General features: G+C 34.4%; 4 protein-coding genes, 1 long non-coding RNA gene and 2 other non-coding genes across 14 annotated transcripts in view; 4 read left to right on the forward strand and 3 right to left on the reverse strand.

Annotated features, from left to right (window-relative positions):
• The window catches only part of LOC127167991 (A-kinase anchor protein 13), a 97,295-nt gene extending 78,395 nt beyond the window's left edge, over positions 1–18,900 (forward strand). For 5 of the 6 annotated variants that reach the window (XM_051114436.1, XM_051114439.1, XM_051114440.1 and 2 more), the window contains 14 exons: positions 430–555; positions 643–760; positions 2,749–3,000; positions 4,460–4,536; positions 5,303–5,484; positions 6,639–6,721; positions 7,133–7,309; positions 7,497–7,649; positions 7,804–7,865; positions 10,888–10,932; positions 12,167–12,217; positions 12,437–12,886; positions 14,601–14,895; positions 16,908–18,900. In XM_051114436.1, coding sequence (XP_050970393.1) covers positions 430–555; positions 643–760; positions 2,749–3,000; positions 4,460–4,536; positions 5,303–5,484; positions 6,639–6,721; positions 7,133–7,309; positions 7,497–7,649; positions 7,804–7,865; positions 10,888–10,932; positions 12,167–12,217; positions 12,437–12,886; positions 14,601–14,895; positions 16,908–16,966 — 2,130 coding nt within the window. In that variant the 3' untranslated portion in view covers positions 16,967–18,900. The remainder of the gene's footprint in view (positions 1–429; positions 556–642; positions 761–2,748; positions 3,001–4,459; positions 4,537–5,302; positions 5,485–6,638; positions 6,722–7,132; positions 7,310–7,496; positions 7,650–7,803; positions 7,866–10,887; positions 10,933–12,166; positions 12,218–12,436; positions 12,887–14,600; positions 14,896–16,907) is intronic. The other variant, XM_051114438.1, reaches the window with a different exon arrangement.
• Positions 18,901–23,758: 4,858 nt separating this feature from the next.
• LOC127168781 (uncharacterized) lies at positions 23,759–64,935 on the forward strand. 2 transcript variants are annotated; one of them, XR_007828139.1, is made up of 3 exons: positions 23,759–23,828; positions 33,405–33,474; positions 64,534–64,935. It is a non-coding gene; the product is annotated as an uncharacterized LOC127168781 (long non-coding RNA). The 2 variants fall into 2 exon arrangements; XR_007828138.1 differs by lacking the exon at positions 64,534–64,935 and adding an exon at positions 39,583–39,768.
• Positions 64,936–91,115: 26,180 nt separating this feature from the next.
• ntrk3b (neurotrophic tyrosine kinase, receptor, type 3b) lies at positions 91,116–238,972 on the reverse strand. 2 transcript variants are annotated; one of them, XM_051115276.1, is made up of 17 exons: positions 238,101–238,972; positions 217,712–217,786; positions 214,040–214,111; positions 180,902–180,970; positions 168,943–169,097; positions 168,064–168,206; positions 167,835–167,976; positions 159,672–159,980; positions 158,689–158,703; positions 157,201–157,250; positions 156,989–157,091; positions 124,640–124,828; positions 110,243–110,373; positions 107,797–107,969; positions 102,866–103,109; positions 94,461–94,619; positions 91,116–92,558 (listed from the first exon to the last, which is right to left on the reverse strand). In XM_051115276.1, the coding sequence occupies exons 1-17, from the start codon at positions 238,346–238,348 to the stop codon at positions 92,373–92,375; spliced, it is 2,463 nt and encodes an 820-aa protein (XP_050971233.1). In that variant the 5' UTR covers positions 238,349–238,972; the 3' UTR covers positions 91,116–92,372. The 2 variants fall into 2 exon arrangements, with proteins under 2 accessions (XP_050971233.1, XP_050971232.1); XM_051115275.1 differs by having other exon boundaries at positions 157,201–157,253.
• Positions 238,973–266,961: 27,989 nt separating this feature from the next.
• On the reverse strand, positions 266,962–267,034 carry trnar-ucg (transfer RNA arginine (anticodon UCG)). Its single transcript has one exon. It is a non-coding gene; the product is annotated as a tRNA-Arg (tRNA).
• Positions 267,035–267,669: 635 nt separating this feature from the next.
• trnar-ucg (transfer RNA arginine (anticodon UCG)) lies at positions 267,670–267,742 on the forward strand. Its single transcript has one exon. It is a non-coding gene; the product is annotated as a tRNA-Arg (tRNA).
• An 11,853-nt stretch (positions 267,743–279,595) lies between these two features.
• Positions 279,596–281,947, reverse strand: mrpl46 (mitochondrial ribosomal protein L46). Its single transcript, XM_051115770.1, has 4 exons — positions 281,669–281,947; positions 281,318–281,522; positions 280,629–280,799; positions 279,596–280,068 (listed from the first exon to the last, which is right to left on the reverse strand). The coding sequence occupies exons 1-4, from the start codon at positions 281,906–281,908 to the stop codon at positions 279,821–279,823; spliced, it is 864 nt and encodes a 287-aa protein (XP_050971727.1). The 5' UTR covers positions 281,909–281,947; the 3' UTR covers positions 279,596–279,820.
• Positions 281,948–282,169: 222 nt separating this feature from the next.
• The window catches only part of mrps11 (mitochondrial ribosomal protein S11), an 8,681-nt gene continuing 2,492 nt past the window's right edge, over positions 282,170–288,358 (forward strand). Inside the window, exons 1-5 of the mRNA XM_051115771.1 lie at positions 282,170–282,353; positions 282,931–283,047; positions 283,547–283,645; positions 284,386–284,515; positions 285,483–285,548. Of these exons, the coding sequence (XP_050971728.1) occupies positions 282,274–282,353; positions 282,931–283,047; positions 283,547–283,645; positions 284,386–284,515; positions 285,483–285,548 (492 nt within the window). The 5' untranslated portion in view covers positions 282,170–282,273. The remainder of the gene's footprint in view (positions 282,354–282,930; positions 283,048–283,546; positions 283,646–284,385; positions 284,516–285,482; positions 285,549–288,358) is intronic.

Raw genomic sequence — 288,358 nt, forward strand, 5'->3', positions numbered from 1 at the left:
TTTTTTTTTTTTTTTTTTTTGCACCCTTAGATTCCAGATATTCAAATAGTTGTATCTCGACAAAATATTGTCCTATCCTAACAAATCATACATCAGAAAGCTTATTTATTCAACTTTCAGATTATTTAGTAAATAAATTGACCTTTATGACTTGTTTTTTTTGGTCCAGGGTCACAAATATATTAATAAATACTTAAAGTAAATGTTTTAGGTGAAAGGGGTTTGGTTTACAGGAAAGTTTGGCAATCGCTGCTATACTTTTACTCATTTCTGAATAGTAATGTTGCATTATATTGTGTTCAATTATATCTTAAAAGCATAAAAAGGCATCTTGTTGAGTTTGACATGCATGTCAAATTGAATTAGACAGCAGATTTGTTGTTTATATCCTAGCTCCTGTTTTGATTTATGCCACATGATGTGCTTCAGTTCTCAGACTCCAATGCGGAAAGCATGAAGAAAATCTATGGCAAATTTTGCAGTCGACACAATGAAGCAGTGAACTTCTACAAGGAGCTGCATGCCAGAGACAAACACTTTCAGGCATTCATCAGGGTAAATGCTGCGCTTCATTATGTTGGTCATTCTTCCTATTAAATGCACATAGATACCTAATGTTCCTCAATGTGCTATTGTTTGCAGAAAAAAATGAGCAGCAGTGTTGTCCGGCGTCTGGGCATCCCGGAGTGCATATTACTGGTGACTCAGCGGATAACAAAGTACCCGGTGCTTTTACAGCGAGTCCTGCAGCACACCAAAGGTGAGATTTACTCTGACTGGTTTTTAATCATCAGCTATCACGGCTTCTAGCGTCGTCTGGTGAGCACAAAGCAATTTAGTCTTAAATTTAGTCTTAAATCAATCAGTTAATTCTTTATTAAATCGTTATTCTATCAGAATTAGCATGTTTTATCGAAGCTCTTATTTACTTTGGCACATGTGACCTAGTCTCATTCCCCCTATCATTCCCAATAATTTTTCAATAAATAGATTCAAATTATAATAAATAAATACATAAATAAATAAAACAAAACATGTATGCTACCATTCAGAAGTTTGGGAAGTTTGTATTTATTTATTTATTTATTTATTTATTTTTTTTGAAAGCAAATAATTTTATTCAGCAAGGATGCATTAAATCGCTCAAAAGTGACAGTAAAGACATTTATAATGTTACAAAAGATTTTAGATTCAAACAGATGCTTTTGAGATAATAAAACATATTATTTATTTTATAAATAATTATAATTAAGCACCTTATTTATTTTATATATTTTATTTTATTGCATTGCATTGCATTGCATTGCATTTTACTTTATTGCATTTTTACGTTTGAATTTATATTTTAAAATAAATATCTATAATCACATTAAAAATAAATTAAAAGAGCAGATGAAACCACTCATGTAAACCTTATTTTATGTTACTTTATTAAATTGCATTTTTACATTATAAATAATATTTTAAAATAAATATTTATAATCACATTTTAAAATTAAATTAAAAGAGCACACAAAACCACTCATGTAAACCTTATTTTATTATTTTATTGCATTTTATTACGTTATTTACACACACACACACACACGCACACACACACATATATACATATGTATATATATATATACATATGTATGTGTATATATATATATATATATATATATATATATATATATATATATATATATATATATATATATATATATATATATATATATATATATATATGTATATATATGTGTGTATATATATATGTATATATAAAATAAATTAAAAGAGCACACAAAACCATGTAAACCTTATTTATTTTATTACTTTATTGCACTTTTTGTTTTATTGCGCATATATGTATGTATATATATATGTATGTATATATATATATATATATATATATATATATTTTTTTTTTTTAATCACATTTAAAAATAAATTAAAAGAGCAGACAAAACCACTCATGTAAACCTTATTGTATTTTATTTATTTATTTTTTTATTAAATGAGATTTTTAAAACATTGCTCAAGTCAACATAAATGCTTGTTTTGCTTTGTTTTTTGTGCTTCTAAGTAAAAAAAAAAGTTATATTTTAATGTTAAAACATAAAACAGCTACTCAAAATACTAATAATCTTTTACAGTAGTGTACATTTTTTAAAAGAAAATGCGTCTTTTGTATATGATAGAGTGAGACGTCACTGGCCACTTTTGAATGTTGTGAACTCCTCCAAATTAGTTTGTTCTGGGTGTCATTTACAAATACACACAGATGATGAGATAACCAAACAAAACTGCGACAAACAGACACTGTAAAACTGGACTTGAGCCAGAGACGCTGGCAAAAAGCAAAATCAAGCCTCAGTTCTTCAAACCGACTCGCCCGTCTGTGTTTAAATAGCGCTCCAGTATTTCACTCTCGGTAAACACACTTGTCTTACGGATGGGAACGCTGCCGCACACGGGAGGCGCAGCGTGTAAACATTCCACGTTTACCGCAAATCACTTCCAACTGTTGCACAGCCAGTCTGAAAGGCTTTTTGGTCACATTCCCAACAAAGAGATTTTAAAGTGAATTAGAGCGTCAAGTATAACAAATATCCTTTCAGGGGCAATTTGAGAAGGAGCTTATAGCTCTCAAGAGGATTTTATCCTGCCACTCTAATACTGTAATGAAACAAAATGGACCGGTTTATCGTTTATAGGAATTTATTACAATTCAATTTTATATAAACCTGTGTGTGTGTGTTCGTGCAGAGTCCGAGAAGGATTTCGAGGACTTGACGCAGGCGCTACAGCTGGTGAAAGATATAATTGCTTCAGTGGACAGTAAAGTGAATGAGCATGAGAAGAAGAGAAGGTTGAAAGAGATCTACGGCCGTACGGACAGCAAGTCCATCACGCGCATGAAAAGCGGACAGATGTTCGCCCGAGAGGATCTGCAGCGCAATCGCAAGCTTCTCCATGATGGACCTCTGCAGCTGAAAAACGCAGCTGGACGACTGAAAGGTAAAACTGTCTAATGCGGTTACTGTAAATCTTGCTAGGCGTCATTTCTTTAACAGTGTATAAAAGAAAACTCTCCACCTCTTACAAGTGATTCTTCCATTTTGAAAAATGAAATGTCTTAAAGATGATGATCAGATTTGCTGAAATCTGATCATGAGCTCGATCAGCCTCCAAGTGAGATTTTTAAAAGTGTGTTAGTAACGATGTGTAATTCTATTGACATTTTGCAGTTTTTTTTTTTTTTTTTTTAAGGGAAAAAGTTGAATAAACCATTTAGCTAGCAGTCAGTAGTTAAAATAACGTAAAGTTAATATTGAGTTATTATCAGTTTAATCATTACAGGGGACAAAATCACCAGTGTGATTTTTATTTTATTTTATTTTATTTTATTTTAGTTTATTATTTTTTAAAATTTAAAATAATTAAATTTAATTATTTTACTTTTACTTTTTAATATCTATTTATCTATCTATCTTTCTATCTATCTATCTATCTATCTGTTTATTTGTTTGTTTGTTTGTTTGTTTTAGATTTTATTGATTGTATTTTTTATATTTTTATTTTATTTTATTTATTTATTTTACCAGTAAGTCATAAGATTGAAATACAAATTTCTTATCAAAGCAACATTTCTGCATTGGTTTATTTAATTTTATTAATTTAATATAACTTTGTGATTTTATTACTTTATTTTATTTTATGGAATTATTTTTTTATTTTAGAATTGTATTTATTTATTTATTATTTTATTTATTTTATTACTTTATTATTTTACTTTGTTAATTTTAGTTTTTATTTTATCATTTTATTCTATTTTATTTCTATGTTATTTTAATATAATTTTATTTAGTTTTATTTCTTATTTTATTTTATTTATTCATTTTAATTTGTAATCTTATTTTATTTTATTACTTTATTTTATTTAATTTTATTGATTTAAATTTTTATTTCATCATTTTATTTTATCATTTTATTTTATTACTTTATTTTATTGATTAATTTTATTTTATTATTTTATTTTGTTTTATTTTATTTTACTGTACCAAATACAAATTTCTTATCAAAACTACATACAAAATATTGCACAATTCTACTTTATTTTATTTTATTTTATTTTATTGTTTATTTTTACAAATTATTATTTTGCTTTATTTATTATTTTATTTATTTGATTATTTTATTTTATTTATTAATTTAATTTGTAATCTTTTATTTTATTTTATTACTTTATTTTATTATTTTATTTTATTGATTTTATTTTATCATTTTATTTTATTTTATTTTATTTTACCACTAAGTCATAAGATTAAAATACACATTACTTATCAAAGCTACATACAAAATATTGTCCATTTCTACAGTAATATTACATTATTAGTTATGGTTTTAAATATAAAAAATGTAATTGTTGGGAATTTAATGTTTACTGTAACAGCAGTTGTTGTTTTTTTCTCTTTAGATGTTCACGCATTACTACTTTCAGATGTCTTTGTGTTCCTCCAAGAAAAAGACCAGAAATATGTTTTTGCGTCTCTGGTGAGTGATTGGACTTCATGCTCTCTTTTTTATGAAATTTTAAGTTTAAAGTTACATTTTTTTGGTGTGTCATACTGAAGATAATTTTGATTTTAAAATGTTAGTGTGTTAGTATAGTTCAACTTTACCTGATTTAAGATTAATAAATGTTGTAGAAGTGCTGTTCATGCTTAGTTTGTTAACTAGCTAACTAATGTTACTAAATGATACCTTATTATAAAGTGTTAGGTGCTGTTTTTATTAACTTTTTTTTTTTTTTTTTTGGAAAACCCAGAAATTTCTCACTGTTGCCAGATACAGTCAAAACAAAACTATCTTCCGCTGTTATTTTTGATTAGTTTCATCATAAACTTCCTAAATGGACCTGTGCTTTGCATTTGGCAGTGAATACATTTGACTTAATTTTTATGGAAAATCAATCATGGGAATAACAGGAAAAGCTGGCCTCCTCATCAAGGCACACGAATTAGATTAGATTAGATATCCGTAACACAAATGCTACATTAAGTTTATTACTCAGGTTAAGAAATGTGTTCAGATTAGCAAACACAACAGATGACTGAATATGCTGATAAATTTTACACTACAGTGTTGATGCTCAGTTCAATCAGCTGATTAGTGTTTTTTTTTTTTGTTTTTTTTTATCTGTGATTTTCTCTCCTCCTCTCTTTCCCACTTGCCGTCTCTCTTTCTCTCTCTGCATATTTATTCGTCTCCACTCCGCCCTCCTCATTCTGTGTCTCCTGCATCCTCTTCTCATCAACAGGACCAGAGAGCCACCGTTATCTCCCTGCAGAAGCTGATCGTGCGAGAGGTGGCCCACGAGGAGCGCGGCCTCTTCCTCATCACCGCCGGCATCGCAAACCCAGAAATGGTGGAGGTTCACGCCAGTTCCAGAGAGGAACGCAACACCTGGATGCAGCTCATCCAAGATGCCATGCACTCAATGTGAGTACCAGATATTCCGTATACACTTTCACTGCAAATGAATAAAGAAATACCTAAAGCTTAAAAAGAAGATACATTTATTTGAGAAATATTAAGAGACTTCCGTTTCTTTTTAACTCAATCCAATTGATTTTTTTTCATTAGTGAACTGCCTTCTAATTTAAAGCATGAAGCTCATTACACTAAGAAAAATACTAAGATATAGTCTCTGAAATTAGTCTTTTTAGAGTCTTATTAGCTTATTTTTTAATCTTCAGTCATCTTGATCGTCATTATTTATGGATATAAGTTGAATAAACCATTTAGCTAGCAGTCAGTAGTTAAAGCAACAGAAAATGAATATTAAATTATTATTTTAATCATTATGGTGGACAAAATTACCCATGTTTTGTTTTATTTTATTTTATTGTTTTTTTTATTTTACCACTGAGTCATAAGATTAAAATACAAATTTCTTATCAAAGCTACATACAAAATGTTGCACATTTCTACATAAATAGTATTACATTATTATTTATGGTTGTAAATATAAAAAAAAATGTAATTTTATTTCATTTTATTCTTGATTTAATTTTATTTATTTAATTTTTTAATTTGAGCATTTATGTTGTTTTATTGTATTATTTTTTTTTTTTTATTTTATCATTTTACATTATTTTTGTATATATATTGCTACATACAAAATATAGCAAATTTCTACATAAATAGTATTACATTATTAGTTATTGTTCTAAATATAAAAAATGTAATTTTGTTTTATTTTATTATTTTTTATTTTATTTTATTTTAGTTTAGTTTTTTATTTTATTTTATTTTATTTCATTTCATTTCATTTCATTTCATTTCATTTCATTTTATTTTATTTTATTTTATTTCATTTCATTTCATTTCATTTTACCACTAATTCATAAGATTAAAATACAAATTTCTTATGTTCTAATGTTCAGGAAGACAAAAAGTAATACTTATTTAAAGAAATAATGTTTTTTTTTTTTTTTTAAATACTTATTTTTAAAAATGTTTTTAATATAAATTTAAAAATACAAAAAATGCATGGTTAGTTGGATGAAATTGTTCAGAAAATACTAGGAAATAAATTATATATATATATATATGATTTATATAAATAGTTTTTTTTTAACCTCTGTTCACAGAGAAAAGGATGATGATGAGGGGATCCCAAGTGAAACAGAGGAAGACAGGAAGCTACTTGAAACAAAAACAAAAGAAATGAGAGGTGAGAGGTTTTTTAAAATTATTCCAATTATCCAAAGTAATGTACAGTATATGTCTTGTATGCACAATAAATAAATATTATACTATTAAATATTTAACAAATATATATATATATATATATATATATATATATATATATATATATAGGAGTTTGAGACTGATTTGTCTCTGAGTCTTTTTGACCATTTCATTAAAATGAAATGATTCAGAAGAGTTGTTTACTAATGAATTACTTATGAAGTACTGTATATTGCATGCAGTCAACAAGCAAAATGCAAGCTAATTTTTAACAATTCTTCTCATCATATTCAAATTAGACTTTGAGTTACTTAAACCTAAAATTAGAGACAAAAGGTTTTTAGTTTTATAAAAATGCAGACATTTAAGACCCATCACCTCCTGTGTGTCTTAGACATGCTCCAAAGGAAAGATGAACAGATCGTTTCACTCCTGCTGGAGAAGATGAAGCTGTTTCGTGAAATGTGCGGTTCGTCCGACGACGCTGCTTCGGCGGTCAAAATGCTCTTCAGGGCCAACAATGAGGATGTACCCAAAGGGGAACCCATCATGATGGATGCTCTCAAAGAGGGTAAGAAATGCCACCAGCGTCTTCAGCTGCTCCCCACCTGTCGTCTGAAAGCTGATGTGTTATTTATGAGTTATTTGTGTCTGGTGGCAGCTGTGACAACATCTCATTTCCAGCTCTAATGTTCTTCCAGGACTAGTAACTCACTTAATGTAATGCGGTTAGTGACGTGCGTGTGTTTATGTGGCAGTGGAGATGTTGCAGGCGCTGGTGAACAGCAGTCTGGGAGGGGCGGTGGGACAGCAGGTGGCCTGCGCTCAGGGGAACGTGGGACCCGTGTGTCTGCCACGCAGAGCCGAGACCTTCGGAGGGTTTGACAGCCACCAGATGAACATCTGCAAACGTGAGACATTTAATGTAGCCCTACTTACTGTATGATGATAACCTTCATGTTTCAGACCAGGCTCTATAGCCGATGGTTGCATAACCAAACTTTATGTACCTGTTTTATTGCAAGCTTTTTGTTTGTTTAATTAAAATTGTGTTTGTGTCTGTAGATGGTGACAAAGAGGAGTCTGAAGATCTTCGGAGGACAGAGTCTGACAGTGTACTGAAAAAGGTAGGAAGCTTGTGCCTCTTTTAAACCTATAAAAATTTAGCTTTGGTCTGAGCTAACACTATATTACCCAATCAGTATCTCAATTTATGTCAATCCTCCTGAATGTATAAATATATATCCTGAATATTTAGTTATAATCTCGTCGTTGTTTCAGTATGTATTCAGATATACAGAAGTCAGTCTTAAGTAGATAATTGTAAATCTGAATATTTGTAATTCTATCAGTGGAATGAATACTAATGTATGTTATATTATTGATAATTTAATCTAATATTAATAAAGGAATATATGTACAGTCAAAGTCAAAAGTTTACGTACACCTTGCAGAATCTGCAAAATGTTAATTATTTTACCAAAACAAGAGGGATCATACAAAAGGCATGTTATTTTTTAATTAGTACTGACCTGAATAAGACATTTCACATAAAAGATGTTTGCATATAATCTTTAAGAGAAAATAATAGTTGAATGTATAAAAATGACACCGCTCAAAGTTTACATACACGTGATTCTTAATTTTGAGTTGTTACCTGAATGATCCTCAGCTGTGTTTTTTTTGTTAGTGATAGTTGCTCATGAGTCCCTTGTTTGTCCTAAACAGTTAAACTGCCCGCTGTTCTTCAGAAAAGTCCTTCAGGTCCCACAAATTCTTTGGTTTTCCAGCATTTTTGTGTATTTGAACCCTTTCCAACAATGACTATATGATTTTGAGATCTGTCTTTTTACACTGAGGACAACTGAAGGACTCATATGCAACTATTACAGAAAGTTCAAACACTCACTGATGCTTCAGAAGGAAAAACGATGCATTAAGAGCCGGGGAGTAAAAACGTTTGGAATTTGAAGATCAGGGTAAATTCAGCTTATTTTGTCTTCTGGGAAACATGTAAGTATCTTCAGTAGCTTCTGAAGGGTAGTACTAAATGGAAAAAATATGATATTTAGGCAAAATTAGAAAAATTCACACATTCCCCAGCACTTAATGCATCTTTTTCCCTTCTGAAGCATCAGTGACCATTTGAACCTTCTGTAATAGTTGCATATGAGTCCCTCGGTTGTCCTCAGTGTGAAAAGATGGATCTCAGAATCATACAGTCATTGTTGGAAAGGGTTCAAATACAAAAAATGCTGAAAAACCAAAGAATTTGTGGAACCTGTTTAGGACAAACAAGGGACTCATGAACAACTATCATTAAAACTAAAAAAAACATAGCTGAGGATCATTCGGGTACCAACAGTATTAAGAATCAAGCGTATGTAAACTTGAACAGGGTCATTTTTATAAATGTAGCTATTATTTTCTCTTGAGGGCTGTATGTAAGTGTCTTTTATGTAAAATATCTTATTCAGGTCAGTAATAAAAATTACGTGCATTTTGTATGATCCCTCTTATTTTGGTAAAATAATTAACATTCTGCAAATTCTGCAAGGTGTTCGTAAACTTGACTTTAACTGTGTATATATATATATATATATATATATATATATATATATATATATATATATATACACAAAAGTTTGGGGAAATTAATACATTTATTCAGCAAACACACATAACTTAATAAAAAGTGATAGTGAAGATATTGAAGAATAATTTTTAATGATGTTATTTTGGAGTTTCTGTTCATCAAAGAATCCTGAAATAAATAATAATGAAATAATATTAAACTGTTTTCAATATAAATGTTTCAAATCACCATATTATAATGATTTTTGAAGGATCATGTGACACTGAAGACTAGAGTAATGATGCTGAAAGTGTAGCTTTAATCACTGGATTAAATTACATTTTAAAATATATTTCAATAGAAAACGGTTACTTTAAGTTATAATAATATTTCATACTATTACTGTTATAACTGTATTTTTGATCAAACAAGTGTATGTTAAGCATAATATACTTTTAAAAATATTTGCAAAAATTTTACTGACCCCCAACTTTTCAGTGGTAGCATATGTATATTTATAAATCTGAATATCTAAGTTTCACTTTGTAAGTTGTTGAGTCTGAACAGCCATAAATCACATATATCAGAACTAATCTAAAATGTGTGAAACATTAAATTATTCATGAATATTAATCAGGTTATATTAAAGGCACAGTTCACCCAAAAATGAAAATTCTGTCATTAGTCACCCTCATGTCGTTCCAAACCCGTAAGACCTTTGTTCATCTTCAGAATGCAAATTAAGATATTTCTGATGGAATCTGAGAGCTTTCTGACCCTGCATGGACAGTAACACAACAACCACATTCAAGGCCCAGAAAGGTTGTGAGGACATCGTTAAAATAGTCCATGTGACATCAGTGGTTCAACCATAATTTGATGAAGCTACAAGAATACCTTTTATCACAAAGAAAACTACATTTATGACTTTATTCAACTATTTCTTCTCTACTGTTGTGAATGCATGTCAAAGACTGACAGGGAAGAGAAAAAAAAGGTTGAGTAAAGCTTTCTTTTTCTTTTTTGCGCACAGAAAGTATTTTTGTAGCACTGATGTCACATGACTATTTTATCAATGTCCTTACTACCTTTCTGGGCCTTGAACGTTCGAGTTGTGTTGCTGTCTATGTAGGGTCAGAAAGCTCTCAGATTTCATCAAAAATATCTTAATTGTGTACCAAATATGAGTGAAAGTCTTACAGGTTTGGAACGATGTGAGGGTGAGTAATTAATGACAGAATTTTCATTTTTGTCTGATCTTTATATTTAAACAGACCCAAACTGAATCGTACTTCCCCCTAGTGTCATGCATCGTTTACTACACACACATACGCTGTTATAATACCCTGTCAGGTTTTGTAGCTAATGGGAGTCATTAGTGCAGCGAGGGCTCAGTGGAGGGTGGAAAATGAATAAGTGTCCATTAGGAGCGCCCAGCATCGGCTGACTCTTTAATGTGCGTAATGAGCAGCGGTGTGCTGGGCTCAGGCCTTGCGCTCTGCCGGGTGCTGGGCTGATTAAACACTCTCAGCTGGGCTCAGTAAAGCTGCAGTCTCTGCTTGTCTGCTCCACAGGGAGGAAACGCCAACCTGCTGCTCCTGCTGAAGAGAAACAGTGAGGTAAGACAGAAGAGCATGCTTCTTTTAGAGTTCAGGGTGTTATTCTTCATCACTTCTTGGAGCTGTGGGGGACGTTTTTAGCTTACAGAACTGGGAAAGAATCAAAGTGCACTCTGATAACAAGTAAAGATGATAAAACCTGTTCTGTAGGACATTTTCTGCATTATTTCTTGAGTATGTGTTAGATATCAGTTGTAGAGTGCAGTTGAAGTCAAAAGTTTACATACAATTTGCAGAATCTGCAAAATGTTAATTTTACCAAAATAAGAGGAATCACACAAAATGCATGTTATTTTTTTTTTATTTAGTACTGACCTGAATAAGAGATTTCACAAAAAAGACATTTACATGTAATCCACAAGAGAAAATAATAGTTGAATTTATAAAAATGACCCCGTTCAAAAGTTTACATACACTTGATTCTTAACACGATGCATTAAGAGTTAGGGGGTAGAAACTTTTTGAATTTGAAGATCAGGGTAAATTTAACTTATTTTGTCTTCTGGAGAACATGTAAGTATCTTCTGTAGCTTCTGAAGGTCAGTGCTAAATTAAAAAACAAAAATGATATTTAGGCAAAATAAGAAAAATGCACATATCTTCATTCTGTTCAAAAGTATTCACCCCTGGCTCTTAAAGCATTGTTTTCCCTTCTGGAGCATCAGAGAGTGTTTGAACCTTCTGTAATAGTTGCATATGAGTCCCTCAGTTGTCCTCAGTGTGAAAAGATGGATCTCAAAATCATACAGTAATTGTTGGAAAGGGTTCTATTGCACAAAAATGCTGAAAAAACAATTAATTTGTGGGAGCTGAAGGGTTTTTCTGAAGAACAGCAGTTTAACTGTTCAGGACAAACAAGGGACTCATGAACAACTATTACAAAACAAAAAAACACAGCTGTGGATCATTCAGGTAACAACATAGTATTAAGAACCAAGCATATGTAAACTTTTGAACGGGCTCATTTTTATAAATTCAACTATTATTTTCTCTCGTGGACTATATGTAAATGACTTTTATGTGAAATAACTTATTCAGGTCAGTGCTAAATAAAAAATAACATGCATTTTGTATGATCCCTCTTATTTTGGTAAAATAATTAACATTTTGCAGATTCTGCAAGGTGTATGTAAACTTTTGACTTCAATAGTATATACATTTAGATGTGTTTTGCTTGCTTTTTTGAGATCGAGACAAATGACAGTCTTTCTTGATGGCTTGTGTTTCCTGACAGCAGATCCTGACTAGTGTCACTCATCTTCATGACCTCCTGACCTCACTTCAGGTTTGTACTCTATAGACAATATTATATATGCTTGATGTTCCAAACAAGAAATAATAAAGAAAAATTGTAAACAATAAGATTTAAAAATACAGTAAAACTGTAATATTGTAAAATTTTCAGCATCATTACTGCAGTCTTCAGTGTCACATGATCCTTCAGAAATCATTCTAACTTGCTGATTTGTTCTAAATGCTTACTATGCTTGCATTTTGTTTACAGGCCGTAGTGCTGCAGCAGGACACTTTTATCGAAGACCAGCGCCAGGCCCTGACCGAGCGCACCCCATCCCGTCCCTCCTCTCGTCCCTCATCTCGTCCCCCCTCACTGGTGGAGCAGGAGAAACAGCGCAGCTTGGAGCGGCACCGACAGGAGGCCGCCGCTCTACAGCGCCAGCAGGCCGCCCACGCTGAAGAGAAGCGGCGCAAGGAGAAGGAGTGGGATGTGAAGGAGCGGGAGCTGACGGATCGGGAGGTGCTGCTACACGTGAAGGAGGAGGAGATGCGAAGGAGGCACAAGGAGCTGGAGGAGGCGCAGCAGGTGCTGCTGGGAAGGAAGGAGGATTATCAGAGGGATCTAGAGAGACTGAGGGACGCTCAGAGGAGGCTGGAAAGGGAGAAGGAGCAGATGCAGAGAGAGGTGGAGAAAGTGGAGCACCTCCGTGAGGTGGAGGTGAGACTTGAACTGCACATTCAGGCACGTTTTGTGCCTCCATATTGTCTGTATGTTACTCATTCACAATATTAATTCACTCAGAATAGAGTGCCGAAGGCCATCATGTTTCTTTACATGGTATTTTATTAAATTATAAATAGTTTGAGGGACAGTCATGAGGATTTTTAACAAGCTTTTTACTATTGGTATAGTGTCTTGTTCACTTTATATTGTGAGATAAAAACATGCAGGCTAGAAAATGTTGCCAAGTCAGTGGTTTTCCCGTAGAATTGGGCTACTGTAACACTGTTGTCGTGAGCTGTTTTTCATGTCCACGGGTTGAAGTGACCCCAATAACGTTATATTTAATCCCTGGAATGTGAAATGTACCGGGGAACCCTACCAAAAAAGTGTATTTCACCACCTGGAATGTGATTTTCACTGGGGGACCCCCTAGCAATTGGGTGGGTTTTGTTGTGAAGACCTGGCAACCCTGGTACGCAGACTACATTGGTAACACATTAGTAATCAGCCATTTAAAAAAAAAAAAAAAAAAAAAAACTTTTTAGCATTAATAACACTTAAATGTAATAATTAGAAATAAATAAAAATGAATATCCATTTTTCATAAAAAATATTATTTTCCTGTCAGGTGCAAGGGCGCATTGATTTAATCAAAGACACAGTAAAAACAGTAATATTGTGAAATATTATTTATTACACTACATTTTTTTTAATTATACTTTGTTAAATAGGAAATAACACCATTCATTTGAAATGAACATTAAAAAAAAAAAAAAAATAAGATTCTTTATTGTCACTTTCGATCAATTTATTGCCTCCATGCTGTTTAAAAGAATTAATGTCTTCCAAAAAAAAAAAACTTAAATTCTTACTAACCTTAAAAGTGTATAATATTATTTTATTTAGTCCATTTGGCCATTTAAATACAATCAACCATAACATGAATAATAGTCGATATTGGCTTATCAATATTTACCAGAAGTTTAATATTCCATATATCTGTTCTTGAAATAATAGTTTTTAATATTATTATAATATAATTCTAGAGCAGGGGTGTCAAACACACATACTCTGCAGTTTTCAATTAAGCCTGAAGGACTTGATTAGTTGGATCAGGTGTGTTTAATTAGGGTTGCATCTAAACACTGCAGGGCTGTGGCCCTCCAGGACCGGAGTTTGACACCCCTGTTCTATTATATTATATTATATTATGTTCTATAGTATTATTTGTTTTAAAAAAAAAACTTTAGAAACTGTAATATTGTGAAATATTATTTAATTTAGTATTAAAAAATTATTTAACACGCCTCTTTAGTGTCACATGATCCTTCAGAAATCATTCTAATATGCTGATTTGCTACTCAAGAAATATTTTTTTTTTTGTGGAAACTGATACATTATTCTGTTAAATAGAAAATGACAGCATTGATTTGAAATATACATTTTTATGTAAAAATGTAAAAGCCTTTACTATCACTTTTGATCAATTTATTGCCTCCTATTATCAGCCATAACATGAAAAATAACAATTTGCTTGTCAATGTCTTCTATTATCTTAATATTCCATTTATCCATTCTTCAAATAATAGTTTTGAGTATTGTTACTAAAATGTAATGTTATAATAATGACAAGCTACAAACTTACAGAATGTGAATTGGTTTTGCACCTTAACATAACTCTTTTTTTCCTTCCTCATTTCTTCCAAAGGCTCGGCTTCAGCGCACACCCTCCAGCACATCAGAGGACTCTCTAAAGCTCCAGAGCAGCAGCTCCATAGAGCGAGAGATCTGGGAGGGTGACTTATCGTCCAGCCCCAGGAAGAACTCTCTGTCCAGGATGGACTCCAAACAGAAGGGCCGCAGCCTCTTCTCCCTGGGCGGCAAAACTCAGAGCTTAGAAGGACAAAACCAGATCCCCACACGACTGCTTCAGCTGGCTTCATCCAAGGAGAAGAAAGATAAAAAGAAGAAGAAGAGCAAGAGCCAGCCTCCTCAGGATGCAGGTAAACACAGTGAAACACACACACACACACACAACACACACACACACACACACACACACACACACTAATTCAATAGAGATAATAATAAAGAATTGATTCAATTAGCCTGCAAACCACAACCGCTGTATCCGTTCTGACTGGAATTGGTAACAAGTTATCTGTTCCAGAACATCACACATTTCTATCAGGATTTGCACATATTGTATCCATCTTATTTTTCAATGTGGAAGTGACTGTTTTTTGCTAATGTGTTAAATTTCCGCTTCATAAGCTGCTGTAGGAAAATAACGAGAAGTATAACAAAATGCGGTAAACTGTAAAATTGTTTGCACTACAAACCACTGTGTTCATAATTAAAGGAGAAGTTCACTTCCAGAACAAAAATTTACAGATAATTTACTTACCTCCTTGTCATCCAAGATGTTCATGTCTTTCTTTCTTCAGTTGATAAGAAATTGTGTTTCTTGGGGAAAAACATTTCAGGAATCATCTCCATATAGTGGACTTAAATGGTGCTCCCAAGTTTGAACTTTGAAAATGCAGTTTAAATGCAGCTTCAAATGGTTCTAAACGATCCAAGCCAAAGAAGAAGAGTCTTATCTAGAGAAACATTTGGTCTTTTTCGAAACAAATTGACAATTTATGTACTTTTTAACCTCAAACCCTCATGGTGTTTATGTCTGCATAAACAGTTTTTTTCTGGGTCAGTCCAGTTAAAGTAGGCCGAAAAACTTCCATCTCGTTTTCTTGCCCAACTTCAAAATCGTCCTACATCGCTGCAAAAGTACCGACCCAGTGTTTACAAAGTGAACATGCAAAGAAGATCAAAAAAATCCCTAACAACCCTTTACATTGCGAGTAAATCACTCGCATATGGGACTAAATGATGTCTAATATTAGCACAAATATATTTTCACTCGCCGAACACTGACTGAGCACTTCAGAGTACATGTAAATGATATTCTTTGTCATATTTTCCTGTAAAAATAACGGAGTTCCTTTGGAATTCTTCAGCTTTTAAGAACTGCAGGTTTCTTCGGTAGTAGGCGAAACTAATGTGCAAATGACAATTTCATTGGTTGGTGCTCACCTGTTATCGTCCCTGTTTTGATTTCAGCAAATCAGTTCAAGCGAACGTAGAACCGTCATTAATATTCATGAACCCAGCAGCTCATTTATCCTTAGTGCGTTTTATATTGTTCTTCATAGCAGAACCTGTATGATAATAATAAAATAATCATAACTATTATTATTATCATCATCAGTTTTATTGTTAGTTTTTTCCTTTTTTTTTTTTTTTTTTTTTTTTATAGAAACACTGAATGACCAAAAAAGCACCACCACCAGTCCGAAGTCCAGTTAAAATGAATAATATGCATTCATACATATATAGTATATCAGTCTGGCGAGTAAACTAAAATATTTATTAGCCAATGGCGATTCATTTGCCATGGTGTCCGTAGAGGGTTGCCTAACTGTAATTGTTTTGAAAATGACTGATTGTTTCGCTAGATAACACCCTTCTTCCTCGGCTGGGATCATTAGAAGCTGCATTTAAACTACATTTTGGAAGTTCAAACTCGGGGCACCATTAAAGTCCACTATATGGAGAACATTCCTGAAATGTTTTTCTCAAAAAATATAATTTCTTATTGACTGAAGGAAGAAAGACATGAGCATCTTGGGTGAGTAAATAAACTGTAAATTTTTGTTCTGGAAGTGAACTTCTCCTTTAAGATAACTCATTAAAATAATATGGTAAGACACACCAGTTGTCTGCAATGTCAAGCAGCAAAATGAGCTGTTTTGAACAGCTAAAAATAGCTGGACCGGGAAGCCAGACATTAAATTTACAGATCTCCGCGCCCGCTCTTACTGAAAAAAAAATAATAAGGTGGATAGGTGTTTGCTAATCTGAGTTGTGTGTTATATATCAAGCTCTCTGTCTGTATTAATTGTGGTTCAGTGTAGATGAATCTTCTCCTCAACTCTTGCTTTTTTTTTATCGTCAGCATCACATCTGCTGCCCCTGACAGAGCCTTCAATGGACGGAGAGATCTTCTTCTGCTGATTTACCCATCATCCCTTCTGTCCACATCATTCTCATGGACTGTATCAAATCATGTAGGAAGTCACCCAAAGTGCCCTCTTCACGTTTCCGCAATCTTTCTACAATATAATAAATCTCACAAAACATGTCCATGTCGTGTTACACCCCAAAATCAAAAGAAAAATGAGAAATTATATTTTGTTTTTAGTTTTTGTGACATTTTAATAACAATTTAGCCCCCAAAGTCTCATTACCGTAATGTATAAACAGTAGTAATATATTATTTCAGTTGTAAAGTATTTATATACTACGGTAAAGGTTTTATTGCATTTAAATAGTATTTTATTACAGTAGTTTTTGCTGTAATAAAGTGTGTTCTATCACAGTAATTGAGAAGAATAATTAATTATTATTCCAAAAATCTATTTATATATACATATATATATATATATATATATATATATATATATATATATATATATCATAGATTCATCCAGACATCATATTGCTACACATTAAAGTCTTAATTTTGCACTTGCTTTCAAATGTTTATCAGACAATTCCCATCTTTCAATATGTTGTAAAAATTTATTTTGTATATTAATTTCATTACTGCATTCATTTACAAGAGAGTTGTGCCATCAAAATGTTTAAAAATGGGGTTTTCTGCTCCACCTGTTGGCCAACTTTTTGTGCTGAAAAATAATTTCGGCTTATTGTGCACAAGTTTAAAATGTAATCAGTTTTAACATTTAATTGGATTCGGTGAGAGAGGTGGTTTTACCATTTTCCCCATTTTAGGTTTTCAAAAGAGTCCCATCTTTGAAATGCCACCGAGCACTTTAACAACATTCACATGTTACCTTTGCCCCAAAAATGACAATCAATTTTTCATTAGCATTCCAAAGATAAAACCCTAAGGACAGTTTTTGGGTGCCATTGTATAACAAACCATGGCTTTTAATGCGAGTTAGAGATTCTCTAATCCTTCTGCATTGAATACTTCATGATTTTTGCTGGACTGATGAGCTGTAAATACTGTATGAACTGTAGGGATATTTAAAGCAACCTGCTGGACAGGTAAAAGACGTAAACATTTACGTGGGATAGTGTACCTCACCTATATACATCCACCCTTATGGATCAAAAGCACCACATCATGTCTAAATATCAATAATAATACATTTAACACTGTTTTTGCACTCAAAGTGTCCACCTATTTCATCACGCATGAATATTCACCTTATAATCTTACAGGATTTTGTTCAGCTAGATGTTCTGTTGGCCTGATTTTGTTAGGAGTTAAATAAAGTCCCATTTGTGCAGGTTTGCATTGCAGTTTTCACCTGCGCTGACTTGATTCTACCATGAGGGGGCAGCAGAGAAGCGTTTTATATTTGAAGGCTCCTCTGTGGATTTACATAACCTCTCAGTGATGTCAGAGGAGACACAGTGACGCAGTGCAGGATTTATTATTTCTTCACATGCACAAAGGGAGTTTTTGGTTCTTCATTTAAGGAAAATGTTGCCTTTGGCCTTACAGAACTGTCAGCGACACTTTTGTCCTCAGGAACAAACAGGGAAAAGTCAATCCAGGCGGTGTACTGTTGCCGCGACTCATGTGTAAACATAAACTGAAGTTGCTTAGCCTTAAAGAAATGATGGTGTGCACTAATAACCCAGCATTTTCTCAGGAGTATAGGTTTGTTTTTTCATCTTTGTTTTGAAAGTAAGGTTTCATTTGTACATTGAGGTACATATGTTTTCTTGCTTAAAAAAGGAAGAATTAATATTATGTAAATATTTTGTGTAACATGTTTAAATGTAAAATTCTGAAAATGTTGATTTAATTTTGTAAAATGTGTTTTGTGAGACGTAAAGGCTTTATTTATCATTGTTCCCTTTGTCTTGAAGAAGACACAATATTCCTCACATTAAAAGCTGTTGCAATTTTCTTTTTGGCTTGCATTTGTTTTTCTTGTTTTTAATCTGTTGATTGAATTGCAGGTTATTGTACATTTCATTCAAATTCACCGGACAAATAGATCAGGGTTACCTTTTCCTTTTAAAAAGATTAAAGCATTTATTTAAAAAACTGCCACTGTATAAAGACTCACATATAAGCAGAAACTTTGATCTGTCGTGTCTATGCAGTCTGCAGTATGACTCCACTAACCTCTCTTGATGGCCAGAGATTAGGTATGAGGTGGGTCCATCATCATAATCGTCATCATAAATATACTAGGAGAAAAATTTAAACTATATTTCACAAAAGAAATCACATACGTTTTACACTTAAGAGGACACAGGGATGAATTTGGGTTTGAGAAGGTTTGAGCAGTTGCTGCCATTTTTGCAAACTTCTATTGACACCTTTATTTGTCTTCATTGAGACAAAGGTGTTTCTTCACGTTTAAAATAACATGTCAGGGCAACACACGTCAGACAAATACAAACGCAAGACACACAAGGAAAGCACTGCGATTTGTTCCAAGCAATATTTAAGCAATATTATGTTTTATTATTTACTCCAGGGGGTTATTTAATGTAATTTTATTAAAGGGCCGTCCCGAGTTCGAATCCGAGCTCGAGGACCTTTCCCGATCCCACCCCCCTCTCTCTCTCCCACTTTGCTTCCTGTCCTGTATGATCTGTCCTATCATAATAAATGTCAAAAATGACTCTTAAAAAAAAAAGGCTGTCTTTGAAGCTAAATGAATGTGTAACAATGGCAGAATCAAAAATATGAGATCCAATTTCAGACCAAATTTGTTTGAATATGGAACAATCAACCTCAACAGTTTCATAATGACATCATCATCCAGGAATTGACTTTATTTTGGAGGGAAAACAACAGTCTTGCCGGACTGGAACGGTGCTAAACATTTCTATGATGTTTCTATTCAAATTAACATATCTTAATAACATTAAACCTCCGCACGTTTTTATATTTAATCATACTGAAAAAGTTTTCATTTAGTCGATCTTTTCCCCCGTTTTAACACGGAACACGAAAGCCGAATCCAAATGGAAGTTAATATCCATCATGGCGCCGCTCATCGGTTACTCAGGAAAAGGTGGATTAGCAGCGTATTTGTGGTAAGAGCTGGTTTGTATCAGTCTAAAACAATTTGATACTTTTTGGTAACATTTTAGAAGTCATTGTGATATCAGTATTTTATATTGATGAGGGCTTTGCTTCGTAAAGCTTCGAAACTTTTGTAAATCAGTTGTTTGGAAACACGTGATTTCAGTAAAGGAGGCTTCATTAACTCATAACTGGTTCGAAACGTTTCGAAATTTCAATGGTTTGTTCATTAACTTGTAATGTTCATTGATATTTCATTTAAAATTGATAACATTACCTAGACAAAACGTTTACTTTCATTTGAATTATATAGATTAGAGTACATAAATAACATGACTTAATTAAAAAGTCCATTAAAGAACTCAAGCTGATCAAGCTGGCATGAGTAAAATTTATTTATACCTCAGTTTATCTACAAAACCATGTAATTACAGCAAACAACAGCAGTTTTAAGTGTGGATAAAATGCTTAACACATTTTGCAAAATGCATTTACTTGAATGAATGAGGCATTTATATACACTTGGACTGTAACATTTAATAAATAAAGGTTAAAAAAAAAAAATTTAAAAGGTATTTTGACACATTGCAATGTAATGTAATTTTATTAAAGTAATGCAATGTAATGTAATTTTATTAAAGGGGCGTCCCGAGTTCGAATCCCAGCTCGAGGACCTTTCCCGATCCCACCCCCTTCTCTCTCTCCCACTTTGCTTCCTGTCCTGTATGATCTGTCCTATCATAATAAATGTCAAAAATAACTCTTAAAAAAAGGCTGTCTTTGAAGCTAAATGAATGTGTAACAATGGCAGAATCAAAAATATGAGATCCAATTTCAGACCAAATTTGTTTTAATATGGAACAATCAACCTCAACAGTTTCATAATGACATCATCATCCAGGAATTGACTTTATTATTTATTGACTTTATTATTTGACGTTATTATTTATTATGAGCCTGTTCATTAACTTGTAATGTTTATTGATATTTCATTTAAAATTGATAACTTTACCTAGACAAAACATTTACTTTCATTTGAATTATATAGATTAGAGTACATAAATAACATGACTTAATTCAAAAGTCCATTAAAGAACTCAAGCTGATCAAGCTGGCATGAGTAAAATTTATTTATACATCAGTTTATCTACAAAACCATGTAATTACAGCAAACAACAGCAGTTTTAAGTGTGGATAAAATGCTTAACACATTTTGCAAAATGCATTTACTTGAATGAATGAGGCATTTATATACACTTGGACTGTAACATTTAATAAATAAAGGTTAAAACAAAAAAAAATTAAAAGGTATTTTGACACACTGGTAAATGGTTTTGGAAAGTTTTGGAATTAAACATTTAACATTTTGTACTTCTGACATGTTGCCGGTACTCTGTCAAAACGTCAGTGTCTGGCTGATAGAAATGACACTATATAAATCACACTAGCTGAAGGGGTACATCTCGACAATTCACGTGAATGAATGCAAGTGGAGTCGGTCTACCTCAGGTATCTACCTCGGTTGTCACCCGATCTCATGAAAGTGCGTATTTGGTGTAGACTTGGCATATGATACGCAATGGGTAGGATTAGGGGTGTGTATATCTGCTAGTTCAGGCTTTAAAACTTTTTTAACAATTTAACCCAACAATAGTGAGTTTGTCAATTCTCAGGGGAAAAATGTCAGAGCCGAGGGGAAAAGGGAGAATGATGAGTTGTTTTTTCTTATCATTGTGAGATTTAATCTCTGAATTGGGAGAATAAAGTCAGAATTTTGAAATATAAACTCAAATTTACCTTATTTTATTCCATAGACTGCTACTTGAAAACCATCATTTTCTGCAACCAGATAAGCTCTGCCCCCCCCAAAAAACGTCATCACTGTTTGCAAACACTGAATTGGTCTATTATTTTAATATGTTATCTTACTATGAACACAGTGGTTTGTATTGTTAACAGTTTTACTGTTTACTGTTTGTTATTTTTCCCTAAAGGGCTAATAAACTGGAAGTTTTGTACATTTACAGAAAACGGCTTACTTCCACCTTGAAAAATAATACAGCAGAAAAATTTAGGCTGCGACCTAAAGCTCTAAAATGCTGCCTTCGGAGGTAGCATTCCAAGGCAGGAAGGCATCAAGGCATGTCTGAATACAAATTCGATTTCACTTCCTGTCTCTTGGAGGTACCTTGTTCTGATCAAATTTTGAAGGCAGCATTGATGTATCCTTCGCTGCCTTAGATATCCCACAATTCTGTACGTTCCAGTCCATGACGGTTGAGCTAAAAAAATAAAGATGGCGTCTGAAAGTTGCGTTTAGTGGTCAGTTTGTGTATAAATGTATATTTGTGACCCTGGACCACAAAACCAGTCATAAGTGTCAATTTTCTGAAATTGAGATTTATGAAAGCTGAATAAATACGTTTTCCATTGATATATGGTTTGTTAGGATAGGACAATATTTAACCGAGATACAACAATTTGAACAATTTGAAAGTCTGGAATCTGAGGGTGCAAAAAAATCAAAATATTGAGAAAATCACCTTTAAAGTTGTCCAAATTAAGTTCTTAGCAATGCATATTACTAATCAAAAATTACGTTTTGATATATTTACAGTAGGAATTTTACAAAATATCTTAATGGAACATGAACTTTATTTAATTTCCTAATGATTTTTGCCATAAAAGAAAAATCAATAATTTTGACCCATACAATGTATTTTTGGCTATTGCTACAAATAGACCCCAGCGACTTAAGACTGGTTTTGTGGTCCAGGGTCACATTTCTAAATAACTTTTTGCACTTATGATGTTATTTCCAGCGAGAAATCAGTATTATAGTATCTAAATATTTGTTTGGTTATCATCGAAATTCGTTCAATTTTGTTGTAGATCATTACACCGTTACACTGCCTCAGAAGCCTGTCCGAAATCAGTTTCATAAGGTGCCTTTGTGCAAAAACGCTGCCTGCAAAGTCATTAACTGATAAGGCAGTGAGGCAGCAAGTCAGCTGTCTAGGCTTTCGGACGCAGCCTTACTAATATAGCCCCGCCCCTTTTCAGCACAGCGTGAAGTTCATTCATCGAATTTATGAATGAGCCGCTCGTTTTAAAATCTTCCCGGTCTACTAACATTTGTTATGATATTCGTTTTGAACATTGCAACGCAGATAACTGCGCGCTTGTTCCTCTGACGCATAAGTTCTACAGTAACTAATAAATTGTGGAGAGCTGTCATGTAAACCATGTATAATTATAATATGTTTGTTTAGTGGCAAATCTTAAGAATGACTTGATTTTAAACTTGTATGAAGTGTTTTGGTAGTTTTAGTGCATTTTTGGATGTGAAATGTACTGCTGTGCCAAGCTGAATGTTGGAGACTGCGTGAAGAGTTTTGTAAAATGACCATAATATTGAGAAATGTGTCCTTGCTATTGTAAAAAAAAAAACTGTAAGGCAGCATTTCGAAAGCACCCATCACTAACTTTAGCTCTATTTCTAACCTGTTTATTTTTTCACTGACCAGAGCATATTTTTGAAAATATGTATCCTTTAGAAATACTTACTAACATGACAGCAAATGCATATTCAAGCATATTTTTAAGGTGTTGCATAACAGGATTGAACCTTATCTGTGAGCTGATGATGATCTGTGATTAGCACTGACATTCATATGATTAATGCATTGAAGGTGTGTAAATGCTGTGTCCTGTGTTTCCCTACAGCCATTAGCTCCATGGCAGTGATGCGGGTTGCCAACTGTTGGTTGCAATGCTGTGAAACCTGTTGCTAAGGTAACAGTCCAAGTAGATTGCAGGGAAGAGAGTGAGTGCGTGCATGCAGGGATCACTGAATGTCATCAAGATTTATTGAATGAGTGATTTTGTAGATGTTTGCTACAAACCGCTAAGAGTTAGGTTAAAGGCAACAAGCTTATTCTGTATTTTTACAACTGGCTCAGTCATGTGTGAATTTTAGCTAGATTGCTTCAATTATCTGTGGGATTCTGCTGGATTTTGGGTTCTTAGAAAACATTGAAAATTGGCCAGTAAATAATAGTAGCACTGTTCTTTTTATTATTGAGAATACACTGTTGTTAATGAGGTGTGACCCAGAGCTCAAGTCAACAGAAGTGGCATTTGCAAACCATATTGTTTTGTATTGTGATTTTTACACGTTTTTTCCCTTCAAACAGTAATTTCATTGTTTTCATTGCTGCTATATATAAGGATCACTTCTGATTAGGCTGTAATTTTAAGTGATTTTCACAAAAAAATGTAAATGATAATTTAACTGTGTGTGCACCAATATTCAAAAGGTACACTTTCAGTCAAAAGTTTTTGAACAGTAAAATTTTATTATTATTTTTTTAAAGGAGAAGTCCACTTCCAGAACAACAATTCACAAATAATTTACCCACCCCCTTGTCCCCTGAAGACTCGAACTAATTCCAGTACAGAACCTAATAGGATGTTGCGCATATGCTATGCATATGATAAGACCCTTCTTCCTCGGCTGGGATCGTTTAGAGCCCTTTGAAGCTGCATTTAAACTGCATTTTGGAAGTTCAAATTTGGGGCACCAATGAAGTCCATTATATGCAGAAAAATCCTGAAATGCTTTCCTCAAAAAACATAATTTCTTTACGACTGAAGACAGAAAGACATAAACATCTTGGATGACAAGGGGGTGAGTAAATTATTTGTAAATTGTTGTTCTAGAAGTGGAGTTCTCCTATAAAGAAGTCCCTTCTGCTCACCAAGCCTGCATTTATTTGATCTAAAGTACAGCAAAAAAAAAACCAAAACAAAACAACAGTAAAAGTTTAAAATATTTTTACTATTTAAAATAACTGTTTTCTGTTTGAATATATTTTAAAATCTAATATATTCCTGTGATTTCAAAGCCGAATTTTTAGCATCATTACTCCAGTCACATGATCCTGCAGAAATCATTCTAACATTCAGATTTGCTGCTCAAAAAACATTTATTATTATTATTATTATTATTATTATTATCATTATTAATCACAGGAATAAATTGCATTTTAAAATATATTCAAATAGAAAGCAGTTATTAGTAAAATATTTAATATATTACTTTCATTTTACTGCTTTTGCTGTATTTTGGATCAAATAAATACAGGCTTGGTGAGCAGAAGATAATTCTTTAAAAAACATTTGCAACTTTAAAAAAATAACACTTTTCCATTTTAACATATTTTAAAATGTAATTTATTCCTGTGATGCAAAGCTGAATTTTCAACATTTCCTTTTTTGTGGAAGCTGGGATATTTTTACAGGATTCTTTGATGAATATGAAGTTTAAAACAACAGTATTTTCTTTTAAAGTCTTTGCAATCACTTTTGATCAGTTTAATGTGTCCTTGCTGAATAAAAGTATAAATGTCTTTTAAAAAAAAATCATACTGACCCCCAAATATTAAATAGTATTGCAAAGATTGTTCCATTTTATTTAAAAAATGTTTAGAATGCCTAGTTTCAAACCATCGCATTTCTATTTTTATTTATTATTAAATTTGTAATTTTACTGTTTTCCGCACATATATCACTGCCAAATACATATGTAAATAATTACAGTAAATGTAAACAGTGTTTTGCAAGCACCATATTGTTTAACTTTTCAGAGGAATAAGCCTACTAACTTGCTAGTACTTGACTTGTGATATGAAAATTTAAGGATTTACAGGATTCTTTTATGAATAGAATGTTTAAAAGAACAGCATTTATTTAAAAACAAATTATAACAGTGTGAAATTATTTGCTGTCAATTGATCAGTTTAATGTGTCCTCGCTAAAAAAAAAAAAAAAGACCCCAAAACTATTAAATAGTATTGCTAAGATTTTTCCACTTTATTCCAAAAAATGTTTAGAATGCGGTGGTAGACTAGTGAGAGTGTTTTTTTTTTCCTGTAATGCAATAAGACCAAAGCATTAATAACAGTTATGTTGATAAAGTGATAAAAATGGAAAAAAAAGAGTATCTTTGTTCTCAGAAGTGAACTGCATCACTGATGGAAATCATTTCTTCATATAGTTTATCAGTCATCATGAAAGCACTGTACCAGTAACACAAAATAATACAAATCAATAATTGCATTTCAGCATGTGAAAGGCTTTTGACTTTTACTTTTGCCCAGCGGGACACAAATTTTAAATGGGATGTGGAGAAACAATATTGATCAATATCAATACACTGATAAAATCATAATTTGATAAAGACAGTGCTGGCCTAAAAGCATTATGATGTCACTCATAGTTTATTTATTTATTTTTTTAAGGTGAAGTGAGTCATTTCTGCACAGCTATGTTCAGGAATCAGTCTAATAACATTTGTATGTTGACTCTACATATTAATCTGGGATATGAAAATACATTTCAATATTTTAACAAACATAAACAAATCACAGGTTTTGAGGTATTTTTACATCCGTAACTTATTAAACAATTTAACTAAAATCAGCCAGTCTAGCTTCATTACGTCAGATTTGTGTTTTTTAATTAATTTTAAATTTGTAATTTTACTGTTGTTCTGCACACATATTACCTGCCAAATGCATAAAGGTAAATAATTACAGTTAATATATATAGTGTTTTGCAAGCACCACAGTGTGATAACTTGCTAATATTTAACTCTTGATATTAAAAATAAAAATAACAAGTATAGAAAAAGAATATGCCTAGGAATGTTTTTTCATCTATAACTTATTTAACCAAAATCAGCCAGTCTAGCTACAGTACATCAATTTTTTTTCCGTTAATTAGTACTGTAATTTTACCATTGTTCTGCCCACATATTATTATTTTTACCTGCCAAATGCATAAAGTAAATAATTGAATACAAATAGTGCTTTGCAAGTGCCACAGTGTTTACACTTTTCAGGGGAATCAGCTTAATAACTTGACTCTACATATTAATCTAGGATATGAAAAAGCATTAACAGGTGAGGTAAAAAAAATTACACACTTCAGTTTTGAGAACAGGAATGTATTATTTTTCCATATAAATTACTTATTTTACAGTACGTTGAAAATTCAGCATTTAATATGGTATACATGCTCTGGTTTCTACAGAGTGTGAATTTCATTTATAGTACTATAACCAGATTTGTCATTTCGGCTAGTGTATTATAACACAATTTAGTCTATAATGAGAATAAATCATTTTTCTTAATATGAGACAGTAGGGTCTACTTGAATGAATTGCAGATACAAAACTCTCCTCAGAGGAGCTGGGCTGAAAACCTGAGCTTCCTTCTCTAACTTTTCACTCGAATCTGGCCTTTGGAACAAGTGTCCTTGGGGCACTGAGGCTCGCATGAACTTGCATTTATTAAAACTTTACAGGTCCTATTTGCATAAACAGAAATGGGGTAGTTCAGACTTAGACATAGGGCTGATGGCGGTGGGTGGTAAGGGTCTAAGTGTTCCTCTGAATTCCAGTCATGCTTATGTGCTTGATCACTGTCATTAAAAGTCATAGACAAACACCTCTCCAAACCACACTCCTCAAGCCTGAGTGCAGCTCCACACTCCACAAGTTCAACAGGAATGCATGCTGCTTATTTTAGCCTATAGCATAAATGGGCTGATTCAGTTGATTCAGTTTAGATTTCCTGAAGTGGAAAGTCCACTGAGTGGAGATAAAGTGAGTTTATTTTTCAGAAAACGTGACTGGCTAGCTGTTTAATTATATTCCTAATAATGTGCTAGTTAGCAAGTTTAGCAGCTAAATGCGGCTAAAGTAAACCGGTTCATCTCTCCACAGAGAGAAGAGAGGGGCAGGTCGAGCAGAGCTCATTTCCATTTAAAGGAGCCTCGACCAGAATGAGATGATTTTTGCAGAGCTGATTTTGACAAGGTAAAGGTAAAGGGTGTTGTTTTACACAACCATTGAGAATTTTTAACCAAAGTATATTATAGACTTTTCATTAAGACCCTAAAGAATCATATCAACTTGTGGAAAATGGGCATCTGATGACCCCTTTAATGAAAAGTCTATAATATACTTTGGTTAAAAATTCTCAATGGTTGTGTAAAACAACGCCCTTTTTACCTTGTCAAAATGAGCTCTGCAAAAGTCATCTCATTCTGAGGGATTGCTCCTTTAAATGCAAATGAGCTCTGCTCGCCCCGCCCCTCTCTTCTCTCTGTGGAGTGACAAGCCTATGTTAACATATGTCACACATTAATGTTCAAACAACATGAAAAAGTGAACTTTGCAATCGATGACCCCTTTAAGGTAGACATAAGTATTATTGTAATATTGTACTTTTACCGTTTTGTTCTGTAAACAAACTTTATTATATTCTTCTTCGCTGCCGCTGCCTTCTTTTTCACCTTCTTCTCCTTCTCTTGCCTTTGCCTTCTTTTCCTGCCTTACCCTCTCAGGGCTCGAAATTTCGACCGTTTTGGTCGCATATGCTCCCGGAATTTAATCTGCACGACCTCAAAATATATTTGGGAGCATTTGTGTGAGTGCAAGTAATTGTTGTTGTGCGACTTGTTTTCATTTCTTTACAAAACTTTCGCTAAGTACTGCACAGTATATGACTGCTGTGAGCTGATACAGTGAGCCGTTCTATTCAACATTAGCTTACATAATCAGTTAAACTTCATCTTTACATTCTTAGCTTTAATGCAGATTTTAGATATTAGTGGTCAATCACTCACATTGCGCTCCATTGGAACTCAGAACCGGACGTTTTTTTCTTTCAACCAATCTCTGTTCCAGATTTGCACTGCATTGCAATTTGGGGTATGCGATATGAACATTTTTGAATTTTGACAATTAAAATATCCCTTCGATCTGTTATTGAAGAAATAAAGTAAGCCTATTGTGCTACAGTGCACATTCTATCAGTTGCAGTTCTGCCGCCTCTGTCTCACGCAACATACATTCACACCAAATGTTTACTCAGCAGCAGAATTCCACTCACTAAACACTGCACTTATTTGCAATCACACAAGTACAGTATTTGCATGTACTTTAAACCTTGCAGCTTAAACGTTTCATTCATCTGCTGTTCTGACATTTGAAGCGTGCACAGTCAAAAAAATAAAAAATAAATAAGAAGCCCATCAAACAGCGCCTGATTACTGGAGTAAGTTATCTTTCATGTGTGGTTTGGCCCAGGTGTTTTATGTAGCATAATTTTACAAAGCTAAAGTCTGTCAGATCATTCTGTTTTTGCTTCAGATATTGAAATTTAATCTAATTTAAATCAGAAACTGCTCATGTGTGCAGCATCTTCATGTGGATTAAGTTTAAAAATGCAGTGGTTGCCTCTAATTTAAATGGCTATGAGAGTTTGACCTGTAATAGAGAAAATAAACATCTTGTTTATGTACTCATATTTTCATTCTTTCTTGTCCCTTTCTTAAGGCAATAATTAATTAAAATAGCCCATTTGTTTGTAAAGCATCTGCAATCCGAATCGGCTATAAAGGATCAAGATCAGTGCATTACTAAAAAGAAGTGTGTGGTAAAAAATTCAGGATCAGGTTCGACTGGTGAAGCTATTAATCATCAGGATGTTGCTGTCCGTTCCTCTCAGTTGGCAGTTGTGGTGCTCCTTAATATTCATTGGGTGCTCCTAAATTTCATTTGTTGCTCCTAACTTTTTGAATTTGGGAGCACCAGTGCTCCCAAGTAAAAAAAGTTCATTTTGAGCCCTGCTTCTTCTTCTTCTTCACCTTCTTCTTCTTTTTCTTTTTCTTCTTCTCCTTCACCTTTTTCTTCATCTTCTCCTTCGCTGCCTTCTGCTTCGCGTTCTTCTTCATCGCCGCCGCCTTCTCCTCTTTCTTCGCTGATGCCTTCTGCACCTTTTTCTTCTTCACCTCCTTTTTCTCCTTTTTCTCCTTCACCTTCTTCCTCACCTTCATCTTCTTCTCCTTCTCCTTTTTCTTCACCTTCTTCTTTAACTTCTTCCTCACCTTCTTCTTCTTCGCCCGCCTTCTTCCTCGCCTTTTTCTTCACCTTCTCCTCCTTCTTCACCACCTTCTTCTCCTTTTTCACCTTCTTCTGCTTTGCTGCCTTCTTCTCCTTCTTCGCCGCCTTCTTTTTCGCATTCTTCTTCACCTTCTCCTCGCCGCCTTGTGCTTCGCATTCTTCTTCGCATTCTTCTTCACCGCCTTCTTCTCCTTCTCTTTCTTCTTTTTCTTCTCTTTCGTTGCTGCTGCCTTCTGCACTATTTTCTTCTTCTCCACCTTCTTCTCCTTCTTCCTCATCTTCTTCACTGCTTTCACCTTCTTCTTCGCCACCGCCTTCTTCGCCTTCTTCACCTTCTTCACCTTCTTCCTTGCCTTTTTCCTCAACTTCTTCTGCTTCGCCTTCTTTGCCGCCTTCTTCTCCTTTGCCTTCTTCTTCACCTTCTTCTTGGCCTTCTTGTTCACCTTCTTCACCTTTTTCTTCTTCACCTTCACCTTTTCTTTGACTACTTCTTCCTTGCCTTCTTTTTCTTCACCTTCTTTCTCACCACCTTCTTCTTCACCTTTTTTCACCTTCTTCTTCTCCTTCTTCATCTTCTTCACCTTCCTCACCTTCTTCTTTGCCTTCTTCTGCTAAATAAGTGTTGATCTGTAAATAAATGTTACTAATACTACTACTACTAATAAAATGAATAATAATATTATGTGCCAAATGCATAGTCAATTATAAAATGCTTGTTTAATAATAAAATTTTTTTTGAAATTATTATTATTATTATTATTACTTGCCAGAACTTGTATTTTTGTAAATTTTTATATGTAATGTTTTTTTAATAATAATATAATGTTTTTAATTAATTTTATATATAATTATTTATTTATTTATTCTAATAATTTATAATTTATTTGTTTGATTTAAAAAAATAAAATAAAAATTATTTATTATTATTATTATTACTTGAACTGCCAAGTATTATTAAATACAGTTTTTTTTTTTATATTGCAATAGTAATATATTTCTATATTTTTATTTCTTTAAGTTAATTTTGGTCATTTAAATAATAAAATCTAAATAATAAGAATTTTATTATTATTCTTATTTCTTGAATGGAGGAAAGTGGGGGTTTTTTGTCCTGAGCTGAATATTGATCATAGTTTTTATATTCCTTATTGAAAACATTAATACTGCTAGAACAGCACTGTTTCCTCAAACCCACTTGCCATTTGTAATCAAAAAAGGACGTCTGTTTCCCCCGAGAAACAGAAACCCTGTCAAAACCTTTGCCGAATATTGTAATTAAATGACTTTAGTTAAGCAATTACTTTTATAAGCTGTTTAAACAGTGTTGGGTGAAACTCTCAGTAGAGCCGCAGTGTGTTGTATTGAGTGGGTTCTGATACTATTTCAGTCAATCCACTTTTTAGCTCTATGAAATCATTTCCTCCACCGCCAGTGAAATGACTCATTTACTAACTCTCTCATTACTACCAAACTCAATTTCTCTGCTTCCCACTGGCAACAGAACGCTTTCACTTTTCTTCCCATTAAATCAGGGAATTCAGGTTATTTCTATTATGAAGCTAAGATGATGTATTGTATGTCGATATTTGTTTGGAGCGGAATTGCCCTGCGTCGCTCGGTGAAATTATCCCCTCTAAGAAAACTCCATTTTGCTTTGACTTGTGTGCAGTGTGAGGAGCTGAATATTCTTCGTTTGATCAGTGTTAAGCATTCATAACAACACGGCTCCGACTGGGTATCAAAACTCTCCTCGGATGTGATATTTACTCATGTATTAAGAATCGGTTCTTGGGTATTAGATAACCAGAGGTTACCAAAAGCAATTGGTAACGCCATGATCCCATGATGCATCCTGATCTAAGCTCTGTGTCTGGAATTAGTGATTTTATTGGTAAATAAAATAAGCAGTTGAAATTATTTCGTTCATTAAAATAAAGCTTTAAAAAGTAAAACAAAATATAAACATTAGGTGAAAAACCTCAGCTTAGAAACTTTAAAAAAAGGTAGCCATGGTAAATAAAATAAAATAAGATTATTGCAACAGTAATATATTTATTTGTTGCTTAAACTTTATAATTCAAATAAAATAAAAGAAGTATTATTAGTATTATTGCAATAGTAATATATTTCTTAATTGTTTTATTTTTCTGTATTAAATTTGTATTATTATTATTATTATTATTATTATTATTATTTGATTTATTTATTTATTTTATAAGACCATTTTGCCTTTATTATGACAGGACCGATCAGAAGTGACAGGAAGCAAAGTGGGAATGAGAGATGGGGGCGGGTTTGGGAAAGGTCCTCGAGTCGGGATTTGAACGTGACGCCCAGAGCACAACGGCGCTGTATGAGTTGTTGTTGTATATTTTATGGCACAAACAAATGCGATTGTAATATATTTCTTTATTGATATAATTTTATAATATAAATAATAATAAACAGTATTTTGAATAATAATACTTATTATTATTATTATTATTATTATTATTATTATTATTATCATCCCATGATCCCATGATACATCCTGAGCCAAGCACTGTGTCTGGGATCAGTGATTTTATTGGTAAATGAAGTTAAACATTTTTAAAAAAAGCTTAAATAAAACAAGACTAAATATAGACTTATTTACTTTAGCTTAGAAACTTAAAAAAATGTAGCCTTAGTAATTAACTCAAATAAATTAAGTTTATTACAATACTAATATTTTTTTTTTGTTGCTTAAATGGTATAATTTAAATAAAATAAAAATAAGTATTAGTAAGTTTTATTGCAATAGTGATATATTTCTTTACATTTATAAAATAAAATATAATTATTAAAATTAATTATTATTATTATTATTATTATTATTATGACCTGCCAAATGCATAAAAGTACATTATTAAATACTGTTTTTTTATTCTATGGTGAAAGACAGGTTTTCTATCTTATGTTTTTAAGCTAATCAATGATGATAGTTTTTTTTTTTTTTTATAGTTTTTATAACCTTGATCAAACACAGTTATAGTCTAGAAGTTGAATTACTAAACCTAAAAGTGAAATATTAAAAAAACAAATAAAAATCACAAATGCATAACACAAAAATTAAAAAGTACAAAAGAAATGTTTAAAATAAAAAGCTAATTTAAAACATTACTAAATACTGTAATAGTCTATAAAAAAATACCAGCATGAATCAAATTTTTCACCTTGGATTAGATCAAAATAAAATAAAACATAATTAAATTAAAAATTAACTAAAAATTTGGTGTACTTGACAGTAGAGTACATAATAATCTTTGCTTACCACATCAGATGCAAACGCAGTTGTTTTCATAAATGCAGTTTCACGGTGCAACCAATATAAACTGTGCATATAAAAACTAAATACAAACTTTTTTTTATTATTGCAGGAAGTCTTGACTAACATCATAAGTGGACTTCAGGGGATAAAACGCACCATGTAACCGCTTCAGCCATTCAGTAAGTGGAGCCTTTCACACGGATATAGTCACACTCACTGTTTTTGCAGTTCCTCATCTACATTCCCCTCAGCTAAGCAGCAGTCAATAGATTTGTCAGCATTAATAATTCCTGGGGACTCATTTCTCTGACTCATTTGTAATGTCTGGCTGGTGACTGCAGTGAATCAATCATGGAACAAAAATCCCTGTTGCCCAGGCAACTTCTCTGACATCTGTCATATTCTTTGCGCTTTCTGATGCCACGAGGTGCTCAACTTCAGCTGCTCTATGAGGCATTCGAAACACTGCTAGTGTGACAATATTAAATTAATGAAACTCATGAATGCAATTAATGAGACATACGATATTTCATTAGGCAGCCAATGCTAATACATGTAACATATGGATTATCGTTTATATATTTAAAGCACACATGTGCAGTGTATGCGAAGGTAGCCTAGTTGTTGAGATGCAAACATACAGTTTTCCCAGAAGCTCAGTAATGATATAGAAGTAATGACCCAGCCATTTCATTCAACACACCCAGGAGAGGTTCATAAATATTGTCAAAAATAATGTTCATGTATAAAATGAAAACACTTTCATGTACGTATGGTCTGCTTATAGCCATTTTACAACTACAGACAGCATAGGAAGGGTATAAGCAATTTTTTCACATCTTTACAGGCATGAATGTCTGAAAATCACTTATATTGAACCTCAATACTGCATATTTTAAATTACAAACAACCTCACCATCTGAAAACCTTTTAGGCAGTAGCAAATACAAAGTTTATGAAGTGAAATGTCAAAATGCTTTTCTGAATATTTACTAGAATTGGTCTTTTTTGCTCACTTTAGGACATTTGGCTTCTTGAATGTGAGTAACAGCAAAGCAAATCTGCTTGAGGGTCAGGTCTTGTCTCAATTCACAGTGACAGCATAATGTTGGACATTTGTTATATTACACATTTAGGGCCCTGTGATTTCCGCAATGTGGAATCCTGTCATAAAAAAAGGAATTTACTGTGTAATATGGAATGTCATGAAATTTGCCAAATTTGGATGAATAAATCAAAAGTTGGTCAGTACACTTAAAGGAGAAGTCCACTTACAAAACAAAGATTCACATATAATGTACTCACCCCTTTGTCATCCAAGATGTTCATGTCTTTCTTTCTTCAGTTGTAAAGAAATTATTTTTTTTGAGGAAAACATTTCAGGATTTTTCTCCATATAATGGACTGATATGGTGCCCCGATTTTGAACTTCCAAAATGCAGTTTAAATGCGGCTTCAAACGAACCCAAATGCGGTTGTAAACAATCCTAGCCGAGGAAGAAGGGTGTTATCTAGCGAAAAGATTGTTTATGTTTAAAAAAAAAAAGAAAAAAAAAAAAAAAAAAAAAAAAAGAGGAAAAAAAAAAAAAAAAAAAAAAAAAAAAAAAATATATATATATATATATATATATATATATAAAAAATTATAAAGAAATTATAGAATTTGTAATTATGAAAATGTATATATTTATAATTTTTATTATAATTATAAAAGTTATGTAATTGTATTATTACAATTATATAATTTTTTATTAAATTATAAAAAAAAATATAATAAAGTTATGAAAAGAAAATAAAATTAAAAAAGAAATTATTTTAATAAAATCAGTTAATAAGAGATGCTTTTGATTAATGAAATGTAATAAAAATCATTAAAATGAAATCAAGAAAATAAATGGAAAACAGAATTTAGAAAAAAAAGTATTTCATAAGAGCTTAAAAATGTAGGTTTTATGTATATAAGTTAAATGTGTACATTTTTAATGAATTCCTGTTAAATTGTCCACATTTCATGATTTCAATCAGACATACTTTTTGATTAATTTTTTTGTTGTTGTTGTGCAGCGATTAATCGCGATTAATCACATCCCAAAAATTACGTTTTTGTTTGCATAATATATGTGTGTGTGTACTGTGTATATTTATTATACATATAAAAATACACACACATGCATGAATATATTTAAGAACAATAGTATGTTTATATATTAAATGTATTCATATGTAATATTAATTATATCAATAAAAATATATACATGTAAATACATCAAAATATATACTGTGTGTGTGTGTGTGTGTGTGTGTGTATTTATATGTACATAATAAATATACACAGTACACACACATGCGTATATATACGTATATCATGATTTTTTTTTTATGTAACCATTAAAACAGAGTCTAGAAAAATCAAAACAAACAAACAAAAAAACAAAAATGGAATATAGAAATATTAAAATGGAAAAAAAAGGAATTTAGTAAAAAAAAATAAAAATAAAAATCTGAATTTAGGAAGATAAAAGATGCCTAAAAAAATAAAATAAGTGCAAAAAGAAGTAGTAGTTATTCTTGCACATCTCTTATCCATGTTAACAAATTGTGTGGTAATGGAGAAATCCATTTAGCTAATTATTTAGCTTTCAGGGAAACAAACCATCCCAGTGTTGCTCTAATATTTGACCATGTTAATATAATAAAAACAACATTCATTAAACCACAAAATCTTCTGATGAACTTTGCATTTTGTATGTAATACAATTAGCGTGATTAGACAGCTCTCTTTGCCTGGAAGGCGAATGCAAGCAAGCATAACAATTTTAAGAAAAAAAGAGAGAGTGATGGAATAATGATTGTAAGGGTTACATTTATGTTGCGAAATTATGTCATTACCATACTTATATATTTCTATTTTTGTATATTTATTTAATCATATATTTGACATAGTGTATTTGCATTGTTATTTAATAATGTACAAAAATATTAGTCAGCTGTTTTCAACATTTATTATAATATTTGTTTAAGCAGCAAATCAGCATATTAGAATGATTTCTGAAGGATCATGTGACAGTGAAGGCTGGAGTAATGATGCTGAAAATTCTGCTTTGAATTACAGGAATAAATTACATTTTAAAATATATATTAATATAGAAACTCATTTTAAATGATAATATTTCTAAATATTTTTAAGTTATTATTGTGTATATTTATGTTGTACTGTACTGTTGAATAAATACATGCAGCCTTTTTTACAAAACAAGGTAAAAACATCTCTCATCATGCCAGACTTTGGCATTTCTTACTTCAGATCGCACGTGATAGATGTCTAGTACTTTGCGTTTAACGTTCTGCACCACAGGGTTGCTGGGTGGTTTTTACTCTATTGAGAAACTAAAAATGCAGCTTCATTGTAGAATCTGTAGCTGGAAGCGTCACACCCAGGTTTTCAGCTCACACATTTGATGTTTGACTTGTGCACATTAGAACCCTGCGGTGCCAGTTGCTGTTGGCTGCATATCCAAACAGTTGGAGCGCTAACACATAAAAGAGTTTGTGAAGAGCTTAATAAGATCATCACATGATCAAATTGATTCTGCCCTGATTAAGAATATTACTGTGCCCTGCATCATACACTTTAGCTTCAAAATGAAATAAAAGCAATAAGTTTATATAGGCAGCACTTAGCCTTTGTTTCAGCAATGACAACCATTTATGACAATATAAATATGTATTGCACAAACATATAAGTTAAAGATATTGTGTTTTGAAGTGAATGGGTGTTAGATTGCTGTCAGTGTGAGTATGCAGTGCCAGAATGAATTTAGGCTAGACGCTACAAGCAGACCATTATTATTTATTTATTTTGATATTTCAGGCTATTTTGCTTTCATAACGTGTCTTTCAGACTAGTGGAAAGAAAACATACAAAATATACATTTAATGAATTGTTATAATTGCATCTGTAGATTTCAATTACTATACAGGCTATTTTCTCAAATTGGCTTTTTTATCTCATGCACTGAGCCAGAAATCTTAATTTCAGTAGTTTTTATATCAAACTTTACAGGTTTATCTATAATCTGAAGGTGTTTAAAGAGCACTTTGTTCATATATTATTAACCTGATATATATTTAACAGTTTCTGGAGTGATGAAAACAAATATCCAAAATCCTCTCTGTAAAAACTTAAATAGGTCAACAAAGTAAAAACAATGTTCTGCTCTGAAAATGTATGCAAATTAGTGCATATTTAATTAGATAATATTTACATATTTAAACTAGGGCTGTCAGTCCATTTAAAACTTTTAATCTAATTACATGATGTTTTGATTAATCTAATTAATTGATAAATAAATTTGACTATCAGAATACCCAAAAAAAAGATTATTTAAAGCTATTTTTGTATTAAATGAGAAAGAAGAATTCCACTTCCAAAACGAAGATTCACATATAATATACTCACCCCCTTGTCATCCAAGATGTTCATGTCTTTCTTTCTTCAGTCGTAAAGAAATTGTTTTTTGAGAAAAACATTTCTGCATTTTCTCCATATAATGGACTGATATGATATGCCCCGATTTTGAACTTCCAAAATGCAGTTTAAATGCAGCTTCAAATGATCCCAAATGCAGTTGTAAACAATCCCAGCCGTGGAAGAAGGTTCTTGTCTAGCAAAACGATTGGTTATTTTCATTAAAAAAATACGATTTAAATACTTCTTAATCTCAAATGCTCGTCTTGCCTTTCTCTCCCTACAAATTGTAGCTTTAGAAAGAAATATTTTATTTGATTCAGCACAAAATTTGTTACACATAAACATAAACTATGGAACACAAAAGAAGACAATTTGAGAAACATCTCAGTATTTTTTGTGTTCCACAAAAGAAAGATTTGAAATGACATGTATGAAATATAAGATGATGTACAGGTCTGGAGGTGGGGTCAAAGCGTTATCGGCTTAAAATATTTTAATTGTGTTCTTTTTTTCATAACTAATTAAGTTAACTTGTTAAACTGACAGACCTAATTTAAACATTATATTTCAGAAATCTTAAAAATACAAAACAATTTTCTTAATTTATTCCTTAAGTGTATTATCTGCATGTTACATCACAGTTGAGAATTTAAAACACTCTGAAATACTATAAAGAAATATCTGTTTGTCTATATATACTTTTTCTTTCATGCCTAGATATGACTGGGACCTCGAGGGGCTCAGAGTCTGAACATGCCATCAGTGCATGACAATGTTCTTCCTGTTTCATCAGCCTCCAGACAAAAATCAAAAGTCAGATAGAAAAGTAATGGCACATTTCTCCTTTATAACAAGTTCATTGATTTGAGACATCATTCTTGACTCTTGGGATGAGTTATGTGCCAAAGTTTGAACATTTCAGAACAAAAGGTATATATTATATAGAATTATAAATTTAAATGGAATACAATTGGAATGTTTGGCTGCTCATGACAACATAAAATACCTGTGTGATTATGAGAAAAGATTACTGTTTGGCATGCATTTGCTTTAGACTCTTCTAACATTAATTTTAATATTACAGGAAATGTTCATCCAAAAATGTTCCTCCAAAACCACATGTGTCTTTTCAGAAACACAAAAGAATTTACAATTGTTTATCCATTGCAGTTAAAAAATGGGACTTTCCAAAGTGAAAGGACCATAAAAGTATCATAAATGTCTTCATATGACTTGTGTGTTTATTTGGTTGTGAATTAATTCGAATAATAATAGTCATAAATATGGTTAATTATAGTGCTGAATAATAATAACAGAGTCACAGCTTAAATGGCTATTTATGTTGTTCAGCTTTAAGAATAAATTTGCCATAATGCTTGTTTAGTGAGTCAGTGATGCGAGAATGAGAATGTGAGTGATTCAGTTTGCACTGAAGTTGTTTAACTCCTGTACAATACTGCTCAAAATCTTGAGTAAACAGGATGTTTCATTTCTTTTTTTAAGTCATCAGTCGTCATTATTGCATGCTAATAAAAGTCTCATCTATATCTATACATACCTGTATTCCAAAACAAACTGGGCAATGCGTTTTATTTTATTTATTTATTTTTTGGTGTTAATGCATTGAGGTGAGCTATAATAATCTTTCAAATCCAGTATTTTTTTTTTTTTTTTGATTGTAGAAAACCGTTGTAATTTAACTGATTGAATGCCATTTAAAGAAATGGCTCACCCAAAAATGAAAATTAGCTGAAAATGTACTCACCCACATGCCATCTGAGATGTAAATGAGTTTGTTTCATAATTTCTTAAACAGATTTGGAGAAATTTAGCATAACATCACATGCTCACCAATGGATCCTTTGCAGTGAATGGGTGCCGTCAAGAGGAGAGTCCAAACAGCTGATAAAAACATCACAATAATCCACAAGTAATGCACACCACTCCAGTCCATCAGTTAACATCTTGAGAAATGAAAAATTGTGTCCCCAATCTTGGATGACCTGAGAGTGAGTACATTTTTAGCTCATTTTTCACATAGTTTAGAGATATATATATTTTTATTCATTCATTGCATTTTGGTGAACTATTCATTTATTCTCTATTGCTATTCACAAAGATGTTCATGCAAATGATCTTTGCATAAAAAAAAAAAAAAAATCAATGCTCGTCCAGGTATTAAAGGCCACACTGAGTTGTTGACATGTAGTGTATGCCAGTCAGATAGAATGAATCTTTACCCAAGGTTCCCCACAGCTCTGCCACACTGCCATCACTTAACACTGCTTACATTTTGGCACAGCAGATGGCTGCTGACAGTGAGAAAACAAGCATGGAAATATCAGCAGAGACTGTGATGAAAGGGACAGATACCCTAAGGTCTTAAACTGTCCATCAGTAATGACCTGTCCTCTGACCTCACTGCTTTCAGGGGAATTGTATGCTGAATGCTTTTATTAGTAGGTGGAGTGTGAAGAAATCATGTTTATTGATACAGTCGCTGGTTAGTTTCAAATGAATGTAATGCAGTGCCATGTAGACCTTCCTTTCAATCTTGGTTTGAATACAAGCAAGCAGTCATTCACTCCTGCTAAAAATATAGAAAAAATTATTTGAAGTTGTAGGCTGGGTTCTTTAACTAAAACTAAAACATAAAAAACTGTCTCTTGCTTAAAACAAATTGTTAACTGAAATAAAATATATATTAAAAAACATATCCACCTTATTCTTTAACATGGAAGTAAGCCTATGGGCAAGACTTCCTGTTCATTAGCCGGTATAGGGAAATAACGAGAGGAATAACAATGTGCAGTAAACAGTAAAACTGTTTGTACTACAAACCAATGTGTTCATAATTAAGAGAAAACATTAAAATAATATGGTAAGATGCACCAATTTGCAATAGCAAGCAGCAAAATTAGCATTTTTGTACATGGATGAGACCAGAAAACAGGCACATAAAATTTAAGTCAGCCACTCTTATGGGGAAAATAAGGTGGACAACTGGGTCTTTTTAGTGAATCTAAAACCCAGTGTGACTAGTCCAGTCAAATATCCAAACAAATGACTGTCATTTTAACCAAAACCATAAAGCACGACCACTATAGTTCGATACCCGAAAAATTACTCTCATAAGCCACTTTTTTTTTTTAATGAATCAATAACATGTTGTGTCACCAGAATAGAATGATTCATGAACAAATGACTCTGAGTTAGTTCATTTAAGTGAATAAAAAAGCAGTCAATTCATGAGCAAATTTTTTTTCAGTGAATCAAAACCAATGTCTATTCACAAACAAATGATTCTTATGAACAGGTTCTTGCTAGTGAATCGAAAAAAATGTAGCACCACCAGAGGTGATTCACAAATAAATGTATACAAGCCTGTTTGTTTTAGTGATCTATTAAAATGTAGTGTGACCAATGCTGATTCACAAACAAATAACTCTGAGTCAGTTCTTCTTAGTGAATAAAAAATTAAGCAAGACCAGTGCCAATCCACGAACAAATGACTGAGCCAGTTCGTTTTAGTGAATCAATAACATGCTGTGTGACCAGTATAGTATGATTCATTAACAAATGACTCCAGTGAGTGAGTTTGTTTTAGTGAATTAAAAAAAACATTCATGAGCAAGTTGTTTTCAGTGAATCGATAAAATGCTGCAAAACCAATGCCTATTCACAAACACATGACTCCGAGTCAGTTCTTCTTAGTGAATAAAAAAAATAAATAAGCAAGACCAGTGCCAACCACAAACAAATAACTATGTGTCAGTTTGTTTTAGTGAATCAATAACATGCTGTTTGACCAGTATAGTATGATTCATGAACAAATGACTCCAGTGAGTGAGTTTGTTTTAGTGAAAACATTCATGAGCAAGTTCTTTTCATTGAATTGATAAAATGCTGCAAATGTCTATTCACAAACAAATGACTCTTATGAACAGGTTCTCACTAGTGAATTGAAAAAAAATGTAGCGCCACCAGTGGTGATTCACAAACAAATGTATACGAGTCAGTTTTTTTTTACTGATCTATTAAAATGCAGTGCGACCAAAGCTGATTCACAAACTAATGACCCTGAGTCAGTTCTTTTTAGTGAATAAACAAATAAGCAAGACCAGTGCCAACCACAAACAAATGACTATGAGCCAGTTCTTTTTAGTGAATAAATAACATGCTGTGTGACCAGCATAGTATAATTCATGAATAAATGACTTTGTGAGTCAGGTAATTTTAGTGAATCAATAAAATGCAACGAAACAAATGCCTGTTCATGAACAAATGACTCTTATGAGCAGGTTCATGTTAGTGAATCAAAAAATGTAGCACAACCGGAGGTGATTCACAGACAAATGTGTATAAGCCAGTTCCTTTAAGTGATCTATTAAAATGCATTGCGACCAGTGCTGATTCACAAACAAATGACTCTGAGTCACTTCTTCTTAGTGAATAAAAAAATAAGCAAGACCAGTGCCAATCCACAAACAAATGACTATGAGGCAGTTCTTTTTAGTGAATCAATAACATGCTGTGTGACCAGCATAGGATAATTCATGAATAAATGACTCTGTGAGTCAGTTCGTTTTAGTGAATCAATAACATGCTGTGTGACCAGCATAGTATGATTCATGACGAACGACTCTAATGAGTCGATTTAGTGAATAAAAAAAAAAGCTGGACTAGTGCCAATTTATGAGAAAGTTTTTTTTTCAGTGCATCCATTAAATGCAACAAACAAATGACTTTTATGAACTAGTTCTTGTTAGTGAATCAAAAAAATGTAGCGCAACCAGTGGCGATTCACAAACAGATGCCTACAAGCTAGTTCTTTTTAGTGATCCATTAAAATGCAGCCTGACCATTGCAAATCCATGTAACAACTATGAGAAGGTTCTGTTTTAGTAAATCATTGAAATGGTGATTCACAAACAATATTTCTTTATTTTTAATCATTCAAACACCTAATAATAGCCACAGATTTCTATGGGTGAATACAGCACCAGATTATTTGGTGTTATAAATATAAAAACACATTTCCCTTATTAGACCTTTTTGGAAACAATCATTATTTTCACGAGTACATCATGTGGTGCTGCTGTTGGCACAGAAATGACTCACTTTACCTCTGCTGCAATAATTCAACAGGCAAGCAGGAGTTCAGCGTCTAGTCAACAAGACAGATTTCTGTGATTTTTGGAAGAAGGCAGGACAAGTTGACCCTGCTGTTTTAGACTGAAGGTGTTGTCAGTGGGCTTGTCATTAGTGTTGCACCAGGGATCCCTTCACCCCTTTTCCCGTCCTGCTCTATTCCCCTTATTAGCAGCGAGACGGACCATCTGCACCGATCTCCCCAATGAAAGGATGGGCATATGGCGCACAGAACTGGCACGAGGTGCATTATCACATCAAACTCGCTCTCTCTCTGCTCCAGGGAATCAGCCACGCACCCACCGCTTCTTAAACGGACTCCATTACATCGATCAAACACCTTGACGGCACCTCGCACTCCCTCTCTTGTCTGTGAGAGGGATGTGTGTGCTTTCATAAATATTTGACTGCCTCTCCTTGTTTGAGTCTTTCATCTCTTGCTTCTATCTGGCCATTGAGCAGAATCGGCACAGGATCTGAAGGCTGAGCTGGCAAACAGTGGCCGCTGTTGGGAAGACTTGTTTTGCTTCACATGGGTGTATGTGTTTTTCGAGGGCCAGACAAAATAAGATGGGTGAATAGATTTCTACACTTAATATTGAAATATTGGTTTGTTTAGATGTTTGTTTTTCATTGTGTCGACTAAATGTACTAATTCAGATTTGATCTGAAAGGCATTTGAAAAGTAGCAAAAAATGTTAAAAAGAAAAAAACTTCATATCTTGCAGTTTGATTAAAAAATAATCTCTGAGACTAGTTTTGAGTTCTTTTTTTGGATATTGATTTTCGAATTAACATCAATAATTTTTTAGATTGAGAAACCCGTAAACAAATAACTCCCATAAAACGGTTCTTTTCCATTACATTTAGTGCTGTCCGATTCATGAACAAATGACTCCTATGAGTCAGTTCTTCTTCTTCTTAGTGAATCAGTAAAATGCATTGAAATCTGTATAGTCTGATTCACAATTAAATGACTCTTATGAGTCGGTTCTTTTTAGTGAAGCAAAAAAATTCAGTGCAACTAATGCTGATTCACAGACAAATGACTGTTATAAGTCAGTTCCTTTCAATGAATCAGTTACATTTATTGCAGTCCGATTTGTGAACAAATGACTCATGAGTCAGTTCTTTTTAGTGAATCAGTAAAGTGCATTGAAACCCATATAGTCTGATTCACAAACAGATGACTCTTATTAGTCAATTATTTTTAGTGAATCAAAAACATGCAGTGCAAATGCAAATGACACTTATGAGTCAGTTCTTTTTAGTGAATCAGCAAAATGCATTGAAATCTGTATAGCCCAATTCACAAACAAATGACTCTTATGAGTTCGTTCTTTTTAGTGAATCAGTAAAATGCATTTAAATCCATATAGTCTGATTCACAAACAAATGACTCTGAGTCGGTACTTTATGGTGAATCAAAAACATGCAGCGAAACTAATGCTGATTCACAGACAAATGACTTGTATGAGTCTGTTCTTTTCAGTGAATCAATTACATTTAGTGCAGTCCAATTTGTGAACAAATTATTCTTATGAGTCAGTTCTTTTTTAGTGAATCAGTAAAATGCGTTGAAATCCGTATAGTCTGATTCACAAACAAATGACTCTGAGTCGGTTCTTTATGGTGAATCAAAAACATGCAGCGAAACTAATGCTGATTTACAGACAAATGACTTCGGTCATTTGAGTCGGTTCTTTTACTAAGTTACATTTAGCGCAATCCAATTTATGAACAAATGTCTCTTAGGAATCAGTTCTTTTTAGTGAATCAGTAAAATGCATTGAAATCTATATAGTCCGATTCACAAACAATTGACTCTTACGGGTTGGTTCTTTATGGTGAATTAAACAAATGCAGCACAACTAATGTTGCTTCACAGACAAATGACTCGTATGAGTCAGTTCTTTTCAGTGAATTAGTTGCATTTAGTGCAGTCCAATTCACAAACAACTGACTTATGAGTCAGTTCTTTTCAGTGAATAAAAAAAAAATGCATCGCATCTAATGATGATTCACGGAAAAATGACTCTTATATTAAAACATCAACTGAAATAAAAAATTTAAAAAAATAATTTATTAACTTAATTAAAACTATGTAGACATATTTAAAATAATGATAATAATATATGTCAAAACAGAAAAAAGACTAAAACAGCTAAAATTAAAATTAAATAAGCACTTTTAAGTATTCTACATATAAATTTCTTCTGTTAAGATTGACTAACCTTTGCGAACCAGCGTAGGTCACAGTTTTGTTCATAAAAAAGTAAATCAAACTCTGTTTTATTGTCAGACATTCTCAATAGTAACCATTTCATTATAATGTAGAAGAGAGTTGATCTTTAGATCTTCAGATGCCATATATAACAACAATCTACAATGACTACAAATGAGTTGCAGATCTTCTGTACACAGAACAAGCTCAAAATCTAGTGCCTTTACCTCTGAATTGTTGCCAAAGCATCTTCAGCAGGAACAGAGAAGATTAATCTTTAATCTCATTCCAAGTTTTTCAGCTCTCCTCGGAGGCAACGAGGTATTGTGTTTGCTTTTTGTTTCCTGGGGGCTTGCAGATTTTTTTGTCTCTTTATTGCATTTGGCCAAATATGCATTTCATATCAATGCAGTATAACGACACACAATTGAATCACATTTATTAAGACGGGTATTCACACGGTCAGTTAAGTCACTATGCAAATGTTCTCGCTTCAGAGTAGATGTAATTTTTAGCATCATCTTTACAACAATAAATTGATTTATTTATGCCTGTGGGAGTTGGCTGCAGAGGCCAGTATGTGCATAAATAACTCACATGACTGCTCTTTCATTTGCTGCTCTGTATGTTTTTCTCATGCATGATAGAGTTGCCAAGTTTTAGATGCCATGTATGAAGCGATTGGTGACTTTTGTTTAGGGCTGTAAACTAATTTAACTGACAATATGCTGGTTAATAATCAAATGTTAATAATCAGTATTTGTGCAGAAGAGCCTCCAAATAAAAATAATTAAAGGCAGATGTTTAAATCATGCAAAAGATATAATAAAAGGCATCTTTTAATTGTTCTTGCTGGGTTTTTTCCAGCATTTCACTCCACAAGTGCAGTGTTTTTGAGATAAAAAAAAAAAAAAAAATTACTTCAAATCGTACCGAACTTTAAAAAAAAAAATTGTTCTGGGTCGTAGTATGAATAAATGGAAAATCACATAATATTTAATAATTAATTATTTAGTTAAATAATTAAATGTAAAAATGCTATTTATTAAAAAATATAAATTTTGTATTTAAATAATTAAACGTTAAATTAAATTAAGCCCATGTTTCCACAAATTAAGGCCTAAAAATGTCTTAAATTGGAGCAAAAAGCCTTAAATTCATAAACTCAGCATTAAAAGTTACGTACACTGCAAAAAATAAATAAAAAAAACAACAACAAAAAAAAAGACAATTATTTGTTTTAGTTTTAATTTTTTTTTGTTCTGGCTTTACTTTCATTTCTGTAATCTATTTATTCAGAACAGAAGCATTTATTTATTTATTTAATTAAATGAAAAAGTGATCTCTTGCAATTTGTATTGCAATGCAATGCTTCAAAGTTGTAAACAATTTACATTTACTGAGATAATACTGAAGTATTTGTAATCCATTCAATTTATTCCTTAAATTTTCTTTACTTGGTCTTTAAAAGTCTCATATTTACTTTATGTACTATAGTTAGATTTATGCACACATAAATTGTCATATTATTTCCATAAAAACTGAATAGTTTCCATTTAATTACAAACTATTGTATAAAAATAAACAAATTCATTATTAATATCATGATGCTTTTGGAAATTATGGAAATGCATTCTTTATTGCAGCCTTTGAACTGTTAGCGGAGATGAAAAACATGGGTCATAAGAGGCGCTCTTATCCGTCAGGCCTTAAATTAGCATGATTTTTCAAGCACGGAATAATGAACTATTGGTGTATAATGATTTGTTAAGCAAAATTAAATCAGCATCTTGTAACACAAATATTATCCTTAAATGATACTACTCTGGTGTCTCTATATGCCAGTCACTTTTCTCATCATTAAACTGTATTTAAATGACTGTGTTATAAAATAAAATACATTTCTTGAAAGATTTTTTTTTTTGTTCTGTATCTTGGGGCAAATACTGCACTAAAACATCGAGCAGGTGAGTCCATAAAGTGGCACTAAATCGCAGCAGAGATCTTAATGAGACATGTTTAATGTAGCTTTCTCCTCATGCGGTGGCCTGAATGAGTGCGGTTGAGCGGTTCACCTCCTGTGGCTGGCGTTATCTCAAACCCACATACAGCACTTAACAATCACTGTCTTATATATCACTGTGTCCAATCAGATATTAAAGATGTGTAGGTGAGCAGAGGGTAAAATAAATCCCTCTCCACCAGAAGAACCATTACTGAAGAAAAATCCGACTCGACCAGACGTATGTGTCTGGAAAGCTACTTGAGCAAGAGTCAAGTACAAGCTCCTTTTAAAATGCTCATGCAAAACAATCATGTATGCTTTCATCTATGTTGCTTTAATCTATGTTGAGAACACAGTGCACCCAGGGTGGTTTCCTGTGTGAGTTGCTATTAGGCTTCTAAATGATTTAAAACAAGCAATAAAAAAAAAATGAATAAAAAAAATAAAAGTCTTATTTTAATTGCCTCTTCACAGGGAGCTTGACTGACAGGCAATCTGACTAATCATAACGCAGATTCTGCCATTTTTGGCAGAATCATCCAACAAACAAACCAGACCGGAGAGTAAATGTTGGCGGACTTGAACTTAAAAAAGGTGCGTACTGACGTTTTTCTGCGGTGGAAACAAGATACCTTCTGTTAATTTGTTGTAACTAACAAAGTTTATTCTTACATGTACGTTATGAAAATCAGTAAATATTCTACAGCAAAAGACGTGTGTCATGATCAATAGGGAAACATTTTTAAAATTATGCTAAAAAGGCCTTTTACTTGCTAAAAAAGTATAAAGAATCAATCAAATGACAAAAGGCATGTGGTATATTTCAGCAACGTTTTAATTGTGCTGACATTAAAAATGAACTGTTTAAGTTGGCTAAATATTTATATTTTTCCAGAAAAGTTCCAGAAAAGTTGGGACGTTCCGTCAAATGCCATAAAAAAAATTAAGAATATGTTATCTGTTTATTCTCTTTAAGCTTTTTTTAATTGGCTGAAGTACACAGGAAAAAGTGTACCAGTGTTGTATTTTATACATTTTTTTAAAATTATTTATTTTATAAATAATTTTATTTTGTAAATATAAACAAATTTTGATTTTCATGGCTGCAACGCACTTAAAAAAAGTTGGGACCGAGGCGTGTTTAACACTGTGCCACATCAACTTTACTTTTAATTACAATGTTTAATTGTTGGGAATTGAGGATACTAATACTTCAAGTTTTGCAAGCAAAATTGTTGCCCAAACTGGCTTGATTAAAAAACGTCAGATGCTCAGCAGTCTGTGATCGTTGTTGTCTGATTCTCCTTTTCATGACTTGTCATACATTTTTAATAGGAGACAGATCTGGACTGCAGGCAGGCCAGTCTAGCACATTCAGTCTGTGTCTACGAAACCACACTATTGTAGCACATGCAGAATGAGACCTGCCATTGTCTTGATCTAATAACCATTGACTTCCCATGAAAGACGTCATCTTGATGGCAGTATAGTGTCTGTACAACCCCAATACATGCCTCCATTTCAGTGGTACCAGTCACCATTGCCGTTTGCTCTGCTGCACCCCCATACCATGACAGTTTGCGTTTGCATCTGTCGCTGATGAAAGTCTGGATGGTCCCTTTGGTCTTTGGTACTGAGAACTCAACATCCATTGTTCAGCTTGTGGACTTGTTTGACCACAGCACATTTCCATCGTCTTTTTGACTATCTGAGATGAGCTCTGGCCCAGAGAACCCCATGGCATCACTGCATAGAACTGATGTATAGCTTTCTGCTAGAGTGACAGAATCAGCACTCCTGAGCCCATGTGGCTATACACTCTTAAAAATAAAGGTACTTCACGATGCCATAGAAGAACCTTTTTGTCTAAATGGTTCCATAAAGAACCTTTAAACATCTGAAGAACCTTTCTGTTTCACAAAAAGTACTTTGTGGCGAAAGAAGGTTCTTCAGATTATAATAAGGTAAGAAAGAGATGGTTCTTTAAAGAACCTTTGACTGAATGGTTCTAGGTGGAACCAAAAATGGTGGTTCTATGGCATTGCTGTAACGCACCTTTTTTTTTTTCCCCCTAAAGGGCTCAAAGGTCATGCAGATTAACCTGAGATGCCTTGCCTTACAAAGACTGACATTTATTTGGATTCCCTGAATCTTTTCACAATATTATGTGTGGTAGTTGGTGGAAGACCTAAATTCTTTGTGATTTTTCTATTAAGAAATGTGATGAAACTTGGCACAAAGTGATGAGACATGATCCAACTTCGCTTGCAAAGACTGAAATGCTCCTTTTATACCCAAACCTGATATCCTCACCTATTTCCATTTCACCTGCTTACTGTGAACTGTTTCAAAACAGTTTCAAAACTTTTATTTGACCTCGGTCCCAACTTCTTTGGAGTATGTTGCAGCCATGAAAATCAAAATTTGGTTATATTTACAAAATACTGAAAACACTGGCCACTGAAAACATTGGACATTTTTTTTTCTTTGTAGTTTAGTCAGTTAAATAAAGGTTAAAGAGAATAAACAGAACATATTCTTAATTTTATGGCATTTCACGAAACGTTTCAACTTTTCTGGAATTGGGGTTGTTTATTGCTAATAGTCCATTATGTTATATTGGATATTTTACCAGTGATCCTTTTATAGAGCTTGTAAAATTGTGAAATCATGTATTATATATATGTAGTAATATTATTCCTCTTGTCTTCTAATTGGGAATGTTAATGTTAGGTAATGAATAGCTTTCTAGGGGTTTTATGACTTTTGTCTGGCTCAGGTCAGAATTCTCTATAAAATTCTACAATATTCTGCCCCTATATGTTTTACGACATTCCTAATCTAAATTTATAAGATTTTACCAGTGAAAACTGTGAGTCTGATCACTATGTCCGACTATTGGCCACAAAAGTCTAAAAGACTTTTATTTGATAACCAGAAATAGCTGTTCAAGTACATTAAGTTGGTTATCATCAAAAATGTCTGCAATTGAGTACTAATAATATTCATCCAAGCGTCTAAGAAATGCAGAGTGCGTAATCCTGCAGCCTGTTGTTTGATGTACACTGATCAGATCGAGACAAAAGCACCACTCCATTTAAGTATCACACCATTAAGGATTCAAGCATGAATAATGCCTGGATATGAGGTACAGAACAAGACTTGGAAAGAGAAAACACATTGTCTTCAATTATTCATGGCTGAAAGGGAGATTATATTGCGTCGGAGAAATCTTAGATATTAATCATAAGAAAATGTTCAGGGGTCTTTTTGATCGCTTTTGCTTGGGAAGGTCAGAAACGTGTTTATGGGTGCACTGTCTGGAATGAGTAAATTCACCCAGAACGAGGACTTTTTTGTTTTGCGAAGGCCGAATATGAAGCCGAGCAGCAGCTCGACATACAAAGTAAAGTGTATACCTGAAGTACGTACGTAAGATGTGGCCATTAAAATGGGCTCGACATCACAATGTCAGCCAGGTTACTCATAGAGGAAGGCGTGAGGATCCGACGGCAGACAATCAGCATATTCATCATGTGACCTCGAACGACAGCCAGAGATCAGCATTTCATCCATAGATTGTAATAGCAGAAGTAATACAAGAAGATCAAAAGATCAGAACTTCAAAAACCCAAAGCCTTCTACAGGCTCTCCCTTTATGATTTATTTTATTCCCCTCTGATCTCAGTCTTGTCTCGCAAAAACTCACTCTAGTTTGAGTAGTCTTTTGTGTTGTGTTGTTGTTTATGTTTGCTTCTTTGATTGCTAATTGATTTGCCAGGTTTGTCTTCACATTGGCCATTAAAACACATTATTCTTGGCTAAATTAAACCGCTCAATATGAGATCTGGCACATTAGTTGATGAAATGTAGGAAACGCACAACACTGGGATGTGATGAGTTGTTTGGTTGTTAGCTTGTTGTTGTGTGATTGCTATGGTGTTGTTGGTGGTTGCCAGGTCCTGCTGATTCATAGATATGACTCGTTCCAGATCTATCCCTAAATAAAAGTCAATGAGATTTTTTTTCCTGTCTAAATAATCCAATCACTCAGAAAAGTAATAGCTCACCACTCTACCTATACAAGTTATGTGATTTAAGGTATGTTGGTGGCACAAATGGTGCAGTATCTTATGCTCCAAATTTATTTGTTAGAGGTTGAGCTCAGTGTTGCCAAGTCCATGGTTTTCCTGTGGAATCGGGGTACTTTAACCCTGTTGCTGCGAGTTATTTTTCATGTCCGGGGGTTGAGGTGGACCCAATTACATGATATTTAGCCGAGAAGAAGAGGAACCCTGACAAAAAAACGTGTATTTTACCCCGGAATGCGAAATGCGATTGGGCTAGTTTTGAGTAGCAATTGGTTGGGTTTTGTTGTGAAAACCTGGTAACCCTGGTTGAGGTGCTCAAATGTATAAACATAATTTTAACCAGTGACACTTCACAGTAAGGTTCAGTTTGTTAACTATAGTTCCATGCATTCCATTTTAGTATTATGTATCTATTTCATTTTATTTTTAGTCAGTTTTATTCATTTTGTTATGTGCTTGTCATTTTTATTGTTTTATTTATATTTATATTTATATTTACATTTATTTTTATTTTGATTTTAGTTTCAGTAAATTTAGTGCTTCAAAAAAAAAAACTTAATGGCAAGCTCTATTTTTTCTAATATTTTATTAGGTAAAAAAAATTATATATAACATTTTGTTAAGTGCTTATAATTTTTATGAGATGTATTTATATTTCTGTTTAGATTTTTTTTTATTTCAGTTTCAGTAAATGTGCTTCAAAATAAAAACTTCACTTTTTAATTAATATATATTTTTCTAGTTATGCAAAGCTCTAAAATATTTTATTAGGTAGAAAAATAAATACAATTTTATGTGCTTGTCATTTTTATTAGTTTTATTTATATTTCTGTGTGGATTTATTTTTATTCCAATTTTAGTTTTAGTACATGCTTCAAAAAAAAAAAAAAAATAATAATAAAAATAATAATAATAATAATAATAAACACTTCACATAAAACTTCTTAATAAAATCTTTTTAATAAATTTTTTTAATAAATATTTTTTTCTAGTTATGCCAAGTGCTAAAATGTTTTTATTAGGTAAAATAATAAATAAAATTTATGTGCTTGTCATTTTTTTATTAGGTTTATTTATATTTCTGTTTAAATTTATTTTTATTTCAGTTTTAGTTTTAGTAAATTTAGTGCTTCATGTAAAACATCATCCTTTTTAAAGAATATATATTTTTCTGGTTATGCCAAGCTCTAAAATATTTTATTAGCTAGCTAGATAAATAAACAAACAAACAAACAAACAAATATTTATTTATTTATTCATTTATAAGTAATGAGGTTTTTCAATATTGTTGTCGACAGTGGCGGGCCTTGGAGTCAAAAAGATTAAAAACCACTGGTTTAAGGGTCAAGGGTCAAGCTGGACTAATTAGCATGAACTAGCTAGTCCCTGCTGGTAGTTGATCTCTATTAATTACTAATGACTATACTGACTTTTTTTTTGTCAAGATATGTGTAAATTCCTTTTTGTTATATTGGATATTTTTGCCATTGATCCTTTTTTTTTTGAGATTGAAAAAATACTTGTTTTTATTTTTCCATATAATGTTTGTATTTCATCATTATTTCACAAGTAACTAAAATGATTTTTAATAAATTTAACAAAAACAAACCTTGTCCTGAACTAATAACGAACTATAATTTTTGCATGTTGATTCCTAATTCTTAATAATATTAGTATATGTAGAAATTAACATTTAACCTTGATTAGAACAGTACATGGTGTAGATATTTTTGATTGTTATCCCTAGTAAAAAAAAAACACGAAACAAAACAAAAAAAAAACTAAAATGTTTTTTTGAAAATTGAAGTATACTACAAATACATTTACATATTTATGTGCTTAATAAAAATACCCTGCAATTGTACTTTTGGTATACTAAACTGTTATTTTTATGTCTGCTAAACTAATTTGTGCTTAATGCATTTTAATTGTGCAGAAATAGTAGTGAAGTCTAACTAAATATATACTTAAGTATATTTGATTGTGCTAAAGTGGTACTGTTGCAAGTATACTTCAGATACACGTTAAATATCTTGCATTTTAAAAATAGTAAAATTGTACAAAGATCATACAATCATTATTAATAGTGATATATTAAAACAAATTTTTAGGCAGAATATTAAGAAATGTGCATTGTGCAATAAAGAAATACTCCAAATAAAGTTGAATTATAATTTTATCAGTAAGTCATAAGTGAAATGTCAATAAATATGTTAATGGATTTGAAATATACTTTGTATGAAATAAATGATTTTTAAATAAATCATGGCATATAATTTTTTACTAGAGATTTTGTCATACCTAATGCGTTAAACAATGTGCTGAACCCTGTAGTAAAGCGTATAATAATTTAAGAAATGGTAATTCTGAACTCTGCTAATTTTCTTTGAAATGGAAATCACATAACCAACTTTTTTATTAGAAAACAAAATGAAACTTTCAGAGTTCTGCTGATAGATCGCTGAATCACTTCTGCCTGGGAAAATTTCTTCAGTACAGGACTTTTTTTCACATTTTAGTCTGTGCATTAAATAAAAGCATTTTGAGGGGTACTTTAAGGCTTTCTCACTGTGGATTTGAACATGACACAGCTTTTCGAATGCAGTTTCCAAGCCTAGTGTTCCTCACGTTAAAAACCCAACCAACTGTGTTCGTTTGACCTTACCCCTGAGCTAAGAACATACTGAGCCAAAAAAGAAAGAAAAACATGAGCTGTCCAGTTTTCTTTTATTTAGCGCTGGGAGGAGAAATATGACTCTATAAAAGCAGAAGGATCTGGAGAGCTGAGCGTTGCTGGGATGGGGTGATGCATTGGGGCCATCCGCCCGGCGACAGTGACATATTGTGGAGCTCTCCGCGGCTGAGACGAGGCAGGTGTATGACGAATGGCACAGCCAATCAGGAAACATCTGTTATTCATCATGCCTCCACGCCCTGGCACGGCCCCTCAGGATCTACCTGCAGCGAGGGGGCCACAGACTCCAGCCGGGCTCTAAAACGGCTCTCACCCCCATCGAGAGCTGTGGGCAGACCGCTTAACCTGAGTAATGTGCCAAAAAGACATGATGGGTCACAAGTGCTGGCTTGTGGCTGAGTGAGGGCTTGCAGAATAGTGTGAGTCTTAAAAAGAAGACTCACCCCCACTTCTTCAGCTCAAAGAAATGCAGCTTCAAAGGACTCATTGATGACAATTAAGGTTCTTATCTAGCGAAACGATCGGTCATTTTCTAAAAAAATAAAAATGTATATACTTTTTAACCACAAATGCTTGTCTTAAAAAAGTTAGGAGCACAGTCAAAATTTTAGAAGCACCTTCTAATCAGTAATCAAAAAATCTGATCAAAAATTAGCCTTCCCATTACGAGGTGATATTGGACTCCTTGAAGTGATTTACAGGGGATTTTTGTTTTTACATTTGTAATGGCATTTTTCTAACTTTATTAAAAGTATGTCATCTTTTATGTCAAACTTTAAAAAATATATAGTTACATGCTTTTTAAAATTTCTAATTAAAACTACAGAATAAGACCAAGTAGAATAAGAATAAGTTACCAATCAAATGAAATCAGTATTAACAAAATTAATACTGTACTGTACTATAGAGGTGGCACAGAAGAACACAAAAGTGGCTTGTAGGTGTATTTTCAGATGTTTAATGAGGCTCAGAGGTGGCATGAGTACAATCAAATGCATAAATTCATGTTGAGATTAATGTTTTTAATATAAAATTTTGAATATAGAAATATTAAATGATTCAAATAACTGAAAAGATACTTTAAAAATGAAACTAAAACTGCCAGTAGGTGGCGGCAAGTCACTGATTTAATTACTGAATCATTCATTTGATTCGTTCGGGTGGCTGATTCATTCAGGAATAAGCAAGTGTCTTTATGAATGGGAGATTGAATCACTGACTCGTTAGATTTGTTTAAAAATGCATGTTCATTTATAAACGAAACACGGCTGTGTTTGAATGGAGATGCGCAGCAGCTCAGTTTTGACTTCTTTAAAACTATTTTTGATGACAAAATAGAGCATAATCAGGCAATTGTGTTATAGTCAGACAATGTAAGTCACTTAATATTAACTTTTTGTTTATTTGACTGTTTTAAATCAGTATCTCAGTCAGTCGCACTGGTGCTCCTAGATATTTTTTCATAGTCGCACGCAGTAGTTTTAGTTGCAAATGTAGAGCCCTGCGTTTCCAACATGATTACGTGATGCGTGAAGTCGCAGACGCACAATGTAAAGTTAGTGCAAGACAAGCATTTGGGGTTAAAAAGTATATAAGTTCATTTTTTTCAGAAAATGACAAGATCATTTAATGCTTTCAGCTACATAGTGTACTACTCTCAGCTGCATTTAACGCATTGGATCATGTTTAATTGCCCAAAATCAGTGCAGAAAATGAATGCATGTGTATAGGCACTGTAAAATAACATCTTGGTTATAGATATGAGGGTGTCCAGTGTGTGTTGGTGCTGGATCTTTTGTAAGTCTTTTCTATAAATGCATCTTTATGGAATGATTCCATCTTTGGCTCTCTTGCAACTAAATTCAATTGACTTCATTTGACACTTCATGGCTGCACATTTCCAATGCTCCTTGGGAGGCTGAACCCATTTGTTTCACGTTTAGTGTCAAGGCAAAAATATAGCTCTGTAATATTTCAAACTGAAAAATAGAAGCCTCGGTTTATTCAGTAGGATTTTATTGGGTTCTTTGTGGATTCTTAGAAGATCCTTGTTTGATCCCTTTAGAATTGGTTCCAAAATTCATATAGGAATTCCATCAGCAATCAGGTTTTTTCCCCTCCAGTGCAGGGCTGTGCGTTTTATTAAAATAAAATACATAGTAATTGCGTTATGGCTTGATTTGATTTATAAGCTTAAAGACTTGGTCCACTTTGGTCAAAAATGTCCAGCCCTGTCCACCTTTTTCTTCAATGCGAAAATAAGCCTATGGGTGAGACTTTAGTTCATTAGCCGCTATAGGGAAATAATGAGAAGAATAACAACGCTCAGTAAATGGTAAAACTGTTTGCACTACAAACCAGTGTGCTTATAATGCATTAAAATAACATGGTAAGACACACCAATTTGCAATATCAAGCAGCAAAACAAGTTGTTTTGTACAGCTAAAAATCGCTGGACGGGGTTGAGACTGGAAGCCAGACCAATAAAATTTACAAATGGCTGTAAATCGTCCAGTCTTACGGGAACAAAAAGGTGGATAGTGCTTATACTTTGTTTATATTATTATTACTAAATCATGAATTTAGTCTCTTTTAGGGGTTCAAGCATGTAGCGCTGAAACCTTATTGTAATTGTTAGAATGGTCACAGATCAACAATCTCCATGTAAAACTGATCGTGCAGACCAAACCGTAAGTTGTAGAGACTTGAAACTTGGATGGATGATAGTACTCGTACTGCCTACAACATCACCAAGGCTCGCCCCAATCGGCCTGACGGGGGCACTACAGCGAACAAAAGTATGAAATCGATCATAACTCCTAAACCGTCAGTCGCAGTCTCAAGTGTCTTATGTCGTTAAAACTTTTGCGAACTAGTCCTAGATTTTTCACTTGGTTGGAACCAAACCAATGCGGAAAGATTCTTTGGATAGTGAATATCAATAATTATAAAAAAAAAAAAAAAAAAGTTGAACTTTTGACGCCAAAATGTTTGAAAGGGGAAGGGCCACTTTTAGTAAAATGCCTATAACTCCTGAAAGGAATGAAATATCTTTGCCAAACTCTGAACACTTATGTAAGATCTCAATCTGAGGTCACAGGAAAAAAAATTGCAGAGATTGGCCACTTTATGGCTCTATTATTATAAAAACCTAAAGCCTACAGATGCAAAACAATTTGTCCTTTCAGCATGAAAATTGCTGTGCACAGTCTTGGTCCAAAGTGCGACAAGTGTCTATAAGGACATTTGCGTATCTCAAAAAACATGGCCGCCATTGGCTGACGAAGTTCGAGTACCTGTTAGACAAGGTTAACGGCTTACTTTTCATAAAAAAAAACTTTTCATAGTCATAGGTTTTCCTTGAAAAAAACACTGCAGTACAATTTTCTGCACTCTCTAGGTCAATAATTATCAAAAAAATAAATAAATAAATATCCTTTGGGAGGCTATAATGGGGTCGTTTAGAAAAGGGGCCAGTCCAAATTTACCCAAACTCCTTTAAAGCCTAAAGGAAAACTCAAAGCTTCACAAAGCTTGATGAGCACATGTGACAGGTGATTCTAAACAAGCATGCAAAGTTTAAGGACAAAGTTTTTGTTAAAAAAAAACAAACAAAAAAAACATCATATTTCTATGGCAAAATACCTGTATTTGCCAAAAATTTTTCAATCATTGATTTAGGTGGTTACAGGCTACAGGTACAGGTAAACAATATGTCTTTTTTTCATATTTGCTTAAATGCCTTAAAGCGCTTGAACCCTGGGAATTACTGCTTGCAGTATCACTTGTTTTCCTTCATTTAAGTTTTTCATTTCATATTTCCAAAATTATTTACAAATTATGCTTTTTTTTTTTTACTCAAAAACTGGAGTGCACATGCTCAGATCAATGAGGCCTATGATCAGTCAGTTCCTAAAAGAAATACAAAGCCTGTGCAAATTAAAAAAAAAACAAGTTAGCAAAAAGATTGATCCCAAGATTTGGTGCTATATTGCATAATGAGTCATTAGCGATTTTTAAATGGCCATTCATTTTTCGATTTGGAGCACAAAATTAGGTAGATGTTTCAGTGGGACTTCATGCATTTTAGTTCTTTTAGCTTTGATATGTAAGCAGCTTTATGTTAGCTTTATATTAGCTTTATGACTTGCAGTATGGCAAGCTACTTCAAACAATAATTGGCCTGACAGTTTTGTTTATGACAATAACATTAAGCACATGCTGAAAGAGGCAAATGGGTTCATGCAAAGTGGAGGCGGTTACGTGAGCTCATCTCATCACAGATTCATTTTAATGACTTACTGAACCAAAATCTGTGACCACGTGACTCATTCTGTGTGAGGTTGTGATGCTTCATCTGATCTTGCCCACTTCTGTTTCCCCGTCATCCGCCTGCACTCCAGCGCTCAACACACAAGTGCTGTTTGAGTACTTGAAGTCAGTTTGGTTTGAGTGGCGTTCTAAAACACCATCAAAAATCAGGCGAGATTTCAGCAGCGGTACAGTCACATTTATGCGTAAACAGAGCAAACTCTGAGTTCTGCGGTGAGTTCAATCACAATATACACCCCGCCTTTATTCTGCAGAAAATGCATAAATATTTCACTCTTAACAGCCACGTTGTTCAATTATTCAGTAAGATGCATGCGCTACTCCTGGAGAATCAAGAGATGTTTTAGGCATTTCTTCTCTGAACATGAGGCATGTTATCTATTGAAATGAAAACAACACCTATGTTGATATGCATACGCTGTAAGATGACAACTTATTGCATGGCTTTCTGGAATAACCAGTGCTGATTGTTCGATTGCAATTTTTAAAATTTATTTAGTAGACATTTTTATTCAACGTGATGAATGATTATTATATCATATAATAAATAATAAATAATATATATATATATATATTATAAAAATTGTATTAGAGTAATAGAATAGAGTAGAACAGAACAGAAAATAATATTTTAAATAAATAATAATAAAAATGTAAAAAAAAAAAAAATTCTCAAAAAATGTAAATTGTACTGTCTGTTAAATCAAAATTATGAGCATTTATAGGAATTTTAGCATTCAAACGCTGTATTTATCTATGTATATATTTTTATTTTTATTTTTTAAAATTCTGTTTAAACATCAACCTGCCCTGGGACTACAGTTAAAAATGTAAAAAAAAAAATAAATAAATAAATAAAAATTAAAATTAAAATTAAAAAAATTAAAATGAAATGAAATGAAATAAAATTTTATAAATAAAATAAAAAATTTGTGTCCCTAAACAAACAAAAAGATTTATTGTCTACTGGTGTTGTGAACAATCAGGTGATCTTATGAAATATAGTAGTGTAGAGTAAACTCCGTAAAGCGTAATTGTTAGGTATTATATGGTCATGCAGAATAAGGCATTAATATGTGCTTTATAAGAACTAATAAACAATTAATATTCTAGTATATGCATGCTAATAAGCAACTAGTTAATACAGAATAGTGTTCCCTAATCTAAAGTGTTATCAATAACAGATATCAATACTTTGGCACTGTTTTATTTGTATGTTCTTAACAAGTGATAAAAGATAATAATCACATACAATAGACTTATTAAGCTAGCAAGCTAATAGTATGCCGAGCTAGTGTGCTGAGCAATTAAAGAAAGAGAAATATATAATTTCAAATACTTAATTTACCATTGTAAGCACCATAAATTTAAAAGGCGATAGTCTTATTTGCATAGTTAAGATGACAAATGTGACCCAGGACCACAAAACCAGTTATAAGGGTAAATTTTTTTAAAACTGAGATTTATACATCATCTGAAAGCTGAATAAATAAATTGATGTATGTTGTTGTATGTTTGTTAGGATAGGACAATATTTGGCAAAGATACAACTTTTTAAAAATCTGGAATCTGAGGGTGCAAAAAATACAAAATATTGAGAAAATCGCCTTTAAAGTTGTCTAAATGAAGTTCTTAGCAATGCATATTACTAATCAGAAATTAAGTTTTGATATATTTACAGTAGGAAATTTACAAAATATTTTCATGGAACATCATCTTTACTTAATATCCTAATTATTTTTGGCATTAAAAGAATAATCGATAATTTTGACCCATACAATGTATTTTTGGCTTTTGCTACAAATATGCCAGTGCTACTTAAGACTGGTTTTGTGGTCCAGGGTCACAAATATCATAATTCAACTGTGTATGTTTTTAAATCAGGCACTGAATAGAGCAAACAGTAGAAGTATGGACCCATTTGTGCTGGAGACAGAGAGTTGGGAGGCTTCAAACAAACAGAGCAATGTTTTAATAGTGTCACAGTCTCTGCATATTAAGCTCAAATAGGAGAAACTGTTTTAACACCCACCCACGAACAAAAAAACATGCATCGCCTTTAAGGAAAAATATAAAAACTGCTGTTTTTCCACAGTAAATGACAAAAAAGTGGTTAGTTCTAAGTAAACAGAAAATACACATACCTTACTTCCCTTCACTAATGCACCTCTGACAAATATCAGCAGCATTCAGCTTGCAGGTTTTAAAGAAAAATGTTTGCCGGATGAGAGATACAAGGCTACATATGAGATTTTTTGGAAAATAGAAACCAGAGAAGGTTGCAGTGCATTTAATTTCCGCCTTGTTATCAAATCATTTCCAACTCCAAAAGCAAGAACTCTTTTTACTTTTACTTCTATCATTTACGTCAGATTTAAAGTCAGCGTGAAATCTAAATGGAGCCTATTTACTGTCTTAATAGATGTTTTCGGTCCCTGATTCATCAGCACACTTTATTCCAAAGAAAAAAATAAATGTTTGCCTTGGCAGTCGTTCATCAAAACAAAGTACAGTACTAACTTGCTCTTCCTCTAAAAAGACTTTCTTTTTCGGCTGACAGTTCGGCTAGTGAAAGTTAAAGTTATTTAGGCATTACTTCATGCTATTGTGGTGGGTAGCACAACCTTTGAAATGCCAGTTAGCTAGCACGGTAATTTAATGCAGGTTAAGCATTATCATTAGGATATGATGAGCGGCTCTCAAGGGTGAACTTGACCTTCATTCTCCACCTCCCCATCACCATCTTGGTTCCCAGCTGGTAGTGGCTAAAATAAACATGAACTGATTCCTTTTTCATCCTTTTACAAGACAGTATTCAGATACTAAACAGCCCATTTTCATAGTCTAATCAGTTCCCAGTGGAATGGTCCTTGTGTTTTTTTGTTGTTTTTTCTCGTTGAATATTTTCTCATTCACATTATGTTGCAAATTTGTGTGTGAATGTGTGATAATGCATTATTATAGTCATTTATTGTGAAAATGCCCCAGAAATATGCAGTCCAGTGATATTTACACAACCAAAATGAAATGTCAAAGTACATCACAATGTGGGAAATCTCTACAAGCTTTCGTATTTCATAAATTAGAATAAAGAAGAAGAATTAGGTCAATGTTTGTAAGCTTTTTTTTTCTGCTCAGTACAAAGGTAGAGTCTCTCCTGTGCATGTCAGATACTTTCCTGTTATATTTCTCATGCTCTCTATTTTTTTAAACATATTCACGGCATTATCATTTCTCTGTTTTGAAAAGCTGTGACATGTCATTGTGTAAATCAGAGAGAGAATTTGAGGCTTTGCTAATAAGACATCAAAGGTCAGCGAGGGATCTAAAATTCTGCCTTTAAAGAGGTCACAAAATGTATTCTGCTCCTCGTGCAGTTCAACACAATGAAATACGAATAAAATTTCCATTTCATTAAACTGTGTTGCGGCTTAGTGTGTTTTTAGCCTCTCATGGCTTTAAACTGTATTCAGAAGTGCATTTTGCCAAAATAGAATAGATTACCATATTAAAATATTAGGATCGACAGTGATTGGTTGGCAGTGAATGGTTATCTCGTTTGTATTATTCAGCACGGAGGCTTTTTATTCACTTATATATTTTCTTTAATGGCAAACTGTCCAAATGGCTCATTAGTCGCATCACGCATCATTTTCAACAGTGTAAACCAGACGTGAACACTTCGTAATTGGAAGCACTGGGGCTTTGGGTCAAAGTTTGGGTCAACATTTCTGAATCCTCATTAAGTAAAAAGTCTCAGAATAATTAAATATTTCTCTTGTTAAGTCCAGAAAAAGATGGCAGTGTAATTCAAATGCATATCAAAGACAAAATTGTGAATACATACAGTCTTGACCTTTTAAATTATTTAAAAAATAAGTCAAGTCAAACAGTATGTCATTTTTTTGCCCTTCACTTGAATTCCAAATTAGTAGTGACACTCACTTTGAATAAATATTATAATAAGCATAATGTTTTCTGGTTTTGCTTGAGGACACAAATTTTACACTGGACTTGAATTTGAAAAATCACTTGTTCACCTTTGGATCCTTCGCAGTGAATGGGTGCCATCAGAATGAGAGTCTAAACAGCTGATGAAGGTGTTGATCAGCTGTTTGGAGACTCATTCTGACCATTCACTGCAGAGGATCCACTGGTGAGCAAGTGGTGTAATGCTGAATTTCTTAATGAAGAAATAAAGAATTTCTTGGATGGCCTGAGGGTGAGTAAAATTTCAGTACATTTTCATTTTTGGGTGAACTATTACTTTAATATTATCCTGAACTGATAAGCTAAAGACAGTGCCTTGCGAAAGTATTCATACCCCTTCATTTTTTTCACGTTTTATGTTGCTGCCTTATGTTAAACTACTTTAAATTACTTTTTTTCACATCTGCAGTCTCCACTTCATACACCATAATACCAAAGCAAAAAAAACAGGTTTTTAACATCATGCACCACTTTGTGCACCTCTGAGTGTGCTACATACAGGTCAGTGGGCTAGACAAATCACCTGTAGAAACACTCTTTTCTCTCTCTATGCACCAGAAACTTTCTTATTAACACTCCACGTTACAAGGACCTAAAAATGTCCACACATGTAGTGGAATGACAATAAAGCTCGACTTGACTTGACTTGATCTTTGCAAATTTATTAAAAATAAAAAATGATTCCATTGCATAAGTATTCATACCCTTTTTTGGGACAGTTGAAATTTAGCTCAGGAGCATTCATATTGCTTGTAGATGTTACTACACTTCGAGTGAAGGTAACCTGTGGCAAATTCAATTGAATGGGTATGATTTGGAAAGGCACACACGTCTTGATAAAAGGTCTAACAGCTGAAAATGCATATCTGAGCTAAAACCAAGCCCTAAGGTAAAAAAAAAAAAAAAAATCTGTCTGTAGAGCTCAGACTGCATCAAGCCAAAAATCCGGGAAAGAGTTCAGAAAATATTCAGCTGCAGTGAAGGTTCACAGAAGCATGTACAGTAGTCTCCATTACCCTTAATGGAAGAAGCTTGAAACAAACAGGACTGTTCTTGGAGCTAGCCTCCTGGCCAAACTGAGCAATTGATGAAGAAGTGTCTTTGTTAGAGTGGTAACCAAGAAGGTCACTCTAGTTGAGTTCCATGATCATACGTGGAGATAAGAGAAACCTACAGAAGGACAAACATCACTGCAACACTCCACTAATCTGGGCTTTATGGAGGAGTGACATGACTCAATCCCTTCCTCAGTGAAAACACATTCAAATTTGAATTAGCAAAAAAGCACCTAAAAGACCCTCAGAGTGTGAGAAATAAGATTCTTTGGTCTGATGAACCTTAATTTCAAGCATCATGTTTGAAGGAATCCAGGCACGGCTCATCGCCTACAGAATAGCATCCCAAAAGTAAGTGTGCTGGTAGCAACCTCATGCTGTGAGGCTGTTTTTCTGCGGCAGGAACTGAGGGACTCGTCAGAGTAGAAGGAAAGCTCAATACACTAAAATATTGAGATAGCCTTAATGAAATCCCAGTCCAGAGCATTCAGAACCTCAGACTGTGCAGAAGGTTCACCTTCCTACAGGACAATGACCCTAAGCAAACAGCAAGTATGGCTAATAGACAACTCTGTGTCCTTGAGTGGCTCAGCCAAAGCCTGGGCTTAAATGCAATCAAATATTTTGGAGTAACCTGAAAATGTATGTCTGCCCCCATCCAACCTGACAAAGCTTGAGAGGTTTTTTATTTTTAATAAATTTATGAAGTTGTGGCAATTCTGTTTTTGCTTTGACAATAGGGTGTACAGAGTGTAGTATGATGTGAAAAAAAAAAAAGTTATTTAAAGGGTTAATCGGATGCAAAACTCACTTTTACATGTTGTTTGAACATGAATGTGTGTTGGCAGTGTGTGTACACAACCACCCTATAATGATCAAAATCAACCAAGTGGTATTTTTGTAATCTTAATAAGAAATATCCCCTTTTTCAAATCAAGCCATTCTCAGCTTCTTGTCTGTGACGCTGAGAAATTTTAACCAAAGTATGTTATAGACTTCTAAGTAAGACCCTAAAGAATCATATCAGCTTGTGTAAAATGGGCATCTGATGACCGCTTTAAAGCAGTTTAACATAAGGCAGCAAGATAACAAAAAAAAATTAAGGGGTATGAATACTTTTGCAAGACACTGTGTGAAAAATTACTAACACGACTGGTTTCTAAATGCCTTTTGAATTTCAATAAGAGAAACTGAAATCTTTCCTCTTCCCTTGTTTGTTAACAGACCAAGAATCGCCAATAAGATTTAGATGAATTCTTCACTCCAAAAGAGGGAACAGAGGCATGAAGGATCAACCCACCGCAGACACAATCCCATCTCTCTTGGCACTATTTTCTGGGGCCACTGCACTGAGAGAATTTCCTCAAATGCTTTGGCACAGAACAAGAGATGAAGAACAACTTGAGCGTTGCAGCGCTGCCTGGCGTGCGTCAGAGAACATGGTGCTCTATGGGTCCACTGAGTGCTGCATAAAACACCTGCCAACAATGACAAATCACCCATAATACCATGCCATGCGTTTCCAAGGGAGGCACAGACAGAACATTACCTTCATTTCTAGACGTCAAAAGAGGTGCCGGCGCTTTATTTTGATGGATCTTGCCAAAGAGGTGGCAGACTGTGTAGCATGAGGTCATACACATGAGTAGCTGACAACGCATCCATGCATGCTCGCAACATTTATTACTGCATGTTGTTTTGTTTGTCTCCAAACATGCAAAAGTCATGACAGCTGACAGAGCCTGAAAGTTACATGTATTAAACTTTTACGTAACATTGTATTTCTAAAGAAAACAACATCTCATTGTCTTGTTAGTTCTTCATTAGGTTGCAGGAGTCTAGAGGGATCCATGTTATGTAAGCAAAAAAGTGAGTTTATCATAACATACCACATAAAAATGACACTCTAAATCATAATTAAAAGTGTTTTCTAACAATGCTTTCATGAAGTAGAAGCAAAGCAAATGCCTCAACTGACCTTTTATATTTAATACCATAATTTGCTAAATGTGAATATACAGAATGAAAGTATATTGATATTATAATTTTCTATAAAGCTGCTTTGGAAAAAATGTGTATTGTGAGAAGCACTATGCAAATGAAATTGACTTGACTTACTTGAGTGTTACAAAACACACACTAGGGTACTGTCTGACAGCAATCTGAACCAGCATGACACCAGATAATATTTGAGTAAACAAGTCATTGAATGTCATTTCCTCTCCGCAATGTTATGCCAGTTTTCTTAGCCATTCATTTTCAAGTCATCTTGACCTTTGCAACCCATTTAACTTCCATAATGTGACATGTTTCCAAGTGAAATAGGAGAATCAGTGAAAAATGAATGACTTTTCATCCACCAGGAATTGATTAGAAAATTTGTTTCTTGCCAGAATACAGCCCGTCGTGAAACACCTCAGCAGATGTGAGGAGACTTTTTGACTGGAACATGGAGGTTAAAGGTCAATGTTAATGCTGCTTTTTCTATTATTAGATTTCATTTATTATTGCAGTAGTTTACCACTTTTTAAATTACTGTTAACAATTAAAATAGAAAGGTTAAAATACAATAAAATGCAAAAACAGTAGCTTCAAATAACAGTTTGCCTATTGATTAACTATTTCCAGTCTTTGTGGCCTATACAGTAATTACTGTCAAGTTACATTTATTTAAATAGAACTTTATACAGAGATTGTTTCAAAGCAGCTTCACATTAATAGAAAAGAAAATAACAGTTCTACAATTATAAAATAAATACAATTTCAGCTGTAAAGCAGCTCTACAAAAGACATTTTTCATTATCCAGCTTAATTTAGTTCTTGTTTGGTTCCCATTTAACAATTTCGGTGCCATTAAAGTGATAATATTATAGAATATTAAATCTCTTTTAAACTCCAGTGTCATCAAAAATGAAGTATTTTCAGAGGAATGGTAAGTTAGCATGTTGATAAAGAATTATGAAACTTAGTTAAACGTATGAAACAGCACATAATTGAATACATTACATAATATGCTGATCAATTAGTTGCAATTAATCACATATTAACATGTATTTAAGTGGCTTTGCGTCAATATATTGTTTTGTGTACATTTTAATCACTTCTTTTTTACATTATTTACTAAAATACAGTGCATTAAATGCTCAATGATTATTGTAGGTTGAAAAGAAAATGATGTAATAGTGGTTATATAGTCAATATATTGATTGTTTTGAATGATTTTTTATTATTTTTCATTTAATTATTATTATTTTTATAACATTATTTACTAAATTTAGTCAACTGACAACCATAATACTAGTAAAAATAAACATTTACGCACTTATTGTGTCAATATATTGACTGATTCAGTATATTAATTGTTTTGCATGTGTTTTTTATTTTATTTTTTTATTATATATTTTTTTTAACATTAGTTACTAAAATAATTTGGTAATACTGATGAAAATAAACATTTATGTACTAAATGTGCAACAATTATTGTATCTTATAGGTTGAAACTAATATAAAGTAATGGTGGTTACATAGTCAACATATTGTTTTGCATTATTTTTTCTTTCTTTTTTTGGCAGCAGCTATTTGGACTAAGTGCAAATAGTTATAGATGCTATTTACACTAAAAATAGCTTTTTTTGCAATAATTAACATTTATACATTAAATGTGCAATGATTATGTAGTCAACGTATTGATTCTGTTGCATGATTTTGAAATTATTGTTTTATTTTTATTTTTTATAACATTTTCTAAACTAAACTGGTCATCTGACAACCATTATACTGGTGAAAATAAACATTTATGCACTTAATGTGCAATGGTTATATAGTCAATATATAGATTGTTTGATATGTTTTTATTAATTATTTTTATTTAATTATTAATTTTTTATAACATTAGTTACTAAAATAATTTGGTCAACTGACAACCATAATACTGATGAAAATAAAAATGTATGCACTAAATGCACGTAAATTATTGTATCTTTATAGGTTGAAACAAAAATGATGTAATAGTGGTTACATAGTCAACATATTTTGCATATTTTTTTCTTTCTTTTTTAAAAAAAAATAGATACTGTTTACACTAAGTAAAAATATCATATTTTCCTAGCGATATATGCTATTAACACTATAGATTCTACTTACACTACGTAAAAAATAGATTGTTTTGTATCATTTTTTCTTTCTTTGTTTGGCAGCAGCTATAGATGCTATTTTATTTGCAATAATAGTAGTTAGATGCTATTAGCTGCTACTTAGTGCAAGTGGAACATATTTGCACCTCTGTATTATAGTACATTATAAATAATTTGAAATTTACTGAAAATAAATGCGTTTCCGATCTGATATGTGATGTGAAAAGGGACAAGAACAAGTTTGGCATAAGGCCAAATTGCACTTTTTTTTTTTCCTTTTTACTAAGATGATTTGTTACATTGACAGCCATAATGCTGGTGAAAATAAATAATTTTTCCATTAAATCCTTAATAATTATTGTATCTAGTAGGCTGAAAACAAAATGATGTAATGGCAGTTATAGTGAATGTAGAGGAGTACTACACAAAAATCAATGTTGTGGTTATCCGGTGATGTGTTTGCGCTGCAGTGACTGCTAGTCTAAGTGCAGACTTCAGCAATGAAGTTTTCAGCTCTCTCTAGCTGCACGTCTGACCCCCGTGAGACAGTGTGTGGCACACATTATGGATTACACACCTTCTGATTGTGACTCGAATCACTTTACACCCGATTGTGGAATACTATGATTTATCACACCACATCAGACAATATCAGCTCAGAAAGGGGCAGAGAGAGGAAGAAATGGAGCAAGAGACACAGAGCAACCGACAATAAGGCCTTATGGCTGCTTAAGAGAGATGGATGGTAGCCTGATCACCCTGATTGAAGTGGGTGAGAGAGAAAGAGAGAGAGGAGGAAAGAGCGTTTGGACAGCATCATTTGGAAATGATCTTTAGACAGCCCAATCCAAAGCACTATTTGATTGGATTCATTTTTCAGATAGTGTTTAAGTTGCAATTATTAACAAAAGATGCCTGTTCAGTGAAATAAATTAGACTTGTATATGTGGAAATTGAAGGAAAGGTAGAAATCATACGTAATGCTGCTAGGGTGCTCATTATATTATTTCTGATTACTTCAGATGGGATGCCAGTACTTCGACCCTCAACTGTTATTTTTATGCAGAAAGATGGAAAAAGGTTCAAACCCACAATGAAGGTTCATCAGACAGCGCAATGAAACTTACTGTAGGTTTAGTTGTGCTATTCAACGAAGGTCAAAATAAATTATGTGATGCATTATGAAAGAATAATATACTGCAATCACAGATATTCCTATGTGGGCAGGATTAGATTGTCAGTGAGCCAATTATGGCGAAAACAATTGGTAAATTGCTTTGTAATTTTTACTGAGGTTGTGTTTTTGATTTCAAATGGGAGTGAAATCCAAAGTAAGTCTGTGAAAGATAAATTTACTTGACCCCCTCTGGGAAAACTAGTCCTGTTGGGATAGAGCTATAAGTATAACGCTGTAAAAATAAACGTGTATAACATACATTCTTAAAAATAAAGGTGCTTCACGATGCCATAGAAGAACATTTTTTTTTTTGTTTAAGGAAAGGAAAGGTGGAAAGGACGTGACGTGTGGCCAAGTATGGTGACCCATACCCGGAATTTGTGCTCTGTATTTAACCCATCCAAGTGCACACACACTTGGATATTACTATCGCTGCAGCACCCGGGGAGCAGTTGGGGGTTCGGTGCCTTGCTCAAGGGACTCACCTCAGTCGTGGTATTCATGGTGGAGAGAGCACTGGTTATTCACTCCCCCCACCTTCAATCCCTGCAGGACCTGGGATTCGAACCCGCAAACGTTCGGTTACAAGTCCAACTCCCTAACCATTAGTTCCGGTTCCATAAGAAACTTTTAACATCTTTTAACCTTTCTGTTTCACAAAAGGTTCTCTTTGGTGAAAAAAGGTTCATCAGATTATAAAAAAGGTAAGAAAGAGATGGTTCTTTAAAGAACCTTGACTGAATGGTTCTTTGTGGAACCAGAAATGGTTCTTCTATGGCGTCGCTGTGAAGAACCTTTTAAAGCACCTTTATTTAGAAGAGCGTAATTCAAATAATTTGGTGTTGGGAAAAAAACTGATGAGGAATGTTTGAGTTCATATTGAGTTTGTGGCATTTGAGAAATTGCTGAATTATTTTCTGAAACTCTGGGGAGTCTACATGATTGTTTAGAAAGAGTGATTCATTTTAGTGAATTGGTTTGTTCAGATGATTCTGATCGTGTAAATTAAGCAGTTAAAATGATTTACTGGTTTACCTTTTGAGTCCCTACAAGTTATCTTACTCCGTTTTTTTGTGAAATAGCATAGTAGATTACTGTAAATGCTGCTATTTATTACTACATTTTTTTCTAATTTAGACTTTTTTCTAGTGTTTTATTTCTTATTAGTTGTATTCCAAGTAAGTTGAATTCATTTTCTGATTTTGAAGTTTGATGCTTTTACTCTGGTTAAGATCCTAATTATTTCTATGTCAGATAAATACTGCTCTGATTGCAGGAATAATGTCATATATATTTAAAAATTCAAATATATATTTAAAAATAAATAAATATCAACCAGCTTGTATATTGCATATGTCACTGTGGACCACAAAACCAGTCATAATGGTAAATTTATGGAGATCATCTGAAAGCTGAATAAATAGGCTTTCAACTGATGTATGGTTTGTTAGGATAGTATGGCTGAGATACAACTATTTATAAAAAATCAAAATATTGAGAAAATCGGCTTTTAAAGTTGTCCAAATGAAGTTCTTAGCAATGCATATTACTAATAATTGTTTTTTAATATATATATATATTTACGGTAGTAAAATTACAAAAAATCTTCATGAAACATGATCTTTAATATCCTAATGATTTTTGCCATAAAAGAAAAATTGATCATTTTGACCCATACAATGTATTTTTGGCTATTGCTACAAATATACTTGTGCGACTTATGACTTGTTTCTGTGGTCCAGGGTCACATATATTACTTTGTAGTTGGTTACTTTTCTTCGTAGCTTGTTGATAGATCTATCTATCTATCTTAGCTCAACTAGTACCACGAGTCTGTATTTGTTTAGACAAAAGTAAGCATGAGTTGCATTAGGAAGTTCAAGGGATTCCTCGCGTGGTAGATAATGTTGGTAGAGTTACATAAACAGGTGTCTAGGTAACCCTGTGGCATTGCTTTATTGATCAGAATGGCAGCTGAGTCAGAGTTGAGAATTCTGGCGCAACTACATGTACCACAGCTCCACAGACCTCAAGGTCTGCCACAGAAAGTCATTTATTCTAGCATTGCCTACGGCCAGTTGAAGGCCCTGTCATCTCCAGAGCCTGAGGGGGAAAGGTATTGCAAAAAACTGCCGTGTCAAAAGGAAACAGACATATATAATGAAAATGTTGCTCCAGTCAGAAGGGTGATTTTGCCAAAGGGTTGACTTCAAAATGCATACTGCATTGTTGCACTAAATTGACAACACCTCATTAAGCATTTACCACTTACATTTAGATGGTAGCACTCCATTCCTGCTTTTCACACTTTTTGGGATTTTGTGACCAGTCGTGACCTCATGCCACAGTTTAGTTTTAGTTTCTTATCTGAGTAGAAAGCACCTTTCAAGTATGCACTTTTAAAAATGTTTTTCTATGAATACTGATAGAAGTACTATGCTGAAGGACTAAGCTTACTTTTTTAGTATCTAAAATACAACACATGCTTTCACAATGCATAATAAAGGTGTCAGGGATGGGTATTAAAGGTGTAGTGTGTAATATTAATAGCTAGATGTTGAAATGGGTACTGCAATCAAAAATTCAGAGTCACCTTCTCAGACTCGACATTCACTCAGGTTGCCAGATTGCAACAGAAACAAGTGTTGACTGTGGAAGGCGGCGTGTGCTGATGAGTTGATTTATCATAGAACGTTTAGATGGATGCCAAGGCTTTTTAGGTCTGGTAGAATCTGAGATCTCTAACACTTTAAGTTCATTTTCTGCAGGAACAGCAGGTATGTTAACGTGTGTGCAATCTGTATGTGTGTGCGTCTGGGAGAGAGAAAGTGGGAGGAATAGAGTATGTGCTTTCCGCACATAAAATGCAATTTTGTGGCAAAAACATGGAAATAATCTGTCGTTTTTATCCATTGTTTATTGTATTTATTTGTTTGGCCGGTGTCCTTTGGTTATTTTGCTGTTGTAAGACTTTTGAAATAAATGAAATCGTGTGGCGAAGTGATATGGACATAATGCGGTCAAGAGCTGCCTGGAACTACGTTTCCCTGAGAATAATTGCACACCTTAGAATGTTTGTCAGCAAATCAGATTCAAGCATTCAACGGCCCAGTAGTATAAAGTAGGATAACTGACTGTGCCATAGTTTTTCGGAGAAGAAAAAGGTAGGCTGTGTGGACTTGGCATGTTTCCTACATATCTGCAAATATTATGGTATTTCAATGCCATACAAATTACATACTGCACCTTTAAAACAATGACGACAAACCTTGGCCAAGTGGGAGCATGCATATATACACCTAGATATATGAACAACGTAACAATGCCACTGAACCGAATGACACTTGCATATTTTGCTAATTATTTCTGCTGAAAATGATCAGTTATTGTCATGTTTTGGGCTGTACTAGATGGACCAGGAAACATTTGGAGTACTATAGACTGACAAAATTCATAGCAAATCAAGAAGAAGAGTGGTGTTTGTGGTTGGCCAAACTGAACCAGGATTTCCATGGCAAGAATCTTGACAACATTGTTTGTTCTTATCATTTCCGGTCAGGTAGGTGAAATATTAGGTTAATATCTTATTAATACTGCTCATATTCCTATTAACTTTAGTTTGTCAAAATATTGCACCCTTTCCTGCTTACTTAGTCCTTCTATAATTTAACAGCTTCCACATGTTTTCCCCCCATGGTTGAGACAGCATAAATTAGCAAAACAATGTGTAGTACATTAACCTTAAATCCATGCTGTTGTTTACTTCTGAGTATGGCTAATATAGCCACGCATCCGGGTAACTGACCAACTCGTGACTCAAGTGTAAACCCTCTACATAATTATAAAATAATTATTGATGAATTCCTTAAATCTAGTTTGGGAGATGCTGCATTCAATTCATGACAAAAATGGAGGTTACATACTGTAACTTTGCCAGACCACATAGTAGTAGCAGTTGCATAAAACGTGCTGTTTTATTCTAAACATGAAAATGAGGTCACCACATAGTGGGGCTCTGCAGTGCTCCGCTAACCCCTCATCACTGTGGTAATGTCTCCAGGTGTGCTACACAGTTAACAAGACACACTGGGACTTATTTAGCAGATTCAGTGTAGTGTGAAAACACAGTCTGTTTGACGGTATGGAGTCTGTCTTTCACGAAAGATTGGAATGCAGAACTTAAAAGGATAGTTCAGTCAAAAAAATGAAGATTTAGTCTCACTAATGTAAGTATGACTTTACTTCTTCCGTGGAGCACAAAATAATATATTTGGAAGAGTCTTCTCTTAGAACAACAGTTCATACTGTAGTTCAGAAAACAAGCAAACATACAGTGTTACATACAGTAAAATATATATGTTCTCACTACTAAAAACTAAAAAACGAGCCAGTCACTTTCGTTGCTGAATGAGTTGCTGTTTTTGAACGACTCTTTCGAGTAAACGATTCAGATAGGCTAATCACTCATAAAGTTTCATTTGCTTTTTTTCTTTTGTTTTTTTTTTTCTCTCTGAAATGAATCGGTGTTTTTGAACGAATCGTTTGAGTGATCGATTTAATGATTCACTTTGTATTGTTTTGTTCCTTAATTGAATCAGTGATTCTGAACGAATCGTTTGAGTAAATGATTCAGTGATTCACTCATAAGGAACATTGTTTGTGTTCCTTCCTTAAAGGAATGTTTTTGAACGAATCAAGTGAAATATATAGTTATTCACTCACAAATACCCATTTGTCTTGTTTCTTGAATGGACTGCGGTTTTTGAACAAATCGGTTGAGTGAACGATTCAATGATTCATTTTAATCATAGTCAATCTGCGTTGTTGAACGAATCGTTGATTCAGTAACTCACTCATACAAAACTTGTCACCATCTCCTGGCGCATTGATGTAACTGACAGAAAAAGTTATTAAAGTGAAATATAGGTATATAAAATTCATGTGAACCCACATCATGCTATAATAATGACTTTGAAAAAGACAAAATTAGTATTGAGATGTTTATCATTACTTATTATGTGGACTGTTTTTGTAAAATATAAGAAGGAATCAGGAAGAATTTTATTGCCAAGTGTGTTCACACACGCAAGGAATTTGTCTTGGTGTTAGGAGTTCACAAAGTACGAACATAGTGCAGACATACATACGTTAAGGTAATGTTGTCAGTATTAGGCCTATATGTAAATATAATTAACGTAGGCTAATATTTTTCATCTGCAGGCTGGACAAAGGTAAGGTCAGATGTTATTAAATTTTCCATTATTGGCATTGTCACTCTTTTGCTGTAAATTATATCTTAAATCATAGGTTAATAATGGTTAAGGATCTGGGTTTCGTTATTAAGTGTAGGTTAAGGTTAATAAGTGTAGGAAATGAGATCATATTTACACTACGCCCTTCAGACACTCACTTAACCCCATGACTCTCTACCTGCAATTAATGCACTGTAAATTGATTTAAATTTACATTCATTTGTCAATGTGATTATGCAGTTATTAATTAGGGATGTGCTCTGGCATCTAGAATGTTGAAAGACTTGATCTTCGGTCTGACCTTTGGTATATTGTATTGAGCCAATGTCAGTTTATCTATTTTCTGGCCCGATGAGGAAGGTGAATCCTGCGTATGGTGCTAGAGTAACTCCCATAAGACATATTATCATAATAATTGGTTAACATCAACCCTTGATAATCGAGGTGTTTATCGAACTGTACAGTTTGAGAGCATGCAGAAATACCCATCTTTTGATGAAAGATATTTGCTGCTAACATCATACTGTTACACAACCACACCACAGGATTTGGCCCAGTTTTTTTTTTTTTTTTTTTTTTTTTTAAAACAGAAATGAAGTTCACAAAACTTTTTTCCACTGTGTACTCTGTGGTGTGTCTGCTTTGAATTATATATTTAACCCAGATGAGAGAGATGCCCGTGTATTCTGAGCTACACAACCACTTTAGTATAACTTATTGAAGACATACAGGCTGAAGAACCATTAACGGTTACTGGCGCAAGGTGCTTTTTGGGTACCTGTAGGCCTGTGTATTGTCACTCAGACAATCTCTGACTAAACTGAACCAATATGTATAATTAACTATTTTTTTTCCCCCTTCAATTTGTCATATATAGGCAGACTTGATTGATTGATTGATTGGTCAGGTGATTGGCACAGATGATGAATTTCGCAGAAATATCACCTTATACTTTTTGATGCGGTAAAGTCCTTCAGAACTCCTAGTTCACTTCAGAACTTTTTCATCCAACCGTGGAGTATTTCAAGATTAAACACATTTATCAAAATATGTTTTAGCCATTTGTGCTTTGAGAAAATCTTTCTCTGGGTTCATTTATTTCGCCGTCAGCATGTTGAAGTCTGAGTGATCGCAATTCTAGCTCTGATCTTAAAGCAATATGCAATTTTTTACAGGGACAAAAACAAATTCCATGTGATAAAAATGTCAGCTTATGGACACACACATGATAAAACGTACATCTTAAACAGAAAATGTAAAAAATGTTAGGGAGAAAGAGAGTAATAAGGTCTCGCATGTGCAGATGGAGTTTTCATTTTATGTATTTCAACTTCTCAGCACCATTTTGGTGAGGATGGTGAGTGTCCACTGAGGATGAGTGAAAATTCTTGATTAAACCTTCTGAAGACAACTTTTTTTCCACAATAGGGATTGAAATAATGTAATTCTGCTTCGCGTTTCATACTAATTAATCCGGGGTTAACAATTGAATCTGGCTATTTATACACTGACGTTTCACATTGTAAATTCTTAAACCTGGGGTTAATGTCATTTCCTGTGTAGCTGATTAGACGAATGAAGAATGTGACATTCTGCATCCTTGTATTGTATCTTAATCTTACAGACTGTAAGTTTATCCTGAATAGTTTTTTTTTTTTTTTTTTTTTTTTTTTTTTTTTGTTTCTTTGTTTTCTGTCACCATTACACATCTTTCTTTCCCATCAAAAGCTGAAATGACTGTTTGTGCAACACGTGGTGTTTCCGTGACTGTCAAAAACGTGTGAATATGATCCACTATTGGCTGTCTAGCCACCGCATCGTTTAACACTGTCCGTGTTTGTCACCGCAATTGTGGCTTTAACACTGCAAAAGCTGTTGCTCCAGAACATTGTTTCATAACCTTGGTAAAAAAAAAATCGGTGCTAACCCCACTTTTAGATTATCCGTTGTTAAAAGCAGTTTTTAGGTCCGGATTGAGCGCATCGACCCTATTTTTCCTGTAAAAGTGGGTGCAGCCATTTGTAAATTTTATGGGTCTGGCTTCCAGTCTCATCTGTGTCCAGCTATTTTTAGCCGTACAAAATGGCTCGTTTTGCTGCTTGATATTGGAAATTTGTGTCTTGCTATATTATTTCAATGTGATATTTTAATTATGAATGCACTGGTTTGTAGTGCAAACAGTTACTGCACATTGTTATGCTTTACATTATTTCCCTATAGCGGCTAATAAACCGAAAGTCTCACCCATAGGCTGGCTTCTGCATTGAAGAATAAGGTTATATAAGATTTTATAACATTAGCATGTGAATAGCCAGAATTGATTATTAACAACTGATGCATTATAAATGGTGTGAATTCCGTTTACCCTGGGGTTTAGAATGACCCAGTGTTAACTATTGAAAATGTAAAAATAATTAAAATTAATTTCAATTTCAATTTATATTAAATTAAATTATTTTTTTACCCATGTGCTGGGTAGTTTTTTTTTTTTTTTTTTTTTTTTTTGTAACTAAGCTGCTGGGTCATTTTTAATGCTGGGTTATTTTTTTTCTACCCAACTGCTGGGTTGAGCCTGTCTCTGATGAAATAACCCAGCTGTTGAGTTACAGTCCGAGCACAAGCTTTTACAAAATCAGAGTGGTTCTCAATGCCACCATGCACTTCTTCAGCCAACTAAAGGTTTGTATACATTTTAATTTATAAAGTCTTAACTGTGCTGTAAATTATATTATTTTATACACCGCAACATACAAGGATGAGATGTCAGCTGTGTTATCAGCGGTTGTTTGTTTTGCATGATGGAAACGCATTTTGCCTTGCATAACATAAACATTTTATTCATTATAATACTGAATTTAATTTAACTTGATGTTAAAATATGTTCTCTAATCTCAGTACTGTTTGTTTATGGGCAGTTTATGGAGTCAGTCATATCACAGTCACTATAAAATGACTGTTAAATTAGTTTAATGGTTTGTAATCATGTAAACTATGGTGTATTCATCCAAATAAATTCAATTTGTCCTATATTTTTGTCCATGAGTGTTATTTCTTAATAATAAATGTTCATCTTCTGATTATTGCTGTAACTCTATAATTCTGTGTGATTTTTTTTTTTTTAATTTCCAGCCCATTTTAAGCCAGCAATATAATAATTTTTAAACAAAGTTGACTTAAATAAAGCAACCCAGCATGCTGGATAAAAACAGTTAACCCAACCAGCTGGGTCGGCGTGTGTTCTGTCCAATATTTACCCAGCCCTGGGTTGCCAGATAACCCAAGTTAGGCTTTTTTTTTAACCCAGCATTATTTAGAGTGTAGCGATGCTAACTCTGTTTCTAAATGATTTATTAAAGTAAGTATGAAATGTTCCTTTACCCAGGGTTTAAAGTTGTGTTTAGAACAACAATAAACCCCGTGGTTAAGTGAATTTTAAGAAATAAGTCTAAGAATTTGTAGTTATGGTCAATGTGACTTTTCTGATATTATTGCAATTAGTATCAAATACTTGAAAGGGTGTAATGTGATCTGGAAGTTTTGAATTTCAAACCTTTTGTACTGTGAATTCTGAATGTGACAAGAATGATATCAGTCATCAGATGGACTAAGGTGTAATGAATTATCAGATTAGACTAAAGCTCAATTAATCTTTCTTTCATCCTCTCCAACTTTCATAGTGTCCTTGCTGTTTTTGACCAAAATATAACCCGTGAGAGTCTGTTTAAAAAAATAATGATAATCAGAAATGCTTACATATCCCATCTAGAAATGGTTTTATGTTTTCTTTTTCTTTTTTTCGTAGCGCATGAATATTTTACTCTCTTGCCTCTTTGACACAGGAACACGGCATGACCAATCCGCAAATTACATTAAGCCAAAAAATACACTTCCATTAATCTTGTGCTCATCTTGGTGTGAAATTAGTGGGAAAAATGTAATCACTGATGAACCCACCACAGGTCAATTAGTTGGGTACCTGTTTGGCATGAAGACATTTAGTCAATTAGTTACAGTGTAAGGTGGCTGGGGTGACCGATTGGGTGGTAACTGATGACTGATATTGACTGTGCAAAGGAAGCGCTAGGATTCAGGCACAGGTCTAATTAAAAGAGTCGGTCAGGTGTGCTCTTCTGAATACTGATGGGAAACACATGACAATAATGCATTATTGCTAGGCATAATGCAGCATGTCTGAGGTGTTATGTCATCGCTTAAACAAGTCTGCATTAAAACAAGTGCTTTTGCATAAGAAAGTTCAGCTTCTGAAACACCACACTGCTTGTAGTTAGAGATTATATAAGTATATTTTTGGTTTCCAAGCTTTTAACATTTTAACTGACAGAAACGGTAGGGGGTGGCAAATTTTTGGAAGAGTGTGATTGCGAGTGTGATATTGCTTTAATATGATAAAGAAGAAATTAATATTACATAAGTTACATTTCAGACACGATTTTGGAGGTTACTTTGTCTATTTTTGCTCTGCCAATGAATATATCTCCAAACAAGGCCATTGCGCTTCTCTGAGCAACACATTGTGTTTCGTTTCTTGAATGAACTGGTGTTTTCGAACAAATCTTTTTGGTGACTCATTGATGACTTTCAACAACTCAATGAAAACTGTGGCTGTGTCTTTTGGTTAGTTACTTACTTAGTGCCTGTTAATATGTTCTATGTAGTATGAATGTAATCCGAAAGTCATACATTTGTCATGTTATCATGCTCATGTCACATAAAATAAATACATAATAATAATAATAATAATAATAATAATAATAATAATAAATGTTTTTTGAGCAGCAAATCAGAATATTAGAATGATTTCTGAAAGATTATGTGACTGGTGTAATGATGCTAAAAATTCAGCTTTGGAATTAATTGCAATTTAAAATATATTCAAATATAGTATTATTTTTATTTTTACAGTTTGAAATGATGAAAAATTTGTTCTTATGAAAAAAAAAAATAATTGCAATGCAAAACATTTAACAATAAGATCAACAGCATGGTTACTGTCAGAAAAATAAAGAAATGTATCTCTAAAAAAAATTGAAATTACATTTCATAAAAGGAGATGGATAACTTAAATTCTTCCAAAGGGAATGTATCCAATTGCAATGGTAAAATAAACTAAGCAAAGTCTATTCCTCAATTGTATGAATAAATTGGAAACCTCAGCAAGGATGCAACATAATTATGACAGAAGTCATGTAACTGGTCACATCATCACAAAGATTGGCAGGCAGCACTAGCAACTACTGAGCCGCGATGTGAAAGACAGCAGACTTGCCAAAAATATTTCACTGTTAAGAGCCCTCTAAAAAATTGTGCCCTAGTGAAACATTTGCTATGATATAATGAAATACTTGCCATTTAGACAGTATGCTGCTTCGAATTAAAAAATCTGCTTTTGCCCCCAGATAGTGTAGTCATGGCATCTTCCAGCAGGACCAGTGCACTGTAATCAGCCAAACTCTGATCCCTTGAGATTGTCTCTATAATAAACTCATGGCACCGCTTTATGATGACATCATGTGAAAGTCATGGAAATGAATTCTTCGGCCTTGCTTGTGTGGCAGTAAATTAATTTTAGATTTTGTTTTTTCGCATTCAAGTCTCCAGCATGAGAACATACTGTAACCGCTAGGTCACGGCTCTGACAGGTTATGTGACTGTTTGATATCAACATGATCAAAATGATGCAATGCGAGAACAAAGCATTATCAAGGTGATGCAATGCATGATCAAGGCACGATCAAAGTCACTAAGTTTCTAGACTTTTTGTCTTCTCTAGACTGCGGTTACCTTTAGTCACCCCACACCTTTGTACTAAAAGGCCAAGTTAGCTCACCTCCACTGCCAACATGCATTTGCAGCTCCCCGTATTACTATTCATGCTCAGATGAAAATAGAAAAGCGGCATTTTTATTAGCAGCAGTGTCTTCATGCTGGTATCATTTATTCAGGTTTCTCTCGGAGAAAGAACACGAAAAAGTGCTTTAGCTCCAAGTCCTTATTTTAACCCCCATCAAAGGAGGCACATCTTGCCACAGTAGCTACAATGAAAGTGACTTGCGAGAGAAAACTGTGTGTGTATGCGAAAGAGTGCATCTAATGTTGCCTAACGCTGCACATTGACCCTTCAAGTTTCAAGGTGAGAGGCCTCTGCCAGCTGAACCGTCCCATCCGCTCGTCTCACCGCCTCTGACAGCTCCAAGAGTGAGCTACAGAGAAGATCTACGGGAATCAGATGTTGCGCTGTTATCCAAACAACCTTTGTGGCACGTCGCCCTGCTCTGTTTGTCAAAGATACAGTGCTTTGACAGAAATCCAAGCGAATGCTTGAAAGGACTTTGGTGCATCGAAAGACGCATTGTCATTCTCACTAGCGCAGAAGTGGGTGTGCGGGGAAACTGCTGACTTTGTACAGCATTCCTTTTTTTTTTGTGTATTTAAAACGTTAGACACTTCAAGTTGGGACGGAGTTAGTTTGTAATATACTGTGTATATTTATTATCATATTTCATAGATGCACCATTATGTACTGTATTACAGAATAATATACAGGAATGAATCAGGGATGCAAAGAGGTGAGACAATTGTAGATCCAGGGGAATCAATGCTTTAGTGGCGGTGACGGTCGCAATGACAACCGCGCCACCGAGGTCAGCCCAGGACCAGCCACACAGACAGCTGCTGCAACAATCGGTTTACGTAACCATTTCTTCACAAACTGTCAGAAACAGTCTCAATGAAGCTCATCTGCATGCTCGGCGTCCTCATCAGGGTCTCGACCTGACTGGAGTTTGTTGTCGTAACTGACTTGAGTGAGATGCTCACATTCGATGGCGTCTGGCACTTTGGAGAGGTGTTCTCTTCACGGATGAATCCCGGATTTCACTGTACAGGGCAGATGGCAGACAGCGTGTATGGCGTCAGGTGGGTGAGCGGTTTGCTGATGTCAGCGTTGTGGATCGAGTGGCCCATGGTGGCGTAGGGTTATGGTATGGGCAGGCGTATGTTATGGACAATGAACACAGGTGCATTTTATTGATGGCATTTTAAATGCAAAGAGATACCGTGATGAGGTCCTGAGGCCCATTGTTGTGCCAGACATCCACGACCTCACCTCATGTTGCAGCATGATAATACACGACCCCATGTTGCAAGGATCTGTACACAATTCCTGGAAGCTGAAAACATCCCAGTTCTTGCATGGCCAGCATACTCACTGGACATGTCACCCATTGAGCATGTTTGGGATGCTCTGGATCCGCGTATACGACAGCGTGTTCCAATTCCTGCCAATATCCAGCAACTTCACGCAACCATTGAGGAGGAGTGGACCAACATTCCACAGGCCACAATTGACAACCTGATCAACTCTATGCGAAGGAGATGTGTTGCACAATACAGTAAAACTGCACATTTTAGAGTGGCCTTTTATTGTGGCCAGCCTAAGGCACACCTGTGCAATAATTATGCTGTCTAATCAGCATCTTGTCTAGGTGAATGTCTAGGTGGCTTAAATTCCTCTTTTCATACACTGTAAAAATTATTTTGGATTATTGGAGTATATTTTATAGGAAAACACTATTTCCTATTAACACTGTTTTAAAATATTATGTTTAATGCACTGTGTTGCTTGCAGTTTCTTTGTAATTGTTTGTGAAATTTACTAGCAATTTCTAGTAAATTGTTGCCAAAATGTAAGTGGGGAAAAAAAGTCTCTGTAAGACAATGGGATTTTGTGGTCATTTTATCATATTTGAATTATTGACCTGTGGAGTACATTAGACTGATGCATTGGTTTTAGAATTTTAAATGTTTAAAAACAGCATCCCTTTGAAAACAAGTCTAGAAAGGAAGAAGGCAAGATCCGATTTATCCTACATCAAAATGTTAACACATGCATAATAAATGTAAAAAATGTTTCAGAGGCAAATGCTGCAGTTGCTTACATGCTTGTCTATCTGCTTCCACCTCTGAAGGAGAACTTGACCTTCACACGGTGTCCTACGATTGACAGGCAACATAAAGTCAAGCCCAGCTAATTAGATTAAGAAACATAGATCTGTGCAGGCAGTGGATGTGACAGGCACATTGATCAATCTGCTATGCATGCCTGCGAGATACTCTGCATTCAGGGCTTCTATAAAGCAAAGAGTTGGCCGCTTGAAGTGCTTGGAGTTGGATGCAATTAGTCAGGTTTGAATATATGTGTACAGATAATGGGCATGCATAAAAATAGCATGTAAGTGATTCACTAAACGGAGAGTAAATAACTAAATGTTACAGCATTGAGATTGCACAGCACGCTGAACAGGTTTCTGATCTCTGACAGATGCCTATTAGAATACGCTAGGGAAGTGAGCTCACTTTCGCATTAAATATAAAGCACTTTATGTAAGCTGTTCTGAATAAGAGCATCAGCTAAATGCTATAAATGTAAATACATTCAGATAAGCATATGTAAATTTAAAGAGTGCAGCAGTTGCTGTAAGGATGTAATAAAGCTGCAATATATTTTCGTTTAATGGGTTATGTTGTGTTTTAAGATGTGGTTCAGTTTATTCAAGACTTGAGCTATCAGAACAGGATGTGAGAATCATATTTAAGAGCAAAAACAGCTGAGGATATTTCAAATGCTCAGGAGACACTTTATAATAATCCTACATTATAGCTTTAACAAACATTATTAGCTGTGCTTGCTAAAGCACCATTGTTATCACTCATAATTCTTATTAAACAATGTACACTGAAGCTCTTAGAAATGTCATTAAACTTTGATTCACTTACTGAATCAAATGAACTATTGATGTACTTTTTGTTATAATGTGTTTAATGGTTACATAGTGCCCAGCCTTTTGAAATTTGGTAAAATAGTAATGCACATGGTTTTGCAGCTTTGGAAATTACCCCAAAAAAGCATTATAACAGAAAAAGGAAAGAAAGTGCAGCTTTTAAGCATGTAATTCTTCCCTGGTACGTAATTGATGGAAAGTAGTCTGTGGTAGCCATGAAGAACTTTTACATGAAAAGATTGGAATGTTTGCTTTCCACTCCGATCAAAAGGCCAATTAAGTGATCTGTAGTCAGTATAAATTGTTTGTGGAGTTCAGATGTAAAGGGCACCATGCATCTGCCTGACAACTAATTATTATATTTCCAATCTGAATTAAGCTGTGCTACATCATTGTCCAGGGCCAGGATGCAGCAAAACTGTTTCCAAACCTGTCAGACCAAATTCTGTGGATGCATTTAAAAATAATAATTATAATCTTATTTATTTATTTTGTCAGAACACATGGCAGATGGAGAAAAATACTCTTTTCAGCCAGATGTGTAGTTTTTTCATGGTAAAAAAAAAAAAAAACAAGGTACTTTTAGCAATTCCATTACTTGTGAAATTTCACATTTAATTCAATGTGTTGCTTGTGGATTCTGAAAAAAGTTCTAGTAAATTTCACTAACAATTATTTTTCTATTTGTCAGTGCAATCCACCAGCATGGGCCAGCGGGCCAAACTAACTGGAAAAACCATGACCCCTTGATGGTCACCGGCTATCAATAGCAAGTAGCAAATCAAAGTTCACAGCTGTCACGTGCTAAATGGTGCTAAATGCGCTGAAATAGTATTTAAATGAAGTCATTGTCATTCTTTTCAGCACAAACACAAATCTTATGTAAATTAGGCTCATTATCGTGTCTTATTCACAGAACCGTGCACTATTTGTCTGCCGCAATTAGCATCATATTGCTGCCCACAGAAAGCAGGCGGTAAATGAAATGTAATGTTTACGTTTTCTATTGATCATGGCAGCAGTAATTCATCAGAAGATCAAAATGATAGAGAAGAGTGTGATATCCAGGCATATATCCACACTTTGACCATTTTAAAGAGCCAAGTGACTCAGAAATGACTGGCAACATCAGGAACGGTGTTGTGCAAATTGCATTCAGCACATAATTTAGTGAATTGTGTGTGAAAACAGAAGGCTATTGGTGACAATTCATAGTAAATTGAGCACTTTCTTTTTTTTTTTAGCAAATAAGCAATGACGAAATTAGAGATACGGTTTAAATTTATAGGGCTTCATACTAACATTTGAGAGCAGTGGCATCAGCACCACCAAGTTCTGCATATGGTGGATGATTATGGTCATAAAATTACTATTGTTTTGCATAAAAAAAAAGTATAGTTACTAATAACATTACATGTTCATTTCTTGTTTATTTAATGTTTATACAGATTTAGCAGTAAAGCACTAAGCTCGAGTTGGGAAGCATACAAAATGTACTTTTATTAACAACAATAACGTGCAAAAATCGTTTTTCAATAGAAAAATTCTACTCTTACTAAACCGCTCACAAAATTTAGCCGCACCAGCAAAAATAATGGTTGTAGTCTGGAGCTCTGATTTACAACCCTCTACCTTGGCAGTAGAATCTCCATTGGCTAGTTTTTTTGTTTGTTTTGTTTACTTGCCACCAGTGTTGGCTGTAATGCATTACTAATGAATTAATTACTGTAATTTAATTACTTTTCTACGGCCGAGAGCATGCAAATAGAAAAAACACCAGCAAATTAAGAAAACATCATCATCAGTTTGAAAACAAACATGAAGCAAATACTCACAACGCAACCAAATACAGAAACACACTGCAAATATTCAAAACACAGCCAAATGCTAAAATGCAATGCAAACGAAACACAACTAAATGCAGAAACGTGCTGCAAATACTCACAACGCGACCAAATACAGAAACGCACTGCAAATACTCACAACACAACCACTGCAGAAACACGCTGCAAATACTCGCAACACAACCAAGTCCAGAAATGCTTTGCAAATACTCGCAACACAACCACTGCAAAAATGCACTGCAAATACTCGGAACACAACCAATGCACAAACGCACTCCAAATACTCACAACACAACCACAGCAAAAACGCACTGCAAATACTCGCAACACAACCACTGCAGAAACGCACTGCAAATACTCGCCACACAACTAAGTTCAGAAACGCGCTGCAAATACTCGCAACACAACCAAGTCCAGGAACGCACTGCAAATACTCGCAACACAACCACTGCAAAAATGCACTGCAAATACTCGGAACACAACCAATGAACAAACGCACTCCAAATACTCACAACACAACCACAGCAAAAACGCACTGCAAATACTCGCAACACAACCACTGCAGAAACGCACTGCAAATACTCGCCACACAACTAAGTTCAGAAACGCGCTGCAAATACTCGCAACACAACCAAGTCCAGGAACGCACTGCAAATACTCGCAACACAACCACTGCAAAAATGCACTGCAAATACTCGGAACACAACCAATGCACAAACGCACTCCAAATACTCGCATCACAACAACTGCGAAAATGCACTGCAAATTCTCACAACGCAACCAGATACAGAAAAGCACTGCAAATGCAACACAGCCAAATGCAGAAATTCGCTGTGAATACTCACAACATGACCAAATACTGAAACGCGCTGCAAATACTCACAACATGGCCAAATATAGAAAAGCACTACAAATACTCACAACATGACCAAATACTGAAACGCGCTGCAAATACTCACAACACGGCCAAATATAGAAAAGAACTACAAATACTCACAACATGACCAAATCCTGAAACGCGCTGCAAATACTCACAACACGGCCAAATATAGAAAAGAACTACAAATACTCACAACACAAACAAGTGCAAAAAAGCACTGCAAATACTCACAACGCGATGAAATACAGAAATGCACTGCAAATACTTGCAACACAACCAAATGCAGAGATTCGCTCACAAACTGATGAAAAAGTTTTCTTAATTTGCTGTTGCTTTTTCTGTTCGCATGTTTTCTTAAGTTGCAGTGCGTTGAGCTCTCTCAGCCACAGTACTATTCTCTTGAAAGGTTATCACTCTTTTTGTAATTTAATTACAGTTACATCTGATGTAGTTGTATTAAATACTTTATACTTCAGTGAACAATTCTGTGTAAAACAATAGTGGATTTAACATCACAATTTAACATCTGTTATCAAAATATATTTTCAATGTAAACCTCCATTTTAAATACTTTGACCAGTGAAGGATAACTTATGCAGTCTTGTATTGCCCAGCTGGTTGATGTTGATGTAGGATTTAAAAATAATTAGTAATGTGTAATGCAACACTTTTTAGAACAGTAATTCCTTTTTTTAGAGTAACTTGCCTAATATATCAAAACTTAATCATGTTCGCTCAAACTGATTTGAAAATATATCTGTACTGAACATATTCTTAACTTCAAACACTAGAGAGAAAATCTAATCACTTCTAATCACTACAGAAATCTAACACTTTATTAGACAGTGGATAACAATAGATGTTATTTATTCACAATATGGAGAGTTGATTTAAAACCAATTTTAGCCAATCAAATATAAGTGTGAGCAAAAGCGTGCACATTAAAGGAGTTCCTCCAGCAGGAGAAACCGGGTTGAAAGGTGATGGAGCACGGTTGTGTGTGCAGTAATGCGATGTTGCCGCAGTCCACACGTCCTCTTTTTAGATGGTACACACTCACACAGCAGACATGTAGTCGAGCTGTCAGACACACACAGCGGGCAAAACCCCTGAGGGTTGCAGCCCTGGAGTGGAGCTCTCATCCCTAGTGCATTCTAATAAGCTCTCGGCTGCCTGGCTCTCTGCAAACCAAGGTTAATCTAGGTGTCAACACCTGTCGCCGGAATTGGATATTGCTCTGGGGTGACATGAGCAAGCACCACGAGTCAGTACAGCTCCCCAACGTGACTCTCCCTTTGTTCCCGTTTTCCATATTCGGATCAGTCGCTGGATTCGCTTAGCTTGATTCGAAGAAAATTCCTAGATTCTGCCCCCCCTTTATATTTACCAGTTCAAAAATTGGAGTCAGAGTTAGACTGAATAAATTTAACACTTGATTATGGTGCAACTGCGTGCAATAATTCATAATATTCTGTCATCACTAATCCAGATATAGTGTTTCTAAATAGGGTTGCTCTCTCGGGAGCAATTTTCACCTGCCAAACTAAGCGTTTAATATGACCGTAATGTGTGTCGGCTGGTTGCTTCTGCCAACATTGTGCTCTAAAACTTAACACTTGTGGCTATGCAATGGTGGAATGATTCTGGGGTTGAAGTGCAGACTATTAGTTTTCATTACCTTTGATGTATCACTCAGTTTTTGGCAAACTGTTTAGAAAAAAAATAAATGAAAATGTACTCTTCTTCAGGCCATCCATGATGTAGGTTTTGGCCTTTGTTTCTTCATTAGAACAGATTTGGAAAAGTTTAGCATTGCATCACTAGCTCACCAGTGGATCCTCTGCAGTGAATGGGTGCCGTCAGAATGAGACTCCAAACAGCTGATATAAACATCCACAAGTAATCCACGTGACCCCAGTCCAGGGGTGGCGAACTCCGGTCCTGCAGAGTTCAGCCGCTAATTAAAAGCCCTGCTTTCAGAGTAACCTTTTAGCTCCATTGATTAGGGTTGAAGCAAAACTAATTAAAATTACCTGCCTGTTGCTTTCTAGTTGTAGAGGCAAATCTGTCATTAAGGTGTTTTAAACTTCAAATCATTGCTTCCAGTTAAAATATCTTCTACCCTAATATCCATAATATTGTTTTCTTCAGTGAAAAAGTCATCTTTTATGAATCAGGAGAGAAATATGCACAAATTTACCAGTGAAAACAGTCCAAAACAGCTTTAAACAAATATGATGGTGGGTTTTGGTGTGAGAGGTTTTCCTGTTTTAGCCAGAAATGGTGGTTTCAAGTTACAATGCCTTGATGAATTTGTTGGTTACAAACACAGTTTTTCGCTTCACATGGCATAAATTGATGTACTGGAGTGGTGTGGATTACTTGTGGATTATTTTGATGTTTTTATCAGCTGTTTATACTCTCATTCAGATTTCACCCATTCGCTGCAGAGGATCAATTGGTGAGCAAACATGCTACATTACTTCAAATCTGTTCAGATGCAGAAAAAAAAAATATTCATATATATCATATTTTGGGTCCACTATTTCTTTAAACTACTGGATGGAGAAGCAGATGAGAAACCGATCATTCAGATTTACTAGGTCTTTTAATTTTTGAAGAAAACATGAGCTTGACTGTGTGGATGCTAATGTCACAAGTCTTGGGGTGTTGTGAATGTTATGCGGATATGGCTTGTGACTTTCAAAATAGAGCACTTTGACAGCATTAACATTTCCCAGTTAAAAGCTATACTGTTAGACTGCTATAATGTCCTCAAATCCACTTTTTTAACATGTGAATGTGAATCTTCAACTCCCTCAAGGGTTATGTGATTTTAATCACATTACTGTAATATGTTAGCTAAAGAGGACAATCAGTTATAATAGAGAATGAGTGCAGGCTTTCTAGCTTTTTAAAGAGAGCAGGAAAAGTGGTTAAATAGCTTTAAAGGCAATTGGTGATTTGGCAGTGGTGTCATTTTTTTTTTTTTTTTTTAATTTATTTCATTTAAAGTTCATTTCTCTTTAATCTTAATATATTGTATGCCTCTATGCTATAGTACTGGCTTTGCACCTGTCAGGACTCCATGAATAATAATCTAGACTGTTGTAATAAAGCAGAATAATAACTCTGATGTATTGAAGTGCACATTTGTTGCGTTTATGAAGGCAATAGGGAATGTAGGTTTAGTGCTCAGTCTGTGCACCCTAAAGGGACTTAATACTGATACTGAAACAGCTGGGTTTCACAGTGTTCCCTGAAAACCCCCCCTTCATTATGATAACACCATTGACAGGGAACATCTTCATCTGCCTGAAGCAATCACATCTAGCTAGACTTGAATGGCTCACATATACAGAGTTCCAGTCAGGGGTAGAGTATCAAATGCTATCACTTTAAAAGCCATATGGTCATCATGTGTGATGGAGAAATTATACAATGGACAGAGTGATGTCTATTTGTCCAGAGGAAACGGTGATGCTCAAATATAATTTGCACTTAGTCATGCTCCTTCTGTATATTGCCCATGCATGAAATGCCCTTTGCAAAAACAGAATTTAAAAAAAAAATCATGTTTTTTCATTGTGCATTCCAGTTAATCTCAGTCAAAGTGCAGTCGGGTTATTTTGCTATAAAGTAAAAATAACTAAAAAATAAATCTAACTAACACCAATTAAAAAAAAAAATGATAGCATAATAAAAAACATGATTTTTGAAATGTCAATAAATAAATAAATAAATTTGCAAATAAATCCTTCATATTTAACCCCTAGACACAATAAACTACACTTTTCACAAAAGTGATAAATTCACTTTTGGTGTGAAAAGGACCCTCACATTTGCCAAAAATACAACTTTTGTGTTTTTTGTTATTAAAAATTAACAAAAATTAATAAACAAGCCCAGCTCAAGTGACCAGAAGTAATGCAAAAGTAACATAATACATTATATTTCATAAAATGTAAACTAACACAATTAGTTACTTTTTTATGTAAAAAGTAAGGCAATACTGTAATGTACTGTAAAAAATATTTTTCCCCAACACCTTTAAATTCATAAAATGCTATATGAGAATTCAGTAAAGGTAATATAGCACATACGATGACATATAAATACATTACAATGTAAAGTATATATTTTTCCAAATGATGTTAATGAGAATCAGGATTAATTGTGCATAAAATGTGCTTAACTGAAAATATCTTCACAATGCAAAATATGTGTGTGTGTGTATGTGTATATATATATATATATATATATATATATATGTATATGTATATGTATATATTTATATATATGTATATATATATATTAAATAAGTTTCTAATGCCATCAAGGCTGCGTTTATTTGATCAAAAATGCAAAATGTAAAACAATGTTTACAATGTTAGTTTGGAACCTGTGATATTTTTTTTCTGGATCCTTTCATGAATAAAAGGTTAAAAAGAACAGCATTTATTTAAAATAGAAATCTTTTGTAACAATATACACTACTGTTCAAAAGTTTGGGGTCAGTAAATTTTTATTATTTCTTTAAGATATTAATAGCTTAATAATTTATTCACCAAGGATGTGTTAAATTAATAAAAAGTAATAGATTTACATTGTTCAAAAAGATGTATATTTTGAATAAATGCTGTTTTTTCTAACTTGTTATTCATCATAGAATCCTGAAAAAAAGAATCACAAGTTTCCAAAAAATATTTGGCAGCACAACTGTTTCCAACATTGATAATTCTAATAATAAATCAGCATATTAGAATGATTTCTGAAGGATCAAGTGACACTTAAGACTGGAGTAACAGCTGATGAAAATTCAGCTTTACATCACAGAAATAAATTACGTTTTAAAGTATATTCAAATAAAAACCATCATTTTATATTGTAATAACATTTTGGAGTATTTATGTTTTTTCTGTATTTTTAATCAATAAATGCAGGCAACATTACAAGTCTTACTGATCCCAAACAGTGCATTAAGTCATGTGGAAACTGAGGTCATATGCAATGGCTGCATGGCTGTCAGGCTTAACAATTAGCTGTAATCACATTGTAAAATGTATATATTTATATGTATAATATAATTTGCTATTTCTGTCTTGTCTTTTTGTGAGTAAAATATAACCTGAATATTTTGTAAAGTAGTTGCAGTGCACTTGTTAAATTGCCTGTATTGCTAATATCCAAAGTCTTGACACATATAAAGTATATTGAAGTACAGTAATTGCATAATCTTGCAACATTACATTTACAGCATACAACTTTTCCATCACAGGCGTTTGAGCATATTTTACATTTAATGGTTTAATGATGTGATTACGGTTAATTGTTGAGGCTGACAGCCATGCAGCCATTGCATACGGCCTCGGTTTCCACATGAATAAACTAAATGCACGGCTGAATACGATATGATTTGCCCATTCTACATATTCAAAAATGACTGTTTTATTACAAGGAGTTATATTACTAAATATCTTTCAAAGAAATGGCCACATAGGACCCGAAGGCTTTTTCCTCAGTTAATTTCTAGCCAGTGCATGGCACTGATATCAAATGCTTGCGGTGGCCAATTCACTCTACTTTGCCCCGAGAGCAAAAGACGAGGCATATCCAGCCACCACAATGAATTTCATGACAGATCGAGTCAAAACTAGGTTACGCTACAAATCTCTGAAGTGCCACTACCAACAGCCTAAACACAATGAACAAGAAAGACTTGATTTGACAAGGTTCTGATATTTATTTAATACTTAATCTAAACATACATTTTAATATGTCGTTTGCAAATATCTGTGGTACTGCAAAGAGGCAAGAGAATCCGTCGACATCGAAATCCTGACGTCAAAAAGATTTGGTGTCGTATCGACAAACATTTCAGAGAAACAGCCCCTGGAATAACATAGAACTGTTCAGCTACAGACAACAACATGAAATCGTTAACTTTAGATGCGATGAAGATTGCGAAACAACAGGTGTCGTTTTAGGATCTCAGTGACATCGAACCTGCAGTTCTAGTTTTACCACATTCAGTTTTGGTGATGGGAAAAAGTACGGCAGCACGGTTGCAGACTGGACTCGGCCGTGACGCGTTTTCCCTCCGACAATATTAGAGACCCTGTATTAATAATGAGCCGCCAAGTGCTCATTTGAAGATACTGTGTGATATTTATGTTCTCTCCTGGCTGACCCTTTCTAAAGAGTACGTCACAAAATAACTCTTGTGTCCAAAAGGAAATCAAAACACATAAAAACAAAAATAAGTTAACAGGTTGACAAGAATATAAATTTACAGTATATACAATCACGTACGATGAAAATATATCAACGCTTTAGTATTCTAAAGGTTCCAAGTTGCCCGCTCCAAAGATCTAAAGATCGTTAAATCAAAGTTGCAGAAACAAAAACATAAGAGAAAAAGATGCTGAGCGCAGCATCGGCAAAATAATGGAAACGTAATAAGGCTTTCCTCACAAAATCCCAGCTGTTAAAGCAGAGCAGAACCAAAGAGCAGCCGTCTTGAAAAGATAATATATCAACAGCACTAAACATGACAGGCACCCATACTTTACCTTCGAAATAAAAGAAAATAAATAAAAATATATTCATATATGTGTGTGTATATATGCTTATAAAACGAAACACTGAAAATCATCATTTCTCAAACACAGTGCCGCCACACCGAAGGCAACGTTCTGCTTTCGCCATCACTTTTTAGGAAATTTTTTTGTCTTTGTAGAATAATTCTGTACACTATATATACTGTACCAGTAAACAAAATGTAAAAGTTTGTTTTTAAATATTTTTTAAACTTTTTTTTATGTATACCCAGTGTATCGAAAAAAAGTGTTGCAGGCACTTAAAGTCCATCTCCGACGTGTTGGTGTTTTTACAGTGGAGCGCCGACGCGGGGAAAAGGGCTTGTTTGGTTATTCCTGGATTGTGTTGGATTCTGGCGAGAGACGTCGCACCAGTCTCAGCCGAGGATGTCCAAGTAGACAGGCGTGGCTTTTCCCAGAGCGTAAAGGACTTTCTGAATGTCTTTGATGTTCAGTCGTTGTTGCGGCTCTCTTTGCCAGCAGCCTAACATGAGGTCGTACACCTCCTTAGGACACAGGCGAGGCCTGTCTAGAACCCGACCTTGGGTAATGCATTCGATGACCTGCAAAAAAAGAGAGAGACAGAAATGAGCAAATGTGTGCAATTGATTTAGAGGTGGCGTGTTTACTTTTTTGTGCTATTTCAGTCAAATATAAGTAATGTTGGACGCTATGACTTTCTTTGAGCATCCCGACCAATCTGATGTGGCTGCGACAATGGTGCCATTTCAACACAAACTATTTGCCTGTCCCATTCCCGTAATTCACTAACAATAAACTAAACTGATTAGTTTTAGCATTCTAATCCGTAATATTAAACATAAAAATACGTAGCACACATATACACTACCATTCAAAAGTTTGGGGTTGATACAAAAATATATATATTTTTATAAAACATTTATTGCATTTATTTGATCAATTTCAAATTACAGTAAGATTTAAAAATATTATTGCTATTTTTTTTTTATTGCTAGTTTTATTTTCTTTATTTTTTATTAATTTTGATAAGTCTTTACTTCATTTTTCACAATAAACTAAACTGATCAGTTTTAACATTCTAATCCGTAATATTAAACATAATACATATACACTAACATTCAAAAGTTTGGGGTTGGAAAAAAAAGAAAGAAGGTAAAATGTTTTTAAAAGAAGCCAATGCTGCATTTATTTGATACAAATTACAGAAAGATTTAGAAATATTATTACTATTTGACAAAAAAAGTTTTATCAGAAAGATCTTCTTCTTCTTCTTCTTCTTCTTCTTCTTCTTCTTATTATTATTATTATTATCATTATTATTATTTAATTTTATATATTATAAAGTAATATGTTATAAAGTAATTTATTCCTGTGATGCAAAGCTAAATTTTCAGCAACATTTATTATTATATCATCAATGTAAAAAAAAAACAGCTGTGTTGCTCAGTTTTGGTAACATTATTAATGTCATTACTTTCATTTTTCACAATAAATTAAACTGATTAGTTTTAGCATTCTAATCCGTAATATTAAACATAAAAATACATAGCACACGTATACACTACCATTCAAAAGTTTGGGGTTGGAAAAATTAAAATTAAAAAGGTAAAATGTTTTTGAAAGAAGCCAATGCTGCATTTATTTGATCAAAAATTACAGTAAGATTCAGAAATATTATTACTATTTGGGGGGAAAAAAAAGTTTTATTAAATTTTTTTTGTTTTGTTTTTTTTTGTAACATTATTAATATATTTTTCCTGTAATTTTTCTATGAATTCTGGTTGTTGTTTTTTTTTACCAAATTTTACCAAAAATCATTAGGATATTAAGTAAAGATCATGTTCCACGAAGATATTTTGTAAAATTCCTACCATAAATATATCAAAATTACATTTTTGATTAGTAATATGCATTGCTAAAAACTTCATTTGGACAGCTTTTCTTAATATTTTGGTGTTTTTTTTGCACCCTCAGATTTTAGATTTTCAAATAGTTGTATCTCGGCCAATATTCTAACAAACAATACATCAATGGAAAGCTTGTTTATTCAGCTTTCAGATGATGCATAAATCTCAATTTTTAAATGGTCCAAGGTCACAAATTATAAATGCACACCCACATATAGAGAAACAATATGGGCTTGTCATAAAGTAAAATGGGATTGACTTAATCCACAAAAAAGGGATATTCAATTCTACCTTTGAACTTTTTCTGAATATACAATTCAGTCTTTCTGACTTTTCTACCTTTTTTTTAACAACCTTCGTGTCAGTGCACATATGATGCCCTAAAATGCTGTCTAGGTAGACAGCTCACAAGGTTTTCCAACCAAACTATGTATGTGTGTGTGTCAAGATGTGAGCTGCCAACCTGATCTCTGACAGCATTACACCCCGCCTGTAGAGATCACACTCACATTCTAAAAATGTCATATTCACACTGATGTTCTAACAATGGCTCCGTCTCGTTTTGAGAACATTTACCTCATTATTGGATAACTGAAACCATGGCTGTTTCCCATAGGTGAAGATCTCCCACATAATGACTCCGAAGCTCCATACATCGCTCTCTGTGGAGAACTTCCTGTACATGATGCTCTCCGGAGGCATCCAGCGTATGGGCAGCATGGTGTGACCTCCCACCTACAAGAGAGATTACACATCAAGTGTTGCTCACAAACATCTTACGTGGTATGGATGACATTTCCCTCTCTTTGTAAACAAGCAAACAGCTTAGTTTACTAGTTTAGTTCTAACTGCTTATGAAAAGCTTGTTTGATGAACTAAAAAAAATGCATGAATGCAAGAGTTTTGATCTTGCTTGACACCAGCACAGGGTCTGTCACAGCTCACTAGTTTCATTTTAACTCTAGACATACTTAATATATATTACAGAAATTAAAATTCTATATTTTAAGGTTCACACTGATGTATTGCAATCAGCTTTTAGAGGAATACGCTTGCTGCGGAAGTTGTGAATTGCGTAATCAGTTAGCTCTGGCAGATCATGTGCTGAAATGTTTTTAGAGGCTGGCTTTGAACAAAAAACAGCATTGCATATATTTTCTATCACAAAAAACTGAAAGGATTTTGGAGCTCCAATTCCTCACAAACATAAGACTGATTCTGATGAACTTCAATTCAAGATTATATACTGTGTTCAGTTGTATAACGCTTCATTGTGTTAAAGGAGAGACCATACAGTATGAGCTCTCTGAAGTCATTTTTATTACCGGTTGCTGTGTGTAGTTTTAGTAAGTTGTTGAGGAGGAAAAAAACACTGTTGTGTGTGTGTGTATGAGGCAGTGCAATGAACTGTGGTGCCACAGCGTGATGCACAGACCCTACTGAGGGTATAAAAGAGCATGCACATCAAAAAGTAAGAACAAAAGTTCAAAAGTTTTGGGTCAGTAAATAAAAAAAGGTTATTCTATCTTTTCAAAAAATTAAAAAAATGTCTATTCAAAAATGCAAGGATGCATTAAATTGATCAAAAATTACACTGTTGACTTTTAAATTGTGAAAGATAAAATCTATTTTAAATAAATGCTGTTCTTTGAATTTTTATATTCATCAAAATTAAATCCTGGGAAAAATATATTGCTGTTACAACAAAAATATTAAGCAGCACTTAATCAAGCACTTAAACAACTGTTTTCAACATTGATTAGAATTAGAAATATTTCTTGAGCAGCAAATCAGCATATTATAATGATTTCTGAAGGGTCATGTGACACTGAAGACTGGAGTAATGATGCTGAAAATTCAGCTTTGCATCACAGGAATAAATTACATTTTATAAATATGCTGAAATGGAAAACAATTTGCAATAATATTTCACAATATTACTGTTTTTACTGTATTTTTGCAGCCTTGGTGAGCATTACAGACTTTTTGGACCTTTTTCAAAAACTTTTTAAAAAAATTCTGCCAAACCCAAATAGTGGTGTGCAATGATTAATAACATCTGATATAAAAGTTTTTTTTTTCATAATATGTGTGTGTGTGTGTATGTATGTGTTTGTATATATATATATATATATATATATATATATAATCAACAAAAATATATATGTATTTATATATACATAATAAATATGCACAGTACACACACACATATATTATGTAAACAAAAACCTTTATTTTGGACATGATTAATAGTAATTAATTGTTGTTAAATCTCTTAACGCTCTGCAACTCACCAATAAATAAAACTGTTTAATAGGTTATTTTACATTGTTCATGCATTTCAAAATTTAGTGCATTTTGTGCAAACATTAATTACACCTTTTGGCATATTTTATATTTTTTTGGCATATTTTATATTTTTGACCTGTTCAAAAGTAACAGGTTAAATGAAATATCATATAAGTCTACATGCAGCAATATCAATGACTCAAAGTGTTTGTTTATCATTTTGTTTTAATATTTATATATTTTTGAAGTTAAAAGTTTGTGAAGATTACTCTATTAACACCTAAAAGGTGTACAAATGTATTAAGATTGATTACAAAGATTACAGACATTACAAACACTAATGTACCGTGTGGCTATTTTAGAGGTTTCCAACCACTAGGGAGCCGTTTACCCTTAACGTTTACTTCAGCCATATTTGATACACATCTGAGTGCTCCCTAATGAAAGCAATTGATAGTATGGTTGTTCTTCACAGCAGAGTCTCGTAATGGGATTCTTTTTTTAACAGAATAAAACTTCAAAACAATACATAACTTTAATTATCCTGACTCACTTTGAGTGTGGGAATGCAGCAGATAAATAACACAAGAACATGAGATTATTATCAAAGCTAATCATACGAGTATTATTCGCTTTAATAATACAAATGATTTAGTTTAAGTCCTCTGCCAGTTGAGCCAAATTGACTAAACAATAACGCATTAATTGTGCGTGCACTCAGCTTCTATTAAAATGGCTTATTCTTAAATCTATTTCTTATTCACGTCAATTCCACTTCATTCATCATGTCGTGCCGGCATGAAATGTCCACGGGACTGCAGGGTGTTGCTGGAGCCCTTCCAGCTCAGCGTGGAATTCTCTTTGTAATTACTATTCCCTCTGTTGTGTGCCGTTACATTGATCCTACTTCCGGCTGGCAGAGAGCAGACTAATGGACGTCTACCTCCACATTAGAAATTAGCCAAGTTCCTGTGAATACTGTTGGCTGCATATAGTCAATATCTCATCGAAACCTTTTCAGCCTGTGTTCTGTAAATGAGTCTGTTTATTTGTATTTTTGCTGCTCTTATTGCAAGTGATAGTCAGGAGAGGATGTGAAATGAAGGGGCAAACAGGAAGTTTATATATCGTAACATCTCACCCTGCAACTCAACAGGGTAATCAACCCAACATTTGCTGCAAGATGATAGTGTCACATTATGGATTGTATACTGACACGTTTCATAAAAATGATGTGTGAAATCACACTTATGTGCTGTGGATGGACATACATTATGCACACTGTACTCATTCTGACACAACGCCGACATGTCTGTAAAATTTTTAAAACATTTACAATATATTGTATGAAAGAGTGTCCTGTTACACAGCAACTATGCAGTAATCATTGCCCTGTTTATCATATAAACTCTAATATGTTCTCTTTTTAGAAAAGAAGGCTGCAAAATCTATAATTCATTATTCTAGAGAGAGATGTTGTGAAATAAAAAACTGTATAATACATTGCAGATGCTTCTCATATTAGTTCACTGCAGTACCCCTGCTGTGATACCGCCTCATTTGTGATATTAGATTTTGTTTCATATGAAACAAAATCAAAATGTCTTTTACTAAAAAATGCATCTGAAAGCGTAGCTAATTAAAAGCATCAATATGTTCTGTCAGCTCTTGTAATCAGCAAGTTTTAACTATTAAAACCCTAAAAACGTGTCTTGTACAGTTCTCTATCTATCTATCTATCTATCTATCTATCTATCTATCTATCTATCTATCTATCTATCTGTCATCATCATCTGTTCATTTTGTCAGCCGTTTTTAAAAATTTGGTCTTATTCTTTTAAATTAGTCTTATTCTTAGTCCTGTGTCAAATGTACTTTTTAGTTATTATAATATTTTGTCAACCTTGTCTTACTTTTGTTTAGTAAAATTTTAGTCGAGTAAATGTCTGAGCATTTTAGTCTAGTTTTAGTCAGTGAAATCTTAGTCACATTTGCATCATGCTGTGTAATGTTTAAACTGATCAAAATTATTTTTGCTCAAAATTATAATCACCCTGATTGCACTGCATGATTGCACTGATTGCAAGGTATTGCATTTTCACCAATAAGTACAAATCAATAGAATGTGGACTCGTACACAAAATATTGTATCACTGAAATTCCTAATAGTCATTCCAAATTTAAATAATTTTTCTCTATTAAAACAACAAGTACAGTCATTCAGCAACCAAAATAAAATAGTCGCAAATAAAATAGTCGAGATGTCGTGACAGAATACAGACTGGCTGAATGACACTTTCATTCAAGCCGAACATCTCACATAGCTAAACTTTAGCTTACTTGTTTGCCTGTGTTTTCAGATCATCGTCAGCGCTTTAATAAAGAGTGAGGGTGTGGTTGCCAGATTGCCAAAAAAAAAGCAAAACATAGGGAAGAAAATGTATCCTTTAAACAGAAATGCTCTGATTTGGGGATTTGAACTCTTGATATCTGGCAACCGTTTTTAGTTTTTAAAGGTTTTTTTTGTTTTTTTTTTAATAATACATTTTATCTTTTATCGGCATGTGTGATATTGCATCTTGATATATTCACAGTTATCGTTTATTAACCTTATTGTTGTCTCATCTCATTTTAGCCATTGGGAGATGGCTCATCAACAAACTTTTTTTCATCATAGTTTTTGTTAATTAAATTAACACTAATATCTCTTTCTTATCTTAATATCTTATTTTCCTGTTTTTTCAGACCATCACCGACGCTTCCGCAACAAAAAGCTTGTGCATGGTTGCCAGATTGCCAAAAACAATTAAGCAAAACATTGGGCAGAAAATGTATCCTTTTAACAGAGAAGCTCTGATTTGGGGATTGAAATTTTGAGCTTTAACCGCACATTAAAGCTCATGTAGTGGAGGCATGTACAGCAGTCTGCAATAATACTTAGTCTCCTTTTTTTGCTGAAAATAAAGTGTGATTTTTGGTGATTTTTAAAAATACATTTTAGTCTTGTCTTTTATCGTCAACGATACTGCATGTTGATATAATCACAGTTATCATTTATTAACCTTATTATCGTCTTGTCATTGTCATGGGGAAATGGCTATCTTGTTTGTCTGTGTTTTTAGATCATTGCCCGCTCTTCTGTAGCGAAGAAGAAACACTTGTGCATGGTTGCCAGATTGCAAAAAATCATGTTGATATAGTCACAGTTATCATTTATTGACCTTATTGTTGTCTCGTCGTCATCTCATCATCGTCTCATTTTAGTCATGGGGAAATGGCTCGTCAATGAAAATTTTTCATCATAGTTTCTGTTAATGAAATGTAATCTGTCTGTCTGTCTGTCTATCTATCTATCTATCTATCTAGTTTGTCTGTGTTTTCAGTTCATCGCCGATGGTTCCACAGTAAAGAGGAAGTGCGTGTGCATGGTTGCCAGATTGCAAAAAATAAAGCAAAACACCAGGCAGAACATGAATCCTTTTAACGGAGAAGCTCTGATTTGGGGATTTGAACTCTTGATATCTGGCAACGCACTTGAAAGCTTGCGTAGTAGAGGCACGTATAGCAGTCCGCAATAATATTTTGTCTCCTTTTTTTGCCGAAAATAAAGTGTGATTTTTGGTAAAGTTTTTAAAAGTATTTTTAAAAATACATTTTAGTCTCAACTTTTATCGTCAACAATATTGCATGTCGATATAGTCACAGCTATCATTTATTGACCTTATTCTATCTAACCACAGTTGTTGCTGTAGTACATGGTGACCTACGTGTGTCTCAGCTTGTATTTCAAACGGTATTAGAGTTACTGGGTATATTCAAATGATTTGCTAATTGCTAATTTAAATGAGCTGAGTAACAGTGATCTCAATAATAGACTTACAGGAGACACACACATGTCCTGGTAGTTAAATAATGTAAATTACTTTCAAATCCCTCATTAAGACGAGCAACTAAAATTGGTTAAGCAATCATTCAAACCACTATCCACTGTATCACCTTGGGCTTTGTGGTTGAGTCTGGAGCAATTAGCTTTGTGGTTTGAAAATTGATAAGCCCATTAGACAATAAAAAATTGAAAGCCGGAGAAGAAGAATCTCTCTGCTGATTGACCATATTCCCGTCCTGACAGCATGGTGTGGGTTTCAGGAAAAAGACAACATGTTTTTTGCTTTATTTTGGTAGTTTGTAAACTGGATTAAGGGCTAGTCTGTGGCTCAGTGGTAGAAGGCTAGATTGGATTATGGGTATGAAGAGCAAAGCAGCATGGTGGAGAATGGATTACAGCCCCACTAGAGCTACTCTCTGGGCGTTTATACTTTTATACTTAGTAACAGGGGAAGCAGATTCATGCATCCATGACCGATAACGGATTTCTTCAACCATTTAAAACACATGGCTGAATTTCAAGCAAAAGCGGACCTTTAGAGAGTTCAGACAGAAAACTTGCCCATGTGATGACATTTAATGTCATGAGTGGTTTATTTAAGAGTGTTAAAAACCAAAAAGACAGGGTGACCTGTACATTTAGCTTGTTTATAGCGTATAATCGGCTATCTGTGGTGAAGAAGACCCAAGACGACATTTAAAGACAATCCGCAGCGTGTTTATGGGATGTAGCCTGTGCTGTAATTTTCCCTGAATCTGTTTTCCGTACAACCATAAACAGAGTTATCAAAAACATTTCATGCAAAAAGATACTCGGCAGGCCATTAGGTGACAGGACGTCGATGTGCCACTTATAACGTCTTGACGAAGGCGGTTGAATTGGTCACTGATGAAAGTACCTCAATCTCTCTTCCACTCATGCTCCATTCCTGTGGCCAGACGCTCGAGCCCCAGAGGACAACAAACGTCAATATGACTCGCCATGTGTGGATTACGTGCTTGGCAGGATCCGCTATTTATAATCACTTGACACAGTGAACGTGTCCAATGCGGTAATAATTTCGTAATCTCTCTGCTTTGTCAATATTGCAGACTGTGCGTAAGTGTGTGTATGTGCGGCTGATAAAGATGTTTCTGGCCTTCAGTTTGCGACTGGCTTGAGTATAAAGACACTCTCTACAATCCAGTTTCTCAGTGGAATATTTTGCTGTCCTTGGCATTTAACTCGATCTAATAGGTTGCTATTGTTAGTACAAATAAAGGAAAAAAAAATTTGGTATATTAATTGATTGGGATTGTAAATGGAAAATAACATTTTGACCACAGAATGTTGTGTTCTGGTCATTCTGACCTGGAGAGGATTTTCCATTTTTTCCAAATTTTCTGAATTTCCAATTTTTTTCCCCCCTGCTGTGATATATATGTGGTGTTCCTGGTCAAAAATGACTACCCTACAAAAAATATTTTAATCAATAATTTCTTTTTGAAAGTGATTAATCATAGGCCTCAGTCATCTGAGCTTATGCATCTCAATTTTTGAGTGAATATTGCCAAAATTATGCATAAATAATGCTTTTTCACCCCAAAGCTAACATGTGTAAACTCAGGCCCATATTCAGTCAGTTCCAGAAAGATGTACAAAATCTGTGTTAATTGAAAAAAAAATTGAGCTGACAAAGATTCATCCAAGACTTGGTGATATTATATCATAATGAGAGATTTACAAGAAATTTTTAAAAGATTGGCCATCTTGTAATTGGGAGCCTCAAATTAGGTAAAGGATTTTCAACATAACACAAGGTTTCAAGAAATGTTTCATCCAGTCTAAGCTCTATAAATAGCATTTTCTTTCATAATGTTGACTAACACAGAAAATAATTTAAACAAGAACAAAAAAAAGCATAACTTGTGGCAGTAGTCTGCCACTTACAATGGAAGTAAGCAGGGTCATGCAATAAATATATATATATATAAAAAAAAATGCATTAACCTGTTAATGTGAAACTAGTGTGAACTTTGGCTTTGCAAAGTTATACTAAAATACATCCATTTGTGCTGTAAAGCCGTTTTTTTCTGCTGTCAATAGGTGCCATAATAAAATTGGACCCCACTGACTTTCATTGGTATGGACAAAAACATTTTTTTTTTAAAAGAAAGTTATACAGGTTTTGAAATGTCATTAGGGTGAATATATAATGTGTATAATATATATATATATATATATATGTAATATGTGACCCTGGACCACAGAACCCTAACCCAGTCTTGAGTAGCACGGGTATATTTGTAGCAGTAGCAAACAATACATTCTATGGGTCAAAATGATCTATTTTTCTTTTATGCCAAAAATTATTAGAATATTAAGTAAATATCATGTTCCATGAAGATATTTTGTAAATTTCCTACCATGAATATATCAAAACTTAATATTTGATTAGTTATATGCATTGCTAATAACTTAATTTGGAAAACTTTACAGGTCATTTTCTCAATATTTCGATTTTGTTTGTACCTTCAGATGCCAGATATTCAAATTATGTGTATCTCTGCCAAATATTGACTTATCCTAACAAACCATACATCAATTAATTATTCAGTTTTCAGATGTTGTATAAATCTCATTTTCAAAAAGTTTACCATTATGACTGGTTTTGTGATCCAGGGTCACATATAAAAAATGAAAAAGTAAGCCACAAATACTGATAATAACCCAGAACATTCCTATACTTTAGGTCCAGAAGCAAGAAGTAATGTACCTGCAATGATGCTATATAAAGTTTTTTTTTTTGGTTTATTGTTATACTTACTCGATAGTAATCTGAGCTGTAGATGTCTCTGGACATCCCGAAGTCTCCAATTTTGACGAGCAGGCCGTTACCCACGAGGCAGTTGCGTGTGGCCAGGTCACGGTGCACAAAATGCTGGGAGGACAGGTAGACCATGCCCGCCGCTATCTGTGTAGCGATATGAAGCATCTGCGAGAGACCAAGTTCCCCGTTAGACTGCATCGGCTGGCCGTCAACGAGGATCATTGCGTCTGGACCGTGGGCTCTGAAATGTGGGGAGAAAGCCGTATTGGTTACACTTGTTAGTCTTGGCAGTAATTGTCCTTCACTGCTGAGCTTCGTCCAGGTTTGCAATTACTTGCGTTTAGGATCCGAGCAGGGAAAATTGATTATGGATCAATGTAAAAGGGCACAGGGTCGAAGTGTTCAAACGCACCGCCTTATTGCCCCATAAAATAATTCCCCCTCTAATCCTTTAATCCTGTAAAGCTGTCTAATTTGAAGTGAGTAAGTCAAGGCAAAGAAAGATGTGCTTTGACTTCAACTGCCTGGTGAAATAAAAATCACCTATTCTGTTAACTTTTTCGATTTTCTCTTCACTCAGGGAAAATGATTTTTGTCTGATTGCGGCAGCATTTGCATAAGGTTGCTGTTCAGAAGGGCTCGACTGTAATTTGTGCATCTCTTCTGGTCAGTGCCTCTTCAGCAGTGTGCTCTTCAACTGTATACTGAAGAGCTAACAATCAGAGAGCTAACAATCCCAGCGGCAGCGCTGCTTTAGAATGTAACAGGCTGGGATCTGAATAAAAAAAGAGTCCCATTCATTTTCTCAATGTAGAACTTGATTTTTAACAATACTGTTTAAAAGATTTGATGTCTATAGAGGTAATTCCGTCAAAGCCACTTACATCAGAGTGACTGACATCATTTTGAAAAATGTTTTTAATTGCCAAATTCCCAGTCAGGAACTACAATACGCATAATCTGAAGGGAGATTTACCAACCATTTACCATTTGTAGGTAAGATTTAAAAAATATTTTTAAAGAAGTCTCTTATGGCCACGAAAGCTGCATTTATTTGATCAAAAATACAGTAAATATTTAAAACAACCGTTTTCTATTTTAATATATTTTAAAATCAAATTTATTTCTATGATCAAAGCTGAATTTTCAATGATCCTTCAAAAATTATTCTGATATGCTGATTTTCTGCTCAAAAAACAAACAAACAAACAAAAAAATCTTATTATCAGTGGTGAAAACAGTTGGGCTACTTAGTATTTTCATATTTCTTAGTATTTTTTTTTTCCTGGATTCTTTGAATAGAATTTTTTTTTTTTTTTTGCATTTATGCATCTTTGCTAAATAAAAGTACTTATTTCTTCCAAATAAATGGTACGGACCCCAAACTTTTGAATGGTAGTGTATAATCAACAATTTAGTCATTAGTTTTATAATGCACACTCTTAAAAATAAAGGTGCTTCACAATGCCATAGAGAAACATTTTTTGTCTAAATGGTTCCATAAAGAACCTTTAACATCTGAAGAATCTTTCTGTTTCACAAAAGGTTCTTTGGGGTGAAAAAAGGTTCTTCAGATCATTAAAAACTAAGAAAGGGATGGTTCTTTAAAGAACCGAAAATGGTTCTTCTATGGCATCGTTGTGAAGAACCTTTTATAGCATTTTTATTTTTAAGTGTGTATCATCATTTATGAATCTATTATATACATGGTCTTGTGCATAAGTCTCTTGTACATAAACTTTACCATTTCAAACATTTTTTGATTCTAATCAAAGTTTGTGAGTCAGGAACCAAATCACAGGTTGGGATTCAATGGTTGGTTAGTTTATGACTCCAAAACCACTCTGGCTTGTCTAATATGCTTTACATTACGTTCTCGCTAAATCTCTTTAATTCAACAAATATCATCTGTATGAAGCTTAACTGCAGTCTGCTGCCAAAATCTTTTTGCTGTCCATGAAAATCAACCAGACTTGTATCATTGCAGCTTTTCTAAAAAGAATTTCATCATCATTTTTTTTCTTGAAATGCAAGTCCGGCCATCTGCATAAGTGTAAGAAAAAATTCTCTCACTACACAAAAGAATAATTTATTATCATCACCCATCACTTTGCTCCCACAAGACAATCATCTCACTCCAGTACTCTGTCTGCCTTTATATTTTCACAGTTCTCCCCTGCAAATTACAATTCACATGGCCTCAATCCACCTTGCGACGTGCATACAATGAAGTTCAAACATGAGCTGCCATTTTGAAATAGCATCTTGTGTCTCAAAACCTGGTGAGCTGTTTCAATATCTATTGCCTATTGGCAGCTGTCTACATAAATAGCATTGAAATCGAAATGAAACTTCATAATTGATTGATTAGAGAAGCAGTAACCTTACGTGACTCATATTTGAAATGGTGAAATTATCCAGTTTAAATCATATACAACTACTTCCCATCAGTGAATCTTTCAGATCTCTTTCATATTTAAATTGTGTCTGCTAAACAGTGATGACATGAAATGGAGAACAAAAAGTCTTAAATCTTCACAAGAGATTGCAGTAATATTTAAAACTGCTCACAGATCAATTTATCTTTGTTATGCTTTTATCCGTAATTCTCTACGTGTGCATATTTATTTATTTTAAAGGATTTTAAGAAAAATGTTTTAGATAAAGTTGGTACTTCAATAAAAATAACAACTCAATTAAGTCTACTGTGCTACCTGTGAGCAATAAATTATTTTCCTCTGGGTTCGCTCTATCCATCATATTAAATGAAAATTTTCATTATCTGTTGGAACACATTATGAAATTACATCATTTATGAAGGAAATGTGATAATCCCCAAAGTTTCGGCCAAAATTAGGTATCTTAGGAGCTAGAATAATTTCACTATCTACAATTTCAGACAGTCTTTGCTTAGGGAGCGCACCTATAATTTCAACCCAGACTCATTGGAAATACATGCCTGTGGCTACATTTCAGCAAAATGATATTGTCACTTCTTTCATGTTTTACGACACTTTCATCCTACCCATAAACTGAACTGATAGTGTTAGCAAAAGCAAAGTGAGACAAGAGATTTTAGCTTTTTCTACCAGTAGTTGAGCTGTATTTTCGTGATTTGTTTCACAGGGCCGACCTGCAAGTTCATTGCTGTACCAGGTGGGCTTCCGAGCAAGTTTACTACATTAAAAAAGCCATACATATAGAGTTTATGTGATAGAAACGTCAACATACAGTGCCTTGCAAAAGTATTCATACCCCTTCATTTTTTTCACATTTTGTTTGTTGCTGCCTTATGTTAAACTGCTTTAGTTTTTTTTCCCCCACATCAATTTACACTCCATACACCATAATAGCAAAGCAAAAAACAGGCTTTTGACATCTATGCAATTTATTTAAAAGTAAAAAAAAAACTTAAATGATTCTGTTGCATAAGTATTCATACTCTTATCTGGGACAGTTAAAATTTAGCTCAGGAGCATTCATATTGCTTGTAGATGTTACAGCTCTTCAAATGAAGTTAACCTGTGGCAAATTCAATTGAATAGGTATGATCTGGAAAGCCACACACCTCTCAATAAAAGATCTAACAGCTGCAAATGCATATCAGAGCAAAACCCAAGCCCTGGGGTCAAAAAAACTCCTGTAGAGCTCAGAAATAGGACTGCATCAAGCCGCACATCTGGGCAAAAGTTCAGAAAAATTCTGCTGCATTGAAGGTTCACAGAAGCATGTTGTCTATGTTACCCTTAATGGGTAAGTTTAAAACAACCAGGACTCTTCCTAGAGCTGACCTCCTGGCCAAACTAAGCAATTGATGGTGTAGGGCTTTGGTTAGACTGGTGACCAAGAACCTGATGGTCACTCTAGTTAAGCTCCATGATCATATGTGGAGATAGGAGAAACTTACAGTAGGACAAACATCACTGCAATACTCCACCAATCTGAGATCTCCTCAGTTAAAACACATGAAAACACACTTGGAATTTGCATAAAAGCACCCAAAGGATCTCAGTTTTCTGTGAGAAACAAGATTTTCTGATCTGATAAACCTCAATTCCAAGCATCATGTTTGAAGGAAACCAGGCACTGCTCATTACCTGCAGAATAGCATCCCAAAAGTAAAGTGTGCTGGTAGCAGCCTCATGCTGTGGGGCTGTTTTTTAGCGGCAGGGACTGAGGGACTCATCAGAGTAGAAGAAAAGCTCAATGCACCAAAATATTGAGATTGATGTGCCTTAATGAAAACCCAGTCCAGAGCATTCAAAACCTCAGACTGTGCAGAAGGTTCACCTTCCAACAGGACAATGAGCCTAAGCACACAGCAAGAGTGGCTTATAGACAACTCTCTGAATGTCCTTGAGTGACCCAGCCACAGTCTGGGCTTGAACTCAATCAAATATTTCTGGAGAAACTTGAAAATGTGTGTCTGGCCCCATGCAACTTGACAGAGTTTGAGAGGTGAAGAGGTGAGGAGTAGAATGGCAGATAATTGCCAAATGCTGATGTGCAAAACTTGTTGCATCATATCCAGAAAGTATTGAGGCTGTAAACATGCTTCAACTGAGTACCGAGTTAAGGGTATGAATACTTATGCAATGTACTTATTTCAGTTTTTTATTTGTAATACATTTACAAAGTTGTGACAATTCTGTTTTTGCTTTGTCATAATGGTGTATGGAGTGTAAATTGATGTGGAAAAAACATAAGGCAGCAGCATAAAATGTGGGGAAAAAAGGAGGGAATGAATACTTTCGTAACGGACTGTTAATTTGTTTGCAAATCATGTGCATTTTGTAACATACAATCTCTAGTGTTCATTTCAACTGGAAACTGGAGTGAATTTTATTTATAGATGCATTTTTAGAGGCACATTTTTCTAAGCAGTCTGTGCTGTGTAATTCCCACTGAAATCTCAATTAAATAAATACCTTAGAAACTTATTGAGGTCTCCATGCTTCATGTACTCAAACACCATGATGAGTGGGTCGCCATCCACGCACACGCCGTAGAATTTTACAATGTGCTCATGCTGAAGGTTGGTGAGGAGCTCGGCTTCCCGTTGAAAGTCTTTTCTGGCAGTCAGGGTCGGGTCTTTGAGAGTCTGAGAAACAGAAAGCATGTTCGCTCTAGGATATGTACAGACGAGAACAAATGCACGGTGGAGAGTGGGATGCCACGTTTTTACTTAAGATGTCCTCTAGGCAAGGAGAAATGAGATGGAGGTTAAACTAATATGCCTAATTGCATTTCAGGATGTCTGCCATCAACTGAAATGAGACAAAAACGTACAACAAAAGGCCATAGCATGACTTCTCAAAACAAAAGTGCTTCAGTGACACGACTTGCATAAACTATGGCTTGTTAAGGGCTAAGTTCATTGGGGAGTTTTATATAAATAAAATAAAACTATGAATATAGACAGGTAATAAATCAGAATGTAATGTCTTATTTTGCTGCACATTAGTTGGATTTTCATTAACTAGTCTGGAGGAGGTTGAAAATGTAGAATATTTTCAACATTTTCCAGTAGTATTTGTATTTGTATTTAATTTTATTTTGTAATTGTATATACTGGCACAGCTTACCCCAGCTTACCTTTCACATTTCATCTAAATGTACAATGTAAAATCATGTATGTACACAACAAGTGCATTGCCCCGAATGATTAATTTAAATGTAAGTACATAGTAGTTAAGGCCCTCTAATATAAAGTGGGACCTATATTTATTTATTTAATTTTTAACCAAATTGTCTGACACATTTTTAGACCTAGATAAATTGGCATTTTCAGCATGCACATGATAAATGTGATAACATTTGTAGTATATGTCATTTATTTTCATATTTAGTTTTATTTTGTGCATTTTTTTACATTTTTGATAGTTTTTAATATTTAGCTTTAATTAATTTTTTTATTTTGGTTTTAGTTTTAGTCATTTTAGTATTTCAGCTTAAATTTATTTTACTTAGCTGACAAGGCAACATTTCTCATTTTCATTTACCTTTTTTCTTCATCTAATATTTATATATTTTTTTCTGATTTATTTCATTTGACAGAAATACATTTGAATAGTTTTAGTTAAAATATAGTAGTTTTCTCAAAACTAAAAGTTCTAACATTCATTCACACATATCATTGCATGCTGTTATCAGTATAGAAATGCTATTGTATGGTTTTGTTGAATTGCATGGTATGAATGTAACAATTTTCAACATTTTGCAGTAGTATTTGTAATTGTATTCCCCGACACAGCTTAACCCGACATTGGATTTCCTATCTGGCACACAGCATCTGACATTAATGCTTCATTCTTCACCAACATGTCTGACATATGTTTTCAGAACTAGTTACTTTTATTTTGATAAACCATTACCATGCACATGAGAAACGTGATAACATTTTACTCTATATCTCTTAATCCCAGGCAACTAGGATGGGGTATCCTTACCAATGCATTTATAGCATGACAAAAACACAGCCATTTAATGTTCCAGACCCTCCAAAGCACTTTTGCATTAGCCTTTTCATTGTGAGTCCTGCTCCTACCAATTAAATGATAACTTAGCCTGAATGGCACATGATGCAATTTGATTTTAATTACAGAATTCCCCTGATCTCTCTGACACAAGCAGAGGGAGGCATCGACAGAGAATGGCGTATATGACACAGATGGTGAAGCGCTCATTTTTTGTCAGGGGAAGTGTTAGCGTCATGCCACTCAATACAGTCCTGATGCGCTGGCTTTCTGCTGCAGCATTCTGCCGGGGGATCTGGCCTGACAGCCCCGGGTTCATAAGATATCCTCATGACAACTGAGTATTTTCACAGCATCTTCAGTTATCTTTATGATGTAATAGTTTCAATCACTCTGCAGTACATTGGGTTAGAGGAGGAAGTTTAGATGTGGAGTGTGCTTTCCAATGGTAAAATGATATTACTGACTTTAAGACGACGTTTTAGACCAGTACTCAACTGGTTTTGCAAAAGTACCCATATTTTACATTGGACATCAAGTGGAAACCAATGTTTCCATGAGTGTTTTCCAATGGTTAAATTATATTATTGGCCTTAAAAAATAGTTATAGACCAGTTTTTAACTGGTTTTGCAAAATGTACTCTGTGTAGTGGACTGTGAAATGTTTGTGTAACAAAGCCTATAGTTGAAAGTAAAGCCAAAAAAAAAAAGTTTTACTTTTTGTTTCAAACTTCTTAGATGAATTGTGTGAAATAAGAGCTGGAATGTGTATTTGCTTTCATAATGCACATTCCTGGTAATGGAATGGAGTGCACAGAAGAAGTGCATCTATTCTGAGAAAAGTCAGAGCAAAGCAAGGCCAGAAGAAGGTGCTTTTAACTGCAAAAACATGCCTTACCTTTACAGCCACCAGCATCTTATCTTTGGTGGGGCTGAGGTTGTAACATTCGGCTAGAAACACCTTCCCGAAAGCTCCCTCGCCCAGCTCCCTCTTCAGAACAATGTCCCTCCGTTTAATATGCTGCACATCTACAAAAAGAGAAAACCATAATGTTGTTAAATTTGTGTTTTGTACGTCAAAATCATCAGTTCACATGCAGTGATGCAGTAAAATGAGACTGGATTGTAAAAGGACACTGCTGTGTTGTTTTAATATTTATATTATTGTATTTATTCATAGTTGGAATTAGTTTTTATATTTCCATTTTCATTAAAAGTTTTAGTTGAAGTAAATGTGTTACTTCAGGATTATTAAACTAAATAAACTGAAATAAAAATAAATAAATATAAAAAAATAATATGTCATTAAAAAAACTACTAGTAAAACAAAACCAAAAAAAAATTACCTAAAATGTAAACAGAAATTATTAGGGCTGTCCTCAACTAAAGATTTTTCTGGTCGACTAGTAATTGTTCATTTTAAGCATTAGTCGACTATTACTCGCACGTTTATTAATAAATCATATAAATCATAATAATGAGTCTTTGATTGTCTATAGACGACTAAACATTCAAGCGCACGCAAAAAAAGCTTGCCACAGCACACCAGCAGATATAATAATTATGAATGTGTCTGGGGGAAAAAACAGCAGCGGACTGCATTAACATTTTAATAATTTATTGATTAAATTAGCGCTTTGTTGTTTTCGGCTTAAGAGATGAAAGTAGCGACACTGACTTGTCATCTTCGCAGTAGGGGATGAGCCTGTATGCATGTTTTACATGTATTACATAATGTGAGAATATTTAATTTCTATTTGAATTGGTTCATTTAAAAGTAGACATTTCACTCTCTGTAGATATATTTTTCATGTCTGTAAGGCAAGTATACACAGTACTTGTGTCAATCGATTAAAAAACATGAACTAATTAATTGCACATTTTTTCTGAAATTAATTGCGATTAATCGCAATTAATCTCACCTAACATTAAAATTTTTAATTATACTTTTATATTGCAATGATTTTACATTCAATCTTCAAATTAATGTAGAAACAGCATAAAGGAAGTATATTTTTGATATTTGTTTAATAGCATCTTTTTTTTATGACTGAAGGCAAGTTTCACTGATACCCACTGATGTCTCTACAAAAATTTAGACTTGTAATTTAAGTGAACTTAAAACAATCTTCACATAAACCCATTATAATAACCCGCGCCCTTCAGCAAGAAAATATAGCCAAATTTAATAAAGTTTTCAAACACTAAAATCTAAATTAAATAAAAGATAAAGCTTAAAACTACAGAAGTTATTTATTTCCATTTTTAAAATTCTGTTCTTTGATTAACAGACATCACAGCAGCTGGTTATTAGGATATTTTGGCTACTGTTGCTTTGAAAGCTGCCTCTGAGTTTTTCGACATACCCTAACTGTCTTGAGTTATAATGCACAGAGTTCAAGGAGAGAAAGGCAAGACGAGCGTTTGATATTAAAAAGTATTTAAATTGTAATTTTTCTATGAAAATAACTGATCGTTACACTAGATAAGACCCTTCTTTCTCGGCTGGGATTGTTTACAACCGCATTTGGGATCGTTTGAAGCTGCATTTAAACTGCATTTTGGAAGTTCAAAATCAGGGCACCATATCAGTCCATTATATGGAGAAAAATGCAGAAATGTTTTCCACGTATGAAAAGTCTCCTGTTTGATGTGCTCGTTATTACATTCTGTCTCTAAATAAATGCAATTCTTTAGTGGTTGTGGGTGGGATGGCCAAACATAGCCCCACTCCTGTGTTAATTGCGTTAAATACTTTTAACGTGTTAAATTGAAAAAATTAATCGCCTGCGTTAACGCGCTAATTTTGACACCACTAATACAGAGTTTCACGCTTAAGTTCACAGAGACTGAGACAGCAGAGAGCGTATCTTGTTTGCTTATTATTTTACAAAAGCACAGTGTTTCATTGTTATTGTGAGTGCACACAAATAAACGCAGTCTTTACAGATTCAAAAGATGTATAACTCTTATCTATATGACCAAAATGACAAAGTATTTTAAGAGAAAGTGACAGCAGGCAGTGAGCACGCTTCTGTTCAGCTCCCACACTCCACACAGACACTTCAATAGTGCACATTTTTCTAGGTTAACATTAGATTGAGCTGCCATGTAAAGTTGCTACTACATACATCTTTTAGGTAAAAGCCATATTTGAGGTCGATGAATGGAAAGTAAGCATTTGGATGTCCTATCCAGTGTACTATATTAATCTGTCCGTCACGGACTGCGCAACTTCGCCACTTCCTGTGGATTTTTTTTTTCCTGCGACTAAGCGACTAGTAAAACTATGGTTGATGCCTCTTCTCGTCAACTAATGGTTAGTCGACTATCAGGGGGCAGCCCTACAAAATATAAAAATGAAAAATAATTCAAAATATTAATAAAAACTATTAGAATCTGAGTGATTTCTAATTAAGTTTAAGCTTTAATTTAAGTTATATATTTTATTTTAGCTTTATTTCAAGTAATGTTGTACATTATGTCTTGGAATTATTATTATTATTTAATTATTATTTTATTATTACAAAAAAACTTCCAAAATATATGTATCAAACAATGGTGAGAGAGGTCCAGGCATACAATTATCCAACTAAGAGACAATTTCCCTCAGGTACAGGCGGCAAAAATGAGTGCAGAAAACCGAGCCAAATGAAATATGAGTGACAGGTTATCTGTATGCGGCCGCTGTGTGTGTTGTTTACGCATACGTACAAGTGTAAATAAAGGCTTCAGTCGTGAGTTGTTCGCATTGTGTAAAAGGTCAGTTCCCATGCAGATGGTGTTCTAGAATTGCTGCTTGCGGTCACAGCTGGATATTTTCAGTTTTTTTTTTTTTTCCTCCTCTGAGTTCTCTTTTTCAAAACAAAACGAGTGTGATGCAAATGAGAGTCAATTGTAAAAGGTCTCTTTTTGCCATCTGTTGGGAACTCACCTGGGACTTGTAATGCTTTGCCATCAATGTCCATTGTCATTTCCAATTCTTTGTGTGAATTAAAAGTAGCTTAAAAGCAAAAATGCTTTACCACAAAAAGACTAGAAAAAAGGGTACAAATTTGACTCTACACAAACATAACAGCCACTCTTTTCCTATATCTAAGCTCTACTTCAAATAAACACATCTACTCATTGGTCTATATCTGGGTCTCTACGATTTCCGTGATGCAAAAAACATGAATCACAGAATACAGTAATAAAAATTAAATTTACTGTATAATGCAGAATGTCATGGAATTTGCCAAATTTTGGATGAATAAATCAAAAGTAGGTCAGAACACTTAAATCCAAATACGATATGGACTAGTGTCTTTGAATAAAAATGGAAAAAATAAAACGTAATTTGCAAAAAAAAAAAAATAAATAAAAAATAAATAAAAAATAAAATAACTGATTTTATAGGGCCCTATATATCTAACACTTGATTCGTAAAGATGAACGGTTATATAGATATAAGCCACGGTCTATTATTCACACACATGATGTAAACATATATCATATAGCCTGTTATACCACTGTCAGATCATTCTTATAAAAGCCAACAAAAACAACCATTTGCTTTGTGCGTGTCCAAACCAAATTGATTTGTTGTATTGTGTCAACTTGTTGTGGTTGCTATGGTGAAGCCACACACCGAGATATTGTGAATTATGATTATGTTTGGGTCATTGGGTCAAAGCTGCCATTCTGAAGCAAAACGGCATGTTTTGCAATAAAAGACCATAAGTAGTCCTGTACTTATCTGTTTTCTTAAATCAGCATGTTCTGGGTAAACAAATGTACGCTCCCAGAAAAAAAGGTACAAAAGCTGCAATTGGGGCAGTACCTTTTCTAAAGGTACTAATATGTACCATTTACATACTAATATGTGCTCTTTAGATATTATTATGTACCCTTTAAGGAACTAATATGCATCTTTTAGGGATATAAAAGAGTACCATTTGAAAAGGCAGCAACCCAGTGACAGCTTTTGTACATTTTTTCGGTGTAGATTGATGCAGAAATACAATTGGGAAAAAATGGCAATGCTAATTGAAGTGTGTATGCGTGTGTGTGTGTGTAATGCATTATAAATGCATTATATAGCCTTTAGCTGTAACCAAGTACATTAACATAATTTAATCATTTATAATAATAATTTCACAATAATTATAATACTTATAAATGCATATTTATTGTTATACCTTAAAAGAATATGATGCATTCTAACATTACAAGATGAGTATTGTAATGCATTCAAATGTGGTGTACAATAAATGTGGTTTTATAACTGCAATTATTATGAAATAAAATGATGCAATAAAAATGCTTTTATAAAACATATTCTAGTTTCAAGATAAGTGTTTATTAAAATATTGTTTTGTTGACAAACTGTCAGTAAAACAGCTTAAAGCAAGATTATATTTAGTACACCTTGCCATAAGAGCAACAATAAATGTTTATAATTACAGTTATTATGAAACGTGTTTTTATAAAACTCAACTAATTGTCCATAATCTACATTGTAATGCATTATATATATTTTTGGATAATGAATTAATGAAACATTTAGGTTTCAAATGAATTGTTTACTAAAATATTTATAAGACACATTGTAATCAATCATAACTGTAATTTATAATAACTGTAATTATAAAACCACATTTACTGCTGGCCTTATGGCAAGACGTTATACTGAATATAAAGAAACACTCCACTTTTTTGAAAATAGTCTAATTTTCCAACTTCTCAAGAGTTAAACAGTTGAGTTTTACCGTTTTCTAATCCATTCAGCCGATCTCCGGGTCTGGCAGTAGCACTTTTAGCATAGCTTAGCATAGATCATTGAATCCGATTAGACCGTTAGCATCTTGCTCAAAAATAACCAAAGAGGTTAGATGGGTGCAGCAGGCCCAATGATATTACGCAGCTGTCAACTCTGCCGGCTGCATCTACACAAACTTAGTGCCGGTCACTTTCAGGCACTGCGTAATATCATTGCACCTGCTGCACCCATGGTACGGCAGCAAAGTTCTTTGATTATTACGCCGGAATGAGAGTATAGTTCCTAGCCATATCAGCCTAGAAAAATCACACTCTTTCATTTTCCATCAGTCTTAGTACATGATGTAACTACAGAAGATTCCAGTTTTAAAGGGGTCATCAGATGCCCATTTTCCACAATTTGATATGATTCTTTAGGGTCTTAATGAAAATTCTATAATATACTTTGGTTAAAAATTCTCAATGGTAGTGTAAAACAACACTTTAGCTGCATTTCGCATTTAGCTGGAACTTGCTAATTAGCACGTTATTAGGAAAGGTGATTGCAGAGATTCTTGAAAAAAAAAACAAAACCTTATACTCACTTCTGCTGTAGGTGAAGCTGGATCACGAATGATTCGCGCGAACATAGACGCATTTATGAAGATCGGGAGGCACATTCCCTTCACAAACAAACGTAATCTACTGCATCTTCAACGGCTCAGATGTTGGGAGTAAATGACGACCACTATGTTCATTATTACATCCAGCAACACAACACCTCAATCGCTCAATCGGAGATATTCTTGTCTAACTTACATCCCTGCTCCGGCATCGAAACAATGGAGGTTACAGCTGATGTAAGGCGGGTCTGAGGTAAAACGCTCATGTCAATCAACTATCGTGGGAGCGGCCTCTGTTGGTGTGACGCCACACCGACAGGCATCTGAGAATGGCTCGATTATTATTTTTTACAGATTAATTAAAAACCACTGCATGGATTTTTATCATTATAGGCTACATTTGTACATACACTGCCAACATCCATTAATGCTCAAACGATATGTAAAAGTGAACTTTGCATCTGATGACCCCTTTAAATAGGAAAAATATCGTTATTATATATAGTCATTTTTGAGCGAGATGCTATCGGTCTAATCTGTTTCAATGATCCATGCTAAGATATGCTAAAAGTGCTACCGCCAGACCCGGAGATCGGCTGAATGGATTTGAAAACTCAACTGTTTAACTCTAGAGGAGTTGGACAATGAGCCTATTTTCAAAAAAAGTGGAGTGTTCCTTTAACTTGAAACCAGTATGTGTTTTGTAAAAGTAAAGAAACTGTCAATAAAACCGCTTTAAACGAGATTATATTCAATATGGCACCTTGCCATAAAGGCAACAAATCTTACTGATCACAGACACTTGAGCCACTGACAAACATCCAGTATCAAGTGCTACTATCATTATTGATGCTCAGAGACTCAAGCAGCAGGGCTCTGGCAGATTGAAGCAGGATCAGGTCAAGTCTGGAGCACCTTCCGTCCCCAAAACCTCATTTATATTCACTTGTTCTTCCATTAAGTGGTCCACTGGGTTTGTCCCGTCCTCTGAGTGAACAATTACATGTGCACCTGCCGTAGGAGTCTGGGATGGGTTAACTTAACCTTCAGCTTCCCACCCAACCGGTAAAGCCCGGCTCCCCCCGCTGTCTATTTACCACAATCCGTTTGTGGAAAGACTCTGAAATAGAAGGGCACTATCCCGAGACTCACCGTCGTTTATTTATTCCTCACATGTTTCAGCTCCTGAAGGCTGAAATTAGGAAAGCTCATAGGCAGGTGTGTTTGCAGGCAGCGAAAATCTATCATTAAAAATAATGCTGTTCATTCATACTGAAGCAATCAAGATTTCTCATTTAAAAGGAATTCCTGCAGACCATTCATTTAAAATGCAAAATAAGCTTATTTTAAAAGCATCAATGTGCTGTTATAGCCATGAAGATATATGACTGCCCACATTTACATATTCCACAATTTGGCATGTCCTGGTAAAGAGGTTAACCAATTAAGAACTGGGTTGTGTACTATTCAAAACTGAATTGAATGCCTTTTGAATTATAATTCAGTTCCTGAATTTGAATTGAGGGGGGGAAAAAAGATCAACCACCAATTTTCTGCATCTTAAGGAAGTAGAATTAAAATTAAAAATGTTAATAAACTGAAATTCTTAAAAAAATCACAAATATAATAGCATTTTCAACTAGAAAAGGGATGTATAAATAAAATGCAAATTTGGATTTAAAGAAGTTGAATTAAAATTAAATGAATACAAAGAAATGCATAAATACAATAAGAAAAAAAAGAATGTATAAATAAAAAAAAATGCAAATTTATTTTACAGAAAGTGTAATTAAACTGAACTGAATGTAAAGAAATTGACTGTAGTTTTCAACTAGAAATAAAAAATACCAATTTAAATTTAAGAAAGTATCATTAAAATAAACTGAAATTCAAAGAAAATTGTAAATGTAGTCACTGTAATATTCAACTAGAAAAGGAAAGTATAATTAAGTATAATTAAACTGAACTAAAATGTAAAGAAAATCACAATGTAATGTGAAATGTAAAGAAATTCATAAATGTAATTTGTTGTTTTTGACTAGAAATGAAAAATGCAAATTTGAATTTAGGAAAGTATATTTAAAATGAACTGAAATAAATGTATTAAGTGTAATGAAAAAATAAATAATGAATATTTGAATTTAAAACACTATAATTAAAATGAGCTGGAATTCACAAATGCTATATATTTAATTTTTAACTAGAAAACAACATATATAAATAAAATGCAAATCACAATTGAAATGATTTGAACTGAAATTTAAAGAAGGGGAACGTATAAGTAAAAAATATAATGCTCCAAAAGTAATCATGCTTGCCTTTTTCAGAAAATGATTTTCCCAAACCTATTCACAAACACGGCTGATCAGTTATCAAGTACCTGGTTTGTGTCAGTGTCCACCTTCATTGAGATGGTTTGATGAGACGGTAGTCCAATTATGAGCAGTAACAATAGACGGACTGCATCAGGATCTTTGTGCAGGTGTGCACGTTCAGAGCTCCATTAAACCTGGCCTGCATTCATTTACAATGCCCTTTTTCTGAGCGCATGCCTTTGTCTTTTCACTCTCAAGCCTGATAAATTCAGCTTGTCATCAAATGTTACCTTGAAACAATGCAATCGAAGTAATTGTGTCCAGAACAATGAAGGTGTACACAGGAGACATCAGCACGGACGTATCTTATCTAAACGTCCCGAGCAGTTCAATGTGAACAGGACGCAAAACACGGTCACTGCTCGATAAAAATATCAGCAGTCATTGTCACTAATCTGATGAAGTGAGAGAAATTAACGGATATTGCTCTGCTCAACTGTTATCTTTAAAATGGAAAGTCATTGTTTTTTGATTCGTATGTAATTGCACATGACATTTTCTTGAATGCATTAAGCTATAGCTATGTAGCCTAATATGTTTTTAAATATTATTATGTAAGTGACACAGGCATCTGATAAGAGCAATATTTTTTAAATATTTTAGAATTTAAAATACCTGTTGTCTATCCAAATATATTTTAAAATGTAATTTATTTCTTTGATGCAAAGCTGAATTTTCAGCATCATTACTCCAGTTTTCAGTGTCACTCAGTGTCCACTCAGTGTCCTTCAGAAATCATTCTAATATGGTGATTTGTGTCTAAATTATTTATAATCGTTCTTATAAACATGAATGAAAATAGCAGTAGTCTTCTGAGCAATAAATAAATAAATAAGCTAAATAAATACATTATTTATTTTATTTATTTTATTTTTTGCATTTTTTTATGTATCATTTATGATATTTTGTTTTACTGGAGGGACATAATCTGACAATCTGATAAATGTGCCAGACGCAGCACTGCTCAAAATCATCCCTATTTGCAATGCACAGTCAGGATCTTATATTTATAGCCTTTGTACTCACCGGAGCTCATTGTACATGCTAGTGCACTCACTTCCTCTAGGAATACTGCTAGCTACCTGAATAATGATCTTCAGTCTATTGCATGTGATCCAGCTGCTGTATTTCCCATGACTTATGCCAGCAATCCCAGCAGCAAATATTTCATGATTAATAATTTAATAAATTAAAAGGCCATCTCACGGAAATCATAATTTCCCTTGCTCTTCTGAAATAAATGTGTTCTGTTAAAATAATCCAATGTTTTGTGATCTATATGGCAAAAAGCAAAGTGAAGGAGTGTCTTTAACAAGTAAGGCCATTGTTCTCCTAATACAGATCTGTGACACAGACGTTGCAAAGTCAGCGATTTGTCACCACATGAAAATGAGAAGCTAGGGGTTTATTCTTGGAACTAGGTAAAGCAAAACTCCAGTTGGTGTTAGTTAGCTGGTGTTAACCCCCCGACTGAGACGCAGAGTAGTTCAGGCATGATCACATCTTGGGTTGAAAAGGAAAGTAAATGCAGCACAACTCCATTGTAATTGCAGAATAGCTTGTGTGAGTCAGTCATCTTATGGATTCCTGAAAAGTCAGCATGTCATGGCTCAAGGGACTCGCTTTACTTGAAACCGTGCAACAGCTTCCTTTCAAATACACCTACTGCAGCAGTCTACAGATAAAACCGTAATCAAAGTTAGTTTTTTATTTGTCAAAATTGCTGTAGAAATCAAACGCTTATAGGGAAATGTAGCATATTTCATATTTAGCATGGAGAATTAAGCCTATTTTTTTCTTGCATTTTGACATTGTCCCACAAATGACCATAATGCAGGTTTTACTTTTAAGTTCCCATTATTTTCAGTATTATATGCATATAAAGATATGCAATAATGCATATTTTTTATAAACTGCAGTACAAAAAAATTGCAGTATAATGTATTACTTTGTGTAAATAAAATTTAAATATATTTAAATATTTTAAAGGGGTCATCAGATGCCCATTTTCCACAAGTTGATATGATTCTTTAGGGTCTTAATGAAAACTCTATAATATACTTTGGATAAAAATTCTTAATGGTAGTGTAAAACAACACCCTTTTTACCTTGCCAAAATTAGCTCTGCAAAAATCATCCTGTTCTGGTCGAGGTTGCTTTAAATGTTAATGAGCTCTGCTCGCCCCGCCCCCCTTTTCTCTCTGTGGAGTGACGAGCCTGTTTACTTTAGCAGCATTTAGCCACGTTTAGCCGCTAAACTTGCTAACTAGCACGTTATTAGGAAAGGTAATCGAAAGATTTATTAAAAAAAATAACAAAAAAAAAACCTTATACTCACTTCTGCTGTAAGTGGAGCTGGAACACGTGAAATGATTCGTGCGAACATAGAGGGATATATGTAAATCGGGAGGCGCATTCCCTTCACAAACAAACGTAATCCACTGCATCTTCAGTGGCTCAGATGTCGGGAGTAAATGATGACCACTATGTTCATTATTACATCCAGCAACACAACACCTCAATCGCTCAATTCTTGTCTAATTTACATCCCTGCTCCATGCACCACTGAATGGATTTTTATCATTATAGGGTAGATTTGTACATACACTACCAACACACATTAATGTTCAAACAACATGTAAAAGTGAACTTTGCATCCGATGACCCCTTTAAAATAATAAACATATCATTTCCGCTATTACAAATACAATAATGACAGTGTTATACATAGTTTCTGCAGCTTTTATAAAGGTAAATTCATTTCACAAAAACAAAAGCTTAATATCTCTGCTCCCAAAAAGTAGAATATGGAAATAACTTTTACTTGTAATCATACTGCAAAAAGTGATTGTTCTTCATCCATATTTTTGTCTTATTTTCCAATGTAAATATCTTTTCCAATGTAACATTCTTAAATCAAGATACATTTTCTTCGTGACCCTGGACCACAAAAGCAGTCTTAAGTAGCATGAGTATATCTGTAGTAATAGCCAACAATACATTGTATGGGTCAAAATGATAGATTTTCCTTTATGCCAAAAATCATTAGGACATTAAGTAAAGATCATGTTCCATGAAGATATTTTGTGAAATCTGGACAACTTTACAGCCGATTTTCTCAATATTTTGATTTTTTTTTTTTCCACTGTCAGATTCTAGATTTTCAAATACTTGTATCTCGGCCAAATATTGTCCTATCCTAAAACGATACATCAGTGGAAAGCTTATTTATTCAGCCTTCAGATTATGTAAAAATCTCAATTTCAAAAAAATGTATATCTGCCAATGGAGGCAGAAAAATCTACTTAATTCGCCTGGAAGATTTGTTCTTGTTTCAAGAGCAAACTTAATTTTGTTCAGATTCTCGGAAAATGAATTAATATCTTCTGATTCCTTCAAAAGTAAATGAATTTTAATTTAGGGTTGTGTAGACATTTGAACTGGAAAATGAACAAAAATAATGAGGAAGATATTTATTAATTTAAGGCTTTCCGCTCTGATTTAAGGACTTCTTAAGACCTGCAGAAACCCTGTTATAATGATAATGTGATAAATATCACACTGAAAAATTCACAAGTCCTAAAAATAGGCTTCATCTTATTTATGCTCTACATATTATTTCTTCATTTTGATTTTGGGAGTAAAATATGACATGCTTCTAGGCCAGTTTTGTAAGATCTGCCCTGTAATGCACATCCTCTAAAGTTTGAATATCATACTCTTTATGGGTTTGGACTGTGATTAGATTTCTACAAATCTAAACTGTTAACAGGATAAAACTGGTCTGATACCCATCCCACACTCTTCGCTCTACTAGTTTATGCTCTGTCTATTAAAAAATCATGAGCTGAACCTTGGACCATTTTTATAAGGGGTATCTTTATATAAATGATTCAGCTTACTACAGGTTGCACATAAAGTGCTTTCTAGTAGCCCAGAGCCTGAGAAGTAAAAATATACCCTCTCTTAAGCAGCTAACTGTCATTTAAATATCACACACACTCATCAGAAATGGGCACACCATGATGGTTATGTATCTACAGCCATAAAGATTTTATGCCATCCATTATGCATAAAGAGTTAATTTATTCATGAGGGCAAAATGTGATTGTCCTCTGCCTTTGGATTCCTTTTCATAGCCGTCAGTTCACCCTGTGAATAGACCACTGTTTTGTGCCTGGAATATAAATAGACTGTGTGTGTTGATGTGTGCAAATCTGCGGCCCCCGTATATACCATAGCATGTGCAATAAATCATTCAGGGTCCCTTTTAGCTTCTAAACTTGGCTAACAAAAACACTTATGTAAAGTCACAAGTATATTTGTTCCAGTTAATTACATTAAAGGTCTAAACTAAGACACCATTTGCTCCAGAAAAGTCATTTGGAAATCTTCACTCACAACGGACCCCAAAAATAGCATATAAATGTATAAATGATCTTATAAATCTTAACAGGAGCATCCCTGGCATTTATACAAACAATGGAGTTGGCATTTGTTCCCATGGACTCTGCAATAAGTGCAAGCTACGGGTATTCAAAAGTCATCTATTTTTAACACTATTGTGCATGTACACACATCTTCATAGTGACCCATATACTGCTCTATATAATGAGGATACTGCGGGCTAGGTAATAGGTCAACCTTTCATAAACAAAGGAATTATTTCCATCTCTATTAAAAAAATAATAATTCTGAAATATGTGGCCATAAGGACGTATTTTACTTTTTTAATCTGTAAAATCCATTAGAATTTTCCTTAGAAGCACCACCAAGACTAGCTAAAAAGTCAAATTAAAATGGTACGCATAAACATTTTACTTCCGTTTACTTAAATTAGTTTTGTCTATGTACTGAACGGAACTCACTTTTAAAATAGCGATGATTGACACCATGGTAACCATAGCAACAGTTTGGCTATTTTTGACCAGAGTAATATTACAGTGACCAAAGACTCATTATGTTTAGAGATTTTAATTAAACCATCATCGACAGAGCCGTCATGTTTTGTTTATGTTTAGAGGGTTGCTTGGCAGAGCGCACTCTTGAAGGGTTGCCATGTCCACTTATTATAAGCAACACTTTTTAAACGTCTTTGTGGTTGTTGTGTGGGCTCAGCTCATAAAACAATCCAGCTTATGGAGTTATTCAAGAATGCAGGCACAGGTCGGCGCCAAAGGCCTCATGGTTAGCGTGCCGACAAATGGCGCGTTTGAGCTGCGGGTGTTCCGAGTTCGAATCCCGACTCGTGGACCTTTCCCGATCCCACCCCCTTCACTCTCTCCCACTTTGCTTCCTGCCTTACTTACACTGTCCTATTTAAATAAAGGCATAAAAGGTCACAATATTTTGGTATGTGGCTTATTTCCAAGATAACTACCTGGCTACCCTACGAAATCAGTTTTATTTTTTCCCAAATTCCATTTAATTTTTTCCCAAATTCCGTTTTTTCCATTTTAATTTTTCTGGACTCCTTTTTAATGGTTAAATTTAATTTTATTAATCAAAAAGCATGTTTAATTAATTAAAATCATGAAACTTACACTATTTAACATCAATTTATTAAAAGTTTAACACACATATTTAGAGCTCAATGAAATTTTATTCTTTTCTCACCTTGTTTTATTGTTATTGTTTTAGTATGTCTAATTATTTGAATGCATAAAAACAACTTGGATTTATTCTTACAATAGTCTTATGAAACGTTTTCTCCCCTCAGAAATTCTATTGTGCATTTACATTTTTATGGTTATTAAATGAAGGCATATAACACTGATTTAATTTCTAATTAAATTAATTAAAATTAAACACATTTTATTTTTTGCTATTAAAATTTAAACATGGAATAAATATTGTATGTTTTTATCTTAAAAAATAAAGTTTTATTATTTTCTTTAAAAGTAGTAGTATCATGTATATTCTACTAAATAATAGTAATATAATAGTAAAATAAAATAATAGTATAATAATAGTAATCACCCCGATCGTCAAGCACGCTTCAGTACAGTAGTAAACTGAACCTCTGTGCAGTTCATTCATTCATTCAGACTGGGAGACACGCAGAACATGCAGGATTAATATTTAATTAGTCTTTTTGCGGCTTAATATTTGCAGTGTAATCACCCACTTTTGATTAATTAGTCCAAACTTTGATCAGTTCTGTGACATTCTGCATTAAACTGTAAATTCCGTTTTTATGACTGCATCGCAGAAATCATAGAGCCCTAGATAACGCATTTGGATTTAAGTTTATGATGACCTTGTTCTTATTTGCAGATCTAATATAAACATGCGATTTCTTTCCCAGCTGTTTACCTTCCTAGATGAAACCGACTGTTTTTGTAACTTGATTTTAACATAAATTTGTGCGTATTTGACGTTTTAAGCGCAATAAGACAAAAAGAAAAAGAGGTTTAGTTTCGCTTTCTCCAAATGTGGTTGTTTTGAATGCTAGCGTAAACAGGGTCAAATTAGATTTCACTTTGACTTTTAATTGTATTTTTTTAACCAAGCACATTGAAATGGATCCCAGCATCAAACAGTGAGACGTGTACTCACAAGTGGTCGGCTTGTTGCAGTTGTGTCCATGTCGAAAGTACTGCGGGTTCTCGATAACAGGAATGCGACTCATGCCAATTACGACGGCGTCAGGTCCCGCGTCTAGAGAGCAAGGTGTGACGATACCATGGTTGACATGATGAAGAGGGCTCGCGGAGTCTTCCTCACCACTAATGACTGCCACTGGGCCTGTAAAGCAAGCACAAAGTAATGATAAACACACAAACAGAATGTATGTTATTTGGAAGCATTGAAAAAACAAAGATTTTCTACCATAGCATGGCTTTGATCCAAATCAGACACTGATTAACATCTTTGTAAAGAGCCAAATGAGACATTACACTTTAAACACCAGGATGACTTAACAACCGTCAGCTCATTTAGCAACATAAAACCTTCACTAAACTACAAAGACGTCTAAAACCGTTTTAACAAGTTTACTTATTTATTCATTGTGAAATTGACAGTGGTTTAAAATCATCCTGAGGGAGAGCCACTGAGCTGAATTGGAGAATTGGGAAGGAAGGAGGGTGTAACTGCTGGTAAACATATAATTTTCAACAAGCCCACCTCAAAACAGGACTCTCTTCAAAACAGTCATTTGTTCACAAGCACACTCAAGGGAAACGTTTAAACATGGCCAACCAAGCAAATCATCAACACAGAGGGACTGAAGTACCAAATGCTGTCTGCTCAGATGTCTAAAACCTGTTTGTAATAGTCCAAACTTGGACAGATATCTGTAAACCCACCCAATGAGCATTATTTCACTGAATTCCTTCCAAGCTGAGCTCTTGTCAATTATGTTTGATGTGAACTTCTGTTATCCTAATGTGAAAACAAATCCCATTTATCTGAATACCCAGATTTTCTAATGAAAATCTCTATAGCTCTGTTCCTAAACCTAGTGAGCTGCCTTGCTGTCTACATAGTGCTTGAGTCCTAAAACCTAATTCAGAAACAAGACTTCCAGTTCTATCATTCCTAAGTCAGTGGGCTTTTTGAATGGGTTTTTGTTTAGATGCCTGAAATAAGGTCTGTGGCCCTCGAGGTCCATATTCCTGTAGAGTTTAGCTCCAACCTTGATCAAACTCACCTGCCAGTAACTTTCTAGTGATCCTGAAGACCTTGATTAGCCTGTTCAGGTGTGTTTGATTAAAGTTTGTAGCTAAACTCTGCAGGAAAGTGGATCCCTGGGTTAACACATGCTCATGATGTTTTCTCATTTTACACAGGACTGGCAGGGAATGTGCATCAATACACCTTTATTAAATGTTATGTGGTTCTTTTGATAGATTAACTGTTTTTGTGGTGTTAAGAGAAAGCACCTCCGCAGCACGTTCTTAACATAAACGAAAGACACAGTACTTTCTGCAATAAATCACTATTTTTCTGCACTAAACAAGTGAATTTTGGCAAGATATATTCAGAGATAATAGACAAAATGTTATAAAATAATAATTTCATTAAATGATTTTTTTTAAAACAGCGTTCATAGCTCACCCAAAAGCGAAAATTCTGTCATACAAATTGAAAATGAAAATTGTTATTTCCGATGAAATCCAAGAGCTTTCTGACCCTGCGTAGACAGCAATTCAACTGACACGTTCAACGCCCAGAAAGGTAGTAAGGATAACGTTTAAATAGTCCTTGTGACATCAGTGGTTCAACCCTAATGTTATGAAGGTACGAAAATGCTGAATGATGTCATTATTTTTGTTTTCTTTGAGCAGAAAAAGTATTCTCGTAGCTTCATAACATTACGGTTGAACCACTGATGTCACATGGACTATTTTATCAAATTCTGAGTTTACATTTTGCAGTTTTGAGTTTTTCTCAATATTATGATTTTATACCTTGCAATTCTGACTTTTTTCATTGATGTCCATGCAGGGTCAGAAAGCTCTTGGATTTCATCCAAAATATCTTAATTTGTGTTTCAAAGATGAACGAAGGTCTTACAGGTTTGGAATGATATGAGGGTAAGTAATTCACGACAGAATTTGAATTTCTGGGTGAACTATCTCTTTAAATCTTTGTGCCCATTATGCCTTCAAACACTGTCTATGTAGGCAGCTCACTAGGTGAGTTTGTCACATCCTGTGAATTTCGAAGGCTAACGTCAGAAATAATAGTTTTTCATCGAATCAATAAATCTCACCAACTCTTGTGTCAGTAGCAGCTGAAGAGACCTGAAAATGTTTTCTCACCTTGACTGTCTCAGGGTTATGGAGCATTGCCCAGACTTGCTAGGTGTAACCCCCGCAAACACAACCCTAGGTGCAAGGTGTGTGAAGTCTTGCCATAACAGCAGAGCCACAGGCAAGACTCAAACACCAGACTGAAAGTGACATGGTTTCTTTATTTGCATTGCATGTTGAATTTAAGAGGCCTTAGCTTTAGTACTCCTATGTTTTTAAATTGCATCTTTGACCACAACAGTTTTATGTATTCTGGATAAGAACATCTACTAATTGTCTTAAACATATACGTACATGAATGTCAAACAGATGAGGTTTTGCAATTCTCTAAACTGGTGTAGCTCATGTGGTGACAGAACACGTAGGTAAAAGTAAACACACCTCATGAACAGAACCACACGTCTTTTGAGTTTGACATTTAGGGTCCTAGTGAGAAATGATGCTTGTTGGCACAGAGTAAATCTGAGAGTTCAATATTAAACATTTGAGTGTAACTCTTGGTGTTTCCAGTCAAATCTCACTCTGAGGGATACAGACCACCGTTATTGATGATCCTTCACAAAGCAGGCTATAGAAAATTTATGACTCCTCCATTGGGCCGATCATTTATTTTGTTTACGATTGTATAAAAAGCTTCGGGAGAAAAGCAGCAGCATATTTTATTCTACAAGAATGCTTAACTTACTGAATGCATGATACAAGCTTATTTTGTCTTTAGCCACTGATGTTAATGGGCTGAGTCTCAAAAAATGCCAGGTAATTTTGTCCTGAAAAATAAATAAATAAATCTATTTAAATATGTATTTCTTGCATTAAGAAAATTGTGCATATTTTAAGAGCTTTTTAAGACTTAATGACACCATTTTCAAAAAAATTTAGCACATTTACACTCAAGGATGTTGCATTTCTTTCTTTCTTTATTTCCTTCTTTCTTTCTTTCTTTCTTTCTTTCTTTTTTTCTTTCTGTAATTATTTTATTTTATTTACCATTGTTATTACTCTTACTGTAAGGGGTAATTGTGATTAGATTATAGTTACTTTTCAGCATGAATTTTATCAAGAAAATTATAATTGATCTTTTTCTTTGATTTTGGTGTTAAATATGACCCAGACACGTTTGTAGCAGCGTTTTGTAAATAAATACTAAATGCATGATACATGGTTCTTTTGTAAATAAATAAATCTATTTATTTCTTGCATTAAGAAAATTGTGCATATTTTAAGTACTTTTATGACATCATTTTCATAACAATTTACAATTACATAACAATTTACACTCAAGGATGTTGCATTTTCTTTCTTTCTTTCTTTTTGTAAAAATTATTTTATTTTATTTTATTTTATTTTATTTTATTTACCACTCTTATTATTCTTGTTATTCCAAATGGTAATTCTGATTAGATTATAGTTACTTTTCAGTATGAATTTCATCAAGAAAATTATAATTTATCCTTTTCTTTGATTTTGGTGTTAAATATGACCCAGACGTGTTTGTAGCAGTGTTTTGTAAATAAATACAGAATGCATGATACACAGTTATTTTGTCTTTAGCCACTGACATTAATGGGCTGAATCTCAAAAAATGCCAGGTAATTTTGGCCTGAAAAATAAAATTTGTATAAATTTATATAAAATATAAAAAATATTATATTTATATAAAAAATAAAATAAATATTTATTTCTTGCATTAAGAAAATTGTGCATATTTTAAGAGCTTTTTAAGACTTAATGACACCATTTTCAAAAAAATTTAGCACATTTACACTCAAGGATGTTGCATTTCTTTCTTTCATTATTTCCTTCTTTCTTTCTTTCTTTCTTTCTTTCTTTCTTTCTTTCTGTAATTATTTTATTTTATTTACCATTGTTATTACTCTTACTGTAAGGGGTAATTGTGATTAGATTATACTTACTTTTCAGCATGAATTTTATCAAGAAAATTATAATTGATCTTTTTCTTTGATTTTGGTGTTAAATATGACCCAGACACGTTTGTAGCAGCGTTTTGTAAATAAATACTAAATGCATGATACATGGTTCTTTTGTAAATAAATAAATCTATTTATTTCTTGCATTAAGAAAATTGTGCATATTTTAAGTACTTTTATGACATCATTTTCATAACAATTTACAATTACATAACAATTTACACTCAAGGATGTTGCATTTTCTTTCTTTCTTTCTTTTTGTAAAAATTATTTTATTTTATTTTATTTTATTTTATTTTATTTACCACTCTTATTATTCTTGTTATTCCAAATGGTAATTCTGATTAGATTATAGTTACTTTTCAGTATGAATTTCATCAAGAAAATTATAATTTATCCTTTTCTTTGATTTTGGTGTTAAATATGACCCAGACGTGTTTGTAGCAGTGTTTTGTAAATAAATACAGAATGCATGATACACAGTTATTTTGTCTTTAGCCACTGACATTAATGGGCTGAATCTCAAAAAATGCCAGGTAATTTTGGCCTGAAAAATAAAATTTGTATAAATTTATATAAAATATAAAAAATATTATATTTATATAAAAAATAAAATAAATATTTATTTCTTGCATTAAGAAAATTGTGCATATTTTAAGAGCTTTTTAAGACTTTTATGACATCATTTTTACAACAATTTAGCACATTTACACTCAAGGATGTTGCATTTCTTTCTTATTTTCTTTCTTTCTTTTTTTTTCTTTCTGTAATTAATTTAATTTTATTTTTATTTAATTTTATTTATTTATTTTTTTTATATTTTATTTTATTTTATTTTATTTTATTTTATTTTTTATTTACCATTCTTGTTATTCTTCTTGTTATTGTAAGTGGTAATTGCGATTAGATTATAGTTACTTTTCAGCATGAATTTCATCAAGAAAATTATAATTTGTCCTTTTATTATAACCATAAACTCAATAGTCAAGAACATTCTGCAACTGTATTGAACAGACTAAAACAGAATTGTAGCGGACAACTTGACAAGTAAAAACTATAACTCAACATGTGTAATTCACAATGTACATTAGAAAAGCTAACCAAGCACTACAAGCATTGCCCCAGCTTGATTCCTAGTCTACACCAGCACACATTCTCCTGTACTGAAGTGCAATGAAAAAATAAAGAGCCTCTTTCATCAGTCAGACTCCCACCATTTAAACAGAGGGAGGTGTGATCAAAATTGATAACGTTGCATCATCCTGGGCAGTCGGTGGTGGGCCACGATTGAGCAGGGGCCATTAAATATTTACCTTTTATTACAGAGTCGCAGGGAGCGCACAGAAATATGTGATCATTCAGATACTGACAGTAAGACCTCTATCGATCAGGCTACTGCGTGGCCCCATGACTTCACTGATCCAACAGTGCAAAGAAAACTCTGTTCACCGAGCCACATTCAAAACCCACAGCGGCAGGCCCAGACGCAGAGAAAATAGATTTGGACTGTTTAGTGCTAGCGCAGCACTTCACACTGTAATCAAATGAACGGAGGCTACAAGCTGCATGTGGACTAAATGTTTCAAACGTATTCAGTGTAATTGCTGCAAATGATCTGACGATGCGAACTGTTTAAGGTTTTATGGATATCTATGAAAACTCGTTCCTACCACAAAATAAAAATAATAAAAAAGTAATCTTACAATTATGACTTTTTTTCTTATTTCTTTTTTGCAATTCTGGAAAAAAAGAGTCAGAATTCTGAAATATAAACTCAGAATTCTATTTTTTTTCTTTCCAAGTTTACATCTCACAATTTTGAGTTTACATTTCACAATAAAAATAAATAAACATAAAATAAATTGTAAAAAAAACGGTAATTGCAACTTTTTATATATCTCGTTTATATTGTGGAATTCTGAATTTATTTCTGGCAATTGCTAGTTTTTATCTCGGAATTCCGACATTATTTCTTAGAACTTTGAGTCCTGCAATAAAAATAAATAAACAAAATTAATTGTGTAAAAAAAAAAAAAAGTAATTGCAACTTCAAAATAAAAAAATAAAAAATAAAAAAATTGTGTAAAAAAACAGAAGGTAATTCTGACTATATTTCTGGCAATTTTAAGTTTTTATCTCAGCTCTCTCTTTTTTTCTCAGAATTGTGAGTTTACATCTTACAATTTTGAGTTTGTCTCAATATTCTAAATTTTAATTTCTTGCAAATCTCATTTTTTTTCCTCAGAATTGTGGGTTTATATCTCACAATTCTGGCTTTTTTCTCTCAGAATTGCGAGTTTATGTCTTGCAATTCTGACTTTATTCTCAGAATTAAGAGTTTATATCCCCTAAATTCTACATTTATCTAACATTAAAAAACTGAGATAAAAAGTTGCAATTAACTTTTTTATTTTTATTTTATTTTATGTTATTTTATATTTTATCTTTTTTTTTTTAATTTAATTAAAATTTTATTTTATTTTAATTTAATTAAAAAAAAATGTTATTTTATTTTATTTTACATTTGGAAACCATTTTTCAACATGTCCTTATTGACTCACAGCATACTACTGTCTGAAATATACATGTACAACATGTATTGTTTCACATACTATAAATAGACAGCATTATACAGTGTATACTGTGCAGTATACAAACTGCATTCCAGACATAACCATGCATTTTGTTAATGGTTAAGACTGATCAATAATCAATCTCAGTTTTATGGGTTGCATTAACTTGAGTGTGCGGTTTATTGTTAGCTATTATGGTAATCAATGTAAACTTCTATAAAAACTGTCTGATGACAGCACCTGGCAATAAAACAAAGCCTTTTTTATTTCAACCAATCCCATACAGGTTATTCAATTAGTCAAGAACACAACCACCAGTCAATAATGAGGTCAAGACAGCCAATAGCTGATTACAACAAGGGTTTAAAGCAAATACATTATCCTAAATGAACATTTTGCCATCTCTGTCAATGGTTTGTAAAATGCATTTTGTAAAAAAAAAAAAAAAATTAAAGAAATATAAAAAAATAGATATTTGATTATATTTATGACAATATAATTATTTAACCAATTTCTGCTTGCATATTGGTGATGAAAAGTGTGCAAGTTTCCATATTTTACAAAAAAAAACCCAAAATAGATATTTCATTCCTCATGGTGTATTAACGTGGGGAATATTCCAGACAATATTCTTCTGAAAACAATGCTTGATTGTAAAGTTCCCACTGTGATAAATGTTAGAAGATGTGCATGTTTTTGTAGATTGTTTGTATGTCTTCACGTGAATCCAAATGAATTTATAGACAAATGAATGCAGGGTGCCAGGTTTGGTTCTATAAGGCCTGAAGGGAAGGAAATCACATCAATAACCACAGACGATTACAATCTCCTGAAGCTTCCCAGACCAAAGCACCAGCGTGGGTTCAATCACAACTCGAGGAGTCTAGGAAATACATCTGCAAACAGAAAGCTGAAATACACACCAGCTAATCTTAAATGTGCAGTACAGATAATCACAGAGGTGAGCCGCTGTCACCCAAAATCTGGGTTAGCATAATGGGCTCAATCAGACACAGTGCTGGAGGCAAGAATGTAATTATTGTCTGATTCTCCACAAGTCGTGCCGCAGATGGTTATGTAACATGTATCAAATCAGCATTTCTTTTTAGCTCTCCAGTTAATTCTAGATAGAATTCCCCGGGTAGTCCAAGAGGTTCATTAAAGCCAAACGAAGCACACACACACACACAAACACACATGTAGGGGCCCTTGGAATATACTTTGCAGCTCTTAAATCATAACGCAGCCGTGTTAATCCCATCACAAGAACAAAGCGACAAGCACACAGGAACAAACAAGCTCAAATTGAGAACAGAACGAGGGAAGTGCAAAACACTTAATTTAATAATTCAACACTTGTTAAAAATAAAAGCATTTCTGTTTTCACGTTGTGTCTGTGACCCTGTTACACTGTCTAGAATGCAGGGATTCCCCTGTCAACACTCATTTTACTCATCAAAGGTAAATATGAGAAATATTTTATTTAGATTCATGTAGATATTTATAGTGAATTACCAAAGGTCGTTGACTAGTAGTTGCAGATGTTGGAGAATTATGGGAGAAGTAAATGTTTTAAAGCATTTCATTTATTTTTCCCCCCTGAGGACCTTTTATGCTGATTAAAAACATTAATGAGAATCACCATTAAGAATAATGTCACATACAAAAAACTCAAATGTAAAACATCCAAATGCATTAGAATAATGAGGGCATCCGTTTTATTTATTTTTATTATTTATGTATTTATTTGAAGAAGTTCACTTCCAGAACAAAAATTGACAGATAATTTACTCACTCCCTTGTCATCCAAGATGTTCATGTCGTTCTTTCTTCAGTTGATAAGAAATTATGTTTCTTGATGAAAACATTCAGGAACTATCTCCATATAATGGACTTCCAAAATGCAGTTTAAATGAAGCTTCAAATGGCTGTAAACGATCCCAGCCGAGGATAAAGGGTCTTATCTAGCAAAACGATCGGACGATCATTTTCTAAACAAATTGACAATTTATATACCTTTTAAACACTTGTCTTGTCTATGTCTGCATAAATTCTGCATGTTTTTTTTTCGGTTCAGTATGGTCAATACAGTTCCTCCCATCTTGTTTCTTCCCCAACTTCAAAATCGTCGTACATCGCTGCAGAAGTACCGATCCAGTGTTTACAAAGTGAACGTGAAGAATATCAAACGTCATTTACAAAAAAATGATAAAACAGCAATGTAGGACAATTTTGATGTTGAAGAAGAAAACGAGTCGGGAGCTTTTCGACATACCCTAACTGTATTGACCCGGATTACACAGACTACACACGCGCATCACAGAGATGAGACAAAACAAGCATTTGAGTTTAAAAAGTATATAAATTGTCAATTTGTATCGAAAATGACCAAATGTTTCGCTAGATAAGACCCTTCATCCTCTGCTGGGATCGTTTAGAGCCATTTGAAGCTGCATTTAAACTACATTTTGGAAGTTCAAACTTCAGTGGTGACACCATTGAAGTCCACTTTATGGAGATAATTCCTGAAATGTTTTCCTCAAGAAACATAATTTCTTATCAACTAAAGAAAGACAAACATTTTGGATGACAAGGGGGTGAGTACATTATCTTAAAACTTCTCCCTTAAAGGAACTTCCGGAACAAAAATTTACAGATAATGTACTCACCCCCTTGTCAACCAAAATGTTTGTGTCTTACTTTCTTCAGTCGTAAAGAAATTATGTTTTTTGAGGAAAAACATTTCAGGATTTTTCTCCATATAATGGACTGATATGGTGCCCCAAGTTTAAACTTCCAAAATGCAGTTTAAATGTGGCTTCAAACAATCCCAATGCAGTTGTAAACGATCCCAGCCGAGGAAGAAGGGTCTTATCTAGCAAAACGATCAGTTATTTTCATGTAAAAAAAACAACAACAAAAAAACAATTTAAATACGTTTAAACTCAAACGCTCGTCTTGTCTTGCTCTCCCTGAACTCTGTGTATTCTGGTTCAAGACAGTTAGGGTATGTGGAAAAACTCCAATCGTATTTTCTCCCTCAACTTAAAAAAATCATTTTAAAATCATCCTACATCACTGCAGAAGTACCGACCCAGTCTTTGCAAAGTGAACATGCAAAGAAGATCAAACACCCTTAACAAAAAAAGGTAAAACAGCAATATAGGATGATTTTGAAGTTGAGGGAGAACGTGAGATGGGAGTTTTTCAACATACCCTAACTGTCATGAACCGGAACAAAACAGTCCAGGCAGAGTAAGATAAGACGAGCGTTTGGCATTAAAAAGTATATAAATTGTATTATTTCGCTAGATAAGACCTTTCTTCCTCGGCTGGGATTGTTTACAACCGCATTTGGGATTGTTTGAAGCTGCATTTAAACTGCATTTTGGAAGTTCAAGCTCGGTGCACCATATCAGTCCATTATATGGAGAAAAATGCTGAAATATTTTCCTCAAAAAACATAATTTCTTTACAACTGATGAAAGAAAGACATGAACATCCTGGATGACAAGGGGGTGAGTAATTATCTGTAAATTCTTGTTCTGGAAGTGGACTTCTCTTTTAATACAATATTACAATTATTTATTTATGTATTTATGTATGTATGTATGCATGCATGCTTTTAGCACAATTTTATATATCTTATCATTTTTTCTCCATTCTTCTTTTGATTTTGGGAATAAATGCCCTTGAAAATGTTAGTCAAGGTTTCTTGCATAGGCAAGTTTACTAATTAATTGGTAGATCAAACTGCTTAGTTTCGGAGCATCACGAAAAAGTATATATATTTTTCACAATATGACCTCTTTAAGAATAACACTTTAATGCAAAGTGGCACTTCTATTCTAAACAGCACTAATGACAAACTTCAATGCTCTGCTTTAGCCAAAGGGAGAGCATCCGATGCATTTAAATCATTTCTACAGTTATCAAGCATTCACACAGTGTTTTCTTAATTCCTGCTCTTTCAGATGTCATATAAATACTCGATGAGGGGGCTTTGCAGCACTGAATGCTGCCTGAGGCTTATCACTGTTTGAGAGAAAGCAAACAGCTCTTGTTAGGTTTTCAATAAATTCTGTCCATAACCCTTTCAGTTTATTTCTTACACGAGGCAGAATATCCTCCAGCAATCAGTGTGTTGCTGAACGATAGCAACGTTTTTGAAGTTCCAACCCTTTTTTGATTTTCCGATGCTGCCCTTGAAGTAGTTTTGTTATGTGCGAATCAAAAGGAATATCCGTATCTCATGCTTGTCCATCTGTGATTGCTGTATTAGTCCTCAGAAAGACGCTCTGCTAATGCCTGTGATTGACATAAGTGGGTAGCTTTTTGTGCCACTTAAAGTTGCAGCCGTTCTGCAAACACTAACCAACACGGGTCTGATTCATCAACTTCTTGAGGATGCAATATGATTTATGGTTTTTCTCTAAGTGATTTCCAGAAAGCCCATGTCCCAGAGGGGATAATTAGATTGTCACTCCAAGTGAAGACCAAACGGGACAAGTAATACATATGATTGACGTATATGATTACCATTATCTTTGAAGTAAATTTCAAACTGATGATTGAAAGGACAACGACGTCCATTAAATCCTGCCAATTAGAAAACACCAATGTACTGTATATAATCACCTGAATATATCACTTCCGTTGAGAAGAGCTCTTGACATGTCTCTCTTATTGCAGCAGTAAGACAGCTCTTTTCCAAACCCTAGTGAGCATTCTTGTTCTCTGTTGTCTAATTAGGCTGTTACCTTCTAAGACAGCATACTAACGTCATGGAACCTCATAAATGACTAATTTGAAGTGCTGTACATAGGTAGCAACCCTCTTCACGGTCATGGCACACAAATAACATTTCTAATTTATTAATTAAGACACTCGTGGTTGAGTTTGAGTGTGTGTTGCTAAAATAATAATGTGACACATGATAAGCAGTCCACACTCACATATTGAGTGAGAATTTGATTATATATATATATATATATATATATATATGTGTGTGTGTTTATATAAGTAGCTTTGGAAATGAATACACCAATCAGGCATAACATTATGAACACCTAAAAAAATTAAGTAGTACAGTCAAAATTTCAGGAGCACCTTCTAATCAATAATCAAAAAAGTCTGAACAAAAATTTGCCTTCCCATTGGGAGGTGATATTTCACTCCTTAAAGGGGTCATCGGATGCAAAGTTCACTTTTTCATGTTGTTTGAACATTAATGTGTGTTGGCAGTGCATGTACACATCTACCCTATAATGATAAAAATCCATGCAGTGGTTTTTAATTAATCTGTAAAAATAATATCCTCTTTTTTAAATCGAGCCGTTCCCAGATGCCTGTGTGGAGTCACACCAACAGAGGCCGCTCCCACGATAGTTGAATGACATGAGTATCTTACCTCAGACCCGCCTAAATCAGCTATCACAGTCTGACCTCCATTGTTTCGATGCAGGGATGTAAATTAGAAAAGAATATCTCCGATTGAGTGACTGAGGTGTTGTGTTGCTGGATGTAATAATGAACATAGTGGTCATCATCTTCAGTGACATCTGAGCCGCTGAAGATGCACTGGATTACGTTTGTTTGTAAAGGGAATTGTCCCAATCTACAAATATCTGTCTATGTTCGCGCAAATCATTCGTGATCCAGCTTTACTAACAGCAGAAGTGAGTATAAGGGTTTTTTTATAAATCTTTGCGATCGCCTTGCCTAATAACGTGCTAGTTATTAAAGGCTAAATGCGGCTAAAGTAAACAGGCTCGCCACTCCACAGAGGAGAGGGGTGGGGCGAGCAGAGCTCGCTGATGACCCCTTTAACAAAATTAATTTGTACTACAGAGGTGGTACAGAAGAACACAAAAGTTGTTTGTAGGTGTGTTTACAGATGCTTAATGAGGCTCAGAGGTGGCATGAATGCAATCAAATTCATAAACTGAATGTTGAGATTAATGTTTTAAAAATACAATTTTGAATAGAAATAATAAATGATTTAAATAACTGAAGAGATGCTTATAAATGAAACTAAAACTGCCAGTAGGTGGCAGCAAGTCACTGATTTTATCACTGTATCATTTGTTCATTTGATTCGTTTGAACGGCTGATTCATTCAAGAATTAAGCAAGTGACTGTCTTCATGAATGGGAAATTTAATCACTGACTCACTAGATTCGTTTAAAAACGTACCTTCATTCATAAACAAAACACTGCTGTGTTTGAATGGAGATGTGCAGCAGCTCAGTTGTGACTTGTTTCAAACTGTTTTTGATGATGAAATAGAGCAAAATCAGGCAATAGTGTTATAGTCAGACAATGTAAGTCACTAAATATTAACTTCTTGTTTAACAGCTGTATTAAATCAATACCTCATTTACAGACTCCCTTAAAAATAATTAAAAGCTGTCACTCATCTTAGTTCATCGCAATCTCACAAAGTTCCATTATAATCATTGAAGATCTCTACACTGCACAATCAATCTCTTATTTACACTCTCTCTACACTTTGCAAATGCGACTGAAATGGTTGCACTGTAGAGCCCTGTGCCCCATCATGGCATGGACTCCACTAGACCCCTGAAAGTGTGCTGTGGCACCAAGATGTTAGCAGCAGATCCTTTAAGTCTTGTAAGTTGCGAGGTGGGGCCTCCATGGATCAGACTTGTTTGTTCAGTACATCCCACAGATGCTCAATTGGAATTTGGAGGCCAAAACCTCAAACTCATTGTTGTGCTCCTCAAACTATTCCTGAACCATTTTTGCTTTGTGGCAGGGCACATTATCCCGCTAAAAGAGGTGACAGCCACCAGGTAATACCGTTTGTACATGGTGTACATGGTCTGCAACATGGTCAAAGTAGCGTCCAAATGGATGACAGGACCCAAGGTTTCCCAAAGCATCACACTGCCTCTGTCGGTTTGCCTTCTTCGCATAGTGCATCCTGGTACCATGTGTTTCCCAAGTAAGCCATCCACATGATGTAAGAGAAAACTTGATTCATCAGACCAGGCCACCTTCTTCCATTGCTCCGTGGTCCAGTTCTGATGCTCACATGCCCACTGTTGCGCTTTCGCCGGCCTTCGCTCCCTACGTGCATCAATGAGCCTTGGAGCCGCCTATGACCCTGTTCACCACTGTTCCTTCCTTGAACCACTTTTGATAGATACTGCCAACTGCAGATTGGGAACACCCCACAAGAGCTGCAGTTTTGGAGATGCTCTGACCCAGTCATCTAGCCATCACAATTTGGCCCTTGTCAAACTCGCTCAAATCCTAACACTTGCCTATTTCCTGCTTGTAACACATCAACTCTAAGGACGAAATGTTCACTTGCTGCCTAATATATCCCACCCACTAACAGGTGCCGTGATGAAGAGATAAACAGTGTTATTCACTTCACCTGTCAGTTGTCATAATGTTATGCCTGATCGGTGTATTTTGATTCAACATAGAATTTATTACACAAAATTTTAATCTTACAATGTGGCCATAACATTGTTTTCAGAAGCATGTATGCTGCAATTAGAATTTGCACTAATGCATTTACGCTGTCATTAGAACTGCATAATAATGCTTTAAAATTAATGAGTTTTAAATGGGTATTAATGTTTTTTTTTTTTTAACAGAATAGTAAAATATGAAATGGTGAAAAAAAGATCCTCTAATTAATCTTAAGTAGCACAGGTATAATAGCCAAAAATACATGGTATGGGTCAGAATGATCAATTTTTTGATGAATTTTTTGATGATTTTTTTTTTTTTTTCAATTTTTTTTAAAAATCATTAGGATATTAAGTAAAGATCATGTTCCATGAAGATATTGTGTCAATTACCTACAGTAAATATATCAAAACTTAATTTTGGATTGGTAATATACATTGCTAAGAACTTCATTTGAACAACTCTAAAGGTGATTTTGATATTTTTGCACCCTCAGATTCTAGATTTTCAAATCTTAGCCAAATATCCAAATATGTCCTATCCAAAAGAACATACATCAATGGAAAGCTTATTTATTCAGCTTTCATATGATATATAAATCTCAATTTCAAGAAATTGACCCTTATGACTGGTTTTGTGGTCCAGGGTCACAAATATGAAACTAAAGTTACTGTCTTAAAGGGACAGTTCACCCAAAAATGAAAAACTCTTTCATTAATTAGTCACCCTCATGTCGTTCCAAACCTGTAACACAAATTAAGATATTTTTGATGACATTTGAGAGCTATCTGACCCTGCATAAACAGCAATGTAATTACCACGTTCAAGGTCCAGAAAGGTAGTAAGGACATAAAATAGTCCATGTGACATCAATGGTTCAAGCGTAATGTTGTGAAGCTACGAGAGTACTTTTTGTGTTCAAAGAAAACAAAAATACTGACTTTATTTTACAATTTCTTTTCTTTCGTGTCAGTCAAATAACTGTTTTAATACTCTACATAACGTAGTCTGTCCTGTGTAATGTTCGTCAGCAACTGCATGTAAGATTAAACACTTTAATAATTTTAACACAATATTTTTTTCCTAATTAATTATACCGGATTATTGTGTTAAATCTAGTCCCAATAATGATATGCACATACAACTGAAGTTGATCAAAAGTGTTTATATATATAATAAACATTTTTTTTATCCTCCTCTCTCTCTCTCTCTCGCTCTCTCTCTCTCTCTATATATACATAGTATGTTACGTAAAGTAGTTTAATTGTTTCTTTTGACTGTTAGCATTCACACTGCTAAAGGCCAAGGGCAAAAGGGAAAAAAAAAAGGCTGACACTAAGAATATTCCTTTTGTTTGATCAACATAAGAGGAAGATGAGTGCTTCACGTTCTCAAACACACAGTGTGTGCTAACATTTTTCAAAAGCAAATTGTGATCTTTAAAAAAGCAACTTCCTCCCACATCTGGGATTAAAACGATTATAGACTATTTTCGGGGTGTGTGCTGTTTAACAAACACTAGAGAGCTGGAAATAAGACTGATTTGCATTCGCCCACTCATCTACAGTGAACATGACGCGTTCTCTGAGGGATGACGCTGGTATCAGAACATGGCAGACGGTGTTTTTGAGATGTACAGTGAAAGGCTACAAGTGTTCCTCTAGCAGATCGACTGGCTGGATGACTGTGTCTTTGACTAATGTCTGAGATACGTGACTTGTCGCATGCCTTCAACAGAGATCCTAAATATGCTGAAAAGAAAATAAGGAAAACATTCGATTTGGGAGTTGCCAAGGATCCCACAAAGCAATATTATCACAATATGCAATAAACTGTGCAAATTATCCTGTCAGGCAGGACAACAATTTAACCCTGGTGACCGAAAAATGACAGATTTAGAGATTTATTTTCATTTAGTACATACTTTTATCCAAAGCAACCTACCACAACAACAATTCCCTTGGAGCAACTGGGGTTAAGTGCCTTTCTCACAGGCGCAATGTTCATATTTCATGGATCTGATCATCTAGCGCTCAAACTAGCAACCTTCTTGCCTTTAGCCACCACAAAATCATCTAGTATGAAAGCATTAGATTTAACGTTTATGTTTTCCTGACGGAGTTCCAATATAATTCACTTTCTTTGTTTAACGAAACAAGGCGTTTTTATGACAGGTTTGATGGTCTTAAATCAATCGTTCAAACAAAATTATGGATAGAGCATTCATATTTGTGGATTACTGTGATGTTTTAAGATGCTAAATTTCTCAAAATCTCGTTTGTTGAAGAAACAGACTCATCTACATCTTAGATTGAGAATGAGTACATTTTCAGCACATTTTCATTTTTTGCTAAACTATTCCTTTGCAGCAACCTCTATTCCAAGAAGAGTCACCATGTGCTTAATTTTCATTTTAAACCAGGTGTGCACTGTGTGATTTTTACCATTCTTTATGATTATTGCTGCTCAGATTGTACAAGATTCAGCACAAAGGCGATTAATCAACCGTTGGGGAGCACGTCACACTAAGCGACCTGCAAATTTAGTGTCAGGCGAAAAAATCGTGGCAAGAATCGTACAGTGTGCACCCGGCTTTAAGCTAATAGGCATGCTTTGCTCTGTTGAGGTTGCCTAATCTGGGAAATTACTTTTACAATTGTTGCTAATTATCATGCTCAATGAGTAAAAATTGGCTGCATTTGTTCCCACTGGAGCAGAAAAGCAGCACTAAGACAGATTAAGTTACAAAAGCTGTGACATGAGAGCAAGGCTTTTAGAAGCGAACGCTCATCTAAACTTTGGCCTTTTGGGTGCTGACTAATTTTACAGTCATTAATTAATGCAGGACATTACGGAAGCCCTAAGAGGCCATCCATTATTAGTTTTTTTGGTCATTATTAAGACTTTTTGTAGATTTCAACATTACATAACAAATGTTGTTTACCAATCTTGAAGTTGTTTGCTTTTTTCAAACATTTTGAAGTGCAGTACATGTGCACTTCCATTTAGAAGTTTAAAATGTTTGTGAAAAAAGTCTCTTATGCTCACAAAAGCTGCATTTATTTGATTAAAAATGCAGTAAAAACAGTACAATTGTGGAATATTATTACAGTTGAAAATATTTTAAAATGTAATTTATTCCTGTGATGCAAAGATGAATTTTCAGCATCAATACTCCAGTCTTCAGCGTCTCATGATCCTTCAGAAACCATTCTAATATGAATGACACTTTATCTTTGTAGACCCTACGATGATTCTAAACATGTGGACAATTTTACTTCCAGCAAACTTGGGTCTGCATGCTTACAGAATGTTGTTTGACAGATAAATTGAAGGTTTTGCACCTGAACAATGCATGACCTCATAGGGCTTCCATACAGCAGAAAAACAAGTTAATTTTGTATATTTTTTTGCTAAAATGTAAGTAGTCTCATTTCAGTGCAAAAATAGCACAAACAAAAATTGTATATGGTATAATTACACTGCTTGTATTCATTTTCCTTTGTCAAAACGTCTGTTGTTAAGTCAGCCTGAACCACATAACATACAGACTTATAATTATAAATATAACTTATAATTTTACCCTCAGGTGTATATTTAAATATTACAAATAATATACTTTTTAGAATGAAAGAATACTTGATAGAATGTTCAGTATTCAAATTGTAGCCAACAGCGATGACATCATTGTAACATCGGCATTCCGAATTGCACTGTCACCTGTTTTTCTTTTTATCCATCTGTTTATCCATATACTGCATATAATTTTTGCTGCCAAGCAAGCGGTGGTATTTCCTTCATGAAATACAAAGGCTTGAGATTTGTACACTAACACTGACTGTGATTCTGCACAGCGACAGCTCACATCATCGACGTTATGAGCATTGTGGAGCCTCTATTAAATTAAGTGACCTATCAATAGATGCAGAACACTGGTGAGGGGGAAACACAGTCTTGATTCGGTGTGGAAAAGAAATGATTTCTCCATCCCTACAGCACTCTTCACTATTGCGTCTCTCTCTCCTGTGACAACCGTGACAACACACCATGACGATCACAGAAATTGCCTATTATAGATGACAGTTCCGCTAAAGTTAATGCACAAAATGCCCCCGTGTTTTCAAAAACGTATTGCACAGGTCAAATAGACAGTCTTTGGAAGACTGGGATACAGAGCGTGAATAATCAGAATCATGATAAATGCATGTATATACATACATATACATGGAAACAGCTACTACAAAATACTGCGATTTTGCATAAGCTAGGACAATATTTTTATTATTTTTTTAAAAAATACTTTTATTCAGCAAAGTCGGATTAAATTAGTTTAGAATGTTACAAACAATTTCTATTTTGAATAAATGCTGTTCTTTTGAACTTCCTAGTTTTAGCTGTAGATTTCTTCTCCTCAACTAGAATGATCCACAAACACAAGCCCAAAATAAACCAAACATGTCTGTAATGAGAATTCTGACCTCGGACTGAATGTTCTAGAATAATTTTATCTCACCAGTTCACAATTAACTGCACGCAAACTGTCTTTTTGTATAATCTACATGTGCTCACCCCAATCATTATGAAAGCACGTCCAGACCGCGTCAGCTTCTATCATGTTTAATGGTGTTACGGCAAAGGGACTGAGCCATTTCACTGGCGTGAAATTGATTTAGTGCACTGCCTTTAGGGGGCCGATAATGACCCCTCATCTCTGCATGACACACACCTTCATCTCCATTTCATACAGCCTTAAGAGGGAGAGAACAGCGTTTATCAATGTCCCCTGTTCCCTATATAATAGAGTTGAGATGGGCAGTGTCTGTCTGGTGAACAGCATTGAGAGGTTAAGTGTTTTTACTATGTACTACTTGTGTTAGAAAAAAGCAGTTCAGTCACAGAGGAGCATAGTTTATCTACAGGTTGCTATAAACAGAGACCATAGTGCAAACAAACAAACAAACAAATAAAAAAAACCTTAGTGTGTATTTCAGAGCTGAATTTAGAATGCCTTTTAGACTCCTAAATTGGAATTGAGGTAGCAAATACTGAACACAATCGCAATTTAAATATTTAATTAAATGTAGGGATAGGATAATGGATGGACGACTGGATGGATACACTGATGGATGAATAGGTAGATGTATGGATGGATGGATGGATGGATGGATGAATGGATGGACAGACAGACAAACAGATGGATGATGAGATGGACGGAATGAAAGGATAGAGGGATAGATGGGTGAATGTCAGAATAGATGAATGGATTTCAACATATGTCAAATTTCAGTGGATGGGTGGACAGGGACAGAATGAATGGATATATGGACAGATCGATAGATGCATGAACAGGTGGACAAGATGGACAATTGGATGGATGGAACAGTGGACGGATGTATGCATGTATATATGGATGGACAGACGGATGGATCAGTGGACAAACAGGTAGATGTGTGGATAAAACGAATGGAGGGATTGAATGGATAGACGGATGAATATATGGAGGGACTGGTTGATTGGATAGATGGACAGACAAATAGACAAATGGAAATATGAATGGATGGATGGCCAAATGGATAGATGAATGAATAGATGGAGGGACTGGATGGTTGGAGAGATGGACAGACAAATGGACAGATGGATGGATAGATGAACAATTGGATGGATGGAACAGTGGACATATGTATGTATGTACTGTACATATGTATGGATGGATTGAATAAATGGAGGGGTTGGATGGTTGGATAGAGGGACAGACAAATGGACAGATGGATGAATGGATGGACATACGGACGGATGGGTGGATGGACGGACGGACGGATGGGTGGATGGACGGACAGATGGATGGATGGATGGATGGATGGACAGATGAACGGATGCACGAATAGATTGATAGATGGACAATTTGATGGATGGAACAGTGGACAGATGTATGTATGTACTGTATGTATGCATGGATGGACTGAATAGATGGAGGGGTTGGATGGTTGGATAGAGGGACAATTGACAGATGTACATACAAAATGGTGGATGGATGGATGGATGGACATACAATTGATGGATGGATGGACAGACAGATGGATGGATGGACAGATGGGCAATTGAATGGATGGAACAGTGGACGGATGGATGGAGGGATTGGATGGTTGGAAAGATAGACAGACAAATGAATAGATATGGATGGAAGGAATGAATGAATGGACAGATGGACATATGAATGGATGGATGGCCAAATGGATGGATTGATGGATAGACAGATGAACGGATGGCTAGATGGACGGATAAATGGACAGATGGAATAAATGGATGCAGAAATTGATATAGATAGATGGACTGGATTCAGTAAATTCCTCTTCCTATGATTCCATTTCAAATGCCAGTTGGCTGATTTTTGTACAAAAAAAAATGCAAAACTCTCTTCTATGCAGAACTCACCTCCATGATGCCTAGCATTTTCTGGGTGGTTGCCTACTGTCCCATGTCAAAATCTAGTCTTTCTTCTGGTCTCTAGATATGGCGCAAATGGCTTATTCAGTGCAAGTCTAAGGTTTTTTTATCTGTTTTGTAGTCTTCAAATAATGCAAGTCTGTTTGCTTACTAAGCCACATGACTTGAGTGAGGTATCATTCATGTCTGTAGTGCAAACAGTGCAGGATGAGTAATGCATCAATGTTTAATACTTTTTCAGGTTTCAGGTTTGTTCAAATGCTTTAGCAAACACCACTTATAATACCAAATACTGCTATAGTCAGGCATAATGGGTTCATACTGGCACTGTGTGAGAGCTGGGGAGCACTTAAGCAACAAATGAACCTGAAACAATGATAAAATATGAGATGAGCAAGGATTTTGTGGAACAGGGGTGTTTTCTATCTCAAGAGGGGTATATGTTCATTTTTATTACCAAAATGATGTGATTACAGACACTCGCTCGGTCGCTGGTAGGACAGGAATATGGTTGAAACCGCACAGTGCATTAATTCAATGGGGAAAGTATCCTTTTAAACCCCAATCATAATGGAGTGAAGTGCTTTTCAAAATTGAAAAATGGAGCTGAATGACCCTGTTCCACTGTCGAGAAGGAGGAAAAAAGGCAGCCGTTCCTTGCCGGGATTCTGACATCAGAAAGCGGTTATTGCTCCGTATCAGCGACAGCTTCAGTGTGTCTTTGTACATGGCCGTCTGTCAAAGAAACTGCGTGTCAGGGTTGCTGCAGACATGTTGGCGGGTGTCTTCACATGTGAGCTGTTGTTTTGTGTGCGGCTCCATTGACTGCTTCATTGGCTGGGGCAAGGTGAGTCAGTCAGCCGTGAAATCTTTGGGTTTGATGATGTGTGCTAAACAGCCCTTGGCTTATTGCAGTAATGTAGACGAGGAAGGTTTAAGCCCTTGTGACAGCAATGATAGGATCTTAATAGGCAGGTGAGCTATCAGGGCAAAGAGCGTGGAGGGAGGCAAAGGGGTGGGTTTTCGTGGTGAAGCAAAAATAAACCCTGTCACATGCAGTTAGTGATGTTGCAATCATGAGTCATAACTCAGTCTTTCCCCCTAATATTGGGCAAAAAGCAGATCTCATGCCATTTGAGATGTCTAACAGCAACATTAAGATGTAACCAAGCATACTATTTAATATACACTATTGTTCAAAGGTTTGGGGTTATTTATTTATGTGAGAAAGAAATTAATCAACAAAAGCAGTAATAATTTGAAATATTTTACTATTTAAAAGAACTGCTTTCTACTTGAATATATTTTAAAATGTAACATTTCTGATTTTAAAGCTAAATCATTACAACATCATTAGTCTTCAGTGTCACATGATCCTTCAGATATCATTTTAATATGCTGATTTGCTGTTCAAGAAACATTTATTATCATCATCATTATCAGCATTATCATCATAATGCACATTTAAAACAGTTCCTTGATGGATTCAGGATTCTTTGATGAATAGAAAGATCCAAAGATCAGCATTTATCTGGAAAAAATAAGTATTTTGTAATTTGTTACATTATACATTCAAAAGCTTGGAGTCAGTATATTTGTCACACCCCTGTGGACTGTTTTGTTGGTTTTTGCCTCCTGTGTCCTTATTTGGTCTTCCTGTTCCGCTTCTTGTTATGTCGTCACTTGTTAATCACGAACACCTGTCTGTGTCTCATTAGTGTTCCTATATAAGTTTGGTTCAGTTTCTTGCTCATCGTCCGTTCTTAATGTCGTTATATGTTAGTTTCTGTCGTGTTGGCGTGTGGTTTCCCCTGCTGTTCCTGTTTTTGGATTATTCTAATAAAGTACGTGTTCATTATTTCCTCGTCCTTGCTCCCTCCCTCCCGCACACGACCCCTGACGATATTATAGAAATTAATAATTTTATTTAGCAAGGATGCTTTAAATTGATCAAAAGTGATAAAGACATTTATAATGTTAAAAAAGATAAATGCTATTCTTCTGAACTTTCTATTCATCAAAGAAACCTGTAAAAAATTCTACTGTTTTCAACATAATAATAATAATAATAATAATAATAATAATAAATATTTTTTGAGCAGGAAATCAGAATATTAGAATGATTTCTGAAGGATCATATGACTGGAGTAATAATGCTAAAAATTCAGCTTTGAAATCACAGGAATAAATTATAATTTAAAATATATTCAAATAGAAAACAGTTATTTAAATAGTAAAAATATTTTAAAATTGTACTGTTTTTGCTGTACTTTGGATCAAATAAATGCAGACTTGGTGAGCAGAAGAGATTTCTTTAAAAGCATTAAAAATGTTACTGTTCAAAAACTTTTATATTTTAACTTTTAAATGTATTATTATTATTTTGTACTGGATGTATTATTTCTTAAAAACAGAAGCCCTAGAGCACAACATCATATCCTGATGAATCTGGATTATTCTAAATGCAGTAGCACATACCCACAGTTAGTAATTATCATAATTCCCAACCGGAACATCTACATATGAGCGCTTTCTGCACAACCTGACAGGCTGCAAATGTATCCTTACACTCTAAAAACTTTAGAGCACATGCAGCAATGAAGCATTTTTATGCACAAATCAAATTATAATGCACATTGTTTTTTGTTATGAAACATGAAGTTCATAGTTTCATATAAATAATTTATGAAACAGGACTTATTGTAGAGTCATTTTGTTATTTAGTTTCTAAAAATAATGAATACAAAATAATGATCTAAAAATATACATAAAATTTAAATATTTATTTTCAATAAATATCTGTAAACAAATGTTATTTTAAGGGAAAAAAAAGATTTTTGATTAAAAACACAGCATGCAGGTTTTATAAACAATATGCATTTATATTGAATGAGACCCGATGTATCTGTAATGTCACTTTTATATCATGCAGGGATGAATCTGATTATATATATACAGATCTGAGGCTGGACAAAATGTCTGATTATAATTCAGATAAAACAATGACCATAAGAAAAGACACAAGCCTGATGCTCTCTTAAAACATCCTCTCCTGACAGGAAATAAATGCATTATATGGAACTGAATCTAATATAACATCTTAAACATCCCCAGCGGAAATGTTGCAGGGAGAAATGCTTGGAAACAACATTTCCTTTATACTTTCTTCTTGCTAATCCAAATCAATTATCTGTTTTCTCATTGGCATTTTGATTGATAACGGACAGGAACTGATTAAAAGAAGTTTCCCTCCACAGAATTGGGAAATTATGCAAGCAAAACCCAAAAGCTTCGGTTTGGAATTTATGCAAGTTTACATAAAAGATGAGACAGGATATGATCAAGCTGCCCCTTGCATTAAACATAATTAGGCATTTAGGCCTTATTTGAAGAGTAGTTGCTTTATATGAGGATCATTTATCAGCGATAATGTGTGTGTTTTTATCGCTATGGTTTGATGATCACTATGGTTGTCAATTAATATCTTATAGGAATTTTGGGAAATGGAAAAATTAAGCAAAAAACAACTTAGAAAATCATTTTTGAGCACTACTAAGTATAGTAGGGCCAAAATCTGTTGATCAGTATAATGGCAGCAACAGATAGTGTATTCATAACAGTGTTTTTCTTCCATGCACATCTGATCTGAAATATTTACCATCTGATTAGTCAATTTTAGTATTGAAGACTATTGTAAATATACTAGTGAGTAAACAAATTCTCAAGAAAATTAAGAGTTAACACTAGATGATGAGCTTAAATTAAGAATATGCAAACATTATTTCCCTCTCTCAATTTTTATCCACAATTACAACCAAACACCAAATGGAAGACTGAGCCAGATTATGAAGCTTTACCATTAGCAGAAATGCCCTGATCGCCTTGAAAGGCGAGCAAAATCAGCCGGACATTGTGTGCCACAATATCTGTTCATGATTTGATGATTTAATAGCAATCTAAGGGTCCAAACACCGAAAGCGAGAAACACACACATGCACACAAAATCAGATTTTACTGCCTGCCCCAAAATAGTCTGTGATCAAACTCCAATGGCAAAAAAAGGCTCCCGAATGATTGAGCGAGGCAAAAATCCAATACAGCTCAATCTGAGGTAATGGCTGCCTAAGACCTCCAGCTGATTTGAAGAGAAAAACAGTACAAGTGGTGTATTGTGGGAAGGCCAGCGTGCTGAAAAGGGCTCATATTGACGTCATGCTTTAAGTGTCAATCCTTTTATGCCTCTTCAACCTTGCCGACGATCGTGAGACATAATGAGCCGTTCCTCTCTGAGTGAACGGAGCTCAGATTTTCCGTCTTCAGCAGGAGCGTCAAAACAAAGTGAGAGAGTATTTCATGTTATGGCACGTATATGAGAAAAGAGCCTTGGGTCAAGAGGGTTGTGCATAAACTCAATGTGTTTATGTTGGTTTAGGAGAGCAGTCTTTAAAAAGCAAAGATGGATGTTAGGTCTGCAGTGGGGATGGGAAACCAAAGATCATTTTCTGTAATTTGTTTCCTCTTTGACATATTGCCTCGGACACAGTCATTATTCAAAGACTGAGTGAAATGAGGCCAATGCTGGGATAAGATGGCACTCTCAGGTAAATAACTGTTATGTAAACTCAAACTTTTTGTAGTTTAAGTTTATTTATAGATGTTTGTTAATTGTGACCCTGGACCACTAGTCATAAGTAGCATGGGTATATTTGTGGCAATTTTTTTTTGAGCTAAAAATACATTGTATGGGTCAAAATGATCGATTTTTCTTTTATGACAAAAATGATCATGTTCCATGAAGATATTTTGTACATTTTCTACTATAAATATATTGAAACTTAATTTTTGATTAGTAAAATGCACTTCATTTGGACAACTTTAAAGGCGATTTTCTCAATATTTTGATTGTTTTGCACCCTCAGATTATAGATTTTCAAATAGTTGTATCTCGACCAAAAATGTCCTATCCTAACAAGCCATAAATCATATTTGTTTAGCTTTTATACTATGTATACATCTCAATAAAAAAAAAAATAATGACCCTCATGACTGGTTTTGTGTTCCAGGGTCACAAATTTTTTGGACAGTTTGGACATTTCAGCAGTAATTTACAATGTTAATTGAATGTATAACTATGCAAAGGTTAATAGAAATAATAATAATGTAATGTTTAGAATCAAATAATTTTTTATTATAAATTAAATTACAATTCAAAACAGAAATATAAAAAGTTATTTTTATTTAACCATTTTACATGTAACGTTGTGTCAGTTTAAAATTATTACTTATGTTACTTAAAACAGTAAAACTGGATATTTAGTGAGTGTTACAATTGATGCTACTCATGCATTATGTACAGTTTTAAAATTATTTTTTTTTATGTTCGAAAGAAATTGTTTTTTATTTAAGAAGTATGCATTAAATTAATCATAAGTGAAAGTAAAGATGTTTACATTGTTACAAAGAAGAATTCTTATAAACGTAACATAATTTCCACAAAAATATTAAGCAGCACAATTGTTTTCAACATTGATATTAACAAGAAATCAGCATATTGTAATGATTTTTGAAGGATCACGTGACACTGAAGACTGGAGTAAAGATGCTGGAAATTCAGTTTTTTTTATATAGGAATAATTTACATTCTAAAATATATTAAAATAGAAAACAGTTATTTTAAATTGTAGTATTATTTTGCAATATTATTGTTTTACTGTATTTTTAATTAAATAAATACAGTCTAGCACAAGATAATTGTTAACAAAAATCATACTTTTGATTTTGACCTCAAACTTTTAGCTTTGAAAATGTTTAATCCCATAAATGTCAGGTTGCATAAAATGCTTAATTGTAATCTAATCTAATTTTTTTGTATTTAATTATGATCATAACTGTTTAAAAGCTAAAGCTGGTTACATAAAAACATAGATTGGATTTGAATCTGAAAAATAAATCTCATTACCTATTGACTAACAAAGTCTTAACACATAGTAGCTAAGCAACTAGTCTCAGAATTTAGAGTCTAAACTATTTTATAGTATTACTTTTAGTGTTTTGAGTCTTTTTGCTTTCAACTCTGTGTGGTTACTAAACATAAAGCTGGTTTTGCATTGATGCCAGACACATCTGTCTAAAAGCTGCATATATCAGGTTGTTTCAGGTTTGAAACAACCTGAAGGTGAGTAAATGGGTCGACTGTGGGTGATAAGATTTATTGTCACGAATCTGGTCGGTGTCCCGCTGTCCGCTCGCCACCAGATGTCACTCTCACCCCATCATTACACGCTGACTCTTGTACCACTCCCCGGACTACATCTCCCGCCATGCATCACGCTGATTGCATCTATTCATGTGACCAATCAGCAGCTCTATAAAAACCCCGGACTTTCCCCATGCAAACCACGGAGTATTGTGAGTTGTTATTGTGTTCTTTTGTTTAGCGTTTCCTAGTTCCCGTGTTCCTAGTTCCCAGTGTTTATTCCCCTCGCCTGGCTCCCCGTTCTCGACTGTACTGCCGCCTGCCTTTTCGGACTATCGCTCTTGTTTTTTGGTTTATTCTCCTAGCCCAGCCCCTTACGGATTACGTTTGCCACGGATCGACTCTCGCCTGTTTCACGGACTTCTATTGTGCATCGCCTACTTTAAACCTGTCTGCTATTGTTGTTTGACCCTGCCTGTACGACCATGTCTTTGTCTCGTCCCAATAAAAGCTCGCAAGTGGATCCGCTCGCCTCTCGCCTCTCTCTCCCCGTAACAGAATACTCCGTCTCCACAGGATCCAGCAGCTTTCACCCCGGACATTCATCTGATATGGACACGGACATAATTCTTTGCAGGATTAAACAGAAATCACACACACTGGATCAATACACCCGTGAGTTTCTCTCTATATCAAACCATTCCACTCTCCCGGACTGTATAAAAATTGAGATTTTTTGCGACGGCGTGAACCAGCCCCTCCGCACACAATTGAGACGCGAGGGTCCGCGTTCGTCGCTCGAGGCGTTTTTGAACTTTGCACTGTTGTGTGTGGGTTCGCCGTGCACCGTGGGGGTCGCGCAGAGGGAACGCGACAACGCGGCAATGGCGACCGCGCGTCTCGCTCGTAAATTGGCGGTCATGCCGGAGCACGATCCCACGAACACGTTTGCCGCCTGGATCGCTCGTGAGATGGCGGCCGTGCAGGAGCGCGCTCAAGCTATGGCGGCGACAGCGGGGCCCGTTCACAAGATGGCGGCAGCGCGGCGCGCGCTCACAAGATGGCGGCGACGGCGGAGCCCGGTCACAAGATGGCGGCGGAAACAGAGCTCCGTCACGTCACAGCTGCCATACCTGAGCTATATGGAGTTACAGCTGCATTTCCTGAGTCAAGTCGAGTTTCCAAGTCAAGTCAAGGTACAGCTGTATTTCCTGAGTCAAGTCAAGTTTCCAAGTCAAGTCAAGTTGCAGCTGTGTTTCCTGAGTCAAGTCAAGTTTCCAAGTCAAGTCAAATTGCAGTTGTGTTTCCTGTGTCAAGTCAAGTCAGAGCTATCACCCCTATCTCAAGTCAAGTTACCGCCATCTTTCCTGAGCCAAGCACTGACAAGATGGCTGCCACGCCAGAGCCACCGCACAAGATGGCTGCCACGCCAGAGCCACCGCACAAGATGGCTGCCACGCCAGAGCCACCGCACAAGATGGCCGCCGTCTCCAAGCCACTCCACAAGATGGCCGCCATTCCTGAACCTGTGGTCAGCACCCGGACGCCACCTGTGGTCATGATGGCCCACGTGCTGGACACACCTCTAGTGACGGTATGGGCAGCTAAAATGGCGCTCCTTCATGCCGCGGCGGCTACCCCGGAGTCAAGTCAAGACACAGAGTCAAGCCAGGTCACAGCTGTGCCCCACGAGTCAAGCCAGGTCACAGCTGTGCCCCACGAGTCAAGCCAGGTCACAGCTGCCCCCCGAGTCAAGCCAGGTCACAGCTGTGCCCCACGAGTCAAGCCAGGTCACAGCTGCCCCACGAGTCAAGCCAGGTCACAGCTGTGCCCCACGAGTCAAGCCAGGTCACAGCTGTGCCCCACGAGTCAAGCCAGGTCACAGCTGTGCCCCACGAGTCAAGCCAGGTCACAGCTGTGCCCCACGAGTCAAGCCAGGTCACAGCTGTGCCCCACGAGTCAAGCCAGGTCACAGCTGTGCCCCACGAGTCAAGCCAGGTCACAGCTGTTCCCCACGAGTCAAGCCAAGTCACAGTCGTTCTCCACGAGTCAAGTCACGCTACAGCTGTCGTTCCTGAGTCAAGCCATGTTGTTCCTGAGTCAAGTCACGTTACCGCTGTTGTTCCAGAGCCAAGTCAAGCTTCGGCCGCTGCTCCGGAGTCAAGTCAGGCTACAGCTGAAGCTCCCAAGTCCAGTCAAGCTCCCAAGTCCAGTCAAGCTCCCAAGTCCAGTCAAGCTCCCAAGTCCAGCAACGTCGAGCCAACGCCCGCTAACGTCACGTCTGTCAAGCCAGCGCCCGCTAACACCACGTCTGTCAAGCCACAGCCTGCTCAGGACATCTCCGTCAGGTCACAGTCTGTTCACGTCATGTCTTCTGCTCCTGAGTCTGCACCCATCATGGCCGCCCTTCCTGAGGCGGTCGTTCCTGAGTCAAGCAACGTCACAGCCGTGGTTCCTGAGTCAAGTAAAGTCATTGATCTTCACAAGCCAGTTCAAGTCACCGCTGGTCTTCACGTGTCAGATCAAGTCACTGCTGATCTCCATGAGCCAAGTCAAGTCACCGTTGATCTCCATGAGCCAAATCAGGTCACTACTGATCTTCACGAATCAGGTCAAGTCACAGCCGATCTCCATGAACCAGGTCAAGCCACAACTGATCTTCACGAGCCAGGTCAAGTTATTGCTGACGGCCCAGAGTCTAGCCACGTCCCGCCTGACGGCCCAGAGTCCCGCCTAGCCACGTCCCCGCCTGACGGCCCAGAGTCAAGTCACGTCTCGTCTGACCGCCCAGAGTCAAGTCACATTATGTCGGCCAGTGTGATGACGATCACCATTCTCAGTATGTGGGCCGCACATTACACTCCAGAGGTCACATCTGTTCTCAAGTCTGCTCCAAAGCTTCCGTCTGATCTCAAATCTGCTCCAGAGCTCCCCTCACTTGGAGAAGCCATGCCAATGCCTCCTGAGGTGTCAGCCTTGGCTGTAGATCCTCCCACGGAGGCGGCATCCCTCTACAACCTCTCTGCTTCTCCCCTTATTCTGTCTGCCTCCTCTGTCTCTGCTGTTCCTAGGTCCCAGGCCATAATGCGGTTTCCTGCTCCAGAGCTCCCGCTTGGTCTCAAGTCTGCTCCAGAGGTTCCGTCTGGTCTCAAGTCTGCTCCAGAGGTCCCGTCCGGTCTCAAGTCTGCTCCAGAGGTCCCGGAGGTCCCGTCTGGTCTCAAGTCTGCTCCGGAGGTCCCGTCTGGTCTCAAGTCTGCTCCGGAGGCCTTCCCTGTTGGAGAAGCTGCGCCAATGCCTCCTGAGGTGTCAGCTTCGGCTGTGGATCCTCCTAGGGAGGCGGCGTTATCCTGTGGTCTCTCTGCTTCTCCCCTTATTCTCTCTGCCTCCTCTATCCCTGCTCTCCCCAGGTCCCAGTCCATGACACAGGTTCCTTCTCAGCCCTGGAGGGCCCTGGCGCCTCCTGTTCCGCCCTGGAGGGCTCCTGCGCCTCCTGCTCCGCCTCCGCCCTGGAGGGCTCCTGCGCCTCCTCCTCCGCCTTCGGCTCCGCCCTGGAGGGCTCCTGCTCCGCCTCCGCCCTCGCCCTGGAAGGCTCCTGCTCCCCCTCCGCCCTGGAGGGCTCCTGCGCCTCCTCCTCTGCCTCCGGCTCCGCCCTGGAGGGCTCCTGCACCTCCTCCTCCGCCTTCGGCTCCGCCCTGGAGGGCTCCTGCGCCTCCTGATCCGCCTCCGCCCTGGAGGGCTCCTGCTCCGCCTCCGCCTCCGCCCTGGAGGGCTCCTCCTCCGCCTCCGCCCTGGAGGGCTCCTGCTCCGCCTCCGGCTCCGCCCTGGAGGGTACCTGCTCTGTCGGTCCTGCCTCAATCACTGGGCCCCCCACATGGACCTGGCCCTCCAGCCCTTGCCCTGTCTCGCTCCCACCCCACCACTCCCCTGGACTGTTGTTCCCTTAGAGCGTCTGGAAGCCGCTCCTTGGGGGGGGGCTATGTCACGAATCTGGTCGGTGTCCCGCTGTCCGCTCGCCACCAGATGTCACTCTCACCCCATCATTACACGCTGACTCTTGTACCACTCCCCGGACTACATCTCCCGCCATGCATCACGCTGATTGCATCTATTCATGTGACCAATCAGCAGCTCTATAAAAACCCCGGACTTTCCCCATGCAAACCACGGAGTATTGTGAGTTGTTATTGTGTTCTTTTGTTTAGCGTTTCCTAGTTCCCGTGTTCCTAGTTCCCAGTGTTTATTCCCCTCGCCTGGCTCCCCGTTCTCGACTGTACTGCCGCCTGCCTTTTCGGACTATCGCTCTTGTTTTTTGGTTTATTCTCCTAGCCCAGCCCCTTACGGATTACGTTTGCCACGGATCGACTCTCGCCTGTTTCACGGACTTCTATTGTGCATCGCCTACTTTAAACCTGTCTGCTATTGTTGTTTGACCCTGCCTGTACGACCATGTCTTTGTCTCGTCCCAATAAAAGCTCGCAAGTGGATCCGCTCGCCTCTCGCCTCTCTCTCCCCGTAACATTTATAACTTGAAAGACATGGCCAGTGATATTGATTAATATAGATAATACCATTGGCGTCAATGCAAAACCAGTGTTACATTATGCAATGCTTGAGTTAAAAAAAAAAAAAAAAACATTTGTTAAGTATTTAATCACTAGAACATCCAAAAAATGCATTACCTCATGGTCATTTAAATCAAAACAATTTTATCCACTGAATTCCAGCAAAAATAACTATAATGTAATACATTCTACAGTTACAGTTTTATATTCATACCTACATTTGTAGTAGAGGTGGGCAGTACCATAAAAAATATATGAGCTATTTTAAATCACAGCACCTGTATGTGTATGTATGTGTGTATATGTGTATTTACCCATATCGTCATATGTTTTTTGTGGTAATGCCCACCTCTACTACAAACGTAGGTTTCAATATAAAACTGTATCTCTGAAAACACTGGCTCCACAGTGATAAAAACTATAATATTAGCAGAGGAAGTCAGGATAACCAAAGAAAGACTCGCAGGCATTTCCGCCAACTGCCTCCCCAAGGTCTGAGACTGGAGGATGCATTCAACTCAAATTCTATTCACACAAACCCACACAGCACAAACCAAACCCTATCTGACTCACGATGTGCCAGACCACTGTTTAAAAGCAGGCTCTAAACATAGCCTAAAACCAAAGCCGAGAACTCCTATTATGTTACCGAGTCCCTCGAGATGATTGACAACTGAAAGACTGAGGAAATCTATTGTGTTGCTTCAAGAAAGGATGAAGAGAATTAAGATTCTTTTGCTATTTTTGCTTATTTCACATGGAATAAAATATCTGAAGTCAACGTGAAATCAAAATGGACTCTTTTTACTTAGACACATTCATAAATGTTTGTTTTTAAAATCTTTTATCAACATGTATTAACTACTCCCATCCAACCACCAGACTGTTTTTCACAAAATTCCATCCAGCCAAATATCCAATGACTTTTCTGAAAATACGCAGCAAAAACATGACTTCATTTTGGCATTAAGAAATTGTAGCAAAATAGTCTAGTCATACCTTTTATCCCAAATTTGTTGCGTCTGCTGTATTTGTTGATGAAGACGAAAATCACAATGAGGCAGACGAAGCCAAAGCCAGCCAGACCAACAGCAATTGACATCTACAGGGAAAAAGCAATAAAGCAGTCAATGACACAGCTACATCTGCTGAAATTGAATTTAAAGGAAAACTTCAGCCTTTTGCTTTTTCAGACAGAATGAACGTCTTACTCCAATTGAATCTTCTTCAGGAATCTTTGCCTCATCTTCAGGTGTTGGAGCTACTGGAAAGACATTGCACAGTTAAGGAGGACAAAAAATGTCCTTCAGACAGCATCAATTTAAACTAAAAATTAAACTTTTTAAAAAAGTAAAAAATGCACACATATTTTTTGTTAATTGCAATAAAGCTGTTATATTATAAATGTTAAAATATACTTTATTATAAATAATATATTAAAATCTAAAATGAGTTACTATAATATAAATAATAATAATAATAATAATAATAGAAACCTTGCACTGGCAACCAAATAAAAAAAAGGTAAAGCTGTACTAACAGAATTACTAAAACTAAAACTGAAAAATAAATGAAAGCTAAACAGAATTGTAAAACAAAAACAACACAAAATCACTAAAACTTACAGTAAAATTAAAAATGAAAGGAGCTACAGGAAACAGAAAAGACACTGCACAATTAAGGAGGCCAAAAAAATACCTTTAGACAGTATTAGTTTTAACTAAAAGTAAAACTTAAACTCTCTCTCTCTCTCTCTCTCTCTCTCTATATATATACATGTTAATTGCAATAAAGCTGTTATATTATAAATATTATAATATACTATATTATAAATGTTATATTAATGTAAAAAAGTTATTACAATAATAATAATAATAATAATAATAATAATAATAGAAACCTTTCACTGGCAACTAAATTTTTTTTTAAAAAAGTAAAGTTGTAGTACTAAAATGACTAAAACTGAAGCTAAAAAAATGAAAGAAAGACAGAATTGTAAAAAACACCACCACCACCAAATCACTAAAATGTAAACTAAAATTAAAAATGAAAATATAAAAAATAAATCTAGAAATATCCCTTACTAGATATGCCTATTTTCAACTGACTTCATGATTTGTACATTTACGATGCTGCCTGAGAGCCACAGTGTAAACTGTTTTGGTTCAGGAGGTTTTTGTCTGAACCTGTGTGGCTTGTTCACAGGTGTCAGGCAGGAATTGCCATTTAATTGAGTCATAATGGCAGAGGTGCAGCAGGGCTCACATATCGCTGCATCACGCACCCAAAGCACGAGCCGTCCGCCGCTGGACTCGAAAACAATTACAATGTCCTGAACTCTTAATGCATAGAGCTTGTATACGTGCCAAAACAGTACTGCAATTCATAAGGGCTATTCTTCAATCTACCTCTGTATAGTGTCATTAGAGGTGTCCTCTTTTACAAATACTAAGGAAAAGGTTGATACGTTGTGCGTTTTTGTTTTGCCAAGATCTGTGTGTTCTTGCTGCACTTGAGAGGAGCTATTATTATGAGATATTGCTTGAAGGATGATATTGTTTTATCAAAGTCTTCAATGTTGAACATATTATCATAGATTGTAGTGTATTTGAAGCAAAATATTTGCTTTAATTTCAACAAGCAGAACAAGGAGATGAGATGTGACTAATATACTTTGAAACAAAAAAAGAGGCACTTACTGTACTCAATTATTCCTAAAAGAACAGCATGAGAGGAGAAAAGAAAAACATGAAAGATTAAAGATGCGTAAAGAATGCAATACCAATCAAAGGTTTGGGGTCAGTAAGACTTTTTTGTTTTTGAAAATTAATATTTTTTATTTAATAAGGACGCATTAAAATTATAAATCAAATATTCAAATAAATGCTTTTCTTTTGAACTTTATATTCATCAACAAATCCTGAAAAAAATGCATCTCAGTTTTCACTAAACTATTAAGCAGTTTTAAACATTCATAATAATGAGAAATATTTATTTAAGAGCAGCAAATCAGCATATTAAAATAATTTCTAAAGGATCATATGACACTGAATACTGGAGTAATGATATGGAAAATTCAGCTTTGCATCACAAGAATAAATTACATTTTAAACTATATTAAAATAAAAACATTTATTTTAAATTATAATAATATTTCACAATATTACTGTTTTTACAGTATTTTTAACAAATAAATGCAGCCTCAGTGAGCAGAAGAGACTTCTTTCAAAAACATTTAAGTAATTTTACCAACCTCAAACTTTTGAACTGTAGTGTATATAGATAATACAGTGAAGTAGATGTTCCTATATATAATATAATACAGTGTCATATATGTGACCCTGGACCACAAAACCAGTCATAAGGATCAATTTTCTGAAATTGAACATGATTGGAACTGATTTTTACTTAATATCCTATTGTTTTTTGGCATAAAAGAAAAATCAATAAATTTGACCCATACAATGTTTTGTTGGCTATAGTTACAAATATTGGGTATATTTGCAACTTATGACTGGTTTTGTGGTCGGGGGTCACATATATTGTTTTAAATATATCAACAGGCACACACATCAGTGTATATCAAAATAAAGTCAATACATTTCAGAGTGATCCCGATCATTAAATATCAATAAAGTCATCCCTCATGCTACAAGAGTAAATATGCCATTAAACAACTTACCATCATCCTCAATTAACGGTGGCTCGAGGAAATAACCATAGACGGTTTTGGTGACTGACCCGAGAGAGTTTGAGGCTACTAGGGTGTAGTTTCCATTGTCATAATGCGTTGGGTTCTGAAAAGTCAAGCAGCCCTCCAAGTAATCTTGGTAGTACTCCATCTCCATGCGGATGTACCCGGATGCACCCACGATCTCGCGGCCCTTGTGGAACCAGCGCAGTGTGGGATGGGGAAAGCCCCTCACGGTGAACTCAATGCAGGTGTGATGCCGCTGCTCCGGCTCATCCAGCTTCAGGATCACTGGCGGAACTGATAGGAGGAGAGAAAACCAAGGATTTATAGGAAGACAGAAGCTTTTATGTAACAGATACAGGACAGAATGGCTGACAGCAAATTTTCACCAGTGATATACACAGATTTCTCACCAGGGTTGCCAGGATTTCACAACAAAACCCACCCAACTTCTACTTAAAACTAGCCCAAAAGTAGCCCAATCGCGTTTCGAGGTGGGTCCCCTGGTTAAAAATCGCACTCCAGGGTTAAAATACACATTTTTTGGTGGGTTCTCCTGGTAAAATTAGCATTTCATGGGCTAAATAATACATTATTGTGGTCGCTTCAACCCGCAGACATGAAAATCAACCCACAGCAACAGTGTTAAAGCAGCAGCCCAATAACTGGAATCAACACTATGGCAACAAACCCATATAATTTCATTACATGCCAAATGACAATGTGTCCAGATAGTCCTAAATGTCAGATTTAAAGGTGACACATCATGAAAATCTGACTTTTTCCAGCTTTTAAGTGCTATAATCGGGTCGTGCATCAACCATCCCAGAAAACAGAAAATGAAAAAGAACAACCCAGTAACTTTGTTCTGATGAGCCTTTTTCTGCAAGCATGTGAAAAACATAGCGTGTCTGATTTCGCACCCCCCGTAACGTGGTAAGGGGATCTTACTATAACATTCCCTCCCCATAATCTGCAGGTTTCACCCATGGCACTGTCATTTTGTTTTCGCAAGCAACAATGGTGTACCAGTTCTGACGCCATGGCAAAGTCTGAGCAAAGCAGGCTAACTGTTCTGTTGTTGGCTGCACAGATGAGCACAGAACACTATTTAGAGTTGCAGCCTCAGAGGAGACAAGAGAGCAGTGGATTTATTGATTTATTTACTGTATATTATGCTGCTGCTACACAGATCTAATGTAAACATGCGATTTCTTTCCCAGCTGTTTACGTTCACAGACATAACCAACTGTTTTTGTAACTCTTTTGTGTTTTTAACATAAACCTAAGTGTATTTGACAGTTTAAGCGCAATAAGACATGAAAGAGAATTTAGTTTTGTACTCACATGCTGTGTTATAGCCTATTTTTGTTTTTGCGTGTGTTTGGATGTGTGCACTCCGAAAAACATATATCTGAAGTTTAAACTAATATGGTTTAAAACCCATGATATCAGCACTATAGACATTATAATCAAAGCCAAACAGATGTTTTTTGACAGAGTATCTGAGGCGCGAGCTGTAAAGGCACAGCCCTATTCTAGAAAAGGGGGCAGAGAGCAGCAGCTCATTTGCATTTAAAGAGACATGCATAAAAACAGCATGTTTCTGCTTCCATTCAAAATGGGCATTTTCAAAATAATATAATAATAGATCTGTGGGGTATTTTGACCTGAAACTTCACAGACACATTTTGGGGACATCTAAGGCTTATATTACATCTTGTAAAAAGGGCATAATAGGTCTCCTTTAAAGGCACAATATGTTTTCACCACTACAGGGCGCATATTCAAAACAAACAAAGAACCAAAGGCGTAGTCTGATGATGTCGTGATTGATTATGGAATCATGGGAGTTGTTGTTTTCATCCCCACAGCCGATGCAGTCCGTCGGGACTTGGGCAGAAATCATGTTCATGGATGAGCTTATGTATTAAAGACTTACTAAGGTCACTGTAGTATGAAGCAGGGTGGGGCTGAAAGTCGTGGAAGCAAAACGAGGACGCTGGAGCATTTGCAAATGAAGGACGAGTGTGATATATGGCTCGAAAGCAGCAGAGCTTTTATTAATGCAAAGTCAAACGCTTCTGCTCCTTCCGGTCATATGTATGTGAGGTAAAACAGCATTGAAAGTTCTGTTATAATGCTACTCTGTGTGTTCGTCACCTGTCTAGTAAAATGCATAACATATTAAAGAGTCTTTGAGGTATTCATGTTTTCTACAAAATAAAACGGAAAATCAAGTGTGTATGACGTCACTGGCAGGCGATGCAAGGACACGCTCCGTTAAAATTGCTTATTTCTCTGGATTTAAAATAAAATCCAGATAAAATAAAATAAAATAAAATAATTTTTAAAAATGGATATTTAATAAATTATTTGTAAATTAATATATTCTATCTATCTATCTATCTATCTATCTATCTATCTATCTATCTATCTATCAATCTATCTATCTATCTAGATAGATAAGCTTATATGAACATTGTTGGAACATTTGGGATAATGTAAGTACACAAGTCAGCAAAATATATAACACTGTTCCAGTGTTTTTTAGATATTTTAATTAAAAAAATCTTACTAATCTATTTCCTATGGCCCTGTCATAAATCATAACCTAAACCCTCACAGTCTTCCACACTTTCATGACATAATGCCGCTTTGACTTTAGAAAGCACTTGCAGGTACCCTTCTGAAACCTAAAATAACGAATGGGACACCCTACGGTCTCGTGGACTTAACGGATAAAATGACTGGTCAGATCGCCTGTCAATCAAACTCCCTGCAAAGGCTCAATTGGGTGTTGTGTAAACAGAGTCTAAAATCTTTATTCCCTGAGCTTGTATGGAAAACTGAATCGGTTAATCCGGCTAATATCTCTTTTTGTTTTACAGATGAAAGAAAATAATACAACTTGATACTGACAGAGGTGGCAGACAACAACAAGAAGAGTGAGTAAATTATATTTTCATTTCTTTAATTTGAGTTGAAGACACAAAGTCTTACTTTTTGTGAAATGCACAGACTTCCTAACAATTGAGTTATTGTCAAGTCAAAAGAAAGCCCACTGTTATGTTAATATGCGCTATGTGTTTATAAATTGGGTCTTTGATGAAAAACGGACAGTGCATAAATTGACAGAGGGACAGCTCGTAATCTTGTTGTCACAGACCGTATATTATTGTACACTATTCAAAGGTAAACCGCATGCAAACGTCTTGTCCGACACTGCGCATTTGTTTGTCATTCAAATGAGAACGCATCATTATTGTCAGCTGCCTTCTCTCACCGAAGTGATTTGTGCTTGGCTGACTGATGAGACTAGACGAGAGATATATCCCTCCTGTAGAGCAGCTCGGCACACATCCCGCCTAAACAGATGACATGTGTTTTAGAATCAGCATGCAGCAGCACCCTTGCTCTCGGCCTGTCTGCTCTCACTACTGCATGAGGCCTGTCATTTAGAGAGTCCTGCTGCAAACCCACCAGGAGAGAGAAAGAGAACGGGAGGGATGTGCATCCCATATGTGCATCTCATATTCTGGAGCTTTTGATTGGAATGCTAAAATCCAACTGGTGCACTTTTCATTAGCATTATTAATGCGGCAAAGTGGAACAGGGCCAAAGCTTTTGGCTTTATTGACTCTGCACCCAGTTGTGATGTTTCTCAAATCCGATCTTTAGAACTGATTGTCCACACTGTCAGGTAATGAAATGTGTCTGTTCTGACATTATAGTCAAGTCTACAGTGGCTGGCATGGCATGGCATGTCATAAAATAAATAATTTTTAAAACATTATTATTTTTATATATATATATATATATATATATAGTAGTAATTATATATTTAGTATAGTATAGTATAGTATAATATATATATATATATATATATATATATATAGTAGTAATTATATATTTAGTATAGTATAGTATAGTATAGTAATATATATATATATATATATATATATATATATATATAGTAATTTTGAAAAGTAATATTTAAAAAAATAATGAATTTATATAAAATAATGAATATATATAAAATATCATTCATTTCATTAATTTATCAAATATTCATTTTCTAAATGGAATCATTTATTTTATTAATTCGTATTTATTCTTTTTTATTTTAGTCATTTATATTTCATACACGTATTTTAATATATAAATATATAGTAATAACATGTAAAATACGCTTATATATTGACATCATATTTCTTATTTATTTTAAAGTGTCTGTGTGTTTGTTGAAATTCATATAAAATATTAAAATTAATTTACATTAAAAATTAATTAATTTATTTTTTATTCATTTTTTTTTTAATTTAATAGTTTTATCTTTTCATATAGGACTGATTAGGACTTCATATAGGTCCACACTGTCAGGTAATGAAATGTGTCTGTTCTGACATTATAATCAAGAACTGGTCTACAAAGGCTGCCATAAAGAAAAAAAAAAAATAAAATAAAATATGTAATTTTGAAAATGTATATTTAATATAGATATAGTGTCTGTGTGTTTGCTGAAAATTCATATAAGATATTTAAATTAATTTAAAAGGAAAATTCCTTATTTTATTTATTATTCATTTTCTAAATGTAATAGTTTTTTGTTATACATTTTTTTTCATATATATGTATGAGAAACTTATTATTTTAACATGAAAAATATATTAGAAATATATTAGAAAACATTTAGATATTATACACAACATTTACTTGACTGGACACCAAATTTTAACAGGATACAAACATAAATATAATATAATTAGCTATATAAAGAGTTTATAAGCCATCAGTAATCATTTTTCACTCTTCCTTAATAAAGACAAGACCTTGTACTTGGTTGTCAAAACCAAGCTTGACAGTTTTTCCACTCAGTGCCTCTATATCTTGCCAATGTCATTTCAATTTAGCGTCAAAGTTATTAGTCAGCAGAGTGATAAGATGTAATGCTTTTCATCTACACACTGTCTTAAAATCATGTGCTGTTTAATGAACATAATGATGCCTGAGTGTCAGATCATATCTGAGTCCTAAAACATTAATGCCATCAGCGGAAAAGTCATCCATTCCTATTAAAACATGGAAAAGTTGCAGAGATGCTTCGAATTCAGTCCTGCCTCTGGCTAATTCTCATCTTATACCTGTTTAACCCAGTTTAACCCAGTTTAACAGGTCTATTTTTATGTATGCATCACAACCTCACGCCTTCCCTAAATACACGCGCACCCTCTGATTAAATTAACACAAAGAGTTACAGGTTCATAGCTGTTAATTGCTGTATCAATTCATTTAGTACCCTGTTCTATTTTAAATGTGTCCATAGAGTTATTTCTTCATAAGAGAGTAGGGTGTTATATGCCGGTGTTATGTTTGCAACATCAAATTTCAGTAAATGTATTTTTAATGCAATCTCTGAATAAGGATTCACAGACCATGTTCAAATAAAGTGACTTGAATAACAATTATTCAGCATTTCTCACAAACTTTTACCTTTTAATACTCCAAAACTCTATTAAATTTTCTAGCTCCAAATTCTAGCTTGATGTAAGTTTTATAAACCTAATAAATAAGCATTTTAGCATTGCTTGATTCAGTCATTGTTTGATTCAGTCTGATCTGGTTTAGTGATTTATTGACTAACTGCACAGCACTTTGCACTGTATTTTTGTTTCATGTGTGGTGTCTACACAACAGTCATGTATATCTATATTTTTAAAGTATACATACTCTTTTCATACATTTCACAAGCTATTAACTAGGCAAAAACTTTATACATGTTTGCTGTACCACTGCAGATGCTATCTTGACCTCTCATTTAGTCTGTAAAATGAAGCCATTCTTTGCACACCTGCAGCAATTACAGGACGCAGATTAAATACCATGACAAATTAAAGCACACTCAACTTATTTTGCAGTGGTTGAATGAAAAGCTTCAATGCTTTTCTTAAAGCTGAAAGTGTTACACGTTCTGCAGCAAATCTTGTAAAATGTCTTCTTAAGAACCACTTGTTTATTTTCTTAAAGAGACAGTTCACCCAAAAATTCAAATTACCCCATGATTTGCTCACCCTCAAGCTATCCAAGGTGTATACGACTTCCTTCTTTCAGATGAATACAATCGGAGTTACATTAAAAAATGTCCTGGCTCTTCCAAGCTTTATAATGGCAGTGAATGGGTGTTGAAATTTTGAAGTCCAAAAAAGTGCATCCATCCATCATAAAAAGTGCCTCACACAGCTCTGGGGGTTTAATAAAGGCCTTCTGAAGCGATTCGATGTGATTGTGTAATATAAATATCCACATTTAAAACTTTATAAACCATGATCTCTAGCTTCCGCTAACTGTCGTACGCACATTCGTGAGAGAGTTGCGTTCCAGCGGATGATGTAGGACGTAGGCAAATGCTGTGACGAACATGGAAGCGCAGTGGAGAGAGCAAAATGAAACACAGGTCATGAATTAGAAGTACAAAACAATGACGTGAAGAAAATGTTGGAGGAGGATTTGTTGGAGGATTTCGACTGGTTTTCCTTTGCTGTAAACAAAACTTGGTTCTTGCGAGACTAGCATATTTGGAGCCTACGCTACGCCTATGTCATCCGCTGGAATGCCACTCTCTCAGAAGCTACAGAATAAGGTTTATAAAGTTTAAAATATGGATGTTTTTCTTGCACAAACGCATCATTTTGCTTCAGAAGGCCTTTTAGCTGTATAAGGCACTTTTTATGATGGATGGATGCACTTTATTTTGCTTCAAAATCTCAACAGCCATTCACTGCCATTATAAAGCTTGGAAGAGCCAGTACCTTTTTAATAAAACTCTGATTGTTTTTGACTAAAATAAGAAAGTCATATTCACATAGGGTGGCTTGAAGGTGAGTAAGTCATGGGGTAATTTTCATTTTTGGGTAAACTATCCCTTTAAGACAAAAATGACATACTTTTCTGATTGTAGAAGACTGACTGATCAACTTAATTTAAAAAAAAAATGCTGTATTTTTTTTTCACTTTATTAGGATTACTTTAATAATCATGGCTTCGGGTGGTGTGTTTTTTTTTTTAATACATTATTTCATTATTATAAAATGAAAAACTAGGTCCCTATATTGGAGTCATTTTGTAGAGTTACAAAATTTCAGATTCAGAAAAAAAGTCATCACTCATAATCATGACCAATAATATTTACAGTAAAATAGTAATCATTGGTGTCAATTCAGAGTATTCATGGACATCCCTAATAATAGTGATATGGGTAACACTTTACAATAAGTATTTCAACAGTGTTTATTAATCTTAGTTAATGGTAATTTCAACATTTACTAAGCATTATTAAAATCAAACGTTGTGCTTGTTAACATTAGTAAATGCACTGTGAATTAACATGTACTAATAATGAACAACTGTATTTTCATTAACAAATACTAACATGAATAAATAGATGTATAAATACTGTAATAAATGTATTGTTCATTGTTTGTTCATGTTAGTTAATACATTAACATTAACTAATGGAACCTTATTGTAAAGTGTTACTGTAATATGATTTATATGTTGCTAGTGTTATGCCATAATTCGCAATATTTGAAACAACGCAATGAATATATTAAACCTTTTACCTTTGGCCATTTTAGAGAAGTCAAGTGTGAGGATAACCTAACTTTAACAGGTTATTTATGATGATTTATAAGAAAATTCTAATCAGGAATTTAAATTCCTTTTAAGTTTTGTCTTTAGAATCTTAAGAAAAAGTAAGAACATGTTTTTGGAGATACAGAATATTTTTTATAACTTGATTCTTAAATTAGAAAATATTAAATTATTTTTTTGAGGAAAACATTTCAGGAATGTTCTCCATAAAGATAATTCTCCATGGAGATAATTCCTGAAATGTTTCCCTTAAAAAACATTTTTTTTTACGACTGAAGAAAGAAAGGCATGAACATCTTGGATGATAATGGGGTGAGTACATTATCTGTACATTTTTGTTCTGGAACTCCTTTAAGAAGATTTTTGTTTTTTAAATCTGGCTTTGATTGCTAAAAGTACTAGCATGTCTTTTCTCAGCAAGCTGTATAATTTGATGTATCAGTATGAGCAAAGACATCAAGTATTAGACATGAAAACCTGTAAGAAGCACTATATACATACATAGCACAGCCAGCTGAAGGGACACATTGGTCATCCCGACCACGTTCTCAGAGATGCAGGTCAGAACAAACCCGTTGTCGTCTCTGCTCACGTTGACCAGTGTCAGGTTGATGGAGTGAATGTTGGGCGGGTAGACATTCGACTGGAGGGCAGACGAGAAACGTTATGCTATGGTTAGACTGAAAATAAGGTTAAATGGCTTGTTTGGCATGGGATGAATGGCGCTCACCTGGTGCGTGTTGATGGAGTGAAGGCCGTTCACGGTCCAGTCTACCTCAGGTACCGGAGACCCAGAGCCGTTACAGCTGAGTGTCACATTACCGCCCTCCAGCACAGTGAGGTTACTGTGAGCAACGCTGATATCTGGCATGTCTAGATCACAGCAATGACTATTATGTACATTCTTTGATCACACTTTTACAAGAATATATCATGGTAATTATAGTTTTCTTTTAAGCAGAAAATGAGGTAAAATGTTATGCCTAATTATATTTCATGATGTCTGTTATGTACTAAAATTAGAAGAAAGCATCTCATGAACTACATTAAAACTGTTAAAAATGTTTTTTGGTAACTGAAATAAAGCTAAAAAATAATTAATTAAAAAAATATTATAAAATAAATATCTAAAATAAATGTAAAAAATAAATAAATAAAATTAAAAAGACATACATACAAATTATGCAAACTGTTATTTTTATATTTTGTTTACATTTTAATTTAATTCAAACTATTAATAAACACTGTAATGGTATATAAACAATACTAAAATGACACTGATCTATAAAATACAGCTACATATGCATGACTTCTTAAATTAATAATTCAGGGAAATTCTTAACCCCCAAATGTGAAAAAAATACTTTTAGCATAAAATGTCCCATGACATCTGTATGTGTTTTGTCTCTTTTTTTTTTTTTCATTTAAAATGGTTGCACGATTTCCTTCATTAAGAGAGCAATACAAATGAGAGATTACCTTACTCTCCCCAATACTGCATCACAATGTGAGATAAACATTGCATCATATGAATAACATAATCTTATATAACAATACATAGTGCATGCTTGGCACACAAGTGTATTATTTATGAAGCAAGATGTCGTACCACAAGAGACAATGCTCATTGATCTCAGGCGAATCTTGCTTGCGCCGTTCTTGCAGTAGAGTTTCTGGGTGTGCAGGCCGGCCTCACCTCGCTGCTGCCAGAGCTGAATCCATCGGATCTCACAGCCGCAGTCAAAGACGACCCCCTCCAGCCTCCTGCGTCAACAACACACAGCCGAAGCTAGTTATACAATCCCCAAACTCCAGCATTTTCATGCAGTGTTAACTCCGAAATGGGCATGCAAAATCAATCAAACTTTGCCTGCTTTGGTTGAAAACAGCAGCTTTGTGACACTATATCTCCCAGGTGGTGTAGTGTAGTGACCCAGGCTGATTACTGAATGGTTGTAGGTTTCCCACATGGAGAGATCCATAAGCAATCACCATCATGCCCTTGAGTAAGACTCATAACCACAGGCAGCGGGCCTTGAAAGCGTGAGCATTTCACTCACATTTGCCACTAAAAATAGATGTGTAAAATGTATTAAAGGAGAAGTCCACTTCCAGAACAAAAAATTACAGATAATTTGCTTACCCCCTTGTCATCCAAGATGTTCATGTCTCTTTCTTCAGCCGTAAAGAAATTATGTTTTTTGAGCGAAACACTTCAGGATTTTTCTCCATATAATGGACTGATATGGTGCCCCGATTTTGAACTTCCAAAATGCAGTTTAAATGCATCTTCATCGATCCCAAATGTGGTTGTAAACAATCCCAGCTGAGGAAGAAGGGTCTTATCTAGCGAAATGATCGTTTATTTTCATAAAAATAAAACAATTTATATACTTTTTAATCTCAAATGCTCATCTTGTCTTGCTCTTCTTGACCTGTTTTTTCTGGTTCATGACAGTTAGGTTATGTCAAAAAAAAAAAAAAAATCCCATCTCATGTTCTCCCTCAACTTCAAAATCGTCCTATTTCGCTGTTTTACCTTTTTTGTTAAGGGTGTTTGATCTTAAAAAGCCATTCTTTCTTGGCTGGGATTGTTTACAACCGCATTTGGGATCGTTTGAAGCCGCATTTAAACTGCATTTTGGAAGTTCAAACTTGGGGCACCATATCAGTCCATTATATGGAGAAAAATCCTGAAATGTTTTCCTCAAAAAACATAATTTCTGTATGACTGAAAAAAGAAAGACATAAACATCTTTTATGACAAGGGGGTGAGTATGTTATCTGTAAATTGTTGTTCTGGAAGTGAACTTCTCCTTCAAGGAGCAACTGTGGCAATAAAACAAGTCCCTGCAGGTATTTTAAAAAATCTTAAAGATCTTAAATAGTATAACATATATCTTAATTATCATTTTAAGAGGTCTTAAATCTGTGGATGGAAAGTATGAATATGTTAGCCTTAAGGTTATCTATAAGCTTGTGTGCTCTAAAACAAAGACAAAATTCGTATTTAGAAGATATAAGGATTCAAAACTTACAATCTAGCATTCGCCAATATAGATCACTGATCTTGATCACATCAACCTGCACTTCAGCTTCTCATCAAATTTTCTTTCCAATAAAATGCTCTCTAGAATCCGAAGAGTCCTGCCCCCTACACTATAAATAGACGCTGAGAAGCAGTGGCTGAAATCAGTCACTTGTTCAAAGAATTTGTATTTTCTGTAAGGTGAATGGCATATAGCGCACTATATAGGGGATATTGGTATATGAAACTGGTATTTTACATTACATCAATTTAAAAAATGCTAAAATATTAAACACAAAAATTATTTGTTTTATTATTATTATATCTATTTTTTTTTTTCTTCTTGTAAATGTTTCTTATATAGGACAACCACATTATTTAATGAATTTTCATTGAACATTAAAGGGGTTTTCAGCTGGAGTGTCAAGCTCCCATAAGTGCAGCCTGTATCTGCTAATTGACTGTTTTTACTATTGCATGACATGCATTGCATATGAGCATTTTGTCAACTGCGTCTTTTTACACGTCACATACATGATGCATAACATAAACAGCATTAAAAGCATGGTTATTTGCATTTCAAAGCTGTAAAACTGGCAAGTGCACAAAGCCCACAATTCCTATTCCCAGTAGCGACATTCTAGATTCAGTTACTAAAATATCAGATTATTAAATGATCAGTTTATGCAGAAAATACATTAAAAATACTCTCTGAAAGCAGACATTAAAGGATTAGTTCACTTCCAGAACAATAATTTACAGATAATGTACTCACTCCGTTGTCATAACCGATCGTTTCGCTAGATAAGACACTTATTCCTCAGCTGGGATCGTTTAGAGCCTTTTGAACCCGCGTTTAAACTGCATTCTGGACAATCAAAGTCACGGGCACCATTTAAGTCCACTATACAGAGATAATTCCTGAAATGTTTTCCTCAAAAAACATAATTTCTTTACGACTGAAGAAAGAAAGCCATGAACATCTTTGATGACAACGGGCTGAGTACATTTTCTGTACATTTTTGTTCTGAAAGTGAACTAATCCTTTAATGTATGTACTTTTTCTAGATATTTACTTTATTTTAGACCCAAAACATACGCAAGTGCGTAAACATGCTTGGCCAACACATTGTAAGCACACTGTCCCATGACAAATCTCAGTTCTGACGTAGTTAATAGAGTTCCTCTCTGTGTTTGTGACATTAAAACAGATGCATTATTATTCAGATAGCTGGCTTTAATAAGTCGACAGCTGAACTTAACTGCAAGATTGTGAAAAGTGAGAAGTGACTGCAGCAGACAGCTGCTTGCTTTAGTGCCTACAGAAGGCAGTTTACACTAATGCTTCAGAACACAACATGTACTTTTGCAGAATTATGAGTTATGTTCTGAAACATTTCAAAAAGCAACTATGTGTGAAATCAAACTTGCATAGCTAGGAGCATTTGCATTCTAGTGCTTGCACAAAGTTTCTCAAGTACAAACATTTAGATGTTACTGCAAAATACATATACTTAAAATATAATTTTATGCAGCACACTACTGTTCAAACACGTGGAGTCAGTAGGATTTTTTTTTTTTTAAAGAAATTAATATTATCCAGCAAACATGCATTAAATTAATAAAGTGATGGCAGACTTTTACATTGTTACAAAAAATAATATTTTAAGTTAATGATGATACTTTTTAACTTTCTATTCATCAAAGAATCCTAAAAAATGTCAATAATAAGAAAACATTTTCTTGAGCAGCAAATCAGCATATTAGAATTATTTCAGAAGGATCATGTGACAATGAAGACTGGAGTAATGATGCTGAAAATTCAGCTTTGAATCACAGGAATAAATTGCGCTTTTAAATATATTCAGATATAAAACAGTTATTTTAAATTGTAATAATATTTCACAATATTACTGTTTTTGGTCAAATAAATGCAGCCTTTTTAAGCATAAGAGACTTGTTTCAAAAACAACTATTGCTCAAAAGTTTGGGATCAGTAAGACTTGTAATGTTTTTTTTAAAAGTTTCTTATGCTCATCAAAAATACAGAAACAATCAATAATGCTGCAAAATATTATTACAATATAAAATAATGATTTTTTAAAAATTATTTTAATATATTTTAAAATCTAATTTATTCATGTGATACAAGGCTGAATTTTCATCAGCTGTTACTCCAGTCTTTAGTGCCACATGATCCTTCAGATTTATTATTAGAATTATCAATGTTGGGAACAGTTGTGCTGCCAAATATTTTTTGGAACCATTTTTCAGGATTCTTTGATGAATAACAAGTTAAGGACAGCATTTATTCAAAATATAAATCTGTTCTAACTTTGTAGATCTATGCTATCACTTTTTATTAATATAATTTAACACATCCTTGGTGAATAAAAGTAATAATTTCTTTCAAAAAAAGACCCCAAACTTTTAAACAGTAGTAGTGTTATAAAATATTTCTATTTTAAATAAATGCTGTTCTTTTAAACTTTTTATTCATCTAAAAAAAAGTAACACAGGTTCAAAAAAATATTAAATAACACAACTGTTTCCAGCACTGATAATAAATCTGTATATCAGAATGGTTTCTGAAGGATCATGTGACACTAGACTGGAGTAAAAGCTGATGAAAATTCAGCTTTGCATCAAAGGAATACATTATATTTTAAAGTATATTAAAATAAAAACCATTATTTTATATTGTAATAACATTTTGCAGTATTATTGTTTTTTTTTCTCTCTCTCTATTTTTGATCAAATAAATGCATTCCTACTGATCCCAAACTTTTGAGTGGTAGTGTATGTGTATGTATGATTATATAAGAAATATTATTTATATTTATATAATAATTATAAGTTACATAACAGATTTTCTAAAACTAATGAACTCTTACATGAAGTGCATATTATGCTGACAAATAGAAATGTGATAACCTACAAAGCTGTACTTGGTAAGCGGACATTGATTACTAGAACAATACGACATTTCACTTCGTGAAAAACACAGCCGCCGAGGCTGAATGGAAAGAAAGATGAGGCGCTCACAACGTGATGAACTGTATATCATTACCCACAGGCTTTGATCTCAGCGTGAAACTTTAGTCCATTAATCTGTATGCTCGGGTTAGAAAATACACTACTGTATGTTTTCAGAGCCCTTCATTATTTTGCAAATCCCTTTCTGCAAACCTCCAAGAGTCAGGTCACCTGCAAGAACAAACGCATCTGTAACACGTGTAACGAGCTGACAGGTACAAATGACCAAAATGATTTGAATTCTGAAAGAAATGTAAAAACAGCGTCTTCATGAAGCAAACTAAGAAGTTGTTAGAGAGTCTATCAACACAACAAAAAAGATGCGTTTTGTTTTCTAAGTAATTACACGTGCTTTGAGCTTAAACTCAGTCATCATTTACGCTGCCAGGAATAACCCAGCGGCGGCCAACGGGGGGCTCTGACGATCATCAACGATGATTGACAGTCCGTAATGTGATTATGCACGCTGATGAGGTTTAGTTGTGCGTGTGCACCTGAAAGCTATTGAGAAATGAAACTGTAAGATGCAAAGAAACTCTTCTGAATGTAATGGGATCATTTGCTTTTTGAAGAACCAAACAAAACATTGAGGTGGGGGTCTAGTTTCACTTCAGAATCCAGATTTTACATTGGACGTTAAGTGGAGACCCAACACAATACCAAAATTGTTTAAAAGTAAACAAAAACATATTAAAAATTGATACTGAAATGCGGTTTATTACTTGCTTTCTGAATTTCAAATATCTTCCTCTTCCTCTAACGGATTTCCTCTGCCATCCGTGACCCTTAACAAGCTTGAGACCCGCCAGTTGAGAACCGCTGTCCTAAAAGGATAAAGTCTAAATTCTCAATTCTTCTTCCAAACCCTCAGGCTGATATTATATTAAAATGACTGTTCGGATGGATTCACTGGGTCTGAAAATCAATAATGCCTGTGAATCTCATCTAGCTTTGAAGATTACACCATTATTACAGCACCACAGCAACATAACTGATACCAATCTACACCATTCATCTCCATAATACATGCAATTTGTTCAGTGAAGTTCAAATTTGTTTGTTTACAAAGTATATTCAGTGGAAGTAAATGCAGATTTTCTACTTGTTCCTTCCTGTGCTTTTTGCTTTTTCTTTCCTCCATTTATCTACAAATGTTATTTTTATATATATATGTACATAGATATTTTGATAAATATTATTATCTTTTTCTACGTTAGTGAAAATATGTCTCTATTTTGCTTTTGCATCATGCATTTTGAATCTAATTTGCTATAATGACTGTTTTGCAGAAAGGATGTGAGTGAAATCACCCTTTGAGCCAGTTCAAATACTGAATATTGTCAAAACAACAGGCTTATAAATTGAGTTATAATCTGTAACCCCCAGCCCATCTTGATGTCACTTCCTTTGAAAAAACGAAAGTACTCACTCACTCAGACAGAGGAGGCACCCAGACCTTATGCTGATGAAGTATGTCTGCAAATGTTTGTGTACTAAGTGTCCTTGAGGACAATGACTTTGTCGGATTTATTGCAATGCATTCTTTCATTTTAAGTGCAGTTTAACCATACGATCAATCACTTTGATGACAAGTCATTGCTAGTGGTGAATGTATCACAAAGCTACTTTCAGATAATACAGGACAGCAAGAATATTACGATTGGTTACATGCTCTGATTGAACTCTGAAACATAATTTTAAACTGACAGACCATGCACAGTGCTTTAATATTTTTAGACATTTAAAGAAACAGTCCGACCAAAAAATAGAAATATGTCATTGTTTACTTGCCCTCATGTTGTTCCAAAACTGTATTACTCTCTTTCTGATAAGGAACGCAAAAGAAAATAGTAAGAAGAGCACTTCTTAAGAGACCAAACAACATTGTTTATAAAATAAAATAAAATAAAATTAAATTTAATAAAATAAAATTAAATAAAATTAAATTAAATTAAATTACATTAAATTAAAATTAATTAAAAAAATAAAATAAAATAAAATAAAATAAAATAAAATAAAATAAAATAAAATAAAATAAAATAAAACAAAATAAAACAAAATCCACTAATGTGCTCCACTGAGGGAAGGAAAGTCATATCGTTTTGAAACAACATGTCCATATTTCCAATTTATGGATGAAAATAAATAAATAAAATAAAATAAAATAAAATAAATTAAATTAAAAATATTAAAATTAAAATAAAATAAAAAAATAAAGAAATAAAATAAAATAAAATTAAAAATAAAACAAAATCCACTAATGTGCTCCACTGAGGAAAGAAAGTCATATTGTTTTGAAACAACATGTCCATATTTCCAATTTATGGATGAAAATGAATAAATAAAATAAAATAAAATAAAATAAAATAAAATAAAATAAAATAAAATAAAATAAAATAAAATAAAATAAATTAAATTAAATTAAAAATATTAAAATTAAAATAAAATAAAAAAATAAAGAAATTAAATTAAATTAAATTAAAAATAAAACAAAATCCACTAATGTGCTCCACTGAGGAAAGAAAGTCATATCGTTTTGAAACAACATGTCCATATTTCCAATTTATGGATGAAAATAAAATAAAATAAAATAAAATAAAATAAAATAAAATAAAATAAATAATAAATTAAATTAAATTAAATTAAATTAAATTAAATTAAATTAAATTAAATTAAATTAAATAAAAAAGCAGCATTTGAATATGTCTGTTTAATTTTATACTGCTAAACCCTTTCTCACTGTCTGTACTGTTATTGTTTGGAAATGCTGTGGTGAAAAATGTAGGAAAACTTCAACACCCATAATGCACTGGGCCTGACCATCACAAAATCCCTGAGTTGTTGAAAAGTCCACTGTATAAAGGGTTTGCATCATCTGGTGGACTTTTGCTGACAAATAAACATGGATATCTTGTTGCAGGTCACACATAAAAAATGAAACATTGTTCATTTACTGGAAGTTGGTGAACTTAACCTTTAATAGATCCAAAAACAATAATAAACGAGCCGACTAGAACAACTAGAGAGATTTACATTGGCTATAGAACTTTCATTAATTTTAACAACTTTTCCAGGTCTGAGTATTATAATTTCCCTGACATTTACAGATTATTCCTTACAGAGTTATTTTAGTAAGTACCCCTAAATTAAAGAATCACACAAAGTAGAGCCAGGTCTTTTGATATTGGCTCATAATGGCACATAGAGGTACTGCTGAACACTTATTCAATTCAGTACTAAAATATCTTCCAATTTAGTATTAATCTTTGCTCAAATGATCTCTATAGCACCCACCTGCTAAATGTGCCTAATTCGCCGTAATGATGAACACAAATCAGATTTTGGTAAAACAAATTTCCTGAAGGACAAGATTGGACAAATGAAATTTGTTGTTTATATCATCATCTACAATAAATCTATTATATGCACTACTACAGTGATATAATTTAAGCAAGATTCCCACACCTTATTAACCAATGAATTTGCTTCATAATCATTCTTCATTAAAAACAGATAAAGTTTTTAATATATTTACTGTAGATTCTACTCATTAAAAACAAAACAAAAAACAGCAAACAGGAAAGATTATCAGTGCTTTTTCATTATAAAATGACTTTTAGTCATTTCTACAGATTCCCCACATCTGAATAATATAATTTTTCTGATATTACAGATTATTCCTCACAGAGTTATTCCTGTAGTTGGCCTAAAATCATATAATCACACAAAACAGTACTTGAGCCAGGTTGATCTTTTGATGTCGGCTCATAATGGCACATGCAGAGGTGCACTTGAACACTTATTAAATTCAGAGCTAAATTATCTTACATTTTAGCACTGAACTGTGCCGAAATGATCTCTAAAGCACCCACCTGGTAAATATACCTAATTCACCATAACGATTAACACAAATCAGATTCTGGTAAAACTAATTTCCTGGAGGGCAATGGCATGTTGCTTTATATCATCATCCACAATAAATGTTTTATGTTCACTACAACAGTGAATGCAAATGCTCCTCCTGAGACCCTGTGTCCTCATATGAGGACATTATATTTTAGTAAATTTCTCTGAGACTATATGTCACCCTGGACCACAAAACCAGTTTTAAGTCGCTTAAGTCATTGTATGGGTCAAAATTATTGATTTTTCTTTTATGGCAAAAATCATTAGGAGATTACATAAAGTTTATGTTGCATTAAGATATTTTGTAAAATTCCGATTGTAAATATATCAAAACGTAATTTTTGATTAGTAATATGCATTGCTAAGAGCTTAGTTTGGACAACATTAAAGGCGATTTTCTCAATATTTTGATTTGTTTGCACCCTCAGATTCCAGATTTTCAAATAGTTGTATCTCGATCAATTATTGTCCTATCCTAACAATCTATACATCAATGGAAAGCTTATTTGTTCAGCTTTCAGATGTTTTTTTGTGGTCCAGGGTCACATCTATGCTACAATCTGGATGTCCTGTACAGAGCACATTCAGGGCTTTTCAGAGATACCAAATGTTTGGATGTTTTACCATGACCACTCCCTCACCTTGGTCTTCAAAAATGGCTGACATTAATTTAGTGATCAAATGTGACACTCTTTTGGAAATGTTATGGAGTTTCAAATCAAAATATGACTTTCTGTTATGAAACAGGACGTTGATGTCATACGTGTCCTGAGTTGAGGACACTGGGACTAAAAATGTGTTTATTATGCATTTTGGGACACAACAACAAACATTACTATGAAATATAAGCTTATATCATGAAAATCTTGCCAATTATTACTCCCATTATTACACTTCTTTTTCATTACATGCTGTCTCAAAAACACATTAATATGCAAATTAGACAGTTTATAGATACATTGTATATAATAGGAAAACCTGCTTATGGCCATTTTACACACATTTCTGTTATAACAAAGCTTGAAACCCAAAAATGTATTGGTGATTTAAAAAAAAAAAAAAATCAGTTGTGTGTTTGCCTATGCATGTTCATTCATGTCATTTTATTTCTTTTTTTTTAAAATTGAGTCCTGGTGTCCTCTACCAAGGACCAAGGACATAGCAAAACATATGAATAAATCCCATTTTTCAAAGTTTTTTTTTTTTTCTTTTTTTTTTTCTTATGCTCTAAACAAAAAAAAAATACTACATTTTTCCAAAATTTGAGTCTCAGGAAGATAATATAAGTACATTATCAAATGAAATCTCACTTCATAGTCATTCATCATTAATAAATAAGCTTCTTAACACAATTTACTATAGACAAATTCATAGTAGACATCACAGTTACGTCACTTGCAGCTGTGTGCACATACTGGTGGCAGAAAAATACTGGTAACAAGTTGAGTGAAACAGGTATAATCCATGGAATAAGAAAAAAAAAAAAAGTGCCTTTTGATGCCAGAATCATAATGCAAATAATTTTTATAAAATACTGTCGTTAAAGAAGCCATTTGAAGTTAAATGCAGATGTTTAAATGGACAGACTATGGATGAAAACTGCTATTACTTTACTTTTAAAGCATAAATTTGATTTAAACAACATGTCTACATAAAATTTCACATATGCTGTTCATAGGGGGCGCATTATATTATCCCTACAGTTACAGCATGACATAATATTTGAACTTATTACTGCTAACATTTTACATAACATTTATTCATTTTATCTCACAATTATGACTTCTTCTCGCAAATGCAAGTTTAGATCTCCTACTTTGGACTGTCAATACTCAGTGGAAAAAAGCCAAAGCCGAAGGGAAAATGACGAGTTTGTTTTTCTTATCAGAATTGTGAGATTTAATCTCAGAATTGCAAGAATAAAGTCAGAATTATGAAATATAAACTCAAGGTTACCTTTTTTTTTTTCTTCTTTTATTCCATGGCTCCATAGACTGCTACTTGAAAACCGTCATTTTCTGCAACCAGATAAGCTCCGCCCACAAAAAAACATCATCACTCTTTGCAATCACTGCACTGGTCTATAGATTTTCACCCATTAAAAACAATACCAAAAGAACTAACTGGAATTACATTCACTGTAGAAATTTCCATGACTTTCATTAAAGGTATAGTTCACCCAAAAATGAAAATCTGTCATTAATTACTCATCATTATGTTGTTCCAAACCTGTAAGACCTTCGTTCATCTTCGGAACTTAATTTAAGATATTTTTGATGAAATATGAGAGCTTTCTGACCCTGCATAGACAGCAACACAACAGACACATTCAAGGCCCAGAAGGGACATTGTTAAAATAGTCCATTTGACATCAGTACTTTAACCATGATGTTCTGAAGCTATGAGAAAAAAAAATATATTATTTACAGGTTTGGAATGACATGAGGGTGGCTAATTAATGACAGAATTTTCATTTTTGGGTGAAATAACCCTGTAATTTCTACACCGTCCCTAGGTGTGAGTATTATAATTTTCCTCTATAAGTCCTTACAGAATTACTCCAGTATTGGCCTAAAACCAAAGAATCACACAAAACAGTACTTGAGCCAGGTTGATCTTTTGATATTGGCTCATAATGGCACATTTTACAGGTGCACTTGAACACTTATTAAATTCAGCAGTAAATTATCTTGCATTTTAGCACTGAACTGTGCTGAACTGATCTCTGAAGCCACCCACCTGCTAAATACATCTAATTCACCATAACGGTTACCGCAAATCAAATTCTAGCAAAACTAATTTCCTGGAGGACAAATTTGGACAAATGACATGCGTTGTTTATTTTATCCACGATATCCACATCAGTGAGAACAGGAAAAGACTGCAATGCACACAGTCTCAAAATCCCCCAACACATTCTGAAATGAAAGGCCAAAAAATGTGTGTAATAAAAAATTAAGCAGGACATATGTCAGCAGCTCTGCAAGTTGTATTCAGCCACAACAAAGAACGAGGACGGGACGTGTCAAATTCACAAGAGTTGAATTGTTCTGTCATTTTAAACGCAACGAGACACCACCACGTCGTCGCTCACAATCAATAAACAAACTCATCACTTTATGTACATGCAGATTGCTCAAATATTCATGACAAACAAGAAAATGAGGTCAGGCTCCCAGCAGACAAGACCAATACATTTCACTGCCATGTCTTAATTAACCAGCACGAGCTACTCGACTGTTCGCAGACATGTAAGAAGTGTTTCTGCTTCATCACTGGAGATGTTTTGCTTTGACAGAGACACAAGTCTTTCGGAGAATGGAAGCAGGGGGCGCACAAACAAATTAGTTGACAGTAAAGTGCTGAAAACATTTCTAATGAACACAGCAATGTAATCGAGCATCAAGGCTGGATTTCAGCGTCCAATTTGGCAGCCGAGTGCCGCTTATCACAGATGATCTACGCAGAGAGAGTTTTGAGATTTATTGTAAATTGAGGAATTAGTGCTTGGTGTGTTTTTATACTGCGATTTGGCAGTTGAATTCACCTAGTTATGTCACTTTTGGAAACACTACTGACTAATGCAGGATGAACTTACAGTTCGACCAGCTGAAGGTGCTGAAAAAGCTGCCAAGAGAGTGTCGTCAGAGGGTTCTTGGACAGGTTTCTGTGCAAAAAGACAAAAAGAAAGAGGAACAGCAGTTTATGATTTAGCTGTGAACACAGGAAGCACTAAAATCAACCTAGCATAAGGCTTGCAACACAATTTACTCCCAAAATGTGACATTTCCTGTGAGATTTGTGACAGCTGAAAAAGAGAGCATTTGTACATTTCATTGAAAGATTATTTTTTTCAGTATTTTCAAGAACATGATCTGATGAATTAAGCACAATATGACTAGAAGCACACATCAAATGTTGATTTCATGTTGACCTTAAAAATATAATACATTTTCTAATGTTAAACAAATGTAAGACAAATCAAAACACATGATGCATTTTATATAGAATAGAATAGAATAGAATAGAAAAAATGCTTTTTTTTAGAGGTAACAGGAAATTAATTTATCTTAATTTTAGAGATACTTTTTAAAGGTATATTTCATCCAAAAAATTAAAATGGTCATCATTTACTCATCCTCAAGTTGTTTCAAACCTGTATGAGTTTTTTTTCTGCTGTACAAAAGTTTTTGAACAGTAAGATTTTTAATGTTTTTTTAAAGAAGTCTCTTCTGCTCACCAAGCCTGCATTTATTTGATCCAAAGTACAGAAAAAACAGTAACATTTTGAAATATTTTGAACTTTGCATTCATCAAAGAAACCTGAAAAAATTCTACTTAGCTCTTTTCAACATAATAATAACAACAACAATAATAATAATAATAATAATAATAATAATAAATGTTTTTGAGCAGCAAATCAGAAAATTAGAACGATTTCTGAAGGCTCATGTGACTGGAGTAATGATACTAAAAAAGCAGCATTGAAATCACAGGAATAAATTACATTTTAAAATATATTTAAATAGAAAACAGTTATTTTAAATAGTAAAAATATTTTACTGTTTTTGCTGTACTTTGGATCAAATAAATGCAGGCTTGGTGAGCAGAAGAGACTTAAAAAACATGAAAAAATCTTACTGTTCAAAAAGTATATTGTAAAAGAATTTTGAAGAATGTTGGTTCTGGTTGCCACTGACTTCCATAGTACAAAAAAAGTCCATATTTTGGTTACCAACATTCTTCAAAATATCTTCAACTTACACTTAACAAGCAAATAATGACAGAATGTGTTTAACTTAATGTTTTTTAGTTATATTCACTGAATTAAACTGAGTAGTGAGTAGATTTCAGTATATTCACATCTGTTTTTCAGTAAACAGAAAGACCTGTTAGTGTTTAATGTTCAGTTTCTGTAGCGTTTCTATATTTAGCAAAGCACACAAACAAGCTGTACTAATAGCACAGTTATTACTCATTGAGTAAATAAATATATACATTATAATCTTAATTCAGAGCCACATAACCACAAGCTCTACTCTTCAGCAAAATGGTAAACAACAGAATTACGTAACATAGCAGATACTCTTTTAAAATGTCAAACGTAACATTAACATGCAATTCTGTTTACTCAAAAAAACATAAAAAAGCACTTAATTTCCACATTTATTCTCCTGATTCAGCCCTATGCAAAGCAAATCTGAGAACTAAAAATCTACTGTCCTTCTCAGAAATATAAACAATTCATGTAGTCCCAATACAAATGGATGAATTAATCTAATTTTACTGTGTAAAAAGTCTGGGGTCAGTAAGATTTTTTTTTTTTTTCTTTGATTACTTTGTTCATCAAATATATAAATCATGATTTTCACAAAAATGTTAACTATTTTTAACAAGAAATGTTTCTTGAGCAACAAATCAGAATATTAGAATGATTTCTGAAGGATCATGTGACAGTGGAGTAATGATGCTGAAAATTCAGCTTTGGATCACAAAAATAAATTACATTTTAAAATATTTTAAAATAGAAAACAGCTATTTTAAATTGTAATAATATTTCACAATATTACTGTTTTTGCTGTATTGGTCAAATAAATGCAGCCTTGTTGAGCATAAGAGACTTTTAAATAAATTGAAAATGTTTTACTGACCCCAAACAGTAGTTCATTTGTTGATAGAACACCATAAAAACAGTATGTTCTGCAATTGTGTTGCTTTACTCATTTTATCCAAATTGAAAAAGCGGCACAAAATGTGTTGCAGTGTAGAACAGCAAACTCAAAGACACCTTAACAAATGCAATTATTTCCCTGTCCTCACTTATCTTGTTAGACAGGTACTACAGAAATATCTAGATACATCCACAAGTGCAATTCAAATACTACCAAAAACTGTATATTTTAAAAGTGTACATATGATAAAAATAATTACACCAATTAAACCAAACCATCAGTACTTAAAAGTGTACTACAAATACTAATTCAGTGAATACGTTGTGTGAAACACAACACTAACGAAAGAGTTAACATGAGAGAGAAGGACTTTATGCAACAGGAAATCAGAGAGAGCCTCCATCACTGCCAAGAGGAGCTGAGAGAAAAGGAGCAGCTGCAGGGGCCGCTCAGCCAAATCAATAAAGAGAACTTGAGCAGTTCGCCGTCTACAAATTCAGTAGACGCAATGAAAGACTGCAGGTTTTAAAAGCCAACAAATTCAATACAAAGAGGTGGTCTGGGACTTGTAAATGGCTTTTAACCAACAAAGCCAAAGGCATGATATGTGGTAAGGGGCATTAAATAAATCTACTGGTTATAAAAAAAAAGATGGACAGCCGTGATATGGGTAAAAAATAGAACAGAAGTCACAGAACGGCTCTGTATTTCAACTTAAATCATATTAAGCATCAATATTTGGCCCAAATGGTAATATAATAATTTTATCAAAGCATTTGTTTTACATTTCAGTGCAAAATATGGTTATAAATGGTCCACGCTCTGATATGTCTATCTCAGATATATCAAATAATGCATTTAAGGAAGCACTCAGAATGAACTTAAAGCCTTTATGTTTCCTTCAGAAAAGAAAACTTATAAGTTTATCAGTTTATCAGTAAAAAGATAATGTTTTATCCTTTAAAAGGCATCTGGCTCAATGATTCAAAGGTTCTACTTTCATATAAAATAAGTATCAGTAAAATGACTGCCGATATGTATACTACGGTTCAAAAGTTTGGAGTCAGTAAGATATTTTTAAATAAATGAATATGTTTATTCAACAAGGATACATTAAATTGATCAAAAGTGACAGTAAAGACTTGTATAATCTTACAAAAGATTTATTTTAAAAATAAATGCTGTTTTTTTTTTTTTTAAACGTTCTATTCATTAAACAATTCTGGGAAATAATCTAATGGTTTTCACAAAAATATTAAGCAGTACAACTGTTTTTTTAATAAGAAATGTTTCTTGAGTAGCAATAATGTTGTTGTTGAAAATCATAGGAATAATTGAAAAAATAAGATAAAATAAAATAATGTTCATTTTCTGCCAGGACATCCAGTAATATTACAGATTACAGAATATTACATTTCTGTTAACTCTACAACACAACACAATGAAGTGAAATTTTTAAAGTAAAACACCTGTAAAAAAACAATACAGAAATTTGATTTAATACAGAATACCAGAACACTGTGCCCTGTTTTTTTAAGTTGTACTCCTTAAAATTATTAAGGAGTACAACTGTTTTCAACATTGACTTATTAATAAGAAGTGTTTCATGAGTAGCAAATTATATTAAAATTAGCATTTTAGATTCATATTAGAATGATTTCTGAAGGATCTTGTGACACTGAAGACTGAAGTAATGATGCTGAAAATTCAACATGAAGCTATTATAGGAATAATTGATAAAATCAAATCAAATCAAATATTTGTGATACAGATACCTTAAATTGTGCAGCTTGTTGAGGAAAGTTGATTTCTAAAGGATCGAACATAAAATTTGTGCCCAAGTGGATGATTAAATAGGAAAAACCATATGGAATTAAAAGCATAAAAATTAAAACTCCCACGAAGGTTAGATCAAAACCACATTTAAACGATAGTATATCATCAAGACTTGCCAATGGGCTCTTTTAACTTGGAACCAGTAAGCAATCACCTAGCAACACCCTACCAACCACATAGCCTTTTTCCCTAGAAATCTGCTCTTTAGAAAAACCAACAGCTGTGAGATGGCTGGAGTGATGGATGCGTGTCTTATAAGAAGCTATTTTGACTAGACGACTGGCGTATTCTCAGGGTCATTAGAAACTCTTATGAGTTTTATAACAAGCACTGCTGGCTGCCAAAGACAGTCGCCATAGCAACAAGCTCTCTGATGCGGCCTGATGCAGGGGGAGGGGTTTTGTTGCCGCTGTGCGCTTTAAAGTGTCAACACCCACAACACACACTCAAAAACACACACGCTTACTCTCTGTCTGAGCCCTTTGAGCATTAGTCCATTTTTTATTTGAAACTGTAGTAATTCAACCATTCAGTTTCTGCTTCAAGAGCGTCTGATGGAGTCTTATTAAAATGTGTTGCATAAGTCAATCTATGTAATTGCACATCTTTGTGGGTGTTACTTAAAGGTGAAGCATATTAAAGTGCACTTTTACTGTTAAAATGTTTTAGAATGTTTTCAGTATCTCTGGTGCTATCAAAAAACAGCCTGATGTAGCAACACTGGATTATGAAATGATAGTTTTCCTTGAATCAAAATATAATTTTACACTGACCAAAATTATAAACGCAACACTTTTGTTTTTACCCCCATTTTTCATGAGCTGAACTCAAAGATCTAAGACTTTATTCTATGTGCACAGAAGGCCTTTTTCTCTCAAATATTGTTCACAAATCTGTCTAAATCTGTGTTAGTGAGCATTTCTCCTTTGTCGAGATAATCCATCCACCTCAAAGGTGTGGCATATCAAGATGCTGATTAGACAGCATGATTATTGCACAGGTGTGCCTTAGGCTGGCCGCAATAAAAGGCCACTTTAAAATGTGCAGTTTTATCACACAGCACAATGCCACAGATGTCGCAAAGTTTGAGGGAGTGTGCAATTGGCATGCTGACTGCAGGAATGTCCACCAGAGCAGAGAATTTGGCAGTACATCCAACCGGCCTCACAACCGCAGACCACATGTAACCACATCAGCCCAGGACCTCCACATCCAGCATCTTCACCTCCAAGATCATCTAAAACCAGCCACCCGGACAGCTGCTGCAACAATCGGTTTGCATAACCAAAGAATTTCTCCACAAACTGTCAAAAACCATCTCATGACAGCTCATCTGCATGTTCGTCGTCCTCATCGGGGTCTCGACCTGACTGCAGTTCGTTATCATAACCGACCTGAGTGGGCAAATGCTCACATTCAGTGGCGTCTGGCACTTTGGAGAGGTGTTCTCTTCATGGATGAATCCCGGTTTTCACTGTACAGGGCAGATGGCAGACGGAGTGTATGGCATCGTGTGGGTGAGCGGTTTGCTGATGTCAACGTTGTGGATCGAGTGGCCCATGGTGGCGGTGGGGTTATGGTATGGGCAGGCGTTTGTTATGGACAACAAACACAGGTCCATTTTATTGATGTCATTTTGAATGCACAGAGATACCGTGATGAGATCCTGAGGCCCACTGTTGTGCCATACATCCAGGACCATCACATCATGTTGCAGCATGATAATGCACAGCCCCATGTTGCAAGGATCTGAACACAATTCCTGGAAGCTGAAAACATCCCAGTTCTTGCATGGCCAGCATACTCACTTGACAGGTCACCCATTGAGCATGTTTGGGATGCTCTGGATCGGCGTATACAACAGCGTGTTCCAGTTCCTGCCAATATCCAGCAACTTCGCACAGCCATTGAAGAGGACTGGACCAACATTCAACAGGCCACAATCAACAGCCTGATCAACTCTATGCGAAGGAGATGTGTTGCACTGCGTGAGGCAAATGGTGTTCACACCAGATACTGACTGGTTTTTGGACCAGAAAAATAGGCCTTTTGTGTACATAGAAAAAGTCTTAGATCTCTGAGTTTAGACAAAAACAAAAGTGTTGCATTTATAATTTTTTGTCAGTGTATTTAAAATAATATAAAATAATTTAATTTAAAATAGTTTTAAATAATTAGTTTATTCAAGTCAGCAAGGGATCATATGCCTAAAATAATGTTTTAGGCCTGATTTTTTTCTGTAAACGAAAGTTTTTATTTCACTAGAGAAATTATCATCATTCTCGGAGACTCTCAACATCTTTGTAAATATTACTTCTTTGTAGACCTACAGACTTGTGTTGTTCAAATCTAATTTCAAGTCCAAGGAAAGTCAATTGCTTGAGCTCAAATTGAGACTCAAGTCATTTTTTGTCTCTATAAGCCATCTGTTTTTGCTGCTGTACCTTTAAGAAACTCTTTGCTTTTTGTTGTCAAGTCCAAAATAGTTTTAAACCATCTCATCCAAAATCCAAAAGCATGCACATTGTGAAATCGCAATGCAGTCTGAGCTGAAATATGCCGCATAAATGAATAGTCAGTCTGAAATGATCAGGCACTTTGTCAAAAATAACTTGAGCTGCTCGTTTCTAACATTGGAATTGTTCAGAAGGATATGCAGAGTGACAGGTGCTACACACAGTTAGGAATGGCACAAGGTTTGACAGATTTTTTATGGTTTGATGTTTAGGAATAACATCTCTAGCACTTCCTCCTTTGAACTAACCATGACCAGACCAGCCTGTCTGAACTAAAACCTAATCTAACTCATGTCATGTGTTGAAGAAATAGTTCACCCAAAAATGAACATTTGCTGAAAATCTGCTCACCATTAGGCCGTCTAAGATGTAGATGAGTTTGTTTTGATCTGAGAAAATGTTGTATTACATCAGTTCTTCACCAGTAGTTCCTCTACAGTGAATGTGTGCCGTCAGAATGAGAGTCCAAACAGCTGATTAAAACATCACAATAATCTACAAGTAATCCACACCACTCCAGTTCCTCAGTTACAATCTCGTGAAGTGAAAAGCTGCATGTTTGTAAGAAACAAATCTATCATTAAGGTGTCCATAGTCCATAATATTGCTTTCTCCTATAGAAAAAGTCCATTCCTTTTTGTCCTGAAAATCCACAGACATATTTGTTTAGAAATGTTTTGGACACTTTTGCTTGAAAACTTCTTGATCTGTGCATATTTCTCTTCTGATTCAGGCAAGATAAGGTGAGCTACAGTTGAGGTCAAAAGTTTACATACACCTTGCATAATCTGCAAAATGTTAAATATTTTACTAAAATAAGAGGGATCAAACAAAATGCATGTTATTTTTAATTTATAAAAATGAACTTCAAAAGTTTACGTATGCTTGATTCTTAATACTGTGTTGTTACCTGAATAATCCACAGCTGTGTTTTTTGTTTAGTGATAGTTGTTCATGAGTCCCTTGTTTGTCCTAAACAGTTAAACTGCCTGCTGTTCTTCAGAAAAATCCCTCAGGTCCCACAAATTCTTTTGTTTATTAGCATTTTTGTGTAATTGATTTCTTTCCAACAATGACTGTATGATTTTGAGATGCATCTTTTTACACTGAGGACAAATGAGGGACTGAGCTCACTGATGGAAGGAAACACAATGCATTAAGACTCGAGAGGGTGAATACTTTTGAACAGAATGAAGATGTGTACATTTTTTCTTATTTTGCTTAAATATCTTTTTTTTTTTCATTTAGCACTGCTCTTCAGAAGCTACAGAAGATAGTTGCATGTTTCCCAGAAGAAAAAATGAATAAAATTACCCTGACCTTCAAATTCAAAAAGTTTTCATCCCCCGGCTCCTAATGCATGGTATTTCCTTCTAGAGCATCAGTGAGCGTTTGAGTCCCTCAGTTGTTCTCAGTGTGAAAAGATTAATTTTAAAATCATATAGTCATTGTTGGAAAGAAATCAAATACACAAAAATGCTAAAAAAAAAAAAAAAAAAAAAACCTAATAATTTGTGGAATTTTTCTGGAGAACAACAGGCAGTTTAACTGTTCAGGACAAACAAGAGACTCATGAACAACTATCACTAAACAAACAAACAACAACAACAACAAAAATCATTCAGTTATGTCATTATATCATATCATTGTTACCTGAATGTGGATTACTTGTGGTTTATTGTGATGTTTTTGTCAGCTGTTTGAACTCTTATTCTGGCAGCACCCATTCACTGCAGAGGATTCATTGGTGAGCAAATGATGCAATGATACATTTCTTTTATCTTTTTTGATGAAGAAACTCATCTACATCTTAGATGCCCTAAATTTTCAGCAAATTTTCATTTTTTTGGTGAACTATTTTTTTATAAAGTATCTGTCGGATGTTAGAAAGTTCAGAAGAGCCGATATTTCAGACTCATTTCAACAAGCAGTGTTTCTGGGACGGAAGTTTTGAGTTGTGAAAGTTGCAGTACATATTCATAGTACACCAAACTCATTTGTCTCCAGAGATCAAGGAAAATGTGATTGCTCATCATATGACCCCTTTAAGATAATGACAAACCTGCGAATTCAAAGCGCTAGATCTCTATTCCTGTCTGTTGGACAGGAAATTTACTACAGTACAGGCCCTAGACTGGTCTCATCTTCATTACCGCAACTCAGTGTTGGCCGACGGCCCAGTATAAGCAATAAAATGTCTGCAGCACATGGAGAATGCTGCAACCCAGCTGATCCTAAACCAGGCCAGATATTCATATGTATTTCCTCTGCTATGAGCCCGCTATTGATGCCTGGATCAAGTTCAAAAAGACCAACAATGCAACTGCTCGGCTGACGTAGCCTAGTGGTTACAAATGTACACAGTTTTTTTTAGTATTAAATGAAATACAGTGCATTTAGAACATTGGCAGTTATCACAATGCATTCTGGGATTGCTTTATCCTGAATGATCAAACACCGCTGCTATATAATTTGATTAAAATAAAATGTGGTTTCTTAAGGATTCATAATCTTGTCGCCTACTATTCAGTATTTGTATCTGTACTTTGTTACTTTATTTCATACTTTTTATTTTCATATAATACATTTATTCGGCAAGGATGCATTAAATTGATCAAAAGTGATGTTTCTTGCGCAGCAAATTAGCATATTATAATGATTTCTCAAGGACCATGTGACACTGAAGACTGGAGTTATGGCTGATGAAAGCAAATTTAACAAATTAACACTCTTTCTCTCCTGTTGTTGGTGGACCACAGCAGCTATTTTCTTTAAAGAAACTGAAACACTTTTGCAAAGCTCACCAGATAAGAGAGTCTGCTAAATGCCTTCAGTGTAAATCTAAATGTTTTGGTGTTTTGTGCAGAGCCACCTGCATATTTCAGGAGCTGCTCTTTCAAAAGGTCATCTTTCAGCACTGTGAAGAAAAATGTCAGTGCAAATTGAACAGGCTGGATGGTAGTTAATGAATTAAGAAATAAATTAATTTGGCACCAGTTGTACATGAGCTGCACTGAATTTATTGAAAAACTGAACAAAGTAGTAGTCTAGGAGAGCGATACAAAAATAATCATGCCTAAAGAACAATTCCATTCTCCAATTTTGCCCTCCCTATTGAATGCAAAAGGCATTTTTCTGTCCGTTTCACATTGTCATATAGTCATTTGATGGAAACTTGCTGCAACACATGCACATTCAAATGTAAAATTGAGAGTACCACTGTAATACCACGATCATATACCGTTGAGTATCAGGTAAACATCATGTGACTTGAATATGGTAATCAACCACTACCAGAAAACACGCTTCAGCCTTTTAAAAGCTCTGAGCACAACATTATACTCTATCGGTGGAAAATACATATAAGGATATACTTCTCCAATACAATTCAGAGAAAAATAAGACTGTATATAACCTCACAACAATCAGTGATATACAGAGGAGGTTTATGAATCATCATAATGTGCTCACAGCCATTCTGCTACTCGCTTCTGAAGCAACTGTTTACGTCTAGGTCAGTGAGGGTACGATTTCAATACTGCTCTTTAATCAGAGATTGAGAGGCAGGCCAGTGATTCAGTGCTAATAACAGGAACAACACACTGTCACATGTGGGGGTGGATTACTCTGATGAAGCCATGGCTGATTATTTTCTGCAATTGGTTTAAAGTAATTATATATATATATATGTAATGGTTTATATACATATAATGGTTTGTGGCTGGGATTTAGTGCATTTGGAGTGAAAGTACTTGATGAACATAATGTAAGTGTGGACAGCATTCACTCAGTATCGTTATCTAAGTATTTGACCAAGATTTGCAAATACACATTTTAACATATACAAATACAGACTCCATTTTAACAATTTTCAAAAATCCTATTTTTTTTTCGTTGTGCATTCCAGTTATTCTCAATCAAACTGTAGTTGAGTTATTTTTATTAAGTAAGAATAATTAAAAAATACAGCAAACTAACATATTAAAACAACAAAACATGATAACATAATGTTTTTTGAAAATATATAAAAAAAACTTGCAAACTTGTTTTTGCAAATAAACATGTATGTGTGTATATATATATATATGTATGTATTGCACATGTTAAATAAAATATAATATAAATCTTTAAGTATTGAACAGTATTGTTATTGTTAAATAACACTATTAAAAAATCTAAATGTTTTTGTTAATTGAAAAAAGTTTTTTTTTATTATGAATATTAGATTACATTAAACAAAATTTATAAATATAAAGATAAAAAATAAATAAATAAGTTGAACTTAAAGTATTAAAATTACTAAAACTAAAACAGAAATAAAAAATAGAAAAAAAAACCAAAACATTTAAAAACTAACTAAACTGAATATATATATATATATATATATACACACACACATACATATTATATTTTATATTTATATATTTAATTTTTACCTATTTTTAAGCAAATATCTATACAAATATTATAACACTTTACACACATTCACTATTAACTAGGAGTTTTTTGTCAATAAACTCCTAATTTGAGTTTTTTGTCAATAAACTCCTAATTTGAGTTTTTTGTCAATAAACTCCTAATTTATTGATTGTATGTAAGGTAGTTGTTGAAGTAGTTATGTTTAGGTAAAGGGTAGGATTAAGGGATTTACAATATGGTCACACAGAATAAGCCATTATGTGCTTCAGAAGTATTGATAAACAGCCAATATGTTAATAATATGCTAATGCTAATATGCATCTAGTTAATAGTGAATAGTGCTCCCTATTCTAAAGTATTAACCAATTTTACTAAACACCAGTTTTATTTTAGTATTATTTATGTACTAGTTTGTAATAATATTTTGAATTAGCTTTTATTTTATATATATGAGAGAGAGAGAGAGAGAGAGAGAAAGAAAGAAAGAAAGAAAGAAAAAGAGAAAGAGAAAGAGAAAGAGAAAGATGTCAGACTGGGACATAACCTGAGCCAGATTCAAACTCTTACGTATAAGTGCTATTCACTTATAATGAAATTATTTTCATTATAAGTATACCTGTAGGTGAAGGAAGCTGTCAGAATTATACAGTACATAGGCTACGTAAAAGTACATTGGCTTTTAACCTATGCACAATTTTCATTTTCATTTGACAAGCTCTTTTTTCTCAGAAAGCGACCTTATAACATCTAGCAGGCACTATATCCACATGAAGCTTGGTACAAAGCTCCTCAAATCAATCAATCCATCACAAAAAGGTTACAGACTGTGTAAGCACACATTGAGTCATAAACAGAGTTAAGCTGTGCACATTTAAAGACTGGCTGAATATTTCTCTTTTTATTTAAAAAAAAATCCCTGGAATGACATGCTTGGGGAAAAAAATACCAACTGGGAGCTTAATTGCTCAGCTCTGGTTCAAGGGCTGGGATGGAGTTCTGCCAGTGTCTGTTTTTGGCTTGGCTAAAGCTAACTTTTTAAGAGCTGTGTTGTCAGAGATGCAGCGTACCACCCACCCTGTTCAGATTCCTCTGCCTCTCTCTCTCTCTGCACGAGGCTGAGTCATGCTGCCGTCTATTATTCATAACTGCAGATACCTGCTTTAAATTTAAAACACAGCTTACAAGTCCTAAAACGTTTGGACACTCCAGTCTTCAGTGTATGGTGATCGGTAATAGTTTAGTAAAAGATCCTCTTTACTGTCTATGGCAATATGAGGTGAACAGCATTCTAAAATTTCCTCGTTTAATAGCACACTTCAAAGACTTCACAGTATTCTGAAACATTTTAAATTTTAAATTAAAACAACATTCCAAAACATAAAACATTAAAATAACATCCAAGATATTTTGTTAACTTAAACTTATTTCATTTCATTTTTATTTTAATTTTATTTTAACTAATAAAAATGACAAAGGCACATAACATTTCTAAAACATAAATTAAAATTAAACCGTAAACAAAAATAAAAGCTAATTATAAATATTTAAAATAAATACTACAGTAGTACTTAACATTAAGGGGTGAACAGTATTCCCAGATTTTCCTCTTTTGGAAAACTTTGAAAACAAAAGGAGTTTCACAGACTTTATACTATTCCAAAACATGAAACATTAAACTAATATCAAGCATTAAACAACAGCTCAAAAAATCCAAACTTAAACTAGACTAAGCTAGTTTGATGATCTTAGTGGTTTATGCTGGTTTAATTGGTCCCCCATGCTGAAAAGTGCCCAAAATGCCCGTAAAACCATCAAAACAGACCAGTTTAACCAGTCTGGGAGACCAGTTTCACTATCTTATGCTGGTTTAAAGTGCTTTTTCAGCAGGGGTCTCTGCTGAAACATCTTAAACCAGCAACTTTTATACATGAATGTGTTTATATTATTATATACATATAGGTGCATCTCAATAAATTAGAATGTTGTGGAAAAGTTCATTTATTTCAGTAATTCAACTCAAATTGTGAAACTAAATAAATAAATTCAGTGCACACAGACTGAAGTAGTTTAAGTCTTTGGTTCTTTTAATTGGGATGATTTTGGCTCACATTTAACAAAAACCCACCAATTCACTATCTCAACAAATTAGAATATGGTGACATGCCAATCAGCTAATCAACTCAAAATACCTGCAAAGGTTTCCTGAGCCTTCAAAATGGTCTCTCAGTTTGGTTTACTAGGGTACACAATCATGGGGAAGACTGCTGATCTGACAGTTGTCCAGAAGACTATGATTGACACCCTTCACAAGGAGGGTAAGCCACAAACATTCTTTGCCAAAGAAGCTGGCTGTTCACAGAGTGCTGTATCCAAGCATGTTAACAGAAAGTTGAGTGGAAGGAAAAAGTGTGGAAGAAAAAGACACAACCAACTGAGAAAAAGCACAACCAACTGAGAGAACCGCAGCCTTGAGAGGCTTGTCAAGCAAAATCAATTCGAGAATTTGAGTGAACTTCACAAGGAATGGACTTAGGCTGGGGTCAAGGCATCAAGAGCCACCACACACACACGTGTCAAGGAATTTGGCTACAGTTGTCGTATTCCTCTTGTTAAGCCACTCTTGAACCACAGACAACTTCTGAGGCGTCTTACCTGGGCTAAGGAGAAGAAGAAATGGACTGTTGCCCAGAGGTCCAAAGCCCTCTTTTCAGATAAGAGCAAGTTTTGTATTTCATTTGGAAACCAAGGTCCTAGAGTCTGGAGGAAGGGTGGAGAAGCTCATAACCCAGGTTGCTTGAAGTACAGTGTTAAGTTTCTACAGTCTGTGATGATTTGGGGTGCAGTGTCATCTGCTGGTGTCGGTCCACTGTGTTTTTTGAAAACACATTGCACAAAGTCACTGCACACGTTTACCAGGAAATTTTAGAGCACTTCATGCTTCCTTCTGCTGACCAGCTTTTTAAAGATGCTGATTTCATTTTCCAGCAGGATTTGGCACCTGTCCACACTGCCAAAAACACCAAAAGTTGGTTAAATGACCATGGTGTTGGTGTGCTTGACTGGCCAGCAAACTCACCAGACCTGAACCCCATAGAGAATCTATGGGGTATTGTCAAGAGGAAAATGAGAAACAAGAGACCAAAAAATGCAGATGAGCTGAAGGCCACTGTCATAGAAACCTGAGCTTCCATACCACCTCAGCAGTGCCACAGACTAATCACTTCCATGCCACGCCGGATTGAGGCAGTAATTAAAGCAAAAAGAAACCCCTAACAAGTATTGAGTACATATACAGTAAATGAACATACTTTCCAGAAGGCCAACAATTCACTAAAAATGTTTTTTTTATGAAGTATTCTAATTTGTTGAGGTAGTGAATTGGTGGGTTTTTGTTAAATATGAGCCAAAATCATCACAATTAAAAGAACCAAAGACTTAAACTACTTCAGTCTGTGTGCACTGAATTTATTTAATACACAAGTTTCACAATTTGAGTTGAATTACTGAAATAAATGAACTTTTCCACAACATTCTAATTTATTGAGATGCACCTGTAATAATTACACACAGTATACACACATATATTACGCAAACTCAAACTTTTATTTTGTATGCAATTAATCGCTTGACAGCCCTAGTGTAAATGTTTTTTTGTTTGTTTGTTTGTTTGTTTGTTTTTTTGTCCTTTAGCATCCCTGTTTAAAAAACAGCATATGCTGGTTAGGTATGTTTTGAAGCATGGTAGCTGGTTTAAGCTGGTCTTTAGTTGGTCATGAGCTGGTTATGAGGTCCTGAGCAGGAGCTAGTATCTCAGGACCAGCTCAGGACCAGCTCAAACCAGCTAACCAGCCTATGCTGTTTTTTGTTCTTTTTTTTTATTTTTTTAAATGGGAATGGGTGTTTAAAATTATTAAAGAAAAAATATATATATTACCATTAGTGACAACAGTCGACCATCAATCAGAACCAGCTGGTTTTTGCTCGAAACATTGTTTTATTATGGCCAATCTGTGATTAATCTGGGTCGTGATTGAAATGCAGTACAGTAGTTGCCTTTAACTTCAAATTGCTACAGTTATTTTTGTTTGTTTCTTTAAAGCCAGTTAAGCCTGTAATAGAGCAAATAAACATCTTGTTCATGTTCTCTTCATACTTTCTTGTTTCTTGCTTTATCAATCAGTATCAGAATCCGCCCATTTGCTTGCAGAAATTCAGTAATCGGAATCGGCCATGAAAAATCATGAACGGTGCATACCTAATTATCATAATGGCTCACTAAACTAACTAATATTAAGACACTCAAAGGAATAAATGTTTTCAACCCTTATATGTAACAACAGGAAGCACAATAGAAATATTTTCCCAGACACAAGTGGGTGCTGTTAACAGAATGTGTTATTTTCACGTCAACACGCTCACGTTAATTACTGAGAAGTTGCATAGAAAGGCACACAAGTGCAATAATAGTTTAAAATGTCTCCATTAATGCCTTGTTTGGTGTAACTGCCGTCCAGTTGTTCTTTGCTGTAGAAAAAGCCTTTTTTAAAAGACTGAATCAGTAATATGCACCGCTGTATACTATCATGAAATAACCGACTCATCTCATCAGCGTTTGCACGCTCTGTGGCACACAAAAAAGGGAAAACAAAAAAGGTAGTTTAAATGTAAGATGTTGCAAGTCTTCGAGCTAGAAAACCGAGAGGATTGCATTGCACGAGACGCACTGTCCCGCAAATGGCTTTTCAAATACTGTCCCCTTTGATTGCCTGGCTTTGATGATGCTGGTTTTCAGTGATTGCACAATGAGTAGAGGAAATAGATTCATGAGATGGGACATCATGCTTTCAGGCATAATCCTAGCAGGGGATGCTTGAAAAGAGAGAAATATAAGCTCAGGTGGGGGGAAAAAAGGAGGGATGGGGGAACAAAAACACTTGGGACATGAAAGATCTGCTGCTACTGCAGCCAGACCAAATAAAGCATCGCCTGTGTTTCAATTCCTCCGGGTGGTCTCTGCACCCAGCAGGGGAAACTACCTCTCTGCTGTCTCCTTCAATAGCTCTCCTATTACACTCACAAATCCATTCGGAGTCTCATCAGCCGTCACCAGTGGCAAAAGCATTGTCTATAAAGCTCACCTGTTCACTTTCCCAAAGGCCTACAAAGGAATCAACACTTTGCTAAAATGTGTTTTGCTTTTTGGTACTCACAGTGGGCGGTAAGACCAAGGGTACAGCAGCTATTATAACTAACATGTGCAAAGGGTTTTTGCCCATCCAACCTGTGTGCAGTGGTCATTATAATTTAAGAGCTTAGATTTGTTTAGACAAAGGTAAACACTGGAGCCAGATGCTTTAAAGGGAAACCTCGGTATTAAGACTTGTATGGCTTAATATAACATAAAAGGTGTCCCTTACTAAAATATCTAGTAGAAAACCTATGAAATCTTTAAGTTACTTTAAAAACCCACATTGTTTTATACAAATTTTCGACTACGTAGAACGGATGCACTCACTGCGCTACTGGCACTATCTGTTGCTATTTTACTGCAAAACAACTCAGAATACACAACTTGGTAAATAAAATATAGATACGATGTGCAGCTGGTTGAAATTTTCAGTCAAATGACAACAAGTAAAGCGATGTAAGTTCTCACTGCTTTCTTGTCTTTTCTTGCTTTCCTAGCAATAAAAAGGTGCCTGTGGACAAATAAAACTTCCTAAAGACCCGCGTCTATGTTCTCTCCACTTTGCACTGATGGCTTTGAAGCTTTTAGTAGAGCACAGCTACTGAAAGAGCTTACAAACGATGTAAACATCCCGACGCTTGTCATGACGCCACAGTGCAAACCGTTCTACGTAATCAAAATAACGGTGCCTCCCATAGTCCAAAATACGTATAAAATGATGTGGATTTTTCATACATTTTTCATGGGTTTTCTACTACATATTTCAGTAAGAAACATCATTTATGTCATATTAAGCTCTACAAGTACCCAGGGTTCCCCTTAAAGGAGAAGTTCACTTCCAGAAAAAAAATTTACAGATAATTTACTCACCCCTTTGTCATCCAAGATGTTTTTGTCTTTCTTTATTCAGAAAGATGTTTTTCTTGAGGAAAAAATTCAGGAATTATCTCCATATAGTGGACTTCTATGGCTGCAAGTTTGAACTTCCAAAATGTAGTTTAAATGCAGCTTCAAAGGGCTTCAACCGATCCCAGCCGAGGAAGAATGGTCTTATCTAGCAAAACATAGCATTTAGCATTTTATAAACAAATTGACAATTTATATACTTTTTAACCTCAAACGCTCGTCTTGTCTAGCTCTGCATGAACTCGGGTCTATACAGTCAATACAGTTAGAATGTCAAAAAATCACAGAGACGAGACAAGATGAGCATTTGAGGTTAAAAAGTATATACATTTTCAATTTGTTTAGAAAATGACCAGTCGTTTTGTAAGATAAGACCCTTACTTCTTGGCTGGGATAGTTTAGAGCCATTTGAAGCTGCATTTAAACTGCATTTTGGAAGTTCAAACTTGGGGGCACCATTGAAGTCCACTATATTGAAAGAAATTCTATAATGTTTTCCTCAAAAAACATAATTTCTTTAAGACTGAAGAAAGAAAGACATGAAGATCTTGGATGACAATGGGGTATGTAAATTTTTGTTCTGCAAAGGAACTGAACAGAAACTTCCGAAAACCTCTCTCCACATCAACAACGCAAATAATAATAATAATAATTTTCTTAATCAGCATTTTTTGTTATTTTCCAGAAAAAAAGTGAAATATCCTTGAAACAGACAAATTAATATATTAAGAGTAGAATAGAGAATCTGTTTAAATATATCTATAAGGTATCTTGTTCTAAGGTACTGATTAAGAAAGTTTTTTTTTTTTTTTGCAGTGTAAGCAGCTGTTCAAGAAATAATTTATGACTATTGGGCGAATATCACCTAATTAACATTCATGAGCGGTGCTTACAAGAACTAGTACATGTTATAGATTGTTACCACACTCTAGACTAAACACTCATTGTAACGAGCACACATCACAATAGTTATATTTGCAGGAAAATGTTCATGTTTAAATGTTTTTCCTAGTTCATACTTGTTTGGGACACGTCCTGCTCTGCATTTGCATAATACTTCATGTGTTTTCATTGCTCATTCTACACTACCAGTCAAAAATTGTTGAACGGTATAATTTTTAATGTTTTGAAATATTTTTACTATTTAAAATAACTGCTTTCTGTTTGAATATAATTTAAAATGTAATTTATTTTTGTGATTTCAAAGCTGAAGTTTTCATCATTTTTTCATCATTACCCCAATCCTGCAGAAATCATTCTAATATTCTGATTTGCTGCTCAAAAAAAAAACAAGCCATAAGAACAGCTTTTAACTGAAATAGAAATCTTTTGTAACATTACAAATGTCTTTATCATCACTTTTGATCAATTTAAAGCACCCCCCCCCCAAAAAAAAAAAAAAAAAAAAAATTACACTGACTCCGAGCTTTTTAATGATATAGTGTATAATGTTATAAATCTTTTCATTTCTGATAAATGCTGATCTTTCTATTCATCAAAGAATCCTGATAAAAATGTACCTAACTGTTGTCATATTAGAATGATTTCTGAAGAATCATGTGACACTGAAGACTAGTAGTAATGGAGTAAGGAGTAATGATGCTGAAAATGTAATTTTGATCACAGTAACAAATTACATTTATAAATATTTTTAAATAGAAAACAGTTATTTTAAATAGTAAAAATATTTCAGAATTGTTCTCTTTTTGCTGTACTTTGGATCAAATAAATGCCGGTTGGTGAGCAGAGGAGACTTCTTTAAAAAAATATAAAAAATCTTCTGTAATTAAAAAACTGGTAGTGCATATTTTTACCAAGGATGCATTAAATTGATCAAAAGACTGGAGAAATAGAAAACAGCTATTTTAAACTGTAATAATATTTTTTTACTGTATTTTTGATCAAATAAATGCAGCCTTGGTAAGCAGAAGAGACTTTAAACTAATTTCTACCACGGCTCGCTCTACTGCGATACAGCCCAATCCTGTACCTTTAGATCCACCAATAAGGGCAAAGCTTGTCAGGACGGATACTAGAGGGTCCCGTGAACGACAGAGGTGTGAGGGGCACTAATGAATGCTGAACTGTCACTGTGCCCAGACCTGGCAGAATGCCGGCACCTCACAGCAGCTCAAAGCTGTCATCCACGGAGCCGCCGTGCCCTGGCACCTGGGCCCGCCACCTTCAGCTGCTCTGATGAGTTGAGAGACAGGGGCAGATGGCAATGTTGAACTGGCACAGGGTTACGGTGTTTGGAGCAAAGCTGCACGCCCCTGCAAAACTCAATCAGTGGGCTGCCTTGATCTGGTCGATCGGCTAGAGGTTTGGTTTTCCTCATGTAATTGGACGCACTATATCAGAGAGATCAACCAAAAGTATGGAAAGAGAAACTTAACGCTATACTCTTATGTTTATCAAGGCTGCTTATCTGATAAAAAAAATACAGTAATACCAGTAATATTATGAAATATTTTTATAACTTAAAGTAAGTTTCAGCATCATGACTCCAGTCTTCAGTGTCACATGATTTCATTCTAAAATGCTGATTTGCTGCTCAAGACACATTTCTTATTATTTTCCATGTTGAAATGTCCATGTTTCTTTTATTTATATTTATTTATTTGATTTGGGGTTTGTTTTTTAAATTCCAATTTAGTTTTGTTATTTGACATATTTCAATTTTAAGAAATGTGCAGCATTTTGTTCAAGCAATAATAAAAGGGCACATCTTAATTTTTGAATGGTCTTAAATCTAATTTTGTTTAAAAAAAAAATCAATATCGTGAATCGTATCGCATTGTGAGATGAGTGAATCATTACATCCCTAGCTTATTGTTATGACTAATATTAAGTGATTTTACCACAGTTAAGGCTTAATCATGGTAAAATTAGGTAAAATAGTAATGGTATAATCGAGTGACCATGTCCTTTTCTTGGACATGGCCAGGCCAGGATTTCTAAATTTCCAAAAATGTCCTGGTTTTGGCCTTGTTTGCCATTGGTCAAACTACTCAAAAGCAGTTGACCAATAGCGTGCAGGCATTTTAGATCATTGACCATTTGTGGTATGCAAGAAGGAATCTTCAGAGAATGGTCAAAGCAATGCAAAAACACATAGGGTACAATGGGGCTAAAGTCACCCCCAAAGAAAAATGTGCTTTTCACTGCACCTAAAGTGTATGATTGCAGACAAATATATACGTTTGTACTGAATATTTATGGAGCAACATGTTTTGTGTGAAAATATATCATACCAATCGTTCATTTTGTTTAAAAATCTAATGTGGCAAGCGGGGCCGTTTACCCCACACACAGGGTAAAAGGCTCACCAGCATGGGGTAAAAGGCACACAGTATTGATACAAATACTTTATTTTTATTTTAAATAAAAGTATTAATATTTGTTCAGTAAATATACTGTCATTAAAATATGTTAATATAAAACATATATATAAAATACAGAAACAAAATCATTTTAAAATGTAAAGATTCTAAAAGCACTGAAGGAGATCTCACTGTAATTGAATATAATAGTATAGTAGTACAACAAATGATATTTTATTGTACACTGTAAAAAACACAATTTGTTGAGTCAACTTAAAATAATTCGTTACACTGCTGCCTTAATTTTAAGATCAGTCAACTCAAATACGTTTATTCAACTTGAAAAGTTGACTTAAAAAATTTGGGTTGTTAAACGTAAAAACTGGGTAAGTTACCCAGCTGCCTTAAAATTTTAAGCTGAATCAACTCAAATATCTAAGTTGTCACTTAGTACAACTTAACATTTCAAGTTGGCTAAACTTTTTTGAGTTGACTGAACTTAAAATTTTGGGCAGCTGGGTAACATTATTTTAAGTTAAATCAATAAATTGTTTTTTACAGTGTATGATATGATTAATAGCATGTTTTTAAATATGATGATTTCATTCTAAACATGGTGATTATCTCTAAGATGGACACCCAACATAATATGTGATGTCTACCATCTGAATCTAACAATGTCATGTCAACAAATGGAAAAGTCAGCCTTGTATTAATTATAATATTAATTATTTTGCCTTTTAGCCCCAACAGCAGGGGCGCTTTTTACTCCGAATACCATACTTTTGCATATTATTTCATTATTTAAAAACTGCTGCTTTAATAATCTAAAACAAAACTGAAAATCATTAAGAAAACCTTTGTCTTAAGATATATTCAAGAATTTTAGCAATTCTCATCTACAACATTTTTTAAAACATCAGATATTAAATCTAGTAAGCACAGAATTGACTTTGCGCTGCTGCCTGCGATCGCATCAAGCACCAGCCAAATTTGTATGTGTATCTTGGAAAGCAGATGCTTTGGTAAGTGCTACGCCACATTTTTCTGCTATCTAGTGGTTAAGAGGAAAATAATATCAAAGGTGCCTCATACATATAATGTAGGACTGTAGAAAGCACATCAATAGCAAAACCTAGAAGCCAAAGCCTGGACATTTTAGGCAATATATCCTGACCAGGACATGTCTGGGAAAAAGAGGACATATGGTCACCCTAGGAAAAATCACTGTAAAGGATGGCTTCTCTTGACTGTCTGGCACACACAAAAAAAAATAAAAAATATCTAGAAGTCAGCTGTGGACAATAAAGGATGGATTGAATAGTGGTGGGATATGAAATGAAATCACCCTGCCCACATAGTTTCCAGTTTTAGTTATTGGCAACATCTCTGCCAAGCTGACCGATATGGCAAACAAAAAAAACCTGTGAGACTTGACAATGCCAGTGTCCTACTGTCTGAAGGCCTAACCTGACAGGGGAGCTCTGGCCTGTTAGGCCTCTGTGGGTTTAAATTAGATCAGTCAGATGAACAGATACATGCACAGCATGAGCATTATATTGTGCATGAAACCTGTGCTTGTACAGTACTGCATGCCGCAAATAAATGTCCAGTACTTTTAGATTTAACTCAACCATACTGCAAATTCATGCATTTGAACTAATTCATTACAATTAGTTTTAAATCTAAAATCTTAAAGAGCAACCAGTTAGCCTGCATGTCATAATGGTTCATGCATATTGCTTCACCTTCACAGTTATATTTAAATATCCCTTTTAGAGTTAAATTTATCATTTACTTCTTATATTTCAGCTTACATGTTCAGAAAAGTGAAATGATTCAGAAAGAATGAAGACGAATGCACCCTCAGCCTGTAATTCGATAAAAGCGTGATTGTTTCTTATACGCCAAGTTACTGCGGGAAAAAAAACTAAAATGGAAATAAAAATGTAATTATATGTGCAAATTTGCAGTGCTGAACCAGTCATGTAAACAACTTAGCTCACTGCCTGAAAAATCTCAGAAACAACAACTTGAATAAATGTCACTGCGAGTTCAGTTTTTGTTCGCGTTTTTCTGCAATTATGTTAAACAGGCTGCCCAACTGAGACTGAACAGTGTTCAGCACACCAACAAACTTTCTTTTTTCATCATCTGAGATGAAACACATCCTGTTCTGTGCTGCAGAAGCAACTATCATGTGTTGTTGAGAAAGCAGGCTAAAACAAGATGACCCCAACGGTGAATGGACAGGGTGTGAATGGAAGACATCTTCCCACAATCCCCCGGAGTTTGAGCCGACAGTGATGAGCTTCAGCTCGCGGCTGTGATAAAACGCTTTGGACTGGAATGAGTGACAGCAGCTTGGAGAGGCTGTCTTTACCTGTGTACACATGGTGTCAGTTCTAGAGCCCGTAACTGTCTGTCAAAATCCAACCTGCTGACTGAGCAAAGCACGTGAGCTGGGGTGGATCAATAAGCCCCTAATCTTATTTAAAAGACAGAAATCTTAAGGGAAAAAATTATATTAGTTTAAGCCTGCAGAGAAAACAACGCATTTGACTTGTGTGTCATATATCTGCCATATTGCAATTATGGTGACTCACTATAGATCATCTTTGGCTTCTACTGACAGATTCCAGCATGAGAGCTACATCCCGGTAAACGAGAACTATGCTGTTGTGATAAGAAAATTATAATATAATATAATATAATGTAATATAATATAATATAATATAATATAATATAATATAATATAATATAATATAATATAATATAGTATAACACTGTGAATTAAATTACATTTTTCTGAAAATGTACTAACCCACAAGCCATCCGGAGAAATTTAGCATTTCATCACTTGCTCAATAGTAGATCCTCTGCAGTGAATGGGTGCCGTCAGAATGAGAGTCCAAACAGATAATCATAATAATCCACAAGTAATTCATACGACTCCATTCCAGCAGTTAACGTCTTTTGAAGCGAAAAGTGAAAATTCATCAAGACATTTTAACTTTAAACCTTTTCTTTCAGCTAAAATGTGTGTCCATTATCCATAATAATGCTTCCTCCCGTGAAAATGTTCATCCCCTGTTCAGATGAGATTTCTTTCACTGAAGAAAACAATATTACAGATAGAGGACAGCGGTTTGATGTTTAAAATGTCTTGATGGATTTGTTTCTTAGAAACAGACAGCTTTTCATTTCACAAGACATTAATTTTTGGACAGGAGTCGTGTGGACTTTTATTTTGATGGCAACCATTCACTGCAGAGGATCCCTTGGTGAACATGATCGGCTGCACAATTAATCGAATTTCTAGAAGCCACAATTATGTCCAATTATTTAGGACAAGCAAGCAAGCTCAAAACCATCAGGAAAAAAATGAAGTATAAATTTATTCTAAGACTAATGATTCAATACTTGAAAACTGTTCGACAAAGTCACAGTAGAACATTTACGTTCTTTTCATGAAAAAGCTCCACCTAAGATGCACAAGATCCCAAGACATGCTGCCGTTTATCAGTAAATGATGAAGTAGTTCTTAACGGATAATTTATTCATGGAATGAAACCCAGATGGGATGTTTAACAAAAATGAAGTCAGACAACTCTTGACACATTTTCTTTTTTTCTTTAAAAAGGCTCAGTATTAAATACAAGATAAAAAGAAAAACTATGACGTTAATGATTTTAATATTTTTATTTGATGTCTTTTTTTCATGTTCAAAGATGAGGAGGGCCTTAACAATGAAAAGTGAATCTTTAAAAATGTATTTTTCACAAAGAATGACAGAGTGCTTCCCAAGCCCATGTAAACACGGTGTAACAAACAAAAGGGCGTACCATTCAACCTTTAGCACAAGCAGCAATTAATCCAAGCAGAGTATCACGTTTGTGGACAGACCGCTCTGAATTTCTGCTCTGTACCCAACCACAGCTATTAGCTTATCACCCACAAAGGCTAAATGCTGTGTGTTCTGCATATCTTACGGGGATGTTTGGAAAGCTTTCACAGCCTCTAAAATCTTCCTACTTAGCTACATCCAAATCTGTGGGTAGCTTACAGTCTGTTCACTGGCCATCTGACGCACATTTTGCACAAAAATGGCAAGAGCTGCAAAATTGGCCAGTTCCAATCCGAAAACAAAATTATCGGCATGCAATACGTGACTTCTGGGAGTCAGGTGGTGCACCGGTTGCTAGAAACAAACAATGTTTACGGCCATTACAGCTTACTAATGATTGAGCCCTAAGTGCCCATAAATGTGAAAGAAAGCCCTCCATGATAGTACTTTATATCATTCACAGCTCCGGTGTTTGAGAAAATAGCAGCTCACATTTGAGGTCTACACAGTAACGTGCACGGACACTAACTGTAAATAGATGCAATAAGAATAGACCATTTTGCCGCCACGGTTGCCTCGATGAACAATACAAGCTGCATCTGCCAAATGGACTCTGACTAGTCTGACTAAAACATTTAGGGCCAAAAAAAGCAGTTATGTCATTCTCTGGTGAGTCCACCTAAGTGTCGGGATGGAGTAAAGTGATCTGCTAGAAGAAACAACAAATCAGTAAGACCACAAAAAGAAATCAGGCTTCACTGGGCAAAAGCTCTTAAGATCAGTGCAGGATCTCAGGAGTTTTATACTAAAAATACAACTTGGAAGATTTTAAGGTCACTTTATTTATAGTCACATCTGAGTATATAAAGCTTACAGGATTAGTTCACTCCTGAATTAAAATTTCCTGCTAATTTTCTCACCCCAATGTCATCCAAGATGTTCAGGTCTTTCTTCAGTAGAAAAGAAATTAAGGTTTTTGAGGAAAACATTCCAGCATTTTTCTCCATATAGTGGTCTTCAATGGGGATCAATGGGTTGAAGGTCCAAGTTGCAGTTTCAATGCATATACATATATATTAGGGGTGTAACGGTACACAGATATCACAGTTCGGTACGTACCTCGGTTCGAGGGTCACAGTTCGATACGATTTCGGTACGACAGAAAAAAATAAATAAAAGAAAATAAATAAAAGAAAATCTTTTCATTTATTTTAAACAGACAGTAGTACAAATTAAAAAATTTTCCACCTATGTGTGAAAATACTAAATATTATATCAAATTAATGTCATATATATGCTATAAAATCTGCAGTACAAATATACATACAACGAATAAATACTTATAATATTAAAATAAATTACATTTAAAATAAATAAAATATATTTCATTTAGTTAACTGATAAGACAAGGGAAAAAAACTGTGTGACACATAACGTAGCCTATATATGCTGAGCTTCAGTTCAGTTTTGTGACAGAAAGAAAACTCAAATGGCAGAAAGCGACATTCTATTTGTTTTTTGTTTAAGTTGATTTTGCCGGTATGAGGAAAGTTAAAGTAATCGCGCCGGCGCACACGAACGCAAAACATATCAGTTCCAGGCTTCTAGCATTGCTAACTTGACAGTGCAGTTGGTACTTTATCAAAATAAAACACAGTGAACCAAACATCAGTGCGCCTGTCTCACTGAGTCACTGTTAGAACATGACTGAAGTACAAAATCCACAATTTACATAATAAATAATAGTTTAGCATTTGGATGCATCGCAAATATGGAAATATGGAATATTTGGATTTGTGCCGAATGAGAAAGGTAGGATACAAGAGCACAAAGCTCCATTTCGCAGACAGTTGAGTGCGCGAGCCTTTAAAGTAATTTAACATTATATTCTTTTATCAGTAAGAGACGCGTTCAGAATCAGCACATGGTCACTGCCTATAGTGGCTTTGTTTTCAAGTGCGCAACTCCTGGCATTCGCTGTTCTCCTGCCAGCGGTTATCAAACAGAGTTGCATTACTGCTGGCGCCTCCTTCTGGATTGAGGATGAATTGCCTGTATTCGTTGTAACTTCATACACCGAATCGAGATGCCCGTACCGTTACGGTTCGGAACGAATACATGTATCGTTACACCCCTAATATATATATATGAAGAGTTCAGATGCAAAACCAGCTAAAAGCCACCTCGGTCAAAAATGAAATAATGATGCTGAGTGAATGCTTTTGACATTATACATCTATCAAATACATTTACTTCAAACTCGCTAAATCCCAGCCTCAGCTCAATTAGAAGTGTTGGTACTTACATAGAAACCTATTCATAGGAGCCTGATAAAAATGCTAATTTTTAAGAAAAATGTCAGATGGATTTAGAGGCTCGGTCAGAAATGAGATAATGATACTGAGTGAATGCTCTCGACATATTGTATACGTCCATCAAATACTTTTACTCCAAACTCGTTAAATCCCAGCCTCAGCCCAATCAGAAGTACCGGAACTTAGGTAGAAACCTAGACATAGGAGCCCGATAAAAATGCTTATTTTAAAGAAAAAAGTCAGTTGGATTGGCATCTGAACTCTTCATATATATATACTTTTTAACCACAAATGCTTGTCTTGCACTAGCTCTGGGATGCGCGTCTACAATTTCAAGAATTACTTAATTATGTTGGGAAGATCACACAAGATTAGTTCTTCGTCTGTGTACTCTGGTTCAAAAAGGCAGGGTAGGATGAAAACACTATCTCATTTTCTCCTCCAACTTCAAAATCGTCCGACATTGTTGTTTTTGTAAAGGGTTACCTTCTTTGCATGTTTGCTTTGTAAACACCGCCTTCCGCCTACGTCATGTGTGACCTTTATAATGTGACTACATAAAGCATAAGTCATGGATGCAGACCTAGTGCAAGACGAGTATTTGTAGTTAAAAAGTATATACATTTAAAAAAAAATGTTTACAAAATGACATGTTTTGCTAGATAAGACCCTTAATCCTCGGCTGGGATCGTGTAGAGCCCTTTGAAGCTGCATTAAAACTGCAATTTGTACCTTTAACCCCATTGATTCCCATCAAAGTCCACTACAGGGAGAAAAATCCTGAAATGTTTTCCTCAAAAAATTTCTCTTCAACTGAAGAAAGAAAGGCATGAACATCTTGGGTGACATAGGGGCGCGTAAATGATCAGAAAATTTTAATTCTGGAGTGAACTAATCCTTTAATAAAACAGATTACAATATGATATGATTGTTCTAATTACCATTCATTTTCTTCAGCCTATTAGTAGTCTTTTCATAAATAGCTATTACATCATTAATCAAATTATAAAAATGAAACACCATCCTTCTCAGGCAGATACTGTAATTTCTTTTTATGTCCACCAAAGTATAATGTGCCTTTCTGACTCTTCAAATTCATCAGGATCAAAATCTAGTAATGGGATTGATCTTGGGGTTTCTTTGGTTTCTTTGCTGTCCTTGCAACCCAAACCACTTTGACTTGTAATATTCCATAATGTATGTTATATTTAGAATATGTAGGTTAATCATCTTTCTAAGGCAGCTAATGCATCTAACTGTCCTATTAAATGCATTTACAGTAACTGTTCTTTTTATAACTTTATTTACTTGCTGTTTGTGTTATTGGCTCCAGAGTGCTTTACATGACAGCACGTGCAATGCATGATAATTAGTTCAGTGAAAGCTATGTATAGCCAACGTATTAAATCCAAACTTTAAAATGATTAAAATGCATGTTTATAGCTAAGGTGAAAGAAACTTGAAACTGAGAATAAATAATTTCAGAATCACTGAATATATGCAGTACAGCTTTCTAAATTTGGGTTTGCATTTCCACATGAATGAAGCATCAACAAACGCTTATTTAAATAATATTTTATGCATTAAATACAACCTAAAATAACAATATTCACAAAAACAAAAAATACAGCCATGCCATTGTATCACAAATCTGGATGTATACTACCCATATGAATGGACAGTATGATTAAATATGAAAAATCTGACCAACAAAAAGCATTTAGACTATTATAATATTACAATATGTCTATCTGTATTTCACACATAAGATCACTCAGCCCTACAGTGAAGTCATTTTGTCAGAAATATTCTTGTAGTGGTCTGAGTCATGTTCAAATGAACACATAATATTTGGCCCTAATTGAATGAGATGTCAGAGAAGGGGGGTTCGTTGAAGAAAGTGACATTTTGGGAAAGGAGAATCACATAGAGGAGAAAGACTTAATGAGGGAGAGACTATCCGCCCTCCCAAGAGGATATGACCTTTCCTCCTTCCCTACAATGGGTCCTTCAAATTTATTAGGCTCCTGTTGATATGTGGGCTGTGGAGACACAACGTCTGGCCACCCAGACTGCACTCCGTCATTTAAAACATGGGACATTTAGGACGCATAAAAACGTTCATTCAAGTCAATGTGTGGAATTAACAAGCGGTTTTCTTTGGGACCTGGGGAATTCATTGTGATGGAAATTCGGTTGAGATTAAGGAGCGTGCTATCAGTCAAACACAAAATGCATGCCAGAAATTTGAAATAAACTACTTTATTATTTATTATTTATTAGAGGTTCAAGTGCGTAGCGCTGAAACCCTATTGTAATTGTTAGAATGGCCAAGGATCAGCGATCTCCACGTAAATCATAGAGACTTGAAACATGGAGGGATGGTAGTACTCACTCCACCAACAACGTCACCAAGGCTCGCCCCACTCAGCCTGACGGGGGCGCTACAGCGATCAAAAGTACGAAATTGCTCATAACTCGCCAGACAAAACGCACACCTCAGATTCGATTGATCATTTTTTGAAAAACCTACTTTTGCAAATTAGGTTTTTGTGCCCAATCAGAACCAAACCAGTGCAGAAAGATTCTCTGGAGAGTGAATATCAATAATTATACAAAAAAAAGTTTGGCGCAAATGGGCGCCAAAAAGTTCGAAAGGGAGGTATTTTACTTTTAGTAAAATGCCTATAACTCCTGAATAGGATGAGATATCTCCACCAATCTTGGAACACTTATGTAAGAGCTCAGTCTGAGGTCACAGAAAAAAAACGAGCTTGTGTGGAGCTTGGCCACTTGGTGGTGCTCTAAGAGGGTAAAAAACAAAAATGGCTATAACTGCGCAAGCATTTGTCCTATAAACATGAAAATCAGTGTGCACGGTCTTGGTCCGAAGTGCCACAAGGGTCTATGAGAACATTTGCGTATTTAAAAAACATGGCCGCCATTGGCAGACAAATTTTGAACACCTGTTAGACAAGGTTAACGGAGGCCTAAATGATTGTACAGCACATGGATTTTTGCACATGCTCGTGATATTCATATCATACGACAGAACTCCTCATTCCACACAACTTTGCCTCTAGAACCACTGCTGTCAATCAAGTTGTTTGTTAAATGAAGGAGAAGTTGTAAAAAACCTACTTTTGTGAACTAGTCCTAGGTTTTTTGTTCAATCTGGAAAAAAACACTGCAGTATAATTCTCTGGACTCTCTAGGTCAATAATTATCAAAAATGTTGAAATTTACCCTTTGAGAAGCTATAACGGGGTAGTTTAGAAACAACCCAGGCTCAATAGAAATATGTGGCTCTACATACATTTCTGCAACACCGTAATTACATACCTTACTGCACGTTTCGCGGCAGTTTCAGGTGAAATGTCCAGAGAGTGGCACTAAAACACATGTTCAATACGTGACCTTGGCATGTTTTTATTACATTGGTACAGGCACGTATTGCTGCACTTTTATTATGCTGCTTGAGGTACATATTGCAGCTGTTCAGAATTCAAATATCCGGGGCATTTCGCTAAAGGTCTTATCGGAAATATCCCCTACACCAAACCCAACCCTAAACCTAACCGATAGTGTTAACAAATGCAAAACTGATTAAAAAATGCATTTTATGATTCAGCCGTGCTGTTTTTATTTCCTCATTCAGATTTGAGCTTATTTGTCGCACAGTAGTTTCACGGGGTTCGAACTGGAACTCTTCGTTACTCAAGTGCAACGCCATATGGCGTGAGCTACCGAGCAAACTGACTGTGTCCGCAAACTCATGTATATGATGCTGTATATGTGACGACAACGTTCAAAAGTATCAATTTTCACACCACGCAGGATGTTAAAATTGTTTTAAAACCATAATATAATATTCAGCAGTAGTAATCGTCTGAAAATTAGGCTTTATTAATCAAAACTCTGTGTAAATCATACTATGTGTGAAAAGGAATAAGTAAGATTTACTGCCTCTAGCATTCATTTTAACTGCAGTGATTCGTACATATAGGTATGTTTTTTCAGGTTTTCAGAAATGTATACAGAGGCATGCATTTCCAATGAGCCTAAGTTGTTTAGAAAAGGGACCTTTCCAGATTTACCCAAAATCCTATAAAGCCTATAGGAAAACTCAAAACTTCACAAAACCTGCTGAACACATGTGACAGGTGATTCTAAACAAGCATGCAGAGTTTTAAGGGGATCAGACCATAGCTGGTACTATAATATAGAAAAAACATTTTAAAAAACATAATATTTGTATGGTAAATTACCTGGATTTGCCAAAAATGCTTTTTTAAATCATTGATTTAGATGGTTACAGGCTTGCTAAATAATGTCTATTTTCATATGTGCTTAAATGCCTTAATGGCTTGAAGCCCGGTAATCGCTGCTTGCAACTATAGTTATTATTATATTCTTCAGACATTGCTGAGAAAGAGTGAGAGGGATTAATTTATCCACTGAATACTGTGTGTTTTGTTAAGAAAAACTCAAACTTACCGGAGTCAAGGAGCGCTAAGATCTCAGTAGTCGTACTGTACTAAACTTACTCCACATTGCCTTAATCAACATGTTTTGTCTTTTGAAAATGCTGCCCGTTACTGAATGTGATTTATTTCCATCGGCCATTACAGCTTCAAAAGTGGCCACTTTAATCTTCTGAGAGCCACAATTGTATAAGACGCAAGCAGTCATCATCTTTGTTACTGAAGTTCCTGGCCGTATTTCTTAATGAGCCTGCAATTAGCATGTCCATCTGCTCTGTCTGGTCCTCGAGTGAACACAGGATCTTTTACTTTTTAGCCCATTCATAAAGTGCTTAGCCTGTTCACTTGCCTTTAACTGAGACCATTACTGCATACTCTAGAAAATCATACATTGCACTGGTTGTGAGACTCTGACAGACATCAAAGGTCACAGGTAGACATTTTGCTTACTGGCATGAAAGGTAAAAAATGTAGTAATGAGAGTATCACAGTGATTTCTCCTAGCTATGGTAAAAGGAACGTCTATCCATTAGTTGTGCAACGGTTCAAAGAAAGGTTAGCCAACATAAAAAGTAAAAGCTATGGTTTCCAAAAGAGGTATATCTTCCAAAGGGCACTTGCATTCCAGAAGCACTAAATGAGAGGCAGAAAATTTTTTTGCATTAAAATAAAAATTCTTAATATCTATTTTCCACATGCCTGTTATTGATCTTATTGTGAACAATTCATCCATGCATGTTTCATTTTTGACCTCCTAATTTTTAATTAAAATGTCATTACTCGATTTTCCAGTGAAACGACATTTTTCTCTCTGGTGACGTATTTTGCATTAATCATTTAGTCTGCTTAAAGGGGTCCTATTTTGCTCTTTTACAAAGTCTTGATTATGTTTTGGGGGATTACTAGAACGTGCTTTCATGCTTGGTGGTTCGAAAAATGCATTATTTTTAACATAAATTACATCATTACAATACACCAGCCTGGCACAAATGGCTCAATTAGTTCCGGGTTTAATAAAGGCCCGCCTTCCGATAAAATGTGTTTTGACTGGTTAGCTGTCCGACTGCGTTGCAATTGGGGAACAGCTTAGGCAGTATTTCAGTACTGCCACGCCCCTTATCGAAGCAAGTTCCCTGTACAACTGTTAGCGCAAGCTAGATTAAAGTGATTCTTATGTTTTTAATATGGATATTTTTCTTACAAAAACGCATCGATTCGCTACAGGAGGCCTTTATTAACCCCCCCGGAGCTGTGTGAGGCACCTTTTTATTATGGATGGATGCATATTATTGGACTTGTTTTAGACTAATGAGGAGAAACAACCGTCTATGCCATTCTAAAGCTTGGGAGTACCAGGACAAATCTGATTGCATTTGTCTGAAAGAAGGAAGTCATATACACCTAGGATGTATGGAGGGTGAGTAAATAATGCGCTACAGTAGTGTTGGGTCCTATCATCTGCCTGTGAGATCGCCAATACATGATATTATCATGCTAATGTATTTAATTATTTACATACTTAGTTTCATTGCCCGAAACCAGCTCCAGCATAAGGCTAAAAGCAGCCTAACATTATCAAAGAACATCATCACTGATTAGCCTAGACTATTGTAGTGCAAGTTTATGCATTTTAAAAAACACTTGCATTATAAGTGAAGCTAACGTTATCTACACTGTATGATGAATAAATCTCTTAGCACGCACTGCACACGTCTGCGGCACGTTATGGCTCCGATGCGGCTACCGGAGTAGATCGCGGCTTCAGCATGTTTCGACCCCCTGTACTGCACACATCTGTGGCGAGTTACAGCTCTGAAGCGGCCACTCTAGTCAATGCTTGTGTTTATACCCGCCGTGCTGCAGCTCGTTGAAGCGGTTCTCCGCGCTGCATCATTAAAGTTAGGCTAATCCCCCACCTCGTCCCTACACCCCCCTCCCCCAACAATTAGAATTTCCATGGGCGGGATTTAATTTAATTATATGCTAATGGGCCGTGTTGTGATATCATTCATTGCATGCGGAAAACAAACGTTGTAGTCCAAAGGAGCCATTTGTTGTAGTTCTTGAAAAGGGTTTTTAAAAAAACGAAATGGACTTCGAGATTTGTAACTTTGTAGATCTTTTTAATGCCCAAAGATACACACCACACACTGACTAAAGTGCATGGAAGCGAACAAGAATGATTAATTCAGAGAACAACAAAAACACACTTAAAAGACATTTTACTCACATGTAGCGGAGGTGAGGGTTCTGCGCAAATGCACGTGCTTGGATTGTCCGTAAACTGCAGTTTATTATCGTCCTGAGAAGAAAAAAGAGACAGAGACAGACGACCATGTGAAAAATGCACAGTTTCACTCAAAAATCTGTGAATGACAGGTGTCATTGGCTGGTCACAAATGACCAGCATCAATCCAGCAATGATGAGGGTGAATGAATTTCCCAAGGTGAGACCATCAACATTTATTCAGCCTCCACGCAGCACGGTTCACCCGGTAATTTTGACTGAGGGCCCTGTTGTTGGTCATTTGCACCTGGCACTGCAAGTCGATCATTCAAACCTGAGGAAGCCAACAGTTCATTAGAGCCTTGCGGCTTGATATACACAGTTTATGATGATAAACTGCAGAAGCAATCTCAGTTCACCATCTTTCCCATCTCTTCAGAGAGTGTCATTAGAATAATGGTATCATCAGGGTCCCCAATTTCACAGCACTGAGCCGCAGCGGCAGCTGGAATGAATTGTGCATCCTAAAGACTCCGTGCACAGTCTCGGTGGCATTAATTGGTAATGACTGCATCCTTTTCATTACAGGAATTTAATGCAAAAAGTGATTACACTCACAACACCCTTATCCGGTGAACAGTAATCAGTACAGAATTAGTTTTATTATGATGATGGCTCTATAGTTATAACTATTTCTAGGAATACAATTATCCGTCTCTGTTATGTGGAAGAAGTAAGGAGGATGTTGACCGTCTTTATACCATTTCTTCTCTTAACCATTCAGCTCTTAAAAGCCTGGAAACAAATGCAAGGGGCCTTATTACGAAACCCTCATGATGGTCCTTCACGTGACACGCATGAACTTGTGGGGGTGGGATTACGAGTGTAGGCAGATATTTCATTCCAGCACTGCTGCAATGGTGCTTCTGTATGCGCTAGTGAACTCCCTACGAGCAGGTCGGTGGTCCCTACCAATGTTTGAACTAGAAAAATTTGGCTGAATTAAAAATAATAATAATTAAAACCTCGCACTTCAAATGTCATAGAGGTCTTTTGTGCTTTAAATACCTCAAGATTTATACAAGGTTAAAAGGATCGTTGAATTAAAAAAAAAAATCTATCATCAGTTACTTACCCATGTCCTTCCAAAACACTATGACATCTTCCTTACATGGAGCACAAGAGAGATATTTTGGGTACAAACAATATTTCCACAGCAACAAAATAAATAGAAAATTTGTGCTCTACTGAAGAAATTAGGTCATAACAATTTGAAACAAGTAAATGGTGACAGAATTTTCTTCTTTGGGTGAACTATCCCTTTAAAACTTGGATTAGATGGATGGACGCATACATAACAGTATGTAAATGACAGGATAGACAGATAGAAAATGGATGGATAAATGGATGGATGAACAGATGTATGGGTGAAGAGACAAATAATTGAATAGATAGATGAATTATTGGGATAGATCCTATTCCATGAATGGATGGATGGATGGGAGAGATAGATGGATAGACAGATAAATAGATAGAAAGGATGGGTGGATGGATTAATGGATGGATGGGTGGATGTATGGATGGATGGATAAACAGATGGATAGATGAATGGACAGAGAGAAGTTGGATGGATGGATGGATAGACAGTCGGATGGATGGATAGATAGACAGATAGATAGATGGATGAATGGACGGTTGGATAGCTGGATAGTCAGATAAATAGATATATAAACATATGGATTGATAGATGGATGGATGGATAGATAGATAGATAGATAGATAGATAGATAGATAGATAGATAGATAGATAGATAGATAGATAGATAGATAAAGTCTTAGGTTGGAATTTTTGAAAATGTTCTGCATCTCACCATTGTTAAGTCAACATAACATCAGTGCACAAAACTACCAGCTTACCAATCAAAACCCCACAGGTGGGTTGAGATGTTGTATGACTCAACTAAACTATTCCACAGCAAACCTCCACAGACAGGTCCCGCATTCATGCGTTTCGGTTATGTAACATTGCTATCTGCAGTGTTTGTGCTTAAAAAAGCTTAAAGCGCAGAGCTCAACACATGCGGAAGCCGATGACCTTTAGTGGAACCTCAGAGAGTAATTTAGAGGCCTGGAGGTCAGAGCTGTTTCCAGGCGTGGGAGGAACCAGGAGAGCCCACCAGAAGAGAGAGCAATGTTAATGAGAAAAATGCAAATGGAAAGCTGGGAATAGTCCACTTGGCTTTCTTACTGAGGGATCAAGAGGAGTGAAAGGGGGAAACTCTGTCTTGAGAATACGATGAAAAGACAGAGGGGTGAGAAAGATGTGAGGGCTTGACAGAGGTGAAGGGAAGCTCATAACCGGGAGTGATGAAACTCTGTGGGAGGTCTGGATACGCAATAGATGGTCTAGTCAGTTTCCTCCCACTGGACCTTTTCATCTATGTACTCTTATACATGTACTTTTGATTATATGAAATCTAACTGATGTTAAAACTTGTTATATTTCATATCACATGTATTCATCTGCATTAGAAAATACACTTCTCAAACAATTGCCAGTTATATATTGGTACCTAATAAACCTACTCTCAGAAATTAAATTCTTCTCTAAAATGTGTGGCAATGACAGCATTGGGCACAGCAAATCATTGTCATAAAAAATACACAAAAAGCTTAAAATATTATGTGTAAGTTTTTAGGAAAACTGCAAAAAAGATTGTTTTAACATTTTAACATGGTGAAATTTATTAAACAGGGAAGCATTAAATTAATTAAAAAATACTTTTAAATTTATATACATATATATATATATATATATATATATATATCAACCAATAATAATAATAATAAATGGTATTGAGTACCAAAGTACCAAATCAGCATATTAGAATGTTTTCACATGTGACAATGCAATGCAATGCAACAAAACAAAACAAAACAAAACAAAACAAAACAAAAAACAAAACAATAAAAAACAAAAATAAAATAAAATAAAATAAAATAAAAATAAAATACAGTTATGTACTGTATTAATATTTGACTGTATTTTTTACATAAAAGAAAATCGATCCTAAGAGAAAAATCTTACTGACCCCAAACTTACAAGTAGAAGTGTATATAAATATCACTGAAGTAATAACAGTAATAAGCAATAATAGTAATAATAGTCTAATATCTATTATCCTTATATAAAATCTAACTTTCACAATAACAAAACTAATATAAATATAAAATTATATAATATATAATAAAAAATAAATGAATATATAATATAACAATATAAATGTATAAACCTAGTGCACAAGTTGTTATTTTTGCCATCATTTACAATTGTTGCTTGTCATACTGTCTAATATAGCCAGTAAAATCTCTTGGGTAAATGTCACTGGAGACTGTGTAAAATCAGCTGTGTTGTATATCAGACTGTGTGATATAGATCAGAACTTTAGTCACAATTGACAGCGTAGAATTTGTGATCAATCATCTCACATCCTCATTGACAAACAAAACTGAAATTACATCGCACAAACACGAGCAAGCCCTTGAGCTAATGTCAGCAATGTTTTGCCCTGAGACTAAAGGAATCGTTCGACAGCCCAAATTGTACACTGTGCACCAGGCTTTAGTGTAAAACACATACAACCACCAGTATATGATCCACTTTTTAATACTCACAGTCTCTGGAGTCCTGTGTACAGTTCCATGTCAACATCCTTAAGAATCTGCAATCCTGTCCAGTTCTCTATGTGTCTACAAAAGAAAGAGAGAAAATATTGAAAACAGCACCATTACCACCAATTTATTCAAGCAGGGGATATGTGTTTTTCCGCTTGATGGCTGGGGCAGGAACCCAATGGATGGTCCCTGGAGTTTTGAAAAATGTATCAGCGAGCGCTCGTGAAACATTCCTCTCAGAGGTGTTGGTGTGTTGGCTAGGCTGATGGCCTAAGGGTGTGATCACTTGCAAACCACACCGTGAAATAATTAGCAAAACAATTTGTTTCTCCAAAGACTGTAAGGTCAAATGCATAGAACATGTGGGGAGCACAAAGATAATTATCATGTATGCTGTGTAGAACAACCAGAGACATAAGTCAACTTGTATATTGGAGAACAGGGATCACTGTAGCACTAAATGTGTGGCCTGTAATATAATGCTCAGTGCACTCATTATAGCCATTTCATGTGCACGCTTAGTTTAAATCTCTATCTCATCCCAAAATTAATTTAAATTAAAAAAAAATAATAATAATATTTTATTCAGTTAATTGATCGAGTGATCAAATGTGACACAAAGGACTCTTGTATTGTTTTGTTTTTTTTTGTTTGTTTTTTAAACTATTTCGTATAAATGCTGTTCTTTTGAATTTATTAATCAGTAATCCTGAAAAAAAATATCATGGTTTCCACAAAATATTAAGCAGCACAACAAGTTTCAACATTGAGAATAATATTAAATGTTTCTTCTGCAGCAAATCAGCATATTAGAATGATTTCTGAAGGATCGTGTGACATTAAACATCTCACAATATTACTATTTTTACTGTATTTAGCAAGTAAATGGAGCCTAGGAGAGCATAAGAGACTTCAAAAACACCCCAAAACACCAAAAACTACATAGACAGACATTTGTTTTTATAAATATAACTGGGTCCTTTATGTATTTTCACTTCAGTAGTATATGATTTAAATGACATGAGTAATGACAAATAACTGTTGGAAGGTTTGTGCTATTTTCTAAATAAATCCAAAAGTCCAAGAAAAATTTCCTTCTTGAGTGACAGTCTGTAGGATTTTTTTCCTCCTATTTATTGTCCACCAGGAAAAATTGCAGTCCGATTTCTTGGAAAAGTAATAAAACACCTCTCCTGAACAAGCCACATGATTTGACGTATCATTCATTTCCGTAGCACAAGCGGTGCTGGATGAATAATGTGCTAAAGTTTAATACTTAGAGGGTAGAGGTTTGTTTGAACAACTTAGCCTAAGTATTAATGTGTTTATATTGCACAAAATTTGCTTTTATAAACACATTATAAAACCTAGCAATGCAATGAAAACATGTTTACATAAGATTTTAAAATCCTGTTTTTCTGTCAGCAGCAATAGATACGAACACTTACAAAAAATAAACAGAATTTTTAAAAAGGCATTTACATGCAAAACAAAACTGGTAAGGGGCGAAAAAGTCAGGGGGTATCAATCACTTTCAATCACATTTATGCTAAATCCTTACTGAATAAATCCAAATATCCAAGCAAAAAAAAAAAAAGACTAAAATTATGACAATTATCTCTGCTCTCCCCTACCGTGTCACTGAAACACCATTATCAGTGTCAGAATCTGCTTGAAAACACGCTTGCATTTAAATTCAGCTATTGCCAGGGTATGCGGCGGCACTGCCTTTATTCCTATTCCACAGGCTTCTTATCTGCCAGCTAAAACAAACACAATCTGGACAGAGGTGTTCCAAGCAGGAGAAATCACAGATGTGCCGCTGACAGAACACAAGCACACACAGAAGCAAACACGCCTCTAGATCCACAAGCACCCTGACAATGCCACAAGCCCCTAGAAGCACAGTCCAGCACAGTGCATCAGGTAGATTTAATGTTTCTGTTTACAGCAGTGGAGAGAGTGACACTTTACAAATGAGTCGCACTGCAGTTAATGTAATACAGCAGAGGCCTTGCTACTTTACTGCCCATTGGTTTTATACAGCGTCCTCAGGTCACTAATTTCCCCAAAGAGCTTTGACTGAGCTCACCACTGAACTATGCCTAAAACCAGCTGAGGATCACTGGTTTTGCTTCTGGACCCCAATTTTATATTATATTTTCATCTAGAATAAGCATTTTATCAGGCTCCTATGTTTAGTTTCAGTAAATTCACTCTAATGGCAATGCTTTTGCATTGTATCTGTACTCTTCATATATATATATATATATATATATATATATATATTTTTATATTTTTTTTTTAAATGAAATCCTTTTTAGTTATGTGATCATCAGTAAGTGTCAGTGCACACAGACTGAAGTAGTTTAAGTCTTTGGTTCTTTTAATTGTGATGATTTTGGCTCACATTTAACAAAACCCCACCAATTCACTTTCTCAACAAATTAGAATAGGGTAACATGTCAATCAGCTAATCAACTCAAAATACCTGCAAAGGTTTCCTGAGCCTTCAAAATGGTCTCTCAGTTTGGTTTACTAGGCTACACAATCATGGGGAAGACTGCTGATCTGACAGTTGTCCAGAAGACAATGATTGACACCCTTCACAAGGAGGGTAAGCCACAAACATTCATTGCCAAAGAAGCTGGCTGTTCACAGAGTGCTGTATCCAAGCATGTTAACAGAAAGTTGAGTGGAAGGAAAAAGTGTGGAAGAAAAAGATGCACAACCAACCGAGAGAACCGCAGCCTTGAGAGGCTTGTCAAACAAAATCGATTTAAGAATTTGGGTAATTTTACAAGGAATGGATTGAGGCTGGGGTCAAGGCATCAAGAGCCACCACACACAGACGTGTCAAGGAATTTGGCTACAGTTGTTATATTTCTCTTGTTAAACCACTCCTGAACCACAGACAACTTCAGAGGCATCTTACCTGGGCTAAGGAGAAGAAATGGACTGTTGCCCAGAGGTCCAAAGTCCTCTTTTCAGATGAGAGTAAGTTTTGTATTTCATTTGGAAACCAAGGTTCTAGAGTCTGGAGGAAGGGTGGAGAAGCTCATAGCCCAGGTTGCTTTAAGTCCAGTGTTAAGTTTCCAGTGTCTGTGATGATTTGGGGTGCAATGTCATCTGCTGGTGTTCGTCCACTGTGTTTTTTGAAAACACACTGCACCCGTTTACCAGGAAGTTTTAGAGCACTTCATGCCTCCTTCTGCTGACCAGCTTTTTAAAGATTTCATTTTCCAGCAGGATGTGGCACCTGCCCACACTGCCAAAAGCAACAAAAGTTGCTTAAATGACCATGGCGTTGGTGTGTTTGACTGGCCAGCAAACTCACCAGAGCTGAACCCCACAGAGAATCTATGGGGTATTGTCAAGAGGAAAATGAGAAACAAGAGACCAAAAATGCAGATGAGCTGAAGGCCACTGTCAAAGAAACCTGGGCTTCCATACCACATCAGCAGTGCCACAGACTGATCACTTCCATGCCACGCCGAATTGAAGCAGTAATTAAAGCAAAAAGAAACCCCTAACAAGTATTGAGTACATATACAGTAAATGAACATACTTAAGGCCAACAATTCACTAAACATGTTTTTTTTTATTGGTCTTAAGAAGTATTCTAATTTGTTGAGATAGTGAATTGGTTGTTTTTTTCTTAAATGTGAGCCAAAATTATCACAATTAAAAGAACCAAAGACTTAAACTACTTCAGTCTGTGTGCACTGAACTTATTTAATACACGAGTTTCACAAAATGAATTGAATCTCTTTTTATATATATATTTTTATACACTGCAGGTATGCATTTAGATTTATTTAAATTATAAATAACATAAATAATTTTATTTTTTATTAACAGTGTCCCCAGCACATTTTTATTGCTAAACAGGCGCATCCCTTTTAGTTGAGTGATTTACATAATATGCAGAGCAGTTACACTGAATGTTGTATTCATTTTAATCAGACATCCCTTACTAGATGCAGAGAAATCTCTAACAGTACTTTAACAATTATTTTTATAGGTATGCATTTATAAAATTGGTAAATTATAAATATTATTAACAATTCACAGTATTGCTAACAACAGCGTTTCCAACTAAATTTTACAGCTAAAGAAGCTGATCCCTTTTAGTTTACTGACTTGGATAATAGTGAATTAAAAATACAAATAATGTTTTGTTCAATAATCAGACATCGCTTGCTGGATGCAAAGAAATCTGTGAGTCTGGATTGCATTGTTGTGATCCAGATGCATTGGAGCAACCATGTTTACATAGCTGCACGTCCTAAACCATGTGAATCATTCAAATATCAGTCAAAGGCTCTGGGCACACTTCATTTCAGCATCTGATGAAAAGCCCCTCTCAGGCTGTGCGCAAGTTCATGGCTGTTTCCTCCATAATCTTCTCTCTAGTCTCTCTATTGTTCCCAAAACCCATGCCTGGGCATGATAAATGACTTTGTTGAAAATGATCTTCAGCACAACTACATAGAGTTTAATATAAGAATGTTTAATAAAACAGATTGTCTCAGGTGTGCTCTTCAGGCATTGATCGACACAAAGAACCCTAAAAAGCCGAAAACTAAGTCTTTCTATTATCTTGCACTTCCATTGCAAGAATAAAGAACAGTGACGAGCACGATTATGAATTGAACCAATGAAATGCTTTCAAATTCTATAGTAGCAAGCAACCTTATCTGTAGAAAGGTTGTTTCAGCATGACTGCTTGAGTTAGTAAACATACTGTTTTACTCTTCACCGATTCTTTACTGGCGATCCTTCTACACCCACGTAACATCTGAATAAATGTAATTACTCTGAGACAGGTGTACAACATGCCTAATTTCTAATGGATCTAGTCGGTGAAATTACAGCTGGCCTCCATCTGTTGCTGATTTCAGGTTTCAATCCAGGATTTACATTTCCAATGTATAAATACAACATGCCTCACCTTTAGCGCTAACAAGCTATGAATCATCCGTAGGTGCCAGGATGCTGATTTGAATTTTAAACACTGGAAATATATGTGGCCTTATGTGAGACAGCACTTCTGAGGTTTGTTAGCATTTGTTACATGGCAGTTGGAGTAAGCAGGATCTTTTTTCTAAATGAAGAATAGCTGTAATTACGAGCAGTCGCATTTACTTTTTCTTAAGAAAATGTGAGTGGTGTTTTTCTGACCCAGTGCTAGGGTTTTGTAGATGGTTGCCAGGCCATGCTATGTGCTTTCTAAGGCCTGCAGACTGGTTGTCAGTATGTTGTTAGGGTGTTTTGGATACTTGGTAGGTGTTTGCTGATAAATGGTGTTGAGAAAGGTCAGCAGAGCCAAGTTCCACCCTTATAATTCCTCCCAAATTTTTTGTTTGTCATGAGAAAATGGCTGATTTCTAGCAAAAATAGTATAACACCTTTTATGAACATGCCACATTATTTGAGGTGTCAAAACATCAGAACACTAATAGAACTGAATACTTTGAAAAATGCAGAGAATGTTAAAAATTATTTATATGCAAAAGAGAGACAGCAGATGCATAGAAGTTATGTAACTGGGTAAAAAAGGTGGATAAACCTATATTGTTGTCCTGCTGTGGATTGGAGACAAGATGAACCACCACTTGCATAAACATAAATATATAACCTTCTAAATACTCAGGTTTAAGTTGTAGTTGGAATGGCAAAGGATAAATAAATCTTAAAACCAATTATTTTTCTGTACACATCACCGTGACTGATGGGATATGAACAGCTGACGTTCATAACAGGTGCACTAATGGGCCACAATGACTCAAACTGAAGAAAATGCATGAACTAAATGCAAAATAAACACTCAAGTGTTTTCTGATATGGAGTTTTGAAAAGTCTGATTCATTACAGTGAATCGGTTCATTTGGGAAATTCATGTAAATGAACAATTTGACTCACTGAAATGACTCAACTCCTTATATCATATAGGCCTACCACATAATGTAAATGTTTTGCTGCATTTAGTATACATATACATGTTCAAGTTTGATGCTGTCACCCAAATTGCGATGAAAAAAATAGCCCGCCTTGTTGGTAGAGGCTATTTACACTAACTCTGCCCACCAACGTGTGATTGGGCTAGTCAACACTACAAAACACAATTGTTAGTCAGCAGCTCAAGTGGCGTATATGGTAAAGTGCATGCTGTAGTCTTTTTGACGCGATCAATCACTTTTTTCTCCTTTTTTAAAGCTCACATCAGGTCAGAAAGGCATTACCTCAATACAAATTAGGGAAATAATCGAAAAGTTGAAAAACTTTTAGGTAGGTGTAGGGAGGCCTTTATTGTCCCAATAAGGTGGCATCTATTTAATAATTTGAATTAAAATTATAATTTGCACTCAATATGTTATTGCATACTGTTTTATAATGTACTACAATACTAAGAAAAATGCAAAAAATGGCCATTGTTTGCATTAAAGAAAATTCTGCTATTTTAACATAGTGTAAATTAAATCCATAGCTATATTTTAGTTCTAAAACATAGGACTTAACAAGCCTATAGTTTAAATCCTTAAAATTATGATTATCTTAAAAAATGCACTTTTTAAAATGAGCTTTCCCAACACTGGTTAGGCAAATACATCGTGAGACAGCAAGGACTAGATGAGACAGTGCATCAGTAGCTGAGACTTGAAAACTGGAAATGATGTAAATGTGTATTGACTTCTTTGCTCACTTTAGACTTCTAAAAGTATTGAAATATTGAGCTTTCTGATCAATTGGTCTGACTTCCTCAGGAAGAGGTGTTCAATAGAGGCAAAATCACGATAATGTTTCACCTCTAGTACATACACGGGGCAATTAAACTGTCTCCATATAGCACTGACCTTTTCAAAACGTGCAAATGTCTCCCTATTCACTACACCTATCAGCCGTGCCTTTTTAACATTCTTGACATCTTCATATATTGTCATTTTATCACAGAAAAATTTATGTCATTTAATTTTGATTTTTCTCTTCTTAAAAGACATAGTATAAAGAAAACATATATGAGGTTGTAAATCACTTTTGGCCCTTGAACTCTGACTGACCCTTGACTTCATGTTAAAAGCTCCATCATCAGAAATCGTTTACCCAAAAATTAAAATTTTCTGAAACTTTGTTTCTTTATCAGAACAAATTTGGAAAATTTAGCATTACGTCACTCAATCGACAGTGGTCCTCTACAGTGAATGGGTGCCGTCAGAATGAGAGACCAAACAGCTGATAAAAACATCACAATAATTCACAAGAAATCCAAACAACTCCAGTCCATCAATTAACAGCCCAAATTTTGCTCTCTGGTGAGGGGAACATATCAAGAAAACACAGCGATAGTCATTGACCCACACACACATCAGCAGTGTGTGGAGTTAAAATGAAAATTTTTTACATTATAAATATAATGCATTTTTTATAAAAAATATAGTAAAATTAGTAATGTTGTAAAATATTATTACAATTAAAATAACTGTTTTCTATTTATAATATAATTTAAAATGCAATTGATTCCTATAATGGCAAAGCTGAATTTATTTTTTTTGTCATATTAGTCTTTAGTGACACATTATTCTTCAGAAATCATTCTAATATGTTGATTTTCTGAAAATGTACTCACTCTCAGGCCATTCAAGATATACATTTTTTTTTTAATCATCAGAACAGATTTGGAGAAATCTAGCATTACATTACTTGCTCATCAATGGATCCTCTGCAGAGAATGGGTGCCGTCAGAATAATACCAAACAGCTAATAATAATAATCCACAAGAAAACCAAATGACTCCAGTCAATCACCTAACATCTGTTTGTAAGAAACAAATCCATAATTAAGACACTTCTGGCCAAAATATGCTTGATCTGTGCATATTTCTCTCCTGGTTCAGATAAAACAACATTTTCATCGGAGAATGCAATATTTTAGACTGAAACACTAGTTTGAAGTTGAAGATGCACTGATGTGAATTTGTTTTTCACAAACACACAGCTTTTCAGTTCACATAAGATTGAGTCTCGTTTGTTTATAAGGTGTTCAGACTCCCATTCTGATGGCACCCATTCACTGCAGAGGATCCATTGGTGAGCAAGTGATGTAATGCTAAATTCTCTAAATCTCTTCTGATGCAGAAACAAACTCATCTACATCTTGGATGGCCTGAGGGTGAGTGAATTTTCAGCAAATTTTCATTTTTGGTTAAACTACTTCTTTAAACAGATAATTTACCCAAAATGAAAATTCTTTTTACTCTTTACTCACCATTAAGTCATTCCAAACCCATGTGACTAGACCTAAACGGTAACCGTTTTGAATGGTTCCCTGTTTTGACTATAACTGTGCAAAAAATACTTCTTCATTTTGTTTTCCATGGAAGAAAAAAACAAGGTTAGATTTTAAATGACATAAAGGTGAGTCAAAAACTTTAATTTTGCAGCAGACTGCTCTATTCTTATTCCAAAAGTGTTCTAAAACTTGACTCTGACCAGCAAAAAAGCAATTATACATTCTCAAAGCAGATTTCCTCCATATTAAGTATTTCTGATCCAAAGTGCTGCTGGCATATTATCGAACCTAATGCACGTAAAACTTTACTTCCCCAAACTACCCGCGTCTAGGCAGGCATGCGTTTAGGCCGTGTATCAGTGTGCCTCAGATTAACTGTGTGCAATGCATCGCAGCTTCATGGTCCATGGCCAGAACTGGCAGTCTAAATATAGGCACAACAAAACCCCTTCTGAGCTGTATCTACATTCTGCACATCTCTACCCTCCATCCACTCCTGAGCTTCAGCCAAAATGAAAATGAGCATAATTAGGTCCCATGAGGCAGAGAGCATTAGACAGAGCAGCAATAGTGGCATGGACGCCAATATCTTTCTGGTGTTGGGACGCCAATGTCACTTGCAATGCCAAAGGCTGCAGTGAGCACTTGTTTGGAAAACCTGCACGAGATGACTTCCTTAACACAGAATAGCAGGGGATTCTGATTTCCAGCACTTATCAGGGAAAAACAGGCCCAAATTTTGCTCTCTGGTGAGGGGAACATATCAAAAAAATACAGCGATGGTCATCAACTAAACAGCATGTGCGGCTGTGGAGTTAAAATTGTGATTTTTCACATTATAAATATAACATCTGCTGTTATGTTTTTGCATGTTTTTTATTTATTTTAAAATGCAATTAATTCCTGTGATAGCAAAGCTGAATTTTATATATTTTATCTGATATTCCAGTCATCAGTGTCACATGATCCTTCAGAAATCATTCTAATATGCTGATTTGCCACTGAAGAACATTTCTTATTTTTATAAATATTGAAAATGTAATATTTTTAAGAAAACAACATTTAATGCATCTTTGCTGAATTAAAGTATTAACTTGTGTTCAAAAACTCTTAATGACACTAAATTTGAACATTAATGTATCTATAGCAGCTGTATACAACTTTGCGCGAGGGCTATGAGGCAGAGGAAGGCAAGGTGAGGAAGAAGTTGACAGGACAAGAAGTCATTGGGAAGCAGAGAGTGTGACACAGGAGACAGTGGCAGTGAGCACAGCAGAGAAGAGACAGAAACACAGAGGCAGAACCTGTTTCCACTGTCTTTGAACAGACAGGTGAGGCTGTCTGCTGTTGTGCCCTCACTAGGTAACAAGATTACAGTCACAAACTGGACTGAAAGAATTATTGTTTAGGGGTAAATGAGTTTTATAAGTATTCTTGGCATATTTCGTCTATTATGTCGAGTATTTGTGAGGGGGAGATTAAGTCTGTGTCTGTGTGCTGGGGGGTAATATGTATAATGAGCACTGCCTTATTGCACTGAATTACATTACTAATATTGCTTCATGTTTCACCAGATCCAAAGCTCAGCACAGGACACAAAGAATTTCCTAGGGACCCAACAGCATGGAATTTCTAATGTGCAAATACAAAACTTTAATTGTAAAAACGTGTCCAGCTATTTTAACATTAATGAGTACAAGCATGAGAGAAGTTTTCTCTATTTTTTGTATTAACTAGGGAATGGCTTTAAAGGGGTCATCGGATGTAAAACTAACTTTTGTGTGTTGGCAGTGTGTGTACACAACCACCCTATAATGATAAAAATCCACCCAGTTTTTTTTTTTTTTATCTTTATAAGTAATATCCCCTTTTTCAAATCAGGCCATACTCAGCTTTTTGTTGGTATGACGTTACACTAGTTTTGACTTCGATACGATACCTGACTAAAATATCACAATACTACTACTGAACCGATACTACGAAAAAAACATAGAACAACAGGAAAAGTAACTGAGTAATAAATTATCCAAATAGAGATCATAGTTATTTTATCTATTAAAACAAAACATTTAATCCCCCCTTTAAAAAAATAAATAAATAAATAAATAAAATGGTAATAATCACATGCCGGTGCCACTACACAGGTTTCTGCTGAACAATACTGAGCCTACAGGTATGTAGAGATCTTTGCTATATTGGCAAGTTAGCTTAAAGGATAAAGCCAAATCTTATTTCATGATATAGTAATTTTATTTCATGACAACAATTTATATCGTGACATAGTCATTTTTTATTATTTTATCTTTGTTATTAATAATACGAACCTAAATGCAAGTAACAAACTAAAGGACTATTACAATAAAACAAAGACACAAATATAATAAAGAGGGCCCTATGAAATCGGTTTTATCTTTTTCCTAAATTTCATTTTAATTTTCTATTTTAATGGTTACATAAAAAAATATATATTTATCAGAAAGCATGCCTAATTAATTGAAATCATTTTTTCTGGTAAATATTCCTTAAACATTGTTTTAATAATATTTTTATTATTAGTCGTAGTACTGTCTTTACATTAAGTAATATATTTCTGACTGTCAAGTTAAACCCAACTTTTATTTTGACAAGTTGCTGTGAAGACCTTTAGGTTTCGGTTTGTATATTATATGACGATGGTTTTCTGCAAAAGAAACTGTAAAATGCTCATGAAGTGACTCTCAGAGCAGTTCTAGAGATTATGTTCATGTACTCAAATATTGAGGCAGCAGAGGCTGAAAACACCGCAAGCGTCACGCGTATGTGTGTACACAAAACTACACATCTGCACCATTCACTAACACAGACACACAGAAATACGGCTCTTATTAAAATACATTCTTAAAGTACCGGTACTAGTAAAATGCGGAATTGTACCCTTTTTAAAAGCAGGGTATCGGGGTATAAGTGTACTGTGTATAATTATTATGTATATAAATACAAACACATTCATTTATATATTTAAGAAATATTTACAATTATAGGATTATTATAATTTAGGGCTGGCGAGCGATTAATCGCATACAAAATAAAAGTTGGAGTTTGTCTAATATATGTGTGTGTACTCTGTGTAATTATTATGTATATATAAGTACAAGCACATTCATGTATATATTTAAAAAATATTTACAAGTATATGTATTTATTATAATTTTTATAGAATTTATATTACATATAAATAAAATATTTTGTACACATAATAATTACACACAGTACACACACATATATTAGGAAAACTCAAACTTTTATTTTGTGTGCGATTAAAAGATTTATTAAATCTAATTTTGATTTGCACTTAAATTGAAGATGTGATCTTTGGATATTTAAAGTATGAAAATCTGATTCTTTTATTAGTGAGATTTCACATTCATTTGTGACCTCATGGAGTACTATTAGGTCATCCAGGATCTTTCCACCTACTTTTCAACTATGATTTATGAGTGAGTCATTAAATTGGCAATTTAAATGATTTATTCAAAACAATGGTTTTATTTTAAACTAAAAAACGTGAGGCATTCAAACAAATCATTCAAAAACATCTTTGGCTCCACTGTTGGACCTTTAGTGATAACAAACAGCAGAGACTAATCTATCATTTTAAAGTTATTATTGCTTTAAACGGCAGTCTTTATTGGATGAGTCTCACCCTTAGATCTTCACTCGCCGCCACATTAAAAAATCAAATAAAATACTGCTGTCAATGACTTGCAGTTGATTCCATGGTGCAAAACATCAGCAGTAGGGTGTCAGAGCAGGTACGCCTGTCAACAAGCCTTCTAGCACTATATCATGTAGCTCTTTCTTTTGTGCACTCAATATGTCTTGTCTTGAGTTGAGCAATACATGGCATATCCCCTGATGAGCATTCTAGCAGCCCATTGTTGTACGAGAAGCTTTTAAATAAAATACTGGATCACTGTTCTCTTTTGTACTGGCAAGAAGCCCGAAGCGCCATACAGCATGCAAATCTGGGAAACTTTCGGCTGTGAAAATAAAGTGTGTTTAAAGCACGTCCCATCTGGGGTCCGGGTACATACATGCTGTTGATCATAATTTGCAGCCCACCGGCTGGGACAGCAAACATAGTGTGTGTTCACACACAAGTGTACACTAACTTCCTCTAGTTCCCCACGCTTACAACAAGTGCTAACTAACTATATTCTGATTCAAATAAAGTAAGGACGGATATGCATTGTGAGAAATCACGCAGCCCGACTGTGGTTCGGAAGTGTTGCTTTCCTTTGTGGTCCCTGTGGGAGACATAAAAGCAGCTTTCTGTAAGATTTGATTCCTTTTTCATTACGCCTGCTTACGCTGATCCTTTGAGCTGAATCGAGGGGAAACACATACAAAGATACTGTAATCAACAGCTAAATGACTTATTTTCAAAGGTTTTTGTCCAAAAATGGCTGCTTTTAACATTAATGACCCCACTGTCGACTGTAAAATAACAATCGAAACATTGTGCCAAGCCTATCTAACCGTGTGGCCAACCAGGGAAGTTCTATAATTGGTTGCAATTCGGAATAAAAGATAAAACATTTTAAAATCCACCATAAAAAGACAGAAAAAAATTGCCAGTTTCCATAAAGAGCCACAACGGCTCTGTAAATCTAGTGAGCTGCCTACCTGGACAGCACTTTAAGACACCACAGGCATGCTACTGACACAAAGGTTGTTCCAACAGGTAGATAGATAATAATGATGCCTCCCAAGATGCTTTATTTTTAACTTTTAAGGCCACATCACCCGTGTCCTTGCCAGTAAAGGGAATGCAGAAAAAATCTAAAATAAAAAAAAAAAATATATATATATATACATGTGTGTGAGTATATAGGGGAGCGCGGGGTTAGTTGTAACACACGTGGTTTAAATATTTCCACACATGCTACCATAACCAAATTTACGGTATTTACTTGTTGCCATAGCAACACTATGCAGAGAAAAAAGTGCGCCAAAATTCAAACACATTTTTAAGGTATCGTTGAATATTTATTTTACCATAGTAAAAGTAAATTTCTGTCTGAAGTAAATTTTTCGTCTCTGTTTTAAGTATTCATTTAAAATGAGACAAATTTGCTATTATTTTAATCTCCAATCTGTTATTTATCAGTTTAGATATTCATTAATGCTTGGCAAGTCAGCAGAAGACACAAACAACTTTTATATTCAAGTCGCGCTGATGGGGAATGTTGTAACACTGCGTTACAATCTGCCCCGCTATTATTAAACTATGCTATTCTATGACATTAGCCATGTAATTTTCACTATTTACTTTTAGGGATTTTAATAAGAAACCACAAGAAACAGGTGAATAAAGACTGACAATCGATGTTTAATGTTCAGAAATTATTATTTCAAGAAATGTAAAGCATTTTGGCTCGTTTATGTGTCTTGTGTTCTATGAGAGCTGTGTTTGGAGGGAGGGAAGTTTTTTCTGAATGGCTGAATGTGTTTCATCTATTGCGCACATTATTTTGAACTATACTGTATAGCTGTGTTTTGCGATCAGGGCCGTCCCACCCATGGTTGCGATGTGTTCATTGTGAAAAACAAAAATGTGATTATTTTTAATTCTTAAAAAACGCCATTATTTTATTTGAAAAAGTTAATCATTTTATTTTATTGACAAAATATTTCAGTTTGTCGTGTATATTTTTTTAATTCGATCAGATAACATTTTAAGCTGTCATGTTACAACGTGCCCCTCACATGTTACAATGTACCCCACCTACGGGCATGTTGTCACATTTCACTTCCTTTCTTTTGAGGTAAATAACAAAAAACGTATACACTGTAATTATGAAACAAAGCAACATATTTGTATTAGACAGGTGTGAAATTAACGTGGATAAAAAATTATACTCTGAACCCCACGTGCTCCCCTATAATAAACAATCCAGAATACAGATGTTAAAATATAACTAAATATAAGTTAAAATAAAATATAAAATGTAATAAGTAATAAATATAAAATAAAATGTAATATATAGCATTTTAAACAGTCCATAAAAGAGTATTTTTTTTAATATATATTAAAAATATATTTTAAAATATTACACAATATATCTTAATATAGTGTAAAATTATACAGTTTTGATATATATCCAGAATACAACCTGCAGCAAATTTGGTCTAAAATAAATAAAAATTGTTTTAAGTATATATTAAACAAATGTTAAAATATAACTAAATATAAGAAAAATAATAATAATAATATATATATATATATATATATATATATATATATATATATATATATATATATATATATAAACAAATAAACAAATAAACAATTTTACCATAAAAAATATGGTAGCAACTTTTTATTTTTTTACAGTTTTAACTTAAATTTACATTTATATACCACAATTTCATTAACTGACATAATGTTAATGTACCAACCTACTGAAGTACTGAAATCTGTTTTGTACCCTAAAACAGTTGTTTTAAGTATATATATTAAACAAGATGTTAAAATAATAAAAAATAAAATGTCATAAATAATAAATATTAGATAAAATGTAATAAAAAGCATTTTAACCAGTCTATAAAAGAGTATTTTTAAATATATATATAAAATATATATTAAAATATTACAAAATATGTCTTAATATAATGTTAAATTATACAGGTTTTCACACACACACACACACACACACACACACACACACACATGTCTGGTTTATTATCCTTGTGGGGACTCTCCATAGGTGCAATGGTTTTTATACTCTCCACACTGTATTTTCTGTCCCCTTACCCTAACCCTACCCCTAAACCTAACCCTTACAGAAAACTTTCTGCATTTTTACTTTCTCAAAAAAACTCATTCTGTATGATTTATAAGCTTTTGTACCCATGGGGACCTCAAGCCAGTCCCCACAATGTCAAAAATTTCAGGTTTTACTATCCTTGTGGGGACATTTGGTCCCCACAATGTAGCAAAAACAAGTACACACATACACACACACACACACACACACACACATATATATATATATATATATATTAAACAAGATGTTAAAATATAGCTAAATATAAGTTAAAATAAATGAAATGAATATATAATGTATATCAATTAACTGGTTTTGTATGTTTCCAGTTGTATAGTTATACAAGGTTCTATTATATTTAGGATGCTGCCTTAAAATTTGGCAGTGCACTGGTTTCAAAACAGAGTCTGCATGTATACAGACACGCAACAGAGACAAGTACAGCGCCTGAAGCTGGATTATAATAACAGAGACATTTAATATAAAATCAAAAACGGTGACAGTGACAGCAGTCTTTTCATGTAATATATGTCAAATCGGATTCTGCGACAGTTTCGTACATCTATTTTTCACATATTCCAAGCCCTCGGAGAATCTCACACATGACAAGAACCGTACATACTTTTAATAGGATAGGACATTTTCCATTTAAAATCTTTCTGCCGTATTTCAATTTCAATCTCTATATCTACTCAGCTCATATTCTTGAAGGAAAGAGGGAGCACATGAATGTCAGACAGATTTCATTTCATGATATTATATGAACCTATACGTCAAACGGCGGCTGAAATCTATTCAAGCATGTTATGCAGCAGGTAGGACCATGATGCATTTTGTAATATACAGTCTTGTGGACCGCATCCAAAACCTTGCAGTCTAGGTCTTTACCCTTTTAGCTTAAAATGCAATCATTACTAACCTAGTGTGCACAAATTAGGCTTTCAAAGAGAGAAAATGTTAATTAAATTGGATCTAAAAATAGTTGTGTTGGTAAGGAATTTGTGGCATGTAGGATTTTACGTGACCTAGAAAAGGAGGATCAAAGGAATTTTGTTCATGGATTCAAAGTGTTCAATATTTCATGGTGGAATAATGCCGTCTTGAAAGTCGAGTCTTGTGGTGGCAGGCGAAATCGAAAAGAGTGTCATTGTGGCGTCGCGCTGCTGTCACACTGGTGCTGCTGCTGCCATTAAACTATATGTAGATTTGTTTTTCACCGCCTTCAGAAACAAAATGTGAGATGTGTGCCTCCCAGCTCTAGTTTCTACAGCTACCATATTATTATTTCATGATGTGATCTTTTTAATGAGATGTTTTGCTCATTTAATTTGAACTGTCACATTTTTTCACTGTCTGCCCTCATCTTTCACCGATTCTTGAGACAAGCCATGGAGACAAATATGACAGAAATTATTTAAACTGTTTCTTAAATGAAACATTTGTGTCCTCTTGCTTTGATAATCAAAATGACATATTTGAATGTTTTTCCTGTGAAAATGCTTTTTTCATGCCTTATAGCTTCAAAATAACTCTACACCCTTACCTCATTTAGTATATAAGAATGACCTATGAATATGCATTTTTTTTCCCCCTCCTTTACACCATTCTGGCTCCCCTTCAAATCAGTTAACTGAAGTAGCAAATGCTACACAGTGGCAAGTGGCAATATTGGATTAATTCAGGCAAATATCTTTGAACCAGAAACAGATTTCAGAGAAAAGAAGGAAGAAGGAAGAGTGGATTATGCAGGCAAGATGTATCAGAATGGTAATGCATTTTATGCATCGCTCTTTACGACGTACTTCATTTCATTAGCCTGACAGCATTATCAAACAGCTAATAAGTGTTGCTAATGTGACATGCTCCCATTTGCCATCTCAGACAGCTACCTTTTAAAAATCAACACCTATCTAGCACCACCCTGAAAGTCTGGTTACATTTTTGTGACGACAGGAAACAAAAGGTAATTTCAAACTGCATTTCTGAGCATTTCTTTGCTACGCTACAAGAGAGAATGCTCAACAGTGGGGTTGACTGATTAATTTGCACATGGTTTGCCTTTAAGCATATTAAAAACACCAAATATTCACCACAGCGGGGTTTTAAAGTAAAAATATTAATATTTTCAAAACTAAACTAAAAGTATGCCATGTTTTGCCTCAAGAATCTACACTTGATCAAATAAAATATTTGCCTCAAATTGAACAGAAGCTCTAGATCTAGTTTCTTTCTGCTCTCTATATCCATTTCATACAACATAATTATGCATTATGCTGCATTAAGCACTGCAGGTCCTTCAGATGAACTTTAGCTATCGGAAGGCTCTCTAATTATAAAGAATAGTGCTCGTTTTTGACCTAGAATCCTCACCACTAACACACAGACTGAGCTTGACATGGGCACATTTCCAATTAAGGAAGCAGCAGGGTAAATCAACTCTTTATTACATTACATTTTGGGATACATTTGCTGATTATAATAAAAAGAGAGCTATAAGCACTGCAAAAACAAATCCTCGCTGTTTCTATAGAGCGCCAAGGCATTGTCCTTTTCTCCTAAACTCTTTCCCATCACCCATTTAGTCAGCGTCCATGTTCAGAGACCAGGCTAGGACGGAGAAATGAGCTCAAACCTCATAATCTAGTGCAATAATTGGGACAAATGATGGTAGCGGATCTTATTCATTCTTTTTCATTCATTAATATGAATGGATGGAATATCCCATGTCATTGTACATGTATTATCACTTTTTAAGCATGACCATTTTAGTTTTCCAAGTAAAAATTGATACAGACAAATCTCGGACAGTCATATTTCACTCTAATATTAAAAGAAAAAGATAAATAGATAATAAATCACATTTTGCATAAAGCAAATGAAGCCTGTTTTAGGACCATTACGATTTTTTGCATCATGACATTATGTTAATGGGAATTAGGCACATTTCTCTTAAAATTCTTATTACCATAATGTGTCTGGATGTTTTACTTTTGGGGATTTTTTTTGTTGTAATTATCATTATTCTCAGCTGCGATTCTCATTATTTTCCCATTACTGTAATACGGTAATATAATGTTTATTTTTTGACCATATTGTATAAATGCATATTGTATTGATAATTTCATATTGATATATAAATTTGCATATAAAATTGCTTTTCAATTGTATTATTATTATTTGTAGAGGGAATTGGCAGAAAATCATGCCTTATTGCAAAAAATAAATACATAAATACATAAAAATATTAAGTAATTTAATAAACCTTATAAGCCAGACTTGTTTTTGACAAGTCTGTTGAGATTCCCTTGTATGCTGTCATTAAATCACAATTCAGTACACTACGAATTTCTTTGGAAATTGTAAAATTCATAAAGCTGATTTTGAAGTTTTTATTTATATATGCAATATTGAAGAAAACTGCTATACAGCCTCTGGCTACCTTCTCTTCTCTGTCAGTTTCTCTCTCTACAGTACAGTATGTCTAACACGACCATCGTTTGTGTCCATGATTCATCATAAGCTAATTAAAATACAATCACCTTAGAAACAAACTTCAAAAGCTTGAACAGCTCAACCCGAGCCTCGTTTCCAGATCTCAAGCACTTCCTTTTTGAACCTCCTTTGCTCCCACAGGTTATCAATGCGTCTTTTGATTGTTGCCTCGGAAGGTGCTTCATTTATATTCCTCAGTAAAAGAGGGGTCCCCGCAGATGGCTCAGAGTAGCCCGCTTACACTGATCTACAATCAGCTTCCCCAACAAAAATCCCTATTATAGCCATTACAAGACAGACAAACAAAATTGAGCACAGATTTGCTTTAAAGGACAACTTCCACCAGCAGTGCATGGATATCAGGGGCTGCAGAGAAAGATACGGGGTCAGTGCTGCTATAGTTATGCTTCTTCACAGTAAAAAGCCAAACCCTGATGTTCTTCTTAATTCTCAAATGGCAGTCCTGACCTACTTAACACAAAAATGGCCTCATGCAAACTTGATGATGTGCTTGTAGTAAGTCATATACGTTTTAAATGCTATTGCAAGAACATCACAAAAGACTTCATATGCATAGCTTTCATATGCATGCTTGCTTTAAGTGCACTAGTATATATATATATATATATATATATATATATAGAAGAATGCTTGCTTTGATTGCTATAGTTGCATTACAAATGTTAATTATACTAAATAAATCCATTCAGTCTCAGACTAAACTGGAGGTCAAGGATAAATGTAAATATTTCATTTTAAACATATACACCATATACACTAAACACATCCATTTAGCCTTAGACCAAACTTAATTAAACTCAGAATTAAAAGATTTTGGTTCAAAAAGCTTAAGTGAGAAAGACAAACCAGCTCTTATACAGAATTTCACACACGAAGAACAGACACTTTGCCTGAAAAACCTAAACTTTGACGGATCCCCTCCATTTTCTGAGCCAGCAACTAAATAAATCATGTGTTCGCTGAAAAAAAAACACTGTCATGTAGCACATATACAGCCAGCCATGAAATGGACAAACAGACAGACAGAAACAGACTGACAGCAAGAAAAACAGATAGATCACTCTCATATTTTATATGAATATGTACGTTTTAGAACTGTAAATTTGATCACCCAGTCTGTGGGAGCTGTCCAGAGTGCTGAATGAAAGAAATCTCTGTAACCTGTTGGTGCACAGCTGCTCGCTTCAAATCATTCATTACCAGGGTTACATTATCACTGCAATCACTTCTTTAATATAAATGTCACAACGATGGATTTATGTTTAGATCCGAATATTAATGAGCACCTAACAATCCATTTCTAGGCTGCTAATTCCGATGTCTACGCTTAAAATGAGCATTTCTTTAAAAAGGAGGTTTCATTCAATAGTATGAAAAAACATACTTGATTGCAGACTTGGTTGCATTGATTAAATCAGTGAGAACGCAAACAGGTTCTCGCATGCTTTGATCATTAATGAATGCAGAAGCACGACATAAAATTGGCACCAGCAAAACGGCATTAGCATCATCGATATCCTCAATGTTTGACAATATGCTAAAACGCTCTTAAATAAAACGAAATAAATCATTATTTGATGTCTTTGTTGAGATCTTAAATCTCTAAATCGTCAAATTAGTTTTGAAATACACATAATGCGAAATAAAAGTTGACATAATTGTGCACATTTGATGTAGAACACAAGTTTGACTATATGAGGAAGTCGCGGCGGAATATATATTTATATATATATCACAATTTTGCGCAGTAGGAGAGGGACGCACAGAAGCCCACTTACATGGACGTGATGTTCCTGAAGAGCTCTTCAATGTCATTATTGTTACTGCCATTGCTCGCCGGATCTTGTAGAGCAAGTAAAGGGAAGAAATTTCCACTGTCGGACTTATTGCAATAGATCTCAACGGGCGAACAGCTGCATGTAAGTGGACAATCGAGCATGGAGCTCCAATAACCCTGGAAGATGCTTGAAAGAAAGAGAAGCCTCCAGGTGAACACTGGAACCGCTGAAGAGAACCATACATCCATGACTTTTGGGTCCAGAACGACTCGACGTCTTCCAGGTCTGATGAGGATGGTGATGATGAAGATCGCTGATGAAGATATGAGTGTAAAATGTCTAAACGCGTTGGCTACATAAGAGTGAGCGCGCCGGGGAACATCATACGAGGTTGGGCTCGTGATCTGCTCGCCTTATCAAAAGAACAAGTGCAAATGCCAGAACTCGCCTCGACTTTCCGTTCCACAGTCCATCATAGAGATGCTCTCAGTGTCCAAGCCGGAGGAAAGTACTGCTGAAAGCGGCGATGCTCCGGATGACGAGTATAAAGTCCCACCTACTGGACAGAATTAAGACTGACACCTGCAAGAGGAGGAGGAGGAATCGGATTCCCGACCAGCAAAGGCTTTTATGTAAGACCACTGCGCAGAGAAAAAAATACTTTAATATAAAACGACTGTCGTTTATTCCAGTGTCATTAGTGATGCGTTTTCTTTCCGCTAAAATTAGTTATGTTGCCGTCGTTGTGCGTCCTTGACTTTGTGTCATGGTTTTACACTGGAAATTAATGTCAAGTAACCGTTGCTAGTTGTCATATGAGGAAGTTGTCATAAGGTATTCAAACGAGATTTTGACTGCAGATTCAAGCGTGTTCTCAGAAAAAAAATAAAACTGTATTTTTCATAAATATCAGGATGTTTTATTTAACATGATATGGAAATATAACATTAATTTCAATCTGTCAACCTAAAACAATGTTTTTGTACGATACATTTTTGCAGTTTCATGAATTTTGTTGCTTACCCTAGTAAAAAAGTAATAGATTTAAAATGCATTTATTTTATACAAAGTATAGTTCAAGTAACATACTTACTGACATATCGCTTGAGACTTACTGGTATAAAAATATAAACTTTATTTGGAGTACTATTGTGCACAATGCACATTTCTTAATATTAAATATAAATATGCTTTAATGTCACTACTGATGAGGATTGCATATCTGTTTTTAAATGCAAAATCTTTAAAGTATACTTGCAGCAGTTCCACTTTAGCACAATCAAATATACTTAAATATATCTTTAGCTGGACTTCTGCACAATTAAAGTCATTAAGTACAAAATTAGTTGTTCCAATTTAGCAGACTTCAAATAGACCATTTTAGTATGTTAAAAGTACAATTGCAGGGTATTTTTATTAAGTACATAATATGTAAATGTATTTGTAGTATATACATGAAATAAATGTATTTTAAATCAATTTTAGTACATTTATTTTTTTCACTAGGGTACAGTTTGCAGAAAAGACAAATAGACCAACTGACTATAGTGTGACAACTTTAGTGATTAATAAGCTGTATATTTTTCCTAAGCAATAATAGTTACATTGTTCATTTTTTAGTAAACCCAAACCTTAAAGGTTTGTTCAAAATTAATTTCCTCATTATTGTTGTTTGTCATATTGTTTATGGAAAGAAACGGTAAGAAACAGAAAAAAAGCCCTGTTATTGAACATTTCTATTTGTGTTTTACTGTGAATAGCGCATTTCAGTAATGTCAGCATAACAGGAAAAGTCTAAGAAGACGAGACTGGCCAGCCCAACATGAAAGAAAGAAAGAAAGAAAGAAAGATAAACCTACCCTAAAAAAAATCCCTGAACTAAAAACAACTAGCTCCAGTCTTTCTTATAATATTTGTTTAATGGTTCTACTTTAAAAAACATGCATATTTCAACTTTTATTTTACTCCAGTGACTTATATAGACTTCCATTGCAAGTGCATTCCCGTAATCATGTTTTTTGATTGTTTTTATAAATCAAGAGTTTCAATTATTGTCCAAATTGTTGTTCTTGAAATGTGGTAGCTTCCATTAAAATAACCCATTTTTATTCAGATGTGACTATCAATCTGACTACTCTGAGTTACATCAATAAAAGTCACTTTAATGGTCAGATCGGGTATAAAAAGCTTCTAGTTGCTATTATCTGCAGTGACATCTTGACTACCTCCTATGTGGAATCTCATGCAGTCTGCAAGCTTATTATTTATAATGAAGTCATAGGGTACATCAAAATGATTCATTAAAATACATTTGTTTACCGCATAATGTTCAACGCATCCTAATAAATTTGTGTCAATGTATACCAGATGAGTGCTAATTGTTTTCTATGAGCAATAAGAGGTGAACAGGGCTAATTGTAACACTGTTTGATTTTTCCTCATTTATTCAGACTATATGTAAACACGCAGCGAGCAAGACAAGTCGATAAGGAAAATGCTTATCGAGAGACCTTTTTTAATGCATAATGACATGCATCATGCACATTTTCATATAAACAGTTATGGCAATGAATTGTGGGTTGCCCTCTGAGTATTGTAGTACTTGACCCACTAAAATTTGCTTTCACAGCCAAGAGCTAATTAATTGAATGGTGGGATCAGTATTGTCCTGCATTTCAAGTTACAGCATCTTAACATCCTAGAATCCTGTTTTTTCCCCCAGTTGCTCAACGCCATTGACTTCCATAGTATGGTAAAATACTATGGAAGTTAATGGGGACCAGCAACTGTTTGGTTACCAACATACTTCAGAATATCTTTATTTGTGGTCATTAGAAGAAAGAAATTCATGCAGGTTTGGAACAACTTGAGAGTAAGTTAAGAAATGATGACCCAATATTCATTTTTGGGTGAACTGTCCCTTTAAATTCAGCATGCCACATGCCTTGATGCCTTGCTTTTTACACCACTGAATTCATCCACACCCCCTGGTGCTGGTCTAAAAAACTAAAGCTTGACTAAAGCATATCATCTGTTCAGCAGGACAAATCGCTGGTCGTGGTCTGCTCTTTATTGTTAAAATCCCGGAAAAGGACATGCTAGACCATCAGTGACCATCTCACCCTCATCATTACATCTTTTAAGCACTGCCTTCCAAGAAGTAATTCAGAGCAATCAGTGCAAAAACAGCCAGGTACAAAAATAAGCCTCCCGAGCAACTGAAATACACTTTAGACAAAGACGTTTTTGTTTTCTGGAAAACTGCAGCTGTATTTGGGGGAGTATTATATTATATTATATTATATTATATTATATTATATTATATTATATTATATTATATTATATTATATTATATTAATGTCACTGCATAAATACTTATTTTTACTTATTACGTACTATAAATACAATGAAATAAAACTAAATCTAAAATATAGAAAATCTATATTTAAAAAGCCAATTTCATGTCAGTTAAGCACACTGTTGCCCCAGTTCTCATTGCTAAAATAAATAAATAAATAATCGATTCAATTTAATAATTGTATTTCAGTACTTTTTTTGTAATACAGTAACAGTTAAAATATTACAGTAATGAGAAACTGAGAACCTCTGAGACTGGGTGATTAAATGCCATGAAAATAATGTTGTAATGCCATGCAATCAAGATTTATTTTCTTTAGGCAAAATATATTTCTTTTTTCTTTTTCTGAGATGTTACCTTTTCTTTGTGACATTCATTGGAATACATATGATTTTTCTGCATTCTGTATTTTAGTCATATTGAAAGTAACTCTCTAGTTTAGGTGGTATTACTGAATAATATAGATGCCTTTTTTATTATGGCCTGGCAACAATTAGCTGACATTATTTTAAACCATTCAAGCTCAAATCCACATCATTCAAAATGAGTTGAAAATGCTTCATGCAAGGTTACAGTGTCATTTAGACTGAATATAATTAGGATTTTTTAAAAACATGGGTCTCCAGTAAATGGCAGAGATTCATGCGTCATGTACAGTAGGCTATCATTGTTGATGAGACATAAATAGGAGCCTGCGTAGTGTAAGTACTTTAAGGTTTTTTTGAGACACACCTGAGGCGACAGAATGCCCGAGGGTAATTATGAGAAGCTGTCAAACCGACTGCTGAAACAAGGGCAGGACTCACTTTCACTTCAGCCTTGAAGGATGTCAGTATATCATAGCATCCCTCCACTTACAGGCTACGTACAGACTGTATAGTTTCAGGAGTGACAACCGCATTTAAATATGGGAGTGAATCCCCTAAATTGTCATAATCTGTGTGTACATAATATAACTCACTCTTGAAATTGCGATGATTGACACCATGGTAAACACTGCAACTTTCAGGCGTCGAGCTCGCTCTTTTGGTATTTGGTATTTTTGACCAAAGTAACATTACAACAACCAAAGACTCTATATATTATATATTTGGCAATTTGAACTAAAACCAAAGACTATAGAATACAGGGTTGCCAGGTTTTCACAACAAAACCCACTTGCTACTCAAAACTAGCCCAAAACTAGCCCAGCCGTGTTTTGATTATGTTATTGGGGTCGCTTCAACTCATGGACATGAAAAACAACCTGCGGCAACAGTGTTAAAGGAGCCCAATTCTGCGGGAAAACCACAGACTTGGCAACACTGATAGAATACCCAAAATGTGTTACTCGTATAGTTTTGAATGGGGAAAAATGCAACATTCAATATTAGGGTTGCCAGGTTTTCACAACAAAAAACGGCCAATTACTACTCAAAACTAGTCCAATCATGTTTCAAAGGGGGTTCCCCGGTCAAAATCTCATTCCAGGGGGTAAAATACATGTTTTTGGTGGCAGTGCTCTGGTACAGTTCACATTCCAGGGGTTAAATATAACATTATTGGGGACGTTTCAACCCACGGACATGAAAAATAACCTGCAGTACAGTGTTAAAGTGTATTATTAAATTAAAATGTTTTTTAAAAGCACATGGCTCCATAGCGCCATCACATTGTGATGTCGCAATGACTATCATTTGTCAGTGCCTTGCTCCTCAAAGTTTAATGATTGTGTAGATGACGCGAAGCTGCCGACGTTAGCTACATTAAAAACAGACGGGCGCTATTTGAATGGGTTCCTATGGAGACCGGAACAGAAGACCAGGATTTGTAATGGTGGCGCTCATCCTTTACTCAGGAAAAAGGTCTATAGGAGCAGAACGAACAATATTTATGAGGCAGTTGTTGTTAGATTTCATTAGTGATTTCAAAAAGGAAATTTAATCGTAAGCTTGGTGAACAGTTTTGAAAAATTGGATGTTTCCACATTCAAAGAGATAGGAGCTGCACTTGCAGAGATGTCATGTTTTTATGTTTGAAAGGCTGCTTTGCAAGTGCTGTATTTAAGGGTTGCCATGTCTTCTGATCCACTGTAGTTTTCCCGTAAATTGGGAAATTTGTAAATTTAATGTGTCCGGCTTCCGGTGTCATCCACTTCCAGCTGTTTTTAGCTGTACAAAACCGCTTGTTTTGCTGCTTGATGTTGCAAACTGCCATTTTTTACTATATTTTTTTTTTTTTTTGTCTTAATTATAAGCACACTGGGTTGTAGCACAAACAATTTTACAGTTTATTGCACTTTGTTATTGTTCTCCTTATTTCCCTATCACGGCTAATGAAGCAGAAGTCTCGCACATTCACAGAAAATAGTTTACTTCTGCACTGAAAAATAAGGTGGATAAGCAACACTTATTAATCATAAGGGGAACCAGTTTTATAAGGCGATCCAGTCTAGTTAAGGGTGCAATATTTTGGTGCTTTAAATTTTTAAAAATGAAAATTCTGTCATCATTTACTCACACTCATGTCATTTCAAACCTGTATGACTTTATGTAATCTGTAGAACATAAAATAAGATAATTTGAGATTTTTTTTTACAGTGTAAGTTAATAGCCTAATCAAAACAGTTTGGTTACCAACGTTGTTTACAATATCTTCTTTTATGTTTCGCAAAATAAAGAAAATCATATGTTTGAAACAACATCAGGATGATTAAATGATTGCTGAACTGTCCCTTTAAAGCATTTGGATTTAAGTTTATTATGGGCCTGTTTGTCTCAAATAGACAAAGCAACAAGAAAGATAATTAATTGCTTCTCAAGTTCACATACATTGACAAATCAACACAAAATGTCTTTGTTTTACTGAATATGACTTCATGTATTTTTATATTCTGTAGAATTGTGCATATACAGGCTAATTATTCAAAGCTCACACCACTGTTGAATGTGGCTCTACATTGTCCATTATGGCACGCTTGATTTACCCATTATATGAATCATAAAATAATAATGAGCTGCATTATATAAAGTCTACAAAAAGACGCAAGCATGTAATGGTTTATATTGATTGTACATTAAGTTGGGACACTTTCATTGAGCAGTGACAGTAGAAAGTGACAAGATAAATTATAATGCCAGGAAAAATATAATATTATATTAAAAATCATTGTCAGATTTGTTGAAACATAACCAAGGTCGATTTAGCAGTGTGTCTGTCCAACATGAGCAACATTTAAGATGTCCTGTCAATGACCTCACAAACAAACAAACAGATGAGAAAAGTGTAATTAGGAGATTGAGGTGTGAACATAGCCCAAACTAGCCCACATTTAGCGGTCATTTAATTCTGTCCTTATCTAATGAACCATACAGCAATGACTTAGCAGCACATTTCAGCCGAGAATTCAGTCTAATTTGGGATATTTAATTACAGTTTGTTTACAGTTGTTTCAGGACAACATTCCCCTAACTGGATGCCAAGAGCAGTGTGCCTTCATTTGTGAAAATATTTTAGTGATGCTTATGAGAGTCCTGCTCAAAGAAAACCCTCAGAAAATTAATATGATGTGCTAGAGCGTAAATCAGAACTGAGTGTTATGCTGAGTAGTACAGCTATTTAATTTGGCCAACAATTACACTATTAAAAATGTGACTCCTTTAACAAACACATTTTATAACACCATGACACCAGTATTAAAATGTACAATTAATTTACATAACAATACAATGTTAAATAAGACTGTTTTTCCTAAATAATATATAATCAATGAAACTGATTCAAGCATTTCAAAGCGCAACATTCATGAAGATTTTAAATCTTTGTCACACCTGAATATTAGGTGCTTCTAACATCTTCAAAGAAAGATAATTCCCCTCCTGCCTTTTAGTTTCTATCTACCTGTCAGACCCCTGCTGATCGCAAGATGCATCCACAGCCTTTGTCTTTCTGTGAGCATAAATGCTGCCATATATTATTTCCTCTGTATTTAATGTGGCAGTCTTACGGCTTACACATTATCCTCCTAATCACCTGTTTGAGGACTGGCTGTCATTTTAAACTGCCATCCTCTCTGGACTGAGAGGTTATCTAATCAATCTTTTGGATCTTCTCCATCTGTAATAGCATTTAAAGCCTCAGGTAAAAAGGCAGCAATATGTTCCTTTATCAACATGTAATGGATTTGGGAAATAACATGGCATAAATCTAACAAAAGACTTCACCTTTTAATAATTGAGACGTTTATTGATTTGATGAATTTGAATGCTGACTCAACAAGCTGACTACAATGTGTTGCAAATATTGTTTATGCTATAGGCTATAGGTGGCATTTTACACAAATCAGATACAAATTAATGTCCCATAAATTATTTAAAAGACATAAGTCGTATATTCTTTAGAGAGATAATGTTAGATGAGTATAAAATTAACATAACATGATAAATAGCTACATGTAGCATCTGTACCATTACTCCTTCGTCTGAAAGTGTTTTGACTTTCTCAGCTGTACTGAACACTTAAAATAATTTATAATTAAAAAAAAATATATAAGATTTATTAAATTATATTTTGTTGAATTCAATTTTTTAAAAATCATAAAAAATGTAAAATTATATAAGTAATATATTTATAATTTACATTTTGTTGAATTAAAATTAAACAATTATTAATTAAAGAATACTCTTAGTTTACATTTACATTTCATATCAAATATGTATATTCTTTTCAACTCAAACATAAATGTAATGCATATTTGTTAGCTATAAATAAAACAAGTACAACTATTTAAATATATCTGTTATAGTACTAATAAACTGAATTTATTTAAAATATTTATATATTTTTAACTAATAAATCCAATTTCTTTTAATTTCCACACCTTGGTCCACAGCTTCTTTTTTTAATCATTATTATTTTTTATATATATATATTTTTTTTTTTTGTTTGTTTGTTTGTTTTTTGTTTTTTTTGTTTTTTTTTACTGAATAAATGTAACTGTTTTCACAATGAACAAACATGTTACATTTCGGATAAAATGCATTATATATTTATGATTAAAATCAAATAAATGCCTTTTTTTTTTATTTATTTAATTAATTTGTAATTAATTTATTTATATATTTATTTCCTTTATATGTATTATTTATTTATTTTATGGTTTTATTTATTTATTTATTTTATTTTATGTATTTATTTTGCAGAAATCATGCCAGTTATTGTATACATAGTTATTGAATGTTATTATTTATTTATTTTTATTTATTTTTATTTGATGTATTTATTTAATTGTATTTATTTATTTTATGGTTTTAATTATTTATTTAATTTTATTTATTTATTTATTTTGCAGAAATCATGCCATGTTATTATGGCATTATGGCATTATATTATGTTATTATTTTTATTTTATTTATTTATTTATTTATTTATTTTATATTATTGTATATTTATTTATTTTATGTTATTTATTTTATTTTTTTAAAATTAATTAATTTATTTATTTATTTAATTGTATCTATTTATTTATTTATTTTTGTTGCAGAATTCATGCCAGTTTCATCAACTGTATAAATGACTGACAAATATGCATCATGTTAAGTTTGTTAGTTTATGGTAAAACTGTAACCCAAAATGATATATGTAATCCAGAAGGATCCAAAATTTATAGCACAATTATGCTCAATTGCAAAAATAAATAAATAAATACATTTTAATATTTCATGGATTTGGAAGTGAAATCAGTGGGAACCTTTCTATATGGTATTCAAGCCTGTCACCAAAGTTACTGAAAGAAGAATGATCAACCATGTATGGAGGAAAGATAAAGCTCATGAACAAACAATTCTAAAGGCTAAAGCTATTTGAAGAAGAAGCCTAATTTTGTACACATGGAAAGTGTCGTGCATGGCACAAGGTAAATATGTGATTTGCTAATAGGAATCAAATTGCTCCCACAGATAGATTATAACAGGATCACTGTGGATGCAGAGCTGTTGAAGCACTCAGCATGCACAGAATGTGTTGATTCGCTTTGCTGAACTCATTTCAGAGGTGAGCTTTTGTTTGCCCTAAGAACTTTGATCGGCTTTTGTTCTCATCTCATTCACAGGTGCCCAAAAAAAGACACAGTGCACTTAAAAAAAAAACTTCATCACTTAATGGAAGCGAAACCCACTTTCATCAAACATCTATCATAGTAGCTTTGCCTTGTATTACATCAAAAGCATGGATTGGGTTGGAGGGAGGTGTTGTTCTATAGAATCCAAAATCCCCACGAGTCAGACAACTTTTGAGGGATTACACATGCCGTTATGAAGTTCTCTACCAGGAACTTCATCAAACGCTCACTTTCCCAGCAGGTTGCCCATGGGAGACGAGTCTTCATCACAGAGCGCTTAGATCATCAGGTATCTCGCGGTGTTTAATCAGTGTCTCCATATAAATCAGATGGTCAAGCGAGACAATACCAAAGGGGGCTTATTGCCACACGGCAGCAGTTTAATAAGACGACGCCAGACTTATACGCTCATAATGCTGTTGGTTAAATGAGTGAGTGAGGGAAAGACGGTATCAGGGGACTTTTACTCTGTCACCCTTAATTAAAAATGGATTCATCAGAAGTGAGGAAAGAGAAAGAGCCACAGAGATTTTCAGGTCATCGTACTAGTGTCTGTGATAAGAAATTATATAACACCCCTTTTGTTCAGCCAGCCGGCACTCTGAAGTACAGTTGGCACAAGATGAATTGTGATGAAACAATGCAACTACAATGTTACAGAGAGAAAGGCCGTGGTATGTTTGCTAAAACATTGTTCTTTATGACACTAATTTTACAAGTAATGCTTTAATATAGAAACTACGTTGCAATAGTAGTAGTTAAATGAACTGAATCAAAAGTGGCATTAATACAAAATAAACATTTATATTGTTACAAAAGATTTCTATTTTAAATACATGCTGTTCTTTTAAACTTTCTATTCATCAAAGAATCCCGAAAAAAGCTGTATCATGCAGTTTCCATAAAATTATTAAGCAGCACAGCTGTTTTCAACATTAATAATAAGAATTTTTTTATTTCTTTAACTTTTTTTATTTATTTATTTCTGTGTGTGTGTGTATATATATATATATATTCAGGATTAAATACATTTTCCAATTCACAGTTATAATTTCAGGATTATAACTATATATTCATGATTTACATATATTAACAATTTATGTTTATAAATTCAGACTTTTATCTACATATCGCAATTTATATTTATATAATCAGAATTATAACTACATATTCACAATTTAAGTTTATATATGCAGACTTATTCAGATTTATTTCTATATATTCTGATTTACATTTATATTTTCAGATTTAAAAAAATATATATTCACATTTTATTATTATTTATTTATTTATTTGTTTATTTATTTTATTTATTCCGATTTACAAATATTTTTTTTTTAGAATTATAACTATATACTCATGATTTAGATTTATATATTAACAATTTATGTTTATATATTCAGACATATATTTACATATTGTATTGCAATTTATATTTATATATTTAGACTTGTATGCTGAACTATATATTCAGATTTACTTCTTTATATTTCTATACATTTATATATTAAGATTTTTATCTTTATATTCTGATTATCAAATCAGCATATTGGGATGATTTCTGAAGAATCATGTGACACTGAAGATTGGAGTAATTATGCTGAAAATTCAGCTTTGCCTTCATAGAAATTAATTACATTTTTAATTATATTCAAATAGAAGTTATTTTAAATTGTAAAAATATTTTTACAATTTTACTATATTTTTGATAAAATAAATGCAGCCTTGTTGAGCCTTGAAAATACTAAAAAAAGCATAAAAATCTTACTCCAGACTTGCAGAATTAAACATGCATAACTCAGTACATATCATATATTAATACAAAAAAAAAATAATAATAATAATCTTTAATATTGACCAATGCACTGTCTACTGTGCATTCCTAAAGATATTACCAGTAATACTAATACTAATATTCCACATTAATAATATTATTAGTAATATTATTAGTAATAATAATAATAAATAACTACTACTACTACTACTAATAATAATAATAATAATAATAATAATAATAATAACTATGTTTAGCAAACTGGCTATCCATTGGTAATGTATTCCATAACTTTGAGGCATAATTTACAAAAAAAATAAATAAATATTAAAAATTTCCTTGACAGAATGTATTAACACAAGAGTTGGCAGTATAGTTTGGTTCTTGCTCATTACAGGCTTTGTACATAAGAAGATGGACCTTAAAATCAATGCAAAATTTTATAGGAGTACAGTACACTTTTGTCAGCAGTGTACATTGGCTGTTTTTCATCTTCCTAAAGCACCAGTTACATACTGTCAGTGTCTAAACTGTTAATTAAAGGGAGGCCGGGTTAGGGTAATAAATAGAAAGCTGTGGTACTTCTCAGAACTGCAGCGGATCAGCACCTGGTGACATTCATGTCAGCTAAAGGTCACCTACAAGCTTTGTCACAATGAAAAAGTTAGACTTAATTTGTTGCCCTTCTCACAGTGAGTACGTCGAGAGAGAAACACAATATGCAGCATCCCCAGGAGGAGGCAAATGGCATTTGAAAACAGCATCTGTGTCAGTATTCAAATGACTTTAGATATGTGTCATTTAAGACCATCTGAAGTTAATTGAACATGAACAGTTGCGAATAGAGCTTCACCCAGAAATTACACTATTGGTTCATGTTTATATTTATTTCCTTACTAAAATATTCAGGCAAACCCCTAGGGGGAAACATTTTGGCCCAAATTAACCGTAAGGTTGCCACAAATAAAAACAAATCACAGATGAATATTCATATATTACGTGATTATTATTTTATTACATTTCTTCCAAAAAATTAAATCAGGACCAAAATATACTGAGGCAGGTTGAATTTGCTATGCAGGTAAGGAATATTCTTTTTAATTCTATGCTTACACAAGGAAAGGTGCCATTAGTTTCATTATTTCTTCTCACATCAAAGACACTCAAGACGAACCTTTATCCTGGATCCTGATGGTTGTTTGATCTTGTCTGAAAATACAGTTCAAGGACAAGTTGGAAAGAGTGAGTTGAAAGGTAGAAAAACTCTAAAGGCTTCAAAAGCTGTCCAACAACAGCACATAACTCATTATTATACCATCGTCAAAAATTCAGACATTTCATACATCATCAGAAATTCAGACATTTAATTGCATCATATGAGTTCAGCCCTATGATCATTAGTAACAGTGCGATGGGATGCATTTTGATTTTGTTTCAAGTGGATGACTTATATGTCAGAATATAAAATTAATGATATGTTCACAACCAACAAAATAACACACAAAAAGTTTGCAAATTATATCTGTCATACCCTTAATTCTTCTAAAAAAGGTGGTATAATCTTTGAAAACTCTTACATAAATAAAGGTTTTAACCTTTTTTCAACATGCTTTAATGTTTGAGATGCTTGCAAACTAAAGAAAAACTCCAGCCGGCAGGGTTATGCTGATCTTTATTGTTATTATTATTATTATACACTAAAAAATGGTCTTGAAAACATTTTAAAGCAGTAAATTTTACAAACTAATACGAAGAAATGAAAAGGAACTCATTTATTTAAACATTTGAAGTACAAAATGTACTGTGTACAGTGTAAATAAATAAATAATAAACTGCCTACTATGTTGTCAAAAAAGAAAAATAATAATACAAATAAAAAGAATTAAAAAATAACTTTGAAATATTGCAACATTATAATGTTATAGTTTCTAAAGATTAAATTGGGTTCATCCAGAAATAAACAGTTTTATTACTTACCCTTGTGTCATCTTTATTTATTTATTTATTTATTTATTTATTTACTTCGTCTTTACACTTTACAGTACAAGTAAATGGAGTCCAGTGTTGTTTTGTATGGACAATGATGAAACCACACAGTTTTGGAAGAACGTAAGAGTGAGTAAATGATGACTGAATTTTAATCTCTTTATCACTGTTTTTAAATTATATATGTGACCCTGGACCACAAAACCAGAATAAATATGTTTTCCATTGATGTATGATTTGTTAGGATAGGACAATATTTGGTCGAGATACAACTATTTGAAAATCTGGAATCTGAGGATGCAAAAAAATCAAAATACTGAGAAAATTGCCTTTAAAGTTGTCCAAATGAAGTTCTTAGCAATGCTAATCAAAAACTAATCAAAAATTACATTTTGATACATTTATGGCAAGAAATGTACAAAATATCTTCATATTCAACATGATCTTTGCTTTATATCCTAATGATTTTTAGCATAAAGGAAAAATTCATAATTTTGACCCGTACAATGTATTGTTAGCTATTGCTACAAATATACCCGTGCTACGTACGTCTGGTTTTGTGGCCCAGGGTATATATATAATATTGGCCGATGACTAATGTACTGTCTACTGTGCATCACTAATGACAGTACCAGAATTGCAGACACAAAAGTACCAGAAATGCCCTTGAAGCAAAACTTTAAATATTACATTAACATGACAAAGGATGAATAGGACAATGTTTCAAATGCTAAAAGAACAGAAATATGACTTACTAGCCTAACACACAGAACAAATACTCAGCCAAATACTGCATTACTAATAATAGCCCAGAGACAAATGAATTTGTTCCAAAATACCAGAAATTGAGCGCACCGTCCTCTGACATCAACAACAGAAGATCTGAGAATCGCTTTCTCCTCTCTTAGAACAGTTGATAAGATATAAGTTATATTATAAATGTGCAATGTGAAGCCAGAGGCTGTGCAGTTTGAAAACGCAATGCATTGAGAATTCGTAAGAGAAAAATGGCACGGCCTATTCCTTTAAGATTCCTCTGAGAATTAAAACTACAAGGTACCCCAGTTTTCAGTCATAAGCCAGCACGATTTTGTGATCATTATGCCATAATTAATTTAAAATAATTAATGGGGTGGATCATGCTGTAGCTCCAAGGTGGATTTGAACTTTGAGCCAGAGACTCTGAGATGGGCAATCTAGGCGGTTCGCCAAGAGGGCAGGCGTCCAGCTCACCGAGCGGAAAGCAGAGCAATGCTCCAGAGAGATGCACACCGGTACATTAACACTAATCAAAGTTTTGTGGTCATGTCATTTAGCATATTCATATTCTTAATCTGTGCTTTTATCAGTGGAACTACATGGCATGTCAAACTGATGATCCTTTTTGCTTTTTTAAAGTTTGTCCAAACTCCTAAAATACCCCAAAATGTGCAGCTCGTTCTGTTAAGGTGTGCTGTTTAGGGCTGTCACTAACGATTATTTTGGTAATCGAGTAATCTGTCAATTATTCAGACGATTAATCAGAATTTTTGTAGCAATAAAAATAGACCTAAGTGAACAATAACCTTTAAAATGACTTAAAATACACATAAGAGCAATGAGGCAATAATAATTAGCTTAAATAAAATATCAAAAAACAAGTAATCATATGGTTTTATTGAACAAAACTGTTAAAATACATACTGTCTTATAAACAACAGAGCTAATGTGCATTACATATTATAACAAATCTCTGCAGAGGGCGCCAGTGACATTTGTTTTTACACTTTACTGCACAATCTAATCCTTGTTTAATATTGACTCAGCAACATTTAATTCAAATGTCCACTTAAACTTTAATACTGGGCCATTTTATTATGATTTTTTTTACGCTACAGCCACTGTAATATCTTGAATATGTGGACATCAAAACGTGTAAACTCTGTGTAAAATCTGATGAAAATCTGAATGCACGTTGCATTTCCAGATTAACGTTATAATAAATCCAAACTCACAACAACATCTAGAGATGGAGTTTGAGACACTCCACACATGTAAATCATAACAGTTTGTGGAGCAGTACTGTGAATGGAGCCACTCTGAGATGCATGTATGTAACTTACAAGCATGTGAATAATTAATGTGCATATATTAAACCTGCATTGCATATATTTATTTAATTAAAACATAGCGTTTGTGAATTTTTAATAGCATTATGCTTTATTATGATTTTTAAATGGGTTTAATGTGCCACTTCCGGTATTTTGCTGATTACTCCACACGGGCTAAATGCAATTGAACACGGGCAAAACTTCAATATAGAATACTCTAATAGAATCGAGGAATCATTTCAGCCCTAGTGCTGTTACTTTTCTAGGATGGGATTTGGGTTGTTGTAACTTTCACACTACCATTAATAAGAAATGTATACTTTAAGTTTGCAAGAATGCAAGATAAAGACTAGTACATTATTACAAAAATGTATATTTCAAAATTCAAAATGTTTTTTTGGAACATTCTAGTCATCAAAAAATTCTGAAAATGCCACAGAAATGTGACCTGGGACCACAATTTTTTTTTTTTTTTTAATGAAATTTATACTTGATTTAAAGCAGATTTAAAACAGATTTAAAGCTGAATAAATAAGCTTTCCAATGATGTATGGTTTGTTACAAAATATAGCCCGAGATACAACTATTTGAAAATCTTGAATCTGAGGGTGCAAAAAAAAAAAAAAAAATCTAAATATTGATAAAATCACATTTAAAGTTGTCCAAATGAAGTCCTTAGCAATGCATATTACTAATCAAAAATTAAGTTTTGATATATTTATGGCAGGAAATTTACAAAATATCATCATGGATCTTTGCTTTATATCCTAATGATTTTTGTCATGAAAGAAAAATTCATGATTTTGACCCATGCAATGTATTGTTGGCTATTGCTACAAATATACCCATGCTACGTGTGACTGGTTTTGTGGCCCAGGGTATATATATAATATTGGCGGATGACTAATGTACTGTCTATTGTGCAATTTACAAAATTTCTTCACGGAACATAATCTTTATTTTATTCTAATGCATTTTAGCATGAAAGAAATTTTTATTTTCATTTTGACCTATGCATATTTTTGGCTATTGTTACAAATATACCTGTGCTACTTAAGACTGGTTTTGTGGTCCAGGGTCACAAATGATAAGCTGTTTCTAAAACTGATAATAATAAGATATGCTTCTTGAGCAGCAAATCAGCATATTAGAGTGATTTCTGAAGGACCAGACACCGAAGACTGGAGTAATGATGCTGAAAATTCAGCTTTGCATCACAGAATAAATTACATTTTAAAATGTATGAAAATAGAAAATAGTTATTTTAAATTGCAACAATACTTCACAATATTACAGTTTTTACTGCATTTTTGGTACAAATTAATTAAATGAATGCCTTGGTGGGCATAAGACAAAAAAATCCATCCCCAACCCCAAAATCCCAAAGACTTAAAATCCTGTAGATCTGAATTGTATTGGCAAGTGAGCAAAGAAAGCCAATGTTTTCTTCAGAAAATATAAAAATAGTGCTTCTTATACTACATTATTAATATTCGTCTCCCAAATGATGCCTATTAAAATTATATCTACTATCATGATGCTGTTGCCAGTAAAGCAAAGCATCGGAAAGAGAGCAGAATAATTGTAGTTATTTACAATCCCCATTTCATGTTCTATGAGACACGTTCTGAAATAAAAAACTGAAGAGCATCAAGCGCAGGTGTTTTTTGTCAGCAAGGAGAAATAATGTGGGATGAAAGTGCCGTCTCAGTTATTGTGTGTGTCACACAATGGCAGAGAGAGTACCGCACGGGTGAAGATGAGCTGATCAACAGCAGTAAAAGAAAGACGAGAGATATGTGAGTAGCGAGACGTGTGTGTGAGGTCATAGAGGTGAGAGCATCCGTGTTAGGTTGGAGACCATGTGTGAATGATGTTTACTGTCACCTTTCTCAACTCTTGCACTTTAGTAAAGGTAAAGACAGAGTGAGAGACACACAGAGAGGAAAACATCTCAAATCTCACTCTGCATAATGATGCATTAAGTACACTAGGACTCTGTTTCAATTATACATAACCACATTACCCACCGTGAACTTGGCTGGAACATTAGGCTGCAAAACATGTTTACGCATTAGTATGCATATATATCCACTCCAATAATTGACATAGGGGAGTATGTGGGCAAAAAGCCATTTCCACAGTGTTCCACAGGTAAAAAGTTACAGTTCATTAAACATAATGACAACATACATGCCTCAACAACACTGCATACTGTCACAGCGTATGAGTTGTCTCAATGGGAAGCTGATAATAAATAGAATTTATAGTCTATTTATTGTTTTTTTCTGCAAAATTTAAAACAATAAAATGAGTGCAAAACATTAAACAGCCTCAACCTTACATTTATGAAATAAACTCCAGTGTTTATAAGTACAAAAGTAATACAAGACTTCTATATTTCTGTTACATGTAAAAACTGTACTTTTATTTTGACAGGTTGCTGTTTAGTTTATGTTTGTGTACAGCATTATATGATGCTAGTTTTCTCAAATGAAACGGTAAAATTCACATTAAAATGACTCTCACAGCAAGTTTATGTGTTCATGTTGTCATATAGTGAGACGCAGAGGCCGAAAATCACTGCGAGCGTCACGCGTGCTTCAGTATTTGTGTAGTAAACAAAACCGTGTCTCTGCCACTCATACATACATGCAGAGCCAAGCGTAACATGCAGGATTCATCATCAACCATCTTTTTGCGTTTCAGTATTCACAGACAATAGTGTATATCGTAATCCGAAATAAATGACAGAGCAACTTTTGATTTATTTAACCAAAAACCGACCAATCCCTTGGCATTCTGTTTAATAAAATATTATAGACCTGTTCTATAGGAAAGGTAACCTTACTTCTGTTGTAATCTGGCGCTATATTGAAAATAAAATTAACTTGACCTTCAAAGGGGGTGGGGGTGCCGTTGGGAGGGCGGGGCGCCCCCTAATATAATGGTAGGGGAAACACTGAACTCTTTGTAATGGTTAATATTTTCAATAAAAATACCCCTTTATTTTATAGCTAATTTTATTGCTATATTTGTTTACAGCAGCAGTAGCAATTTGGAGGGTTTAGGATACTGAATATATACACATATGTCTAATTTATATACATATTATATTTAATATATGACTTTTAAAAAAATAATAATTCATTCATATACATGTACTTTACAGTTCTGAGAACTTTTGACTCAAAAGCCCTGGTCTCCTTTATACCAATTATACCAAATGTATCACTGAATAAAACCAACCATCTTACAAAGCTTTTCAAATTTTGTATAGTTTTGTCATAAAAGTGGAAATGTTATTATAATTGCTTCTGCATTACGTGGGTGAGAAAATGTGCATGCTGAGAAATATTGGAGCACAAAAATAGGTTTCATATGGTAGAACATCACATTTGAGAATAATTACTGCACTCTTACAGTACATATATATCTAATTGGTCTTTCTTTTTTATGGACCTATTTATAATGTTATATTATCATCATTTGGTATAGTAAAATCTTGTTAATTATCACTGTGGCAGCCTCAAAGCTTCAGTCTTCGAAAGTGATGTTCAACACCATCATGTGTGCTAATTATGTCCTATTCAAGTTGAAATTAGACCAAATTTAGTATATTTTCTAACTGTGCTTTTTTTGTACGATTATAACCATATCCAGTCATCTATATTTTTGAATCACAGTAACAATGATCAGTCCTGTTAGCATGTTCGGTGAGATTCTCCAGTAAAGAAAGAAAGAAAGAGGCATTGGCAGTCAAGCTTTTAAATATTTCTCATTCCTTGCATGTAGAAAAATAATTCATGGTCCTGCATAAATGAACATTTGAAATGTTTGCTATTGTCAAATATTGGAGCAGCAAACAATCTGACTCATCACTGAAGCATATTTAACAGGCACAAGAATGTGGCTTTACTGGTTACTCTCCAACATTGTTACATTTTACCAAAAAAAAAGAAGAAAATAAAACATAGTTTGTCTGAACATTGCATTTTGGCATCATATTTTGCAGAAAATATATAAATACACTGCTTTTTACCAAACGCCAAACATCAGAGAGAGAAGCTAAGATGAACTATCATGAAAATAAAAACTGAGGCTGTTTTTTGAGTCATGTAGATTTTAAATGCAATTCCCAATTAATAATATCTTGAATAATATCTTTAATAAGTTTCACGATTATTGCAGGTTAAAAAAAAAAAAAAGATCACTCATTAATATTAAAAAATTGGATTGATCTGTTCTCTGATTTGACTTGATTTAATTTATTCATTTATTTATTATCTGTGTCTAAAGAGGTCAGGATTTAAACCCAGGGGTAACACTTTAGTATAGGGAACAATTCTCACTATTAACTAGTTACATATTAGCATGCCTTTATTAACATATTGCTTGTTTATTAATACTTATAAAGGACCTATTCTGCAAGACCATAGTCTACATTCCTAATCCTACCCAGTACCTGAACTTAACAACTACTAACTAATAATAAGCAGCAAATTAGGAGTTTATTGAAGCAAAAGCAGTATTTTTTTTTTTTTTAATAGCGAGAACTTGATCTCAAAATAAAGTGTTGTAGCATTTGTGCTATCAAAGATACATGGAGGCAGGATGCAACTGAACTCAGCGGTCTTGTTTATTTCTTTTCCACAAAAGAACAGCACACCAGAACAGCATGTTCACAACAACTCTCTTTCTTAAAGGGAAATATACCGCATAACCATGCATGCATGTGGATGTCGGTGCTGTGTGAATTGTCTATTATTCAGTAATGTGTGAGGTGCTTGTTTCTACTCCTACAGTGTGATCAAAAAACGGATTAATGAGACCAGAGCCTGCCCGTTAAATTTAGCCAAAATGAATTATATCTTATGTTTAACCACTGTAGAGACATCAGAGCCATTGGCAAATTTCAGAAGATCTGGCCAAGGTAAGGCTACTCTTGGCAGGTTCGTAATTGCTGAATAGCCGCTGATGCCTTGGAGCTCACATCTCCAAAAACATCAAAACAAATTCTCAAATAGATGTTTATAAACAAACTGCATTTTTGAAGTCTAAACAAGTACATTTTCACCTAAAAAAATCTTAAAACTACATTGTGTGACACAAAAACAGTGTTATTTATAAAATTATAGTGGATTTGGACGTCCACCATGACACTCACTGTGAGAAATTCTTCAAGCGCAGTGATAAAAACGATGAAACGGTTGGAGTTCCGATATTCCACTAGAATATTGTATTTCTTTCAGCCAATCAGATTCAAGGACCAGAAAGAATTGTCGTATAAAATGGGGTGCAGATTAACCAAGATTGGCACTGGACGTATGGACTTATGGCACATATGTCCCTGGAGAAAAAAAACACATTACTGCATTTAAATATATATATATATATATATATATATATATATATATATATATTATATATAATTATATATATTTTTTATGTAATCATCATCAAGGACTCACCGGTTTTGTATGACAAATGTATTCTGAACTCCTCTTTGGCCAGTCATTAACTGGGCGAATACTCTGGCTTGTACATGTGGATGAGTCAGAGGCACAGGTTTGTGTTTAATTTCACAGGTGTATCAGAGGCCTTGACAGTCAACAAGTATAGTCACAGAGCGCTAGCGACTTTTCCCCTGACACTCACGAACTGTCTTCAAGACACCTCCAAGGACACCATTCAGTTCTGCTCCATTACTGTGAAAATGCGTCAGCCGGCAAAGCCGTGTATTGAGCAACTTCCTGTCGCTCAGGCCACTATGATGAAAAAGAAAAATTGTCTCTCCATTTGCCATGAAGATACAATCAGTTGACATAAAAGAGCGGAAGCAGCCACTCCAGCCCATTTTTGATGTCTTCAGAAGTGAGTCATCTCTAAAAATTTAATTCACTCGCTAAGAAATACAGCAAATATTAACTGTGTAATACAGCGTGACTATTTGACCAGCTCTGAACCCTGATTATCTGCTGCCTACTTATTTTATTAGCAGAGAATATAATTATGTAAGAAGTGCATCTCCATGTTTGGTATGGCTATGCTTTTTATGGTTTCACACAGACGTATAAAGGTATATAACCTGTGATGCAAGGCAGAGCTGAGAATAAAGCATTACTTTATGCAGGTTAAGGTCACGTCCGTGGTGGAAACGCCTGATTGAAGGCAAACTGCAGTTCTTAAGTGTCAAAGCACTGAATGGAAATGTTATTGAAGTGCTGAGCAGACAGAAATCAACTTCTGTCACTATACGGTCAAAGAAGCAGCACATTTTGTGCTGGAAGAAATACTGAGCACCTTGTGTGCGATGCGGACCAAGAGAAGATTACCATATCTCTGTATTCACAAGTTCACCTTACTCGGCTAAATATCTAATGACCGGCTGAGGAAATCGAGGGCAACTATAATATATATATTTTTTTTTTTACATTCTACCTCATCTCATATGCCCTCTATGGTTTGCCTATATAAAACATATGTATACCAGTGCAATAGTAATACTTTGAAAATATTAAATATATGTAATCACTACATTGAATTTAATAGTCATTGGTGCATGGGCGACTTTATAACCACAGTAGGAATCAATTAACGTGTGCAAAACAAATTAGCCCACTGTACTTCAAATAAGAGGATATTTCCAAGTAATGTATGATTTCTGTAGTAGCTACTACTTTTTAAATATTACACACTCGTTTGAATCCTTACTGATTCTTTTATCAAAACATGCATTATACAAATTTGTAAAACTACAAAGTAAGCTTCTGCATTTTTAGGCCTTTTTCTCTGTTTTCTCTTGTCATGTGGCACTTCTGCTAAAATATCTTGTCGGCAGATGGCCTTTAAGTCATGAATGGCCTTTAACTTGACTTTAATGAAATAATGTTCATGACACATTTGAATGAATCGATCATTCAATTCAGTAAAGTTTGGAATTTTATTACTGGCTCACAGCCATGATCAAATATGGCAGCTTCCAGTTATCGAGTATGACAAAAATGTGTCATTCATGTTAACTTTTAACCAACATAAAAAAGATAAACATTTAATATAGACATTTGTTTTGTTTCGAATATTATTCTGGTGATTTGCTACTTTAAAGTAGATGCACAGGGGAGATTTAAGGACATCTAGAGCATTGCAGAGCTGTGATATAATTATGATTCAGAGCTTTAACAAAGTTAGAACAATCAAATCAACTTCTCTCTATTCAATTCACTCATTAGCTTTGATCCACAAGCAATGTCTAGAATGTGTAATTCTCAGTTTATTTCATAAAATGACTAGGAAGGCTTGCGGCTGCCACAAAAAAAGGTTGCTTGCATTTCAAGTAAGGTAATTATTTAATAAAGGCAATATAAAACTTCTCATGAACAGACCCTGGTATGATGTACAGCAGACATATGCAACAACAAACAAACGTTCTGCCAGTCTATGGAGCAGAATGTAAAACTGAGCCTGATTTTGTCACCTAATTTTATCTACACAAATACCAGACATGACATTTCATAGAGATGAGGTCACTAAGCATTAAACATGATTACACAGATTGGAATCTAATTCTCTCCTAGGCTCAAGTTTGTGTGCATATCCATCAAGGCAGCCGTTATTTACAGTGCACATACATGAAAGACGTGATTAAATGTAAATTATTGAAGATGAGGGAACCAATGGATCCATTTTTTGTGCTCATCTACTGTTTAATTAAAGGCTATGGCAAGCTATTAGCTGTACTAACAATTAGCTTTGTGGATTATGCTTGTAAAGCACTGCGTACCTATTAGTGAGGTCATTATGATTGTTCAAAGGCCTTTCATTTTATATGACATTTTATAAGACAACTAAAGATTAGAGATGGGGAAATTATTATAATATTACATGCACTATGCAAAATTAATTCATAAAACAACAAAGTGTCCTGTGAGTGCATTGTGATGAAGTAATTATTAAAAATAGACTTTTAAACAAAATGTACTTTCACTGGGGCTTTCATTTATCAAAAGCCTTTCCAGCAAGAAAACTCATGGCCGTGTCATTATGTAAGAGACAGTGAAGGTTGAGTTGTGCTGGTCTGCAATGTTAAGACATGAGATGATAGATGGCAGTACAGTAAGATGACAGTATAAACTGTTTGCTCATACCAAAATCTTGTGGAAGATCGATGGTAGACTACAAAAGTAGAGTGAACATTTTTGGGGCAGAGTCATTCACAGCTCGATACCCCAAAATGACACAGTCTTAATGATTTTAGAATTTATCAGATGCAGATTTTTCATTTTTTGAAGCAGTGAGTGCCAAAGTCAAAAAGACCCACAGAGAGTGTGTGAATTATCCATCTTAATTTTTCAAAGCAGAAGTAAGGCATTTCCCATGAATGTGTGAGACTTCATAGCTACTACAGGTAAAAAAAAGAAAAAAAGAAGAAGAACAGTGCAGTAAACAATAAATCATTAAATGTACATGTAAATGTCAATATACACAATCTGTTGGGCAATCCAAATTATAATTTGACATCACTAACACGTTTAGCTAAATGTCACTTACCTAAAAACAAAAGCATAGTTCTGTGTCAAATCAATCATATTTCAGTTACTTGCCCAGTTACAATTTAATATTTTGTTAATTTGTTTTTCTGACGAAAGACAAACATAAATGACAAGGAAGGGAAAATATTTTGTTTTTTAATTAACACAGGTTTTTATTATTATAATAAAAATAATTATTTTATTATTCTTTTTGGAAGTGACTGATCATAGGCCTCATTGATCTAAGAAATAATCAAACATGCATTTAATATAACAACAAATAAATGTGTAATTTAAAAACATAATACTATGTATGCTTTCATCAATACTACATACAAAAATCAATTATATGTTATTTTAAAACTTTAAATAGCATTTATGCTGGTAAGGGTGAGGTTTTTGGCCTGTCCCTCACTGATTTTTCTTTTTCAGCAGGACTTTTAATTTGCAAAATGAAGGCAAAATGATATAAATATTACATTTGCATATTGTTTTAAATATAGTCTCATTGTAAAGCAATGTTTTCGGCATAAGCATGCTTTTTGTCTATAAAATATAAATTATTTTATTTTTTATTTTTTTTATTTTTTTTTCATTCATTTTTATTTTTTTTTATTTATTATTTTATTTTATAAAATATAAATTATTTTATTGGTGTCCCCTGATTTCATGTCAGCCCTGTCACCTTCATCAAAAAAAAAAAAAAATTGCATCATGCAATATCAATCCTGTTACCATTTTTAAAATGTAAATTTAAACAATTATTACATTTAATATCATCAATATCTACATATAAAATACTTTCAAAGTGTACAGTATGTGCTTTTGTGAACTTGAATATTAGTTAGCAATTAGCAAATTTGTTTGAAATTGTCAAACCTGTTACTGTCAATCTGTTACTTTTTAGAGTAACAGGGATGACACTGATTAGGTTTGACCCTGTTTTTAAAGATTGTCTGTGTAAAATTCAAACATTTTAAAGGTCAACCTCTGTATATTATTGAGCTAATGCCTATATCATTCAGTGGCATATGAGTTCTAATGAAACTATAGTATCTTGTAACACTTGTGTCAGTAACAGGGTCGACAAAAATACCAAAACATGAGGTAGAAACATAGTCATAAAATAATAAATTACATAGCCTGAGATGGCACAGTACAAAAGTTGATATGATTCTTTAGGGTCTTAATGAAAAGTCTATAATATACTTTGGTTAAAAATTCTCAATGGTTGTGTAAAACAGCACCCTTTTTACCTTGTCAAAATGAGCTCTACAAAAATCATCCCATTCTGAGGGATTGTTCCTTTAAATGCAAATGAGCTCTGTTCGCCCCGCCCCTCTCTTCTCTCTGCTGCTCTGAGAGATCATTTACTTTAGCGGCATTTAGCGTGTTTTAGCCAAGAAACTTACTAACTAGCACGTTAGTAGGAAAGGTGATTGCAGAGATGCATAAAAAAACCTTATATTCACTTCTGCTGTAGGTGAAGCTGGATCACGAATGATTCGCATGAACATAGACGCATTTATGTAGATCGGGAGGCACATTCCCTACACAAACAAATGGCTCAGATGTCGGGAGTAAATGACAACCACTATGTTCATTATCACATCCAGCCTCAATCGCTCAATCGCTGAAAAAATATTTGTAGTTTTAACCTCTATGTAAAAATATAAAGTATTAACTTTCATTTTTCCCCATCTGTAATTTGGCTCTAAATCTAAGGCCACCCTCTACAAAGCAGTGGATTACACAGTAAAAAATAAATAAATAAAAATAAATAAATAAATATTTACCCACTTTGGTGTTCTCTTTGGTCATCTCTCATTTTGCTATGTTGTCACCAAATTTTGTATTCAATCAACTGTTATTTTTAATTAGAACAGGTTTTGATTTACTTTGGAACTAATTAATTGCAGGCCTTGTTTATCTGAGCTTAAGCACCTCAGTTTTCAAGAGAAAAAAACATTATTTGTGGATAATTTAGGCAATGTTCACTCAAAAACGGATGTACATAAGCTCAGATCAATGAGGCCTATGATCAGTCACTTCCAAAAAGAAAATCAAAACCTCTGTTAATTAAAAGAAAACAAGCAGATAAAAAGATTGAACACAAGAAGTTGTTGTGAGGGTTTTAGTCTAACGTGATAACATTTTCAGAAAAAAGAAAATCCTCTGATGGTCAGAATGAAGCCTAGATATGTCTCTTCCTTCAGTGCAAGACTTTTTTTCACACGAGGTGAAAATCAGGCCACTTGAAAGTAATATCACACCTTTCTTCAACAAGCCACACAATTAATCACAATGTCCATTTATGTATCACTCATGTCCATAGCACGAATCCATTACCAGCCTATAGTAACAGTGATAGATTAAGTACAAAACAGTGTTGTAGGCATTTTCCCTGAACACTCATAGTAATATCAGTTTTTCCAAGGCTACTGAACTTTTTCCAAACTGTTGTAATGGACAAAGCAAAGCTACTGAAGACAAATAACAGTAATATAGCCAAAACTACAATGTGCAGCAACTTTTTTTTACTATGTTCCTACTTTTATGGTGTAGGAAATATGCATTCTTTGTAAACTTTAGTCTGCTTAATTGTTCTACTTATGTAAACCACAATTGTCTCATAAAATCTTTAAAAGGAAAAAAAACAAGAGGGAAAAAGTGCAGTATTGCTGAATTGTTCTTTTCAGAACATCTCTTTGCTGGGGTCCGGTTTACCACCAGAGGATATAAAAAACACCTAACAGAGCAATAAATCTATCCAGGTCAGGTACAAAAACAAATCTGAGGATTTCACAAAAGCCCTTTGTTGTACACAAAAATGGACGGCTTTATAAGTAAGGCGTCTCATTTAATACAATTATGAGATGCATTTTCACAGTAATGATCAAAGCTCTTAAATTAATCTCTAGACAAATGGTTTCCAGTAACCGAAACAGCCCTTATCAGCATTTTTGCTTATCAGCATCTGATCTGATCAAAACCATTTATGTGAGTGTTTTGCATGCTCTTGACTGCATCAGTAAGTCTGTAAGTCTATTAGGTTAGGTTAGGTGAAACATATTTGTAGTAAGTTAATCTTCCCCTCTCTAATGTGTTTTGGTAAGTCTAATGTTCGCTGAAGTGCTGAGTTGGCGTTTTTCTACTTTAAAGAGAGGCATTAAATTGATTACAAATATATTGCGTCGCCACTACATCAATTAGTGGTTATTTATTTCAGGAGACAAGGATATTTATGGTAGCTGTGTAGCTCTTTAGATTTATGGCGGAGACCAGAGTAGATGTTGTCCTGAAGAACAACAAAGAGAAGATGTTAATAATGTTTGTGCAATAAATTATATACAAATATTAAATCCTGTAAATGTCATGTAAATCCTGGACGGTCCTCAATGCCTTCAAGAACAAACTGCTCCGTTGTTACATAAAGCTAGACACAATTATGCACAAACTGCATGTGCGTGTACATTTAGACTCTCTGTAGAAGTTAAAGTGGAAATTATTATGAATTTAGAAATGGTTTTGCTCCTTTAGACCATCACAAATAGTCCCTACATATCCAAAACAAACAACTGTACTCAGCTGAATTGCTGGTATGTGAGATTCAGAGAGCTAACCAAGCAAGCAAGCCAAGAAAATATTACCACTGAATGTACTAAAATGTAATATTTGTTATAAAAAATCATATTTGTCATAGAAAATGTATTTATCAGTAGGTCCACAAAATTGTTGCATATACTTGCAAGTTACGGTAGTGGGGTAATGCTCACTTGGCAGTAAATACAGTGTTGCAGAAAATAATCTGTTGTGATGAAAGGTTTTTTTTTCTCAAGAAGTACTACCCTTTAACATTAAAGCATGAGTAGGATCAACATAAATAGCAGTTAGTGAGGGGTGGATATACAGTTGAAGACAAAAGTTTACATTCACCTCGCAGAATCTGCAAATTGTTAATTATTTTACCAAAATAAGAAGGATCATACAAAACGCATGTTATTTTTTTATTTAGTACTGACCTGCATAAGATATTTCAAGATATTTAAATACAGTCCACAAGAGAAAATAATAGTTCAATTTATAAAAATGACCCTGTTCAAAAGTTTACACTTGATTCACAATGCTGTGTTGTTACCTGAATGATCCTCAGCTGTGTTTTTAGTGATAGTTGTTCGTGAGTCCCTTATTTGTCCTGAACAGTTAAATTTACAGTATCGTATGCATTCTGTTTGACTGTTTATACCTTCTGTAATAGTTGCATATGAGTCTCTCAGTTGTCCTCAGTTTGAAAAAAATGGATCTCAAAGTCATACAGTCATTGTTGGAAAGCGTTAAAGCGCACAAAAATGCTGCAAAAACAAAGAATTTGTGGGAATTTGTCTGAAGAACAACGGGGCAGTTTAACTGTTCAGGACAAACAAGGGACTCATGAACAACTATCACTAAACACAGCTGTGGATCATTCAGGTAACAGTATTAAGAATCAAACATATGTAAACGAATAGAGTCATTTTTTATAAATTCAACTTTTCTCTTGCGGACTAGACTGTATGTACTCTTCTTTTATGTGAAATATCATATTCAGGTCAGTACTAAATAAAAAAATGTCATGCATTTTGTATATTCCCTCTTATTTTGGTAGAATAATTTAAGTTTAGCAGATTCTGCAAATTTACGCCATACATTAGTGGGCGTGGCTTCAGATATGACGTTTTCCAAAGAATCTAAGAATCTAAAAAAAAAGAAGGCTGCGCATTCATGTCCTGAGCGGTAGGTCGCTCTGAAAAAGGCGAACCATAGCTATCACACGGTTGGCAGTCCTGAAACCCAGAAATTGCACTACCGGAAGGGGGTGCTACTTTAACGAAGGTGCGCTAATATCGATTACATGTAGGAATGGAACTTACCGTTAGCGAAAGCAAGCAGAGTACAACGAATACTCACTTTCAAGTCGAATTCTCCCGATGAGATTCAGTAGGTAGTAGCTAGAGGCAAATGATTCAACTCATCCTTTTAAAACGACGACCCCGGCAGGACTCGAACCTGCAATCTTCTGATCCGAAGTCAGACGCCTTATCCATTAGGCCACGAGGCCGGCGGGTTTAGGTGATGCAGCAGATGCAATTGCTACAATCAATGAATCATTCTGTGGAGTCGAATCTTTTTAAACCGGGACGAACGAGTCGTTCAGATATCAATCATGGATGATCTTCCCAAAGTCGTCATTAGACAGCAATGATCGCAAGTTTGCGACCATAGTTGCTTTTGGGAAACACACCCCGGAGTAGTTCCCGAGTCACCGACTCATCAGAATCGAGAACCGACTCGTTCAGGCTAAGTGTTCGATAACCGATATGTGCGTGAGCACATGAGCATTTGGAGTGTACGGAAGATTTTATTGACGAGGTACGTGCTTAAAAATAATACACAATTTGAAATGAATTTCCCTCTTATGATTAGCTTATATTTAAGTTCTAAATACTTTGTGTTTGAGCTGAATTCTATACAAACTGAAAAGGAATACTTGAAATTACAATTACATCCGATTGTCATCTGATACACTTCAATAAAAATCATTCCAGAATACATTCTTATTTGTAAAAGGACTACATAAAATGCAAAGAAAAGCATCACGTGACACAACCCTGTCTTTGTAATGCTTCTTGAGAACAAGGCCAGGTTAGGTTGCTCTTTCATTGTAATTGATTACCATTCTTTCTCCTTGTCAGGGACCTCGTGGCCTAATGGATAAGGCGTCTGACTTCGGATCAGAAGATTGCAGGTTCGAGTCCTGCCGGGGTCGCAGTTTTATAAGGTTATCTACAGCAACATAACCAGTAAAAATGACCTGTTAACATTACGGTAAGTGAGCTATGGAAACAGACATAGGCCTACACAAAGCTGTTGTTACCGAACATATTAAATGAATCTCTTGCATTGTAGCAGTACTTGTTTACAAATCACTCTGGATAAAAGCTGTACTAAGTGAGCAGATGTAAATGCCATTAGTGTGTGTATTACTAGAAATGAGAATCATGTACACAACCGCCTCCAGCAAAACTGCATTGTTTGTTAGTCACGCAGAGTTCTGTTCTCTGCATTTGTGTAATCTATGTAAGTCTGACAGTGGTAGTCTTAACAGAGCCTGAATTGTATTATTTGCAATGTTGAATTGTGTTATTAGCAATATACAGCAGTCTCGTTTTACTAGAGTTTGCTTTGAGACAAATCATGTGTTCATTAACATGAATGTGAATTAGCAAAATCTGAAGAATTGTAATTAAATGCACATTGCAAAAATATAGATTACTATCTAGTATATGTTGATTCTTGGATATTGATTCTGCTCGCTAAAGGAACCGGTTGAATGATATTATATATAAGACCTTGAAAGTAAAATAAAGCAGCTGAAGTGAGAGTGCATCATATAAAGATATCACTGCAGGATTCAGAATGCCAGACGTTGAGATTTAAATAATCAATAATCCAAATAAAGCCATGAACCACAATAAAATGTACCATCTGGATTCATAGCATGATTATGTTCAAATTCTTTAGTAGGTAATACATCAGCACTGACATTCAGATATGACAAGTTGCACTTATGGGAATATAACATTTGCATAATTTCCCCTAGCTGTAGAGTTGCCTCAGTCATCTTAAGTGGACAGAGGGTGATGCCAAACTGCCACTCATCCAGACCTTTGGGGTGTTTAAGTCTGATAATGCTGGTTTCCTGTGAAGTCAGTTTGGTACCTATAGATATTTTGCAGTATCTCAGTAAAGTGAAAGACTTGGTTAGTTAGTTTTAAATGTCTGTTATCTGTTATCTGAAATAAAACACCCATCTACATGATATTCACTACCAGTCAAAAGTTTTTGAACAGCAAGATTTTTAATGTTTTTTAAGGAAGTCTCTTCTGCTCACCAAGCCTGCATTTATTTGATCCAAAGTACAGCAAAATAGTACAATTTAGATTTTTTTACTATTGCTATTTTATTTGAATACATTTTAAAATGTAATTTTCAGCATCATTACTCTAGTCACATGATCCTTCTGAAATCATTCTAATATGCTGATTTGCTGTTCAAGAAACATTTATTATCATTATTATCAATATTTAAAATAGTGGAGTACTTTTTTTCAGGATTCTTTGATGAATAGAAAGATCCAAAGATCAGCATTTAGCTGAAATAAAAAGCTTTTGTAACATTATACACTATAGCATTCAAAAGCTTTGAAAGAAATTATGGAAATTTTTTTTTTTTTTTTCAGGAAGGATGCTTTAAATTGGTCAAAAGTAATGATAAAGACATTTATAATGTTACAAAAGATTTCTATTTCAGATAAAATTCTTCTAAACTGTTTATTTATCAAAGAAACCTGAAAAAAATGTACTCAGCTTTTTTCAACATAATAATAATAAATGTTTTCTGAGAAGCAAATCGGAATATTAGAATGATTTCTGAAGGATCATGTGACTGGAGTAATGATGCTAAAAATTCATTTTAAAATATATTTAAATATAAAACAGTTACTTTAAATAGTAAAAATGTTTCAAAATTGTACTGTTTTTGCTGTACTTTGGATTAAATAAATGCAGACTTGGTGAGCAGAAGAGACTTCTTTAAAAAAACATTAAAAATCTTACTGTTCAAAAACTTTCAAAACCTGACTGGTAGTGTATTCATAATTACTCCCTTTCACAAGTAATCTACATGATCTATATGTGAGAGGACAATAGGGGATTTATTTTTTTTTCACTGGAGAAATGGATTATGGATATTTGGACTGGAATTGACTAGGCTTAAGTGGTGTGGATTACATGTGGATTGTGATGTTTTATCAGATGTTTAGACACTCATTCTGATGGCTGCAGAGGATAAATTGGTGAGAAAGTGATATAATGCTAAATTTCTCCAAATCTTTTTTGATAAAGAAATAAACTGATTAAGTTCTTAGATGACCTAAGGGTGAGTATATGGTCAGCAAATATTCATTTTTGGGTGAACTATTCCTTTAAAGCCATAAAAGATAATTCTGTGATTGACACAGTCTGGAGTAAAAAAAAAGTTGATTTTTGAGATGGACACATAATTGGATCATTAGCTTGTCAAGATATATAGGCCTCAGGAAAAAGCTGACACAAAACAGGAGAAGCGCCAATCCAGTGTTGCCAAATGACAATCTGCCAGAAAGAGATTGTCTTTATTATATTGGGACTGTATTATTAATCTATCTGCAGTGATATGAGGTACTGCATATAATTAAAGAGTGAATGCAAAATTATTCAGGCTCGAGGAGCTATGAGAAATACAATGCGTAAGTGTAACCAGGAGTGTGCAAAGATGCAAATTACACAAAAATAAAAACTGGTGCTCACACCAGTTCCACCATTCCACAATCTAGTTTGAAATACCGCTTTCATACCAACCGAACTAACTGATGACAAACAAACTCCTCTGGAAAGCTGTAGTGTGAAGTGCATATTGATTCCATGTCACCTAGAAACAAGGCCCAGCGGTTTCAGGCAACGTGATGGAGCAGCGGCTAAGAGAGCCACACAGCAATCATTCAAATCTATAGCAATCTATTGACTCACAAATGCCACCTAATCGATGCCGCCATATGGGAAAAGGCAGAAAACAAGAGCACAAAGAAAATAAACCATTTAAAAAGGCACCAAGGAGCACAGCCAGTGATTATGTGCACATGGTTTTAACACCTCATGCCATCTATATCATGAATGCATAAAGACAGACCGATCTAATTATGTGATCTCCTTCTAGTGAGAGTGGCTTTCTCAAGGACTCCGATAATCCTTAGGGAAAAGATGATATTGGAGTGAAAGTGGTTATTAGTGTTATCACAGTAGATTTTGGAGGTGATTATAAACTAGAACTGGACATAAAATTGCAGAAAGGCTGATGTCTGTAAACTTTCAATTAACCTCTGAAATTGCTTTGGCTATTTCATGTTCCAATATTTACTGACCTATGACAACAAATCCAACAGTAGTAGTTTGGTAATCACACCTTCAAAGAGGCCGCACATGATTTGATTTCGTTTCAGGGGTGCGCTATTATAACAAATCATTTCCCACAACTGGAAATGTTGCATAGGTTGCAAACCTTCTGTGTTTTGATGTCTAATGGTCCATACTGAGTACTCATTATATCACCCTGACCAGCAAAATGCATTAAAATTCGTGAGAGCATGTGAGGGTTTAAACAGCAGGGCCAATTGCTTTCATTAATCCATGCAGACTGTCAAATTATGGATTATAGTACATGATGCTTTTGTTAATGGCTCAGTCATTTGAGGTAAGGCGTGATGTAATACATCGTATGCATCTAAGGTGGGAAGATTTCTCTTTTTGGCAGCTACTTTTATCCGAAGGTTGCTTTAAAATTTTTAATCTTAGTGAACCAACACAACATGGAGAAACAACCACTCACTTTCTCTGACTTACAAGTGAAATGTGTGTGCATTTTTACAAACATGCGTTTTTAAAAATCCTCTGGGTGTGTGGGAGGATATAAGGAAGTTAGTATAAATTAAATACAGCTTTTTATGGGTAACCGTATTGCAAATTAAAGTCAAGTTTTTACTCTTTCATGCATCTACAATTAGGAGTAGGAGTGCATGTATTAACATATTCAGGAAATGTGGTTTTGAAGAAATGCCAGTGTGCTTAATCTGTAATGGTTTTATTCACCACAATCATTTCTGGAATTTCTACTATACTTATTTTAAGTGAGTTTCAACTTGAGTTCAATTGCAGGTACATTCAAAATGGCTGTATTACGAATATAAGAATTTATCACTGTAAATTGTATTACTTAATTTCCCAGTGTGCACTGAATATATTGATGTTTGTTGCTCTATTTTTCATTAATTTTTAGTGCTGTCAAGTGATTAATCATGATTAATCGCATCCAAAATAAAAGTTATTGTTTACATAATATGTGTGTGTATACTGTGTATATTTATTATGTATATATACACACACATACAATATATATTTTGAAAATGTTTACATGTATTTACATCTATATATTTTTATTCATAAAATTCATATTATATATAATTCATATTATATATAAATTATTTAATATATAAATTTAAATATATCCATGCATGTGTGTGCATACATAATAATTATACACAGTAAACAAAAACTTATTTTGAATGTGATTAATCTCGATTAATCGTTTATTTATTTATTCTGTCAGCCTCAGTTGCTTTTACTTGCCACCAATCTTTTTGTAATTTGTATCTAGATGGTTATTTTAATTTGCAAAATTAAAGTTTTTTAGTTTCTTCACATTTTTGTGGTACTTGCTTTGAGTTCTCACTACATTAGCTGGGCTTCCATCTAAATGTGAAGCAAATCTTTTCAAAGTTCGAAAAAAGCAAAAACATAAACAAATTCGACTTAGGTATGTGTGGGTCCATCAAATTGTTAGAGCGGAATGAAAATTGTGAAAAATTGTTCGAGTTGATATTGGTAACCTAGTAACCAACAGTAAATAAAAAAAAAGAATGACACCATCAGCAGAAACAGCCATTTAGTTATGTGGGTTTGAGTATTTGCTAATATTCTCCCATTATTTGCATTAATTCCTTTTCACACTAGTCAAAAACCACCCAAAGCGTAAAAACTTTTTTGTAATTTAAGGGATTTTTTTATTTTTATTTTTTTAAATTAGGCATTTCCATCATTCATTTCTGATGCGATACTTTGAAATGCGCATAAAAACAGGGTGATGAAACACCCTGTTTATGCATTTAGGTGGAGTTTCATCCAAACAGGCTTGCATTGAAGTTATACATTTCATGCACTTCCTCAAAACCACCGTCTTGCTGTTACATTCACATTTATATTTAGCACACACTTTTATCCAAAGCAACTTGCATTGCATTCAAAGTATAAGGTTTATCAGTTTATGCATTTCCTGGGAACATGCTGTTGCTAGTACATTACCCTGGTTTGAACTACAGGAACACTGAGTTTTAACTTTGCCTCGTAGGATAGACCGCCTTGAAAAACATTCAGGTGTCATAAATGCATTGTTTTTTATAATGCATTGTGTATTTTCAGTTAACTGAAGTAAGCGGACACAACAAAGTATAGCAGGTGAACACAGTGCATGACATTGTCATTTGATGTTCAACAAATATTGCTAGGTTTTAAAAAAAAGCATATTAATTGAAAAAATTACAATTACAATTTGTTGTAAATTTACTCAAGTTTGTGTCTTCATCTGAACATTTGGAGAACATTTTCGTCCGTCATAAAAAAAAAATCCAATCAGGTTCCATTTTCTGCTTTTCGCATCTGTAGCAAGCATTTCTGAAAGGAAAGGGTGACAAATACGAAAAAAAAAAAAAAACAACAACAAGTGATGTAATGCTAAATTAAGACATAAACTCATCTACATCTTCCCAAAAAAGTGTGCATAAACATTTCATTTTTTTTTTTTCTGTAGAGGGATTGAATCGGTGAGCTCAGTCAAGCAAAGTCATGCATGATGTAGCCATATGCTTCTGAGTAATTATGCATTTTGTGTTGCACCACAGTGTTTTTGAATGGTAATGTGAATTGTGGCACGTTAATTGATTGATGACCCTCAGTGCCTTTTCCTGGCTTCTACAGCTTAATTTAAATGTAACAAACAACTGCAAAAAGTAATTGCTTCATTTTGGCAGGCCAGTGTGGAGCAACTGCTTTCAAAAATGTGCGTCTGATTCAATGTGTTTTAACAAAGCTAATTCCTGCAATTCACTGACACCGTTTCAGCTATTTCACATGCAAACATTTACCAACACTTTTCAAAATAGCTTCTGCCATTAACACATTATTAGATTGTCTATTAGATTGGCTAGATTGTCTTGAAAAAGGCTTGAGAGGGATACAATGAAGCTGTAAATGGTTGATGGGGTATCAATCAAGAACATCGGATGGATGCTATAGAGATAATACCCATACAATGTCCCAAAACCATTGAAAATCTAGTTGTCACTTTAACAGGGACTGCTTCAAACATTCCTAATCCCTCTATTTCCTCCAAGGGGATTTCAGTTCAATTTCAGTCTTCCCATTCTCCGGATCTGTACCAGGTCAGGAAAGGGGCTCGCTCCCCCCATGTCTTCCTTAGTGCTGCCCAATAGGTGTAATTATGATGGATGGGGCAATTTCCAGAAGCTCTTTTTTGCCAAGGGGGTCATACCCATCTTGGTTTCTCACAAATGTAATGACTTTTCAAAGGAGCGCACTCACAAAAGTGCATCCGCAGCACGGTGTTTGAGAGCTGACCTAAGACCAGGAATGAAAAAGCAACAAATCACTGACTGTAACTGGTAATGGCACCTAATGACACCCTTTGCTTTGTGCTCAAGGAACCCATATTCAGTGACACATTTTATGTTGGTTTTTCAATGAAGGATATTCAGTGTCAGATTTTCTCAATGGTGTAATGACTCTTCCTTTACGTCACTACATCATTGAAATGCCGGGTTAACCATTTATTTAGATTTAATGAATTTTTCACAAGTGCCAGCGTATATTATTCTTTAGTAGTGTAAACTTGCTCTAGAGATTACATCTAAACATTAGTTAAATTAACTGAGTTTTACTATAGAGAACAATGTATGCAGGTACCTGTATTTCAAATTGGGGTCCAGGGACCACAAGGGGGTGCTAAAGGATCTGTCTAAAATTTGTGACCCTGGACCACAATTTTTTTTTTATATTGAGATGTATACATAGTCTGAAAGCTGAATAAATAAGCTTTTTTTGTTAGGATAAGACAATATTTGGTCGAGATACAACTATTTGAAAATCTGGTATCTGAGCATATTATTAATCAATAATTAAGTTTTGATATATTTACGGTAGGAAATTTACAAAATATCTTTATGGAACATAATCTTTACTCAATATCTTAATGATTTTTGGCATAAAAGAAAAATCGATTCAATCAATTTTGACCAATGCAATGAATTGGTTTTTGCTACAAATATACCCATGCTAATTATGACTAGTTTGGCTCATATTTGAGAAGGAAAAAAAAATTATTTATACGGCTGTAGAAGTTAACACATTAAATTAAAATGATTAAAATATATATATTAATAAAACCTAATTTAAATTAAGTTAATTAAAATTTAAAACCTAATATTTTTTTTTTCTTTAAACAACGCTTAATGAATTTACCAAATGCTATTTTATTATTATTAAATTAAATTGTTTATTTATTTATTATATTTCTATAAGAAAGAATAGTTTAACAGTGAAAATGTTTTCATCAGGTCTAATTGTGTGTTAAAAAAAATCTCAATATAAAATAAATATTTTCTATTCAATTATAAAAACATTTCTTATATTTTGTTTTGACTTAAACACGATCACAATATGTGACACTGGACCACAAAACCAGTCATAAGTAGCACTGGCATATAGTAGTCAGCAATTGAAGTGGATCAAAAAAGGTCATCAAAGGTTATCAGAAGTCAAGAACGGGTACTGTTTTGGTTTTAGGACAACTTTGATGAAATGTTTTGATCCACTTCAAATGTTGACTACTGTATTTGTAGCAATACCCAAAAATACATTGTATGGGTCGAAATGATCGATTTTTCTTTTGTGCCAAAAATCATTAGGATATTAATAAAGATGATGTTCCATGAAGATATTTTGTAAATTTCCATAGCATAAATATATTAAAACTTAATTTTTGTTTAGTAATATGCATTGCCAAGAACTTCATTTGGACAACTTTAAAGGCGATTTTCTCAGTATTTTTATTTTTTTGCACCCTCAGATTACAGATTTTTCATCTTGGCCAAATATTGTCTTGTCCTAACAAACCATACATCAATGGAAAGCTTATTTATTCATCTTTCAGATGATGTATAAAGAAGAGTCACATATGTCACAGGAGGTGAACAAAATGGCCTGGTTTCACAGACAGGGCTTAGAATAAGTCAGGAATAGGCCATATTTCAGTGAGTACATTTAAGTATTTTTTATAAATGTGCCTTAAATAAAAACAATACTGCTGTGCATCTTGAGACAAAACAAAGGCACTGACATGTTTTAAGATCAATCGGTGCAAGTTTCTTTTAGTTGAAACAGTTCAGACTTACATTTTAGTCTGGGACTAGGCTTAAGCCTTGCCTGTGAAACTGGGGGTCAAAGCCACACAATATAAATGAGTCTTTATACATGAAAATAAATAACAGATTTTATACTTTAAGTAGGGGTCACTTTCACAAAAGTATATTCACTTCTAGGATTCCTTGGTATCAAAAACTTTGAAAACTCCTGTCCTAAACTCTAGGATAAGCATATAATTTTTGCTGAGGTTTTATACACCAATAGAATCTTCGCTTTTTCAATTAAATTGACTTTTCTGGATTAAAAAAGAAAGCAAATGAAAACAGTGTTAGGTTAACTAGGGTTAAATTTCTCCTTTGGGACTTCATTCCATACGACCAAAGATTTTGCACTTTATAAATGGTCGATTGATTCCAGGGTTTGTTTTTTAGGGGCCGTCATTCACTTTAATTTAAATTGGGACTTGGTGTCTAACAACAAATAAACAGGAGAAGAAAAAGTGCAGAGGAAATATCAATTCTAATATCATCAAAGGGTGTTTAATCCTCTCAGACATGACAAAGCAGCGCGATAAAGGTGTGAGACGTGAGCAAAGACAAAACATGCTGATCAGCTAATTGTGGTACATCCCCTCAATAACCTCACCTGATCTCATACAGCTGAGCTCAGCGCTTGAGGTCTTTAAAGGGAGGGAAGGTACATACTCGCACCCATTTATTGCTTTCCCGGCTCCATTTAGATGTCTCTGAAGACCTCTGAGGCCCTGTTTTAACCTTCAATTATAAATTAAGCTGTTGAGGTAAAGCGTGTTTATGGGCTAAATGTGGCCAATTTAATTTGAAATGGGATTTGGGTCGAAATGTCTTAGCAGCAAACATGCGTAATGTTCTTTATTCTCAGCGTTATTAGGTTAGACACTACCGTCTTGAGTGCGCTTAGGTGCAGGGAGCACTGTATGTATACATGAACTAATAAAACTAGAACAGTTTGCCAATATCTGGATTAATGGCAGACTTGAGATACAGTGCCTATAAAAGACTTTTTCATGTTTTGTTGCTTCACAGCAACAAATCACAGCAGGCTTCTTTTGGCTTTTTTGACACTAATCAAAAGAAAAACTATCTACAAACGGATTTCAAAAAATACTGCGTATAAAATCCAAACGAATTAATTTCAGAAGTATTCACCCCCTTTAATATGACAAATACTTGAAGTTATTAGTTAAAATTACTTGTGTTTAGTCAAAAAGTTTCAACTGATTGCATAAAAACAACTCTATCTGGAAGCTCCAACTTCTGGTGAGTCAATATTGTAGCAGAACTTACATCATTAGGACGAAAAAAAAAAAAAAAAAACCTGCAAGCAATTCAGCGGAAAAGTAATTGAAAAGCCCAAGTCAGGGGACGGTTACAAGAAGACTTAAAGAAGTCATTGAATATCCCTTGGAGTATAGTTAAATCAATAATTAAGTAATGGAAAGAGCAAAGCAGTGCTGTAAATCTACCTAGAGCTGGCTGTCCTCAAAAAGCGAGTGACCGTGGAGGACACTGGTGAGGGTGGTCACCGAGACGAGCTGGAAGAGATGATTCTGTCGTCTGAAAAGACCAAAAATAAAGCTTTTAGGCCATTAAGCCAAATACACTACCTATCTTTTGTGAAGCATAGTGTTGGCAGTATCATGCTGTTAGGATGCTTCTCTAGAGCAAGACCTTGAAGGCTTGTGAGGGTTTGAAAATTGCAAAATACAGGAGGAAAACTGCAAGACTCCTGTGACTTGACACAATATTTGTTTTGCTGAAAGAAGCACACAGTTTCGAAAGAAGAATTGAGAAACACTGCAGTTGCCAGTGAAACCTATCCACATAAATGCAATTCTGAAATTGCTGTCATCTATTTGGTGAATACTTTTGCAAATTATTATTTCATGTTTATTAAATGTACATTTTCACTGACATGAAAGAATATTCTTGGTCCAAAGCTACACAGAAATGGTTTAAACAGATTTTATTAATGTTTATGTCCTGGAGTGGCAACATCAGTCTCTCCAATTGGGAATCTATCCACCTTTTTCCTGAACATGGTAAAACTGTTTGCACTACAAACAAGTTTGCTCATAATAAAGATAATACAGTAAAATAATAAGGTAAGACACATTAATTTGCTAAATCAAGCAGCAAACGAGCTGTTTTGTACAGCTAAAAATAGCTGGATGCGGATAAGACTGGAAGGCAGATGCTTAAAATTTAAAAATGGCCATGCCCACTTTTATGGAAAAAAGGTGGATAGATTGACTTAAGAAGTGCAGAAACAAACATGCAGTTTGCAGTTTTGAAAAAAAAAGAATGGAAGAACAATATATTGTGACCCAAAAAAGATATCCACGAATGCAAGGCTGAAACTGGGTGAAAACTTATGCAAAGCAAAGAAGAATTAAGCATAAAAGTACTTTTTATAGTGTTTTATAGATAGCTTTGGCATACAAAGAAAAGCTCTTGCACTGACCATTGACACCTAATCTAACAAAACTATTGAGAAATATGTGGGCCATATTTTACCCCACAAACAAAATAAGAACATTTTTAGAAAACGAAAATAAACCCTATTTTAGAATTATATATCACTCAGCCTTACGAAAACTGGCTACGTCCTTTTTCAAGTGTGTGTTCCTTAAAAAGTCTCCCACAGCAAAGCCCACAGCTGCACTATTTATGAGGAATTTTGAAAGTAATTTCTTCTTCAAATCCCAAAACGCTGGCAGAAATGACTGTCTAAAGCCAATTTTTAGAGACCTACATAATCAAGGTTCCTAAATAATTCATAGTATTACTAATCCCCATTTCCACCAGCACAGCACAAAAGTCAATGACTATTTGACAACTGAGCAAGAGAGAGACATAAAAGTGCATAAGAGAAACCCCAAGTACAAGGCATTTAAATTTGACAAGACAGATATATAGCGGCCAAAAGCATAATTGGATATCCTGTGTTTTCATAAAAGGGGGGAGACAAGACCTGTTGGATGGTTTGTCTTTTATTCTTTGTCCATCTACTGCCCTCAAGTGGTAGTATTCTAAAAGACAATATGTGAGTTGGAGCACAAAACCAGTTCTAAGTAACACAGGTATATTTATAGCAATAGCCACTGGTCAAAATGATCGATTTTTCTTTTATGGCAAAAATCATTAGGATATTAAGTAAAGATCATGTTCCATGAATATATTTTATTTCCTACCATAAATATATCAAAACTTAATTTTTGATTAGTAATATGCATTGCTAAGAACTTCATCTGAACAACATTAAAGGCGATTTTCTCAATAATTAGATGTTTTTTTTTTTTTTTTGCACCCTCAGATTCCAGATCTTGGCTAAATATTGTCCTATCCTAACAAAACTGACCCTTACGACTGGTTTTATTGTCCAGGGCCACATATATGTGCTGATAAAAAAAGAAAATGTCCAAGTAAAGGAAATAGCAAACAATAGATTTCACCTGCTGAAAACATAATTTCATGCCATATTTTGCAAAAAGATGAGATCACATTTTTTTAATATTACATACAGTGTCATAAAGATTTCCATTTACAAAGACAGCATGATAAATATACATGGCAAGTTGCAAAAACGAATCAGAGCATTGCTGATAAAAGTAAACGTACTATATAACTTCTCTATGACAATCTGAACATCTGAGAATCTGACGGAATAGGGTCCAAACTCATGGAATCATGTGTTGTTTACCAATCATCATTCCCATTTTACGGGGCCATAATGAAGCGTCTGACTTGTTTCAGGTACTCTGGCTTCAGGAAGTCCTGGAGTTCATCTTTTTTTACCCAGGCAAATGAATTCTTCTCCAGAGGTAAGTGCTTATGGCTGGATAGCAACGCTTTGAAAAAGAACACCTTGGCTCCGACACTGCCCTCTTTCTGAATGTCCTTTGGGTATTTATATTTGTAAAATCCACAGGGTGCATTGCCAAGGAAAGTGGCCTTTAGATCAGCACCTACAGAAGACAAATTAAACAGAAGGTTAATAGTTTAACCTGCAGCCAATTCGATTTAAGAATTACAGTCTTGTTATATCATCACCGTCAGGCTGAATAATGCCTCATGTGATTGTGTTAGCTAAAGACATCGGCCCAACTGTCCTCAAATGTATAAACGGCACTGAATTTTTCTTTAACCAGAAAATTAATGTTTCATTTACATTTTTCTTTTTGCTCTGCTTGTGAGTCAGTGTTAAAACTCCAATCATTACATGTCAGTTTATTGAAATATTTGATTATCAGCTTTTCTCAAAAGCTGACATCAACACATCAGTTAAAACTGACCTACCTGCAACTGTCTAAATGAATATAACAATACAAGCATTAGAATTAGAATCAGAAAGAGCTTTATTGCCAAGTATGTTTGCATACACAATGATTTTGTTTTGGTGACTGAAAAAGCTTCCAGGAGACACCACAAAGAAAATAAAAATTAAGACATGTGAATAAAATACACATATGTGTATATATATATATATATAAAAAAAAATAAACAAAATAGACAAATTTGTATGTACCTGGAAGACTTGCAAGGGCACGTTCGGCCGTCTGTCGAAGAGTCTCTCCCATCTGCCACTGTATCTGAGGCAGGAGCCAAAGCTTTTGACTGCCAACGTCCTTCTTCACCAGCAAGATCAGGCTGTCTGCTAAACAACGCTCTGAAGAACTCACATCTTTCTTGTCAACAACTGTAATGTAATTTGTGAACATTCAGCATGTTTTATAATGTCTTAAAAACATGACTTGATTTAATCTGATTTTTAAAAGCAGACTGCCACACTGCAAAAAATGTTTTTCTTACTTAGATTTTTTGTCTTGTTTCCAGCCAAAATATCTTAAATTTCTTAAATCAAGAAGGATCTTCCAGACAAGCGAAAATGATTGTCTTGTTTTCAGAAAAAAACAAGTCAAAATTAAGTGAGTTTTTGCTCGAAACAAGCAAAATAATCTGCCAGTGGGGTAAGCAAAATAATCTTGTTTTCATCTTGAAATAAGATTATTTTGCTTACCCCACTGGCAGATTATTTTGCTTGTTCTAAGCAAAAACTCACTTAAATTTGATGTCTTTTTTCTTAAAACAAGACAATAATTTTTGCTTGTCTAGAAAATCCTTCTTGATTTAAGAATTTTTAGATATTTTGGCTAGAAACAAGACAAAAAATCTAAGTAAGAAAAACATTTTTTTGCAGTGCAAAATGATGCTCACCTTGTGACCTCAGAGCTGGTTGGAATTGCTTCAGTTTCTGTTCCCAAGTATCTTCCAGATCTTGGGCTGTAACAATTTCTTTGTCTCTATAATCCTCCTCCTCCTCATCTGAATCATAATCCTCTTCTTGTTTCCGGCTCATCCGTGCAGCATCCTCCAGCAGCCTCAGCTCATGGTCTGAAAGCAGACTTCTCTCTAACTCCATCTGAAACAATAAGCAATCCCTTGAGATGTGTTTGACAGGTGGCTCGTGATTAATGGATAGGCAGAGCATTATGAGAGTATGCTTGCAGGGCAGAGCTCAATATTAAAATATTATATATGTCATGTGCAGTAGTGATTATTTCTTACCTGGTGCATAAGCTCCATGAACTCTTCCTCAATGGGGCTCCTGTCTTGAGAGACCACAGGCAGCCGCTGCAAACATACGGCTCCATGCAGCGCCCACGGAGATGCGGCTACCGCAGATTTGACATTTTGCGGAGCCCGTTCTTGCCTAGTGAACGAAACATTTCGCACGGTTTTGTTTAATGTAGTTGTAGTTATTATCCTCCATAACGGTCGATAAACTCTAGTGAAGGGCGCCGCCATGTTGACCGCACGTGTTCCCGTAGTGCTTTGCGGAGTTGACGAAATAGACGCGACTATTTCGGAAATAGGGGGGACTTGTTTAAAAGACAAAAGCTTTAGCTGTGTTTACAAACGTTATTTAATGAAAGTAAAGAAACGCTATAGCTGAACTATGTGTTATTACTATAGTTTATAGAATACAAAATACCTTACGTCACATTCGATAAGTTGGCGTCTAAAACGTAAGTACAACACCCCTCTTATTTATAATATGATTGTGACGTTCCCATTAAACACACTGTACACGACCCTCAATGTCCGCCGTGCTACTAAAAGTCATGCGTGTGTGTGTTCGTGAATAAATTGTATAATTTAAAACACACACTATGTATCTTAGGTTATATAGCCTCATTCGAGGTTCGTGCCAGCAGCTTTTTGAGCCCTTGAATTCATTTGGACGGTTAATGTAAGTAGCTTATGTGGTTGTTATAGCAGCACATGTGATAAAGTGTTTGATATTTGTGTAAGAGACGAATATTCTCCTTTGTTAATGTTTTGTGCTGACGCTATATTTAAGTAAACACAAAAATCAACAAATGTTGACAATATTAATCAGTTTTTTGGTTATGGTTCTATGGTATTGTCTTTTAGGACATATTCTACTAAGGTTATGCAATTTTTGCACGGTACTATGTTAATACCATATTTTTTTTTTTGACTATTTTGTGATATTAATATGCTTTTTTTTTGACATTGCATCATATACCATGGTTTCCTGACCTGATCATACTAATACTGTTTAAAAACACCAAACATTATTATACTGTGGTATTCACTGAAACACCTCTATCAGTGAAAAATTTGGAGACAAATAGTAGTTCTTTATTAGTGCCATTTTCCACTTTTTACATTAATGGTGACGTAAACAAAACCATGAAATAACACAAGGCTTCTATTTGAGCTTCTTCAAAATTGTCACCATTTGACCATACTCTGAATGTATTTTGTTACTAAGGGACCTAATTAGTTGTTGTCTCCTGCAGTGGCGGAAATGTGGGGCTTCAGCGTCCGCTGTCATGCAGCGCCATCCGATTACAAGAGACTGGTGCCAAACCAGTGGAGACCAAGAGCCCATCAACCCCCGTCAAAAGACAGAAAGAGTATGACAGAAACACTGATACACACCTGCTTTCAAAATATTTTGTCAGTTCTTAGAATATAAATGATAGGATAAATTAACCCCTGAGATTATGAATAACACTTTTTAGGATTCTTTCATTAATAGAAAGTTTAAAAGAACAGCGTTTATTTAAAACAGAAATCTTTTGTAACAATATGAATGTCTTTACTGTAACTTTTGATTAATTTAATGCATTCATGCTAAATAAAACATTTAATTTCTTTAAAAAAATGTAACCTCAAACTTTTGAGTGACAGTGTATCACGGTTTCTGCAAATAAATAAATTAATTAAGAAAATAAAGCACTTTTCAACATTGGTAGTAAAAGTTAATGAAGTATCTCTATATATCTATATAAAGTAACTTTAGACAAATAGAAATATAGTTCCATAAATAAATAATTTGAAATTCTATATTAGATTTCATGGTAAAATGTTTGTTATTGTTGTTGCTTATACTGTATTCTGTTCCCTATTTAGTCTCTTCCCTCCATTTCCGGGTGAGGATAGCTCCCTGACGTGGGACAGCAAGAAATTTGAAGAGTTACCAATAGCACACATAAAAGCCACATATAACAAGTAAGTTAAATAGTCATGATTGACAAATTAAAATGGATTAAGTCCAGATTTGGTTGGTTATATTTATATTATATTTAATTATGCTTGTCATTTACCCATTTGTTGTGTTGGTCAGTGCTTTTGTTGCATATCGTGTCCTACATCATATATTTTAGTTCAGGTCCCCGTGTGAAATGAAATTACAGTATTTTCTGTGTTTATCTCAAGACTACAGATGTTCATAGTTGCAGTATATGCATTATAATTATTATTTGTGACCCTGGACCACAAAATCAGTCATAAATAACATGGGTATATTTGTAGCAATAGCCAGTACATTGTATCGGTCAAAATGATTTTTTTTTTTTTTTTTTTGCCAAAAATCATTAGGATATAATGTAAAGATAATGTTCCATTAAGATATTTTGTAAATTTCCTACCGTAAATATATCATAACTTATTTTTTTATTAGTAATATGCATTGCTAAGAACTTCATAAAGGTGATTTTCCTCAATATTTTAATTTTTTTGCACCCTTAGATTCCAGATTTTCAAATAGTTGTATCTCGAAATATCTCAAAATATTGTCCTTTCCTAACAAACCATACATCAATGGAAAGCTTATTTATACATGTATTTATAAATCTAAATGTTAAAAAAATTACCCTTATGACTGGTTTTGTAGTCCTGGGTCTCATTTGTACCTAATACTGCATTTTACATATAGCTAACTGTCTTTTGTCCTTCATTTCTTGCTCTAGCACACATATCCAGGTCACAGATTTTGCGGGACAGTACATGGTCCGAACCTCGTGTGGATCAGAAGGTTTCAAGAATGTGAAGAAATCCACTCCTATTGCAGCACAGACCGCTGGGATTTCAGCTGCTGCGGTAAGATGGACGAAATATAAGGATTTAATATGAAATCATATCGATTGTATAACATATACTGAAAAAGTGTGTCAAGGATTGTTTAAAACCATTTTTGTGTAATAAATTAATGTAAACTTATCTGGAGTGCAATACATTTCAGTAAAAATAAAGTTTAGTATAATTGTCAAAGCATAAACTACATATGATTGCGTTTGAACTGGCTAGTAGAGATGGATATATCAGACATTCTTTTTAAAAAATAATACTTTTAATTGCGGTTGTGCATGTTTTGTCACAATTTTGGATGTTGGTCGTTTGGATGTTGTCCACTTGATGGCAGCACATTTCTTTGTAGTAATTTACCACACCCTGCTTAATTGTTAAAGTATCCCTCTAGATTGTGTTTGGCTGTTTTTTTCTGCTTTAAATTTAAAATCACGCTGAAAAATTCTATCAGAACTGACATAAAATGTTGTTTTAGAAACAGGGCCGGCCAAAACATAACTGAAATATGGAGAACTTATGAAAGGATTTGTTTTGTGTGCGTGCGTGTGTAGAATATGAAAGTCTTATGTGCGTGTATGCATCCTCAGGTCTGAGATTATCAGCAGTATCTTATCGTTTCGATGTTGTTTATACAGATAATTTGACTGGCCAAGAGAAATAGAAAAATTAAAAATAACATTTCTTTGGTTTCATGTTTATACGTCTCTTCGGTTACTTCCACGCTATTTGTTTGTAATTTCATCAGCGTGTGTCGTGAAGAGTCTAATGACAACCCTGAGTCACAGCAGGCTGTATAATCAGTATATGACTTCCCACTGATAACCATTCATTTGCTGTATGGACACAAGCGTTATGATCTAAATTAGTAGTTTCGGACAGACCTCAGATTCTAGGCTCCTGCAATTTTGTGTTTCCTCAGTGATTCATTAGTTTTTATTATGCTAAATGTTCTAAATGTATGTATGTTTGTCTTGAGCAGAAGGCGAGGGCGAAGGGGGTCACCTACGTCCGCGTGCTGGTGAAAGGACTCGGTCCAGGCCGCTTGGTGAGTAGCTTACTAAGGCCTTACTTGATGCCTATAAAGATTTGCAGGAAAAAAGCGCTCTGAAAAAATCTACTGTTCTTTATGGATTAAACTGCATTGTAGATGTGAATTGCCAAAGGAACTATCATATTACTTTTTTATTTATTCTGACATTTTCTTTTTATCTATATTTTATATGATTGCAGTAAGACTTTCATATGAGAGCTTGTAACTGTTTGAAAACCAAAGTGAACCTGTGCACATCTGAATGCAAATGGGGTGTCTTGAATCTGTACATCTGTCGGCATCATAATTTACCTTCACTCTCAAATGAGACAAACACTGTGTTGCTGTTTTCTAATAAACTAGGCAGTGATTTTTGCAGTAAATATCAAAAAAAGTCACAGTCTTGAAAGGTAAAAGAATGCAAATGCAAAATGGTAATAATTAAAATATTTGTAATTCAAGGGTCTGAGATTCTCTATATTGTTATTCACTATTTATTCATGTGCACAATAGAGGGGGAAAAAAAAAGCAAAAATGTGCAAAAAAAAGAAAATGCTTAGAGAGAGCAAGCAGCTACTGAATAAAATAAAGAAAAAGGTAAAACTAATAATTAATACAGAAAGAAGATAATAATAACATCTAGATTTTACATTTTCTAAAGAAAAAAATGTGACTGCTTGTGTTTTGTGAACCTTTTTTTGTTGTGTGTGGTTGCCAAGGGGTTGCTTTGTGACTGCTAAGGTGTTCTTGAGCACATTGTTTATGTGGTTTTGTGGTCAAAAGACTCCAAGTTTTTATGATATTCTAGTTCCTGTATAAGACTTGTGTCCCTCCGTCAATATACAATATATAGCATTAAAAAATTATGATTTGTAAGATTTAAAAAAAAAAAATGTTTTTTACAAATGTTTTGTATGCTCACCAAGGCTGCATTTATTTAATCAAAAATATAGTAAAAACAGTTGTTAAATATTATTACAGTTTAAAATAATTGTTTTCTATTTTAATATATTTTTAAATGCAATTTATTCCTGTGATGCAATGCTGAATTTTCAGCATCAGTCACATGATCCCTCGGAAATCTAATATGCTGATTTGCTGATTAATTTTTGTGACACAAAACATCAGTTCAAAAGAACTGCATTTATTTAAAATAGAAATCTTTTTTGTTATAAATGTCCTTAATGTCATTTTCAATCAATTTAATGCACCCTGGCTAAATAAAAGTAATAATTTGTTTAAAAAAATAAACCTTACTAACCTTAAACTTTTGAACATGTGTGCATGAGATTTTCTTTCCACCCAGTTAATCATGTGTAAAGTGAAAACTGCAATGGCGCACATCTTCTCAACAAAACGCAAATAGTGTTAGTCAATGTTTTATTCGTTGTTGATTAAGTTTGTTGGTGTTGGTTTCTTCAGATCCTAGACCCTGGCTATGACTAAACAAACATCACTAACAAAAGAATAAACAAAAGACTAGTACAGTGGAAGTGACGCTAAACACTCTTTCATGGCATGCGAATGGGAATTTAGAGGTTCAGTTCACAGCTTGAGGTGCACAGATGTCCAAATGAGAAAAAAACAGGTTCAAAAATGCCTGTTTGAAATTTGTAGTAAAAGGAGTCTTATCACCTTTTCTGCCCTGTTTAAGGTGTGCCATTACCTTTTAGACTTACTACTGTGATTTGCAGCCAAAAAACTTACAGAAAATCTATTGAGGGGGCCTAAGCCATATCTAGAGACCAAAATATCATGGAGTCTTAGGGGATGAGTTTTCTGACTTGTGTGCATCTAGAAGTCTTGTGAGGTTATTCAGGTGCAACTTCACAAAACCAACGAGGTGTGTGGAAAAAGCGAAAAAAGTACTCATAAAACAGCAATGCTTGTGGAGTGTAGAAATCAAAGAATACAAAAGGAGCTATAGAAAATCAGTCCTTTCTGTGCCAACAGAGCCCTTCAACAGTACTAAACGATTTCAAAAGGGAAAAAAACACAGAGCAAGTTAAAACTTGCAATCAATCAATAAGGTAAATCAAAACAGATGGTTTGATATCAACCAGTCACAAGACACAGCAGAAACCAAGCCAATAAGCTCCTCTGATGTGTTGAAATACTACAACATACTTGCATACTTACATACTACGGTATACTTACAACACCACATTTGCTACTGCATAGGGACATCATGGTGCCAACTTTTGCACAGGCAGCCACATTTTCTTAGGAAAATGTAAAAATCCAGTTGATTAAACTTCCTGCTTTTCATCCAGTTTCTTTTCATGATTCTTTCAGTGGAATGGCAGCAGTGATTATTTATTATTCTGTGTATGTGCCCGTATGGTACAGCAACAGTTATGCGTACTGACTATTCAATCAATACTCTGAAACTGACCGATGAGTTCTGTGAGCTCAGCGGCGGTCTGCATGCTCTTACTCTGAGCTGGGTGGGAGAACATTAAGGCTGGGTGTGAATCTAATGAGCCCCTCCAGAGCTGCAGGCAACAGGGGGCTTTTAAGACTTGCATTACTCTTTTACCTACCCTCGGTTTATTCACAGTCAGAAGCTTCCAGACTAAGTTGCATTTAAGCAGATGGTGGTTGGGCATAAATAAATCAATGCAAAGCCACCAACTGCAGTGCTAACTTATTTGAATCAAATGACTAAGTAGGCAAGACAGGGTAAATACTTTACAGTTCTGGGCAGTAATTATTTTCATGTTTAATTAGACTGTTCTGTCTAATTAAATTAAAATCAATCATTTTAAATGCTACAAGTGAATTTAGGCATAACATTTTTTTCAGTTTTCAGATTTGCAAAAGAT

The sequence above is a fragment of the Labeo rohita genome, chromosome 7 (genome assembly GCF_022985175.1).
Source record: "Labeo rohita strain BAU-BD-2019 chromosome 7, IGBB_LRoh.1.0, whole genome shotgun sequence".
NCBI classification, from domain to species: Eukaryota; Metazoa; Chordata; class Actinopteri; order Cypriniformes; family Cyprinidae; genus Labeo; species Labeo rohita.

Coding starts and splice junctions, on each gene's coding strand:
- mrpl46 (XM_051115770.1), bottom strand. CDS start 281,908: ATGGCGGCGCCCTTCACTAGAGTTTATCGACCGTTATGGAGGATAATA. Junction 281,523..281,668: donor TCATGGAGCTTATGCACCAG/GTAAGAAATAAT, acceptor TTATTGTTTCAG/ATGGAGTTAGAGAGAAGTCT. Junction 280,069..280,628: donor TGCCCTTGCAAGTCTTCCAG/GTACATACAAAT, acceptor TGTCTTCTGTAG/GTGCTGATCTAAAGGCCACT.
- ntrk3b (XM_051115275.1), bottom strand. CDS start 238,348: ATGGATGTATGGTTCTCTTCAGCGGTTCCAGTGTTCACCTGGAGGCTT. Junction 217,787..238,100: donor TTCAGGAACATCACGTCCAT/GTAAGTGGGCTT, acceptor TTTCTTTTGTAG/ACACATAGAGAACTGGACAG. Junction 159,981..167,834: donor CCTTCAGCTGGCTGTGCTAT/GTATGTATATAG, acceptor TCCTCCTATCAG/TTCCGCCAGTGATCCTGAAG.